Genomic DNA, 288,358 nt, shown 5'->3' on the forward strand with positions numbered 1-288,358 from the left:
ACTTTTAGACATTTTGGCGAATTATGGTGTGCATCCAATTTATATTATTTCACTATGGCAACCTGACCCAGACTCAGACAGTCAGATGTACATCTATAGGTCATTTTGAGTCTTCATATATGGTCACCAAATGTATGAGACAACTAGTCAAGTATCTAGATGTGATGACCAAGCCTCTCTTTCAATTCAGGCAAGTAATTTTAAAATTAATTGATAACTATAACATTGATATTTTAGCACCTAAAGTGTCATTTCAGTGAAATGGCTTATACATTGTGTGTTGTTTCAGAAACTGCTAATAATTTAGGCCAGCTGTCGTCTATGTAAAGCTTACTTAGTTGGTGGTTAAATACATTTGTTAAGCACTACATACAAACCACATGTTTTGAAACTCTGCAAAGAGCCACAGCTCCCAGAGAAAACCCCCACAAGCACACGGAGAACATGCAAACTCTACAAAGAAAGGCTTTAAGCTACGATTAGAATCCGAAACCTTGTTGTTGTGAGGCGACAGTACAAACCACTGGGCCACCCTATCATAAACATTGTCAAATGTATTTTAAAATCCTTTGCAATTCTTTGATTTGTGTCCATTCTGGCATTATAGCCTCCCTGCAAGAATGTATTTATTGTGGCTTTCTTTTTAAGGAACCCAACTTTGAAAGTATTACGTCCATTAACAGGAAAATACGAACCATGCCAGATGTAACCAACCACACATCTCGTGCTTTGATTATCATGTGACTTACAAATGATCTTAGCTTGCACTGCATGTACCGACATGAATCTCTTTTATGACAGCCTGGCTGTAAAGAAACTGACCTTAACAATGCCCAATCTGCATCGCTTCAGATGCCTAAGCAGTGGAACCACCCAATATGTACTCAAATGCTATTGTCAAACCTCTTTATTATGCTGTCTACCTGTATGACAACGAATAACAACTTTGTCTTTGACGTGGATAACATTGCAGTAAGTAATCAGAAAACGCAAAAAGTGTCACACTGCTGACCAACCCATCATGAAAGTCAGATGAACTCCGTGCACTCAGCCTACCCTTCCACAAGAATCATCACCTCCCTCGTCATGGTCCCACCCCCGTTCATTTTGGCAGCAGGGACAGCACTGCTGGTGAACAAATCGCTTCCAGCGCAGGTCATATTCGGGATGTTTAATCTGGGAGAAAACCAGATGTGCTCTGTGAAGATGTGCACTGGCAAATTGCATTTCTATTCTTTAATGACTGGTATCATTTTCCCTGTGAAAGTCGCAGAAAACAACAAAGCTATTTGCTTTCATTGTTGGTGTGTTTTGTTGCTTATGAGCACACATGAACAAATACATCAAGCACAACCTAAAAAGAAACCTCAGACACCAACAATCACTCAACAACTAACTTCCTCAAAGAGAAAAACGTTGCTGCCTATTATGTAGAAAACTAGCTGACCATGTGGCAATGACGGAATGACATTTACAGTCAAAAGGTCCAAAGGGAGGGACCGGCAACTGAAAAGGCTCGAACCCCATTGAGACTCCGCTCAGGCCTTGATACCTCCAGTAGTGTAAGCACCGAGTTACAAAAATCACAACAACGAGGAAAGAGAAAAACTTTAGGTGGTTGCTGTTTTTCTCTGCTTTTAATTTTATGTACTTCGCGTGGTTGAATGGTTTGAGTGAGAGGAGACGGCGGTTAGGTGAAGAATTGGAAAAGGCTGACTCGCAAGTCACGAGTTTCGATCGACACGTAATCAATCGCCTTGCGACGGTTCCTGTGATGTCACCCAAGCACGGGTATGGGGAGGGGGGTAGGGACTTTCACAGGAAACGTCCTCTCAGCTGGCCCGCTTGTGGCTGTGTCTCCACTGTGGAGTACGACCCATTTCGCGACGTCACGCGTTTCGATCGACACGTAAACGCTGTGCGACAGTTTCTCCCGTGACGTCACCGACGTTTTTTCAGCTTTTTTTTATCTTCTTGGTGTGAATGGATGGTTTGAATGAGAGGAGACGGCGTTTAGATGAAGAATTTGAAAAGGCTAACAGAAGAGTGGAACGAAAATAGGCATGAAGGTAAGATACTTTTTTTATACTAAATAATTTGTAGCCAATCAGCAGCAAAGCCCGAGTTTATCGAGCTGGCAGAGTACCTTCCCTTGAATAGGACCTCCGCTCGTCCCCGCAAGTTCCTGTAAATGTGGTCCAGTTGGGAAGGCTCCTGTAGTAGAAACGCGCACATACAGGGCTGACCCCGTAAATTTACCCCGAAGTTCCTGCGGTGGAAAGGCGGCTCAAGTCAGCAGGGTAAGATGTTGAAGGGCCACTAGGACAAAAGACCAAAACTTCAGTTGTCTTTTCATTGACGTTCAAGCAATTGAGTCCCATCCAGGCCTTGATTTCCTCCAGACAGGACAAAAGTGTTCTCAATGAGAAAGTCTCCATTTTGCGCAGCAGGACATAGATCTGACTGTCATCTGCATAGCAGTGAAAATAAATCCCCTGATGGAACCTTGGTGGAGCAAATCCAATGAAAACAGGAGAAGTCCCTAAATAGAACCCTGTAGAACACCATATGACAATGGGGCAGTGCAGGCATATCTGATTCCAATCGGATGCCTCCTCAAATACATTTTTTAGGGCTGACTGTCCAGACTGTTTTTAGCAAGTGTCAAAATCCGATCTGGCCCCGTTCAGACTGAGCCACATTATTGACCCATTGGGCTGGTAGTCTGGACAAGGCCTTAGAGCACAAACATTTCTGTCAGCCAAACAAGGTCCACTAATGCCCACCTGGTGCTGTAAACGAGCCAACGCAATACTGTGGTCCACCGTATCGAATGCTGCAGTTAGATCCGACAAAACAAGACATACATAGTCTCCAGGGTCATTTGCCAGCAGGATGTCTTGTAAAGAAACTTGTAACCGGGTTGAAACCTGACTGGAAAACCTCAATGATATTATGTTCGTCCAAGAAGGAATTGAACTGCGTGTGTACAACTTTGTCCAGAATTTGTTTTTAATGAAGGCAGCTTAAAAATGGGCCTACAATTTAGTATCATTATAAAATATAGTAAATTTCCATTTAGATTTGCATGTCCTTGAGTCATTTAGGGTTTATATTAAATCCATCAATCGAGCCATCTCCTGTACATCTTTTCCTGTTTGTGGGGGAACTTTATGTTTTCCTGACAGTCAGGACCCTGAAATAGACAATCACATGGCGAATGTATGACGGTATTTACTGGGACTCAATGCTAGCTTCAAGAAAGTCAGCAATGTGGTCCACTAAAACTACTAATGGCCATATAGCCAGATCAAAGGATATATTCCAGTGGAAGTGTTTCTTGGAACAGGATTGAATGGCGCTAATGAGCTCAAAAGCAGCACAGAGCTAAGCCATATGTGTCAGCAAGTTTGTGGACAGTTCTTGTGGGAGCAGCAGTGTGTCCTCCACGCAGCACAACTTGTGCCCCAGCACAAACGTGTATCTGCTGCACACATCCTTTCTCGGTATGTACACCAACACACATACACACACGTACACACACATTCAAGTCGAGTAACTGTTTTTGTAAAAAAAAAAAAAACAGTTGAGACGTTTTTGTGATCATTGAATAGAATAGAATCTGTCTAACATATACAAACATAGACGCTGTATTGGTCTGAACTCAGCATGCATGATTTGAGTTCAAGTCATAAAAGTGGAGGTTTAAAAACAGAAAGGCTCTTCAGACCATGATTTCCTGAGAGATGTTTTCCTGTCATTCTTCTGCTTTGTGTCCTGTCGACACAATGCGCAAGAAACCTGAAAGGCTTTCTGATCCTGATTCATTCACTCACTGTCCAATTACTGTGGCTTTATACGGTACATTTGTGTATTTTGAGAGAAACTCTTGATGAGTTTATATGCAGCTCGCTTCCATTTTGTAGATTTTTGTGTGCGTGCCCTAAACGTTTGCTTGCTTGTGTAAGACAATAGCTGGGGGGGGGGGGGGGGGGTGTAATGACAAAAGATGGCAGGGAAAGACACACAGTACAGTTGGACAAAAATATAATGATAACAAAATTCAATAATAAATGAATAAATTGCAAATGTGTTATAAAATGTACATTCACTTGTCTGCAAATCGATTACTGATATATTATATATATATATATATATATATATATATATGAGTGGAACTGAATAACTCACCTGGAACACTTACCATCCGTATAGACTGATGGCGGGTATCCGATTCTCTTACAACCATCATTGGTGAACCATCAGATCCAGCATGACCTAAAAAGTACCACAAGCACTGACCTACATTTACAACCTAATAACTTAATTATATTTTTCCCATTAAATTAAATTAATTTATTGCCAACGGTCTATTCTCTTCATTTCTCAGTGTTTATATTTGGCTGTACTGATTGTTCGGTCAGAGCAAGCCAAGTTTGATCAACCAAACACATGTCTCTAAGTTCTGTTTAACCATAGTCAAATGATTTGCTCTGTGTGGATGTTGCACTGCTTTGGGTTTGACACATGCTCATGCTAGTTGCTACGTAGCTAGCTGCTGACTGGCTTGCAGCTTTTCACAATGTCCCTTCTTATCAAAATGTTCATTCTTGGGTCAGAAGAATGTTTGCATTCCACATTGAAAGTTCCATTTTAGATCAACTGTACCTGAACATTCTTTACAAATTTGATCTAAAAGTAGGCAAGCTCAATTTAACCTTGTTTGAGTATCTGGAGAGAATACAATTGATAGATGTGTGACATTTGCACTGTTTATGATGGGAGGCAGCTGGGACGATGTGTCACACAATTTCTCATGATGTTGTAGGAGTGATAGCCTTACGGAAGACGTTGGTAACAAGTGACACTATTCTGTCAGGATTCTGATGTCCTGGACTTCTCACAACAATCAGCTGGAAACTTTGTGTGGAAAAGAAGGAAGAAAGTTTTGGGCATATTTGTCAGCGTACACTTCTTGGGTCCATTTCATAAAATTTCTCTGCATAATTTGTAGAGTATTTTCAGAAGCCAACACACTGAAGAAGAGGTTAGCAAGTCTGCCTCACAGTCAAGAGGTTTTGGGTTTAAATCTCCAAAAACAGAAAGGTGAGAAAGGTGTTAACCTAACTAAGATGAGAAATGTGGAAATGGATGCAAGTGTTTATTTGATTTCATAAGGTTTTATAGTTTATTTGTCATATCTTAGTGAGAAATTGGCATTGAACACAATTGAATAAAGACATTTGAATGGCGCCATTACAGAAACGTCAAAAGAACATTTGGTAAACACACATCACATGAAAGATATGAAAACAAATGGGTACTGACAGTGGATCAGCAAACATGCACACACACACAATCTTCATAATTTGGATCCATGTCACCAGTAATTGTGTGATTTCTCTCGCAGCTTTGTGTTAACATCAAAACGTCCCCGGCATGTTATGGTCTAAACGTTTAGTTCTGTCTCGCCCAATGTCAGCTCGATCATGACAATAAACTGTCTAGAAAATGGATGGGCTGATTTTGTACTGAGAAGCCTCATATGTTACTGGTTAAGTGCCATTCTTGTTTTGGAGGGTTTATTGTTACCAGAGGTGGGCAAATCCGTCAAAACAATGGCTCGTCATTCAGCGAGTGCTTTATATCACAAAGCCTCGTAAAAACACACACAGGCTGGGCATCGACGGATGAAGGTTTACATCCGTTGATGGGGTCCTTCATTCACTCCGTGTATTTGCGTCATAGAGCCCTCGCCGAAAATGCAGAAGAAGTATAAAAGATGGTAGCCTCTGTCATGATTAAAGTAGGTGAAAATAAATGATTCATGCTTTCATGAGGCAGGTGTAGAGTTGAAGAAAGTGGAGAGGGAGGCTTGTAAGTGGTGCGCTTGAATTCAAGCATCATGCTTTTTATTATTGTGTGAAGGCTGTGGCCACACATATGTTATTCCTATATTTCAAACATCCCACTTTTTCGGCATTTATCTACTTCCACACAATTCATCCGATTCTCGTCATTCTTATTTTAACATATTCCAAAAATTTCTGCCATGGGTGCTTGCATTTTTTTAGATTCAAAATATTCACGCCTTACCCACAATTCCCAATTTTGTACCCTATTTGTCCCCATTCATTCTTAATAGGACATTCTACATTTCACATTTACATCATTTCAACATTTAACTCATTCCTTTCACTTTAGGGATGATAATTAGTCCATTCTCTACTTGATTCTTAAACCCTTACACCATTTTCTAATTGATTCTTCATCACTTACTCCATTCACATAATTCATCCGATTTTAGTTATTCCAATTTGAACATATTCCAAATATTCACGTTGTGATTGGATCCATTAATTTTATTCCAAATATTCACACCTTACCCATAATTCCCAATTTTGTACCCTACTATTCCCCATCCATTTCCAATGGCAGAATCAACATTACACATTTACATCATATCAAAGTAACATTCAAAACATTTAACTTATTCCTTTCAATTTAGGGATGATTATTAGTCCATTCCCTTCTTGATTCTTCAAACCTTACTTCATTTCCTACCTGATTCTTCACACCCTACCCCTTTCTTTATTTTTCTGCTGTAATTTCTACATTTATTCACCGATTCTTAGTTAACCATTCCAACATTCAATTGTTCAGCTCTTTCTCGGTCATTGTGCATCATTCCATGCCATTCAACATCATTCCAAATCATTCAACAGTTTTCATTCAGCCTTATAGCCTTCACACGCAATTTCTCCAGAAACTGCATTTTCTAGTTAATAATAAAATTCTCTGTTGTTGACACAATACACATTAGCAGTAAATAAACACAGAGGGTGTTATGTTCTGCTTTGTATTTTGTTTTTCCCTGTCAGCTAGCTTTTATTATAGATTTCCGTGAAGCAAGTTGGGTGGAGTGAGCCAGGACGTGCGCACCTTGGAGCGATTGCCAATCAGCTCGGAGTCTTTGAGGTGCGCACCTGGAAAAGATTGGTAATCAGATCCTAGTCTTAAGCGCAGGATATTTGCCAGGAAGATGTCGGATCGCCCCTCTTGTTAGTTTGCTTGCAACCAATTTGCAAACTGTCTTTGTTCCAGTCTTACTTTGTACAGCTCCCTATAGGATTCCATGTTTGTTTGTTTTCTGCCCTGGTTCCTGTGAGTTTTGGTATCTTCTTAGTGAGCCTCTTTGCTCTATCTTCCCATTACCCTAAGCTACATTTTTCTAGTCTTTGCTTTTCATCTTGTACCATTGATGTTAGCACTTTTTGTTCCCCAGTTTTTTGGCCTGTTGTATTTAACAGTTTTATTTGTTCATTTTCCACCCAATAAAGACTGTTAAATCGCTACCATGCTCTATTCCTGCTTTGGGGTACAACCAGTTGCAAACCATAACGGAACAATCTGGACAAAAGAAACGGACCCTGCAGAAACAGAGGTGTTATGCTCTGCCATTTCCAAACACAGTCAACTGCAAGGTGACTTCCAAGCGGGTTCCGGCTGCGAATGTGCTGCGGCCGCCATCTGACCCTGTTCCAGTCGTGCAGATTCTGCGGCTACAATCTATGCTGTTCATTCAGCGAATGTCTTGGGCCAGCATCCTACCCTGTTCCAGTGGCGCAGCATCAGACCCTGTTTTGGCAAAGTATGTCCCACTGGTGACGCGTATGCTGCGGCCGCCATCCAACTCAGCTTCGGCAGTGCGTATACTGCGACCATCAAACCACCTGTTGGATCTGAACAGGACACATTTCAATATAAAAGATAGTTTTTGTAGACTTTGACTCTACTGGACGCTAATACTTTTGTCTCACTACGATATAATTTTACTATCATCTGAACTCCCGCTTAAAAGCCTAACTTTATTCTAACCATCTGCTGACAACTTGTCAGACTTGTGGTTGCTTGAGAAAGAGTAATGAGCTGATAAAAGGCGGGAAGGGGGCATGATAAACCTGTGAAGTGTAAGGAGAGACAGGAGCTGTATTTACATGAGGAATGAGCACACAGAGCAGCTGCGCCTTGTTTGGAGGAATACAGATGGAGGAGGACGAAGGGAACACAGCGGAGTTTGATCAGAGATCATCTCTTGCTCCCAAGAATTTTGCTTCAAAGTCCCGCAAACGAAGCAGGGAAGGAAAGTCACAAATGCAAACACAATCATCACGATGCACAAAAGGTTTTTGCAAACATACAAGAAATAGAAGACCAGTTAGCTTTGAGTCATGGAAGTTGACTATTCTTCTGACACTCAATGGAGTATTCTGAGCCATAAGGAAAACGGCAACAATTGGAGCTGTTGTGAAGGGAAGTGATTTCTTCAAATTTGAGATTGTTGATGATGCCAACATTCCTGTGAAACAAATTACTTGACCTGTAAGTCATCTCCTTATCAAATGAGGCCTCATTTATAAAGCAGGAAAGCTTTCAGGTGCGTGTCTCATGTTGCGCCAAACAAATCTGCATCACATCAATGTAGCCTCGAATGAGATCAGTATATGCATTCACTTGTTCATTTGTTGAGGTTGAGGAGTAACTAAGTTTGTTAGATGACATCTGGATAAACGTTTATTGGTGGCAGTGGGGATTATGGAACATTTAGGGAAAATAAAATTGTCTCAACATTAACTGAACTTGGAAGATCTTTCTTACTGATGCAGTTCTGTCTGCAATGAGTAAATTTTAACATAGAGGTTGCCAATAAATCTCGAAATTGGAATCGTTAGTCTCAGCTATTGTGTTATTGGCATTGAGATGGCACTTAAATAGGTTTCAAAGTCATTGTAAAGGCAATTACAGTCAAGGTAATTTTTTTCTTGATGTGTTCTATGCAGCACCACTAATGTAAACATGGCATTCTGATTAATATTGCGGAATATGAATAAAGCAGCAAAATCCACCTGTTCTTATCCATCGCAGAGGGCGGCCATTTTGCTACTTGCTTTCGACTGAAAATGACATCACAGTTGCTCAGGTAACAATGAATCAAAGATCAGCTTCAGAAAACAAGGTGAGCCAGACAGAAAGTGGCAAAATGGCCATGGGTGGATTTTGCTGCTTAACTCATATTCCACAAAGGCAATGTTAATGGTGTTTAGACCAGTGGGGGCTCATACAACAACAAAATTGTTCGAAAAACGTTCGGGTTGACTTCACCTTTTAATTCTGGAAACCCCAGAAGCCACGCGGCGCGGGACACCACCATTTTGTAAGTGTGTCCGCACTTGTACACATGTCAGTTGTTTATTTTTTTATTCACCTTTTTTTGGGGGGGGGGGGGTTGTAATGTACAGGTTATAGATATCAAATCGTTGATGTCGGGCCAAAACCAAAGAAGTCACAATTAGGCCAAATTTTACATTTTCTTCAAAAATCTATGCTTTTGGTCGGTTCATACGTGTGCGTGTCATGTTTACAAAATATTGATCAATCTAAAGTGTTGAAAATGGCTTGGTGTCTTTGATGATGCAGTGTTAATGGAACAAACATGCCGTTTTCCGGTCTCCTAAAAAGTGACGATTTTCGAGGTATGTTTTGGCCTGATGCCAGCAAAATGGTGGAAAAAGTTGTGATTTAGCCAGATTACCTTTTAGTTTTGCACAATGTCATTTTAACAGTTTTTATATAATATATATATATCCACTGTGCATGTTACACGCAACCTTCCCTTCCCTTAGTCATTCAGGTCACTCACTTGATCAATTGCTGTAGAAAAACAACAAAAACAGATGAGGTTGTGCACTGCTTTCTGAAGCAAGAGTTGCACTTGGATTCAAAACGTGCAGGAAGCACTTATTTTTTCAAACAGCCCTCCTTTTCCCTCAGCCTCCAAGCAATATTCCCACAGTGCATTGTTGTTGTTGTTGTTTTTTTACATTCCACAAGGTATTGTTTTATTTGTGTGCTGAGGTATACACCAGAGATTTCCCAGTAAGTGGTGTAATGAGCAGGGGCTGACAGGGGAAAATTACTGCCTGTGGTGTCTCAACCGACAGCCAATGAAGGCCAAAGCTTTTGTCTCCACCAGCAGGCACAAGTTCTGAAGTGAGTCTCAGAATTCTGTACAGCGTGTCTGCAGTGTCAGTACAAGAATCCCTTTATATATATATATATATATATATATATATATATATATATATATATATATATGTATATATATATATATATATATATATATATATATATATATATATATATGTGTATATATATGTATATATGTATATATATATATATATATATATATATGTATATATATGTATATATATATATATATGTATATATATATATATATATGTATATATATATATATATATATATATATATGTATATATATATATATATGTGTGTGTGTGTGCTTCACAAAGCTTTTAGCCTTGTCTTGAGTCTGCATCTCATCACTCAACACTTTCAGAGGAAAGTGAGGCGCAACGGAGGGGGTGCCAAACAGTTATGCAAATCTCAACGCTTTACACAAACACTAAAGCATTTTGTTAGGTCATTCCAATCTTAATGAAAAATAACACTGGAAAGCAGGAAATACATCAAACCAGTCACCCATGTTAAAAAAACGGACCTGACACTTACTCAACATCAGATATCGCTTCCACCTCGATTCAATCTTCTAAACATCTTTTCTGGGCTGGGAGGTAGAAAAGAAACTGGTGGTGTAGTTGATGACCAGAGAGGCAGATAAAAAGCTTTGTACGCTGATAAGGAATTCAAGCAGAGTGCATCATGAGAAACGAGCCAGCTGGTCGCCAATGAGGAAATAATGATTTTGAATCTAATGTTGTGCTACTACTTGTGGTTGACTGTTTGGCAAGAATTGGTATAGAATGAAGAGAAGCTCATATCTGCAGATATGTCAGAAGTAAAATAAAAGTATGTTGCTATTTCTTCTCCAATTTAGCAAAATGGCCACTTTCCACTGGTGGAAGCTCCAAAGTCAAACTTCCGAAGGTTGGGCAAGTCAAAAGTTGGTAGCCTTTGAAAGTCACACAAAACCCGAGTGTACTTTCCTAAATATCATTACAAGATTAATTCTGTGTGATTGCGTGTGTGTTTAGAATAGAATGCAACTTTGTTGTCACCGTTGAAGGAACAATGAAAATCAACTTGTGACAACAAGCAAACACGGCAAACAGGCACAGACTGAAAGAAACGAGGGAACTAATGCTGCATTCGAGGAAGCTGGGAAATTGGATATATCCCACTAGGAACCTCCCATTTCTGACCTCAAAGCATTTGAAGCAAATGTAAACAACATCGATGACTGATTCCGATAAATTAATTCGGGTTACCTAAAGTTACTTTTTTAAATTAACGCTACAGTAAATAAACAGATAAATATGTTAATTGTATAAATTATGTTTTGTCATTTAAACCAGTCGGTAAAGTCAGGGTTCTTTTTTTCCCCCAACTTTGCAACTTGGAATTCCAAGGTCAAAGTGGCATCCCCCCGCATACTTCCTGGTATGAAGCCTGAAAAGTCAGACTTCCCACCTTCCTCAAATGCAGCATCTAAGCAGAGGGCGATTATTGGTAGACACAAAGAAGGCTGACGAGAACAGGTGGAATTGAAAACCTAACAAGCAAGACAAGACATGAAGATGTGACGCAGAGAAAACGAGACAAAACCAAACCAAACATCTAATGATCTAAACAACAAAAACAATGATGTGAATTGTTCCATTCAACAGGACTCTTCTTCAATCCAAAAATGTTGTCCACACACGCACGCACGCACGCACACAAACACACACCTCTGTCCTCATTGTTGAGTATGAACTGGAACATCCAGCGAGCATTACAATTAGGAGTCTGACTGCTGGATGAAAATAAAAATGATGAAACATACTTTTCATCTTTCTCTTATCTCTGCCTTCCTTTTGCTGCTACAGTAGGTGGTGATCATGTGTTGCGAAGACTCGGCCCTAATGAGGGAGATGTCAAGAGGATGTCTGATTGCCATCACTGCATGCTGATATCTGCAGCTTCAGGCAATGTATTTGTGACTTGACATCACAAAAGCCCTTCTGCAGCTGGAGTCTGTTTGGAGCCATCCGACATCCCAACTGAATTATTTTCCTGCATTTGAACTCAAACACCTGCCCTTGTGCAAGTCAGTAATTCATTGTTACCAACAAACTAACTTATTTTCTCGTTGACTTTGTTCTGATAGCCTTGGAACAGTTGTTTGTGAAGAATTGCTGTATTAAGATACCAACACTGAAATATATTGCAATTAGGCATGGGCCAATTTCAGATTTTAACGGTATGATAACAGTGACCAAAAAAATTGTGCTATCATGGTATTAAAATTATAGTTCTAAAATTACTTTTTAAAATATATATATATTGATAAACAAAAACAGATTTTTTTTAAATTGAAATAAACATTTAATTTTTAAACAAAATACTATATAAAATATTTGGTACAGAAGAAACCTGTACCATGTTAAGCTTGAATAAATCATAATGTTCTACTTCTTTTTTAATTCATTTCAGTTAGTCACAGTGTTCCATCACTGGTGATTTATTTTTTAGAACAGACCTGAGGACTACTCATGTTGTCCTTAAGGCTAACTAGTACTCATTGGCACCTCTAAATAAAAAGAAAAACAATTGCAATGCCCATTAATCAACAGAGCAAAAAGACATCAGGTTATTTTAGTTAACAAAAACTAACAAAAAAAACTCAAACTAAAATTCAAAAAACAATTTTGTTAACAAAATAAAATAAAAATGAAAATGCTTTAAAAAAAAAAAAAAAGGAAATTAACTAAAACTGCATTTTATGTTTACAAAATTAACTAAAACGAATTAGAATTATAGCGAAAATGTCCTTTGTTTTAGTCTTTGGTAATTAATTTAGTACATGAGCCTTTGGGGATTATTATATGTTTGAAAGTGCGTCACACAGAAGTGAAAAGCACCTTCAGATGAGATTGCACCTAGGCGACAAATTTGCCTGCTTGACTTTCATGGCTCGGCTCGCCTGCTTTTTTCATTTAACTCCGCCGAAATGCTACGCTAGGTAAGAAATGTGTTACATTTTTCATTTTATCATGTTTTTTTAATATATATATATTGCGCACACTATAAATAGATAAAAAACTAATACCGAAACCAACTAAAACTAAACTAAAATTATGCATTTTTTTTAAATAACTATAACTAATAAAAACATTAACACAACCCTTAAAACTAACTAAAATAAAAATTCCAAAACTATAATAACCCTGGTGTCTGCACAGTCTCTCTTTTACTCCCTCCCACCTCCATGCGCAACTGCTCACCACTCCCCTCTCTACTCGCCTGAGAAGGAGAGGGGAAAAAAGTTCATTGAAGGCAATTAACTTCAAAGCAGCAAACAGCCAATTGTATTGTGCCCTGCTTTTTAAAACCACGGTAAACCATCGAACCGGTAATCGGCCCATAACTAACTGCAATAATAAACAAATATTTTTGAGAACCTACATTGAGGAATATATGTTAGAGAGAGAGAGGAAGAGGTGTTTGCTTGAAGCCTTCAGAAACTGCTCAGCAAGAATCAATAGTGACTTAGCCTACACAGTCATTGATCAATTCCGTTTTTTTTTTTTTTTTTTTTTACAGGCATTAAAAGAACATAGTGTTCAAAGCTGTGGTTTTACTGATCGCTCTTATTTAACCTCAATTGCTTTCCCAGGCTGTACTTAAGCATGTGCTCTTCAACATGTTACAGAAAACACATATTTCAATTGACCAATACATATTTCAGTTTTAACAATATGTAACAAAGCCACGAAGATAATTCCGCCCAAACCTTTTATCTGATGCTGCTATACTGTAAACTTTTTTTTCTTCAGTCACTACTTGTTTGTCAAAACTTCTGAGAGCTCCTGGCAAGCATCAAAACTGTGTAGGGGGGCTTACATCTAAAAGCCCTTTGCACTGGAGTGACTGACATCAAGGTCAAAGGTGATCTGAAAAAGCCTTGTCGAGCAAAACCACAAGAAGAAGAAAAAGCACACACATCACATTACAGTGAAGTCTGGAGGTAGGGGGTCTGTTCGTACTCAAGGGGAACTCGGTCCAAGTTGTGGAGGCGTGGGGGGATGCTGAGTCAGCGTGGGACGGCTTATTTGACTACTCTCAGTCTGATGGGGGCGCCCATTTGGTCAAGGCTTAAGCTGCTCTGATAGCACGTTGTGATAACCTCTGACCCACATTATGATGGAAAGGTCAGACCCTGGGTCAGCCCTGGGGAGACGACTGTGGGTACAAGGATGGATGTTAATGCATGTTATATGACCAAGTACAAAGGGAATGGGGCAGGAGGTGCATGTTTTGGCATTCATGTATGTTACATGGCTTCCTTTTAGCCAGAGGTGGCAAATCCAGGACCAGAAAGTAAATACCCTGCCACAGTTTGGCTTTAGCCCCTTGTACTAGCTAGCTAGCTGGCTCCCTAGCAGGTAAACAAGCACCATGGGAGCTAGCTAGCTAGTACAAGGGGCTAAAGCCAAACTGTGGCAGGCTATTTACTTTCTGGACCTAGATTTGCCAACTCTGCTTTTAGCTAGCAAAGGGAAGGGGGTGGTAGTAGGAAAGTGTTCAATTCAACTTCACAAAGTTGCGATAAACGAATTTGCTGACCGAAAAAACACAGGAAAGCTCACAATAGTCATCCACTCGCTTTTCATGGCCATGTTTTGACTCATTTAGCCAGCGTGACTGCAGCAATGAGCGGAGTGCACTTCTCCTGACGTCACCGCACTCGAGCACAAGTCGATCACGTCAGCAGATTGAAGCTCCAGCGGGAAAGCCCGCACAGACGTAGTCTCATGTGCACATTTTGTCAACACACGACTCACTTTGGGAATCTTGCAAGTTTGCGAAGTTCCTGTGGGACTTTATGACTCTTCATGAACAGTAAATGCTCTCACACGACAAGACTTATTTGCATAATCGACTGAAAAAGGGCACCCAGCATACTCCACTCAGTAACCTGCTCCTAAATCATGGACAAAATTCTGACAAAATGAGAGGGACTTTATTTTCTGCAATGCGTCCTCTGGGGTCCCTCTCTGGAGCAGGCCGCAGGGGTCACAGAGCATGCTCAGTGCCATTTTCCCACAGAACTGGCGTGGTTGCTTCGTGTTCATGTTGTGTGACCCAAACTGTTGTCCCATTGACCTGCAAACTGGTTTGGCCTGCCCCTCTTTTGTGATCCCTCAGGCCCGACCCGAGACCAGTGATTCCCAACCACTATGCCGTGGCATGTCAGTGTGCCATGAGATCATCATGGGTGTGGCGGGAAATCATCCAATTTCACCAAATTGGGCTGAAAATACAGTTTTTATTTTATTATAATGTTAATGTTTCAATGCAACAATGTAAGGTAAAGCCAGACTTACACAGCAACACAGTTGAATGAGATCAAACTGGCAAACAAATACTTACAAATTAACGTTGGCAACTCAGATAGCAAAAGATGTTAAATCAACATTGAATTAGGGTTTATGATTTCATTTTGTTGCATATTAATACACATGACTGAAGCTACAGCCGTATGTATCATAGTAAATCAAATTGTAACCTTTTTAATTTAAAATATTTTTAATTTAAAATCGTTATATCCATGAATGCTATCATACCTTACCTGTATAACGATAAATATACAGTTATAAAACACATGGAATGAGCACTTCAAACACCTCTAAAATCCTCCATAATAAATTAATTCACAAAAAAAATTTATGTTCCAATTGTGCTTTTTATTTCTTCAAAGCAAATTAGAAACACAACATAAATTGAAACACTTTAAAAACTTTGTGAACCTCTGAAAATGTCAGCCCGTACGAGATAATTGGTGGATATTTTTAACTAAAATAATTTCTATATGTGATATCACACAAAATACATTCCACAAGGTCATTTATTTCTGAAGCAAAACAAAACAAAACATAAAAAAATAATAATTCAAAATTCTTCTTACATTATACTCAGGTTGAAGTGGCCTCTCGAACCAGACCTGTAATTTTAGGGAAATCTTGTCAAGTTGGTTTGGTTTATGGTTTTATTGAACATATAAACATAAAGAAAACACATTGCAAGTCTAAAATATAAATTGAAGTGAAAAAGAAAACAAGAATATGAATAAAGAAAAGCGTTTATATGTTCAAAAGGGGTAGGAGGAAGTTAAAAACGTATCTAGTCCTACCCCTTATTCGTTTTATGTTGATAAAATGATAAAGTAATGTATTTCAACAAAAATAAATGTGTAAAACTAATTATAAATACACAAGTTCACTTTAACATGCGCACATTTGCCAGCAACATATGGACATGAAATTCATAATACATTTATGAATCATATCCTCATACTCACATATACAATTTTCATTACACTCATACCGATACATCCAAAGAAATTACAGCATATATACATTTTAACAGCTCATGACCGACGTAAGTAATTTTTTTAAACTTTGCTTTTAAACAATTTTTTGAATTCAGCAAGTGACTGACATCTTTTCAGGTCAGTTCCAAAATCACAAATTAACACCTTTTACAGAAACACACCTTTGCTTAATATTTGTTCTTGTTTTAATTTGTTTTGTAGTGACTTGTACCCCTTATGTTCCTAGTAGTATGTGTGCATATAATAATAGCCCAGCCCATCATCTCCTCCCGCATACGAGCTCTGCATTGTCTTCACAGGATGGGGGTCACCTTTCCTCTTCTGAAGTAACTTTGACACACCCACAAACTCACACCCTTCATTCAGCATTTTGTCAAATGCTAATGCTTAGTCACTGTGCTGCGCAAAGGATGCAGTGAAGAATTCATGGAAGGAACACACATACGCCCAAAACTCATTCCAAGTGGACGTCAGCGCAGAGTTAGCGTTATTGCTCAAGACAAGTTACAAATCAAGTCTTTTGGCACAAACTCAAGCAGGAAATGCTACTGTTTGTTCTTCCTGTTCTTGTACACGTCGTTTCTGATGTTCCCAACTGAATACACTCGTCACAATTTACGGTCAATCCCACCCTGCTCCAGTAATATTCCAGCCCTTTGCCACGAGCAGGTCTTCCTGTGCAGAGGTCTGGAGTAACATTTAGAAATCAATATACAACACAACAATAACATTCAAACACTCATATAATAATATCTCTTTTCACCGGGTACATCGGCTTGGAGCCCGTAGGGGCAACAAACCCCGTCCTATTATCGCCAAGTTTGAGTATTTTAAACAGAAAGAATTTGTTAAAAGTAAAGGACGGGAGCTTAAAGGGACCTCATTTGGAATGAATGACCAATTCCCGAGAGAGATTAATGAGCGGCGAAAGGTACTGTTTCCTGTAATGAGACAAAATAGGCAGGAGGGGAAACGGACTATGATAGTCGTTGATAAGCTATACATCGATGGCCAACTATTCCGGAATCCCAACTCCCCTCCCTAGCTGTTCTAATTGGCCTTGGTGGAACTAAACTTTGTTTGATTATTATACATATACTGTATATGTGGTTATAAAACCTAAAATGTGAATACTCATTATGTTTAGGCTATATTACAAATATAATATTAATACATAACTATATCTAAAGTACATTTAAAAAAAAAATCTCGCTCAGGTTACCATTTACTGGTGTATTGTTACATGTTTAATCCCCCGCCAATTTTCTTCACATCCACCTCCCTCCCTGTTTTTTCACTGTTATATTCACTTACACGTCACCTGTCATTTCACACAAATTACATAAACCACCTAACCACTTTGATTGCATCCTATAACATGCCAATATTAACAAGTAGCCTATACAGATATATACACAGGACTGAGTTTATATTGTTGGTATGCATAAATTAATTCTGGTCTCCTGGAATGTGTGTGGAGCTCGCTCACAGGCAAAAAGAATAACATTTTTAGACCATCTCTTAAAATGAAAAGCAGATATTTGTCTCCGACAAGAAACCCACCTACAAAAATCTGAAGAAAAATTACTTATTGATAAGAATTTTAGTCAAGTGTACTCTGCCCCTTATAACAGTAGACAAAGAGGAGTCTGTATACTCATACATAAGAATTTATTCTTTACTCTAAATAATACAGTAACAGACCCAGAGGTTCGATACATTATTATTCAGGTGACTATATTTAATAAAATATATACATTTGGTCATTTATATGCCCCTAATAATGATGATCCGGCCTTTTTCCATGAATTTTTCTCTCAGCTGTTTGAATTAGCAGCGAACTCTACTATTATTATTGGAGGAGACTTTAACACAGTCTTAAATCCATTAATAGATCGTTCTAATAATACAACATGTATAAGGCGATTACAATCTACAAAAGTAATAGGGGAATATATGGATGATTTTGGCCTCATCGACAGCTGGAGACTTAAAAACCCAACTAAGAAGGAATTTACCTTATTTTCCGCTGTGCACCGATCTTTTTCAATAATTGATTTTTTTCTTACAAATAATTCTATTGCTGATAAAATTGTTACAAAAATACATCCTATTATTATTAGCGACCATGCACCAGTCTTCCTTACCCTACAAGTTGATTATGCCTTTAAACCATCCCCGACATGGCGTTTTAACATCTCACTGCTCAACGACGCAGAGTTTAACAAAATTATAAGAAAAGAGTGGGCAGACTTTTTGGAAATAAATGACTCTCTAGACTTATCTCCATCTCTTCTCTGGGAAGCTGGGAAAGCAGTAATTAGAGGTAAAATTATATCATATTCATCTTATAAAAAGAAACAGGATCAAAAATTGAAAAAGACTTGGAAGATAAAATTAAACAACTGACGGATGAGTACGCAATAAACCCAAATAACCAAATATGGACTGACTTACGAAATACAAAAATACAGTTTGACGATATGCTAACTAAAAAGACAGAGTTTATAATACAACAATTGAGATACAACAACTTTGAATATAATAACAAATCAGGTAAATTTCTTGCAAACCAACTTCAACGCAATCGGGAAAAATCTCTTATAACGGCTATTAAAGGGACAACTGGTGAATGCACACAATCACCAGAAGAAATTAATTAAAAAAATTATAACTATTATTGCAACCTATACTCAGAAACTAACAAGCCTAACTCTGAGCATATTGAGGCATTCCTCAGTAGCTTAAATATACCTCAGTTAACTACTGAATATAAAGATATGTTAGATGCGCCACTTACTATAAACGAGTTGTACAGTACAATGGCAGAGCACCTGGCCCGGATGGTTATCCAGCTATATTTTTTAAGCACTTCTGGTTAATGCTTGCTCCACTATTCTTAAGAGTAGTAACATAAATTAAAACTAATGGTTACATACGCCCACACATGAATACAGCAGCAATTAAACTTTCATTAAAGCCAGAAAAAGACCCCACCCTTCCATCAAGTTACCGTCCGATTTCACTAATTAACACTGATATTAAAATTATCACTAAGGCTTTCGCATCTAGACTAGAAACAGTAATCTCGACAATCATTCATAGCGACCAAACAGGCTTTATTAAAGATCGTCACTCTACTAATAATATTAGGAGGCTCTTTAACCTTATTAGCATGTCACAGCGGCATGATAAAAAGGCCGTTATTATATCATTGGATGCAGAAAAAGCTTTCGACAAAGTTAACTGGCCTTCCTATTTGCTGTTTTAAATAAATTTGGCTTTGGGAAGTCATTTATTCACTGGGTGTCAGTATTATATGATTCTCCTAAAGCTACAGTTACTACTAATGGGATTATATCTCAGAGTTTTACTCTACAGAGAGGCACAAGACAGGGATGCCCACTGTCCTCTTTATTATTTGCAATATTTATTGAGCCACTTGCATTAGCTATACGCCAGGAAAGAAGGATTCAAGGAATTCACTCTGGGGTAACAGAACACAAAATTAATCTATATGCCGATGATATTTTACTTTATTTAGAAAAGCCTGCTATTTCGTTAGGGGAAGTATTTAACTTAATAACTAAATTCTCACATTTATCAGATTATTCTATTAACTGGACAAAATCAACACTACTACCTATTACAGAAAATATATAAGTTACTTTCATATACTGATAAAATGTCTTTACCCATCTTGAAATGGGAGACAGACTTGCCTATAGCTCCTGAATCTGACTTTTGGATTCAAGTTTGTGAAAACGTACTTAAAATGACAAAACACACACATTTACAATTTATCCAATATAAAATTATTCATAGAACATACATTACTCAATATATGATGAAGAAAATGGGACTCTCAGACTCCGACATTTGTCTCCAGTGTTTACAAAACACTACAGACACTTATTTTCATGCTTTATGGTTATGCACTCCGGTTATGTATTTCTGGACTAAAGTCTTAGAAAAACTTTCCGCTATCTTGGACTGTAGGATACCTTTATCTCCAAACTTGTGTTTGCTAGGTGACCTAACAACAACTGATTTACCACATAATCAATTTCAATCTACACTTGTATCCCTTACTATCGCAAAAAAACACAATTCTTGTTAACTGGAAAAATAAACAAACTCTGAATATCGACCAATGGTCTAACCTCCTCATAAAGCACATTATAATGGAAAAAATATCTGCCTCAAATAAAAACCAAATATCAAAATTTATAAAAACATGGTCTACGTATATATAGAATATTTTAACCTAAATCTGGTTACTTAATTCTGCCTGTCAGCGAGAGCCACCTCATCGCGATAACTTACATTGCTGTTTCTGTATTTGGCAATTTGTAACTAATGGTTGTGTTTTTATAGTCAGGAACCCAGTTGCTGCCAGCAGGATCGAGCAGACTACATCAAACGACACCTTAATCACCAACTCCTCAAGATTCACCTCCAATGGGCACGAAGGGTTAATATTCGCATTCACTGCATGCTAATGTGATAATTCTATAGGTGCTGTCCCCCCTGGCTGGGCGTGGGCGGCTCTGCCCCTCTGTTGGCTGCTGGGTGGCGGCTGCGTCTTGGCCGTTCCCTGGGTCTCTTGGGGGGTGCTGCGTTGCGGGGCTCTCCCTGGTGTCCGGGGCGGCGACGTGGTTCGGGCCTGTGGGCCGCCGGGGTGCCCCGTGGTTCCCTCTCCCCTCCCCCTTGCTGCCTCTCCCTCCTCGCCTCTCCCCGCCCGTCCTCCGCCTCCCTATCCCTTCTCCCTCGTCACCCTTCCTCCTCCTCTCCCCCTCTCTCTGCGGCCCTGCCGCTGCCCCTTGCCCTTCTTGTCGTCTTCCTCCCCCGTCCCTTCCCCCTCCCCATTCCGCCTTCCTCCCCAACCCAGCCCCAGTGGAGGCTGGGTTGGGGTGGATGGCGGAGGTGGATGGGGGGCGGGGTCGTGGGGGGAGCGGGGGCTGTGGACTGGTGGGGTGCCTGGCGGGCCTGCAGTGCCCCGTCCTGCTGCGTTGGGTTGGGGGCGCGGGCCGTGTTGGGGTCGGGGGCGCTCCTGCTCCTGGGTTTGCTCTCCGGCCGGTGGCCCCTGCGGGGACCGGGGGTTGTCCCTTGGCGCTGCCGTGGCCTGGGGGGCCCTGAGGTGTTGCGCTTGCTCTGTCCTGGCAGGGGTCGACGGCTCCCCTCTTTGGTGGAGATTTTCATGCATGCCAGATCCACCACACCAGCATCTATCGAAATTCAAACACAATCTGCTTCCTCCTCTGGTCGTTGAATCGGTGGAGGCTGGTGTCTGTGGATCTCACTCTGCTTCGTCTGTCCTTCCTTCCTTTCCTCAGTCTCTCCTCTGGTCTCTTGAGGTATCCGTGATTTGTTGGAATTTAGATGTTTCTGGGGTTGGTGAAGGACTCTGGTTGGTGGCCCGGTGGGTGGTGTCTGGTCAGTGCTGGATTTCACTTTCCTTTCTTTTCTGTGGTCCTTCCTCGGGTCTTCTGACGGCCTCACGACTCTGGCTGGATTCTGAAGTGTTCGGTTTAGGTGAACGGTATGGGATTTTTTAATAGGTTTTAGGTGAACTAATGAATACACACTCACACGCACGCACACACGCACATGCACATACACATGCTCACCCACATACAAAATATATATATTTTTTAAATAATAATAATAATAATAAATTAAAAAAGAGCGCAATGATGATGACATGTCAAATTGGTAAAATTACCGAATGAACAATACTGAGCTCTCTAGAAAAAACAAAACAAAAAAAAACATTCAAACACTCAACAGACTACATTCCTTTGAAACATACTTAAAGGTTAAGATGCCTCTTACCCCTCGTTTGCACTTTATCATGGAAATTGTGACATTCCAATTTTGATTGTTTAGTCCGGCCTTCTCTTAAATGGTAGATTTGACAATTCACTTTGAATGAAAACATTTGTTTGATGTGAAAAGATAAATATGAAATGGCTCATTCGACCTCAGTTAACCTAATGAATGAAACCCTACTTTTTCAGATTTGTTTGAAATATTGTGTGTATATTAGGGTAGATAGGTAGGTATATTTGTACCTAGATAACCCCCCCTTCCCACTTTTTCGCAAAAATGGCTGTAGTCGCTAAATTTCAAATGGCCTTTTCTCAGCAACCACTGGTCCAATTCCAATAACAATGATGCAAAAACAAATGCCAGATTGCGAATCCTTATAATTTCCAGATATAATTTATTTTTATTTATTTTTTTATTCGGACCAGCAGTTGCTGAGAAAAGGTAATTTGAAATTCAGTGGCAATGTAAATTTTCGTGAACAAGGGGAAAAAAATAAAATTGCTTTCTCAGAAACCGTTGATCCAATCAAACTGAAATTTAAAATGTTGGCTTGCTGTGCTATAAATTACCCCCACACCAAATTTCAGTACAATTGGCAGGGGTGATTCTGATATTTGTCAGAATCAAATTCTAACTAACAGATTCCAATTCTAACTAACAGATTAATTTTAAAAAAATGCCTGACAAAAAAAACTTATTTGTTCCCATTTAAACTTTGTTACGAGTAAGCAGTAGATCCCATAAATGTAGACACAGAGTAGGAACACAAACATTTATTCTACATAAAAAGCACACAATAAACAAAGTACAACTGAAATTGCTTGCAAATGTAAGGAACGAGAAGAACAGAAAGCGCACAACGAAACGCAGAAGTCTACATATATAAAAGGTGCTTGCGCCAAACAAAATGCAGCAAGAAAACAGTGAGCAACAAGTCAAAAACGGGGGAGGCAAAACATAGTCAAGGAACAGGATCAGGAAGTCAAGACTACTGTTGGGCTAAGGAGATGAGCAAAACTAATGGTCCTACAAGTGACTCAGATGTCAGCTGCCTCTATATACACACTCTACTGATTAAGAAGTGGCTGCAGGTGTGTGTCTCCTGGGATCCGCCCACTAGTCAGGCTGCTGCTGCTGCAAGCAAAACACAAAACTACCTGAGAGCACAGGACTGACAGCACAGATCATGACACACAACACACAGGCAGAACATTTGATTGTTTGTTTTTTAAATATATTTTGCCCTTTAAAATTTGTTTAACTTAACAACAGCTAGAAAAATTGTCAAAAGTAAGATTTACAACCAGTTCAAGGTGTACCCCGGCCACTAATAAGCGGTCACGAAAATGGATGGATGAAAGTAGATTTAGTCACCTTTGTTTTATTTTTGGTGCGAGTGTTTCATGTCATCATCTTTGTTATATGTTCTAATGTGCTAATGTGTAAAAATAAAAAAATATCAATAATAACTTGAAAAAAGCTGTGGGGGGCGGCCGTTTTTGATTGGTCGGGCCCTAAATAGCTCCTTTGATTGAATCCACGTCCAAGTTAAATACCAGCGCGATGACCTAAAAAAATGTCTTGCATCCAATTCTAAGCCAAATGACCAGACAATCAACCTCGTTCCTCTCAGTCTGCTGCAGAATGTTCACCCCCCCATCCCCACACCACTAATAATTTAGAAATGTGAATGAGTCTATCATAACGTAGTGCTAGCCACCTTAAGCTGGCCTATCAACACACATTGCAAACACATTTTGTCACTATATCAAATTGTTGCAGATTGATTGTTTATTTTTTTTCATCCAAGAAACTCTGCGTGCTAACTAGCGAACCACGAGGCTTCCCGATCTGTCTCTTTATTTTTTCCTGTTTCTTGGACGGGTTGTGGCTGTAAAGAGCAATTCCTTGCATGTTTTTACATTCTTGGCTAATAAATCTGATACGGATAGTGTGGGGATGAATTCATGCCATTTTCCCAACTCTGTTACTGGGCAGCCATTTTATCCATGTCCCCCCACCCCAAAAAATCACGAACACACATCTTTTCACATTTTCAGTAATTGCATTCCAATATGTTTAATGTGTTTAGCAACAAATCCATGAATTGGCTTCCACGGGCTCTTCAAGTTGTTAAATCTGCTATCCACAAGCCATGTCTACTTTTGTTTGAAGCGAGGCAATAAATAGATGTTGGTCTCCACATACAGCGACCTGTTTAGTGGCTGCTATAAATCTCAACAAAGAGATGAAAATGTGGAACAGATTTAAAGATTAAAAAAGACTTGTAGGCTTTATTCATCTCTGGATGTCAGTTGGAAAGATGGACGAGTATATTTAAGTTATTTCATGAAGCTTGCGGAAAATTTTGTCGAATGCACCCGCACACATTTCCCAGCTGCGAAATTAGGGGACAGTAATTTTTTGGGCAAATGTAATGATTTAACTGTATATTCGCCGAGGGCTGTGAGTTTTTGGTAACCTTGGCTTTCAGTGTGAATCTTCCCAAACTTAATCCAGCTCTTAACTCTTTTACTGCCAAACGTTATTAAAAAACAACAACCCCTACAAGTGTCAGCCGATTTCAAGCATTTTCACTCATCTTTCAAGGCAAACAGAATATTGTGTGCTATGACTACATAAACATGGTGGATACCATATGAAAGATGGGATTCCATTCTTTCATTAGAAAAAAAAGTTTTTTCTACTTTATTACGTTCTTTAGTAATCACCATTTGAAAATGGGTTTTTTTCTACACTACGGTGACTTTGACACAAATATATTTTGTTTAGTGATGCTGTGTGAATTAGATTTAATGCGACAAACGCTTTGTTCATTCATGTCATCCTTGAAAACGTTCTATTTCCTAACATCCTGCCATGTTTTCATGTATTTCGATACCCAGGAGCCCATTGAAAAAAGATACAATGCTGCCATCTGCTGGCCGTAGTTAGTGGGTGTTTTTGGATTTTCATAACCCCATTCACAAAGCAGCGCTGCACAAGATGTTGCACTGCCCTTTAAGAAAAAAAAAACAGTTGACGTCAATTTACGTTATTGGCGGTATACAGTGGGCGTGTCCTTAACGTCAGTTGACGTTTTTGGCGGTTAAAGAGTTAATATCACTACTATTAGAAAAAGGCCTCAATAGCATACAAAAAGGCAATGTAACAGCACATAATGGTGAAACACATTATCTGGAGCAGTTAAAAATCAATACTCATCTAAAAACAGCACAAAAAAAGTTTTTCGTAGTGGCCAAGAAAATAAATGAGCGACAGCAGAATGTTTACAACCACAACATTCCACAATGTGGAGGGGGAAAAAAAGACGAGTACCGGAACCCACAGAAAACCCAAGCAATATGAGCGTTAACTGTAAAACAAATACAGATTACAAAGGGATTTTTCTCCATGTTCGCAAGGTTAAAAAAAACAACAACAACAACAAACGTAATTTGTTTCCTTGGCTCACTACAGCCTTATTGATTGGTAAGCTGGGTTCCTTGCTGTGTGGAAGATAAACATTGTGTTTGTGTGTGTGCTCTGTTTGTTTTTAGCATTATCTGCTGCCCTGATGGATATGCCAGTGCCTCAATTTTGGTAGAAAATTAAACTTACTACTACAAACCAACTATTAACTACTTCCAACAAGCAACAGAAACTCATTGTGTTGTTCCTCTAAATTTGAGCCAAACACATTCTTTATTATCATATCATCACTGACGGGCTGCTCTTCTTGTGTTGGCTCTGCGTATTTTTTGTGATTGTGTGTCCGGCCCACTTTAGTGACTCTTCACCTCCTCCGTGCAGAAGATGAAAACGTAACACTTTGATGTCGTGATGCACGAAGGCCTCGGTAAAAAGCCATGTGTTGTTTGTGTACGCTGCACGGACATACTGTATAGTACGCACGGAAGAATGTGGGTCATTTTTTTTCATTCAGTTAACATTGAAGGGTCCTGTCCTTTTCTGCGTCATTTATGTCGTTACAAGTACAACTAAGACTTAAGATTTTTGTATTGACCTATATGCTATTTTCTTTTCTGTCTGGAGGTTCATATAGCAAATGCTTCCATTACACTGTAATGGTGGTGAGAGGTAAGATAAACCTTAGACTGTCAAAATATATTCTAAGACAAACAGAGTGGTCCAGTTGCAATCTAATGAAAGAAATGACCTGGATGAATGTGGATGTCTACAAGCATCCTGGACTGATTGCTAGCCAATCACAAGTCTATAGACTTAATCAATAAGTTAAACAAAGGAACCACTGGCTATCATTCCACTGTGACCCTGAACCACCCCCAACCCAATGCGACCTCCACCGACACACACAATATTGCACAAATTCCCATAGTTTGGCATATTGATCCAGAGTCCTTGGCTTTATTTAACAGCCCGGCTTCTCATTTTAGAGCATCACTCAATCTCCTGACTGTGACTTATCACTGGGACGTGACAGAATGGGTGACACAGGGAATAGTGAGATGACTCACAGCTTTAAGGCAATCACACTGCTGACTTTATGAGGATTGGGAGGGGAAGGCTATGACTACTGATCACCACTAGATGGCACTGTGGGACATGATGCTGCTGGCAGGGATCAGGGATGACTACTTGCCTTACTTGTGCTTTGCATTTATGAAGTTAATGCTGGTTCTCTCCAAATGTTCATATTTGTACATTGTTCAACCAACAATCAAAAAGTCCTTAAAAGTCAAACACAATAATTGGAAACAATAGCTATATTTCTAAATGTTAAATGTTTTCGTGACTTTGTTAGTCTAGGATCCGCGCATGTTTTTCAGCGGATAGTGCACTGATTTTGCATGAGGCTTCCTTGGGACATAATTTAGGATTTTAGGAGCTCAACTCAGATATTGGAAATACGTATCCATATAGAACACAAAACTTGTTTGTTGCACACCCTCCAAAAAGTACTGCACAATATAGGCAGATTTTAAAAATAAGTCTTATGTTCATATAAAGAGGTCTCTCTCCATTTTTGTTTAAGATTCAAGCATGACATTGTTCTCATAAAATAAAGTCTGACTCTAAAAATTTGAACTATTTATAGAATGATTATTTTGTAAAAACGAGAACTGCTTTTTATAAAGCAAGTGAATTGATAAAAAAAAATGGTCAAGTCCCAGGAGAGGGAAAACAAATCCTGATGCTGTGTCTGGTTACATCAGGAATATTCAGTTACACAAAAACAAAGAGAGAAAGAGAGAAAGAAAGAAAGAAAGAAAGAGCAACCATTTCAGAAATTAAAGCACAGATCCAAAAGCAGGAGTCCCAATCAAAATTTACATAAATCTAAGTTTATACTTTTACTTAAAGAGCCACTCAACTCTTTGTCCTCTCATTAAACAAGCAGAGACTACCGATGTCACTTCTTGAATCTGGCGTAGTCGCTCTGCCACCATGGTGTAACCAAGGCAGCACAACTGGTCCTCCAAGCAACGCCTCCTTTGAGAGCCGTTTTTCTTTTTATTTGTGAGGGGTGGAGCAAGAGTCTGGGAGGGGGTTGAGTTGCACTTTAAGTAAAAGAGTTGAATCACTTCTTCCACTTTTACCAGTCTTTTTTTTTTCTTCTACTGATGTAACGGTGCTTATTAATCTGTACTGTACTTCTACTTTCACCAGGGTTGTGATAAGTATCAGGTCACAAGTGAGCCCATTATAATGTATTACTGTTTAACTTACAAATAAATAAATAAATATTCATACATGAGCTAGCTAGATGGTAATTTTAAGTGGATATTTGCTTATTGACAAAATAAAAATATTTACATTTATGTTTGTATATGATAGTGTTTAAATGAATCCCAATTTTCAGTTAATTCCTACAAATTCCGTTAAAAAGTTTCCAGTTTGGAATATATCCAAAATTCCTCATCTTAAAACTTATTGAACGCAGAAAATTCAATTACGATTGCTACTGCCACCTATAATTGAAAAATAAAACTGCATTCACCCTTCTTCACAAACACAATGCACACATCATGTCACATGTGCAGCCAGAGGGTGGAAATTCAAACCCGAATCCAGTCGGAAAACTATTGGCCAGATGCTTGTAGATGGATGTTCACATCTTTTATTAATTTCATTGATTTTGATAGTCTTGCAATTAGATGCTGTATTTAAAATCCTCATTTGACAAGGGCTCCTAGGCTAAAATTCAAAAACCGACCCCCAAAAAACAACCATGCAATTTTTTTAATTATTTTTTTATATCCGCAGTTGCACAATCCTTTCACTAAACCATTAGATTACAGTATGTATGCCCCATTCAGGGCTAATAAACATACATAATAATAATAATAAAAATACATAATTACGACCGAGTATAAATAAAGGGATTCTGACTAATTTAAATCCGAGCAGCGTTGCTGCTTGTTTAAAGTTAGAATGGAAGAAAACAAAATTCAACTCAAGCCCCTCTTACAGCTTTTCATGTGCTTAATGGAGATCATCGGCATCATCCCCTCAGGATGATGATGATGAACCTCTTCACGGGTCTGTGTATCGGTGATGTCGCAAGAGAGAGCTTTAACACTCAAAACAGTACGGCCAATCAGAGTTAGTCTTGAGAGTCAGTGTGAGCCGTGTGTAAATCAAGCTGACGGCTTCTTGGAAGTAACAGCCTCACATCACCAAGACACACAGTGGTCGGTGTTCTACCATCTATCATATGAAATGGACCAATTATTTTGGACACTTTTCAGAAGGCTGCCACCAAGCTGAAAACGATCGGTCGTAATTTGTTCTTATTTGTAGAGATTTACAAATCTTGTCACTGCTTCTATTCTACGATGCAAAAACTGAAAAATATGCTTGTTCTTTGTCTGGCAAGATATTTCTTTTTACCAGGCAGGTTTTGTGTCTGAACATTTCAAGGTATTATGTTTTTCTTTTTGATGTTGCTCTGAGTAAATTTTGAGAGAGAGAGTGAGTGTAAGAGCCAGAGAGAGAAAGAGTGTGAGGAAAAGAGTGTGAGAGAAAAACAGCGTGAGAAAGAGTGTGAGAGAAAGAGTGTGAGAGAAAGAGAGTGTGAGAGAGAGAAGGAGAAGGAGAAAGAGAGAGAGTCATTTGGACATCTTGTCAATTCAAATGTTGTAGACAATTTTGCTTTAATTAAGTACAGTGACCCCTGTACATTTTAGAGTAGCTATTCATGGATTCATCTATCCATCCATTTTCTTTCTTTTTTCTTTTTTTGAGAGAGCGCTCAGTATTGTTCATTCGGTAATCTTACCGATTCCACGTCATCATCATTGCTCTCTATTTTTTTTCCTTCTTTTTTGGTATGTGCGTGAGTATGTGCATGTGTGTGTGTGTGCGTGCGTGTGAGTGTGTGCTCATTAATTCACCTAAAACCTATTAAAAATCCCATATCGTTCACCTAGACCGAATACTTCAGAATCCAGCTAGAGTCGTGAGGTTGTCAGGAGACCCGAGGAAGGATCAAAGAAAAGAAAGAAAAGTGAAATCCAGCACCGACAAGACATCACACCTACTACCCACCGGGTTACCAACCAGAATCTTTCACCAACCCCTATCCCTCCATTTTCTTAACCGCTTGTTCCTCACAAGAGTCGCATGGATTCACCTATTTGTTTATTTAGTGTAACTTTCATTAACTGCTGAAAAACACCTATTTGCTGTTGTGGTACCATATGCTGATATTTTGGTGCCATACAACTATGTTGAAGTAAATTAAAGAAGCATCATGTGGTGCTCTGGTGCCATCTATTACAAAAAACAAAACAAAATCAAAGTCCAATAATGAAATTTTCAATTTGATCAAAATGGTAATTGGAGTACACTTTATCTACACTATACCATGCCTGACATTATTTGAAAACAAAAACAAAAAAACATACTATGAACCGTAGAATAGTGTAAGACCAGCTTTAAATTCCGGAAACGTATTTTTTTAGTTTAAAATGGCTCACTTGAATCAGCATCTCACACCACATTGTGGCTAAAAGGTACAGAATCCACGTCTGGTTTTCATCATTGGTATTTTGTCCTATGCAAGGTGAGAGAGGCAACCATTTAGAAACATTTCACAGTGATGCATTCTTTCTTTGGAAACTATCGCCAAAATAATTAACTGAGGATTGTTTAAATTAAAAAAGTAGCTCTTGTACTGCATTTCGGAATAATAATACATGTTTTGATAAATTTGAAAATAATCTACTTTATTATCAACAATATCTTTTGTCCCTTTTATCTTGCCAAAATAAGACTCCAGCAGGCTGCTTTGTTGCCTCATTTGAGCAACTTCAGAGCATCAATATTTAACCTGACATCGGCACATCTAAAAAAAGAAATGCTGCTGACAAGGAAGAGTTTTCCTGAGCTAACATCCGATTGATGTCTTCCCATAATTTGACACACACGCCTAAATGTTGTGCATGCACCCCGCCCCGCCCCGCGTTATTTATTTATTTTTTAACTTCCATTGCCGTCATTGCTTACTGTGTGTCGTGCTTAAATGTTCAACATTCTGCTACACAGAGCCTGACCCGTTTCCTCACAGCCTTTGAAACAGTCCTATTACCTTGTGCGCTTTTATTCTTTCGGGTTAGGGACCCTGCAATATAACCCTTCTACTCAACGAAAAAACAATATAGTTAAAGAGAATGAAAGGAAATGACATTATGCCAGGAATTTTTTTTTTTTTTTCATTTCATTTTTTTCCAGAATAGCATAAATGGGCTGTGTAAATTGGTGTCCTATTAAGGGTCCAAGTGAATAGGACATTTCAAGTGAAATTAATTATGGCCTCAAATCTGCTTCCTTTCATCTGCATGTTCCATGTTCCTACACGTAATCACATCACAACCAGTAGGACACATTTCATTTCCGCTAGGCCAAACAGAGCAGTGGCTTTGGTTACGCATCATCGCAAACCTTTAAAATCAGTGTCTCATCGATCCTACAGTCAAGTAGATGCATTCTTAAGACAAGCTCACAATTGACCTCCTACTTACGTAAATCTGGACACACTCCATCATCTTGGATAAAGAAGAGAGGAAGCTGTTAATGTGCCGCCGATACTTTTTTCCGCGCAGAAACATGACTTGAGGGAGTTGATGGATCAGGTCACACCATGACCAGTTTCAAATAAATCATTCAGCATTGCCACAGAAAAAAAAGCAGACATTTCTGCATGCATTCCAGCCCGTTATAAATATTTGATTGGCTGGGTCCGCCAATACTGCTCTCAAAAGGCTATTTCTTCTCTAAGAGAGGACGAGCCACTTTTCAAACAACCATTTTCTACTATGGGTTGTACAATAGGAAGAGCAGCTTAAGCATGAAACAGGATGAGGACGAGCTTTGTGAAAGAAGGAAGCGAGCTGAGGTGGTGGCCCCGCTTGAATGTGCACTGTGGAAACAGGTAATTGACTTACTTTACTTGCCAATTGGACAAAGTGTATTTACATATTTTAACAGAAATAGGAGGAGGTAACACATTTCGGTGAATAAAGCTTCTCAAGAGCTTCTGGGTCAATGCTGATACACCTCGAGTAGCTAAAAAGCACACTTTGGCTGTTATTGTTACTGGTAGTTTTCTACACTAGCGCTAACACTAGCTAGTGTTGGGCCAAGCTTTAATGCAATCAAAGGGTGTTTCTATAGCTTTGCTAACATTGTGAATTAACAAAAAAAAAAAAATCATTTTCTATTAGGCACCTGGAAACATATTACATACATACTACTTTTTTCAGATTAGACAGAGACAACTTAAAGCATACTGAACACCCATTTATGGACCAACTTAGTGTTGTATTTCTTTTGAAAGAATGAAGAATGCTGTGTGTGCTAAGCTAAATATTAGCTGGCCATTTGCCATTTTAGTTCCAGTTTAACTTGTTAGCTTAGTGCTGGCATAAGAGATGTTTTACTTGTTTACTTACCTGATTCTGACTGGCGTTGTACCACGCTGAGGGGTCGTAGCCGAAGTTAAACAGCGCAAGAAAGCCGAAGACACGGCACATTTAATCAACTCGCGCAATATTATTACACCTGTTGTATTGAGTAAAAGAATGGTCTTTAAAAACATTTTTTTATCTCCACCAAAGTGTCCGCAAATCGCGAGTTTGATACTTGCTCACACTTCCTGCTTAGTTATTCAAGGCGTGTATCACACATTTCTTTGTTCTTTGCTCGTGTTTGGTGGACACCGGCGGGGAGCGGGCGGCGGGAACAGCCCCACAGACTTGCAACGCCATCGACGAACCTTCGCCGCCGACTGGCACTTGCCGACCTGCCACGATAGAATCACACTACATAGCCGCGTGCAGCTGCAGGGCAAGGATTTCTCAGTTCCATTCCGTTCTCAATTATCGATGCCAACCCCGCAGTCATTTTGACATTGTTGTCTTTTTTTCCCCCCAGTGGTACTTTTTCTTAGCGAAAGGACAGAAATGCTCGACTCGCGCTCAGTTCAGTAGTGTCAACAGTTCTGCATTTTGAGTGGCAGAAGCTCCTGAAGATCTCAATGAATCAAGGTCTAAACTGCAATTGACCTCTTTCTATTTACATTGTGTCATATGTGTAAGTTGACAAAGAACAATAAGTTAATGCTAAAACTGCTAATGGCAAGATGAACGCTATACAGCTGAGCTGGCTTGCCACTCATGTACGCCTTTTTTTACTTTAGGACAGGTACTTGCCAACAATTACCACACGTTGTCCAAGAGAAAGTAATATTGATCCCTGGGCCGTGTGGGAGCAACATAACAAGCTTTTAACTAAAGTGAACACTTATTTACGCTCGTGTTTCCGGCCACCTGACGGTTGTCGGTTGTCAGTAATTTTTGTTCAGGCACAAACTCCTCGGGGGCCATTTCTTTTCAATCTCTCAAAGTGCTCACCGCTCCTCTGCGTTTCACTGCGAGCACAAACCTCCATTGAGGCTAAACAAACCGATTTCGATCAGCTTCACTTTCATTAGCACTCACCTCTTGCGTCTCTTCTCTTCATTTTGTCACACGACGTGTAGGAAACAACAGGATGCAGGATACTTTCAGGTGGCTGAAAATTTATTGATTCCTTCTGACTTGGATTGGAACGATGACAAAGTCATATAAAGAGACCTAACAATGGAGGGCCATACAGACTTACTTAGTTGCTAATCTATGCAGTGGTAAACTCCAAGCTCCTAAGACTTGGTTGGTGCATCAGCAGTTCTTGGATGATGAACAACCAATATGTTATTAAAACGACACAATACATCTGTCGAGCAGCTTTCCAGTCCCACCGCGACAACATTAAAAAGGGTCACGAGGAGGGCAAACGGCAAAATTAAAGGAACACATCCACACTCTTCACACTTGCGCTGTCTCGCAGATGCTACGGGGTGTGAAAGCCATGACAAAGCGACGACAAGACTTAAAAACAGTTTCTGCCACAGACAGGCATTGTGAACTGCCATTCCATTTACAATTTAGAACATCCTTTTAGTGCCTTACCATGCACTGTGAAATTTGCATGTGCAGCATTGGAGATGACTGGAAATTACATCAGTTGCTCAGGGCTCAGGTAACGACCAATCACAGCTCAGCTCGCAAATGCCACATGAACATACTCAAAAAATAGGTGCGACATGAATGGTCATTACCTGAGCAACTGTGCTGTCATTTTCAGTTGTCAGAAAATGACAAAATGACCTCCTGAGATGATAAAAACTGGTGGATTTGGTTGGTTAAACCCCGTCAGACCCGCATTTTTTCTGCTGGGCAAAAAAAATATGTTTTCGTTTTTTTGTGTGCTGATTTTGACTCTTTTCCCACATAAAACATGGAAATTTTTTGAGGGGGTTATGTTGTGTTTTTAGTTGTTATAGTGTACGCCAGGATAATATGGCTGTAACGTGTTGTAAACTTACCAAGCTTATATGCAACATTTTTAACATGAACATCATGCAAATCAACTTGCGATTGTGATTAGTTAGTTAAGATCCAATCATGAACCAGAAGTGTTGACATCATTCAAATTATGCGTTTTATTGGTTTAGAGACACGAATATGTCATGTCCGCTGCAATCATCTTTGGGTCTAAAGGGGTTTTAATTCATATTCCGCAAATGCAATATTAATCAGAATACCGTGTTTAGACTAGTGGGGGCGCATAGAACGTAAATAAATGTTTTGACTCTATTTCCCCTTTCAAGTTTGACCCATAAAAGCTTGCACAATACAGATTTTTACCATGCATTGGAATTTATACCTATAATGTTTCTGGAAGGGAAAAAAAACACCACATGCTGCTGAACTTAAACCGTATTTATTTATTTTACTAACTATATTGCATATTTTATTACTAGTATGACAATGTGATGTGCTGGAGAAAAAACTAGGGCTGATTTGGAATAAGCGTAACCCCCCCCCCCCCCCAACTTAATCTAAAAGTTAACTTGCATTTAAATGTAATTGACTGAATATCGAAAATGCGTACAAAAAAGTATTGTAGACATTTGACCCTTGAACCACATTGCTCTCTCAGGGTGACAGGGTAAAAATAAAGATGTTTGTACGCAGGTCGACATGTGCAGCATCAGCATATAGAACATCCTCAAAAATGATGTTAACATTTCCAGCACACCTTTTTTCTGCTTTTCTCCCTCAGCCGCGTTTACACATCTGCACCTCTGAAGTATGAACCGGTCGCATCATCGTTGCCACGGCAACACGGGAGCCGAGAATCTCCAAGGTTGGTGCGAGAGCACCTGGAACCGAGCCGAGAGGAAAATGGAAGCTTAACCTGGTCGGCTGTCGCCTTTTCGGGGTCGGAATCTTGTTGCTAGTAGACTTTTCATTAGCGCGTCTGCCTCCTGCCAGAGGCCCATGTGATAAATTGTCACCACATTCTGGTTGTTAATCATCCTTGGGGTTGAACATGTAATGAAAAAATAGGTCTCTGCGTTTGATGACGAGGAGGAGCTGAGTGTGTTCTGATAAAGAGGGAGGGAGAGATTTAAAAAGAGGAAGAGTGCGCTGGAAAGCGAATTACATCCATTATTTAGGACTTGCTTCCACTTATGTGTGTTTGTGACTGTATGAAAGAGATGTGAATGTCCTTCCCTTTCTTATTGTGGGCCACAATCCTTATCACTCTGTGAAGGCAGGTATTAAAATCATTACAATAGGAAAATAATAATCAAATTGTCCAAAAATAACGTTAGCATCAAAAGGAGTGCATCCAGAAAAAGCTCTGAAATGTTTGCGTTTGAACATGACTTTTCATCTTAGCCGTCATTTCCTCTCATAAGGCCTGCACACATTGTGCCCAGAGGGAAATCTTGTGAGCGCAAGCTAGAATAAACTGCATTTGTGTCGCTTCTCCACAACACTACCGCAACATTAGGTATCAAAACGTCTACATAAGATAATAATGCTGAAATGTTTATTTTGTTACATGAGAGGATCAGAAACACCTCAGCACCACTGCAAAGTCACCGTGTACTAATCAGTAACAGTTGTAGACCATTTCTCCACAGGTTTTATTTTTTGTAAATTCCACTTGCAGGTAACTTTACCTAACCTTGCCAAAAAACAAAAACATTTCAGCAAAAGTAGCCTCTACACACCATTTTTGACAGGTTGTGTATTACTCTTTTTCCTTACGGTCCAAAATGAAAAGGAAAAATGGACATTGCAGAGATGAAGAGAAACAAATTGAGCGTGTCACAGAGAAAGTGCCAGAGGACCTGGTGGCACTGCTTTTCAGAGAGAGAGAAGAGAGACCTAGATGCCAATAATGTGCATGTCTCTTTAATTAAATTTAATTTATTAACAAAAAGCAACTCAGAGGAACACAACATTTCAGCAATAGGCCACTGTTGCAGGCTTGCTTGGTTTTGTGGTGTGGAAAGTTAAACTAATGTTAGCTTGAAGGAAGTGACAAAACTCATGCAGACATTAAAACCTGGTCTGGCAGGCTGTTATAATCCATAAAGTTACAGTCCATGGAGTTATGTCTTACCTTGTTACAGTGCAGTCTTGTTCATGGTATTTGATTCTTGCTAGTCCTGACCGTCTCTCATCTGGTGGATGATGGGAACGTCCGACTTGACTGGCTGGAAGTGCTACACGTGCTCAAAGTCTTTGCGCTATATGATAATAATATAATCCATATAATATTTGAGGAGAGAGGGGGCGGAGGACCGGACCGACGCGCTTCTACTACAAGGTATGATGGCATATGTTATGTGCGTCATGTATTCATACATTCATTATGGTGTACGTGGACTTTTTGGGTTATGTTCATCCATCCATTCATTATCAAAAACCGCTTATCCTCACCACATTTATAGAAACCATTTGTGATTGACATTTGAGGTGAGGAAATCTGGGTTGCCAAGACGGGGGCACTAGCTAGCAGCTAGGCTAAATACACTCCCTAGTTAAGATGCATATTGTCCAATAATTGCTTATTTTCATACACTATTACATGTATTTATTTTTTTAGCTTTGTGCTGCTGGGAAATGAAACTAGAGACCTCAAGGAGGCTATTTGTGGAGAAATCTCAAAATCGACTGTCAACCTGCTCTTTGACGGTCAAATACGCGAGTTGTTACTTTTTGACATGTGGACCTTTTTGCCAGAGCATTTCACATAGGCCTACATAAACTAGACCTGCTAACGTAGCTACAGAAAGTTGGAGGATTTTCTTTTTTTGATCAGAATAGAAGCGTTCTCCCAGTTCCAAATTCAAATTGGTACGGTCCCATCTTCTGCCCTCTTCATTTTAGCAAGAATGTTAGTGTGATTGACAGGCTGAATGCTGTGATCTAATATGTTCATGTTGCACCAGGTGCTAGCATGCTATTAAAAAAAGACCAAGTTCGGCTTCACAATAAAAGCCATTTACCGCCTCGTGCTTGGGCGAGTCCACTCTCCGGATTGCAAAAACTGAAACCAGCAATCAAATTCCGCAGTTTATACTTTCCATTTTTTCATTTTGTGAACTTTGTGGAGGTCTTCACCATCTCCCTCTTGTTATTTGAACAAAGCTTTGGTGACGGAGGAGGAAGAGTGTGAAGGGGGCTTAGACAAAGACAAAGAAATTGAGCAGCGAGAGGAAGTGAGGCCGACTGCACACACGTGATCTTAGATGTTGGATCAAGATGGAAGCTCTTTGCTTCAAAGGCTTTATCTCAACAAACACTTTGCGCTAACAATGTCATCATCCTCATTTCTTTGTCTTGTGTGCTCAAATGCAGACCTCAAAGTCCACCAAGTTGATATGTAATCTGACTTAAAGTACTCTCGTACATCTGGCAGAAAATTAGCTAAATACGTAATACAAAATACGTTAAAGATAAAGTTAGTTGTTAATAGATGATTGCTTCTTATCTGTGTATTTGATATGAAATGTGATTTTGAGGTTGTGTTTACAGGCACACGGCTAAAATAGATTCCTTATGAAGTAAAAATAGAAATAATTTCACAAACAGCAATTTGCTTTTTTGAAGAGCAGTCAGTAGGGCTACAGCGTCTTCAGATAAGGGTTGCACCTTATCTGTATAATGACGTGCTAATAGAATTGTGACCCCCCCCCCCCAAGCACCACCCAAAAGAAAAGAAAAAACAACCAAATTTTCACCATTTGTTGAATATATTATTTTATTTTAACATCACCATCATTATAGTTTAACTTTTAATTTCCCCTCCATTCATTTAAAATGATCAGCTCTGAATGTACACATACTGCAAACTGTCAAAAAATATACAAACAAATGCAGGCTTGTGCTATAGTCTGGTCAAATGTCTATAAAACAGTGGTATGGGGGTGGGGGGCTGAAAGAAAGTGCAAGATAGAAAGTGAGACAGAGAGAGACCAGTAAAGACATGCACTTCATAGGTAGGATCTTTGTGGAAAATTACAGACATTTCTTTTTTTCATCATGTGCAGCACAAAATGCCTGCTAAATATCAAATAAAACAAACAAATGGTTGTTAATGTAACTGTTAGGCACATCATTGTTTTTATGGTTTTATATTTGATGGAAAAGTCTGGATTATTCTAAATGTAGAATTATCAATTCAAATCAAGGGGAAAAGGCGGGGAAATCATACGATAAAAAAACAAGTGAACCACTGTCTTCCTTGTAACTCAACATTTGTTACATCAATTGATCAAATCTGCGTGCAAGTGTTGTGGTCTGCTGTGTGTACACAACTGCGCTTGATTTTCAAATAGCTTAATGGCAATGAATTATGCGTAGTGGCTGTGACTGGAAGGCTGCCGTCCAATCAGATGCTCAGGTCTCTGGGGCTGTCCTTATAGGTCTGCTTGGGCTCCGGCAGCACCGGCCTGGTGGAGCGACTGTTGTCGCTCTTCAGCGTGCTGTAGTACTCTCTCACTTTCGATGCCACAAAGTTGTCGTCATCCTCTTCGTCCTCAGAGTCTTCCCTTCTGGGGCTTCTGATCGGGGAGATGTCTCGTCCCAGGCTGCGGGTTCTGTACGGTTCTGGGGTTGATCCTCTGCTGGGGTAATTCCTGCCCCTGTCCGCCCTCTCGGGCGATCGCCCCCTCAGGAGCGAGCTGTACCGGTTGTACGCCAAGTCGGAGTCGGGTGTGCGCACTCGGGGCAGAGAGCCGTTCCTGTAGGTTGCGGGGTTGCGAGAAATGTCCCTTAGCAGGCTGTCCCCGCCGAAGGCTCTTTCCATGGTGGAAGCTCTCGTCAGGAGGCTGTCGTTTAGGATGGGACGATCCTCTCCGGCCTCCCTGTTGAGGCGGACCAGGGCGGGGGCTTCACGCAGGACGCTATCCTCAAAATCCAGGCTTGGTTCAGGAGACCTCGACGGCCCCTTCAATACCACCTCGGCGGCGGGCTTCTCGTTGCCGCGCTGCCTCGTTCCCTGCGGGGAGCCGTATCTGCGGTAGGGGTCGGGGGAGCGGCGGTGGTGTCGGGTGGGGGAGCGGTGGCGAGAGCGATGGGGCGACTTGTAGCGGGGAGGTGAGCGGTAAGGCGAGCGACGAGGTGAGCGTTGTTGGGAACGGTAAGGAGAGCGGTGGCGAGTGTGGTGACCGTGGTGCCTTTCGGGGGAGCGACCGTGGCGCCGTCCGCCGTGACGGCCGTCCAGCGCGTTCTCTGCACTGCGTGACCGTTTGTTACCCTTGTCAGGAGAGCGGTGGCGGCGGTGCCCGCTGTATTTTTCCTTTTCATCCTTCTTTTTCTTTAACAGATTGATCTTTCTGGGAGATTTTGTCCTTTTGTGTTTTCCTGTGCCGGTTTTCTTATGAGGAGAGCGATGGCGGTGACGTGAATGGTGCTTGCCGGTGCCCGAAGAGTGATGCGTCGTCTCTTTCCTGGTCCGGGATGAGATTTGGGGTTCTGGGTTGTAGCTTTGTTCCGACGGCTCATTGAAGGGCACGGAGCTCACTTCCGCAGCGTTTTGTAACCCTGAGGCTGTGCTGCTGTCGTTAGGGGTGCCGTCTGCAACACAGTGCGACATTCAGACCAGGCCGGGGTGCTCAAACATGCTTTCAAGCAACAGCTTATGACTTGTGAAACAACGACCATGCTGAATGAAAGCCATTCGGATGCAGTTACCAGCAAGGATGGCAAGTTGTTAGATGGCACAGCGGCAGATTGAAAGAAAGAAACGTTCAAAATCAGACGACAGTGGCACATCTGTAAAGCCGACGTTAACAAGAACAAACCTGCCCCCAGGTCTACTTGGGTTTCTCGTCTGGAAGCGCGCATGGCTGCCTGGTGGACATCAGTGCTAGTTTGTTGCTTGTTGAAGACACAGCTCGACTTCACCCACTAGCCATGCTCTGTCATGCACTACCATGATTCTGAAGACGCGATTCAAAGCAAGTTAGGATCTGAAAACTCGACGATTTTGCACAGGCCAGGGATGTAATGATTGAGAAGGTAATGTAGACTGTTGGACTGTGAACCTGTTACCACTCCCTATGCTACAAAAAACATGTTCTCACCAGAATGAGTAGGAAGTCCTATAAGATAGTGTCACTGTATTATGTTCTTGCTCCTAGTGGGCACTGTGCAACCCACCCATCTTTAGCTTCCTCATTTAATGGATAGCAGAATAAATGTACTCAACAGAGAGAATAAAAAATTTATAAGAATAAACTTGGTCCAAATAAATAAATAAATTGCAGTATATATTGTTTCAAAACAATTATATAAATACCTATTATAGTATAGAAAAGTAAGTATAAATACATACATACTGTACCTTAATACGGTACATACGGCACGCTTGTAAGCACGGGGCTCCTTTTTGGGATACTTTGAATAACAGAAGGGCACATTTGAACAACGAGATACGTTTCTGAGTGGAATGTGTGCTCGGGCATATTTACGAGGTCAGTTTTTTTGGTTAAATCAAAGTTCCCCCATATTACTGTATCTGTTTTTTCACTTCTCCATGTTGTTGTTTTTGACTTGGAGCGACATATAGTCCAAAAAATACTGTAGTCATTGCCGTTGCTTGGTTTTCACTAAAGATCTTCCACAATCCTTGTGAGAACAGGTTTCATTTGTGCAAAACCTATTACTGTCGCTTTAGCTTCTAAAGTACTGAGAACAACCTTTGTATCTGGCATTGTTACACAGACGAGAAAGGCTTTGGGTGCACAGCGAATAACGTGGCGGCAGTGCTGGCAATACATTGTGTGCGGATGGAGGATGGGGCTGGAGAGCACAGGCAGGTGATGCCACAGCACACAGACATCAGGATGGGGGAGCGGAGGACAGTTACAAACCGTGGTTTGATTTTGGAGGACAGAGGCCTCCCCCATCTTGTCATTTCTCAAACATGCAGTGAGATGGGGAGCCACCACCCCTGAAGGAAGACAACAGCCCAGCGCAATACCACACCCAGGAGGATAGAAAAGAGAAAGAGAAGTGGTTTTAGATCACTCAGACGAAACTTCAAGAAAGAAACATTATTGTCTATATTGATTTTCAATGGAAAAAAATGTTTATTTGACCAGCGAGTCATTCAGAATAAAGAGACAGTCCAGGAAGTTGCCCAAACCCTTCAGTGGAAACCAGCGTTTACAGAGAAAACACCCGCAAACAAGTTCGCACAGAAGCCCACACACACACGCACGCACAAAGCCACGAGCAAACATTTGGACACACAAGCAGCAAAAGACGTCACCCCTCTGCAAAAATGTGACACTCGTACGCACACCCCCACAACAACAGCATATGAAGCAGTTTTACATCACTGACAGGAATCAACAGAAACGAAAGCAAGGCTGTGAAAAAAGATTGTGCCGATGAAAAATTACAAAATTAAAAAACAAACAAAAGAATAAACAAATACAAGGTCACATGATGCCAGAGTTGTGCACGGAAAGACGAGCACATTTGTAGCGCAAATCAAATCACTTGTCAAGACAGGCAAACAAAGCGAAAGCCAAAAAACAAAAACAAAAAACTATACATTTGACATGACTATCAATAAAGACTGCTCAAACAATTTAAAAAAACTTCCATAAATATTATGGAACATAGACAAAAGGAAAACGATCCCATTTACACTGTTGACAGGTTCATGCAGAAATAGACTTTTATCCATTTATATGTGGCTTTGCTTCATGGCTCTGTACACAGAACAAAAATACTTGTAAAAATGCCTCTATTTGTTCATCTCTGTACAAAACTCGATATATTGGGAGCAACTTACTTTTCAATGTGGATGGGTGGAGTTCCTATTGTCACAGCTTTCAATGATATTAACAGTGGGTGCAAAACGATGGAATTAGTGAGTCATGTCAAGCATGGAAGTGAGGTTCTCTCTTTAGCCTTGCATTTTGGCTCCCACTTTAAAATCCTTAGTTCAGTAGCTTACATTCACCTTCAATAAATACCATAAATATTTTGTGACACGTACTGACAAAAGCTGTGTTCAAGAGTAACTCCCATTTTATTATGGGGATGCATTGGTCACGTTTTTTCCCCCTCTTCTCGTCAAGTTGAGTACGGGTTTGATGAGGAGCCAGCACAAAAAACATTTTCACTATAAGGTTATTCAAACCTTATAAACAGTTTGTCTGGTCACAGACCCGCCATCATTCTGGAAAGTCTCAGCAAAGAGTTTCTGCTTGAAGGTGAAAAGTGACAGTGGGATGACATGGAAAGTTTGGTGACAGCAGGACGGGCGACAGCACCCCAAAAATCCCAAAGCGCAAGCGTGACCTTCACCAGAAAGACACCAGACAACATCAACCCCGCCCCTCCCTGGGGGGTTTGTCCCATGGGTGGGCGACGTGGATAGAGACCCACCACCGTCCGTCGGCCGCTCGCTCAGGGTGTGAAGATGGGGGAAAATGGGATGTTTTCATAGATTGACCCACCATATTCGGGCACCGAGCCATCACCCCTTTTGAGCACCAGATGGACACGTCGGCCTCCGCTCTTAATGAGCTCGATGGCTCGGGAGTGCTTCATGCCCTTTGTGCTCTCGCCGTTGATTTCCAAGATTTCGTCGCCAACCTGGGGAGGTGGAAAGAGGATAAAAGGAGAATCAGGGGTGGGAAATTCAGAATCCATTTTCGATTAAGAATGATTTTTCATTCTATATTATTTGATTGACAATGATTTCTGCTTCAATTTATAAATTCGTCATGATCTACTCCAGTCTGGTTTGCATGACAAATGGAGACATTAAAAAAAAAATATATATATATATATATTTTTCCATTTACAAAGTCTTGAATTGTAAGGAAAGTGCCTTATCCCACAAAAACAGTGTGTGGACCACGTCTACTCTAAGTAGCTAGCTATAAATGTATCGCTTTTACAGTATATTCTGCCCTCCCTGAGCAGATTGACAGCAGATAGCGAGCAATCCCTCAAAAAGAGTCCAATGCTGGTATCCGTTTCACCCTTTTCCGTTTTGACCATATAAAGCAGTGATTTGCCTACTTGTATTTATTTGCATTACTCAACACAGGACAGTTCGTTATACCTGGCTCATAGCACATGCTGTCTACTTCACTTCCTTGAATGTGTTCCCTCACTCTAATCAGTCCCCCAAGCAACATGAACTCAAACTAACAATACTGTTGTTACAGCATCAAGCCGTTTACTACACTCCAGCTGAGGTTAACTGTAAATGTAAACACACAAAACAAAGAAAATTATACACAGTGCACAATTAAATGCAAATGCACTTTGTTTAGCTTGTTTCCCGAATGTAGCCAGCTCAAGGCTAACGCGCAATGGACAGCGCCATTGACTCGCTCATGCTAATTAGCGTGCTACTCGCGGCACTTTTATCACTCAAAAGAATGGGAATTCATACAAAACACGTCAGGAATGCATACAGAGAAGCATCTTAACATTACTCACTGGCATATGCTCTTCCTACGCTTCCAAAAAACAACTTTTTTTTATTGGCATAACTTGATAGTGACTTTTTTTTCTACTCTCTAAGGCCAAATAGTGTACAACATGAACAGCGCTCCCAATAAAGGTGCACACAAACAAGGGCAAGCCATTATAAAATAATTTAAATAAAACCGATTTTGAGACATTTAAAATCGATTCTGAATCGTACTAAATGAGGATGGTGATTTTTATGAGAATACATTTTTTTTGGGGCACACCCCTAATTAGAATACAAGCGAGTGGGAGGCAGGGAGGATAGGTGACGTAGTGTGACAAGCAGACGAGGTGTGAATCGGAGGAAGAGGAGGCAGCAACAGAATAACGTGGAGAGCAGCAGAAGGGGGAAGAACAGATACCAAGCTCAATAGAGACGTAGTGACAGAGGGAAGGAGAGAAACACTGAAGGTTACACATCCAATCTTCTAAACTTGCTTTGATTTTCTCTCCCAAAAACATCAGTTATAGTAAAACAGTTTGTCACAAATGTGATGCGGAGAGAAATAAGGGTAATAAAAACAGAAGATAACACTTTCTTCCTGCCAACTTCCTTCCCATGCCGTAATCTCAAAAAGCTAAAAGGGCCAAGGGAATTTCCTCAGAGGGACAAGAAAGTAGGGAATAGCAACTAGTGCAGTCAATCAAATAAAAGGTTGCACACAGTGTTTTAAAGATGGCAGCTCCAGATCGTAATTCATTAAATCTATGTATGTATGTATGTAGTTTGAGCCAGGCTGGCATGAGTTGAGTTTTGATACGATACGATACAATACGATACGATATACTTTTATTTTCCCCGTGCTGCTCTCACACGGGAACTGTTGGCTCCAGCCTGGGGCCAACAGTGTTCATGTTACATAGAACAGACTTTGCAGTAATTGGTGGCAACAAAAACAATTCATCATATTCACATGGACGTAAAATTGATTAAGCGACCTCTTTAACCTCTTTGATGACCAACATTAATTCATTAAACAGTGCCTAATAGCGTTATTTTTGGAATCGATTAATCTGTCTAATTGGATTCATTTTAATTTTGCATTAAAGTGTATTACAAAAGCATTTTTTCCCTGATTACTGTTTATTAACCAATAACCAGGCGGTTATTTCGTACTTCATATTCGTATAGTGATTAAAAAAAGGGGGATTTATGTTTATGTTACCGTTTGGTCACAGATGTTTGCAAATGTCTTATTTTGATTAAACACAGACAATAGTCATTCTTCTTTCATGCAGGACAACAGAAATCATTCAACAATTACTGTCGATATGCTGAAATCAGAGGATTTGGACAATTTTAAATTAAAGAAATGGCTCCAAACGATCACTTGATTATTAAAATAGTCATTGACTAATTTGACAATTGATTATTTGTTGATTAATTGATTAATTTTAACAGCTCTAATGCCTAATATGAATCCAGTTTGAAAATATTAACACTTGATATTGGCATAGAAATCGTCTCTTCGGTCACTTCATTAGGTACACCAACACATTTCAATTATATTCAGCACTAATATTTAGGAATGGGCAAGCATTGATATCGTGTATTGGTTTCGGGCCTTTACTGTATTCGCAATGGTGGCCGATACCAGCATCAGCTGCCCTCTTGTGGCCATTTTACAATTAGGAACTAGAAATTACAAAACAGAAGAACATAAAATTGCCATTAACTCATTCACTGCCAATGACGACTATAGACGTAAAAAAATCATTATAACTATTTCTATTAGTTTCACTCCCCCACCCCCCATTTTTAATAACAAGAGTATGAAAACCTAGATTTTTTTATTGTACATTTAGAACAGATATAAAATTTGTGATTAGTTAACTATTGAATTCATGCGATTAATTACTTACTATTAATTAATTAAAAAATGGAATCGTCTGACGCCCCTAATTTTTAATTAATTGTTTGTTTGTTTTTTGTTATTAGGGGCATAAGGCGATTAAAATTCTTAATTGTAATTAATCACATAACTTCACTAGTTAATCACAAATTTTATATCTGTTCTAAATGCACAATACTTTTTTTCTAGGTTTTCACACTCTTGTTAACAAAAGTGGAAAAAAATGTGAAACTAACAGAAATAGTTCAAATGATTTTTTTACGCCTATAGCCGTCAATGGCAGTGAATGAGTTAATTTAATGCCACTTTAAGGAAAATTGCCATAATGAGATAACGTACTAATGGTCTGAAAATAAAGTGGTATTGAACATCCCTACTAATATTTGGTTAATATCAAGAGCTATTGATACCCAAGAGGGACGACATATACCGCTCTCGGTATGATGCATTTGCATTTCGCTTCCCTGCCACAGAAAACTACCATTAACAATTTTGAACTAATCTCTTGTGACAGGTTTTGTGTTGTGGCTGATAATACAAAAATGCATTGTATAATAAAACAACACAATCAGCCACAAAAAAAAAAAAAAATCGATTACCTGTTTTTTAAATCTTTTGGGGTCTGTAAATTGTTCAGAAGACGCAGTTTAATAATACTCACTATAAAATTCATATTGACCTAAAGTACAGAATTGTCAATTGTGGAAAAGATTGGTGCCTTCACTGACCATCATGAGACATCCATACACTCTTGATAATACCAACACAATGTTCCACCTGTCAGGATTTCTTCTTCTAATGCTAATAAATAGATTTAGTGATGAACACAATGTTGCGATTATTTGTGCTTTTGTATGAAGTCCATACCCTCATTTTCCCGTTGCGGACAGCTGCTCCATCTTCCGCTAGTCTCAGTACGTAAAGGTCCATGTTGTATTCCCTGCCTCCCCGCAGACTGAAGCCAAAGCCTTTGCTATCTCTCTCCAGGTCGGCGGAGTAAAACTCTGAATCCTAATAGAGGCAGACCAAGCATACACACAAAGGGGAAAAACAAAGTTGCATCAAGGTCACTTTTGTGAATCAGATATAAATGCATGCGCTTTTTCTTTCAGCTGCATGGAACAAAGACCACCCTGGCTCCGTCAAGTCACACCTGTATGTATGCTGTGTGTACATGCATACATCAGGTGTAAGGATTGTGAATAATTGATGCGCTGAGCTGAAGGCGGAGACGCAGAGTGGTGTCGCAGTGCAATGCAAGGACAGGCAGACAGCTCCTCTCGTCCTCGCACCTTCCTAAGCTTCTCTGCTGAGCGATCAATGCTATCTGGAGGAGCCATCTCCACGTAGAGCCACATTAATTCAGCAGGGTACATGGCAGACGCAGGGGTTACTTTGAAAGCAGGCAGGATTTTCTTAATGTATAAAAAAAAAAAAAAAACTGATAATGCCGACAGGAGAAATACCAAAGTAAATAAAAATACATCTTGTTTGTCCTTGGATTGGGAAGTAGAGGGATTAGTCACTGCACTGATGCTTAGAGGACAAACAAGTTGTGCGGCTAGTAAAAGCTCCATGGACATGCATGGTGATATTAGTACGTTCCAGGGTGTTGGATGGACAGATGGACGGACAGTGGTTTCATTTCTTACCTGGGCGGAGACTTGCGTTGGAAGCTGAGGGGGAGGCGCTTGAGGGGCTTTAAAGTCAAAGGACTCCTGTTTTGGTTTGGTATTGTTTCTGAAACAAATATTGCAAACATGAATTCAAAGTGTGCTTAGTTCTGATGGTATAAGATAGCCAATCACAACATGATGAGACGTGTGTTCGTTTTCGTTGGCGAGACGAGACTGGATGAAAATGTTCTGCTTTTTTGATAAGGTCATTCTGTTTTCTTAACAATGTTAAATTACATAAAACACATTATGAGCATTTGTTAAAATACTTTTTTCCCCCCCGAAAACCTGAACTTAACACCATTACATATAGAAATGACTCAAATGTAACTAAAACCAATAAGCAATTTCTTATTAAAAAAAACTAAACAGAATGGCGGCCAAAACCAACACTGGTACACATACATAACACAAACTTTGGTATTAAAAAAATAAAAACAAAAAAAAGCCCAAACAAACAACAACAAAAGTCACATGCTTATATAATCTTATTTTTTGTTTTTGATGTTGTTGTTGTTGCATTTTTCCAGATAGAGGTCTTGGCCAGATTGCAAAGGCGGCGCTGATGTTGTGGCCAATAGGTGATATTTTCTCAATGGCATTGTATACAATTAAGGAAATCAAATTATTATTCATTCCCTAGTCAGTTTAATTTTTTGGGTCCATTTTTAATTGTTGAAAGTGTAAATTTGATCTGGAAAGCAGACGGTTACATATATTCTGAATATTTGCCATTTTGCCAGTTTTACATTTTGACCATTATTCATCCGAACCGTTAAGCGGATAAACAATCTAAATAATGGATGGATGGACAATTATTCATATCCCTGAGAATTTTGATCAAACAATCTTTTGTACTGAAATCTCAAGATAACATTTTGGCTGTGCATGTAATAAGAAAGTATGACTTATTTTGGACATAGTACTAAAACTGAATTAAAAAGACTCAATATTTTATTAAATTTGCAGCAAAAATATACCCATTCACAAAATGGTGTTTTCTATTTGTCCAGTAAAACACGTTTTCATGTATACTTTAATAAATAAAATGAATTTCATCCAACATATTTTTCACATGTAAAGTCTTGATTCTGCGATCCCACGTTGGCATTTACCTGGCCTCTGGTGCTGCCTGTTGCTGGGCTGTGTGAGTGGTGGTTATAGTGGCAATCTTCTCCGCATTGGTTAATAAAGATGCATTTGATGATTCTGAAGGTGACAGAAAAGCCCGTTTGTAAGAGGAAGCTGCAATGTGTTGAGAAATAAATAGCAAACAATAGCTGTTGATTAAAGTTAGTTTCTTTTTATTTTTTTACTACAATGAGAGCAACAGCATTGACCCCCGACACAGAAGAAAGTTGATTGTTTCTAGTAAGCAGAGTAATATAACGCGTTTATTTATTTTGTCAAGCTGTTTTATCTGCAAGAGGCATATGTCTTACACCCAAACACTTTGTGCCAAGCTGTGATTGATAAAACAAAAAACATGTACTTGTAGCCTTAGGAGACATTGACGCTTTTGCATTTTTTGCCTGTTATCGTGCCACAGCTTCAAACCCAGAATGTTATCAGTGAATCAGAAAGAGTTTCAACTGCAAAAAACAGGGGACCACATCATTACTCTTGCTACAAGAACAATGTAATCTTAATCAGGTGTCTACAGGTACCCTATGATTGGAATTCTTTCTTGCTCACTTCACAGATCCCGACTCGGCGTCACTCTCATTTCTTTCTTTCGCTTCAGTGTTCATGTCCACTTCACAACTTGTTGCTTGAACTTGTCCCCACATTCAAAATGTATAAGAGAGGATGAATGGTTCTGTTTAGGACTTAGCACCAAAGCGCCCAATACACTATTTACCAGCATGTACAGCAAAAGCGGCTACTCTCTGATAAATGGCCGTTTGCTGTATAAAGCCTTTTCCATCTGTTCAGTGGTATCTTCTTCTGTTCTGCTGCCTCCCTTCATTTAGCTCTCGCCCAGCTGCTTTCTGTCCGGAAATTAATTGAATAAGCTCTCGCCGCCATCTTTTTCCACTCGTCTGACTACATTTCATACTCCACAGCACATTGTTCAAGCTGCCTCTTTCAGATATATACTCCACCTTGACAGCGTGGATTGACTAAGACAAAAATATCTGCTCCGGCGTTACACAGAGGAGGTTTTCAACCGGGGGGTGGTGCCCCGGTGCTGCTGCGGCCTGGGGGGCCCTGGGGGGGCTGTGCTTGCCTCTTCGGGCCAAGGTCGAAGGCTCCCTCCTTTGGTGGAGGTTCTCATGATCCACCACACCAGCATATGCTGAAATTCAAACTGAATTTGCTTCTCCCACTGGTCGCTGAATGAGTGGAGGCTGGTGTTTGTGGATCTCACTCCGCTTCATCTATCCATCCTTCATTTCTTTAGTCTTTCCTCTGGTCTCTTGAGGTTTCCCTAATCTGTTGGAATTTAAATGTTTCTGGGGTTGGTGAAAGATTCTGGTTTTGTAACTGTGTGTGGTAGGTGGTGTCTTCTTGGTGCTAGATTTCACTTCATCTGTCTTTCCTTTGATCCTTCCTCTGGTCTCCTGACAACTTTACAACTCTGAAGTATCCGTTTAAAGTGAAGGGTATGGGATTTTTAACAGGTAGTGTTAATTTTATCCGCCATATTTAAAATTTTGTCTCAGTTTTAGTCCAGTTTCAATCACGCTTGTTAGTTTTTAACATAGTTAGTCAACCTTATGCCAATTTTATTTAGTCCATTTGTAGTCAACTATAAATATAGTATTTTAGTCTTTAGTCCAAGAAAACATAATTTTATTCATCCAGTTTTTAGTTAACAAAAACTGTCAAAGTTTTAGTCAGGACAATCATTTTACCCCTATATATATTTTTATCAGCAGATAATGTTGAACATTTCGGAAACTCACATTGAATTTTCTCTCATCTTTTTGATGAGAAACAACTTGACCATTATTGTTAGAACGTTATAGCCGTTGGATTTATGTTACGTTATAACAATAATTTACTTTTTTTTTTTTTAACCTTTCACCCTGAATCCACCTCTTGTTTGTCCGATGTGTTTGTGCACGTAGTACTCCCTAGCTGCAGACATGACAGTGTCACAGTGACGGATTAGCAGAGACTTTTTTTTTTTACAAAATCATGTGATTTTTGTCTCGTTTTAGTTCATGAGCTAAAATGTCTATAGATTTTAGTCCAGTTTTTATTAAGTGAAGTACATTTTCGTCTCCTCTTCATTAGCCAACAAAAATGCATACTGATTTAGTCCCAGTTTATTAGTGAGGGTTTTAGTCTAGTCTAGTTTTTAGTCCGGTGAAAAATGTGTGTTGACGAAATTAGTTTTGTATTATTTTATTTTTGTTTAGTTTTCATTGACGAAAATAACACTATTAACAGGTTTCAGGTGAATTAAAGAGCACAAACACGCACGCATGCAAAAAAAAGAGAGAGAGAGCGATGATGATATGTTAACTCGGGGAAAGCTGCCGAACGAATAATACTGAGCTCTCAGAAAAAAAGAAGAAAAAAAAAGAAATGTTGGACTTCTGAAAAAAAAGGGACAAAATATGAGAAGAAAAAGAGGAATATGAGCAAACAAGGAGACAGGGAGTGGAGAAGGTATGTTGTTCTTACAAGCATCTTATTGTTTATAGAAATAAACAATATGATTGTATCTGAAGAGGCATGCTGGAAAACAAAACTGTGCCTGGTCTACATCGTAAGTCTTAGTTAGCTGCAGAGTCTTTAATGGCGATACTACGGTCGGTGGTCACTGTGCACCAGTAGAGTCCAAGCCATCGACTCATAAGTCAGTGTCAGTGAGAACGATCCCAAACTCGCTTATCTCAGTGGAGTCTCTTTGCTCTGCTATTTATTCCCGTCAGAAAGTTAAGCGAACTGAACAACAACAATAGGCCTGTTCAGCCATGTGGAAACACAGGCAGAGAATTTAGAAACACAAGCCACAATCTTCTCCCGACTCTCTTTATGTCTCTGGTGTCAGTCTCCACATCAACGGCAAACTTTTCGAAATGTGTGCAGCTATTTCCCCTCACGCTTGGCTCTCACTTGCTCGTCTCCTTGGCAGAGCAATTTTGGCTCACTGTTCTTAACAGCCCATCAGCGGGCCAAAAAAACTTCACCCATTAGAAATGAGCTGGAAGTGAGTGGCGAGTAGACAAATAGCTCCAATTTCTACCAGTGCACAGATTGACAGGGACTATTGGCTTCCTTGCGCACACAAATACTCAAACAATATTTGTATAGCATGCCAGATTCATCTGTCAGTGCAAATCGAAGAGAACGACACGTACACAATCCATCAACTTTCCATAAAAAAGAAATACAGCCACCATAAAATAGATAAATAAAGGTGTTTGGATGAAGCTCATGTTCATCACATTTATTATGAGCCAATCAGATCAACACGTATGGCCAAGAGAAACTACGCAATTAGTGTCGACTGGGAGACATATTTATGACTGCTGATCTTTGCTTCACTTTGAGTTAAGTTCTGATAAAACTGTTGCTATGGCAGCATCATGCAGTTCACTCTCGCTCCCGTGGCACAGACGCTAATATCCGTCTTTCCATAAATTAGGTATTATTAGTAAGTCTCTCCATAAAATCCAACTGGTCCAAAACTCTGCCGCCTGCATCATCACACGGACGAGACATACCACTACGAGAACTCAACTTAAGTAGTCAACGATCCCAAGTACCGATACCTCTAGTACTTATTATGATACATAAAAGTTCCTCCAAAAATGAGGAGATATAATTTTAAAGAAGACCTATATATATCAATATAGCATTTTCCCTTCAAATTGCAGGAAATCAAAGACCGGGAACAGGTTAGAAAAGCCAAACTGTTACTGGTGATGAAACATCATCTTGGTCTTCTTACATTAATGACATTATGTCTAAAATGAGCAGAAATATATCCAATATTAGGAGGAGTACCTATTTGCTGAATGAAACGATAATGAGTTAATGAATTAAATCTTTAGTCTTGTCTCATCTGGACTACTGCAAATTTCAAATGACTCAAAATAGAGGGGCTCGCTGGCTCTCCGCTGTTAAATTAGATATAGTATTGACAACATGCATGTGAGGATGTCCTGCATGATGGTGGATGTTTGACTGGCATGCAGACATATTTTGTTTTTCAGAAATATCTAGATTTCAGGTAAGCCTGGTTTCTTGTTTGCACAACTATGATCAACCACTGAAAGGCATGGCACTATGACGCCAGACCGGGCCTGAGTAATCTATTGACTCTGCCTATTCCCAGAACTATAATGCACTTAAAAGAACAGTCATGTTTAGAGCAGTTTCATGCTGGAACCATCTTCCCCCTTACCGGCTTTTTATGCTTAAAACATTAAGCTTCAAAAGCGAATTTAAAAAAGTAATAATTGGAAAAGAACTCATGAATGATGCTATATAACCTTGTATAGAAATGGATTATGTGCTGCTTTTGATTTTGTAAAGATTATTGCTTTATTTGTCTGTATTTTCTGTGAGGGAGCCCCGGGAATAAAAGATCATAAACAATACCAGCGTAATGTCACCCACTCAAGCAGGCTTTCACACTTGCTATACATTTCCAGGTTTGGCAGCGAGCAAACGAGACCCGACCAAATGTCCGCCCGCCCGCTGCCAATCCAAACAAATGTAATATATTGCAATCACTGCTTTGTCAATCAGATGTTTTGTGGGACACACCGAGGGCACACTTACCTGCACTCACTTCACTACACATTCAAAAAGCAGTGCAAAAAGGTGACTAGTGGCTAGAGAGTGATTGTGAACACAGCCCTGGTTAAATACTGATTTAAGATGTCATGGCTGCCTGAAAATGCTAAACAGCTGTTTCTACTCACCGTCTCCAGGAATGATGCGAAGCGTTACAGTGTTCCCGGCCTCCTTGATGAGGTTGACAATGTCTGAGTGAGACTTGTTGGTGATGGAGCACGAGTTCACTGCCAGGATGCGATCTCCGACCTTCAACTTCCCACATCGGTCTGCGGGGCTTCCCTCAATGATCCGCCCTATTTTGTGAGGCATGGCCACACATGCATTGCCAGCTATGGTCACCGATGACATGATGTGACGCACATATCCGAGTGTGTGTATGAATTATTGTAGTGGAATTTGGTGGAGGGGGAAAAGAAGATTGGTGGGAAACAAGGAAGGAAGCAGAGACAGAGAAAAAAAAGGTTAAGCGTTAATTCACCGGCAGCCAAGAGTAAAGCCAAAGACACAGAGGAGTTGATTAGAAAACTAGCAAAGCAGAATGCAATTGGCCAAGACAGGAAAATATGATCTGCTAATAAACCTTTCATATTTACGGAAGAGGATTCTGACTTTCTGACTTCCCCCCACAATTCCTAGCTCTACGTCACAAAGTCAGAATTCTGAGATTAAAGTGGGAATTCTCACATTCTAAAATCTGAATTCTGAGAGTAAAGTCAGAATCCTGTCAACCTTTTTTTTTTTTCACTAGCCCTAATCCTCTTCCATACATCTTAGTTTCCCCTATCGCCTTTCAAAACTCACGTTTATTTTACGTGTCCTTGCACCTAAATTCTAAAATTGTTTTTTTTTTTTCATGAATCTCTCCCTGCGGTCAAAATGTGATCATGAGAAAAACAAATGTCGTCTGCATCGTGGAGAGTCTCACCTGCACGACGCAGGAGATGACAAACATACATCAGAGTTAAAATCTTCCCAAATGCCTCAAGGGCTCCCTGTCTCCCTTTTCACACTGAGGTCTGACAGCTGTCACTCCAAAGTGCGCTAACTGTATCACTTTTCATCAATACCTTCTCAACCACCATCTACATTTTTAGCCTGAAAAAAAAAAACTTATGCTGCAAAATGTCAAGTCACTTCAACGGAGAAAGACGCTCTATGTAAATTGAGATTCAGAAAGGTTTGTTTAGACCTGCGGGAACGATTTACGGTGGTCCCTGACAAAATTTGCTCCCACATGTTTCCATTAGATTTTACATGTCTTTTACTAGGAGATAAAGCTTTTCTACTGGCCAGTGAAATGAAGCTTTGCTTCTTTGTGAGCCAAATGTGAAGAGCTATGCAGTTTTTCAGTCCACCCACACAGAAAGAAGGCAAGCATAGAGAGCAGTAAAATACCTAAGTGGCGTAGACAGGAAATTATGACAAAAGGGCCAAGAGTGTGTTGCATAAAAAAAATACACAACTAGCTTACAAAAAAAAGTGAAGTATGACCCAAAATGCTACCTGTCTGCACTCTGCACTGTAGCTAGTAACAAGTAAGAGCTTGTCGAGCCAATAACGTACGTATTTTGCTTAGACAAGTAACCTTAACTCAGACAAGGGGAAGAAAATTGATGGATGGACAGTACTTCTGATTATGTTGTCATTGTCACTTGTATGTGGAGCTATTTAAGTTGGGCTGAATAATACAAGTGTCTTATATAAGGCACACTTCACTTGTGATCAATTATGAAGGCCGTGTGTGAATAAAGCAGCAGCTGCCAGCAAAGAAAAGGTTTCCTAGTTTGACTCATACAAGACTAAAAGATGAACCACTTCTTTGAATGATGTTTGGATTTAAATTGCAAGAAAACTGTTGCTGTGATGCTTCTGTGTTTTATGGATGACGACTGCCCATAAAGATAATAGGAGGATAAAAGACCCCAGTGATAAAGCAAAGTACGACGGTGTATTTGGGCCACATATGAATTAGTTTTTTTTCCCCAGAGACAGGGCAATATTGATTCAGAGAGAAAAAACTCGCAAATTTGCCACTCAAAATTTGTGAGTTTTACCACACAAATTTGCCACTTTATAAAGTTGCAAATGGCAGATTTGAGACTTTATGAAGTGGCAAATTTGCGAGAAAACCCCCCCAAAAAACTTACAACAAATACTCGTAGCGTAGCTATAGTCTAACGTGAGGATTCGTTGGTGGTTAATGGAACACTGTTTATAAAATGAAAAGGCAGGATGGAGACGAATTTATTCTTAATTTAAACTTTACTCGTCATACACGGACACTTCCTGATCCCCCATCAGCTGACGAACGCTAACCAATCAGAAGCTAGAATACTTAAGGTAAATGCAAGTGAATGGCGGACAGCAGAAGATTCGACATCAATTTAGCTACTTGTACAAAAAAATACCAAAATGTATGAATGTGTAAATAATTCTGGAAACATAAGTGTACAAGTAAATACACATTTTAACAAATTCACTTAAATACTTGATCCTCAGGATGTGGACCTTCGCAAAGCCAGGCGTCTGTCGCCAGCAGTAATATATAATGCATCAAATTTATATAGCGCTTTTCTAGACACTCAAAGACGCTTTACAATGGAATGGATACATTATTCATGCACTCACACATTCACACTGTGGTGGCGGTAAGCTACTTAAGTAGCCACAGCTGCCCTGGGGCAGGCTGACTGAAGCAAGGCTGCCAGTGTGCGCCTACGGCCCCTCCGACCACCACCAAACATTCGCACCTTCCATACACCAGTGTGATTAGCACTGGAGGCAACGCTTCAAAGTGCGAATCCTTAACATGTTATGGTTCATCTCCGTTAAAGAAATTACTATCTCATTTATTTTCTCTGCCACTTTATAAACTCGCAAATTTGTAAGAGTTTTTTCCCGCAAATTTACCACTATATAAAGTGGTAAATTTGTCACTTTATAAAGTAGCAAATTTGCGATTTTTTTCTTGGAATATTACCAACCCCTTTAAAAAAATATATATATATACGTGGCCCTAATACACCGTCGCAGAAAAGTGTGTTTCACATTTCATGTAAAAAAAGTCAAATAAAAGTGCAAGGTGAGGCTTAACTTACCAAACGTGGTGCCAGCCTCAGGGCGCGACACAGACGACACAATGACGAATCCAAAGCCCTCGTTCTCACCGCGGCGGATCTCTACGTCGTAAGGCTGCATGGTGGAGACGGGGGCGCCGGAGTTCACGTTGGCAGGCTGTGATGAGTTGGTGGCAGCTGCTGCGGCGGCCACCACGGCATTAGCGCTACCCCCGGCCCCTCCGCCACCTCCCCCGCTGCCGATGCCAGAGGTGGAGCCGCTGCCGGAACTGACAGTGTTGAGGGAATTCTGACTGCCCTGCGGAGTTCGCTTTCCGATATCATCCGTCAGGCTGGGTGCCTGGGTGCTGCTGTGGTGGGATGAGGCAGGCGATGGAGGCACGTCTCCTTCAGCTTTAACTTGAGATGGTAGAGGAGGAAAGATGTGGATATAAAAAAAATTCTATTATAATTTGTGATAGACCGATATGGCTTTTTCAAGGCCGATACGATACCAATTATTAGTAAAGGAGGACGATAACAAGGACAAAAAGACAAAATATTAGTGTAAAAAACAAACAAACAATTATTTTAATTTTATTCAACTATATTGACAGCTTAACATTTTTAAGAAAAACTGCAGGGAGCGTCCAGGGTCATCAGCATCTGTTAAGCTAAATTAAATACTAAACAAGCAAATAGTTCCCTAAAGTTTTCTACTGTAAATAAAGTTTTCCAAAATGTCAATATTTAATCTTATTTTTAATACAAAAGTGTAGAGAGTTCCCAGTGTCGGCATCATTTTATATAAAGAAAAAAAAGAAAAATATATATATATCCATAAATGAAAAGTTCTTGTATCTCACTGTATAACAAATGCATGCCAATGTAACTAATTCGTTTTTTTTTTCAGGGTTTGTAAAGGTTTCAAAAGATCTGAATATGTTCGAAATGTCTTTGTGACAAGTAAAAGCTGTCTGTGAACATCTTACAAATCCTGATGAAAACCCTAAATTCACTGCATTCACCGCTCAGTGAGATACCAGCTTTATCGGCCTTCAGATTCGTAAAAAGGCAGATGCAGATATTTGGCATTTTGACAAATATCGGCACCTATAATCGGCCCGGACGATAATCGGTCTATCCCTATATCATGTATAAGAAGTGATAAACTGTGGTCACAGATGACGTGAAGCCATTATCACCTTAACAAAACAAATTTTTGCTGAAAGTTGATCTCTCCAACAATCTCTCAACTACCAGAAAAAGAAGAGTGCCCGCTTGATATATCTGGACATTTCATTCCACATTTCATTTCCTGTACAGCAACGAGGGCATTTCATATTCTTGATGCTCGAAGACAGATGGTGAGCAGCAGCCGCTGTCACCAGGCCGAAGGTTTACCGGCCACTCCATCAATTTTATCGGCTTTTCTTTATCAATGTGCTGAGGAGTGGAGCCTGACACTTATCTGGCCAATAGCAAAGAAAAGAGACATGTGCTAATGCTAACCTTGGGTCTCAGTGAGACTTTTCCAGCTAAATACAGCTGGACAATAATTCAGAGCATGTACACTGAATTTGTCATAAATCTGCTTGGTCAGCGAAGAGCCGCTAACATTTTTCTACCATTCCCAATTGTAGAAGATGATCTAAATATTACAGATTTGCTCTGGATTCGTACCGGCATAAGTGGTTTTGCGTCGCACGGTGAGGTTGACATGACCCTGCTTGGCCGCTTGCTGCATCAGTTGCACCACCAGTTGGTGCGACTTGCCCACCACGGCTGTGCCATCCACACATATGAGCTCATCGCCGGACCTTAGGCGTCCATCCTCGTCTGCTGCACCGTACTTCACGATGTGGCCAATGTAGATCTAAAAGACAAAGAAGAGCATACATAAGCTCAAAGATGAATGGATGCGCTAGTCGGATTTCCTTCTTTAGAAAAAAAAAACATCTTAAAATTCTTACTAACCAATACAAGAGAAAATAAAAAGTAAAAACAAAATCCATCTATCAGAGAAAAGTGTGATACTTACTGGCTCTCCTTCTTCATTCCCTCCAAGAATTCTAAAGCCAAACCCTGTGTCCTTCCTCCACAGGAAAATATCCTGCTCCTGGAAGTCTGGAACTGTAAAGATCAACATAACATCAGTCATCTAAAGCAACACATTATTCTAAAAGTCATCCAAGAGATGGATTTCACACTCTCATGCATACCCCATTTAATACAACTCCAGCATGAATCTCAGGAGGGAAGGTTTTTCATAATAATAATAATGAATGCCGATATTGATATGGCCATAAGGTAAGCAATGTTTACAGTGAGGAAAACCAATTGTGCATATAATTAATATCGCAGCTGAGCTTTATGAAAATAAATACCTTTTCACACACAAACTGTCTGGATGCCAAGACAAAAAAAAAAAAAACGTAGGCTATCAAAGAACAGACGGATCTTTGTTGGATTAAGTGTGATTCTTTTGTCTGAAATACAATCCCGACTACCAAACTTTAATTATTCTTTATGAAGCATCTCACAATACCAACATTTCTAACGGGCAATATACTGAAACATGCAGCAATGGAATATTTATAATTCTGCACAGGGCCCCAATTTGGCAAGGGTCATAGTCCACTCCATAGGCCACACTCATTCTCAGGTCTGGAGTTTCAGGGCTCAGACCGGCCCAATTTAGTTCACACAATTTTACAGTTAGTGTGTATCAATATAAAATAGATGAGCATTCCCTCCATATTCACATTGCATTTGATCAAAAATGTCAATTGAATGCTCTTACAAGTACATGATTAGTATTTATTTGAAGAAGTATGTGAACATAAAATGGGCCAAAAAGGAACCCATAAGCAAATGTACATTAAATGGGATAAGAGCGATTTTGAACCCACGGCCCGGAATATATAGCGCCTTCTGGCGGCCCACCGGGAATTGTCCCGCCCCTCCCTCCAGATGGCCCAGGCCGGGCCTGGTCCACGGCCATCAATAAGAAAGAAGCTGGCAGTGTTGTGTGTGTGTGTGTGTGTGTACTACAAAGACCCTGTGTAACAATAGAAGGACTTGTGATGCAGCAACTGACAGCTCATTGTTAATTTAGCGAAAAACGTAGGAGCCTCAGGGTGTGTACGTCTTTGTGCCGTCCTCTGCATAAATGGTCATCTCACTTGACGAATGCACTTATACACATATTAATGCAGAAATTTGGATGGTTGCAGCTGTGCAGATCACTGAGCAAACTGGCAAGGAGATTTTCCTTGCCAAGGTCACCAAAGCAACGAAGAGACATTAGGGCGACAGAAGGCGTAAGCAAGCAGTCTGCTTACAATCCTTTCGACGACAGCCACAATCCCAGCGGAGTCCAGCTATCTCTTTCAATCTATCACCACCGAACAGTGGAGGAGAGGCAGACTCAAAGGGCTAACTGTCACAATCTGCACCTGTAATTGGTAAAGGTCAACTCTGGAGTTACACTCTGCCCTTGTCCATTTGTTGCCCTATAAATATAGATCCACAGCTTGGATCATATTATACTTTATGGTGACTGAGGGTGTTTTGTATGTGTTGAATTATTCCATTTAAAAAAAACTTTTCATTGCAGATAACCTTGCGCACAGAAACGTATTCGCTCCGGCAAATGTCTGAGTCTGACAGGGTACATATTGCAGGATTTTCCGGCACAAAAGCTCAAAGCAGCGAGAGGAAAGTGAGGATTTTATCCTTCTGTTACAGTCGGGTCAACTTCAATGCGCAACCTTGTCTTTCTCTGGCGTCTCTGCTATCACCACATTCCTATTCGTTTTATATCCTGGAGTTTCTTCCTGGTTTACCCCTTAGTTAATTGGAGCTATAATTGCATCCTTGTTTTTGTTTCCTTCATCCCGCCTTTAGTAAACTCAAATACGATTACAATGCAGATATCACCGCGACTTGCAAACAGGCCAGCACCATGTGCAAACTAGCCCATGGTTTGCCCCTCTTTTTGTATTCTGCTTCATCTAAATAATGGAAGGCTTTGACAAGTGATTCCTTCCAAAATGATTAGATGTTAACGTTGCTCAGCCCTTGAAGAATGTTGCTTTTTCTCCTCCCCCATTTTTTGGGACACTAGATCTGAGAGCATTTTGATTAGAACTTTCTCCGTGCTTTGGTAAGACAAGGGAGAGAGAGGCATGCAATCCGCTGACATCCACTCCGCTATTGAAACTAATAATACATCTGTAGAGAGATGTCTGGTGCATCAGAGTCACTGACGGCAATTGAAACACAGTCAGACATGCGTTCTAACAGGCTGGACCAAGAACGTTAGTGATTATATGATGGTCAAAAATAACAACAAAGTGAAATATACGGCATTTATTGTTCTGTAAATTATGTACACAGGCTTAACTATTTTAACTCATTCACTCCCAGCCATTTTCACTGAAGCAACCCCCTTTCGCTCCAGTCTCTTTTACTGTATTTTGACTGATTTTGCAAGGCCCACAGAATATTCTGTTTTATTGCTATAAAATTGGATCCTACCAGAAGAAAGAATAGTCTTTTCTTTCATCAAGAAAAAATATATAATTCTATCTGTTTCCGTTTTGAAGCAATTAGCATTAGAATAAAGTTAAGTTTCATCATTATTCACAAATCTGTTTAGAACTGTGGGTTGTTTGTAACATGGCCATGGTTGATCACTTATACCATTTTGTAATAACTACCATTGCTTCACCCGTTCTCTGCAGTAACATAAGTAACATAAAAAAAAAGGATAAATACATCTTTGGGACACTTAGAACATTTAAAATAGAACATATTTATATGTTTTTAGGAGCAAATGAGTTAAGGTAAAAGGACATATAAAAAATTATTTTTAATTGTTTGCAGACAAATATTTGGGTTTCTCTAGTGTCAGCACCCCATCAAGTAGCTGTATATTTATGATGTCTGTAAGAGCCATTCTTAATTTTACATAATTCCCATCAATTTGCAGTTTTCAAGCAACAGCCTGAATACGGCCGACTCCATGAAAGCACAATTGTGTCCAAGTCGAAAGGTAAACAGAGCAGCAGTGTTAGCAGAGTTGAGCATTCTTCGGTCAACCAGCACTCAGTACTGGCATTTGGGTTGGGGATGCGTTTGCTCCGTGAACCACACGGAGACACATACTAGTTGGCGAGTGCAATCCAGCGAAAATACTAGTTATGTTTTTGGTTGAGTATAAGTGGTTCATAAAATGGATGGTTTGTTTGCCTTCATGGTGGCTCACGGTTTTCTTTAGACTTGTTCCCTTGCCTTGTTGCTCTGTCCCTGATCAATATCGGAAAAAAGCTGTGCCTCACTATGATGTGAGCAGTGGCTCATTTACATGAAACATGACTGCACACTCGAAGCAGCCTAATTTTAGTGAAGCAAAAATAGGTGGTGAAAAGTGTTCTGTATTTTTTTTTTTTTATCCTTCAAGTATTTTGACACTAGCATGACACGTTATTAACTCTTTTGCTCCCAAAAACATATAAATATGTTCTATTTTAAATGTTTTAAGTGTCCTAAAGACTTATTTAAGGTTTTTTAAACTTTTTTTTTATGCTAGAGCATAAAGAAGGCTTGATGCAGCCTTTGAACTGCAGAGAACGGGTGAAGCAATGGTATGTATTACAAAAACGGCCACCAGGTGACAGCAGAGTATAGAAGATCAACAAGCTGATATCCCCACAATTCTAAACAGATTTGTGAATAATGATGAAACTGAGCTATATTTTAATGTTATTTGATGCAAAACGGAAACAGATACAAATATACTTTTTTTTCCTGATGAAAGAAAAGACTCTATTCTTTCTTTTGGTATGTTCCGTGTTTTTAAAGCAATAGAACACAATATTCTGTGGGTCTTGCGAAATCAGTCAAAATCCAGTAAAACAGCGAAGGGGGTTGCTTCAGTGAAAATGGCTGGGAGTGAATGAGTTAATAAACCTGAGAATGAGGAATTGCTTTTGTTAAGTTAACTGTCTCTATATGTGCATCTGCCAGCATGAGGACTAACTAATTAGGGTGCCAGAAGGAGATATTTAAGACTTCATGTACAGTACTTTCTTGATGAGTTAAAGTTAACAGTGTCCCGAAAGCCATAGAGCGCAATAGGTCCCCTCTACAAATACAAGAAAGGTACTTACATGTACCAGCATTAATCCTCACCCCAATTCTTTCCAAACCTCATCGCAGGCCTCCACCAAGCCCACAGCCCCTGCACGCAGCACTCATCCAACCGCCACCAAAAATATTATACTTACGCCTACTTTCATACATGCTCCTGGACTGGGCCCAAATCTTAAAGGGATCTGGTTTTCTCTGGATGGTCCCGTCGGTCGTGGAGTCCTGGGGTGGAAGCCCTGGTAGGGGCTGAGATGGTACCGGTGGAGCGGCGCTCTCGCTGAGCGGCGGTGCCAGCGATGAATGTAGGGGCGAGTCCGTGTGGGCACTCCGGTGGCTGGAAACACTGAGCTGTGAACTGTTCTGACTGTCCTTCCTTGACAATTGCTGTTGGGGAAGCAGATCAATATAATTGGTCGACTAGGAGACATGCTGTCAGTACATTGTGGACCACAAAGAAGCATGGCGGCAATGCCAACAACTGACAGACAGGTGAGAGGGGGAAATAAAACAGCCAACTAAACAACAGAAAAAAAACGCTGGACTTGTGGTTTGTAAAAGGAACAGCAGGCTTTTAAATTAAAACAACACATTTCTGTCAAAGAATATTCCAGGAGATATTGTCTGGGGAAAAATGGTTTCTCATTATTAAAATCATTCAGCTGAAGGTAAAATTTATACACATTTCTTGTATTGTTGTTTAATTGCAATGCAATAAGAGCTGCTTTCCCTGCGGCTTATGGAGAAATATTCACAAAAAAGCAAAGTGGGGTTAAAAGTAAAGGAAGGATTTTAAATGGGGGAAAACTCATTAAATTGCCACTGTCCTCTCACTAACATCTGGCCACCTGCTCAAGGATTTAACAATCATTTGTTATTCTCCTTCATTTTTATTTCACATTATGGGCCTGCGTTTTTCATCCCCCCCAAAAAGAAAGAAACTTGTGAACACAAAAACTAAGACATTGCATGAGAGCAAAAGGCAAATCAGACAGAGATAGCAAGTGACAGCAATTGCATCTCACTTAGTATGACCTCGCAGTTCTTTGACCGTGGAGGACAAAAACATAGCAGGAAGGCATGCAGGCAGTCAGCCTCTCTTTTTAAATCCACTGTAGTGTTAAGAACACAAATACAGAATATCTTCCAGATCCTTACCTTCGGATTAAACCGTCTATACTCATTGATAGACACATTTATACAGGGGAACCTTCGAAGTCGTGCAACTTACAAATACTAAAAGCAAAATTTTGTTTTACACTCTAAAAAGAGAATTGTTGAACCAATTTAAGATTACAAATTGAATTGTTAACCAACTTAAAAAAAATTGCTTCAATTGGTAACACGATTGAACTAAGTTAGTCCAAAAAGAATATGTTCAATTTTATTAAATATGAGTTTAATAAACTTAATACTTTGGATTGGAGACACTTTGGATGAACTTAATTCAGGTGAATATTTGAAGTTTAATGAACTCATAGTTAATTAAACCTAATATTTTTACTTTGGACTAACTTAATTCAATTGTGTGTTACCAATTGAAACAAAAAAAATTTCAAGTTGGTTAACAATTCAGTTTGTAATATTGAATTGGTTCAATAATTCTCTTTTTAGAGTGTACATGATGTCAGCACAGTTCAGCAAGCATCAAAGGAGAAAGAGGTCATCTACAGTCCATCACACGTACTAGTACTTCTGTTTGCCAAAGTGGCTCCATTTTGTCGAGCATGTCTCTCAGTTTGATGCACTTCAAATTCAAATCTTAATTCCCCTTCAAAGAAAAAAAAAAACAGTGGTTCCTCTCCGATGACCTAGTAATTAGGGAGAGAGATGATTGAGAGGAGGAGGACTCGCTAGATGAAAACAAATTGTGATGGCTGACTCAGCCTCAGTCGTACTTTCCATCATCATCAAGATATTGGATCAGGTCCATTTTACTTGGCTTGCATTTCAATGCAGCCCATAGAGACATTAGGCAGCAATCACCTTCTACACTGCATTTCTAATTATTATGCTAATAATATCTTTCTCAAATTTTCTTAAATAGTCCATGCAAATGGCAGTCAGCATAATTTTGGACCCCTTACTTAACAGCAACTTCAAAATCTTGACTCCATTGAATTTGCGGGTTCTTGCTGAGTATCTTCTTCAATTTTTATGAATATTTTTGTAGGACGTCTGCTTAACCTCTTATAGCTGGTATTTGAAAGTGAACCGCCCCCACACTCAAATTGCTTGAGGATAGTTTCTCTATAGGGTTCAGTTCAGGGGAGGATGGGGCCCACACAGTAAGTTTATCAGATTTTTATATTTATAGCAGTCTGGTGGCACCATCATCTCCTCAACAAAGTTATTTTTTGGGGGGGCCAGAATCCTGGCTAGAGAGATGATCGTCACTTTGAAGGGTAAGTCAACACCCAATTTTTTTTGACAATATTATGTTCTATGCAGCCCCATTAGTCTAAATACGGTATTATGGATAATATTGTGTTAGTGGAATATTAGTTAAGCAGCACAATCCAGCAGTTTTTATCAATATCAGAAGGTGGCCATTTTGCCACTTGCTGTCGAGTGAAAATGAGATCACTGTTGTTCAGGTCTCACGTAACAACAAATCACAGCTCAGCTTCAGAAAACAGACGAGTTGTGATTGGTCGTTGCCTGAGCCCTAAGCAACTGCGATGTCATTTTCAGTCGACAGCAAGTCGCAAAATGGCCGCCAACTGAGAGGGATAAAAACGTCTAGATTTTGCTTTATAACACATATTCCACAAATATAATATTATACAGAATGTCATGTTTAGACTAGTGAGGTCACATATAGCATATTATTGTCAAGAAATGTTTAAGATTGACTTCCACTTTAAGGGTGTTTGCCCGGAATGTGTGGGGGAAAAAACTCTTGAAATATATGTAGAGTTTCTGACTGACCACTTTCTTTAATGGTACAAAAGATATCAGGGCTGGGAGGGTACCGATACCAGCCCTATTTTAAGGTATTGGTACTCGTGGAAACTGTTGATACCAGCCAACGGATACTTAAGGCAAACAAAATCTGACATCGAGTAAGTCCACCTCAGCGGTAGCTGGTGCTATACTACGGCAGTTTGACACTTTGTTGAATCATGCTTCAGAAAGGCAGGTACTCGTTCACAATTCTTGTCATTGTGCTAAATGAAATTTTATATATTCAAAAGTACTTTGCGGTGTTGGTACTCTGTATCGGTGAGTACTCAGAGTGAATACTCAACGTCCTTACTTTTGATTATTTAGGAGCCACAGACAAAAATATTTGCACAATCATTGTACTACACATTGTCCTAGAATACAAACCCATCACCATCACCTCTACCCAACACCATTACTAACTCAACCCCCAAAATATCCACTCCACCCAAATAACATGACATACCCTCCTAGTGTAATCTCTGTATGGAGGAGCCATCTCAAAATCATCCTGCAAAACAAAATTGACAAAGCGCACATCACAGGATGAGGTTGCGTCTTTGCCATGATCATATATTCAACTCTTCACACAGTGCGCTTGGTACCAGGCGCTCTACCATCAACAGAGTGTTAGCAACCCAGCTCACGGTGCATCAAAGACCCTCATCCAAGCCCCCCAATGGAGAGGAGGAGGGGTGGCAACGGCTGCGAAGCTACAGGGATTCCACCCCCGCACAACATAGCATGTCTATAAACAGACACCCGACACCAGCACAAGTTGTACCTACATACAACAATCAAGAAGAGGAATGAAAAGTGATGAAAGTGAGAAAAATATCCCTCTGCCAGACATGTAAACACAGGATGGAGAACAAAAGACAAATAAGGAAACAGAGGGTTCAAATACAGAAAGGAAAAAAAAAAACTTACCAGTTTTGGGCTCTTCTTTGCAGGTGCCACCCCTGTTAAGACCAGAAAGAGGAGAAAATTACCGATGCAGTTAAGCTCAAAATTTAATTGCCATCAAACAACTCCAAAACAAGTCAGAAGAGCGTTCGTATAGCTTTTGCAAATCTCCTCCTCACTCCTAGCCTCTCTTCCCCTGATCCCTTGCCTGACTGGCATTTAGTGGGCTTGTGTGTAGTGGGAGGGCAGGAAGGCAGCACAATCTATCTGCATCACTGCCGCGGCTAGTGCTCGTCTTGACTGGTGCAGCACAAGAGTGGGGCCAGCCCGGGGGCTAACCCTGCTCTCTTAAACCCTGGCTATTCGACAGAGACGCATGCATGTGTGTGTGTGTTTGAGTGAGTGAGATCGCGAATGGTGAGTTAAGAGGAGAGGACAGAATCCTGGAGAGCAACTAAGCTGTAGACAAAAAAGAGCAAGTGCAGGCGAGGAGCAGAGAAGAGCAAAGCACGATGTGCTCTGGATTTCCTGGCCGTAGCATTACCCATGGAGAAGGAATCCAAGATACTGAACATTAAATTATAGGCAACCGTCAGTTCCCCTCTTACTGAGACCATCTTCCCGTGTCCGCTGAGCGACCCGCTCCACTGTCGAAGGCTCCAGCATCTATAGGCAGTTGGCGCGTCTTCCTAGTCTCTCCCCTTCCAGCTGCCTTTTCCTTTTTTCACCCACTTTCTCTTGCTCCGTCTCTCTCTTTCTCGCTCGCTTCCTTGCACACAATCACCCCTCCCTCCTCCCCCCTCAGCATCATCAGCTTCCCTCTCTCACGCCCCTCTATCTGAGTCTCCCTCCCACACCGACATTCTGGTAAACATCCGTGCAGCTGCACACACCCCACAGACAGTTTCATACACCGCTCACTGCACAAATCAAAAGTGTGCTTAAAATGCAACAAAGGGGCCTTTCGTGAATGATCAGTGACCAGAAATATCATTATCACAGACAAGCTCACAACGACATGAATGACACAAGTGGTAGAACTACCACAGTCCAAGTCGAGCGTATAAATGCGCGCCTGGATCTGTCTTGCAGAAAAACATTAAGAAGTTGTGGAAATGCGAACAGAGAAGGAAACATAAATATCAAAAACACAATAATGGACTACATGAAATGTGTGGTATAAAATGACCCACACTGCGTCTAAAGTAGGGCTGGGTATCGATTCTAATTTCCTCAATCGATCTGATTTCGATTCACAAGAGTTCAGTTCGATTTGATTTCGATTCGAGACATTTTCACTGAAGAAACCTCCTTTGCTCCCGGCTGTTATATGGGATTCGGACTGATTTTGCAAGGCCCACAGAATACTGTGTTCTATTGCTATAAAAACATGGAACCTACCAAAAGAAAGATTAAAGTGTCTTCTTGCATCATGAAAAAGGGTATACTTGTATCCGTTGCGGTTTTACAGCAATTAGCATTAGAATATAGCGCAGTTTCATCATTATTCACAAACTGTTGAAAACACTGGGAAAAAGAGCTTGTTGCAACATGGCACTGGCTGATCTCTTATACTGTGCTGCCACCTGCTGGGCGTTTTTTTGTAAAAACTACCATTGCTTTAAGCGACCTCTTCAGGTCATAGGCTGCATCAAAGCCTTCTAGCATAAAAAACAAAAACTTATAAATATGTGATTCAAAAACGTATTTATACATTTTTGGATTCATAACCGATACGAATCTATGGGGAAAAGATATATAAAATAAAAGAGATATATAATCAATATCGGGCTAGAAAAGGAAAATCGATTCTATATTGATTATTAAATTATTTAAACCCAGCCCTAGTCTAAAGCCAGGCAGATCTGCAGTACAGAATGGGTCAATATTGTGGTTCAGCTCTTTAGATAAGATCTTAAGCATTCATGCACACGCACGCACACGCACGCACACGCACGCACGCACGCACATGCAATCTAAACCCATTCATAAACACAAACGTCTATAATCTCCCCCCCCCCCCACCTCCTCTCTTCCCATCATTTGCCGCTGACCCACTGTTCACTTTTGCGCAATCAATAACAATCCTTCATTTAGGAGTCACTGTACACAGCAATCCTCTTAATCAGATGTGTAGATCTGTGGTCTGACACATTGCAAAGGCTTTCTCTCTGGGCTGAAGCATGGCGTCAAAGCACCATGCTGGCCTTGGATTATGCATCACTGTACTATCATCATCAGCAGCAGCTGTCCATCAATTGTTCTCAGTTGGTGCTCTCTCCATACGCCACATTACATACATAAGAGATTTGAGACCTCATCAAGCAACATTCAATGTGATTTAGTTCACCAAGATGTTTTGAGCTCATTGAAATCTGCTTTACATTTTTTATTTGACAAATATAAACCCGAACTGATTTCGATTCATTAATTCAATGAATTACAAATAAGGCACGGTGCGTTTGAAGCCTCCATAATCAAACAGTACTAATGACGTTGAAGCCAACCTCCAGCTCTAACGACGTACAACATGGGGAAAGAGCAGATGGACAATAACTGTTGAAACAGGGCTTGATGAAAAGCATGTTTTCAACAAGCAGTACAACCAAATATTGGTCACACGGTGAGGCTGAATTTAGCCACTATGGTCCTCACCTAATCTGGCCGGAGGGCATCAGGTCCGCAGAGACTATTAATTTTTTTAAGAGAAGGCTCAAGACAGCTTTTTAGTTTGGCATTTAAATTATTTTTGTTTCTTTTCTTAGTTCCTAGTTCCTTCTATCATATATTTTTGCCTTTTATTTTGTTTTCTTTTAGCCTTTAACTATTTTTATTTTGTTTTTTAGTTTTTAGCTCCACTGTTTCCTGGGTGCCTTTCATTACATGGTTTCCCTGTGCCCCGCTTTTATTTTATTTATTGATTGATTGATTGTACAACAGTTATTTTCTTTCTTATTTAGAATGTATTGTTATTATAGCTCTAGGGCATCATGCATGAAGGATGTGTACGAACCATTCCACTCTCACGTTCAGATGTATCCAAAGTGAAATGACCGTGGGAATGTGCTGTGCTCCATGCCAACGGCTTGGCAGGCAGACGCAATTTTTTCTTGATTTGGATAGAAATGATGCTGGGAAATTGCGGGACATGGACTTTTTGCCAATAAACATATATTTTTGTAACACATTTAGATCTTACACACATGGGAGTGGGGTGGTGGAGGTGGACGGAGGTTTCCATGCCTCAAAAAATAATGGTCATTGTGGGGTGGGTGGTGAGGGGGCTTTGGTACTCCAACATTTTCGGAATGATTGAGATAAATTAAATGAATGTGCTCGGATTCATGCCTACGCACAGATTCAAGCATCTGGATTTTTTTGTGCGTGCGAGTTTTCTGGATGTGGCTGTACGCCGTTTTAGTATGCAAGTCTTTGTACATGAGGCCCCAGGTCCCAAGTTATAAACCAAACAACATACCCATTTTGTGTACTATAATCTTAATTTTGAGTGTTTGTCCATGACCTCTTGTAAAGCTATCTGACACAGCATTTATTTATTTATTATTTACTATTTTAATAGCTGTGGGATGTTCATGTTACAACCAGCGTGTTCACTCTTAGGCATTGTCAATTTGAAATGGGCTGTTTTTGAGTTAAGGGATGAAACATATTTTTGTATCATTAATTAATAATCCATTAATGAAACAAATAATCAATTAATCAGTTACAGCCCTAGTCTGCATTAACGGCTTGTGAGGGGAAAAAATGATCACTGAGAAGCTTTGAGACAGAGATTTGTCTTCATCTTCTTTTGTAACCACATTATTGGGAGTTATTCAAATGGTCATTGCAGCCTTCAGGCAGAATTTTGCATCATGTAGAGAAAAATGTCAGACTTTAGAAGTTTTTTTACTATCCAGGAACTGGTATCAGAAAGGTGGTCTTTTACAGTGATATTTATAGGGTCTTCTGGTGTCAACTGCATATCATTGAAAGTGTACTTTGTGGCAGCCAAGGGGCTGCATCTAACTACAAAATAAAATTGGGCCATAAAGTGGAACCTTGTGGCGCACTACATGCAAGAGTCTCATGAGGATGAGCAGTGGTTAGCTATAGTGAGCGCAAGGTTTTGCTGCATAAGATACCAGAAAAAATAAACTGCCAAACCAAGCGTCCATGATCCCTACTCAGTCGAAACTGGTTGATTAAATTAGCACGATAAATGCTGTAATAAACGGCACTTAAATCCATCAGAATAAGGATAGAGTCGCCCTCTCTATCTGCTGTTAAAAGCAGGTCATTCATTATTTGCCATCTTATTGCAATGAACAACAGCTTTTAAAACCAGACTAAAAGTTGTCAGAAGTTGTTGTTTGACATAACATTCTCTAAAGGGTGGCGCTAGACACAATGTAGTCTGTTGATTGGCTGGATCAAGATATGGGTGATGTGAAGGAAACAAAAAAGGCTGGATGTCCTCCATTGTTTCCCCTTGTTAATTGTTCCAAAATCTTTGTTGAATTCATTGGCAGATTACACCGTCTCTGTGCATGATGTAATGCTTTTAGTGATGCAGCTATCATCATCATCATCATCATCATTTACCGCTTGGTGGAAGAACAAGTAACAGAAAATGTTGGACATCTGTTGAGATGGGAATGTGATTTAAAGGACAGCATATCGTGCATTCTTCCACAATTTAAAACAGTTCCCAGATTTCTTTACATGTATGTTTTTGTTAAAATACACTCAGGATCAACAATTACAGACAGAATTCTATAGTATATTTCTTGCCATGATCAAACCAGCTGTTTTTAGGTGTGGCTATGAAATGTGCAGCCGAGTATCAGGCCGAGCTCCTCTTCACCAATAACTTCACAAAGCATCGTTTATTAGTAGTAACACTGACGATAATTCACCCATATACAACCCCCCCCCCCCCACACACACACACACACACGCTCCTACTTGCACACAACCTTAAAGCAAACGTACATAGAGGCTACATTGGATTGGCACTTAATTACAAAGCCACAAAAATGCACTTGTCAATTCATGTAGTGGTGTAGCCTATCACATCTCTAAACAGATACACCCACCACCCACACAGACTACTTAGCCAAACATTATTACTTTGTTCCCCTGCTACTCATGGAGGATAGTGACTGTGGCTCTGCCCTGAGTAGTGAAAATATGAGTAACTGACGCCTACTCAATAAGGCTTGCAACAGCCCACAGATACCACAAGAGGGCGACAGAAAAGGCCTCAAATTCAATACATGACAATTGAAACAAATTTATTGTCCCCAAACGGTCAAAAGATGGTGGAGAAGTGCTATTTTTATAATAGATATGGCTTTGGCCAAATGATGAAAAAAGCAAATAGGTGAGTTAACAGAGGCCGAGTTTCCAAAAATAATCTGTGATTGGCAGTTTCACAAATGCCTAACTGGGAATAGGTGGGGGTCACTGTATAGCATCATCAGACAACAATGTTGTGTAAAGTCATTGCTTGAACTTTGTGTGTATTATTGTTAATTAGTCCCACTCTTTCAGTGGGGCAGAAGTGCAGAACAGCTCGCTCAGACACCTTTTTCAAAACGGATAGAAAGAAAAGATTGACTTGGATGTTTAATTTCACACTCGATGGGTGGGCAGGCACTCCAGAGACCCACATATTTGTATGCAAACATTAAGAAGTAAATTTTCCATCATGTGTTGCTTTTAATGCCTCTGCCATGAAATAGAAAACCTTATTTTGCCAGCCAAATCTTAATGCAATATTTCCAGTGAATAATGGACTACTCAAAATGTGGACCCTTTAGGCATCACATTTAACATATCTCATTTTTGGGATTAATGGCCTATCAGATATCAGATCATAATTAATTTCACAGGAGCCAAATCATAAAGTATGCAGTATACCAACAGCTTGATAGCTTGTTACACAGCCTGGTGATTAAGCTTGTTTCATAGGCAGGGGAACACCGTAAGTGCATGAAGAGGGAAAACATGTCACATGCAGTGTGACATTCCCACATATGGATGTATTTACAAACTTGTGATATAACCATGAGAAAGAGGAACATGTGAAAAACAAACCGGCTTAAATTATGATGAACTTTTATAGCAATCGCCCGAGCTGAGTAAATGTGAATAACCAGCCATGCAATAAAGTATTACACAGTTTTGTTTAAGCCAAACTGGCACAGCAGCAGTCACTAATAAACAGATTATGATGTCAGTCCACAGTGTCTATGTGCACATATTGGCAACAATTTGCAGTTGTCTCTAACAGCCAGTTCCATCTGTCACCATAGCAATTAGGGCTTGGTTGGTTACTGACATAAGGTTTCCCAGCAACAGTTGTGGTGGCGAGTTGCTCACCACTGTCCAGTAAGAGTGAAAGGCTCTCGTCAACATCTTTCATGTCTGGATGTGACAGTTATGTTTTCACATCATATCTTAGAATTTTGATTAATCACTTATTTAAAATGTTTTTGGGATGTCTTCAAAAAAATTTAATCAACTGCACACTCTCATCCTCCCCTTTTTCTAATCAGCTAATTACTTGCGTGATTCCAAATGAGAAAAATGACCCCCAATAGTTTGACATGAACAAATATTCTAATGTCATACACAAACATTTATTACATGCTTTACTTTAATGCATGTAGTAATATTTATTGCTCTAACACAACCTGTGCTACCTTAAACATAAGCATCCGCTGTCAAGGATCATCTGCGGTCAAAATAAATAGTATGATTAATCTGCGTTAATCAAGGTTATTTTAGTTAACAAAAACTAACAAAAAAACAAACTAGGATTCAAATAACAATTTTGTTAACAAAATCAAATTAAAACGAAAATGTAATTTCATGTTTACAAAACTTACCCCGCCTACTGCCCGAAGCCAGCTGGGATAGGCTCCAGCAACCCCCGCGACCGTACAGAAAATGGATGGATGGATGGATGTTTACAAAACTAACTAAAACTAACTATAATTATAGCGAAAATGTCCTTCGATTTAGTCTTTGGTAATTAATTTAAAACATGAGCTTTTGGGGATGATTTTAAATGTGATTTCAAGTATTTTTATTTCGATATTAACCGGAACAAAGATGTTTCAAAGTGTGTCACACAGAGGTGATGTCATCTAGCAGCAGCCAATAGAAAAGCACCTTCAGATGACGTCGCTCCTCAGCGACAATTTTGCTGTGCTTGACTTTTGGCTCCAATAGCTCGGCTCGCCTGCATTTTCATTTAACTCAGCCGAAATGCAACGCTAGGTAAGAAATGCATTACTTTTTTCATTTTAACATGGTGTTTATTAAATATTGCGCACAAGTAATACACATTTAAAAAAAAAAAGAAAGAAGAAAACTAATACTGAAACTAACTAAAACAAAAGTAAGTAAGTAATAAAGTAATAAAAGTAATAAAAATTAACAGAACCACACTGAAAACTAATTATAACTAACTGTGTTTAAAAAACAAAACTTAAAACAAAAATAATAACTGACTAAAATTTTAAATTTTAAACTATAAGAACCCTAGCGTTAATACATGATTAATGCAATCATTTTTTGTGATTAATCATTGAGTTCTTTGACAGCACTAATAAACAAAAAAAATGAATAGCTAAATATACCCAAAACACATTATTGAACTGTCTTTCATTTTCTTGAGGGATCTATAGCCTAATGCCGACAGTTAAAACACTGAATTTAGTTTTGAAGTGTGATTGATTGCTTCTTGCGTGGCTCTTTTTTTTTTTTTTCGCTCCTCCCATATACGCACACGTCTCTCCACCCGGGAGACCCCGCTAGAGATTAGCAGTAGAGCATTGTCATGGAAACAAAAGATTTACGATCCAACCAGTAGCTGTGGAGGTGTGAAGACGCAGAGAGATTGGCTGGGCCGAGGAAGACTCACCTTGCCTTGGTGCAATAAGCAGTGATTCACCAGCTCAAGCCTCCAGCATCCGAAATGAGCAGAGGTGAATTGTGAGCATCGAGTGGCCAGGCGGCGGCTCCCCTACCGCTGCTTTTCAGAACCGCAATGCTGTGGGTTATGGTGCCATTGGAAGGTGCAGTCAGCAGAAATTTTAATGCAAAGTGGGCAAGAACGATGCTTCCTGCCCGTACAGTGAATTGATTTCCTGCTTTGGTCTGCACAGGGACTCATCATCTACATTTATCTCTTCTGAGTGCACTCCACTGTCAGCATTACAAAGCTCTTGTGAATGGGCATGCCGGTAACTGTAGGCTTTTTTTATGTAGGTTACATAAAGTTTACATTAGTGAACACGCCGACGCTATTTGTGAACATGCCCTTCATTATGCCAAATAAGAATTACACAGGTAAAGATCCACCTGTGTTTTTCGAGGCACACCTCCAGGACAGACAAAGAAAATACACATTGCTTTCTTCAAGGGTGCAATCAATCTCTTTTAAACTGCACTTTAGGGCAAAGGGGAGGAAATAATTACAGTAAGCAACAGGAAATGCACCCTCTGGTGTTATATTGTAAAGGGTGCTTTGTGGATGAGCATGCCCAAGAGTATCATACAGATAATCTGCAGGTCTTTGACTTGTTTTTCAGTAATTGACTCTTCATTTTCTCAAGACAGAAGACCTGTTCGAATACCTCTGATTCTTGTTGATCTCCTTACTTTCTTCTATCTTTTTCTCTGCATTTCTCCATTACAGTGCATGGCCACAAGGCAGCTGCTCAAGCTAAGCAAAATTACCTTGCATTCATTGGAGGACCATAACCCTACATAGAAAAGCCAAAAGCAGAAACAACCAGGCTTTATGTTAATGAATAATGACAAGCTAGTGGGATACTGAGGGGTTATATTTCAAGAACACCCAAACTAGGTTTTGCTGACAAAGAGCTATTCAGCAGATGTATGCATCCGTAATGGACCCGCTAAGTTTTACACCTATGGTAGAACAGGGAAAAGTGGCAAGGAAATAAGCATTTTGCACAATAGTGACACAGGGCTAAATTACATCCCAGTAGCAATGGAGGGAAAACCCAAGTAAAAAATATCAGCACATTAGAGCAGTGTATCCATCATCAAATGCATTCCCGTCGTCCAATGTTAATACATTATAGTGCAAAAAGAAAAACAAATCTTAATTTATCGCCACTTCTAAAAACCCAACCATCCATTGAATGTTAACTGGACCAAATGGCTAAAAACAACACCTCAGTCCTTGCTCAGCTAGTTTATGTAACAACAAATCATTTACAAGCAATTCAAAAAAAGTTATGACCGTGAGCAGTCTTCGGACCGATTACTGCGACATTGAAGCCAGCGGAGGAGGACAATCAGGGACATGCGCTGATGTGTGGACTGCAAGATGCCAGCAAGAAAGTCAAAGTGGGCACACTGTTGTGTAGAGCTACCATAACGAGCGCATGCACAGATGCCGACACACAAGCACCGGCTTCTAACGTGGGCGAATCGGTGGGATGTACATAACAGCAGGGGCTTCGCCAATTAAGACTAGCAGTTATCACGATTTATCATTGAATGTGTGACTCCCCACATTTGCTTCGTGTGTTGTATGTGGAGTATACGCACACACATGCTGCAAGTGTTGCTTAATGGAGAAAAAAATCTTTGATGGATGGAAGCAGCGAGTGCAAAAACAGAGAGACCGAGATGATGATGTATGTATTTAATAAGCAAAGCTGACATCAGGACCCCCAATTAGAGGCCAGCGTGCCTTGCTGCTGGTGGAGAGAGCTCAACTAAAAAGGCAGGCAGTGCAAAGCAGGAGTGTAATTAAGGAACTGTGATATTTTCACATAAATGCTCTTCGGTGTATGTGCAAAATATGAAATATACAGTTAAAGCCAGCAATTCATACCCCAGCCAAAATGTGATAAAAACAATTATTAGTTGTTGAATGGGTATCTCCTGTCCATGAATGACACAAGAAAGTGGCAAAAGACATTAAGAAATTGTTTTAGCATTGAAAAAGGCCCCCCATTACGACTATCATAATATACGTATATATTTAAAAAATAAAAATAAATACATTTGCAAATTCTAAACAATTATGCAATTAGAGCATTTGGATTGGCTGTATTTAATTTGTCAAAATGTATGTACATTAAATATTTCTATTTTTAAACTAGATTACTAACTGGACTGTTTCTTTGACCAATCACATTTCAAAGTCATCCTCTCACTAAATGCTAGTTCCATTTAAATGCTCCATCTACTGTATTTCCTACATTCTATTTCAGTAGTAGGCAAACTCGGTCCTTGAGGACCGGAGTCCTGCAGGTTTTGGATGTTTCTCTGCTCCAACACAGCTGATTCCAATCACCAGGATCGTTATCAGGCTTATGTAGAGCTTGCTGTTGAGCTGATCATATATCAGCTGTGTTGGAGAAGGGAAACATACAAAACCTGCGGGGCTCCGGCCCTCGAGGACCGAGTGTGCCCACCCCTGTCAATCCCTAATTGCAGGACATAAAAAGAGACAAATCCAGTGTTTACACGTGCCCACGTGCCTTGTGTATTGAGACTCTTTCACGTCACATGATTGTGTACTCCTGCATGTTAACGTAAATAGCACTCACGAGGAAATGTCAGGGAGGGAAAAAGAAAAGAAGAAAATTCCATAACATGCCAAGCGGCAGTGTTATTTGGCTGCCTTTCATCTGACCAGCTTCCTTTGACAGTTTGGAGCATTAGCAAAAAAAATAACTGAACACATTCACACACATACCCCATGCTAGGCAGTAAGCACACACATACAAAGACAAAAAGGTTGAGTTGGCTTAACTAGCCCCAAAGCAAAGTACGGACAGTTTGACAGAGAAAATGGTCCAATTACTTGATAACACAGCGATTTTAGGGCTCTGGAGGTTTGAGAGCCTCAAGGAGAATGAAGGTAAAATTCATTGAATTTTACTTTTATCCGCCCGCCACCCGCCCCCACAAACCCATTCCCCCAGTCATTTTCAGTCAAAAGTGAAAAGAAAAAAAAGCCAGCTGTGGGTAATGAGTTGCTACATTTACTAGACAAAAAAGGTCATACATTCCAGGACAAGTGAAGGGAAAAGTGGCAATGGGAAGCCTAGATGCCCAAAGGATTGATAATTTTATTTTATTATATTTTAAATATTTTAATATTTATGATATTATATTTTCATCCATCTATTTTCTTAACCGCATATTCCTCACAAGGGTCGAGGGGGGCCCTGGAGCCTATCCCAGTTGGCAGTAGGCGGGGTACACCCTGAACTGGTTGCCAGCCAATCGCAGTATATTATATTTTATTTATTTTAATTTCAAATTGTCAACTGTGTCATAACACCACTGTCAGTCAATGTGCAGTACATCTAAAAGGGTCCTTTCACGCTTGGGCAATTTCAGCGGTCCAAGCAAAGTGATCAATCAATCAGTTAGCTTCTTTTTTTTTGCATGAGAAGACACCAAACTCAGTAATCACAGATACAATTAGATTTGCAATAAAGTTATAAAAAGCTCAACTTATGTTACTTGCTGCCACAGTTAACCATTGCTAAACATTTTATTTATAGAACTATATCAATCGGACAAATAACTTTAAATTCAACAATAGTGGGGTTTCCATCCACCTATTTTTATTCGAATTTGCAGGAATTGCGAAAAAGAAACTGATTGGAAATGCCAGGAATTTGAAAAAAGGCCCAAAATTCGCAAAAATAACTTTTTACGCTTGGAGTGGGTGGATTTAGAAGCGTATCGCATTTTGGCTACCGAAATAGCTTTTGTGAATAAGCGACTACAAGACCGGCTATACATCGCACGTTTTGACTGGATACTACGTCACACGTGCGTTTGTAGTCACACACAGAATGGCGGATAATAAAGTAAGATATGTTTGAGGAGACAAAGAAACACAATTCTTTTTAGAATTAATTAAAGAAAAAAACATGAACGCAATTTCAGATCAGTAATCTGTCCATTTTGTGTCTTGTGGCATAGAGACGCACTTATATGACGTCATCTCGCGCCGCAGTCTCCTCTCTATTCGCAAAAGAAGAACGGAAGGAAGCGGGCATAAGTCACGTGTCAGTGTTGCGCATTTTTACAAAATTTTGTTAAAAATTTCAAAACATTTGGATGGAAACCTGGCTATATTTGTGTATCTTGTCTTATAAACAAAGACACTGTTTGTGAGTTGACTTTTTCCCCATTTCTTCCTTTCACATCCCACTCTAATGTTTCCCGTATTGACAAAAAAAATGCAGGAAGAAGCGTTCACGTATTGACAAAAAAAAAGCAGGAAGAAGCGTTCACTCACCTCTCTGCACCAACATGGTGACCTCGCTGCCTTTTGGACACTTGCTTAGCAAGTCAACCACCTGGTTGTGAGACATACTCTGCACATTCCTCTTGTTCACCTCCACAATGATGTCACCCTCTCTGAGGCCGCGGCAGCGCGGGTAGTCCACAATCTGTTTTACTCTCTGCCCCCCGCCTCCGAGGCTATCGGCGATGGTGAAGCCGAAGCCCTTGTCTCCTTTCTCCATGTGTACAGTTATGAGCTCCGGTTGCGTTGCAATGGATGAGGCCAGGGTGACCACATCGCTGGGGTAGCCATGTTGGGATGTGGTGTCAGAGGCCACCTCTGCCGAGGGGCTGTAAGGTCGCGGGAGGCCATTGAGGGCTGTCCCGCCATTGGTTGAGCCATTGTTCTGGCTGCTGTGACTGGGCGGCAAATCGTAGGTATTGTTGGAGGCTTCTTGACCATTCACAATGATGGGATCTTTGTTGTCAAGAATGGCGACTGAGGTAACCAGGCTTGTGTTGGGGTCATCAGGGTCAAAGGGCAGTGGGTAACCCCGGCACAGCTCCAAGTTGACCATAGAGCCAATTGGGATTGACTGGAAGATCTTCACAACTTGTGCATGGGTGTAGCCGAGCACACAGGTGTCATTGACACTCACGATTACGTCACCTTGGGAGGGAAAACAAGAGAAACGTTAGCGTGACTCTTTGATAAAGTTGGAACTTTGCATTTGTACGTAATCAGCACCCAGAAAATCTAATTAAAGCAGTGTTCCATCTTTGTGATCTTTGATCAATAGAGTGCCCCAACCTGTCTCCATTTTGCCGTCGAGGGCGGCGGGCCCATCAAGGACTAGGCTCTTGATTTGCAGGAATTCATCTGGCTCGTCGCCTCCCACTACAGTGAAACCGAAACCTCTGCGACTCTTTTTCAGCTTGGTATTGATGAAAGTCCCCTTCAGTTCAGATCGGTTCCGGGTAAAGAAAGGCTTTCCTCCTGAAAATAAAACAGAGTTACCGGTAATTACATTTCAATGGAACAGATGTACCACTGCAAAAGCTAAAAATGAATTACTCAGCTTTGGATTCTATTTGTGTCACCCAAGCAATACAAAATGGTATTTTGTACAGGGCATGTTGGTTGGTAGCTTGTTTAATTGATAACGATTTTACCTACAGTACATACATCCTTGTACAATAAAATAACAAAACCGTGACAAAAGTGGCCTTTGTCATTTAAAATTAAAAAAAAAGTAATCAAAACTCAGCATCAGTCAACATTTAGACACAGCCTCTCATTTATAGCATGAGTAAGTGTGTCCAAACCTTTGACCGGCGCAGCATTCAAGAAGATCATTGGAGGTGGGAGACAAAAAAGAACCCAACTATCTGTAAGGGAATATAATTGACAAAATAGCAAGCTGTCAAAATCCCCTTTCACTCTCTTTTCTCTAGCTCGCTGTACTACTCTTAAAACACCAACGCAGGATGGGAGGGTTTAAGTCAACTTGTGGGGTTTTCCTATTAGAGGTGCAATTGAGTGCCCTAACCTATCTACGCCCATGACTACTGTGTGACATTCAACACCCAAAAATGAGTGCTCATAACGGTTTGTGCTCAAAGCAATTACCATTGTCTCAGACATTGGTGCTAACTTTATAACACATCACATTATTTGCTGTGCTAATGCACGAGTTGCCTGAAAGGGAGACGCTAATAAATGCTGGCTGTATCATTAACCTCTGGTGGACCCAGTTGTCAGAAAAGAAGGCAATGTGAATGCAGCTCAAGGTAAAATGTAGCTCAAGAGAAAGAAAGAGCGACAGAGAAGCAAATGAATAAGATCCAGTCAACCACAACAAATGACAAAGGAGAAAGGGAAAACCAAATCAAACAGAAGGGAGGTGAACAAGGTTCATTCTTTACTAAGGTTGCACTGAATGAACTAGTTGTTTGCAGGAGGTTGGTTTGAAAGATGCAGCAACAAAGAGAAGGGAGAACATCGTCCTGTGTTTTTCCCCCCCCCTTTCTTTTTAGCCAGAAGAGGGAACAGCCAAGGCAGTGCAGCATTGTGACCAAATAATTAAACATTGACAAGGGGTGGGGGGGCTTTGCAGTCGTGTTTTGCCTTTATTGGTTTACTTTTCAAGAATGTTGTGACCTACGCACAAACAAAATGACAAAAACTCTCAAACTGGGCTGTATCAAAGTGAATCTGAATCCTACACTGAGTCAAACTGAATCAAATTGTTGCACTTTAAAATAAACCATCCTTGAATCATATCACACCCTATGTATCGAGATATGTGTTGAATTGTCTGTTATTGGAGAAATACACACCTGAATGTCTGCAGTACAGTATCTATCTACAGTTGCGCTCATACGTTTACATACCCCTAAGGTATGAGTATCTCTATTCATGTTCACTTCAACCTCAGAAAATATCAAAACAATTGCCACAATATTTTGAATTTTATGGACATTAAGCCTTTTTCTCGCCATACAGTTATGCTCGTAAGTTTATATACACCTAGCTTATGTAAATTTATGACCACGTTCCCCTAGCTTATGTAAATTTATGAGTCACCCATCCATTATCTAAACCAGGGATCTGCAATCTGCGGCTCTGGAGCCACGTGAATTCTTTAGTCCCTCTCCTGCAGTGAATCTCTAAAAAAAAAAAAATTGGTAGAAATTTATATATTTTTGTATATTTATTTTTAGATTAAATATTCTTTAAATGAATTAATGATTTAAATAAAAAAAATAATAATTAAACAATCAAAACATGTCATAAAAAAGAGAACAAAGGTAACTGAATATTTTTAAATATTACCTAAAAATTTTAAAAAAAAGTGACTATAAAATGTCAGGAAGGGGAAAAGCAAAAAATTACCATAAAATGTCCATGAAATTGCCCAAAAATGACAGTGAATTAATAAAAAGGCAGAAAATGTTCAAAAAGTAACCATAAAATATCAAAAAACAAAAAAGATTCAGAAAATTACCCAAAAATATAGAGATATATTTTTTAAGGCGGAAAGGAAAATATGCAAAAACTATTAAATGTCCAAAAACAAAATAAGCAAAAACTACAGAAATTTTTTTAATTAATTAAAATAAATAAATAATAGCCATAAACTGTCCAAAATAGGAAGAACAGACAGAAAATTACCATAATGTCCATCAAATTGCCAAAAATGTCATGAATTTGCCAGATAGGCTGAAAAGTCTACAAATGTATAAAAAACTAAGCATGAAAAATTACAACAACAAAAATCCCCCCCTCCAAAAAAATGGAAGAGGAAAGGTCGAAGAAATGAATGCGTACGTATTGGATGCTGCTCTCATATTTCTGTCATGGTGCAACTCTCATTAGCTGTTGGGCCCTCAGTACATTAGACTAACACAATATTCAAATGTTTTGCAGCTCCACACACATTTTCGGTTATTTCTTTGGCCTACAATGGCTCTTTTGACAGGAAAGGTTGCTAACCCCTGATTTATACTATATTTATCATCCACCTATCTATCTATATATCAAGTTGTCTCCCCATTTATATTTATGACATAAAAATATAAGACTGTACAATGGAATGTGTGCACTGCCAACAGATAAACCCACACCATTGAAAACAGATGTAGAATAAACGAGTGGTCTGGTTTGGCCTGTTCAATAACAAAATGAAAAACTTACGTTTTTGTCCCATTGGCACCGTGGGCCGAGTTGGAGGGTCCCTGTAGGTTTCTTGGTGGTTGGCAGTATAACTTGTTAGAGGGGCCCCGGCAAACGTTGAGTCTTCGATCCATTCTGTAATACAAGGAGGCATGCTGTATGCTATCTTGTGCCTTCAAAACGTTGAACAAAACTGAACGATTATATAATATGAAGTTATAGGAGAGGGACAGAGTGCAATGCAAAGGAAAAAAAAGTGGTTTAAATAGAATATAATTAATTATGCCGACCTAGAATCTACACTTTGAATTTTATACCTTCCCACTGTGTAACATTTAAACGTTGTATGCTGAGATTAAAATAGGCTGTGCAAACGTCATGAAACTTTTAACACTTGCCGTCTCTCTGCTGAGTAACAATGCAAGTGCATAAAAATGGAGTGCCCCATTTCTTCATACCATCTTTGATTAATGACCTTGTTACTGTATCACGGCACAGGCCAGACTACTACCTTCATTAATATTCCAAAAGCAAGGGACTGTATAATCAATGCCAGGGTGAAAAAGTGGTTGAAAGTGCTGCTTGAAGGTATTGAGGGCTGGTGGAGGGATTGAAGTTTCAGACGGGAGAAAAGCCAGCTGGTAATTGAGTGGAATCCAACGGTTTCTGCCGAATGGGCAAAAGTCGGAGCTTGATAGGACAGTTTCTATGCATATACAATTGCTCGCTCTATAAGGTTTCATGCAAATGAGTAACGCAAGACAGCTTCAGTTAAATATTGGCTGTGTTGCTACATCATTAGTGTGATCATTGTTTTAATCATTAAGCAGCAAATTATGAAACAGCCCGAGTTGACTGTTTTCAAAGGAGGCTCAAGACACCTGTCCTCATCTTGGGGAACAAAAGATTTCACATTACTTCTAAAAACTGGAATGCCAAAAGAATCCATGAAAATGGCTGCATGACACGACTGAAATCAAAGGCACGCCTCTATGGTAGGGCACTTGGCAAATAATAAAGAAGTAGCTGGCAACATAAAATTGCATGCAAAACAAAATGAGTGTGAAAGCAGGCAGAATCTCTCACATGTGCATACGGTTTCAATCCCCCTCATGAACAGAAAGAAAGGAAATGATGACACCCTTATAGGGCTTGAAAACAAACCTCTGATGTAGTGCTCACCTTCAGGTGGCTGCTGGCTTTGCAGTTGCGGCTGTTGCTGTTCCACTTGCCTGCGCCGCTTAGCCTCCAAAACAGGATTCTCATACTGAGTCTTCCTGTTGATATGACTTCAAACGGAAAGAAAGAGTACATGGAGGTGGAATTGGAGAAGAGGGAAAAGGTGAAACGGGAGAAATGATTAAAAGGAGAACACATTAATAAGAATTAAGTGTGATGTTAAAGATGTGTAATAGAATAAATTAGATAAATCATGGTGGGAGCAAGTGATGACATGGTAAAACAATACAGTACGCTACTGGAACATGCACTCTCAAAACCTGAATTTTTGTGTGAAGTTTTTTTCCCCTTTTTTCTGTCGCTATTAAGCTGCACATGAATAATAACAATAATAGTTTACAATGCAATGACTTATGTTGCTTTTTGTTGTCAAGCTACTATGATGTCAACACTATTATTGAATTTTTTTTTAGCACCCCATTATGGGGGGGGGGAAAACTGATTGAGATTTGAAATAAAGGCATCAGACAAAAATGACAGTCACGGGGGGAATATGAAATTCAGTTGTGATGCACCGAGAGCCATCTGTGGAACATCAAAAACAAATTAAATATATGAATATTTGAATTCATGCTTGTTCTCAAAGGTTTCACTCACACAAGGGAAGCAAGCATGTGCGCGAGCACATGCGCATCAACACTGTGTGTATTCCAAAATGACAGCGACACAAAGTAAATGGCCTACATTACAGAAAAAGACCAAAATAGCTGGAGCCAAGTGTGGCTGTGCATGTAATATCTGAACCCATTACCAATTCCAGAGTAAAGAGTCTGCACCAGTGTATTCACTAATTGTGTGTTCTTGGTGACTTACTTACATATACAGTACATCACTTACTCAACATAGTAGACCCCATACACTGGATCATCGATTTTCTCCCATCCGGGGGGAAGTTCTAAAAGAGAATAAAACAAGACCATCCTAGTGAGAACGTGGAAACAGCATCAAGTAGTTAGATGATATGCATTGAACTATTAGAGGCAGGGCCAGTAGGGAACCGTTTGCCTCTGCATTGTATCTATCTGTCAGTCAGTCGGTCTCCAGGGCCGGAGTGACCCCTCAGCATCCCATGCTGTCTGCTTGTCCCCATGTCCCTGCACACTGCTGACATTTCCACACATCAGATAACAACTGAACAAGGCACCCTTGGGCAGATGGACAAATGGCGCAGGAGGGTGGATATATGAAAGGTGATGGGGGATGTGTTGTGGCATGGAGAGGGTTACGGTAAAAATATCCTCGAGAATGAATGAACACTTCCTATGACGGCGTATTAGGGCCACGTATAAATATATATTTTTTAGAGGGTGGGGGCAATATTCAGAGGGAGAAAAAAAACTAAAGCAAATTTTCCACTTTATAAGGTCGCAAATTTACGGGGGGAAAACCTTGTAAATTTGCGTGTTTATAAAGTGGCAAATTTGCAAATTTCTAAAGTGATAAATTTGCGAGAAAAAACTCAGAAACGTACGCGAAATACACGTAGCAGACTACTACTTTGTGCCAATACTTTTCGGTCGGGTTTTCAAATAAGGAGATAGTAATTGCTTTAGCAGAGATCAACCATATGATGTTAAGCATTCGCTCTTTGAAGCGTTGGGTACAACCAGCGACAAAGACGCTTAAGTTAATTTGTTAAAAATGTATATTTACTTGAATATTTATGTTTCCAGAATTATGATTTACACATTCATACATTTTGTTTTGTTTTTTGTAAAAGTAGCTAAGTTGACGTGTCGAATCTGCGTCATTCACTTGCATTTAACTAAAGTATGCTAGTTTCTGATTGGTTAGTGTTAGTCAGCTGATCGGGATCGGGAAGTGTTGTCGCTCTAGCTGCTGTGTATGACGAGTAGAGTTTAAATTAAGAATGATTCCATCTCCATCCTGCCTTTTCCTTTTATTAACAGTGTCCCATTAACCACCAACGAATCCTCACAGACTATAGCTACACTACGTGTGTTTGTCGTAAGTTTGAGGGGTTTTTCTCGCAAATTTGCCACTTTCTCGGAATATTACTCCCCCTCTGAAAAAATATATATAAAATATATATATATATATATATATATATATATATATATATATATATATATATGTGTGTGTGTGTGTGTGGCCCTAATACGCCGTCGTACACTTCTGCACTTTCAAGTGTGTAAATCAGGTATTTTTTTCCAGCACTGTTTTAAGAGTGCATGTTCCGCCCAAAGTGATGATAGCGTCCATATTGTCAGACACATAACACACATTACAATTTGCATCCACAAATTTTCCCAGATAAATCTTTCCTGACAGTTTTGCATATCATTTCCCCTTCCATCAGATACATTACTCCGTATGTAAGTAGTCTAATATGTATCATATGTATAATAAGAAAAGGCGTGCTCTTCTTTCCAATGAGGATTAGGAAGGAAGAGTCAACTGCAGATGCTAATAAAAGATGAAATGTCATGACTGATGACACATCAATCTGCAAAAAGAACAATCTCTGACACTTTTATTTTGTGAAGCTTACCATGCTGGACTTCACAATATTTCAGAGGAAAATAATGGAATGGAATTACAGTCGTATTGAAGTGACTTTAATTTCTCTGGGTTACTTGAAAATGGTGACTGTTATGATTGCGTTTTAGGAAATAAAAATATCCTAATCCTCGCCACTTTTTTGACAAATAGTTTACGGATGTACGGAGTTTGGTTCGTATGTTTTTTGACAAAATTCTTCACATCCATCCATCTGTTTTATCCCTGAAAATTGCTTGCAATACAAAGCCCACAAATAAGGTCAGAAATGCAAGGTTACAGTGATGCGCAGGAGGCGAGCATGGCAAATCAGAATCCAAATGTATTCAAGTGGAACATTAAACAGAATGCTGTTGCGCATCACCCTGTGCAAAATTGTAATCACCCATGTGATTTCACACTGTGCTAGCTCCACTACAGGACGAGTATATGTGTGCGTTGCTCATTCACAATTTGCTCACCCCATGCCTTTGTCCTTCAGTGCACCGCACACCATCTACTAGCCATAACATATTCCAAAGTCAGGGGGGAGTCAGCAGTGATGAATGACATGTTATGGTTGCATCTCATTCTCTTGATACAGTGCTGTGATTGATTTCTCTTGAGAAAACAGGCGCCTCAGGGAAAGAATTTGTGCATGCATGAGCTGCTGACATTCATAAAGTGCCAGACTGCTCATCTTCAGACAGCTGCACCACTAATTGCATTTCTTTGCCCACCTGTATTGGATTGTGCTAATCGATAATTATTGAGTATGCTCGTCCAGTGGGGAGCTGTCTTACAGGAAGGAGGTTCATCTGATCTGATGATTTTAATATGGCTGCTGTTTAAGATGCTTAACAGAAAGAGCTGCTAACAAGGCTCAAGTCTATTGTCAGATTCTCCTGCTTTTTGTATCCACTTTTTGCTACTGTTATTAATGAGCGTGCAGCTGCTGAATGCTTCCGCATCCCAGTAATAATTAAATGTCAAATAATAATGGATTTCAAGTTCTTTGTTATATATATTATGCAGCTTCAAAGGATGATAACAACAAATTGCATTGTCCACGTCCAATTTTTTTTTTAAAGGGCGAGTTAGTGAGGATCATTCTTAACTTCACAGTTGAATGTTTTGTTGTTGTTGTTTTTTAGCTTACGTCTTACTTAAATTCAGAGACGGAAAAAGTATTGACATTCTCTACTTGAGTAAAAGTACAATTACTTGTGTAAAAAACAACTTTGGTAAAAGTACTCACTCAAATAATTACCTACTCAAGTAAAAGTAAAGGCTCTGAAATGTACTTGACAGGTAGAAGTAAAAAGTATTTTTACCGGATATTTCCTCCTATGTCAATTTGAAAGATATTAGCTAATGGAGCTAATGGGTATACATCGGCCAGTTGACTCTCTAACTTACCCTGTGTCGAAATCCACAGTGTTGAGTTGTTCTAATCTAGCCAATTGCACGTCATGTGATAGCTGGTATTAGTATTTTAATCGTTTTCATGCATTTAAAAACAAAAGTAACAACCTTGTTTTGAAAATGTATCAAGTAAAAAGTACAGATGTTAAACAAACGGGTACAAGTAAAAAGTAGTCTAAAAAATAAATACTAAGAACAAAGTACTGGAAAAAACTACAGTAACAAGTATTTGTGCTTCGTTACTTCCCATCTCTGCTAAAATTGTATTATTGTTGTCGTAGGTAGAGTCAAAGCATAACAAACACAGTCAGTGCTGCTATTATAACTAGTCATACCTCACCAAATAGGGTAGTCTCATGTTGAGTGTCTTCAGACACTTCCTATCACAAGTGGATGATAGGCTAGCATGTGCTGGTAGGCTTTAAGAGGAAAACATGTTCCCGTTTGCCTCAAACAAACACCCATTATGAAATGCTAATTATAACTGTCTTTCTCAGATAAGTTTTCATCTTTGATAAATGGCAAGATGGTGTGTTAATGTGTGCGTGTCGGTGTGTGTGTGAACATGACTTGGATATGACACATTGTCTTAAAGGCCATATTTGTAATCGCAAACAATGTTTGTGAAAATCAAAACCCCACAGAGTGGGCTGTTTAATGTCAAGTCTGTGTGGCAAAATGTGAGTGTCAATGTCACTATCATCTGGTTGAGCTACTGCAGGTGATGTTGTTTTCCTAAATTATAGTTTGAGACAGTTTAAAAATGCTAAATGATGACTAAAAATTAAAAGGTAAATACTGATGCTCATCTGTAACTGCATGAAAATAGTGACCAAAATGAACTTGATGGAAATGCACATTTAAGTCTCCATCCAAACTGTGAACCCAAGCAACTAGCTAACAAAAAAACACATTGATGGCTTTATTTGCTATAAATAATATGTATCTATGAACTAATCTAGTAAGTCAACTAATGGGCCGAATAGCACTAATAGATGCACAATTGGTCTATTAGGTCTCTAAGTGACTTCACTGGCCAGTTAATAGTTTTAAAATTCAAAGGATCGTGTATGTGCCTATGACCAAGTGGTGTTGTGAGGAATTTCAACGTGTTGACTGACAGAAGTGAGTGGGGTGAGGGGTACCTACCAAGATCATTGTCCAGCTCCTCTGTATGAACCCCTTCTACTCAGCAGGAGGACATCACATCACCATCACAGGTCCAAGTGAAGAAGATAAGAAGGCAAAGATGTAAAAGTGCATTAGTCAACTGTAATAACAAGATCTTGCCACTAGGTGGCAAGAGTTAATCAAATCCACTACTGTACATTGCCTCTGTGCAAAATAAGAATGCAGGCATGACACAATGCACATGTGGTTTGAGTTGTGATACAAAGGAAAATATGTATTATCATACAAATTATTGCCGGAGGAAGCATACATTCCTGCATACATTACACAGTCTCATGCAAGGCATGTGTGGTGCACATTCAGTCTAAAAATATGTATATGTGAGCTGTTTAGTTTAAGAAAGACAAAATTTGAATTCCTTCCTAAATCTGTGGGACATTTTCCCAAATGAAGAGAAATGCCACCTCGAGACTTTTTTTTTTCCCTTGACAGAAACACATTAAAATTGAAAATGTGTCATTGGCAACTGCTGCTGTGTTACTGGAATGAAGCCCTGCTCTATATTCGGAGCTTTACACTGACTTGAGGACTGAGCAGAGTCCCATAACCAAAACATAACTGATGATGAAAACACAAACACAAGTACATGCACAGACACACAGATTTATACCATCATCTTCACATTCTTCCAGAGGTTTCTGAGGTTTGTCCAGGCACCGAGGGTCTATCCAAGAGGTGGTCTTTGTATTGTGGCTGAAAATAGCACAAAATTAACTCGAGGACAGTACCAGCTGTTTTGTTCTTTTAAGCTATTATAAGGTTATTATCATGGTTTATTTGTGGATATATTTGTGTATAATTAATACTTTAAACTAGGGGTGTCAAAATGAGTGCGCTAATTCTGAGTTAATTTAAAGTTCCTTTAACACCACTAATACATTTTTTACGTGCACTTAATGACCGCCCCTTACTTGGAATTGAAACTGGGGGAATTCCAGGCGCAATGCAGCAGAGCAGACACATCCACGTAAAAATTTAGCAGCAAAAAAAATTATTATAATGTATATATTTGAGGAGACTGGGGTCAAGTTGTATTTTACAATTTAAAAAATGCAGAATTTCACAAGTTACTAAAGGCCTAGATACACCAATCCGACGTCGGGAGTCGGACAGCATTGTGCCGACGGCGCCGTCTGATCAGTGTATAAATTACTGTCTTGAAGACGGAGTAGGAATACATCGGGGGGTCGTTTCCTGCAAATTCGACATGTTGAATTGGCGTCGGGAGCATTTAATCACTGTGATTGGCTGTTAGTTAGCGAATCAGCGCACGGGGCAAGAAGAGACCACGCGGATAAACAGTACTCAACTCAACACAACTTTATGGTTTTTCAGGACAGCACACGTGAATATTAAAGTCCCCCATAAAGAGGATATGATCATATTTTAACATGATTTCAGCAAGAAGATTTGTAAAGTCGTTTAAAAAGTCCTTATTGTATTTTGGAGGTCGGTAAATGACACAGCACAGCACAGTGACAGTTTGGCCAACTTCAAAGAAGGTGGCTTCAAAGCTGTGATCGATGTGGTAAATAGACATTGTTTACATTTATTTTATTTTATTTTTTTAAATAGTCGCTGTTCCTCCACTTCGGCCCGACGTCCTCGGCGCGTCCAAGAAAGCACAGCCAGGCGGTAGTAATTCAATCATAGCGGTGGACTCACCAGCGACAGTCCAGGTCTCCATCAGGCAGAGGAAATCCAAGTTGTTAGAAAGGAAAAACTCCCTCAAAATAAACGTTGTATTTGTCAATGACCACGCATTTAACAGCGCGATCCTTGTGGGAGCAGCAGCAGGGGTGCATGGCCCTTTTATCCGGCGGTCTCGAGGAAGCTCCTTCAGAAGATGGAGGTTGGCACCGCGTCCAAAACGCGGAGGGCAGCACGGCCAAAGCTTTTCGGGTGAACAGACGATCAGTAGCAGCCAGGAGTCGACAGGGTCCAGGATACGCCACAACGGAGTACATCCATGCGTTTAGGAACGAGAAGGGGACGAAGCTTGTTCCAGCGCCCGTTTTTGCTTCACCAGAGCTGGCCGTCGCGTTTACCCCGGCGCCGCTGTCAACACCTTGTATTAGTTGTTTACGTTTTTATATCCCGCCCCCGTAAAGAGGTTCCCAGTTGGCCTTAGGAATAATGACTACCGCCGCAGATGGTACAAAGGGGAATTACTTCTCGCGCATACGCTGAAGGTACGTAATAGTTTGTGTCGGTGCAGTGTGTATTTACGTAATTTTTCTACGCGACGTGACGTCTGAGCTGACGCCACGGGGTAGGCGTCGGTCACATTTAGCAGACATCGGATTGATGTATCTAGGCCTTTAAAGATTAGATAGCTCTTAATATGAAAAGAAAAACACACTGAGGTGTCTTCAATGTCTTGCACATGCATTTATGCCATCTAGTGGTAGAAAAATTACCTGAACACAAATCAATATCACATTAGTATTAACCGCAGGGTCGAATGCAAATAAAAATGTAGCTGCTTATAGTCTAGAAATTACTGTATTATATCATATGAAAAATATTTACGGTAATTGTACATTTTATTGTACATTAACAGATTTTAAAAAATGCATGTAATCGTGAGTTAAAACTATTGAAGTCATGCGATTAATTATGATTGAAAATTGTAATCGCCTGACACCCCTATTTTATACATCTTTATACTTTGTTGTATGCAGTTTGTGTCAAATGTAGCCCTGTTTTGCTTTTGCATGTAAAAGTGTCCTTACTCTATAAAATAGACCTCTCCATTCTCCGTGTAGGCCATCTCCCAGTTGTCAGGCAGAGGTCCCTGAGGGTCCTCCGGGGGAGGATGGCTCAGGTTAGGGTGAGTCTGCTGAGTGCTCTCCGTGGTGGCCGGTGGTAAGGGGGTCGTCCCAAGGTAGGATGGGTCTCTCTGACGAGGGGTGAAGGGTCTCACCGAGCGATGACTCTCGTCAAATTCACTTGATTCTCCTGGTAGAGTCAAGAAACACAATACATTCCATTTCCACAGCCATATAAATGTCCTCTGTTTTTAGAATTTCTAACGCTGCAAATCAAAACAACTTGCTGACTCAAGTTTGTGCTCTTAGCAGACAACAGCTTGCTACGGCCATTCACTTAAATTAAGACGGCTGAGTGGGCAGTTCACACAAAGTAGCAGGGCCCATGGAGTGCTATCACCTTGCTTCCTGTTATCTCGTTCTCACACTTGACTGGCACCTTCGCAGCTCACACAGGCACAGACGGCAAATAAACAACTTTTGATGCCACCTCCAGAGAACACATTGAAAAAACAGCTTACGGCTGGGTCATCTTTTTGACGGAGCCCATTTGACCTACTAACACATTAGATTAAATAGTAGAACTATCCACAACAAGCTATTTCAACAAAACAGAAGTGATGTCAGCATTGTGCACATAGGACAATGAATTGGCCTTTTAATTCAAGCAATAATTTATTTGTCCGACGGTCGGGGAAAGCTACAAGAAGAATAAAAAAAAAGCGCAATGGCTAATAAAAGTAATAGGATATCAAGTAGTCTGGAACTTATCATTTGAAGTAAACCACCAAGTAGTGATGATTTTAAATGTTGAGGCTGGTCAGTCATTCACTCTCTGCTGCTTGCAGCCAGATGGCAGTATTTCATATTTTTGGGTGGCTGGATAAAGACAGACTTAGCCAAACCCAGATAAATCTTTCTTACTCACCAATCAAAGAAGCTCTTTAAGTGCTGTTCCTTGAGTTCCTTGATTTTTTTTAGGTTATCCTCCCTCGTTCCCTCTGTGCGTCTCTGTAGTCACATTCTTTTCACACGTGCCTTCCCAACCACTCCCTCTTTCGCTTTCATTTCCTGCTCGCCTCCCACTTTACGCATCACCACTCAAAACCTCCTGCTGATTATTCCTTCCAAACGGAGCAGCTTGAAGATAAATCCCATTCTAGAATTACAGTCTACATTAAATAGACAACATTTTGTCAGGTTGCTGCTTTTTTCCCCCCTAAGTTTGTGCACTCACAAGATTATTTTTTTTAATTAAAGCCACCAGTGCCATCTCAGGCTTGTGAGAGATCAAGTGTGTATATAGTGAATATGAAAGCTGTTTGGATGAGAGGGAATTTGAAATTAGTAGTTTTGTAGTAAGAACCCAATTGTGCAGGTCTTGAAGTAAATGGCATTGGTATATAACAGTGGGTTGATTGGCCAAATACAAGACTGACCCTTGCCACCTGATACAAACTCATACGCAGAACCTGAATCCTGCTTTTATATTCTTAGGTTTATATAATTTTTTACAATTTCAGTCCAAACATCTTTAATATTTTCTTTCCAATGTTTTGACGTCAACCGGATAATTACAAGCCAATAGCGTGACGTCATCGGTAGGCGACCCCGATACAATCTGGCAGCCCGATCACATCTGCATTGACACCGGTGTCAACTTGCGTGACCTGCGCTATGTAGCACAGTGAAAGGATAGCGCGATGCCGAAAGCAAAGCGGTCCAAAGTTTGGCTTCATTTTTCACCGAAGAAGGATGACTTTGGGAGTGCAACATTCAGCAGGTGTAGTAAAACGTTTGCATGCAAGGGACGTAATGCCACAAATTTAACAAAACACTTGGCAACTCATGGAATCCGTATAACAGCTGAGCAGTGCGCGGTGTTGACAAATTACGTTTCTAAAATCCAAGCACTTCAGCAGCGGCAGCAGCGGCAGCAGCAGTTGGACTCAGACAAATAAAACAAAGTCCCACTCGCAGCCCTGCCACTACCAGTATATTTGAAATGGCAGATGACATTGATGACACTGACAGCAGCCTTTACCCTTCTTTGGGTATTTAATGCCAACCGCAAATTTTTGTTAACTTTGGTTAGCAAACTTGCTAGCAAACACCGTTGCCATTCAACAGCATGTGTGTATACTTCCACTTGGTGCTCTGTGTGAAATCTTGTATGTAAAATGTTCACAGGGACACTAACAGAAAGGTTAGCTAAATATTGTTATTATTTCTGGCTTTCAAGTTACCACAGTGACTCATTTTACCGTTATTTATAATATTATGTTCAATATAACCCTGCAAATAAAAGGCTATTGTTTTTGACAAGAAAATTAGCAATTTTCTGTTTTCTAGATACGGATTTGAGAACCGTTTAAGCACCGGAACCAATTGAATAGTACCAAGAAGGCACCAGTATCGAATAAAACCAAACAATACCCAACCCTAGTGTTTGTGTGAGCCTTGCTTTTGTCCAGAAACACTTTGAAAAGGTACAAAACTAGCTTGATAGCATTTTATGTACAACTTCCAAGGCTAAACACAGATAATTATTGACAGAGGCTGATTTTAACATTTGACCTTGCTTGCCGACATACCTGTATAGCTACTGTTCATGTCAGGGAGGTCCTCGTCGTCCTCCTGCGGCAGTTCTCCAGGCACTATTCCAGCATTGTGCATGTCATTGTAGGACTTGGTGCGTCGGGGCGTGGAGTCTTGCGAGCCTGGCAGGCTACCGCTGAGCCCGTCTGGCCGTGGGGCATCACCGCCGCTGCTATTGGTAATCACTTTCCCACCGGGGGGCTGCACTGGTGGCTTGGGTGTCCCATAATAGTTTCCTAGGCAACCAAGGAGGGGGAGGCACAGAGCGGGATTTTTTTTTAAAGAGAAAAATAAGGGTATTTTAGTAGGAGGGCAAAAGGGGAGGGCTCAACATTTGTGTTTGCCTGTGCATGTGTGTGTGTGTGTTGGGGGATTTGCCAAAGCCTTTGTATGCAAATAGAGAGTTTGGAGTTTGTCTGAGGGAATGTGACTTGATTTATTTTAGAGGATTATGTGAAAGAAATGGCCATCAATTTCAAGAAAATAATTTCTGTTATTGTTTTAGCTCACCTGCTCCCAAGCTTTTTAAGCCACATCCCCCTCAATTAGGGATGGATGGGTACCAATACCAGGTATCGGTATCGGGCCAAAACCCTTTTTTGAATATATCGATACTCGTGACAGCTGCCGATAATGCTATTGGATGCCCTCTTGTGCCATTTTAAGATCAGGAACTAAAAATTAGTTGAATAATAGAAAATTGTCATTAATTTCATGCAACTTTTAAGAAAAGTGCTATATTGGGAAATATAAGTCCTTTAAAACTGTTATTGTTTAAGGTGGGAAATAATATGTATCAAATATTCTAATGCTATTGGTACTTGCCGGTGACTATTCAAGAGTGGCATCAGTCTGAAAAAAGGGAGTATCAAACATCCCAATCCTCAATCCCTTGGAACCATAACAATAAATAACCACAAGAGGGATGCTTGGCTGCCTGAGCGCATACAGACATAAAGCTGCCATTTTTAACCAGGAGTCCGTGGCCATCTCACAGTGATTTCAAGTATTCACCGGAGGTGGGCGCGTCAATGAACTTTGAGTGTCCGTCATTTGTCAATCTTCACCCTTTCCTCATCCTAATTGACTGAATGTCCTGGTCAATTTGAGCACCACATCCACACACTCACTTAAGGAACCACACAGCTTTAATCATAGCTCAACTTTGATTTACAAAGCTTCAAGCCTTCAACATTCACTCAGTCCGTTTGACATTGTTTATGCTAAGCTGGCTACACACAAAGACCATTGACCGTTTTTTGTCACGATTTTGCCGCTTCCCGGTCAAGCTCCTATGATGTCACACTATTGATGAAAATAAGGCAGCAATCATAACTCCCCCACCTACACTCTCTGATGTAGAAACGCTAGCCAGATCATCGTTACCGCTGCAAACCTCGCCATCAAAGTGAAATGAAGTGCTTGATAGGACTGCTATCTCTGGAAAAGGTATACAGAAGGGGTGTAACGGTTCACCCTGCACGGGAGACCTTGAGAGACTCAGTACGCTGGTCTCGCTCAAAACTTCCGGTTGCCAGTCAACTTCCTGGCAATACCAAAAAAAATCCATCCAGTCATCCAAAAGCAATGAAATAGTACAAACAGAGCGCCGTAGCGATAGCTTTTAGCCCAACTATGGTTAGGATTAGTGCTAGTTTGCTATTATACTAATCGCTACTGAAAACTGCTGCGCCTTACTAAAATTGAGATAAAGAGTTGCGCCTATAAATCCCTGAGACATTAACTGAACTGGAACTGTGGAACTGAGCAGTTTTTCAAAAGCCTCTCTAAGTCCACTGCTGTGTGTGTGTGTGTGTGTGTGTGTGTGTGTGTGTGTGTGTGTGTGTGTGTGTGTGTGTGTGTGTGTGTGTGTGTGTATGTGTGTGTGTGTGTGTGTGTGTGTGTGTGTGTGTGTGTGTGTGTGTGTGTGTGTGTGTGTGTGTGTGTGTGTGTGTGTGTGCGCCATCTCAAAAGTATTTGACAGACAGGAGAGGCAAAAAGTAATGTGAATGAAAGTTAGTAACATATGTAAACAAATGCGCAAGCAAATATATGAAAAAAACACTATTGTGTCCATTTCTCATCAAATGCTAACACATCAACATTTTTTTCTTTGTGTTTTGTTTTTTTAGGCAAACATGTTGCCGCATAACTGCAACCTGGTTTGGAGTGCAGATATTGCAATGAACTTGCGTATTCGTTAGCCGAGTGTATGCACCGAACCTTTACGTCCGAACCAAGACAGTTCAGGACGAATACATAAACCGTTACACCCCTAGCATACAGTATACCAATTCAAATGACTGACTTTAAATTTACCTTCATATGTTCCAATTTCCAACAGGGTTCCGCTCTTCTCTAACTCCAGGAAGTCCGGAACTGAAAGAAATTTGTAGTCCACACCAGGGACTTCTCCTTCACGAGGGGGTCGGGTTGTACCTAACATTCAGAGAGAGGAGAAAGTAAGCAAAACAACAACAACAACAAAACTAGAGCCACTATTAGACTTTGGTTGGAACGTGTCCTACAGCAGTGTTTCCCAACTTATATTGAGCCATGTTTGTGCACATGTTTTTTCATGACAAGAATCTCATGGCACGCCACCTAACAAAAAAAGTCAACAAAAGACTGAGTACTGAAACAATAAAGCGATCATTTCAATTTACTTTCAAATTGACTCATTCAAAATTAAATCTGGGGTATTTCATTCATTGAATACAAAGCTAATAAAGTCGCAGGAATCCCTGACATTCGGCTGTATGAATGGCAACAGGTGGACACATTTAACGTTCCGCTAACTACTGGTAGAGCATTAAATTTTTCTAGCCATCACTACACTTTGCTGACATAAATAGAGGAACAGCATTTATTAACTCATTCACTCTGAGCAACCCCCTTCGCTCACGGCTGTTTTACTGGATTTTGACTGATTTTGCAAGGCCCACAGAATATTGTCTTCTATTGCTATAAAAACATGCAACCTACCAAAAGAAAAATTACAGTCTCTTCTTTCATCAGGAAAAAAATATTAATATTTCTATCTGTTTTCGTTTTGCAGCAATTAGCATTATTAGAATATTGCTAAGTTGTCATCATTATGCTCTATTGCTCTAGCATTAAAAAAATAAAAATGTATAAATACCTCTTTGGGAGCATGGTCATATTTAAAATAGAACGTATTTATACGTTTTGGAGAGCAATTGAGTTAATAAATAATCATTTTCGGACAAATTAAATGAAATTGGATAATTTCCTCCTCTTTCACGGAAGAATTAGGGCGTCATCACACACTGCTTGGGAATGACTGTATTGCAGTACAGTTCATGAATGTTGCACAATGTCTGTTTACGTTATTCTTTTACGCTGGCTCAGAAAGCTTAATATCAATGTAACACTCCCATGAAGGTGCTACATTTGTCATGTGTGAGGAAATTTGGCATGTAAATAGTGTGACCTGGCACTTGCCTTTAACAACTGCTGATAGCTGCCCAGCGAGTGGTGTCAATGGTAAACATGTTTTGCCGTTATGCCCCTTTAGAAAACAACACAAACCACACTAGTGGTGATCCCAGTGCCCTCTTTAAATGCCATGCAGCTCTTTTCCAAATTTGTTTCACAAATGCGTTTGTCCTCTTAGTTCTATTTCTGTCAACTGGTAATAAATAGAATTAGTAATGCCCCAAACTCTGATTAAGCCGCGTAATCTCACAATCACTCAGTTACAAGTGTGTTGGTAATAAACCGGTAAAAATAGATGTGTGGGGACTTTGGGACATCCTCCCACTGCAGCCATGTTCAGTGACACAAGTGATTAATTACAGATGTGTAAACGCGAACTCTAGATTACATGCAGCACACGTGAAGGCTTGCTGAATCTTTCACATGCAGCAATTTCCCCTCACCCCTTTGTCACAATTACAGATTCCCTTTTATATGTTTGCTTCAAGCTCTAATTTGTTAACGCCGATATTAGGCCTTTTCAGAATAATAATAATGGGTAGAAGTTTTGCCTGTTAAATGCTGTGATAATCTTACTTTCTTATGAAACAGTAAATGCCGTTCAATAGGTATGGGCAGGACTAATGGATGTGTATAGCTGACAGAATGTTATTCTGTGTGAATTACATCATTTATTAAACACAATGGGCCTCATTTACTAACGTGCATTCGCACCAATTTGTGCACGAAATGTGTGATTCATCAATATCTTCATACTACAAGAAATTTAGAACATCCACACACCATGTGTGCACACAGATAACACACCAGCTTCTAAAAAAAAAAAACATTTAAAAAAAGATTTAAAAAAAACATTTGACCCTAATATACATAATGTATTGCTTGCTTAGTGTGAATTATTAGTGTTAAAATTCTATTTCTAATGCGATGACATGTTTTGACAAGTGAAAAAGGCATCTCTGGTTCATCATTTCATAGCAAAAAAAATGATACATAGGATTAAAGGGCATCATGCATATATCATGTTTTGCCAGTAACTTCACATATGATGCACTCCATACATTTAGGCAAATAGTGGAGGTATAATTACTTTTAATCTAACTACATGAATAAGAAAAAAACATGTTCCCTCACGTCACATGCACCCCCTATTTGAGAAGGGTTGATTTAAAGGTCTAAATCTAAAGCTAAATTCATCAGTTCATGTTATTGTACTTGAAAATTCCTCTCTGTTGTAAAGTTAAAGAAATACTTAAAGGACAAACCCTTGTAAAACAATCAAATGTTCTGCCTGTAATTCATATGTGTTGTATGCGTTAGTTTAGTCATTGCATATTTCTAAAAAATACCCGTTTAATCGGTTATCAGAAATGTTTTCTGCCAGGTATCAGAATTTGCATCAACCGATGGACTTGCCAACTTTTCCGATTCACATAGGAGACTTTAACCCTTCAATTTCCAATCTATCTCCTGTGTGGTTCCTGATCAATCGTTTCTCCCGCGAAGATCACAATTTTAGAGTGAAGTAAACAGTTGACATTGTGGGGAATATTTGACACAGTATTTGGCAACCCTGGCCTGCTTGCACGGTAAGAGGCCAGTTAAGAGACTCTCGCTGGAGTTGATGATCATCAAGAAGTCTTGATTCTACCCAAAATCCATCCAAAACTCAACCGGAAAAGCAGTTGGAGGCTGTAGGTAAGGGAACTGACACGCCGTTATACTGGTTCATAAATGGCAGAAGTGGAAAGGAAAGGACCATCAAAAATGTCACAGTTCCGCGCAGTTTATATGTTCAAAGGGAGTAGGAAGAAGTACAAGACTACAACTCAAAGAAAACTAAACAGGAAGTGGAAATGTGACCAGTATTTCAACTGGGATATAAAAAAAAGTGGAAGCTTGGCTTAAACCCAGGAGGTTGGACACTGTCATCTCTATAGACTTAATTAATTCAATGCCCCCCACAAAGGCTCCTTTGACCAAGCCGTTAAATAGAGTGTAGCGGAGAGACAGGTGATAGCGTGAGATGCGCCCTGATATGTCCAAAAATAAAAGTCTTCATGAAAGGTAAATTCCTGAAGAGAGAAGAATTTGAAAAGCAAAAGCCTTTATGTAGTAGTTTTAGGCCTCACCTCAGAACAATGTAAACCCGGTAACAATGGAAAGACACGGCAAAGAGCAGGCACAGAATTCGTGACAGTCTGTTTAAGTGAAACAAACTAACATGAAGTACTCTGTAGCAGAAGCAATGTTAGAGCCTTTTGCTGTGAACAAAACAGCATGACGCGTTAATGGTGATGTTGTAAAATATCGGTGTAAAACAAGTTCAAGTGTCTTTCCTCCAGTCCACCTACAGCAAATGACAAGATACCATCCAAGTGTGTTTACAACCTCCATACATACTTTTCTATTTTTCGGCTTAATTTTACAGCAAATAAAACAGTCTGTTGCTCTTTTTTACAGGATCGTTAGAAAAGGTGAAATTGTGTCCATTCACAACAGACTTGCTTGTAACTTTGCAACTTGAACATCATCGCCAACATGGGTGGGTGGCGTTAAAAAGCATTTGCATTTCAAAAAGTGGATCAGAGAATCCAGTGGTGAGAAATTAGAGGTCAAGCTGTGGCACACATGGAGTTCTGAACCACCAATGCTTTAACAAAATACAACCAACATGCACAAAATCTTACCATTTATATGTATGATGCAGTGCACTTAACTAGTGCAAACAACAACCTAGACTACAACAACCATTCATTTCTGGGTAATTATTGTAAAAATAATAACCATAATCATTTTGAAATCATGGTTAATGAACCCAATTATTAACTGATTTTTGTCATTGGATTAATTAACCTGTACCGTTTCTGTTTTGAACCGTAACAAAGAAAGCAATGCTACTAAATCAAATTTATCAGTTCTCAAAAGTTACATTTAAAAAGTCAGCACTGTATTTTGTAAAAAACAAATCATGCTGATTGGATCAGGCATGTGATTTGACCAAAGTGAAATTATCTGAAAATTTAGCCGGGGGTCTGGGGGCCGCAGTACTTTCAATGCACTCAGATGACAAAGAAATAGACAAAACAACAGCATAAATTTCCAATGTATATTGAACTATCCCATATAAAATTGCAGTTTTAGTCAACTCAAAATCAGTCACATTCAAAAATTATTTATGTCATAAATAATGTTTTTCTATTTTTTGCTCATTAAAACATTCAACATATTTACAGGAATATACAAGTGTTCATTCTTGAGCACAATCCATTCACATGACACAAACACTACTTCCTCCTAGACTTCATTGCTTTGGAATGGGTCTTTCTAGCCTGCTTCTGTGCAGCTTTGATGGTTCTTCTTGAGGCAGCCTTGCTCATTTGAGTGTCCTGTTTCACAGCAAGTTCTGTTCGTTTTGCAGACAATATAGCTGCTTCTGCATCCTTCTCCTCCCTGTACCTTTTGGAGGATGTCCTCAGATTTAGGCACAGTTTGGACTGCACAGGATCCATCAGAATGTCTTTCCTGCCAAAATGGCTGACAGAGGTGGTCTTTCTTGCTCTTAGGGCATATTTCACAGTCTGAATAGAACTGTATGTGGCTATGTCCATTCTGCATGCTCTGGGGTTCAGGACATCACCCATGACACTGAAAGCCCCCTCTACTTGAGGCCCATGGAAGCAACTCATGAGAGCCTTCACCATCTTGGCCAAGGTTGGGTATCTTCCAACAGCAAAGACTTGAGCCCACCAACGATCCAGTGCAATTGCCTTCCCCTCTGAGTCCAAAGGTGTTGGCAACTCACTGTCCAACTGGTATTCTCTCACCTCGAGATCATAGTTCCCCAGCTCTGACTCATCAAGGACATTGGTGACCAACGATGACAGCTTCTTCAGTAGGACTTTCAAGAGCTTTGAAACCTCTCCCGCCATAGTCAATGGTATCACGGCACCAAATGCAAAGCGCTTTCCCGGCACGATCGATCTTCCGAATGAAGTCACTGAACAAATTCGTCACAGTCTTCTTTCCAACATTTGTCGATATATCCTTCTCTAACCAGTCCCAGCGAAACTTGTTTTTTACGAGTTTGTCAATTTCCTTAAGCATCTTTGCGTTCGATCACGGACATCTTTCTTTAAACACTCGGCAAAAACGTGTGTGAAATGAACAACGGCATACTCTTATACCTTTATAACAAGCGCGTTTATTGGTCAACAAACAATGGCATACTCTATGCCTTTATAACAAGCGCGTTTATTGGTCTACAAACAATGGCATACTCCTATGCCTTTATAACAAGCGCTCTTATTGGTCAACACGGAGACTTCCGCCAATCGCAAGATCGGTTTCATTTCAGTTGCGGAAACACTAAAACGGAATGCTGTAGAGAGACGAAATCAGATTTTTTTTTTTTTTGGGGGGGGGGGGGGAGATAAAAAAAAGCGGAATTCCGCGAATTAGCGGAAAAATCACATGCCTGTTGGATATTTATACACGGAAAATAGTTTAGGTTTCTATTTTGTGGAAAATACTTATTTTATGCTTGCATGCTATTTGTATTTCCTATATCTACTAGTGCTGCTAAAATTATGCAAATGTCCCCATTGTGGGACTAATAAACATGATCTTATATTAGAAAAAATTTATTATATTACTGTAATATATTTTTAATCTTAGAAGCCCCGCTCAGATGTATGTGGTGACGTACTAATTTATTTCCTGTCCTGTGCAGCTGTTTTGTATTTTCTTTGTATATTCTCTTCAGACATGTATTATTTTTGCCTATTTTGCTGTTCAAGGTTGGTTAGTCTCCACTATAATGCAGTTCCAGTCAGACGTACGTGACAAGTGTATTGTATCACCCAAGCATGTCAACATGTGTGTTAGCTTAGCAATTACCACAACTTCTCAGTCTTTCTCTAACTTATTGCCCGCCATCTCTTTATAAATTCCAAAAGTGTAGCTTATGACATTGGACACCAACTTTCGCCCCCACGGCTCAGCATGTGATTAGCTACGTTAGTTAGGCGTAATGAGTTAGCAGCCAGTGATTTCTAAAACAAAATAGGGATGATACGTAACATTTGGTAGCTTTGAAACTAACTGAAGTGCTCATAACCACACCATTCATTAATTGTTTTTCTTCGATAATGTTTTTTTTCTGATCAGGAGAGCCAAAATCAAAATCATGCTTAAATTTCAATTAATTGTCCACCCCTACTATACTGACTTTAGGTAAGAGGTGGGCTATAGCATGGATCTTTCCCCGCCAATCTTAGGTACCATAATGTCATATATCCATGGGCAAATTCAAGTCTTTAGTTAACCTCCTCTGCTGTACAATACAGTTCACTTGTCTAAAAAGTCATACAAGCAGAAAACATGCATAGTATTCTATGTTCTCCTACCTTTTATGATTCCATGCATACAAATATGAAAGATTTAGATGCATGACTCAAAGGCTTGATCCCCAAGAGAAAAAACATACATGATGCATACATGAGAAGAGTGAGACAGAGAGATATGAGAAGCTGAACACGAAAAAACACGAGTTGCTGTAGTAATTTTGAAGAATGACATATGAAACCCAGTGAACATAATCTCCCTCTGTCCTCATGCACCTTAAGATACACTACATGAAGAAAGCTTTTATGGTGCAGTCTATCATTTTTAGAAAAAACACGTGTCTAAATTCTAACCATATTATAGCAAAGCCATCAAATCATTGTATCCCATTTAAACCAAAATTTGAAAACAAATAAATCAAAAAATAATGCCCTGAATCCAGCTGCATGTCCCAATATTTGTGTTTCCAGTACAAGTTGGACCAGAAAATAAATAATGTACAATGCTTTCTGTTATAAATATAAAGTTAATTTGGTGTTCCAAGCATAACAAGGGGAGGATCTTAACTAGACCCACTAACCCCTAAGGTGAAAATTCTCGTGATGTAACTCTTACATTACTCAACTCATTCTTTCATACATACATCTTCAATCTGGTAGGTTGGAAGCATCTACTGTATCTACATGATGTTAAGCTTGTGAACTCGCTGACCTCTGACATAAGTACAATTAAACTCCTCTGACTTAATGCATGAAGATAAGGATACCGTTGGAACAATTTGAAGCAATTCATTTCTACTTTGAATATTGATTGTGCTCACTACACAACTGTAACTGTTAACTACCTTGTAGAATTAAACAAATGTGGTGGTGATGCACATACTGTAATAATATCCTCATTTAGTTGTGGCACAAAAGTACAGTACAGTACACTTATACTTTTGGCAAATGTAGATTTGAACTCTTCGACCAGAAGTCAGAGCAGGATGGTATCCATGAAAATTAAACAATTCTGGAATGTACCGGTAGTAGTCAGGAAAAAATGTACTTCTGTTGAGACTTGGAAGTTCCTGTTCATGAGACGTTTCAATTATGACTTGTGTCTTACAATAACCAGAGAACCATTAGGCATTTCATGGTTGTATATTCTACATAGATTTATATTGCCTGCGACTTTAACGCTTCAATATATACATTTATTACGGTACTTAATACTTATGGTCAGTTCAGGGAGCAAATAAAAATTGCATTTCAAATTAGTATGAGGGAGACATACATGTCCATGCAACATTTGTCTCTTTCTTTGACCTTGGTCGTTGTCATGACTGTACAGTAGTTAAAAGTTATCTTTTCATAACTTGAGGTCAATTGACTGAGTCAGTACCGCAAAATACACTACAAACACAGAAACAACTAGATTCCTATTTGGCAGTGAATTATATTAATGGTTTGCCTATATGTTGCATGATGATGCTTATGGTTTGTGGGACTTGACTCGAACAAGTCTTGTTTATTAAAATTCTCCCAAAAACCTACTAGTCGTAAACAAAGACCATCAGTGCTTCCTTCTTCAAGCACTGTGTGTGCTGGCAGACAAATCCAAGCATCTCATCTATATTTAACGGATTGTGGACTATTTTAGGGGAGCGTATGGCTTTCTACTGTAGATGTGTGACAGAAGTAAAATTCCTTCCACTTGTAAAGGCACAGAATGACTTGACAGTCTTGGAATTATCTGGGTGACTAAACTACTCATCTTTTTGAGGAAAACAAACTTCTTGATCAAATTAGTTAGGTAAAGTATATACCAAAAATAAAATAAAATAAAATGGGAGATTACGGTAGTTCAAACATAATTTCATGCATTCATACAACCAGAACCCAAATTCTTAAAAGTGGAAACAATAATCTTTTTTTTCTTTTCTTTTTTAAGTAAGGGGAAAAAAAGTTTATTTACAGGTAATTAAGTCACCTCTGTGCCTACAGGCATGGCATTGCAATTTAGCACTGACCCACATTTAATCTTATCCTGAAGGACGATGTTGGGCATGACTCCTTGGATGTTGGATTCATGGCTGGGTGCTGGGAAGTTTTTCCTGATAATCTTATTAGATCCTGCTCGAAAATGTAAGCCAGCTTCTCTCCCAACAACGAGGTCTTCTTTCATTTCAAAACATGTGAGGGAACCCGACTCGTACACCTTCCGAAAATTAGTTCCAGGCCTCTTTCTCTTTTTGCGAACTCCAAAACAGCCACAAGGCAACAGAGAAGAAAGACTAAACATGTCCATATGTCGGCAATCCAAAGAAAATAGAGACCCAGGTCAGTGTTTCCAAACATTCTTGAATTTGATGACGATGGGGAGCAGGAAAAAAGGAAGGCCACATTTAAGTCGATTTCCTTTTACATCCAACTGATCAGATGAAAAAACATGTTGCAACATCTTGGTGTGAATTGACTCAACATACTCAACAGGAAACTTGGGTATAACTTTAGTCTGTTTACTGAACAAACTTGGAGGAGGACCTCACTATAAGCCTAAGGCGCCCAAGACTAATGAGTATTAATGGCCGAATGGTGCCTGCACCCAAAGTAGACTGTCAGTTCAGCATACAAACACATTTGAAGGTGATAACATGGTGAAGTTGACTACAGTTACCTTGAAAGACTACAGCAAACTCAGCATTTCAAGGTTATTTAAGCATTTCAGGAAAAAACATATTGGACAACTTGGAGATTAAAATTTTGAGTAGAAATTAGAAATCTCTACTATTGCTTAGCGCAGTCAATGCATTAGTAGCAGCAATTCTGTAAAACCTTTGGTTGATGGTTCAGCTTTGTTTGAGTATGCACTTTTATCTCTTAATTTGGTTTTTATTTGGTCTTCTTTTTTTGTAGTTAAGTGATAGAACCAATGTTTTTTTCAGGGTCGATATAGATACCGATTATTAGTAGTCAAGGAGGCCTATAACCGATATTTCAAGCAGATATTCATTTGAAGTAAAAGAGAAAATATTAGCGTAAAAAAAAAAATTACCTTTGTTGAAATGGCGTTAAGCATGTTTGTCAAAACAACTTTTCAAATGTTCAACACACTCATGTTTTTCTTTTAATTTTAATTATATAAAGAAGAGACAGCTTTGTTTAAAAATGTTTTTTTTAAATTGCAGGGAGCTTACCGGGTCATTACCATGTGTTAAACTAAATTAAAAACTAAGCAAGTAAATAGCTCCCTAAAAATGTCTACTGTAAATAAAGTTTTCCAAAATGTCTGCATTATTTCTTAAATTTAACAATAAATAAAGTGTCGAGCATTCCCAGTGTCAGCATCATCTTTCATAAAGTTGTGCTTGGTCTGTCCTTGCCGGGGGTCGACAGCTCCCCTCTTTGGTGGAGGTTTTCATGCATGCCAGATCCACCACACCAGCATCTATCGAAATTCAAACACAATCTGCTTCCTCCTCTGGTCGTTGAATCGGTGGAGGCTGATGTCTGTGGATCTCACTTTGCTTCATCTATCCTTCCTTCCTTTCCTCAGTCCTCTTGAGGTCTCCCTAATTTGTTGGAATTTGGGGTTGGTGAAAGACTCTGGTTGGTAACCCGGTGGGTAGTAGGTGATGTCTGGTCGGTGCTGGATTTCACTTTCCTTTCTTTTCTTTGATCCTTCCTCGGGTCTCCTGACAACCTCACGACTCTAGCTGGATTCTGAAGTATTCGGTTTAGGTGAACGGTATGGGATTCTTAATAGGTTTTAGGTGAACTAATTAGTACACACTCACGCACATACAAAATAAAAAAATAAATAAAAAGAGAGCAATGATAATGACATGTCAAATCGGTAAAATTACCGAATGAACAATACTGAGCTCTTAAAAAAAAAAAAAATCTTTCATCAAGTTAAGTGAAAATTTTAATAATTACATAAATGAAATGTTCCCTGTATCTCACTGAGCGACAAATGCATGCAAATTGTGCGAATGTAGCTAATTTGGGATTTTCATCAAGGTTCACACAAAGCAGGTAGTTATTGGTTATCAGTAGAACTATTTTAAATAAGAAATAAGAAATAATTTCATATCGTGCATCACTGTTAGTGAGATTTCAGACAAATCACTCCCCATAGATTTTGGACTATGAGACAAAGTGACGCCAGACTCCCAGTTGGGATTTTGCCGACTACAACCGCACATTTGAGTAAGCCCGGTTTCTTGAAGTGATCACTAGGAACAGCAACTGTCAGGCTGTCGGCATTAGTGTGCAGAATCATTTACGTCAATTAAAATGCTTTTGAAAAGTAATCCGATGGCTCTCGCTGTTAGCCACTGCTAAACACTGGCAACAGGGGCCGTGCAATACAAGGTTAGCGTAATTAAGTCTTTTTGTAGCACCTTTAATTGGCGATAGAACATGATTTCAGGATGAAATTGTGTTGTTGACATCGGTCACAATAGTTTGTCAATGGGTCAAGTAAGCTGCTATGCCAGGACACGTTGCCAGGAACAACTTCAAAATATTATTTGGTAAGGTCTGGTTTTGAAGTTGGCCTTCTCACCACATTGGCGACTTGTTGCCAGATACTGTGAAATTTGCAAGTCTCCCGCGTGAATCGGGCAAGTTGGCAAGTTTTAAAGAGGGCCTTGATCAAACTGTTGCCACAAAGTCGGAAATACTGAATCGTGCAAAGTGCATGGTGTCTTGATAAACTGAAGAATTAAGATTTACAGGGAAGAAAGGAGTGTAATTCAACACCTGAAAATGAAGTGTGGTGATCGTTGGTTGGTAAGGATTGGTCAGAGACTTTAACCATGTGTGCTGAAAGTTTAAGTACATCACAAAAAATTTAAATGGAGTATCATTTATTAAGAGTTTACATGAGGTCTGATGAGTACCAAACAACAACCTTGTGTGCTCATTTGAGAAACACATCAAAATTGTTATGTGCACCCCTGTATAGAATCCGATAGTAGAAGTCACTAAAATTAAAAATAGTTCATGTTTATTTACAATTTCCTGACACTGATTGTCATTTTTTTTAACGCTTAAATTTAGAATACATTAAAACAAAACAATATGGTATTATCAGCATACTCTGCAGTCTTGCAACTAAAACATACACACTATTAAATTCTACTTAATCCAGATCATCCTAAAATAGTGTGATACCAAAAACGCAATCACCATGCACCAAATCCTCTTGATTGACACCATCATCACAGGAGGGACACATTAGCAAGTAGCTCATCTGTAAGGGCATGCTGGCTTTGGGGCAGAAACGTCACGGTTCAATTCCCACTGCAGACGAAAAATTTAAAATATGGCAACTAGTTTTTGGAGAGATTCTAGCCTGTTACCTGACTTCTGTTCGAGTGTCCTTAAGCAAGGCACTGTCACCCCTCCTCCCACCTCCATCTCAAGAAGTGCAGCATTGTTTGCATGCAATGCCCCCTTTCACTCGTACATCTCTTCTTTCATGTCTGCGTGTGTGCGTAGCAAAATATAACAAACAGCAGAGGAATTGAATGGATTTTGCCCTTTAGGATGTTAGGTTGACATAAGAGCAGCACAAATGAATGAGATGAATACAAGATGGATGTCAAAGATGGAGGCTTGAATGATATGGCCCTTTTCAAATAGTGTGATGTCGAAGGGCACTGCTTATTCCTGGTGTAGCGGGAGGTGTTTCAAATATTTTGGTTACACAAAACTGCGCAGGTTTCATACAGTGTTTCGACCTGCGTCTGTAGATATTTAAACAAACATTTCTGTTTCCGACATTTAGAAAACACATACTGTATCCAGTATGCATTATAGAATGTTAGTTGATTTGTAACTCAATGACATGTATGAGAGAAGAACTGCACAAACCGGATTTGGATGATCCAATTAACATTAGATACTAAAACATTTTAACATAAGGAAGACCAACGAGTCCGTCTCGCTCTAAAAACACACACACCAGTCCAAACAATGAGTCATGTAGGAGGGGCCTTAATGCTTTATATTTTCATTTACATGTTCGCCAGTTTTGGTGTCAAATTCTCTAGATTCTTAAAACCAAACTTTATATACCAGTCGATGTACCACCAAATGATGTATCCATAACAATGTACAACAAAAACAGACTTGTTTTTACCGGATTAAAACTATTCTTAAAGTAGAAGAGCTGTCTACAATGTAAAGTAATAAGTCGCCACCAAGGCTGGTAAAAATGAGGGGGGGGGGGGGGGGTCACAATAATCAGAGTTTTCTATTTGCATCTCCATATTGACAATTAGCAGGCCACTTTTGTGGTTCACGAACGATGACAAACATGGAAGATTTTACTGGTTCCATACTGACTCAAATTGGTTTGTTTTAATAATAATTTCTGTATCAGCACGTTTATCCAGATACTGAACAACATTTGAGTTTTTCAGGAACTCATACACCATTACACAACTTTTTTTGGGGTGAAAATTGTTTTTGTAATTTTTGTATCCTGCTAACTGTATGTGTCCTAGAATTTCCTGCCTTTAAAGGGTTCATTCTAAAAAAAATAAAGCTAATGTTGGTGTAAGATGTTTGCACCGTACTGTACAACCCAACCTAAATAAGAAAAAAAAACCGCAATGATTCAAAAGTAGGACATCATAAATGCGGTTTGCAATGATTCAGTATCATAATTGTTCTATAAATAGATGCCTCTATTCTTATTCAGCTTGTGTGTAGGCATACAGGTCATTCAGGACATGACTTGTTTGAAAGCATGCAATTTAAGCAGTTTGTGATATGGATGGCAGTGCTCATAAATTTGCATGGAATATCTAACATAATTGATAATGTGTACATAAATAAAAGTTATATAAAGCTCTGGCTTGAGTCAACATTTTAAGGAACAACAGTTTTACTCCCAGGCTTTTTGACTCAGTGACATACTTTTTCTTAAATAAGTTGAATTTACATACAAAATGACTATTTCAACCAGATAACTAGATATACCCTCTTGTGAATTGGGCCACTCAGTGTACCTGTGGTAGTCAGAAGGAAAAATATATATGGTTTAGCAAGAAAAATTTGACATATTTTGGTTACAACTGGTTGTATTAAAGCAAGCTTTTAATAACTCATGGGACCTATCATTTTGAGACGCCATGGCAACTAATGCGCACAGACATATTTGCTGCTTCTTGGTCTGCAGGAGGTGCAGCCGTGATATAGAGTCGTTGATAGGCAAATAAGGATCGCTATTGTGGATTGCAGTGCCTGATCGCACAGGATTCTGGTCGATCAAAAAGCTATCTTGGCGGAATGCAAAGCGTATGGATGTCTCTATAACAAGCCAAAAAACAAGGATAAGCAGTAATTGGCTGTCACAAACAAAACACAGAATAAGTTGTTCCAGATACAAGTCACATATCTCTCACACGTCTCACGTGACGTGCCATGACGTATGTGTGATCACTTGACAAATAAAAACAGTTTATCAGCCTCCTTTGTCTTTGATACTTCATTGCTTGCCTCACGCTGTCACGTGTCAAGAGAGTTTGGCCACTTGCACGCCGAAGAGGACACAAAAATACACACGTTAGTTTAGCGCAAGCTAGCAGCTTGAATGACTAGCGGATGGATTTGTTGGATGGATGGTTGGAAGGTGGCTGTTAGTATGAAACAGTATTCGCGGATTACAGCGCCTAAGCGCTTTATAAGACAATTAATATATATGACAAGTGACAATATGATAACAACGATCTGGCGCATCACTCAATAGCAACTGGCGGATAAACTGAAAGCCCAGTCAATGACGTGACATCACGTCCGATCCAAACATATCAGATACAAACTATATATTAGTCAAATTTCCTTAAATCGATTCGATTTCGATTCACAAGAGGTCAGTTTGATTCGATTTCGTTTTTTGTTTGTTTTTTTTCCTTAAAAAGATTTTGAATTGGCATAATAGAAAATACTTTTAAATTCATGTGAACAGTAACTTTCAAAAAAACAGTAAGATAAAAAAAAAAAAAAATCTGGCTTTATTTATTTATGGGGGGGAAAAAAAGATATCAAAATAATCGATTTAGGGTTTTGTGAATAGAGATCACGCACAAAAAGGAAAATCGATTCGGTATCGATTATTCGATTTTTTAAAACCCAGCCGTAGTTGCGGGCGCGACTTTTGGGCAAATTGGGCAAGACTAGACACAAAGATGAAATATTAAATTATACAATATTGCTCCACTGACCCAATCAATACCTCGAAACGGGCCGCCGGGGTACACTTTAACTTTACAAGCACATACGCTTGGTAGGAAAATCAGCGGCAATAGATTCTCTTGACGTGATTCTTGCCTCAAAAGTGCTCGTGCTTTCGTCTTTTACTGATGGATGAGCAGGTTTTTCCTCAAGCCACCAACTTATTTCAACTGATATGTACCATTTAATCTCAGTGTAGTGATTAAATGAATAGATGATAACTGATTTTAGAGCTCTCAAATACATCCACAGGGACGAAAGGTAAATGTTTCTAATAATAACGTGATGTTAATAAAAAAATATATATTACTGTTCAGATGTGTGTGACAAGTGGATTATGCATGCAAAATGAACCTATAAAAGTATTCTCTGTAACACAACCCAGGTGCAGTTTATCATAATTTTGGATTAAGGTAGCATTAGTCTACAGAGATTTTTTTTTTTGGGGGGGGGGAGATCAAACATTCAGAAGTGATGCTTTATATATTCCACCATAAGTAGGTGAGCGAATTTGTGTCACAGCCTTGAGACAAATCCTTCTACAGGGTGTCTAACACTGTGTAAAGCAAAATACTTCATAATTCTACACTACATTAGAAATGTCTGATTTCCATTTTGTGACAATAAAATGTGATTTTAAACTGTACATGTGTGGCTGGGTGTTTATCAAAGGCAGTTATAAATATGTATTCATTCATATCATTATAGGAGATGAGAGAAAATTCTGAAAGACTGCCAACTGTTGTGCACGAGCAATTCTCTAAATAACCATAATAAATATGCTCTACTGATAAGATAGCCAGGCTTTTTTTTTCACATTTTCCAGGAGAATATTGGGGCATGATACACAAACGTACACACAAACACACAAACAGTATATACAAGGGGAAGGCCAGCAGACTGTGGTCATTTTTCTAAGCCAAAACAGATCTATCCACCATCTTGGCCACAGCTAGTCTGGCAGTTCTTTTGGTTGCTGTTTTTTCCCCCCTCGTGTTACACATGCACGCACATACCCAGGGTGACGAGCTGACTGGGGTTTGTTTGCTCGGCAGGGGGATGCAGCCATCTGTCCCAATAAAGGGTTAATCCATGCAAAATTACAGGCCGCAGAATCTAACATTTTCCAGTCTCCACATGGCCTTGCTTGTTTTACTTGGGGTCGGAGAGTGGGGGGTACAAACCATCACCATCAAATCTTACAGCTGCCACACCTGAATTACGCAGCCCTCAAGAGAACTTCCCTTCATGGTGGTTGTGGAGAATTAAATATCAAAGCCTGGATTTTTTTAACATTGGTGCAGACACCTTTCATTTAGGACGGAGTGTTTTGAGTCGGGGGAGGTTGTTTTCACTGCTCCGGCTGACTGAAACAGGCTCGCAATGGTGAGACCATGCAGTCACACACGACCACCAATTGGGGATCAACATAGGCCTTACTCTGGACTATTTTCCCCCATTTTCCTCTTCCCGGACAATGCTTGGTTTTCCACAGCTGGAAAAGGGTGAATATGGGCCTAGTCTAAGACCAGGGAAAGAGAAAAGGTTACGAAATTAGAGAAACAAAAAACCTGAGGGGCCAGTAGTGCAGAGTAAAGCTAAATCAGCCAGAAAGCTGCCTGGAAATGCCCCCCGCCCCACCCCCCCTTCGTCAACATGCACACATGGCCTTTTGTCTTGTGATTGCACCCGGTAAAAAGCACCGTGGGCTAGCGAATACCTACAGCAACATGGAAATGGAAAAGAAAGGCTCTAAAATGATCCATTTAGAGGGGCGGGGAGGGAGTGGGGATGGATGGATGGATGGAGACAGGGAGGGGGAGGTCATGCAGGCAAAAGACAGATTGAGGGGAAAAAGGACTAAGAAAGAATAAAAAGAAAAGCGGAGAATGAAGGAGAGGAAAGACTCCAGACAGACAAACATACAGATGCTATAACCGCCTCCAACAATACAAACCATGTCAACACAGCCGTCAGAGCTGGACTGTTTCAACACAAACATATGTAATGTGGGAAGTGACACTTTCTTCTCAGGCATCTACCTGTGAGACATGCAAAAATGGACAATACCTGAGGGAGCGCGCACGCACACGCACACTCAGTTTGACCACAAAACCTCAGCCTCCATTACTGCCAGCAATGTGCCGCCGCCGCCGCCGCCGCCGCCTGTTCACTCCTGATGCCGTCCGCCTGATGCACAGCCATCCTCACTGCCTGCCTCCCCAGCTCTCCATCCCAACCCCCAACCATTAAATGGCAGCATCCCCTATTCAAATGAAGCACAAAGCAACACACCTCAGTGGGCGATCCTTTTCTCCTTCCCCTATCGTCCACAGAGCGTCGACAAGAGACAGAAGGAAAGAAAATCCATTCAGGTGTGGAAGAAAAAGCGGAGCAGATTCGCAGCCCCTTCGACGCGTCACCCTCCCCGTCCTCCTCTCCAGCGTCTGTCCTCTGTCCAGCTTTGTGATGCTAAGCTAACGTGAGCTAAGCTAAGCAGTGGCCACACATTGGCTTAGAATGTGTGCCGTCTCATTCCCAAACACACGCAAACGCCAATGCGAGGCTTCTGTCTCTCCCTCTCTCTCTCGCTGACTGAGCCCCGCTGTCTCCCGTCTCACAGGCACCCACATGCACCCGCCCACCTCCCCTCTTTTTCACCCTCTTTCTGTCCCACCCTCCCCCTTTTCACCCCCATTATTTCCTCTTTTTGGTTCTCACCCCTCTTTCTGTTCCATACAAACATCACTGATCAACTGGTCAGCTCACAAAGATTTTGCCATGAAAAACTGCAACTGTACTACAGCGGGCCAGTGTACAGGTATTTTGAGTGTGCATAATCAACTTAATCAGTTAGATACAGGCCCATGGCATGCAAGCGATATATAACCAACAGGTAAACGCAAAGGACAGATTAACTACATTTACAAAATCTTAAGAAATAGGTGATTATCGATACCAGGTATCGGGCCAATACCCGGCCTTATTTCAAGGTATCAGTACTCACGCGAGCAGCCAATACCCCCTTGTGGCCATTAAGACCAGAAACCAGGAATTAGAAATGAGAATAGAAAATTGCCATTTATTTGATAGAATTTTAAGGATATATATATATATATATATATATATATATATATATATATATATATATATATATATTAGGGGTGTTGGGAAAAAAAATATTCGGCAATATATCGCGATATTACAGCACGCAATTCTCAACTCGATTCAATATGTGGTCGAATCGATTTTTAAACATACATTTTTTTATGGAAATACTCAACAAAACGTCTTACTTAGGGTTAGAATTCACACATTAAGCATGGAAGAATGTTATATTAATAGAACATTAAGCCTTAATAGTTTATTTCAGTGCTGCTCAAACATGAAACAGACTGCAACCTGTTTGTTTAATGCAGTGGCTCAGTTATAAGCCTGAATTTTCAGATAAATACGTTTTCATACAAATCTTAGAGTGTACATGTACAAGTTTGTCTAATTTGAGTAAAAAAAAAATTCAATAATCAATTTATAGATTCGTATCGGGGTTAATCGGTATTGAATCGAATCGTGACCTACGAATCAAATCACCAGGTACTCGTCAATTCACACCCCATATATATATATATATACGGTAGGTCTTTCTCTAAAATTATCTGTTATTGTTTTCATTCAAAAGTACTAGAAGTGGTATCGTGCTTGGTACCGGTGACTACTCAGACTACTCATACTGGTATCGTTCTGAAAAAAAGTGGTATCGAACATCCCCAACAGTCTCATAAGATCAAAGAGATGTATCAAATGAACAACATTAGTCAGGTTGCTGTGCCCTTCTGTTCGCTGCTGGCGGCTGCGTCTTGGCCGTTCCCTGGGTCTCTTGGGGGGTGCTGTGTTGCGGTGCTCTCCCTGGTGCGGTCCGTCGCTCCGTGCCCGGCGACGCGGTTCGGGGCGGGTTCCCACCGTGCTGTCTTTATATGCCCGCCGGGGTCCTGTTGGAGGGTTGGGTGGGGGTAGCGGTGGGCTGTGAGCCGGTGGGGTGCCTGGTGGGCCTGCCATGCCCCGTTCTGCTGTGTTGGGCTTGGGGCGCGGGCGGTGTTGGGGTGGGGGGCACTCCTGGGGCCTGGGTTTGCTCTCCGGACGGTGGCCCCTGGGGGGCCCGGGGGTTGTGCCTTGGCGCTGCCTGGGGGGCTGTACTTGCTCTGTCCTGGCCGGGTCGACAGCTCCCCTCTTTGGTGGAGGTTTTTCATGCATGCCAGATCCAGCATCTACCGAAATTCAAACACAATCTGCTTCTTCCTCTGGACGTTAAATCGGTGGAGGCTGATGTCTGTGGATCTCACTCTGCTTCATCTATCCTTCCTTCCTTTCCTCAGTCTTTCCTTTGGTCACTTGAGGTCTCCCTAATTTGTTGGAATTTAGATGTTTCTGGGGTTGGTGAAAGATTCTGGTTGGTAACCCGGTGGGTAGTAGGTGATGTCTTGTCGGTGCTGGATTTCACTTTTCTTTGATCCTTCCTCGGGTTTTCTGACAACTTCACAACTCTAGCTGGATTCTGAAGTATTCGGTTTAGGTGAACGGTATGGGATTTTTACTCTAACGTCTTACTGCGGTAGCGCATGTTGATGACGTCACCGCATAGCGCATGTTGATGACGTCACCGTATCTGCGTCCCGGTATGGCGCACGGCTCGCAGTTTAAGGCGGCCAACTAGACTCGTCCTCACGTGACTGTCTTCCAACATCAACACGACGCCACCTCGAAATTGTATTTAATTGCCAATTAAGGACGCTAAGAAAGTTAGTTACTCTGTTGATTAGTCTTTCACTGTAGGATACGACCCAAGTCTGCAGCGTCTAGCCACTAACGGGAGAGAAAACAAATGACAACGTATGGCAGCTGCATTCAAATACTGTCGGACATTTCAAACTTAGACAGAAAAAAGTCAATCAATGCATTAACCGTTAATAATTGCAAATATCTAAACAAGTAAGCTTTCTATCATTCTATAAAAGCTGGCATACATTAAGAAGAATGATGGGTGTGATATCTGTTAAATCCCTATTTAGCTCGCAGTTTGTAGACGTAGAAATATTAGTGTCGCACATAACCAAAAAAGATTCAATAGCAGTCCAATGCCATATTTTTACTTAGATTGCAAAATATAACAATAAGCCCCACCATTGTGCCGAAAAAATCCATGGGTCAAAAGTGACCTTTAAACTACACTGACCTTTTGAGTCCTTAGTTGAGCTTCCATCACATTCACGGGAATGGGAGTGTCTGGAAATTTGAAATCCGCACCTAGCTTGATACAACTCGTTACAGCAGGCATTATGGAAATGAAACAAGTATAATTGGAAAAGAGTGACAACAACCTTGACAATGCTTGGAAGATCATACCACCTTCAATGCAATCCATTGCTGTGTTGTATTAAAAAAAAATTCTGTGTCACAGTTTATATGACTTCTTGTAGGGGAATCACACTTTCTTGTGCAATATTAGCAGTTCATGATGTATATTGTGTCAAGGGATGATGCTCAGTTAATTCAATTTCAAAAGGAACCAGGGAAGCTCTGTAACAATGGAACCATTCCCACGTCGACACACTGACCGACCCGTGAGCCTCACATATAAGCTCGTACATTTACACGTATTGTTTTTATTAGTGCAAGGCATGAATTGCTCTAAATGTCTGTCTGTACGCTTACACGGACGAACAAGATTGTGAGTCACATGAGTGATTGCATGTGTGTGGAGCTGTTGGGGACTATGGATCTAGGGGTGCTGCTACCATCATTGATTCTGTTTGGGAAGTTTCTTTTGATTCAATTTGACTGAAGGTTTTAGGTTCAAAGATCTCCTCTGGCCAGCATTCAGCTCTTATGGTCATCATCAGCATGTGCAGACATACTATATGAGTGATGTAGTACATCCAGTTAACAGTTTATTTCACAGATGGACAGGGAAAAAACATAGCTTAATAGGACATAACTTTAATATTGAGACTAAAAGGTGAAGCTAAATATATATTAGGTCTGTTTTATCTTGCGCTTTGCTTGCGCCAAAGTCTTTCTGAACTCCACAATAATTTCTAAGTGGAAGATCTCTTTTGTTTAGGTGACACAATGGGATTGCGTCAGTGGGTGTAACTCTCAGTATGCACGCCACCAGCTTGCTGATGCTCACACAGCCAAGTTAAAGTGTTTACCTTAGCTTCACTAGCTCACTGAAGCCAGCATGCATTGGGGTGTGTGAGAGTGTTGTTGCATCTCTCCATCTGTCTCTGCTCCTTCATCTCCCGTTTACTGCCCCCCCCCATTTCCTTCACACACCCGAACTCCACCCAACCCCCATCTCCATCCTTAAGGCTTCAGTCTCCCCCCACCCTCCTAGCTGTCCTCTTAGCCTATATACGGGCCGCCCAATCGTCTGTGCTGCTAGCGCCGTGATTCCTCGCTCAGAAAAGCACAAGCAGCCTAGTGTCCGCAACCACCCCTCATTTAAGAAGATCAAGCTACCCGAATCACTTCAACCATAGACACAACTTACTCATTTTTTCTGGTGCAACTACAAGTTGACATCTGGCAAACAAAAACTAGTTTAATGAAAGCAACCAAGTGAGAGCGGGATGACAAGAAGCACTGCTGTCATGAGTTTGGGTCGGGGTCAACAATGAGAGCGAGAGAGAGTGGAGGGTCGGCAAAGATAATGGGTATGCTGAATGTGCGTTTGGGGTGACCACAAGGGATGGTAGCCTTGGATAATGGGGGAGGGTGAGAGAGCAATGCCTTTTATGTTATGGAAACAATTGTGCTGAATAACTTCTAGTAGCTATCAGTTACCTACTTCGCCTCCTTTTTAACTTCATAGCATGTAAGTTGTCATGATTCTTTTCTAATCTTTTTTCTGCTTTAAACTATCACCCCTTAGTTGTTAAACTGATTTGTGTTTATTCTTAAATTAAACAGTCCAACAAGTAGTACCAACTGTATTAATGTGCGCCATGGGATTTAGTCAATTTTTGTCCCTCCATATTCAAGTATTGCTCAGTTTTCTCAAGTTCCATGGAAATTACGTCATTTGATTGTAGTCTTTCCTTTATTGCACATGACGTAATGTGTGTAGAAGTGGTGCGCACCTAGTGCCAGCCATAATCATGTTTCGCCAAATTATGTTTTCGCCAAAATGTGGTGCATCCAGACTACTATTCCTAGAAAATGAACTTGTCAATGTACTCGGGCTGTGCCATATCTTCTATCGTGTTACATATTTTTTGTTGTTGATTTCGGTCGTGTTATATAAATTTTTGGGTTGACATGATACAAAATGAGATTGAGATTAATTGAGATATTGAAAATACAAAGTGGGGTACAGCCATGTTAAGTGAAGCTGCTAGCATCCTCTGATATAAGACACAAAAGTAAACACCAAAAAGTCATGTAAACACCATTTGAAAAAAAAAACTGAGTAAATAATGAATGTTACTGCATATTTTTGCACCTCAACAACAACACAAGTAGCCAATCCATTCATTGACCCAAAACACATTTTGTTTAGCAAATTCCACCTCTAAAAAGTTAGCTTAGCAAATGACAATGCTGAAAAGTAGGGCTGTCAAAGTTAAAGCGTTAACTACCGGTAATTAATTAACCACAAAAAAATTATCACATTAATCATGTATTAACAAAGATTAGTCACACTATTAATTTTCAGCCTTTTCAATTAAGCGATTAATCAAAATTCAAAAATCTAATTAGAATATTTCATCGTTTGACAGCTCTACTAAAAAGTTAAGGGAGCACAATTTACCAATCAAAAAAAAATTTGTTTTTGTGAAGTATGTTTGTAAATATGACTGATCACTTTTATCCCCCCAGCATTTCCATTTTTTCTGCCTTTTTTGAGGCGTGAGACCTCCACAGATTCATAATGGGGTTTGTCCACCTGTTCATTGTGCACTAATCACCAATAGATGCCCAACTGACATACGTCCACATTGACCTCTCACATCTATTAACAGCCACGCCATCACATGTAAGAGCTAACACAGCAAACAAACAAAGCAATATGTCCCAGGGAACATCTTTACGCTTTGGTTCGAGCCAACACTGTTGGGGTTTTTTTACGAGAGGGCCATAGAACACTCAGTGATTAAACAGCAAGACCCCCACCCGCCACCAGCAGTGTCTGCCTGACATATGGCAGAGGAGGTAATGCAGATAAAGTCTCCTAAACAAGCCACCAGAAAACATTTAGTAATTTATGTGTCGGGCTGTGAATAAACTGATCAGAAGGCCAGCAGATGACAATATTTTGGACAAAAGGAAGGGCTTAATAATAATAGTGAAAAATCAATACTCTTTAACTACAAATTTAAACTTTTAATTTTAATTTTTTAAACCACTGTGATCCGGTTTATGTATTCAATCTTATGTAGGTACCACCAGCCTTCTATTCTCCATGTAATAATTTCCATTTTGAATCGCAGCTAGAACAAGTCATTTCATTCATCTTGAAGTTGTTCTCCTCTGTGAATTCAGGAGTTTGCAGTCAGTGTGAAGAATAAGAGGGGGGGGGGGGCAAAAGAGCACGAGGTGAGGTGTTCACAGACTTACAAGGCACGGCGTGACGGTAGAGGTTGTCTCTGATAATTTGCTGCAGTTCGTGGTCCGGCGAAGATTTCTGGAACCGCTGGCTAAGATAGTGTTTCAGATCCTTGTTCAGCTTATTTCCTGTCATTGTGAGCACAAACAGGAAAACATGTGGTAACGGCATCAAAACAAATCACTGTTAAAGTTTGGGTTTGATTTTGGCTGCTGAATAAAATAAACAGGTTGCTTTTGGAGTACTAAATTTGCATTGTACACTTGCCATTGCCACTTAAAGGGAGGCAGCTGGTTGCAGAATCACCCTCCGTAGCTTGCCAGCTAGCCAGAACTCTTACTGCTAGCATTACAGCTAGTATTGCGAATCAGTCATCCTACCGATTGACCATCTGGACCCCAGAAACACATTATTCAATGGAATGGTGAGAATATGCATACACGCAAGTGTGTGTGTTTGCTTCCAAATGTTTTTGTGTACGCATTACCGTGAATGTCCACATTACTAACAATGTTAAATGTGTGAAAAGCAATACAAACAGAATGATGACATGCATAATGGCATGGACATGGAGATGACACACATTTATATAATTTAGCTAATTGTGATGCATCGTCTCCAAAAGATATATAACGTCAGTGGCTTCAAGGAAATTGCATTGCTGTTGAGGATATCTTTGGTTTTCCTGGGCAAACAGCTAGTCATAAAGGCCCTGGATTCTGTTTCCATGGAAACTGTGTATGTGCTTGTGTGTTTAATAACATGATTGATATTGTAAGCATAGTACAGGGAAGTGTTATGCACTGGTTGGAAGAATAGCTACAATTGAATCTGCATGTATAGCCCTACAGGCATCATTTGACTGACCAGCTTCATGTATTATGTATATTATATGTACAACTGACTGGTACAAATCAGAAATAACAACCAACTCAATGTCATTCATTCATTCTTTCAGTTCCAAATGTAGCCATTTAGAAAGATTGACTCAGGCCCACTGCCTCAGCGACTCCTGAGAGGAATCCCTGCTCCTGGCGCCGTCCCATCCAGACAAATCGCAGTGTTGTAATCCTCACCACAGGTCACAGGCAAGCACTCGGGCCAACAGAACGTGCGTAGCACACACGGCAGCATGCTCTTGTAGACACCAGTTATTGGAGAGCGATGGATATTAAACTACCAAGAAAATGTGTGTGGCCCAGACTCAACATGAGGAATCTGTAACATGACAAAATGCTAGCTCTCTGAACGGAGAAAGGCACAAAGCACAAATGTACATTGGTCTTATGAGTACAGTACATTGCGCCTTATTCTTTTTAACTACTTTACGCCTACTGAATTGGTACATGTAATACCTTGTACAGACAACCCAATCATACTGTTCGTGACAAGAACAACCCAATCATACTGTTCGTGACATTGATTCTTGTGAGACTTAAATACTGGAATATACTGGCCATATATACTGTTCGTTATTAGCTCAGTGGGTAAAGGATTATCTCCACAATTTTTAATTCCTTTGTGATGCCACCATAAATGGGTACCAGTGGAAAAATATCATGGAAACATTTGACAAGTGAAGTGAAACCTTGCACACCTCACCCCAAATGTTCATATGTAAATAGGCCACCCAGTCAGCCATTGGGTACGTGCAATACTGTCCAGCCTGCTCAGTATAATATGGAAGTGAATAAAAATACTCCAAAGAGCACAGAGCAACAGCATTAAGTCCTCATACAGCTGCATCCTAGCTTGCGCCACATTCATACCTATTGAATAAAAAATTTAAAAAAGGTAGTTACAATGCGAGTACACATTTCTTGTTATCCACCTCATTCCTGAGGGCTCATGAAGAAACAATAATGCGAGTGACGAGTGAAGTGAAACTTCTGGTATGAATTTTGCTCTGTTACAGCAGATGTCGTTTTTATTTCCCCCTTTTCTAAACGATCGCAAGCCCCTGTTGCATTTAGAAATTACTTATACAACTCGGGATGCACGATAATGCTATTTTCAACCGATACCGATAAACCAATAATTTAGAAAGTACTAATGTTGATAACATATAAGTAAGCAGATAATTGTTTGCAAAATTAATTTTAATACAAATGTACTTTCGAGTCCTACTATAAGGCTAACATGTACAAATACATTGAAACATTGTGCAAAGCACCATAAAGCTGAATGTTATTGATATCTCTGCTTCAAAGAAAACAAGTAACTAATTTTGAGTTTGCCAAAACAAAACAGTCATGTTTTAAAAATACAACAAAAAACTGCGAGGGTCACATTTTGGGGAGACACAGCAAAGAAAGACCACACTGGCGCCTGCCAAGTTGCCATGATGCATCTTCTGATAACACAAGGTCCGTTGTGCGCATTATGACGTCACAAATATGCGACACTCACACTACCATAGGAGAGGGGAGGGGTTAAGGAGTTGGGCACAACTTGAGCCACAACCACAACAGATGGACCAACGCGGCAAGTTTATTATTATCGGCGGACTTCTGTATTATTGGGCCTATCTGTGTGATGTCAAATTGGTTGATAATTGCCGATAATTAATGGCAGATTTCTTTATTATCTGTTTTATCTGTTTGACGTCAAATTGGTCGATAATTGCCGATATTTATCGGCCACCGATATTATCGTGCATCCCTCGTGAATACAGATGTCAACTTCCAGTGGATGGTTTGGCTGTTGCCTCCATTTCCTTAAGTGTGACCAATTACAATGATGGGCTGGCTGGTGCCATGTCTAGCCTTGGCTTGGTGAGTGTGGGAGCATAGAAAGAGGGGGTTTTGGCAGTTGCAATAGGACATTCCTGTGAAGTACAAAACTTTTCACATTTAATCCATGTCAAAAAATGTACTCATGTTTTGCCTGACTGGCTGTTCTGTTCTCTCTGGCTAACTCCGTCCCTCTTTTACTTTAGTTGTTATGGCTTATAGGCACTCCCCAAACCTTATGGAAAATGTATAACAGGTGTGCAGCATTTGAAAGACGTCTTATTTAATTATCATCGAACAAAAGCAAATTGGGGGAGGGTGGGTTTTTAAAGGCATGCCAAATTTTCTCCTAGCCAGGTCCTACTGCCTTCTTACTTCAATCTATACTTCAATGATTGAGAAGTCGCACATGGAATTGTGCAGTTACTGTGCATGCTGCACCCATCATGGATATTAATGGGAATAAGTAAGTGTAACCTCTACTTTACCAAATGTGGGCTCCGTGTTTGATGGTGTATACGGTATATAAAAGGTGGAGAATAAAAATGAGGCCAAATGAGGGCTATCTTCTATTGCGTACTGTATATATTTGTGAACTAAAAACAGCTTAGCCGGTTTCTGGCTGTACCAAAACAGAACAAGGTACATACAGTTGTTGTTGTAGTACAGCAGTCGTCGTTGTCGTAGTAGTTAATGGGCTTACGGCCTTAACATATTTGGCAGTCATTTGAATGAAGTGACTAGTTGCCTTAAAGGCTTAGGAGGACATGAGCCAAGATTGTTTAGTTTTTTTACCGTCTTGAACATGAGATGCAGGTTGTTATCGGCACTTTCTAAATGATTGGTTTATCGGTATCGGTTGAAAATAGCATTATCGTGCATCCCTAGTATTCACACCAGAGAGGAGGAAATAAAGTCTTAACTGAAACTATCCGTCTATTGTGGGGATGGGTGGAAACCAAGAGTGTTTGATTTCTTTGGGTTTTGGAAGAGTCAAGTTTGTTTTAGAAACAATTAGTCCAGCGACATCTTGAGGTTTTTTTTGTATGAATGGCCCTAACATTGTTGGTGAAAAGATCTTCTATAAACCTACCAATAGCCACATTAATAATAGTGATTTAATCAAAGGAGTTCTTCACAATATCAATCTTATCTGGGACTGCTCCACTGTGATTTGCTCGGACATTCTGTACAATACTTCAAGTTGATTGGACAATGCGTTAACTTGTGCACGCCTACCAAACTTTTGTTTTGACCAATCACGGCAACGAATTAGAATGTCATCGTCGTCGTAAGAGAACAAACAGCACAAACGTCTTTACCAGCTAAAAATGCACGAAGCGCCTCTCGCAGCAATTAGTTGCTGCAAGAACAGAATTGCAGCGTTCATTTGTCTATGTCCGTTTCCCCCGGGCTTGGCACTTCCTGGTTTCGTCACAGCTTCATGTCCCGCCCTAAATAACGCCTGATTGGTCTGACCTAAAAAAGGTCGGTTGCAAACGAATCAGCGGGAGTAGTACAAGATGAAATCTTGCAGTGTTTGTGAACAAATACCGCAAGATTTCAGCTTGCAGTGTTTGTGAACATATACCGCAAGATTTCAGCTTGCAGTGTTTGTGAACATATACCGCAAGATTTCAGCTTGCTGGCCAGGTTAATCTTCTAGAGCAGGGGTGGGCACACTTTGTCCTCGAGGGCTGGAGTCCTGCAGGTTTTGGATGTTTCCCTTCTCCAAGGCAGCTGATATATGATCAGCTCATCAGCGAGCTCTGCGTACGCCGGATAACTAGGGCTGCACAATATTGATATTACTGCGATATTTATCATGTACCTAAAGAAATTATATTTTTTTTATATAATGAAATAAATAAATAAATTCATGCAGGAGCAAACTCAATATATTCTTAGTTAATTACACCTCTCAATAATGTTCAACTAATGAATGACGGCGCACATTTTATTTAGCAGCTGACTGGTCAAATTCAGATAAAATCATAAAATCCCATATGAAACTTTTTGCGATATGCATATTGCAAGGGCCAATAACGCGATAGATATTTCTTTGATATATTTGTGCAGCTCTACTGATAACAATCCTGTTGATTGGCATCAGCTTGTGTTGGAAGAGGGAAACCTCCAAAACCTGCAGGACTCCGGCCCCCGAGGACCGAGTTTGCCCACCTCTGTATCTATCGAGTATATGAGAATGTTAATTTGAGATTTGTGCAATGCTATTTTGAAATAACGTGTTTTGCGTAAAGAGACAGCAATTACAAAAATATGTTTTTAACCGATTATTCAAAATAATGTTTAGTTCCAGCCCTATTTAAAACTAATCAATAAGGTTAGCCACAATGCTTTCGGGGCAAAATGAATGTATAGATTGTGTGCGTTTCTTTAACTAAACTATACCAACAATTCGGATTGTGTCGTGTACACAAACAAAAGATCACTTCACCTACTGTGAAACAAAAAGCAAGTCCAGATATATTCTGGGGCTGCTTTGCTAAAACTGTCACTGGGTGTCTTTAATCTGTCTTGGGTGTAATGAAATCTCAAGACATTTTGAAGCAGTATGTGTTGTCCAGTGTAAGAAAGCTTGGTCGCAGTTGCAGGTCATGAGTTTTCCTACTTGATAAAGATGCAAGCACAAGGGCAACAAAAAATAAGAGTCGCTAAGAACAGAACACTGTACTAGTCTGAAAAGTCCTGATACATTGGACATGTGTGAAAGAACCTGAAACATACAGTCTGTGAAAGTTGAAGCTATTTACTCATGAATAGTGGGCCAAAATATCTGTCAAGAGGCAAACATGCCTCAGATTCCCTCAAAAGGTTCATTCTTAAGAAAACAAATTTCAATGATAATTGGATTTCTGCCCTTCAATCAATCCCGCTCTAATTTGAGTTAGGTTTAACCATGAATTATGCCAAGTTACAGTATGTCAAGGCTAATCAATCACTTAAGTGAAGACTTCATCCTTGGCTGCAGTTAATCAGATAATCAGGGCTAATCACCACTTAATTGATTCAACCAGTGGTGGCTATGTACAGTTAACATTCTGCATCATTCTGATCAGGGCTTAACCATATGTTCTCCTTGTCAGAGAACAGGCGGAATGAGGTCATGTGACCCTTTATAGGGGAAATCTTGGATCATAGCCAGTAGCCACACAAACACTAGTATTTTATTTTGACCAACTGGATGATGCAGTCTTTTTTTCTTCTTTTTTTTTTTTTACTTGGCAATGTTGAAGATTTTACAAAACGTTTTCTTTGTTTTTTAGAACAATGTACTGTAATATATCGCTGTAATGATCTGAAGCCAAAATTAGCATTTATCATCAGAAATGATTTACATCTGAGCTAATGGTTGAGACTTCAGTTGTAAGACTAAAAAGCATAATAAAAATAAATAAATAAATAAAACCAGTATCTAAGCTAATAGCTCATAATTCATTTGTTGTACATCTTCATCTCATCTATTAACAAACTGTTAAAGCTCAGGTACCAGTCATGGATAACAGATGCACAAAGCATGATGCATAAGACCACAAGGGCCCAACCTGTAGGGGATTCTGGAGAAAGGGCAGATGGCTGTGCCCTTCCAGATCTCCTACACCAGGCACATGCAACTCCTAAACTGAATTTGCTATTCTGAATAAGCAGATCCACAAACACATGACAGGTAGGCAAGCATGCCTGTATCTGATCTTAATACTACCATATAAGTCCCTCAGATGTGTAGCTTATATTGCAGGAATGGCTGCACACTGTATCCATGGCAACAGTTGCCAGATGAGTAAAAACACAGCGGTCACAGACCTTCATAGTCTGCCGCCACCCTCTGGACTAACAAAATATTACAAAAACAAAAGACAAAGAAGGCACATGACTGAACAGATTTTCTCAGGGATGATGTCATCATTGTGAACAAACCTTAATCAGTCCCAAAGAATCCACAATAATCCTGCAATTGTAGAATTTTAATCAGCAACGCACAGACGATGCACCCAATACATTCCGTCTTGGCATTAATATGCACAGCATGCCTCGATGGTTCTGTGTTGTCAATAAATGAGTGCCCGGCCCAAAACTCCCATGACAAAACAGTTTTTTCTTTAGAGTAGGTTCAAAGAATTCCTTCAATATCTGACTGGAGGAAGTGTATATTTTTAAGTCTACTATGATACATACCGTCAGATGCTCAGAGCGACGTGAGGAGGTTCTTTGACATGCTGAAGCAACCACAAGTTGTCATGTCACAACTTTCGTCTTTTCTCACTGACTGAACAAATCAAATGCCGCAGGATCTTTTTGTAGATATGCTGGATAATCGTCTGTCCCACATGTAAGGGAAAACGTGTAGTTTGAAGTTTGGGTTTGAAATGAATATTTTTTTGTGACAAGTCCTGGTACCCTTCTGACACACCTCATATACCACACAAATGGCTGTCAAAGTTAGTCAATTCTTAACTAATTCACTCCAAGCCATTTTCACTAAAGCAACCCCCTCCGTTCCCAGCTGTTTTACTGGATTTTGACTGATTTTGCAAGGCCCACAGAATATTGTGTTCAATTGCTATAAAAACATGGAAACTACCAAAAGAAAGTATAGAGTCTATTCTTGCATCAGGGGAAAAAAAGTATATTTATAACTGTTTCCATTTTGTAGCAATTAGCATTAGAATATAGCTAAGTTTCATCATTATTCACAAATCTGTATAAAACAGTGGGGAAATCAGCTTGTTTGCAATATGGCCCTGGTTGATCTCTTTGCTCTGCTGCCACCTGCTGGCCGTTTTTGTAATAACTACCATTTCCTCAACCGTTCTCTGTAGTTGAGAGGCTGCATTAAAGTATGTATGCTATAGCACAGGGGTGGGCACACTCAGTCCTCGAGGGCCGGAGTCCTGCGGGTTTTGGATGTTTCCTTCAACACAGCTGATATATGATCAGCTCATCAGTAACTATCCTGTTGATTGGAATCAGCTGCATTGCAGCAGGGAAACCTCCAAAACCTGCAGGACGCCCACCACTGCTCTAGCATTATTATTATATATATTTTTTAAACATATAAATACGTCTTTGGGACACCTAAAGCATTTAAAATGGAACGTATTTATACGTTTTTGGGAGTAAATGAGTTAAACACTAAACACCTCGCACATCTGTATTGTAGCTTTGAGAATCTTGAACACACTCTTCAAATTTTTTATATTCTTCCAATGATTACCTCCATGAGATTTACTCAACATCAGAGTTACAAGTGGTAAGTGAAGCCACAATATTTTACATTTAGCACCCAAAAAATCTCCACAAAGCACTAAAAGCCAGAGTGAACCATGATTAACCTCCTTGATGCAAATTTACTGTCAGCACCGGCTAATGATGTGATTGTGGGACCGACGTATAAGCTAGTTGGAAGCCAGTACTTAGAAGGGTAATTGTGGCTCCATCGGGGGTTCTCCTCATTGACAGACAGTATTTCAACGCCAACATATTAGTCTCATGTGACAAGCCATCTGATTGGCTGCTAGATTTAATGCAGGCCTACAGCTAATAACCTAGTTTAGCACTTTTACACAGAGAAAGACTTAATAACCACATGTCCTGCGAGGAGATGAATCAATACCAAACTTGTCACAAATGTGTAATCACAAATGATACATCCAATTATGTGGGAGGGACTGTTAATGGTTTATGTGACAAAAGAAAATGTTTTGTAAGCCTGCAGAGGAAATGTGATCATGAAAGAAATACATTGGAGAAGAGTGTCATGATAGGGCAGCCATTGAAATATTTGTCTGTGTGTGCCCTGTGAATGGCTGGTGACAAGTTCAGGGTGCACCCCACCACCATCCTCACCCTGCTCCAGCTCATCGGGGACCCTCGTGAGGATAAGTAATATAGAAAAATGGATGGATGCAAGCTGTGGAAGTGGTTCTTTAACACTGCCACCAGAGGGTGTAATATCACACAGGATGTGGGGACAGTGGACAGTGTGGCCCTGCTCCAACTGTTTACTAGTGAATCTGCTCATAGCATTGCTTGTGCATTAGAGAAAAGTGGAGCACCCTTTAAGAAAAATTTCAATTTTCTTTAAAAATAACTTGTATAGCAACATAATATGTACACAAGACGTATGCCCAAGGAAATACATCTGGGGGGGTAATTAGATTGCACAAGACTACAACTTTGCTGGTACAAAACAAAATGGAAAATCTTGTAAAGCGGCATCTTACTTCTCAGGCCTGTAAAAGACGACCCCCCTTCACACACGTCCAGTGTGAAGAGGACCCCTACTCCACCAAGCCATCATTTGGGTGATCTTACCCCAAATGGGAGGAGGACATCTTCCCACCAAAAGTCCTATTATCAGTTTCACAGTTTCCTGATTTTTTATTTTATTTTTTGTATTGAAAGAGCTGAGATTAAAATTGGCTCCATTTAGTAGCTAGGAGTGAAGTATTTGTTGCTGGGGGGTGGGGGGGGTCGTCTTACCCCGCTCTACCCCTAATATCTTTAGTTATTCACTATCTAATTTTCTTATTTTGTACTCTATGACCCTGTTTACACGTAGCCGGGGGGGGGTTGCAAATAAGAGATATTTTTCTGTGTTTTACCCGTCATCCACACAACCCTGGGGATTTTTTTCATTAAAAACAAAGGTTTCCAAAAACTCCAGTCAAATTGGAGATTTGCGCATTTCTCCGTATTTCTCTGCGTTTTACGTCATCGCTCTACACACGTCACTCACACACATACTGTACCTCAAATTGTTTATATATAAAAAAAAAAAAGATAATTGAAGCTTTTTGGTAATTTTGTATTTATCCTCTTTGTTTTCCTCTATGCTTTGTTTTATGATGCACTCACTGACTGTTTACATGTATTTGTATTTTTTTTTAAATACACATTTTTAAAGTCAAGCCGTATTTGGCTAACTACTGCCGCCTAGAGGCTTGGCATACATTTAAGTGAGCTTAAAAACGCAACTTTGATCTTAAAAACACACACTTTTTGTGTGCATTTATGTGAATGTGTCTTTTTAACGAGTAAACTGATTTTTTTACATGGGGAGTATTCGGTTTTAAAAATACCGTGCTACGTGTGCACAAGGCCTGAATTATGAATTCATCGACCTACTGTCAAAATAATAATAAAATATAATATAATATATAAAATATATATATATATATAACATGGAAACAGGTTATGGTCATGCAGGTACATTCTCATTAATATTTGTAGCTGCAAACTATTAGCATTGCTTTGAGTCTGTTGGGAAATTAGCTAGGATGTTGATTATGAGATCCCATGCTTTAAAATGTTGCGCCAGTTCCATTTTTTCCTGTTGCGTTCTAGGCAGCCTAATCGTACTGGCGAGTCCAAGCTTCTCACCCTCCACTTCTTGCCTCTTCTATGTTTATGTAATCCCCTGCTAATGACCCCAGAAGTCATTTCTTTTTCTCAGCAGCACCCTTTGAACCGCAAATATCCACCTCTAGTCATCATCCTGCACATATCCACTTCTCTCGTGCCATCAAAGGGCACAACTGACCCACTTTTCATTCGTCCGTCGCCGTCACTCTGCTGACTCAAGACTCGCTCAAGCTGTTGTGTGAAGCACAAACACACACACAGAGTCTTGTCCATGCGCTTGAGTACATTTGGCAACACATGCATACAAAAGGGACTCAACTCTCCACATCTGTTCGCTGATCTAATTTTAGAAAGAGAATGGGAACACAAACGCATACTCACATGAACAAGCAAAAATGGGGATTAAAGGGAGGAAAACATGTTTAAAAGGTGCATCATTTCCTCATGCACTGCATCAAAAGCTGGACGCCTCACTTGTGCCTTTACCTTCATATAGTATTTGCAGTATTGCAGCTTTTAACACTCCCGTCTTTCATTTGAGAGAATAAGAGAAAACTAGGAACATGAACATAAAAGCAGCCATTCATTTCCACACATAAAACTGTATGTTACAGTGTTGTGGGCTAATGTGGAAGCAGTCACTGCTGATTACATCCACAGTCCTTTCTGGGTCAGCATCAGGCAACACTCATCCAGTGCTGCATCCCTTCACAGGCCACTCCAGGCCAGACATGGAGGCACGCGCACACACAACAATTAGGTTGTTCTATTAACTTACAACCAAAAGGGGCTGGCAGCTAGCGATGTTAGTATCAAAATACATCTCCATTAAAAACATTCACAGTCTCTAATATGACTTTGTAGAGTAGGTATGAATTAAAATGTGAGGCAGAGTCATTACCCAATCATCAGTGAGGGAAAATGCTAAAGAAATCCACACACATATAATTAATGAACCTAGTGTATGGGTGCCGACGTGGAATTTATTTTGCACCAGGTAGCCCCCCAAGGACCACATGAGCGTACTTGAGCAAAATTACTTGCAACTTGAGCACATTTGTTAGTTCACAAGTGTGTATCAAACAAGGATATCGTTGTTTCAAAAAGGTTGATATATATAATTGTATATAATGTGCTATGGAAAGGATCAATTCTATTTTTCCTTTTGACAATGAAAATGCATATACTGTAATTTCACAGATAATTACACTACACACAAAGTTGTACTACGACAGCAACAAAATCCTAACGGCATGCACTTAATTGGCTTTATTTGATGCCACGTGCACTTACAATGAACATAGATATATATAAATGTGTGTTATTTGTGTGAAGAAAGGTAAAAGCTCATCAAACCATAGGAAGAGCTTGCAGAGCTCAGCAAGTGTGTACTGAAATGAGCTGTTGGGCTGATGCAGATGAAACATAATAGAAGAAGCTTGATACTTTCTTTAAAAAAAAAAAAAAAAAAAAAAAAACTGGGCGCTCACCCAAGCTGATGCTGCCAGTTCTTACTGAGTCTTAATCCCGCACAGAGGCCTCAACTCCACGACATGTTGACGACACAGTGACGGAGACACCTACCCCTTCTCTGTCAAATCTTAATAAAAAATTAGCTTACTATCTTTTGAGAATATTATTTAAATAAGACAGAATTGGTCCACCATCATCAGCTTCTAGAACATGGAATGTATACAGTTATCTATGATGACCTTAAAATAATTATAATTACATTTTAATAATAAAAATGTAATTGTTATTGTATATGTAGATTAAAAAATGCAGAAAGTGTCATTTATTTCTGCCAATCAGAAAGAGAGAATAATAAGTATGATACCACTTTTGTTTTCAAACCGATGTCAGTACGAGTACTCAACTTGAGTACAACACCAAGTACCGATACATTTAATTTCCACCGAAAAAATGAGAGATGAATATATAAAAAAAAAGACCTAAATATTCCAATATAAACTTTACCATTAATGTTGCATGAAATTAACGGCAATATTCTATTCTTCTCATTTCTAGTTCATGATCTCAAAGTGGCCACAAGAGGGTGGCCGATATTGGTATTGGCCGCAGTCACGAGTACTGATACTTTGAAATAAAGCCTGATATCCATCCAATACCGATACCTGGCATTGGTACTCGCAAATCACTAACAACACAACTGTTTAAAAAAATTTGTTAAAGTCCGTTTAGGTAAATGTATACTTTTAATTAAGGCCTAATAAATAGGAAAATAACAAATATCGATATTTAGCATTTTGATGTATATTGGCATCAGACTTCTTTTAAAGAATCTGATGGCAGATAATAAATCAATTTAAGACTGTGTTAACTTGAGCAAACTATTTACATTTTCTGTTAACTTCCTAAAAGATGCAGCTAATGCTGGCAACTCTGCACCTTCTGTATTTATTTGAAATTGAAACTAAAATAAATGAAATAACAGATATTTTGAAATTTCTGAAAACATTAAGGATTTTACTTTTTTTAAGTTTTCATTTAACCGTGGGGAGCTCCCTGAATGTGTTTGCTAGAACTTTAAAACAACAATTCTACGTCTAAGATCGTAATAATTATAATAAAATGAGAAGGAGGAGAAGAAAAAGAAGAAAAAGAAAAAGAAGAAAAAGAAATCTGAAAATGTATTCAACAATCATGGTTCAAAACATTTCAACAAAGTTACAGTTGGACTTTGTATTTTCTAAAATTGTGATGCCAATATTTTCCCTTTTTGTGAGAAAAAAAAACCATCGGCTCCAAATAATCGGTCTTGTTATCGGCCCTGAAAAAAACCCATAAGCCACTCTACTGGTAAATCAATACTTATCAATACTAGCTTGAAAACGGGACAGAGGCAGTGGTCACTTTTAGTTCCAAAATGTTTTGAATGAGCTTAAAAACAAAACTAACATCAGCAGGACAAACAAGCAAACAATCAGAATAAAAAATACTTTACATAACAGACTGAACCACTGCTAACTCATCCAGTCACATCCTATGTGTGCAAGATTTTGTGCTGTGGTTTCACGTGGTTGTATGGCATTTTAGTCTGAAATGGGTCTCGAGTTCCTTGTCATGCTCCCAACTTTAGTCACTTAATCACAAACCACAACACTTCCACTTGTGAGCCTGCCACAACCACAGTGTTTGGGAGCCTGACAAATCACGAAAATTCCTGTGTTCAATCTAAAAATTGCACAAAAAAAAGCCTGTTCATTTTACTCACATGAGCAAATGTGACCATACTATGTTTTCTTTAACGATTATTCAGTATAGGAATCGTGACAAGTGGCGGAGCATATTCCTAGCCGACTACAGTTGCCAATCAATTACAGGGCAATCATGATGAGCTTCAATTGAATCAGCAATGCAAACCACTATCACCAATGACAGCCTCCTCAGATTTGAAGGAGGGAAATTGAAATAGAAAGTAAATGAATGACAACAAAAATGACAAGAAAAACATATTTGGAGTTGAATAATGCAGGCAAGGGGAGGAATTGTAAAGGGAGTGAGAAAGGTAGAGGGGCTTGTTGGGCTGATGCCAGGATAGGGGGTGTACCGCAGATGTGCCATAACTGCTGTACCTGAGAGGGAATGTGCTTAGTGGACAGAAACTATACACATGAAAAATGACCTAAAGCCAAGTTTTCCATCATGCAGCCCACTTTAATTCAGCTTGTCATGGTATGGTTTGTGTGACCACGTGAACCCTGTTTCGTCTATAAGGTTCTGTGATCCTGATGGCAATAAGTTACGTCAGCTACATATAGTAGAAGCACCAATGTGACTGGAACAACACTTTAAACAAAGGTCAACAATGGAGGGTATTCAAGCTTTATTTGCATGTGGCTGAAAGTTTACAACATTTATAATGGTAGATACCTTCCAAATCGTCTGCAATAGTTCCCTCTCCTGTGCTTTAAACACATTTAAACTTAAAACACACCATTGAATTTATTAAAACACACTTTTTAAAATAGTCCTTAACGCCTGATCTTACTCTTACTCGCACAATTCTCCAAATAAAAAGGTATAACATGCATTTCAAGCTGTATATGGGGGGGACAAAACAAAAACAAAGTGCGCATTCACAGTCCGTATAGTATAGTAGACACGCCAAGTCTAACTTCACAATAAAGTTGACCAAAAACAGTCATACATTGTCGGCAAAGCAAATAGCCCGAGTACACTTTTACTTTGAAGTTCGCCCACGTTGTGGCGTGATGGCTAGCTTGACTTCCCTTTTAGATGTTACGTTATTGTAGTTCATCGACATGGTAGTTGCGACCGACATCAACAACGCTATCCCGAACACGTATTCAATCGCTAATTTAGGACACTAAGAAACCACTAATTAATTACGCTGTCATTGTATGACATGCAGAAGTCTCCGACGCAAGTGGCTAGCGGCTACCTGTTAGCATGACCAATGAGTGTCTGGCTGCCGGCTGATAAGTACGTTTTAACAGCTTACTTGAATTATTTTTCAATATTCTGGACCAAGGGTACTTTGTAATTCACTTTCCATGTTTAAAGGAAGGGAATGTGCCTTAAAATGCACGTGGAGGGTTTTTCATTGTTAAAAAAAAAAAAAGAAGAAGAAGATAAATAGAACTTTGTCTTCATTTATTTTATAAAACACTTTTGCCCATTAAAAAGAAAAACATTCAACTCAAAATTTTTAATTTAGCTGTTTAGATTATAGGAACACAACTTTAAGCCATTAATACCTTCTTATTTTACACATGAACCATGTGAAAATAAGAATGTTTCTGCCTCATATTGCACTTAAAAGTTGTGATCCTAAATGGCTACATTAGGCATTATGTATTGATTATTATTATTTTTTTTAATTTAATAGAAAAGGGCGTTTTGCAAAATAAATGAAGACACAAAACACGGCTATATTATATATATATTTTTTTTTTAATGGCAAAAGCGCTTTACAAAATAATGACAAAGTACTATTTAGCTTTATTGGCTGATCTGAAAAACAATCCGATCAGTGACTCAAATCCGTGATCCGATCCGAACCATGACACCACTGATTGTAAGACTGAAATATTAAAACAAAATACGAATTAAACATTGTACACCAAAATGTTCAACGTTACCATGCCATTTCATTTAACGAAAAGTTCACTAGCTTAATGCTAACATTTAATGTGAAACGCCATAGAGGCGCTAACGGAAATTAGTATAGACGGTACGGTAATTATAAATGTGAACAACTGCCACACAGCAAACAACAACACTCACAGGCATGCTGTACATTCTTGCGCCTTTAAATTCAGATTTGCATTTTATAATGTAAAAAAGTTTTTCAAAAAAATTATCGCTTCAAGATCAGCTAGGTATGTAGCAGGGGCACAAACGAACAGCAATCTTGTGAGAGAGCACTAACTTGAAAAAGTTCCATGTCAAAATGGCTGCATGGTGTCTTGCATTGCACTGAAGGTAGCAAAATGCAAAATGTCTCAAATGTGCTGTGGAAGGATCACTACCAGGACAAATGCACTGTCAATACTTACCACAGCAAGAACATTTCTTTGGGTTTAAACAATCTGGGGCGTGGTAAATTAAGTATATTTGTAAAAACACATTCGTAGGTGCCAGCATTCTATATTGATTAATTTATTCATTCATTTATTTATTTATTACCCCGAGAAATGTGGGGGCATATAAAAGGTTAGTTTTAATACAACACTATTTACAGGTGCTTCTAGGGGACTTAGGCATTACTTCCAGATGAAAAGGTAGTTAAGTGGCATATCCATGAGTTGAATAAGATGAAACGTGTCTCTTGCTTTAGATGGCTTCCCTCTGTGAGATTTATCATGCTGCCATTTCAAGTTCGCTGCATTTACGGGCCTTTTGTCAGCTGTGAAGGCTGAACCTTCATCATAGCTTGGATATTTAGGAGATCAGAGGAACGGGAAACATAAATGTCACTTGCAATGACACCATTAGCTTAGTTGGGGAAGTGCTTGTGGTTCAAAAGATTGTGAGTGGTTAAACCGGTTGAGGCAAATTATGACTTCTTAAAAATGGCAAAAAAACAAAAAAAAAGTGATTTACCTTCACCTTCATATCTTTGTACAGTGTGTACATCTGCTCACAATTGTATCCTATAATCGGGCACCAAGCTTCCCATTTTTAAAATATTACTACACGCCAAGCTAAACAGACAGCAGTGCCAAACTGTCTGTCTTGCTGACTGATTTCCTCGACTCTCCTGTCAACAATTTGTAGAACAAGAATTTTGAGAATTACACTTTGCTGTAAAGAAATAGTCTCTTGTAGTGTGGAACATGCATACTGTATATATTTATCATACGAGACATCTTGTGAAACCAGAGAAGGGAGTATTTGTCTTACCTGGCAGCATGATTAGTCATTCCAAGAATCAGGACCATGAAAGTGGAAAAAGAAACATACTGTTAGAATCACTGATCAGTATTGATGGAGTAACATTGCATATAAAGAATTAGGGCTTTTATTTTAAAATGTTTGATTATAAAACTGTGTATTTTAAACTACAAAAACACAGTTGTCATGTATTCGACAGGGAGAGAAAAAACAAGACAACTGTAACAACAGCTAAAATCATAAATACATTTAAAAAAGTAGCCCATGTTTTGAGTTAGTATTTCACAACTCAGGTTGTGAGGTTTCAATTTGACCACAGTAGTATATTTTTATTTGCTATCAAAAGACAAATTGCTAACATTATGCCAAGCATCACCAAGTTAAATGTTAACCACATTCACCATCTTGGAGTAGTTAAGCTCACATTAACGAATTTGCACAAATTGCAAAGTACATCTGGGACTGATTAGAGTGTACATTAACAGATAAAGTTAGGTAATTAAAATGTTAGATTTTTACCTCATAATGTGGCCCAAGGAGTCAAATCACAGACATGACTATGATAGGGTTTTTTGTTTGTAAACTTTGGTCGTGTGCGTATAAGCGTCACTCATATTAGGCCGGTTGTACAGCTTGGGCCCAAGACTGATTGATTTGACGATACTAAGTAGTGGACCACAGAAAGTGAAAGTGAAACTCTCCCACTAAGTTACTGTTTGCATGTTAAATTCAAAGTTATATTAGCAAAGAGCTACCCAAGGAAGGATGAAAATAAATGCAATGTCAAAGAAAGACAGACGCTCAGTAGCCAATCCAGGATCAATACACCAGACATTCTGTGTCCACCACTTGGACTGATGTGCTGACTGGATCTAATCACATTCACATATCGACTCAAACTGCTTGGGTCTCTTTCAGGTTTAGTAAACACCAAAGAAAAGAACACATTCAGCAAAATAAAAAAAAGCCAAGGCGCACAAAAGTGATAGGGCAAGTCACAAACGGAGAAGACGTGCCCACAACACTCACAGGAGAAAGCATTAGGTAAACTTGTAGACTAATATGTGTCCATCATAACTGGTCACATTTACTGTTGGCAATGCAAAGATGTCATTACAGTCCACTAGGTATATTTGAAGACGTCATTGATAAATTAAAATAATAGGTTCTGCATTACATACCGTAAAACAGTCAAATGTCATTGCAACAGGCAATGGCAAGTCGGAAAATGTCACAGATGAAAATGTGGGTCAGAGTAGAAACAGACTTGTTTTAATTCTTTAGTAAGGGCTTATGGTGTTAATGTTAGCACTCTGGCAAAGTCCTGGGACCAGTCAGAAGCCATAGCATTAACTTCAGCAACATTCAACCCAAAGACCGAAAGCTAACACTACATGGAGAGGTTGCTGTGGCTTCCAGGGTTGTTTACCTTGGAAGCTGGCGTGGCAGAAAGAGAGGTGTAACAAAGCCACACTCTCAGCTTCTAAAAGAGGAAGATAAACATCAAGCCTCACCAACACAGACACCACATGTAAGGCCTTGATGCAAACGAGCAGCCACAGTTGGAAATTGTATAGCTGTCTGGAAGCGATGATAAATGATGTACCACAGAGTAAGGAAATGTGACACAGCATATACTGTATATATTATCCATCCATTATAATTATAATATTGGAATGTTTAGGGACAAGGGGAGGAAAGAGGTGAGAGAATGCCGGAACGATACGAGTCACAGAGGGTGGGAGGAAAGGGTGTTAGTCATGAAAAAGGGAAGTGGGTTGAACAGGGATGAGATGGGCGTTTGCATTTCCAATATTTCATATGAGCCTCCATCTACTGTGCCCTCCCATATAGAAAGATTTTAGATGAGACTGGAAAATATCTGAAACTTATCATATTTGAATTTCAAAGTTAGGTCAAAGAGATGATACACCTCGACAGATTGCTGTCAAAATCAGGAAGGCTCTTTTAAAACTAAATTCAATGTCAATTTATATGCAAATGACTTTCAATCAGTATTTGCCGCTTGAGTGCAGTGCCTAACCCCCCCCCCCACCACCACCACCAATCCACTAGAGGATTTTTATATATAGGAGACTGGCAGGATTATGTCTAGTCTAGCAGTTGTCTACTCCAGTGATTCCCAATCTTTTGTGTCTTCACTGAACTTTTTTTGTCATACCACATACCCCCTCACTCATACGTGCTGATGATTCTCCAAAGTATAGCATAACACAACTGATTATTAACTCGTTCACTCCTATTTTCACTGAAGCAATCAACCACCTTCGCTCCCGCCTGTTTCACTGGATTTTGCAAGGCCCACAGAATATTGTGTTCTATTGCATGGAACCTACCAAAAGAAAGATTAGTCTCTTCTTTCATCAGGACAAAAAAAAAAGTACATTTCTATCTGTCACCTTTTTGCAGCAATTAGCTTTAGAATATAGCCTGCTGCCACCTGCTGGCCATTTTTGTAATAACCATTGCTTTAAGCGACCTCGTCGGTCGGGTCAGAGGCTGCATCAAAGCCTTCTGTATGCTCTTTTATAAATAAAAAACATATACAGTGTTCCCTCATTTCTCGCGGGTTCATCTTTCGCGGCCTCACTGTTTTGCGGACTTTTTACAACGTGCTTTTTGTTTTGTTTTTTGTTTTTTTTAACAGTGTACAGTGTCAGACGGCTCAGCGCTGCCTGCCACCCGCCCCACGTTTCACGCAGGCCCGTGATACAGCACAGCACTCGAGTGGAGTTTTGGGTTTGTGTGTCCTGCCTCATATCTTCATCGTTAAAATTAAGATTGTTCGCCAAGAACCGTGCAGTCGTGCCAATTGACAACTCAGCGCGTCATGAGTCCACCACCCGCCCAACGGTTCACGCAGGCCCGCCGGCCACGCGCTCGGTGGAGTTTCAGGGGCACCGCGTCGATGCAGTCCCGGTCAAAATGGGTTTACGTGTCCTGCTTCATCATTAAAATTAAGATTGTACGCCCCAAACCAGTCGTGGCCATTTGAAAATCGTCAGTGTCCTGGAGGTCTTTGGGTGGCTGGAGATAAGGGACAGACAAACGTAGGATATTTACCCAGGATGGGAACAATCACCGGCGGGTTAACTTTTTGAAAATCCTCGATGTCCTGGAGGTTTTTGGCCGGCCGTATCTCCCCAGCCCTACATCCGAGCCGGGACATACGCGGCTTCGTCTTGACGAGACCTTTCCAACGGTGTATGGCCCGTTGTGTTCCGACCTTGCCCGTCGCGTTCGCAAGATAGAGGCCCGACAGTTTCCCCAATTTCATGCACAGGAACGCTCCAGCATGCGTCGTCCACCGCCCCATGGCTCACCCCTAGATTACACCACATGCGTGTGCATTGCGGATCCGCTACGCCGATTTGTTTCCATTTCTAACGCCTATCAAGAAAAGTGCCTGTATAAAGTGTGTGGTGATGTGTTGGCCTTAAAACATATATAATAAATGAAAAAAATATAGTATGAGCAAAAAAACATTTAGAATCAACAAAATATATATATACTGTGCTGTATAATAAGTAAATTAAAAAAAACTTTTAATGGAAAAAAAATACTGTTAATGAAAATAAAACATTTATGATGAATGAAAAAGCATTCATAATAAACAAAAAAATCATACCAAAACGAAAAAACATATAATAAACGAAAACATATATATGATTACCTGGGGGGGGGGGGGGGGGGGGGGGGTTAACGCGGATTTCCATTATCGCGGGTAGTTTTTGGAATGAGGGAACAATGTAAATACATTTTTGGGACCATGGCAATATTTAAAATATAACATCTTTATACGTTTTGGGGGCAAATTAGTTAATGTTTTAATGAACCATACAAACAAGCATGGACCTCTTTTTTCACGCAAGCTGAAATCACAGGCAGAACGAGTTTTAAGAAGAAAGAGAACTCCAATGGGAAAATGTAGAAATACAGACTCTACAGGAGTGAATAAACTTTTCAATTCAGGGTTATAAGAAGCACAAAAAGGTGCAGATGTGCTTGGCTGGCATCCCTTTGCAGAACTCATTTGTGCATGCGTGCATGATCAAGTGTGCATTCCAGACGACTGAGGACAGAAGCACTCAAAGGCAAGTTGATTCACAATGACAGACGTAAAGAGTAACAGTCGTGCACAGTTAGACCACATTACAACAATTAGTTAGCTGCACCCCCATCTCCCATAGGACCCCCACCCTTCCCCATTCTCACTCCGCCCTGCAGCGAATACAAGGCTGCTGAACTAGAAATCTGTTCTCCAAACAACTGAACCCCTCCCTGAACAGATAATGTTGGCTATAATATTTATAAAGTGTGTATGCATTCTGCATGCCGTCATAACAAAGCAGTGTAGAAACTTAAGGGCTGATGATGGATGGATTTCTGCATTACATACAAATACAGACGTAATAAGGACAAGAATGTAGCCAACCTTGTGCCAAAACACAACACGAGTGTGAAAAAAATACCTCATCCAGAAGCTTACTTAGTACAAGGGCTTGAGTTTAGGCAAGTAGGTTAGTGAATTATTTAGTTAGCATGATAGCGCAAAAAAATGCTCACTGTAATTTCCAAGAAAACTTGGAGAGATGAGGCACAAGGGCCAGAGAAGAGCTCATTAAGGTTGTGCCGACCAAGAAATGTATTTTCACTTGTTGCCGTTAAAGCCCACTTGCATTCGGGCCAAGTGGGGGTAATGACTCATCAGATCTGGCAGATGGAGTTGGGACAAAATAAGTTTGCTGTGTGTTGCAGTTTATACCAACTCTAGAAATCTTGAATTACCAACACCTCCAGGTACGGGGGTGGAATATTCTCACCCTAGTACTGTAATTTTTATCGTTTTAATTAATTTATTTATTTATTTATTTCTAAAGAGCTCAGTATTGTTCATTCGGTAATGTCATCATCATTGCTCTTTTTTTTATTATTATTATTTTATATATATATATATATATATATATATATATATATATATATATATATATATATAAACAATATATATATAAAATTTTTGGATGTGGGTGAGTATGTATATGTGCGTGCGTGCGTGCGTGCGTGCGTGCGTGCGTGCGTGCGTGCGTGCGTGCGTGCGTGTATTTGTTAGCTCACCAAAAACCTATTAGAAAAAAATCCAAAAAATTAAATTTTTATCTTTGACTTCTGCAACTATATGTAAACATTGAAAGTAAAATTACATCAAGTCTTTCGAAACTCACGAGGTGAGCTAAATGGAAATCGCAACAGAAAGCCTTTTGGTAGGCTCTGCAGTTAACGCAAAAATATAAGCAACAAACTCACCACCACCGTAAGACAATGCTTTTTCTATGCAATTTTAATCGTTATTTTTTGTTAATCTTTAATTAAACAGTCATTACAAACTTTGTTGAAGTCATCTGTTGAAACTTTAAACCCATTTGTCTTTCTGTCCTTAGCATAACCTTAGTTGTTCATTTTAAAGACCATTTAAAGTCTTCAAATAAGACTGCTAAGGAATACTACAGAAAAATTATATAAGAGTAATTTATGAAAGAAGATTTTACCTTCTGTAAATAATGAACATGGCTTACGGGCTTAAGGGTGAGTCCCTTTTCCCCCTTAAAGGGATACTTGACGCATTTTGCCATTTTCAGTGATAAAAAGTTAATATTTTGTCTGTAATTAATTTGATATCTTCATTATTTTTCATGTACAATTAATACCTTTAAAAACACATTTTGACATTTGTCGACTGAAAATGACACCGCCTGTGCTTTGGGCTCAGGAAAAGACTAATCATGGCTAACCTGATCTGAGGAAAACCAAGTATCAGGAAGTAGTCATTGCTACATAATTCAATAAGATATAAATTATCACCCAGAATTATTCTGCAGCCATAAATCTCCTGCAAAATGACAAAAATTTAGTTGCCCCACTGTAATTGTAATTTGTTCCAGAATGTTAAACTACTTTCAAGCAGTAACGTGACCATGTACATAAAGTTGCAATTACTTCCTACAATTGCTTTCAATAAAAATGGCTCAAAGTAAAGCCATAATAACATGTACAAGAAAATAGCCAAGCATGTTCATGGTTTGTATGTGTGCTTCACAAGAACAGTAAGTCCCATATACCAAAAGGGCCATGTTAACTCTATTCTCAGCTGTCCCTCTATGTGCCAAATCTGAATTTATGGATTGATGAAAAGATTTGAAATCAGGTATTAGACATTAGAAACTAGATCAATATTTTGATTTATTTATTAATATGTATTTTTGACATCAGCACATAATTTAAAGAAATAAGAGTATGTCTCGCTGAGCCAATACAAACTGTCATTCTATTCTATTTAATATAAAGTCTGAAAATGAAAAATGAAAAGTATAGAATGCACTAAATGTCTGTTTAATGCCAGTGTACACCACACAGCTAGTACAACGCAATGGAATGCGCTTCAAAGTCAGTCTGAAGCCACCTTTCTTGTCCTTTTGCAAACAACATTCTGTCTCCAATTGCTGAAACGTTTTATCGAGGGTCATACACCGTATTTGCAGACCTAGTCTCAAGTAACACATTCAATGTTATAAATCTCAATCATTTGTCTCTCTTCATGCATTTAGTCTAAATGATGTTCCAGCATGTGTCTGGTTGGAAGTCGATGCAACTCTTGAGAAACAGCAGTGAATCAGCTTACAGAGCATAAGCCATGATGTTGAGCGCGTTGGTCTTAGGGTTACCATAAAGCACTTCAAGATGTCTGGATCATTCAGGGGAAATGCATATCAAACTGACAGTTAGGGGAACAAAGGCCGCAGTCAAAGTTTGACAGTGAAGTAATAAATAATGCGCTCGTCTTAGTCTTGATTTCTGTTCTGTCCACTGTTTCAAGAGACCAAACGGCAAAGAGTCCATGTGATCTAAAACTGTCAATGGCCACGAGCGTCAGACAATGCTTGAAGAGCAATTGGTCGAGATCCATCTATGATTTAAGGAGAAAAAAAGAGGGGGGGGGGGCACATAAAAGAGTATATCTTAATTGAAATGGAAACTATCGACAGCTGTTTGCTATTCTGCCCAACCCTCCGCATTCTAAAATGACTAATTAGCAGATGATACCCTTTGCTGCTGATGCTGCATTTGTGTTACAAATAAAAACAGAGGACAGTGTGTAAAAATACACTCGCCAGCCGCAATTGGTAGGGGAGGCTGGCAACTGCCCAATCATACTACATCGCCTTAGGACAACAAAAAAGTCAACTGCAACAATTCAGCATGCATCTACCTCTCAGTATAATATATCTATTCTGAACATTTTTTTTTTTGCAAATTCCCAACTGCAATCTTACTCTGAACACCCAAAGTAAACGGAAGAAGTTCAAGCCCAAAACACAAAGACAGTCTTCTTGGCACAGTTTTCCATGTCAGCTGCTCATTTCTCATTAATCTCTACTCAAATCCCTCACATTGTCCAATAAACAAATCAGTAGACTACAGAGCTCCAAAATGGACTGCATGACTCTGCATTGACTTGCAGACAATCAGCCCTGTGCCCTCCTAATGAAGCCCTTTAATTAGTCGTTAAACATAACCTACTACTAGCCAGTGATGTTTAGCCTCATCTCTCTCCGATCAATAGTTTTGTTTTTAACTTGTCTAATCATGGTTAGTGGGGAGAACAAGTACAGTTCTGGCAGATTTATTTATGGCAACTCTGCTCCAGTGCACTAAGTTTACTTTAATGAGCAGGTTTTTTTCTCAGTCACTTAATGTATTGTCTGCACACATACGGTATACTAAAAAGTTCAAAAGCCAAGACTAGTAATATTACAAGAACAGCAGTGATTGATTGTTCTAACTGCAATGTGACATGTGTTCCTATAGATTCTCCTCACCATGTTTGTTGACAGTATTAAATGGCCAGCGGCTGCAGAGTTCCCCATGTAATCAATTAAGCACAAAGATGGCTCCAAACAAAGCACACTGTACTCCAAGCTACAACTGGAGCTATGGGAGACACAGCTACTGCTGAGCCGCATTCCGACAGTCCAACGTTCACAGAAAAAGACGTAAAGAAGTCAAATCAAATAATTAGGGATGGGCGAGGGCCGATACCAGGCCACATTCCATGGTATCGGTAATCACGACGGTTATGGATACTGGTATCAGCTCCCGCTCTTGTGGCCATTTTTGGGTCAGGAACTGTCAGAAAGACTGGGAAGAACGAAAGTTTTGCTCTGTCTCGTTCGTTTCCTGTGTGTCTCTTTATGAGGTAAGACTTGTTCATTTCATTAATTTCAGCAGCACCATTACTGCATGCGTTACTGAGAATAAGTAAGTACTCTTGTTGCGAGTAATATCACCTTTATCTGTGGTTCAATGTGTGTTATATATGTTTGTAGCTTACGTAACTTTGCCGTGTTTAATTGCCTCGTTTACTTTGCCGTGCGCTTAATTGCCTTGTGAACGTATTCGAGCTGCGGTGCTAAAAATAGAACGTGCCATTTACAGCCATCTTAGATGCTAATTATAGCTCTTATACATACAGTACTACATTATATTTGTAATGAACGGAGAATGTGAAACAGGAAATGGAAATACAGAGCAGCCTTCCAAAATTAAAGCATGGATTTCAAAACATCACACACTAAACAGCTTGAGGAATTCTTAACATGGAAGATATCACTAAATTACTTGAAGCCCTATTGTATTGAATTGAATTATTTGCACTTCACTGTATTCCTTGAAAAAAAGTTGTACAACCACATATTTTGACTGGGGCTTTTTTTCTGGCCACTGGATTATTTGTTTTATCTTATTTATTTATTTATTTTCAAATTCATTTTAGTGTGTGCTCTATGCAAAATGACTCATGACCAAATTGAAAAACAATATAATATAAATATAATAATTGCCATTAATTTTATTCTGCGATATTGCGATATTAAAACTGCCACAATATAGTCGTCTTTTTTTTTTAGTATTAGCAACTTTTTTTAGAATATTGTGACCTTTTTTTTTTTAAATATTGCCAAACTCCCCACAAAAATTGCGATAATTATTGTATTGTAGGGGTATGAATTGCCTAGTAACTGGCGATTCGATTGGTATCACGATTCATGTCACGAATTGATTCGATACTGATTAATCCCGATACGAATCTATAAATTGATTATTGCGTTTGTTTTTTTTAACTCAAATTTAGAAAATACTGATCAGTTAACTTGTACATGTACACTGTAAGATTTGTATGAAAATGTATTTATTTATCTGAAAATTCTGGCTTATAACTGAGCCACTGCATTTAACAAACAGGTTGCAGTCTGTTTAATGTTTGAACAGCACTGAAATAAAATGTTAAGGCTTAATGTTCCATTAATATAACATTCTTCCATGCTTAATGTGTAAATCCTAACCCTAAGTAAGACGTTTTGTTGAATATTTCCATTTAAAAAAATGGATGTTTAAAAATCTATTCGGCTGCATATCGAATCGATTCGAGAATTGCGTGCTGTAATATTGCGATATATTGCCGAATCAATTTTTTCCTAACACCCCTATCGTATTGTGAGTTTCATATTGTGGTATCGTATCGGGATGTTTGGATCTTGTTACATCCCTAATACTGTACTGTAATTTATTTTATTTCCTAGATCTCTATACAGTGGTGAACTACAGTTTATCTAGTACAAGTAAGTACATAACATGACTCATCTTCAAATGGAGTTAGATTGTAAGGTTAAAAAAAAAAAAAAGACAAGCATGACAGTAAAAAATTTATTGTTTTCAACCCTCTCTGTCCCAGAGACTCTTGTCTATCTGATCCCCAAAATGTATCACTGCAACTCACTCGAGTTTCATGCTAGCACGATGTTGGAAATATAACAGTTAGTCATGTTCCTACATACAGTGAACTTTCCTGCAAAGCTGACCAAAGCCTCACCTAATAGCCACAAAGTGACCACAATCAGTCTTCAATGACTGTATTACATCACTTCACTTTTTAGGTGACCGCGTCTCTAAAAAGCAAGCAGTGGGATCAATTACTGTATCATGTTGCACCACCACCTCTGGGTATTAAACACGGTTGTAGTAACCTAAATGCGACCTCAACTCTACTGAAAGCACTGCTGAAATAAACTGATAGTAAGACAGGCACTGCAATAACCCAGCAATGAAAAGAACAATGACAGAAAGATAAGAAATCCATAGTTGGCAACAAAATAAGTAGCAGGACTGAAGAGCCGATGTTTCTTTTTGCTGCATTTCAATCTGTTGATCTTTCAGTACCGTAATTACAATTGAAAGACAATTTACACGGACACACCTGCTAATCCTCTCATCAAATCTTCTGTCCCTGTCTCCATCTTCTTCCCTTACACTAGCCCAATGACTCCAGAAAAACTGAGGCACCATGTTAGAGCCACCGGGTTCAGAAGGGCACATACACACACACACACACAAAACACTCACCCTACTTCTGGGCTATAGAAAACTGAATTGTTAAATTACAGAGGGCACATTAGCTTGATGACCACAAAAAGTAAAAGGCCTGAGAGAGATGAGTGCTAGATCAGTGCTTGCATTTGCATTCAAGTGAACTTCTTTTGCTCCCAGCCTTGACCATCCATACAGGTTAATTTGATGGCAGCTCGCTTCAAACTAGCGTTAATTTCGTCAACACACATTTTTCACTGGACTAAAACTAAACTAGACTAAAACTCTCATCAATAAACAATAACTGGGACTAAATCAGTATGCATTTTCGTCGACTAATAAAGACGACACAAAAATTTACTTCACTAAAATCTATGGACATTTTAGTTCATGAACAAAAACGAGACAAAATGTTACGATTTTGTAAAATCTTGTCTGTGCTTATCTGTCACTGTGACACTGTCATGTGACACACAGTGACACACCCTCTTTCAAATCAGGTAACATTAATTCAACGGGTGTAACGTTCCAACAATAATATTAATCCGACCACTAACTAACTTACAAGCTCATAGCATGGAGCCATAGTAGCCGCTTGTTGATATACTGTTAAGTGTGTGTGTGTGTGCGTGCGTGTGTGGTTGGTTTTCATCAAAAAGATGAGAAAATGTTATGTGACAGTTTTAGATCCGAAATTTTCAACATTATCTGCTGACAAAATAAATACAGGGGTAAAATGATTGTCATGACTAAAACTAGACTAAAACGTTGACTAAAACTAGATGAATAAAATAATGTTTTCTTGGACTAAAATGCTAGATTCATAGTCAACTAAAAATGGACTAAATAAAAACGGGATGAGGTTGACTAAGATAAAAAACTAACAAGCGTGATTGAAACTGGACTAAAACGGAGACTAAATTTAAAATTGGACGGATAAAATTAACACCACTTCAAACTAAGTGCTGTGGAGTCGAATTGGGGACTAGGGAGCAAGATACTCAAGAGGAAATTAGGTTTGCAGACAGGACCAACAAAGGAAGATGCTCCTGATAATCTCATTTATGTAGTGTGCAAAATGCAAACAATAAAGGAGTGTCATGAGTATCAGTGTACAAAACTTGCTTCTAAATTAGTAGTGTTTGTTTTTTTTTCATCTAGATTAAATCGAACACATAACCTCTGGTCATCACAAAATTCATCTTAATAGAGTTTTCAGTATCATTAATCATGTAAGGCCTTTAATAAATTAAAGTAAGGCAGTGGTTTCTGTAACACTGCTGATAAATTATCACAGCAAACTGAGCAGTAAGACCGTATCATAAGGAGAATGGAAAAATGCCCTTATGCTATACCTAAACATATGTTTTGAAGCACTGATTATCCACAGATGGTAAACACAACTAATGAAAGTTTTTATTTACCTCACCCTGCTCATGCCCCGGGAAAATGTCAAAAGAGTGACCTCACCCTCAGTCGGCCAAAAAGGAGTCTTTGTGTCTCTGTAGTGTGGGAATTTAGGAAGAGATCAGATGACTTTCCTGCATCCTCAGCAAATCCGCAAGTGAACATGTGCGAGAGGTGTAAAGGTGGCCGGCAGTGTGTACAAGCACAAAAATGCATAAACATGCTCACTCCTCTTTCCTGGCGTGCAGGGCCTTTTAGGTATGAAAACATCACCGACAGTTTAAAAGACTAAAGACATAAACATGTCAGTTGCAATCAGAGACACGATTAAGGTGGGTGGAGTTTTGTTTTGTTTTTTAATAAATAAATAAAAAACACTGTTCTCTCAGGATATGCCTCTTGTTAAGTAATGTCAAGGGGTTGAGAACATCGCATTCTTTGAAAATATAAGTGGTGATCTGGGAACAGAGTGCACATCTGTTGTTTGTGCAGCTATCCCCCCAAGTTCATAGGATCAGAAGAGAAAAAGGCCTTGAAAGCAGCCTCTAAATGCCTGAACACTTGACATGATAGAAGATCAAAGACTGTCCAGGCAGAGAGTTGAGGACATGTATGTATGTATGTGCACTGAAACTGAAGCTGGGCTGTGCAGCGTGAAGACAGAAACTATCAGACCACTAGTAATCCAGATAAACAGGTCTAACAACATACAGTAGCATAAAGTCAGCAAGCGTCTCTTCAGATGCTTTGAAACTTTATTATTATTATTATTATTATTTTCTATTTCAATGTACCAAGAAACATACCAAATAAGGCCATGTATACACGTAGCCGGGTTTTTTGCAAACGGGAGATATTTTTCTACGGCTTGCCCTGTCATCCACACGTCCGCGGGGATTTTACCTAACAATGTCTAATTTTATTGGCTGCAGTCTAGCTTTACAGCTGTGTGTTTATTTGTGTTGCTGTACATCACCAATCTTGGATGACGTCAAACTGCAACTCACAGGGCATATCCCATCTGCATTTTTACGTTGCAGTCACATTGGCAGATATCCAATAGGAATCAGATTTTCATTAACATTTGGAGGCGGTCTGATTCTGATTCGAGGATATTAAATGCCACATGCTTTTTTCTCTCTCTATCTTTACGCTGCCATGACGCATATCCGAAACACATGAGAGCAGAAAATAAATATACAGTACATCAGAATTGTGTCACATGAGCCATGCAGTATAAATACAGCCTTTGTGTTCTTTTCATACCTCACAGAAGTGATGATTCTCTAGTGTCGAACCAATGAAGAGACAACAGTGTGCCCATCATTTCACTAGAACCACACACCACTGTGGCTGGAGCCACAAAAAAATGCATACCATACTTTAACTTAACCAAGCTGTCATCTTGGTGGACAACACAAGATGAGCAAAAGTATTGTGTCTACAAAATAACTTTTTTATGCTCACATATACTGTCATAATTAACTGATTCACTCCCAGCCACCGCCTTCGCTCCTGGCTGTTTTACTGGATTTTGACTGATTTTGCAAGGCCCACAGAATATTTTGTTCTATTGCTATAAAAACATGGAACCTACAAAACGATTAGAGTCTCTTCTTTCATCAGGAAAAAAAGTATGTTTCTATCTATTTCCGTTTTGCAACAATTAGCATTAGAATATAGCTTAAGTTTCATCATTATTTACAATTCAGTTTAAAACAGCTTTGGTTGATCTCTTATACTCTGCTGCCACCTCCTGGCCATTTTTGTAATAACTACCATTGCTTCAACCGTTTTCTTCAGTTCAAAGGCTGAATCAAAGCCTTAATCAAAGCCTTCTGTATTCTCTAGCATAAACAAAAACGTATGAGACACTGGTAATATTTAAAATACAACATATTTATACGTTTTTGGGAGCAAATGATTTAAAGAAAATAAGGACATTACGGATTTTCTTCGAGGACATGTATGATAAAGATTCCCTTTTCAACTAAAGAAAAATGTAGTCATGTTAACAGTGCGTTTTCAAAAATGTCCACTTTTCACACATTTGCATTTTCAGTTAAAAACCGTCTAGTACAGTAGAGAACCCTGGTCCTCGAGAACCACTGTCCTGCCTGTTTTCCATGTCTCCCTCCATCAACACACCTGATTGATTAACAAGATCGTTATCAGGCTTCTACAGAGCTTGCTGATTAGCTGATCATTTGAGTCAGCTGTGTTTGAGGAGACAGACATAGAAAACAAGCAGCACAGTGGCTCTCGAGGACCAGGGTCTGGGTTCCCTAGCCCTGGTTAGTAGAACCATCACATTAGATGACAGCTCAGTCATTTTTAAAAACTAGTATCCCCTGAGAGTAATGAATGTATGTCTTCTAAAGAAATACAACACAGTACACAGGTACATTAAATCTTCAACTACATTTTATTTTGAAAGGCCCAGTCAAGTTTATCGATGGGGAGGTCCTCGTTTTTCAAATCCATCCGCAGGGGGTGATAAATGTGACTCTATTAGCTTACTAAAAGCAATCAATCAAAACCAGCGAGGACACAGCAGGGGGGAGAAATGACGTATCAGACAGACATGAGCGATGAAGAGAGAGTAGAGGGATGGCAGAGGAAGACCACAACCTCCCAGCATACTTCCAAAAAGTGAATTGTTGCAAAGAAGAAAAGAGTGTTTGAGAACTGAAAGACACAGGTGGCATCAAATGAGACAAACACACGGTTACCATCTGCTGGCTGCAGTGGTCTGCTGTGCTGTCCTCAAATAACCCTCTTCTCTAATTAAGCAGTGAGGAGACATTGTGGTGAAGCAACGCGACAATGCAAGGCAGAACTCCCCTAATTAAAAAGTCACACAGAAGACGTGCTGTAGGATCAATTCTGGTTCCTGAGATAACTGCTCCCTTCACAAAATGAGTACCGCTAAGATAAAATGTTTACCTAGAGAGGTCCTGAGAGTTCACAACAGTACTATTAGATGAGAATTCAATAACGTGGTATGTATATGTCAGCACAAGAAGGCATACTCAGTTACTGCCATTTGTATACCGGCGCAGACTTGCTGCGGGTGCTGGTATTTCGTCAACTTTTGTTCAAGATCCTCGCAGACAGCTTTTCTTGTGAACATCAAATTTTGAACACATTCCAAATTTGTCTGCGAGCATTAAAGTGGTGTGCACAGTGCATGCATAAAAATGGTTTGCAAGAGTCTGCCGAACGTTTTTACAACATTTTGCAGTCTTGAACAAAACATGACGAAATGTTAGTACTCGATACATGCGCGAACCCTCGCAGGCCTGCGCCGCTCAGTGAGATACGGGCTTAAGGCACAAGTATTTTTCATATAAACATTTACTGTAAATACGGCTTTACAAAAAGTGCATTACGTCAGGATCAGTGGTTCAGAAAATGGATGGAAAGATGTGCTTCTCGCTCATTGACCGTGTGCCAGTGACCGTGTGTAGCTGCGCCTTGATTACACAAGTTAAATTGAACCCTTTCTACTAGAAAGTTTCTAGTAAAAAATGTGTTTTGGGTGTTGAATCTTTGGCCCCAAACTTTGTTCCAAGCGCTATTTTATAACGTCTTTGATGTGGCAGTGTGATGTACATATGCACGAGCGCTGCACAGAGCACAGCCTTTGAAATGTTACCATTTTACATTTCTTCAGTCAGGGATTACCGGTCATAAATTATTATTACAAGACAGCTGCATTATCTGCAAAATACATATTGATCTTAAAGTTGGAGAATTTAATGTTATGAACTCATTCCACGATTGTGAATGGATTGTAAAACTCTTGGTGACAAAAAAAAAAAAACATTGAATGATGTCTATACTTTGCATTTCTCTGGGGTATTTTTTTTTTTAAACAAATCTATACTAAACAAATACCACGTGTATTTGTTTGTGATACCTAACAAATTACTGACCAGACGAAAGTGTTGAAAATGGCTTGCTTTCTTTGACAATTCCATGTTAAATGTCTCATACTTGCATTTTTTTGTTTCCTGAAAAAATAATGGTTTCCACCGAGATTCCACCCAACACCAGCAAAACATATTGTAATATTCTTTCAGACTCATACATACCAGAACAACAATTGAAACACTTTTTTTTTTTTACTACAGTTTACCTTAAGATTGCTAGTGCAGACTGTGGTGTAATTTTAAATGGAAATAGTGAAGAGAAAAGCTAAATTGTGGGTTCAAATTCTCATTTACCTTGTATTTGACAACCTCTACCATAAAACTACATGATATTAGTCCCATGCAGATTGGGAATATTCCTGCTCAAATACAAAGGCTATACACAGAAAATATATAGCCATTTAATATAAATACCAAATTTAAATGGATGAAGAACTAAGTAAAGTATAGCCACTTGGATGGGTACATTTACAACGGTAAATCCATTTGGTACATAATGTCACCAAGTGGTCCAAATACAATATTCCTAACGCCCAATTCACGCTGACTGCGGAATGGATACGGTGCATTTTCCGTACGGCATCCGCACGGGCTGCAATTCACACCGCGCGCGTTGCGTGAAAAAATAGAACACTTGCGGAAACCTTCCGCAGCGCCGCATCAGTTCCGCACACGCAACCAACCGCACTTCAGCTGGTGTGAATTGACACGAAGACTCAAATGCTTTCTATTCCTTGCGGCAGCCGTACGGAAAACGCACCGCGTCCGTTCCGCAGTCAGTGCAAATTGGGCGTAATACACGTGCAAAGGGTGGGCAAAAAGGAATGATAATAACCACAATACAAACACTCAACCTTTAAAGAGGAGATGATTAAATCACTGATGTTAATTACTAGTTAATCTGCCTTCTTCCTGATTTGAGGTACTGAGCAGCTTTATTTTCTTTTTATTGGGGAGTCTAAAAATGTTTATGTCTCTAGATCGAAAGACACACAAGTTTGGTGTACTTTAATTCCCATACTGTTGTTATATGCTATATTATAAAGGCCTATCCCAAGGATAGGCAAGTTCGGTCCTAGAGGGCCGCAGTCCTGCACGTTTTCGGTGTCTCCTGCCTCCAACCCAGGTGTTTCAAATCATCAGCTCCTAATTACATTCTGCAGGAGCTTCTGAGCTGTGTTCCGAGGAGGGAGATATCAAAAACATGCAGGAATGCGGCTCTCTAGGATCGAACTTGCCTACCCCTGGCCTATGCCCATCTTTCTGTAAATGCTAAATAAAAATTCAAACCACCATCAACCAGTCATTAAAACAATCCTTCTGTCCAGCTCAAGCTTCTCCCCCACTGTGACCCTTCTTTAACCTTTCCACAATCTAGCTTTGCCTGTTGTGTGAGAAAAAAAGTGACAGGTCCACAAGAAAAATGTCAACATTGCCACTGTTTAGTGTGGGAACACAAGCAGAGATGAACACCCATGGCAGAGAGGAGGGGCCGTGAGGTGACGCTGACCCAAGAAGCGTCTGGGTATGAAGGCCAAATGGCATATAGGATAATGATGGGGGTCTTCCTTCACTTTCAAACTAGAAGCAACAACTTTGAAGCAAACATTCTTCACAGACCAACTTTGCCCTCATTAGATTGCAGCCACTGGTGAACAAAGGATGAGAAGTCAGGAATGAAAGATCCAACTGAGGGAATCAGAGATAGGAGGAAGCACAGAGCGATAGGGATTGATTTCAGTTTTGAATGATGGAATGAGTCTCAGGGGAAGAGGGGCGGTATTGGTTTGATAGGTGGGGGAAAAAAACATCACAGTCTTCTTCTTGCTTTGTTTAGCCTTTACACTAATACTACATGCACTATGAAGTCATATTAAACCACTGTCATTGCTTGCAGTAGCAGCAGCAGAGATTTTATGAGCGGTCCCTTCTCAAGGTTTCTTTTTTTTTTTTTTTTCATTATTATTATTTTTTTAACGTTTTTCCTTGGCCTCTTGTGGTTCGATCAGGGGATGTTAATATTTGTCAACTGTGGGCATGTGAAGCCCTTTAAGACTCTTTTGTGATTAAGGGCTATATAAATAAACTTGACTTGATCTACAGCCAGTGATGACGACAGTGGCCTACAAAGGGAAAGGGGTGTGATGTGAACATGAGTACAAATGGCAGCACAATTAGTTAATCTCCTCTCCTTTTGCCATTGCCCGTGACTCAAAGCCAAGAACTTCACATATACCACATATATCACATATACATATGTTGTAATTTGTCTGAGATAGTTCCGGTACATGCCACAACAGTAAACAAGTGGGAATAAATCATAGAAGTGGCTATTGGTAAAAACTCCAAAATTGTTTCGCCTACAAACTGAGGGAGAGGCAGATGAAAAATAATTCAACATAATTAGCCGCCCAATTTCTAATTGGCAATAAGATTTCACTTTTTTTTTTTAATAATACTAATAAATAAATAAATTTGCCAAGTACATCTGCTATTGTTTTTTATTTTATTTTTTGTTTTGTTTTTGCAAAATCCTGGTAATATTGATAATCAATAACTTTCATTACCATGATGGCCAGAGGCAGAGCTAGCAGGTTAAATAACACAAGCAGCTTCAAAGAAGCCTGGCAGGTAGTTATTAGGGAGGCATGAAGCAAGCTTTTTCAGAAATAAACAACAAAAGACATATTTGTCTAATTTCACACTTGGGTTGGCAGGCCCTGCAGAGCCATAACTATTCATATAAAAGCAAATAAAAAAATACATTTTTCATAGCATGTCCCTTTTAAATACATAATGCCTATACATCATTCTCAAGCTGTCAATTCAACTAAAAATAGAGTGATGGGACTGTGGTGGTTGACTTGGGTTCCATGTTCAGGTAGAACTGAAATACCTCAATGTGCAGCTGGCACTCAGCTGGGCGAAAACAAGCAGGAGGAATGGATGGATGGAAGCAGGCCCACTCATTATTCAACTTTTGCCATCATCTTTTACTGCTCTATTTCACCTCATTGTCAGTCAGATGGGAAATGTGATGGACTGCGTATGTATGTGTGTATCGTCCACCAAGGCACACTACAGTGTACCTGAACTGCCCTAAGTGTGGGGTGTGACCCCAGGTGTAGCACAGAAAATTGCAAAAAAAAAATTGAGGTGTACAGATGCCATTTCATTAACTCACCACATGTACACACTGGGCCAGCAGTGGAGTGAACATTAACTAAGTTAAACAAAGCTTTCTTTTACGATGGAGAGCAATGCTCTGACATCATTTGTTTAAAACTGTATTGAATGATTCAACTTACCTGCACCAGTTTGTCTCATTGGGATGGAAACATTAAGACTAGTTTACAATATTTCTCTACTTTGATACAACTTTCATTACACTCACGAGACAAAATAGTACTACTACTTTTGTTTTTTCTAAATGATGACAAAAAAAAGTCACTGAGGTCAGAAAGAACATGGATTGTTGGATGGACGGATGAATAACGGATGTCAGAAAGGTGTATTAAACAAAGTTTTTTTTAAATCATGTATAACAAGAACAGACACCAACATCTAAAATCTACACTATATAAGTTTTTAAAATATAATCTGCTCAAAAGCACATTTGTTTCAACCAGCAGTATACCAGAGTTGCCACGTTGCTCATCTTATCCCTCGCATTCTCACACAACAATCCCATTTTGTCCATAACCACCGTAATCATAGCCTCACACAAGTAACCCTAATGAGGGCTCTAGTATTATTTAAAGTATGTTGCTGACATTGCTAAAATGGTGGACTATTTATTTGGGCCAAAACCTTGTACCTCCAAAATCATCACTTTTCAGGAGAACCCAAAAAACTGCATTTTTTTTTGTTGTAATTTTGGGGGATCGGTAATCGGCCGATCCCTTAAAAATAAACCGATCTTTTCCACCGGTCTCTGAAAAAATCAGCCATTGTCCTCTTCTGCTGAGATGACTAACTTTTCATTTTTATTTGAGAGAACTACTTCATGTGCAGATAAAACAACCTGTTTGTATGATTTCACAGATATGTTTTCATTGTTTTCCAATAAAACAGGATTGGAACACTGGAGGTGTGTGCTGCTTGTTATGGGAAGGAGAGAAAAAAAATTGCGATCGGCAGATCAGACTTCTTAAAAGTTCGGGGATTGGGGATCAGCTGGAAAATTGTGATCGGTGCACACCTAGTTTTCAACACTTTACTTTTTGGTCAATAATTTGCAAAAATTACAACCACGCGTGTGTGGACTAACCAAACGTTTTCACGTTATTTTGCGTCTCTACGGCAAAAACGCCAGTTTGTGCCTATACACACATAGGTACAAGTATATAAGTCCGTGCTTCTGGCATGTAACCCACCGGAAATATCCTAGCCGGTGTAAACAAACATGATAAGGCAGCGAAGAACCACACTTCTAGAACAACGAGGAAACTGACTGACTTTATTTAACGTGGTGACTTGAGTGACATAAATATAATGCCTTTTATTGAACATAGTAAGTTAACTCATTTGCTCCCAAAAACGTATAATTGCGTTCTATTTTAAATATTACCATACTTTCAAAGACGTATTTATAAGTTTATGATTTTTTTATGCTAGAGCATACAAAAGGCTATGATGCAGCCTCTGAACTAAACAGAATGCTTCAAGCAATGGTAGTTACATTACGGCCCGCAGGTCGCAGCAGATTATAAGAGATCAACCAGGGCCATGTTGCAAAAAGCTCTTTCCACCACTGTGTATGATGAGGAAACTTAGCTATATTCTAATGCTAATTGCTGAAAAACAGAAGCACAATCCAGACAAAACAGCTGGGAGCGAAGGGGGTTGCTTCAGTGAAAATGGCCAGAAGTGAATGAGTTAAATGCGGAAATGGCGTTATTTACATAATTACGTTGTCCGCGCGTCACGACCCAAACAGAATATTCCAATTGAGCACAAATGACCATGTAAACGAGAGTAACTATCCACCACGCATGTAAACAGATTACCTCGAATGTTTCAGAAACCAGAATTCTGACCAAAACCCAAATATTGACTGCATGTAAACGTAGTCAGAGTTCACTGAACTAATGTGATTCTACAGATAAAGACATACTTTTAAAACAGTCTTCCTACTTATAACAAAGGAGAGGAGTTAGAACGTGTCGCTGGTTATCACTGCCTAGCAAGGCACAGCTAGCTAGTAAACTAAAGTTAAGTTGATATCATGAGACAAATGCAGTTAGTGCAGTGATTTTCCTAACTCTTTGACTGCCATAAACGTTATAAAACGTTTAGCATAAACCTAGGGAAGGGCGCCGAGGACGTTAAAAGACGTCCCCCATGTTTTTTTTGTTTTTTTTTGGAAACGGGTGCAGGAAAGCCTTGGGCAGCTGTGCTAAAAGTATCAGGCAGATCTGATTAGTAAAAGACTCGTTTTGGCCCCTAGAGGGCAGCGATGACTCTCTTTGCACAAGGTTGGATGGGCCGCCCACCGTGGGCGCCAGTAGAAGACGTGAGGCGGAGCTAGAGTGTTGAGGAGACAATGGCTGATGAAGCCACAATGGCTGACCAAGCAACCGGTTGCAAGCAGCTCACGCTTGAGCATTTTTTTCAAAGACGGAAAGCATCAATCAATACTAAAAAGCGCATTGATGTCGACGATGATGATGACTCCGAGCTTGACGCCAAAGTTGGAAGCCTTGACGCGACTGTTATGATCACGTAGTAAGCCTCACCGGCTAAGCGCGGCTAGCGCTGCTAAGGCCGGAAAACGCGCACAATAACCGACCGGGTACTTCTACACAATCGGACATTCGATCGGGCGATGGAGAGTTGGCATCGACCAATGCAGATTGATGATGATGATGATGATGACTCCGAGCTTGACGCCAAAGTTGGAAGCCTTGACGCGACTGTTATGATCACGTAGTAAGCCTCACCGGCTAAGCGCGGCTACCGCTGCTAAGGCCGGAAAAAGCGCACAATAACCGACCGGACATTCGATCGGACAATGAAGAGTACCCCGAGTCCAATGCATATTCATCGGAGGAGCGGGTACAGTCTGATCACGGAGAAGACACTGTTTCTGGACTACGATGCCACCATGAATGGAGTGGATAAAATGGATCAGAACATCTCTTACAACCCGGTGTAGCAACTGAAGGACACGAGGAAGCGAGACGTAACGAAACCGTAGCATGATCCTGATATTAGACTTGATGGCAACACACACTGCAGTATATACGTGCTATTCCCCGGAAAAAACGGCCTGCAAGAAAGTGGAGCACGCGAAGAGGCAATCTGTTGTGCAAATGCTGTTGCGTCTCCTTGCACGCAGGAGAGTGTTACAAAAAGAAAAACTGTCGTTGAAACATCCACATATTTGTAAATAGCACCACAGTTGCACACATTTGTAAATAGTTTGCCAAATTGTTGTCAAATTGTTACACTGTTGAATGTAAATAAACGTATTTTGCTATCAAAAAACACTTTTTCATTCTTGGTGGTAGTGATTTATAGAAGTAAAGCACTATTTAGGTGTTTGTGGCATCATTCATGGACAAAAAGAAGTGTAAAATTCACTAGAATGCATGAAATAATATCGTTTCACTAAAAGCTTGATTTCTCCGTATTTTGGTCCAAAACAGGCGAAATTGGGTCAAACTAACCATTTTCTATTGTTGATTACTAAAGAACGGAATAAGGTAGAAACAAACTTTTTTTTTCTGATGAAACATGAAAGTCCAATCTTTCATTTGGTAGTACGTGTGTTTCCATAGTCCAAACAGAACATTTTCTGTGGACCTTGAAAGATCAGTCAAAATGCTTAAATCGGCTGGCACTGACGGCATCCCTTTTCTGAAAACGTCTGGCAGTCAAAGAGCTAATCAGTCTGTAGTGAAAATAATGTACTTTCTCTATTGAAAGCATCTGGTGGCAACATATTGTAAACTTTTTATAAACAAAACATTGGGGATATCACAGGTAGGCAAAGGATTATTCTTTATTATTATTCTCTATTTGTTAAATTTAGGCTTTCCTGAATTCAACAAAACCGCCTTATATCAGTCAGTCTTGCATCAAAGTGACACCCACTCTAACCACATGTGGATAACAAGTCTGTTGTACCATGCAGAGAAATGATAGGAATGTGGTCTGTCCATACTCTCTCAACTAAACAAAATTATCTGCCCGCAACATCATGAGACTGAAAGCTTCTCCTCTCGCCACCAATGTTTATCTACTGGTTCCCAACTGTGTGTGGATGGGAGTGTGCACGCATCCCAAAAGATTGTATTTAGTTATCAGCCAAGCCCTTATAGATGACTGGCCCCTGTGGATTTAGGACCTTGCTGCCATGAAAACCAAAGGTCACATGACACCAATCAAGGCCATGTTTGCACACCCCATATAAACATTGAGGACATGAGCCGGGTAAGACATAGTTCTTATAAGTTTAAGATATAACCAGGGTTGCTACATATCCTACATCAGTGGAGTCTAATCTATTCTGTACTGTTACAAAGATAGTTTTAAGGTTGATTCTGAAGAGCTCTGGAATCGCCATGATAACACAATTCACGATCCTCTGGGTGTGTGTGGCACAGTTTTCCCTATAACGTTGTAGCTTGTGTTCCCCCGCCCCTCCACTGCCCAGTGCAGCCGCTGACAGGTGCAGCACAACTATGCAGCAGTTTCACTCCAACCTGTCGGACTGGCTTTGCTACATGGACAGGTATAAAACATTTCAGCTAAATAGACTGTACAACTGATCCAGAAGTGAAGAATGAGTTACTCATCAATAGTAGCTAGCTATTAAAAGAAACAAGCTAAAGGCATTCTTTTGAGTCATCTCAATTGCAGGTTAAGTCAAATCTTTAATGTTGTTCACTGTAAATCACCCTCCAAATAGACTGATTAAAGACTGTTGGGCTGAGTAATTGTAAAACCTAGTTGCAACAAGTAGGATTTTTTTCTTTCCCTTTTACATATATAATGTTTTTGTGTAAACAAAGAGCCAAATCGATAGCTTTACTCCAAAATTAGTTTGAACAGTGTGCTGAACCCCTGAATGATAACAAAGGTGCTGATTAGACGAAGAGGAGATCTGTGTATCTGAAATGGATTGCAAATCCAAACCTACCCGGATGTCTGTCAAAGCTAGTTGGAATCTGAATGTACAGAACTGAATTTGCTTGATTGAACTGAAAGTGAAAATATGTAGAGTTGCATTTTCAGTGAGAACCAACAGTCTTGAAATACATTTCATTATTTTAAATTCCGTTTCAAGTTGATGGGACTTCCGTTCAAATGTAATGAATTCACATTCAAATTGTACAATTCAGATTTTCAATGTAATGATTCAAATTAAACAATACTACTACTTTCACTGACGACTTTTTTTTTTAATCTAGTCGCCTATTGATTATTGATTATTATTATTGAAACACTCAGAACGTATTTGACTGTCCTGCCGTCAATCTACAGCCCTAAAAATCAGATTTGAGGAGGAATCCGATTTGCCTGCAGTCTGAACGCAGCCTAAGGACTGGGCCGCAGTTGTCTTTTTGGATAGGTCCCAACTCTGCAACCCTGAACAGGATAAACGGTATAGAAAAAAAGATGGATGGGTAGAGCATAGACCTCAAAGACTAAATGCTTATTACCATAACAACAGATTTATTAGTTTGGTGTGCCATGGTGCCAGTAGTGATTTGAAGCTGTGAAAATGAGAATTATCAAAACACAAACTGCACAATTCACTTTTCAAATGACATCTGTGATCGGAAGAGTCACGATGTTGTAAGACCTCACATGATCTTATTGGATGAAACACACTCTGTCGACTTGCCAGATAAGTCCAAATGTGCTCCAATACACCATGTCCTAACTGTGTGAAAACCTCCGCCCTACCATGCAGGAAATGCCATGAGTACCTCTGTGTAGAAAAGCAACACAATGGTTTGAGGAAGCAAGGCAGGAATTAGGGGTGGGGGATTTGAAGGGGGAAAAAAACACTTTAAAAATAGCCTTAGAAAGAGACGAGGGGCTTGGTAAAATGACAATGCTTAACATGAGTCTTCTTATCAACTCACTACTTGTTTCCCAGCTGTTGTCTCCGATAACATTGTTTATGTGTAAGGGGGCAGACCTGCGTGGCACTGAGGGAGCAACACAATACAATACCTAGTAAACTCCCCCCAAAAAGAGTTTCTTCCACTTGTGAGGAGACACCAGCAGACAGGCCTGTCATGCGCGCTGGTAAATCCCCAGAGTCGCTGTGACAGAGAGTAGAACTATTACACGGTGACTCAGCACGCAACTACACAACAATCCAGCTCCAGCCATACTCCTATAAACCTATCAACATCAAGAAGAATACAAATCAACTGCCCCTGAAAAGAAACAGCACATCTCTGTGCCTGAAAGCCCAACAGTAATTTGATTTCTTGTCTAATTTATGAGTTTCTAAGCCTAGTAGCGCTTGAGGACATGGAGAGAGAGATATTCTTGGTCTATCAATGTGTTATTAAGAAAACAGATGATTGGCTGTCTTTTAAGTAGATTGAAATACCGTCATCCTATAGGATTAGGAAGATTTAGAGAGAAAAATTATATATTTTCATATTTTTTGTGTACTGATGGAGCAACATTGCTCTGACATTGCAAGAGATTCAATTCTAGTAGGAAGGATAAGAGATGAATGTCATCCACCGCTAGCGTGGCCCGCATTACGAGCACAGTCTAATGTGATAAGCTTTCTGTGTTCAGTGGCAGATGTATTAAAACAGTTCTTATCTTCAAATGATGTCAAGTAGTATAGCATGCTTCCGTGCAACTACATGCATTTACCACTGTGACATCATTTAAGATGTGCTAAAAGCATATTGGATTAAATGTTAAAACAGGATTTTTTTGTGTACTTCAACAAAGCTAGCACATTGTATTAAAGCAGAAGTCAACCATAAACATTTCCTGACAATAATATGTCATATGTGACCTCACTAGTGTAACAAACATTCTGATTAATATGTTATTTGTGGAATTGAGTTATGCAGCAAAATCCAGCCGTTTTTATCCATCTCAGGGGGCGGCCAATTTGCCACATGCCGTCGACTGAAGATGACATCACAGTTGCTAAGGGCTCAGGCAATGGCCAATCACAGCTCGCCTGTTTTCTGAAGCTGAACTGTGATTGGTTATTACCTGAGACCTGAGCAACTATAATGTCATTTTCACTCGACAAGAAGTGGCAAAATGGCCGCTTTGTGATACTGATAAAAACTGCTGGATTTTGCTGCTTAACTCATATTCCACTAACGCAATATTAAACAGAATACCATATTTAGACTAGTGGGGCTGCATAGAGCACATTATTGTTAAGAATTCTGGGTGGGGGTGGGGGGTAAGTTAACTTCCCCTTTAAAGTTTTTTTTCATAACAATATTAAATATCAAAACCTGTCTCATGCTCATATCCGCTGGCAAAATGACAATGGAGTTCAAGCTGTTCAATAGCATAATATATGTCAGTGACACCCAGCAGACACCTACAACAGTCAAATACTGACGTAGGACAGCCCCGGCTGTGTAAACAGTGCATTCCTGAACAGTACAGAGCACAGGAAAAACACTTTTTGATGTGTGTGCAAACTGTGCATGTGTGCGTATGTGTGTTCTCTTACATGCTAAGTTTGCAAACATTCTGGTTTCTCAGAGTACAGGCGTAATTTGTGTGGTTTATAACCAGCTTTCCACAGCCGCCATCAAGCCCTGCTATAGTCAGTCAATGCACTCCTGATTGGGGGAAGGTGGGGGGATGAGGACAAGTCCTAGAGGCTACGCGTCAAGTCATAATGCTGCTTGGCACCATTTCCATATGGGTATCAGACTGGACTTGTCATGGTGGCCACTCCAAGCCGTGACACACATCCCCCATTCAGTCTACAGCACATTTGTTGCAGCTGTCACTTAATATTGTCTGTAAACGCAAGAGCAAGCAACAATGGCAGCAGAGAGCCTATGTGACACTGTGCCTTGTCTCAACATCTTAGTCTAAACTGAAACAAATAACCAACCAAAGCAGCTGACACAAGAGCCTTTTTAACAAAAAATAAATAAATCACATTTTTGAAAATGTGAGCCTGATCAAGTAAAGGAGAATATAGATCTCCAGGGGTAGTATGGGGGGGAGACAGGATTTGATGTATATGCTAAATCGTGTTGCACGCATGTCAAGTTTTCAGTTTGGCCATGCATGCGTGTGTCACGGCCGAAGTGGGACACCACACAGTTGTAGCAGTTGTGATTAAAACACTAATACAGTTAGGTTTATCCAGCGGAGTTGCACTACTTAAATACTTAAACTTGTGTTGATAAAAATGTATTCAAATTATTATTGATTGATTCTAATAGCATAGACATTTTTGTTGATTTTATCATGAATTTAAATTTATGCAAACAGTATGCTGAAGGGGGGGGGAATCAGAGGCAAATTTGTTTGTTTGATTTGTTATATTTTGAGTAACAAAACCCGTATTCAAATCGTCCACTTAAATATATCGAGATGCGTATCAAATTATATTTTATTGGAGATATATCTTAGAAGGAAATGACACACTCACAGTACTGACAAGTTCATTGAATATATATATATATATATATATATATATATATATATATATATATATATATATATATATATATATATATATATATTTCACAACAAATTGAGCCGTACCATATCAAATCTAATTGTAATCCCCAGTCAAACCAAATCAAATCATTACACTTTCAAATCGAACCATCCTTGAATAGTTTCCCAGCCCATGTATTGAATCAAACCATAACAAATGATATTTTGTGGAGATGGACACCACTGTTGTGTAATTTAGTGCTTTAAAAAAACATATACATTATTGCATGATTTCCTAAAGTACAGTGTACTTGAGTTCGGGTTCAAGTGGCACGACTCCCACGTGATGTGGAGCACTATTGCGAAAGCCTGTGAAGTCACATAAACAAATGCCGCTTTAAGGCACCATACATGATTGTGATGCCCACAGCGCAGAGAAAAAATGGCTACCAAAGACTCAATTAAGACTCCATCCTTTTCCTGTCTTGCCTAATTAGACGCTGCTTGTCTCATTAAGATTCTATCACTAAACTGTCACGCTTCACACACTCTGTGTAGGTTTACTAAAGTGAGTGCTTGGGTCTTGTGAAAAATAACAGACGTATTTCTATTGTAGCAATGACTGACAGATTAATGTCTGAGTTTAGGCTGCTTGGCATTACCAAGAACATTCATGTACAACACTTTGACCACCACATAAAAATAAAGAACCTCATTCTTCGTTATTTGCAAGACCAATTTGATCCTATCTTCTAATGTACTTTGTATACATCTTTTGACTTTAAAGCAAAAGACAGAATAATTTGTTTAGATTCTCAGAACAACTTAAATATTAACTTGAAGAAGCATGGATCGAACAGACAGGCAGATTATTCACTATCACTGAAATCCTTTTTTATTCCTCAAAATTCCTTAGTAGTGGAGGGCCACCTGTGATGACGTAACCATATCCCCTTTGACATCACAAGAAATTTGCCATTCGGTGCCCTGATGGTTTCCAGCAAACCCAGAGGACACATGTTCTCTCAATAAGACTATGTCACTTCTTCCATATTCGCTATTAGCACAGACTTGATTTGATTATATTTGATTAACTAAATGACTCCATTTAAGATCAGAGTGTACGTAGCCAGCATACAGCAGCATTTAGCATGACGGCGGCTGATTGGCTGACAAAAATAAGTATGGGCAGTCAAAATGTCATGTCTGACCTTTAAAATTCAGATGACCAGTAGGTATTTCTGTCACGAGGCATCTATACAGACACCTATGCCTTGACAGAATCTAACTGAAGATGTTCTGAATCTATGCACAGACCGGGAAATCGTCAGAGAACAGTCAAAAAGATGGAAAGATCCAATGTCTCAGGTGATAGTTATGCACAAACCCAGCAGGTTAAGGCTTCATATAGCATGTGAAACTGTCAGAGGAATGTTATTTTATCCGGGTTGTTGGGGGGGAATTCCCATGACATTTGCATCTAGGGTGATCTCTGGGTGAAGATTGTCATTACAGAATAGGGAAAAAACAGCCCTGATTGACTTCTTGAGGAGTTCTAGCTGTGTTGGTAGCAAAGTTGGAAGATCCCAAGCAAAACCATAGATGCATAATTGTAAAAATACCTACACACACTGGACACTGAATAAAAGACCTTTAGGTGAGACTTCATGCCATAGTTGAGAATCCCTTCACTCAATTCTACATTGCAGCTGATAACTAACACATGTGGACCTGTCTTTATTCCCTGCTTCAGATCTTCCTCGGCTTATTTATTTTACTGCTAACCTAACAAAGTCTCCCTTCACTGCCATCCACGTGAAGATGTATTACGCATGTTGCTGTTCACTGTCAACCATAACCATTGTGAAGTGAGCTGCACAATGCTTGTACGGTAATCATGAGGAAGACAGGACAAGGGGACATCACAATTTTTTTTATAATTTCACTTCAACATTAAAACCAAGATTTTCATTTGATTTTCTAGCTAAACTCAATAGAGACATAACCGCATTCTCAACTAAGTTTTTCCAGTAGCTGAGCTAATAAAGACTTGGTCACATTAGGATGGCTGCACACATGAAAGCGTGCTTTCTGAGAGCATACCCGTATGATCCCATTCCTGACTGGACACGGTACAAAGAACAGGAATGCTCAGACCATGTGACAGTGAACAATAAGACGCTGTGAAGCATCAGCTGCTCGTAATGCAAATCCGTTTTTAAAGGTTTTGGTACCTATTGAACTATTAACATCTGCAGATTTTGTTGGCCTCAACACCTGCAAAGCAAAAATTGGACTAATGATCCCATGGCTGTTTTTAAACTGGTTAATAGGACAAGAACAAAAATAGCAAATATATTTGATTCATAACAACCTCATTCTATTACTGTTGCTGTGAATATGTTTTGGGTAGCATTACACTTGAACTCCAAGCTAGGACAGTGTGACTGATTTCCACACTAGACTTTACAAGAAACATCTCCTTTGTTCATGCGAGTGGAACATTTGACATGAAGACAAGTATCGAAACCTTTGGAGGGAATTTGCAGAGTTGTAATTGTTGTTCAAATGTTGAGCATCCTCATACCTGTGAGATTATGCAACATAGAAACCAGAGGGACTGTCAGAGTATTACTCAGAAAATAGCTCTGGAATAGATTTGTCAACACAACTTCACTAATGTAAAGTTTAATACTTTAATTTTCATGTTCAGAGAGAACATTGTGTATCTTGACTTTTGTATCCCCTTAGCTTTTTGATGAAGGGACTACTTAGGCTAGTATGATTGCCAAAATATTGCTACCTTGTCTAGAGTTGCCTCTAATTTAATGTCTTCTTTTGGTAACATGTGTAAATATAAATATTTTTTAAGGACAGCACACAAAAGCAGTTTTCAGGAAGGGGAACTCAGTGCCTCTATTCTTACCATCATAAATTAGTTTGGCGTTCTCCTCCTCTGACATAGTGTGTAACTAAGAGTGCCAAGCATGACCAACTCTTCTTCCTCCACAATACAATTGCCTCTAATTGAGCTAATTAGGGAAAGAAAGTCAATTATTTAGCATAAAGGACGCATCTTTGCACATGTACAACTTACAAAAATGTGCGGCATTAGTGAAAGAGCATTTGATAGTCTCTTTAGTTGGAAAGGCAGCATCCCTCTGGCATGCTGGATTTCAATGGAGATCTTAAAATTAAGTGCCGACATACATTTTAGAGACAATTTCATCCTGAGGTAGGTAAGGCGCTTATACTTACCACATCTACGTTTCTTCGCATGCTCACATAAAAATCACACACATGGAAATTAAAGCCAGAGATCTTTGCTTAAGCCAAGCTCTGAATACGGAAATAGGAGTCCTTGAACTGTGGTCAGAGGATACAAAGGTGGTAGAATTGTTAAGAGAAAGAAGGGGTGTCTAACTTCCTACTGTGAGAAAAGGAAATAAGCACTTCCATATGCAAACTCTGCCAAGAACACTGGCACATATCCACACAATAGTGGCATTAATGGAATAATCCAGAGGCTCTCTAATTAGCAAGCCACAATTTGAAGACGACAAATAATTTAGTCTTCAGGCAGTTTATGGCTAATGGGGTATTACACATCATCACACCACCTTGGGAAAACACTCGCGTCAAGCTGTGGTTTCTTGATTCCCAGTCTGGGCTAAGTTATGGTTGGTTGGTTACATGAAGATAGCTCGAATTTTAGAGTGTAAAAGTGTCAAATTTTGAAGACAATACACACACAGATTCCTTGCAGGCAAACCACACACTCTACTGTACCATCGTAATTATCATTGTAGAGAAGTCAAATCATAATCCTTATCCGTTTAATACCCACAAACATGCAATTCAACATAGATATGTAGATTTTTTATATGCTGTATGATATTGGTGATCTCAGTGTGAACAGTCACATTTGTGATTGTGTTTTTCCTCCTTTCACCAGTAAGTCTTTCAAGCAGCAGAGCAGCTTAAGAAAAACCTAATTTCCCCCAAGAGTTTCATTCCAATGAAACGGGTCACGGAATATCCGACCCGAACCATCTCACCGTTTAGTATTCCTTCATTTAGGTGTCATATAGAACACTTTTAATAGGTTGGAACGAGCTACACTTATTGTTTTCAACTGATTTGAATACAAAGACTGTTAATGGATATCAACACGGAGCTGTACTATCAATCAGAACACTGCACTGTACTGGAACACATTCATTCATGTTTTTTGGGGGTTTTTTTACAGACTTTCTCACTGGTATGATATAATATTAACCTAGCTGGCGCAGTTATCGTGATTTGTGACCCTACTTACACACAGTTTAAACACAAGCCTGAAACCTGATCCAAAGTATAATGTCGGACCAATTAATCAGCCATCCACAATCAAAACATATAAATATCATATATCAATTTCACAAGCAGTCCTCAGATGAGCAATGCAACGTCCTCATCCTGGATGTCATTATTTTACACACAACCTAAAGTTACGGTTTGTTTAAAAAATATATATTTTTTATCATAGACCAACATACAGTAAATACAGTAGGAGAAGCAAGAACAAGAGCAAGACAATTTGCGCCCTCATTATGGAAAAGAAAGTAGCGGGAACGCGGTGTGGTAACATTAAAACACGGCTTACAATCGGGTGCGGCGTATATGTGTAACAAACTCGAGTATTCCCCAAATATAGCTAGCGCGGCTTATAGTCAGGTGCGCCTTATAGGCCAGAAATTATTGAAATTAATATAAACACATATGACAAACTTGCTTAAAACTTCATTAACTGCGCCACACAATGCATTCTGAGAACAATATATATGCAAAACAGGTAGATTTAACACATCCTGGACTCATACAGGCAAAGTGTAGGGCTGGCCCACAAATAGCGAAAATCTGCATATAATTGACGGCAATTGTTTTTAAGTTGTATACCATTATTTTACCGATCCGGCCCACTTGGTAAAATATTTTCCTCAATGCGCTGAGCTAATATAAGTTTGATACCCCTGCTGTAGACCATCACACTGAGATCAGCTCCTTTCCATGTTAGAGTTGCCTATTATATAATCTTATTAAATAGCTTTGTCAGATCAATACACAGTAAACTTGACTTCTCCTTGTTCGTGGGCTCAGCAGTACCCGAAGCATGTGTGTGGGACCAACACCACGCTTTTAACAAATCTCTGAATACAATTGGCAGTCAGCAAGCGCAGCGCTTCCTGAATAGTAGGGAGCCGCTCCAGACGTATTCCCTCTTCACATCTCACTTGATTAAAGTGAGAAATTGGAACAAGTTCTGCGTAAAATTAGGTCAACCTGATTTTACAGATGGCCTTCATAGCAAAGCATATTTTCCCAATTAAAAGTGATTAGGGAAGGAAATTCCCAGACAGCGTGAATTATTAAAAACTTCCAAATGGAATGAAATCACGTGACGTCGTATGGCAGTGACACCCGACATTCCCAGATGGGACCTAGAAAAGATGCCACCCGAAGCCTTGTGATTAGCAAAAAGTGGAATAGTATGTTTTCTCCTCCCGGGCGTATAGTTGCAAAGTGGCTATGTGCGGCCATCACTAACCGATAAATATAAAACAAGCCCAAATCAATATATTATGAATTCAAATTGACTGTGAAACTAGATTTTTTCCAATACCTGATTGAACATAAACTAAAGGTAAAATTTAACAATTCCTCGTTCGTTTGTTTGCTGCATGTAAAACCAATACATAAACACAGCTGGTTTTAACTATTCTTAATTTCACTGCCTCAGAGATTTGTGCCATCCTTGTCAAGGAGGAGGAATACAGGACTACATTGATGCATAAAACCAATTATGTTTCAATATTGACAATGTGCTCGCTTTTATCCACATCATTAGAGATATGAGTGAAGAGGAATATTCATAAGTAGACATTAGGACAAGTCAAAATGCACAATGACTGCAATTTTTTGTACAGGTATTTAGATGAGCACCACTTCCATCAAGCAAGCTGTTTTGTTCAATTCATCCCTCTAACGCTCTCTACTTTGTATTTCTACTACAGTATGTGTAGAAGGTGTGGTTATTAAATCAGCTGCACAAAACGACACTAGACAAACGTGACATGGTGTAACCATCCCCCAAAAATGAAATTAAAAAATAGAGGAATCACAAGACAGTAAACCAATTTAAACTATTGAAGGAAACAAGTTTTGACTGTTTCAAACACACATTTGAACACAATCCAAATAAAACAGTGAGCTGTAACTGAGCACAAAAAAGTGAACAAGAATTCCCGTAAAAATAAAAAAGTAGATCACTGACTGAAATGCATTAGATGTGTAATGTTACTTTTCAAATCATTTTGAATACGATGTGTTTTTTACGTATGGTCCCGTTGTACACAAATTCTAAAACTTGTCGTTGAACTGTGGCTTTTTGTGACTGCCGCAACATGAAGTTAGCATAATTCCGAGTGGAGTGCCGCGCGTCCCTTCAGCAGTCTGCCATGCTTGGCTCGGAAGCTGTCACAGTGGCTCAGTGTCAAACCCACTGGGCCCTGCCGGGTCAAGATGACCATGAACAAGAAAGACCAATCACACTAGCTAGCATGCTGTTCCATAAGCTTGTTTTTTTATGATAATCTTGTCAGTCTAGCAAGCTACGAGAAGAATCTACAGGCCCAACACTTTCTTTGAGCATGCTATCCATCCATCTATTATCTGTACGGCTTAAATTATCTCAAATATAAAGGAATGCATTTCTTTCCTTTATCAAAGGTGCAGGTACAGAGCAAGCTGGAGCAAACTGAACACAATTGAAAAAGTAACCTAACTTGACCTAATAGTTAGGGGTTGTGCTTAAAGGGGAACTCAACCCAAATTGGTTATAAGTGCCAGTACTAGACCAAACTCAGATATAATGCTGTGTTTGTGGAATAAGAAATAAACGTCATAATAATAGGTGAGATCTGAGGGGGCACCATGTTGGGTGACATCAGAAGCACTGTAGTGTGTTAGCCTGCTAAAACGGCACATTTCAGTGAGCCTGGTTTGTCAAAAACTGATCGAAAGGAATTGCAACTGTGTCAGGCTGTCAGCAGATTTATTTCTGCATAATTAACTGCACGACGGTAGTGTCGCAAGCCTACCAGGTAATCGCGACCAGCGACTAACGTTGTTACACCGGTGACTGCTGCTTTTTTATACAATTTTAAACATTGACATCATAATTAATTAAGAGTCTTGATTTAGAGATTGAACATGACTTCAGTATGGCATTGTGTCAATGTTGGTGGCAACAGTATAGGATAGCAAGGCCAACCTCCAGGCAAAGATAACCAAGCCACGGCTGTTCATACTATGCATTATGGAAATGCACTACCAAGGCCAACTCCAAAATAAAAACCTAACAAGGCATTGATGTCCATGTGTTATTTGGTAGATTAAACAAAAGGGCCGAGTAGGTACAGTATGTTAAAAAAAAAAAATACTGTTGTACTCCAACGTGAGGTAGTCATTCAATATATTACTCAATTTCTCTGGCATTTATCATCCGATTTTCAAAAAACTGTGTATTGCACTCAGATTAAAGTGGGCATTCTAACCAGATTTAGAATTTGACAGATTGCCATTTTTTTGAAACTTGTTGCTATTAAAAGCATTGGGAGGATTCACGTGTTAGACAATACTTGAGCTTATCTCTTAATTTTTGAAATATTTGGTGATAAATGGCATTCCCTGGACTGGCTGGACAGCGCTGAACAATAAATAATGGTTATGTAACTAGCATACCTAGCTTTTGTTCTCTTTGCCGTTTGAGGCATTTAACTGTTTTGTTTGTAAATACTTCCGTTGTGCTTTAAGCACATTGTGTGATGCACACTGTGTTGTCTTGCTTATGACATGTGGTATATACATAAGGCTGCCTTGCTTACGTCAGACAATTGTAACAGATTACGAAAGCAGGACAAAGTGGACCAAATAACAAACTCATCTTTTGTCAAGATTTAACACACATTACTTGATTAAATGCATTTAGTTAAACGTGGATGCATTAGCCCCAAGGCCAAATGACTAGCTATGCCTCTGCTAGACCTAACAACGACTTCCTAAAAAGAAAAGTGTCCTTTTCTCGTGCATTTAATGGAAGTAAGCAACTTGAGAGCTTTCAAGTGTGTCGGTGCCACTTTAGCGCTTACCTGGCTTGACGGCTTTTAACCTGACGGGACCTTTGCAGGTCTTGATGAGGGTCTGCACATCGTACAGGGGTAATCCTGAGATGGGGAGGTTCTCCACCTCCAAAAGAATATCTCCGTCATTTAACTGTCCACTGTTGTAAAGCACTTGGTATAGTTTGAGTTGCCCGATAAAAGCAAACTCTCCATTCTCCGCACCGCCGCGCAGTGGTACGTTCAAGGCTCCGAGGGCATCTTTGGACACTGAGCACTCGTTCAGCCGAGAGGTCCAGTGGTTCTTTCTAAACGCGGGGTTGGACATGTTGGGAGTGGGACAGCGGCACACGAGCGGACGGACGCTGCCGCTCGGGTGTTGTTAAAACAGTCACAAAACACTGGCTTTATTTCCTAGTGAAGCGCAGCAAACTTTCTGTTGCTTCCACAGAAACATGAGCGCCTCTGACAGTAGTGTCGCACGCAGAATCAAGCCATTCCCGTCCACCTGGAAGTCACTTCTTACGCCGTGGATAGTGTTGTATCTTCTTCAACATGTCTGTAGGTTTAGTCCCACGTTAACGAGGTCATACTAACGTTACATCTGCTACGGTGCCACTTAGCAATTACCCCACTTACGTCTTGTAAACTCACTTCAAATACGATTTTCTACACTTAAAGTGAGAAGCGACGGCTCGCCGTTCTGCTTTCCCCGTCGATGACTCCTCGGTCCCGTGCTAGTCAGGGCTGGTTTGACCAGGTACGACGCGGGTTCTTCTCCTTGTGACTTGGAACTGCTCACAAGCGGCGCGCGGAGAATGTGCTCTGCTTGTGCTACATTCAAGTACTGTAGGAAATACTCGATTCAAGGTGTGTGCGTCGGAAATACTCGTCGCGATTAGTTAACGTACGTGTGACAAAAGCAGTATGTTTATGTGGGAAATCTTATATTATTTTTTCCACTAAATGCACTTTTAGCTTGAGTGTGACAAGTAAACAATCGTTATTGGTTCATTGTGGAGGAACTGTTAGCGTAAGTCTGAAACTGTGCCAGCTAGAAAAATCTAAACAAAATTTACATCACTTAAAAGTATAATTGCAGTATGTGAAACGTGAATTGTAGATGTCATTTAATTGAATTCCCCAGACTAAAGCAGCATTGAAATAAATGCCAATTAAATGAACAGTGACACCTGGTGACTGTTTGCGTATACACGTGGGTTTTCAATTAATCTGTCATTTTCATTCAAACGTTCTTATTTTGACGCACACTATTAGGAGCGCTTGAAGGCAGCGTCAATGCAAATGCGCATGCGTGAAAAGCGTGCGAATGGTTGACTCAATGAAAGTTATCGTTTTAATTTCCATTCTGGAAGTTATTCTTATGAATGCTATAGTCCATATATGAAGTCATATTGAACTGATGTGACCAACTGCAAAGTGGGGGAAAGTGGGAACTTATCCATTATTGATATTTCCATACGCGTTGAAGACCTAGTGGCCCATTGTTACACTCACTGGGATACTACTTGTCAAGATTGCTGCATTTCAGGTTGGACAGGATGAAGTGCATTTTTTATTTATGAGTGGAACCTGTTCTCAACTCAGCCTACTGTGCTCTTTGAATCTTACTGTCTTTGCAGCATTTTATGTAATAAACCAAGGGGAAAATATGTCTATTCTATAGTCTTCAATGATACAATTCCTGAGCTACATAAGCCTCTTAAAAACAAGCCTTTTGAAACAACTCTTACAACGCAAAGAAAGTTATTGTAGTTTAAACTCGTTTGGCACGATGTTCAGAAGTTATCTCCGCTTCGCCTGTTTCATTGAATGTCCTCCCTGGGTTTGAAAGAAATGAAACGTTAGGTTAACTGAAGACTCTAAATTGCCGATGCATGCATGGTTGTGATTGGCCGGCGACCAGTCCAGGGTGTTCTCCTGCTCCTTGCCCTAAAGACATGCCTAATGAGGGTGTGGCACTATAAAACAATGGGTGGGTGGATTGTTAAAACAGAGAAACAAGATGGGTTGAATTGAAATCAAATGGCGAGGCTTCTCACCTCGGGAGCCTCAGATGAGCTTTTCCCAAATCTAAAAATATAACTGAAAGCACTCTTGGTCTCATGGGGCAGAAAAACATGGGTCCACATGAGGGGAAATACTAAGTGTTACAACATTATGGTTAGTCATTATCCTCAGTTCAGTTATTTTATCATCATTTAAGGTGGAAAATACCCCTTTAAGATGAACAAATAAAAAATAATAATTATATAGGATGACACTTTGAGCATAACCCAAGACTCAAGTATGATAAATTATGAACACCCTTGTTCTTAGGCAGAAGACTATTGAGTAAAACAGCACTTACTGTGCTCCAATGATGAAAAATACATCAACCAGAAGAACTACAGAATGTTACAAGAAACAAAAGCTTCTCTGCCAACTTGCAGTCATAAATCAGATCGACAGAAGAAGCCACTGGCTCTAACATTCTTCGTTTTCCTCATCCATCAGTCCAGATATGTCAACATATTCTTTCTGGCATTTGCTGCATCACTGCAAGTCAGTGTCACGCCATCACCGTCTTTCACTCTCATGCGCGTGTTCATGAATTTCATCTTTGTGCATGCACATCTGTGCGTTATGTCTTCCACCTGAATTGCATTAAACAGAAAATTGCATGCTTTACATTCGATGTATGTCAACATCTTCAGTATGACACATGATATGAGATTTACAAGTGAAATGGCTTACAGAATGATCTTAGAAATCCCGCCACGGTGCATTGTCATTGAATAAGAGCTTTCATATTTAGCCCTTGTGCTGAATTTTTGCATGATTATCTCAAATTGTCCATCCATTGTTTCCTTTCCCTCTGGTCAGTAGCATCAGAAGACAACAGCAAATTGTATTAATGCTGCTTTCACATCTCACCACATGGATGTTGTTGTTTTTTATCCCTGTAGTAGGCTTCCACTACTAATCCTGCTGAAAATCAGATTCCGCATTATATTCAAGCACACTTCCAAAAAGATGTGCATGTGACGTGAGGGGCAGGATTTGGACTCGGAAGCAGCAAAGCAATTTTTTTAATATACAAAAGTACACACCAAATTCACCCAACAGGAGGTAAACGATGAGTAAAGCCATTTTCACACCGCCTTTATGTGTATGTTGTGAGGGGCAGGGACCACAGAATGGAGTGTTGCTGGTGTGAGAAGAGGACTACTGGCTAATTTGGACTTATTTCTAAGTAACGGCACATTGAACTAACCAAGTTCCCGCCGAGCCATTAGTTTTTCACTGTTGCTCATGTTCTCCTCCTCCTCATTAAAATGAACAAAGTCAGGGCTTTCTTTCACAACAATGAAAACTACATCTTGTCTAGGGTGGCATGGTGTAAACATCTGCAAAATATCTGTTGTTACTTCCTGGTAGGTTGCAACTTGCTACATCAGAACTTCCAATAATGGGCACTGGTAATTTTGCGTTGCCAAGCAACTCTTTCACACTGAGTGCAGTGTGAAAAGGGCTTAACTGCAAACGTTTTCTTTACAATAATATGTTCTATGCAACCCCACTAGTCTGAACATGATATTCTGAATAGTATTGCCTTTGTGGAATATTAATTAAATAGCAAAATCCACACGTTTTTATCCATCTCAGGGGACGGCCATTTTGCCACTTGCTCTCGACTGTAAATGACATCACAGTTGCTCAGGGCTCAAGTAATAACCAATCACGGGTCAGCTTGCAAACATCAACATGACCAAAGAAAGAAAACAGGTGAGCTGTGATTCAACAAGTCCTCCTACAATAACGACCATGCACCAAAATACGACCAAGTGTTACATATTGTAGTTTTGCGACCTCTATCGGCTATGCGCTCTGTCAGCCATGTTAAATAACAAAATCACGGTAATGGGAATTGAACCCGGGTCATCTGGTCAGTAGACAAACATTTATCTTACTGAGCTAACAGGCCAGTAATGAGCTTAGTGGGGGGTTTTTTTTTTTGTGTTGACATGTATGTCAATATGCCGTCGGACTAATGGTTGGACTTAGCATGAGGCTTTCAGTGAGGTTGTACAGTACACGTTACGTCTTTACATGGGACACTAATGGTTGAGATTAGGAAAAGGCACAATGAGGTTGTAGACCGCTATAAAACATGTAGTCAACACTAAGAAAATATGTAGACTACACTAAAACAATCACTGGCCAAATAGCTCAGTCAGATAAACACTTGTTTTCCGACCAGACATACCGGCTGGCAGGGTCAGACCATGTAAACAAATAAATAAAAGTGCAATGGATGAACGAGAAGGAAGTTGTGTCATTTGAAAAGTAGCTGATTCTGAACAAAAGATGAAGGTATTCCATGGCATAATGAATTTTACACACAGCAGTGGAAGGGGCATTTAGGGGAATCGGAGCTTCCCTTGCAGTCTTAGAGCAATTACCACTGTTGTCACCTGTGCCCTGAGTAACTTTGATTTCATTTTCAGTCGCCAGCAAGTAGCAACATTCACTGCCATTGACGGCTTTAGATGTCAAAAATGCATTTGAACTATTTCTATTAGTTTAACATTTGTTCTCACTTTTGTTAACAAGAGTATGAAAACCTAGATTAAAAAAAAAAAATTTGTATTAGAACAGATATAAAAATTTGTGATTAATCGTGAGTTAACTAGTGAAGTCATGCGATTCATTACAATTAAAAAAATGTAATCGCCTGGCGCCCCTAATTTTTAATAATATTTTCTTTAAAAAATAAATAAATAAAAAAAGATGATTAAAAATTAAACAACATTTTTTTTTGTTTTTTTAAATAGAAAATATTCTTAAAAATTAGGGGCATCAGGGGATAAAAATTTGTAATCGTAACTAATCGCATGACTTCACTAGTTAACTCACGATTAATCACAAATTTGATATCTGTTCTAAATGTACAAAAAAAATCTAGGTTTTCATACTCTTGTTAACAAAAATGGAAGAAAAATGTTAAACTAAAAGAAATAGTTAAAATTATTATTTTTTAAAGTCAATAGCTGTCAATGGCAGTGAATGAGTTAATTGGTATAATTATTATTTTTTTGGGGGGGTTGACTTCCGCTTTAACTGAGGAGCTTAGAGCTTAAATACACAAGGGAATCAAAGACACCTGGCCTCACTAAATAAATGACTAAATCAACTGACATAATAAAGGTCCAAAGCATAGTCACAGGTGTAAAAGTCAAGTGAAGTCAAGTCAAGTCATCTTTATTTATATAGCACTTTCAAACAGCCTAAAACAAAGTCAAATGCAAAGAAAAGTTAGACTGTATATAGGTTTGGAGTACATACATATCATTATTTATGTAATAGTTTGTACATACTGCGATTGGCTGACAACCAGTTGAGGTTGTACCTTGATAGACTACATGTCAACTAATGATGAAAATAAATATAGAAAATGGACGGATGGATGACACCTAAAATCGAGACAGAAAATGATTTTTGATGTCTCAAAATATTAACCTTTAAGCGTATGTGTCAAATCCCTAGCATAGCTCACAGCCCCCCACGTGACCTCGTAGTCAAAGTGGCGTGACTGTGCACTGATGTACCGTTTCGCACATCTGTAAAGCCGCATCTGCATCATTCATAAATAAGTCAAATGCTCTTATTGCTGAAACCTGTAGTTGCACTATAGCAGGATTGGCTGTAAGGGGCCCCTCCCCCTATTGAAATCATGTGAGACTTGTAGAAGTCACTGACCCATGATTTATTTGCTCATCACTTAGCACGGCCCTGTAAATGAGCAGAAGTTCCTTTCTTTTTTTGCTTTAAATTTCACTTTAATTTTCTTTACCTTTGTGGCCAGATAATACCTTATTCATTGTAATATCCACAAAGCATTAGAGGGAATGAGAGCGTGAGAGTAGATTGACAGGAAGTGGGAGAAATAGTGCGAAATCCTTCTTTGAACCAAAGCAGCGCTGTACTGTAAAGCTCAGTATTGCTCAGTAAGATTAAGGATGAACGGCTCGGACCAAATAGGCCATCAGATTATGAGAGTGGGTGGTCATATCACAACCGGTTACAGGGAGCTTTTTTTTTTTGTGGTGATATTTCCACAATTATGGTGTTGTGAAATAGTTCAGTAGTAGGCACGACAGAGCACTATCCATGAGTGAATTATGCACATGATGCACCGGTTTTGATTGCTTACATTCACGTTTGCAGACCTGGCAACTATTCCAGCAATAAAACATCCGCTGGTTCTGGAAGCTGCATTACTTTAAACTCATTCACTGCCATTGACGGCTATAGACGTCAAAAATTCATTTGAACTATTTCTATTAGTTTAACAATTTTTTTTTCACTTTTGTTAACAAGAGTATGAAAACCTAGGGAAAAAACTTACTGTACATTTAGAACAGATGTAAAAAAAAATAATTGGTTAATCATGAGTCAGGCGATTACATTTTTAAATCGTAATTAATTGCATGACTTCACTAGTTAACTCATGATTAATCACTCATTTTATATCTGTTCTAAATGTACAATTAAAACAATTCTAGGTTTTCATACTCTTGTTAACAAAAGTGAAAAAAAGTTAAATTAATAGAAATAGTTTAAATGAATTTTTTACGTCTATAACAGTCAATGGCAGTGAATGAGTTAATGAAGCACAGAACCGCAGTGTTTTTTGACAAAGCCTAATATTGTAAACCTTAACCAGCTGTCAATGGTTTAAAAGGAAACGCCATATGTCTTGAATCGGTCCCCTTATTCTGTAGAAATGCGTTGACCTCTGCCTGAGCAACATCGACACATCGTAGTCAACAAATGAAAAGACAAATGAGTCCACATTTTAAGTCGTTCAACTGCTGGGTCAGGGAGTCGGATCACTCTGAAATGCTTTCCAAAAGCTTCTCTTGTCAGCGGCAACCCAGACAAGATCATCTTCTTTTTTGGACTTGAAGCTGAGCAGAGTTAAGTATCATCTTTGGGTTAGGAATTGACCGCATTTATATCATGAAGACATACATTTCCTCTTAGATCTGACATGAGAGGCTGTTCTATGGTTCTTCCGTCGCTTTAAATCGGAACTTCATCTCAAGTGACACTGCAGCATTACTAATCAAGGAGTCTTCAGTTAAAAGTCCAAGCAAGAACGTCTTCAAGCTTCTGGTTCTGGAATCTTATTGGCAAGTATGTATTATAGTTCAGTCCTAAAACAAGTTAATGAACAGCCCAACTTCCAAAATGCTAAAAATCCATCCATCCGTTTTCAGTCAATTGTTGATCTCAGCTGACTTTGGCAATGCAAGTCAATCCAAAGGCATATACTGTAAAAAGGAAGACATCCATTTGCACCATCACTGAGTGGGAAAATAACCCACACTGCCTGCACTGAGGTCAGGCGTGAGGATGTATCTAAACCGACATTTATTTATTTATTTATTTATTTATTACAACCATTACATTTATAATTGACTCAGTCGGAACATGTTCAACAAAGGTTAGTAGCATCTGCTCACATGGGAAACAACATTAAGTCTTTTGTGGAAGAAAAAAATACTCAGTCATAACTGAAACCGAGCTCTCCTGACATTGTTTGACTGCCACTGTACGTATGCACAGGGTGTTTTCTGTCAGTCAACATGACGGTTGTGTTTGCATGTTTATCCAAGGCTCACCTGCTGTAGGCCTACATAGTGTAGTGGGCGGGATCGCCCTTTAGTTTTAAGATGTGCAAACAGTCAATTTTGTCCCTGAAAACTTATTTTGAAGAATAGATAATTGCTCCATGATGTAAATATCATCAGATGTGGGCACAATATTTACCATACACCATGCATTAATGTAACTGTTACTTTTATTTATGTATTTATTTATTTTACTAAAATAGTTTAATCCATTTATGAGTAACACTAAAAATGCATAAACACAAACTGTATTGTAGTCTACAGCTAATCAGAAAATGAATTATATTTAATTATAAATCTCATGTTTTAAATTGCATAATGTGATCAGAGATAATCAGATGTAAAGTGAGAAATAATCCAATCATACTTAATTGGTCAGAAAATTATTTCTTACAACCATGTATCTTTGTTCATCTATCTATGCCAGCTGCAGTGAGCAACTAACGCTCTTCCACTACGTGGCGATTAATAATCTGTGTATCCACTTCAATCAATCAATCATTTTGATTTCATTCATTTGTAAAAGAAAAAAAAATCAATATAAGGCAATATTCAAATTCAAAGTCAAGTAAATGAAATGAAATGAAAGGGGACAGAAAGAAGTAAAACTTGTTTTGTCTGCCCTATATCAACTTTTTGTGACATTTTGTTGATTGTCGATGAGATTTTTCTAAATTAAAATACAGTATGTACCCTAAATTCAATAAAGACAGGGAATTGAGGTAGAGTGACAGCGACAAGAGCCCTCTGGTGGCCATTAAGAATTTTTAAGTGCAGGAGAAACCCAGGACTGAAAACATAACTGCGGATCCTCTGAAAACGACTGTCTCGATTTACATACCTGACTTGAGTTCCAAACGGTGGACGGCGATAGTGCACCGTAAAAAAATCTTTTTACGTGGCCGCCGTAGAACGGAACCCCGTCGTAAACCGATTACTTCTGATTTGATGGCACTTTTGATTAACGCTGTTGCAGAGGTATTTCCATATTTCTGAAAACAGTCTTTATCTAGCCATACATTTGGATTTTGTTTGATATTTTCAGAGATGTAATGAATTCCTTCGTTTTCGGGTGAGTGGACAAAAAGTCGGTTCTCTTCTGACTGTTTTCAGTGCCTATTTTAACACTGGAAGGCACAATAAGTGTTTTCATTATCTATATTTATGGAGCTCATCTTAATACTACGGAGTCTTTGTGAGACAGCGATGAGAAAGTAGATGAGTAGATTTGATTTGATTGTATTTTAGGGGCATTATCATCTGTTCGGCATCTAATGTCTAGAGAGCTTGAATACTGTAATTTATTTGTTTACTCTTTTGGCTACATGATAGGGGAAAATATGAACCGCTCAGCTCAGTATGATGCAGTACACCCCTTTTACTAAACATTGTTAAATGAATATACAGTACTATGTTAGCGGTGCAATTTTTTTTTGTTTAAATTATCATTGTTAAAACATCATTTTTGTTAGCGCTCTAATTTCAAGTGAAGTGTGTTCAGCCTGACACTAGCCTGCATTATATTGAAATACATTATGTCAGGGTGTCACTCTGGTAAAAATATGTTTAAACATATGAGGGTCATAAGTTAAATGGCCGTGGGTGTGGAATATAATTTGTTTGGGATAAAAACTCAGACAGAATTATGATGTAAAAACAGCCTTCTGGTGTCAATGTCCTACACAAATATTAGCCAGAGTGTAAAGATAAATCTTGGTAAACTTCATGGGGAGCTGCTGGAAATGGTTTGATCAATGAATAGGCTGGAGGGGGGAAAAAAGTACAATAATCTGTCACTAAACATCGCAGTAATGCGATATAAAAATCCCAATATAAATCAGAAGTACTGGTAACATTGATCAGTGTGTAAAAATAACATCTTTATTGTAGTTCAATGGAATTACAATCACAACCCTACCGGAACTTTTGTTTTTCTTTTCATATTAACCCACTAGCACACACGCACACGCACTCATCACAATTGTCCATCCTAATGGAATATCAGAATTTGCAAATGGCAGTACATCTGCTCGAGGCGAGCCATAAAAGACAAGTTAGTGGAAACAACCGAGGTGAGTGATTGTTGTTTTTAATATGATTCCAGTCATGTAATTTGCAAAGATAAAAGCTTTTTCTTCCAGGTAAAGTAGGTTAGAAACCTTCAAATTGCACATAAACACTGAGGACACAATCACAAAAACAATGATTGTACATTTAAGCGATTCAAATGTGAAGTAATTGATCTTTGGATGGGACCCACTGTGATAATAAAACATACAGTACTTAATAATAAACTACTGCACCAAAGTACAATCATATGGACACGCTGATACCATGCTGGGGCAAATGTGGCCACAAGGTGCAAAACTTCAAAATCAATGAATTCCTTCAAATCCTATCTAAGAGTTACAGAGGTGTTTGTGCATCAGAGGGGGCACTTCAGCCTGACGCGTGAACAGGAAAAGGAGAGCGGGAACCACAAGGGAAACGCGAGGCTCACTGGGGGCCGCACGCAGCAGTGTCAGAGGTGAGCAGGGACGGTCCACAGGGCGTCCTCTGTTGTTCGATGGACGTTCACGTTCTGGAAAGAGCAACGCAGCAGTGTCAGAGCTCTTATCGACCTAAAACGGACGCACGTATGTCGGCTGCAATTGAGACGATCTTTTCTGTTGTTCTGCTGTTGTTCGCGTAATACTGTTTGTTTTATTCCTTACTACAGTGGCTGGAGTTCTGAAATAATTGGTTTTGTCCATTTTTAACTTGACAAAAAACAATCCCAACAATAGTGAGTATTCAATTCAGGTTGAAGAATGAATGAATCCATTTGCACTGCAGTTAAGTGGAAATATTCTACATGTCAGATCTGTGTCAATAACAAATGTTGAATAAAGTATTAAGAAATGACTTTGACGAGAGAGTGAGCTTGGAGCAATGCTGAGTGAAAGAAGTTTATTTAGAAACAGTTAACAGAAATGTCTGCTTCATTGGTGTCAGTGATTTGAGGACAAAAAACATACACAGTGTCAAATAAAAGTTAACATACTTCCATGATTTTTACTCTAGTATGAATGAGTTGAGACATCCTACACATTTTGGTGACATATTGAAGTTGTGCAATGTTGCAAAAGTACAAGTAATGTGTAAGAAAAGTAACACAATTACATTAGTTCAGTCATTAGGGGAAAACAAAGAAACTTCGTAGGGCGACGTATTTCGTCTTGTCGCTTCACATCTTTTCATTAGTTCTCCAAAAAAGGGAGAATGTGCATGACACGAAGTCCGTGTCATATTATTACAAATAATCAAGAATGAACTGGATTCCAGTCAGCTATCACCATCATCAATCACATCTACCACTAACGGACATATATACGAGTGCAGAAAGCGCAGGCGACGTTGGAGAGGAATAGGATGAGAGGAAGGTGGACAGCAAACAAGTTGGCAGGTGCAGTGTGCATCACAAGGGTTACGGCGAGGTGCGCAATGAGGGCTAAAGGAAGCCAGGGGAGGGGCACTGCCTCATTGGTGAGCTGGCACTGTTAGCAGAGCCTCCTCGGACATCCGAGACACCTCTACGTTCTGTTCCACGAGGAAGGGGGAAAGCACACACACAAATGTGGAGGGATCAAAACAACATGGCATGATATTACAACTGTCAGGTTAGCAGGCCATGAGTCCACCTTGTTCGACAAATAGTATTTTCACCAGCAGGGGACGCTCGGGTACAACTCTCTTTATTCAGTGATCTTCAGGATACATGCTCATCAGCTATAAAAATGGTCAACATTTTATTTTTAATGTAAAATTTGACCTGCATCCAATTTCTCATGTTCAGTCAGGAATCTCTATCAAATTTCATTAGGCCAGGTTGTATTTGTTGGAAATCAAGTATTCAGACTAGGGACACCAACCAATATTGGGCATTTTGACAAATATCGGATTCAGCATTTTTTTTTTATTATCTGACGGCGGATAAAAAGTTAATCTAAAGCCCATTTTCATCTCAGGGAACTATTACTGAGATGCTGCTGATAGTGTGAACCTTCTGAACCATTTGTTTTTGTTCGACATTAAAACAAAGAAATGTAAAAATGTAAGATTTCAGGTATTTTTACATTTTGTAAAAAAAAAAATACAATAAAATACTGTAGAAAATTATACAGAGCTATGGTATTTACTTGTTCAAGTTTCCATTTAACGTTTTAAGATGTACTGATATCCATGGGAGGTCCCTGAGCATTTTCTTATAAATTTAAAAGGATGTCTGTTGTCTGAAATAAAATATATAATTTTTTTCTTTACCTTACATTTTGAAAGGTCAGAATTTTTTTTTAATAAACATGCTTTAAAGGGGAAGTCAACCTTAAACACTTCTTAACTAGTGCTGTTCCAATACCGATACTGGTATCGGCAGAGGCCCCGATACTGCATTAAAACAAAGTATCAGTATCGGTGAGTACTAACAAGTAACATGCCGATACCATTAATTCTGACGCTAATATAGGATTTTGGATGCTTTAAGACATTACAATAAAGTCAAGATTGGTATTTGCATTTTTTTTTTTTTTTGACGCCAAAATATCCCACCCCCACCCTTAAGTGGAAATGAATATCGGCTTCAAGTATCGATTATCGGCCTGCTTGACTTCTAATAATCATCATCGTCCTTATAAAAACCATATTATCCTTTTTCTAATCCAGACACACTTTGTAATTGTTGTTTGTGTTGCGACAAAAGTGTGAAGGTACGAGGGGGAGTTCAGATTTATGTAACCTGATTACTATGCCAAATGTTGAAAAATAATCATGTTGCAGCATAATGTTCAGCGCCTGAAGCTGTCCGGTTTTGTCAAGTTTCATTGCACTTAATGTGGGTCGGCTGGTGTGTGTGTGTGTGTGTGTGTGTGTGTGTGTGTGTGTGTGTGTGTGTGTGTGTGTGTGTGTGTGTGTGCGTGCGTGTGTGAGTGATTGCACACACCTCTGGTTTCTCTCTGTGCGTGTTGACAGCATCGATATTGAGACCGATGGACTCCACCTTACAGCCTGTTCAGAGGAGGTTAGACTTGTCAGAAGAGCGCCCGTCACAGTTTACACTATTATTGTGTATGTACACTTTAGGCACACACAAAATAAAAAAAATAAAGCATCCTACCGTACGCCACTGGAGTGAGCTTCAACACGGTGTGCAGCGGGCACTTCAGGTAGGGCAGCTCCTCTGTGGAAATGCAAATACAAACACAATCATGGGACTACCACAACCAACAGCAGGATCATAGTTCAAATGTTTTGGGCTCACAGTATAGCGGAGTATAGGGATGTTTGATACCACTTTTTTTTCTTCAGATGGATACCAGTACAAGTACTCAAATCTTGAGTTGTCACATCACCGATACCACTAAGTACTCTTGATACATAAAATGTCCCTCCCAAAAACTCACTGTGGTTCATCAGTGCAATTATCAGCAGTGGTGCACGTCTTTCTACAAGAGGCCATCGAGTGGTTCCGTCTCAAAGACTCACCCGCCGTCTTGTCCAGGAAGTAAGCCAGTAGGCAGCGCATGACGGCCTGGTGGCAGATGACCAGCACGTTCTCCTGCCTCTCCAACTCCATGATGACGGGTTCCAGGCGCTGCACCAGGTCCTCGTAGGACTGAGTCAACAACAAACAATGACATGTATGCCAAGATGCTATTGATTGGAGTCAAGTGTAAATTGTAAATGTCTACCACTGACAATACAGATGGAGCACATGTAGGTCAGTTTCAACTGATTCTATTCACTTATTAGGAGGGACAAAACTATGACACCGCACAATGTACGCATTTCTTCACTTGAACCATGACCAAAACAATAAACATACTCTTAAATATATTGATCAATTTATACAAACAGTAAAATACATAGTATTGTTTCATGAAACATGACAAGTTGGAAGTGATAAAGCCACAGATATGTTTACATTATTGTTGTAATCTGATCTAGATTGTAATTTACTGATTTATGTTTATGTCACACTTGTTTGGTAGAATTTTGGGATGTTTAAAACTGCAAGTCAACGTGTTAAAGAGGAAGTCAGCTTTAAACATTACTTGACAATATGTTACATGTGACCTCACTAGTCTAAACATTACATTCTGATTAATATTACATTTGTGGAATAGGAGTTATGAAGCAAACCCTAGCCATTTTTATCCATTTCAGGGGGCCACCATTTTGCCACTCACTGTTGCCTGAAGATGACATCAATGTTGCTCAGGGCTCAGGCAACGACCAATCACAGCTCACCTGTTTTCTGAAGCTGCGCTGAGATTGGTTGTTACCCGAGACCTGAGCAACATTGATGTCATCTTCAGTCGACAGAAAGCGGCAAAATGGCCGCCCCACGAGATGGATAAAAACGGCTGAATTTGCTGCTTAACTCATATTCCACTAACAATATTAACCAGATTACCATATTTAGACTAGTGGGGTTGCATAGAACACATTATTGTTTTGGGTTGCCTTCCCCTTTAAGTTAACAACTCTAACTGAGGGAGCTAAATAATATCTAACATATAAATTCATGGTTCATTTGCCTTTATTTTAGTGTAAGCCTAAAGCACATACCCCATCATTTATGTCTACATCCATGAATGTCGTGTTTGTCAAACACCTTACATTACGTGACTGACCTCTCCTTTAGGATAGCGGTAACGGTACTTGTCCTGGTCCCGCAGTGCAAATTCCAGAGGGTAGTTATCTTGAATCTCCTCATACATCATCTCCTCACACACTCCCTGAAGTGGCACCAAACACACGCACTGATCAACACTCCGCACAGAGTGCATGGTGACAGCAGAAAAAGATGGCGGGCGATCATTCTCACGGCGTCAATCTCGTTGAGGACCTTCCACTGTTCGTAGGGCACACTGAGAGCTTCGGCGGTCTGGATGGTTCTCTTCATTTGACTGGTCCACACCTTCAGGTCACTGATGCCCTGAGCCTGGATGAACTGGCCCAGCTTCTTGGCAAACTGCAAACAGGAGAACAAGATTAAAAAGTTGACACATGGGTAGAGGATGGTGAAGATTTTGACTTCCCCTATCATGTTTGCTGAAGCCACACTTCGGCGGCCACGTCTTCCGTACCTCTTTGCCTCTCGGTGTCAGACCCGAGTCTCCTCCGATGCAACCCTTCACATTGAGCTCACTCTCTCCATGGCGACACAGGTAGATGGAGCGAGGCGTGATGTGGATGTTCATGAGATAGTAGACGATCCGACTCTGGATGTGGTCCAATACCCGGTTGACCAAATAGCGCTGACCTACATCCATGATTTTGATGTAGGAGAGATCCCTGAGCGGAGAGCAGTAAGAATCATGCTGAGTGTCCCATTATGCTTGTTTATATACTACAGTACAGTAAACAACACTCCATCGCGGGTTTCCGGACCCGTGTATTTCCGCGGAATTTTGTCCAGTTCTTACTCATATTTGGGGGGGGGGGGGGGGGGGGGGGGTAATTCCACCTTTGGACACTAGATGGCAGCACTCTATCGTGTAACACTAAATTTGAAAGAAGAAAGCAGGAAGTATTTCAAGATCAGCCTCATTTTTGATGATGAGTTTAGAAAGAGACTATTGGAATGTCTCAATTCTCTCCCATCTTGGGTCTTATGACTATGGAAATCAACAGCTGTAGGGTCAATTTCAAAGGTATAAGTTTTTATTTATATATATATTGTGAGATGTTACGTTTGATCTGCCATTTAATCTCAACTACACTCAGAATACTATTTATTCACAAAGCATTAATGCTGTAATGTCAATAATAATGTCTGGTGGTATTGGTATGATACGGTTTGATAAATACTCGATACACCATTATTTGACTCAGTCTCGCTCTCACCTGTCCAAGACCTCATCCAGGGTCTCATAAGAGTTTTCATAACACTTGATCCTCTTCATAAAGTCTTCCACCGCCTCTTCAGTGTTGCAGTTGGTGTAATCAGGGCTGCCTAGCTTCACTTGCTAAACAGAACCACAGAAAACAATGAGCACAACTGACATTTGCTCATTTGGGCTTGATGTAATCTGATATACACATTTACATGCTCACCACAATGTTCTCCTGGATTACATCTGGGTCTTCACACACAGATTCCACAAAGAACACCTGAAGAAAACATGCAAGCACACTTATAACAGTCCTTTGCGAAAGCAATCACAAAAGCATGTTATGAAAGTTAAAAATAATATGTTCTATGTGCCCACACTAGTCTAAGCAGGGCATTTTGATACATTTTGTGGTTGGCAAATACGAATTAGGCGGCAAAATCCACCTGTTTTTATCCATCTCTGGGGGAAGCCATTTTGCCACTTGTGATCGGCCCTAAGAATCTTGATCTGGTAAAGCCTACTTAAAGGGGAAGTCAACCCCAAAAAAGTTTTTACGATAACATTCTGATTCCAATTGCGTTTGTCAAATATTAATTCAGCAGCAAAATCTACCTGTCCATCTCAGGAGGCAGTAATTTTGGCACTTGCTGTTGAGTAAAAACAACATCACAGTTGCTCTGGGCTCAAGTAACAACCAATCATGGCTCAGCTCGCTAATGTCACATGACCAAACTCAGAAAACAGGTGAGCTGTGATTGGTCGTTATCTGAGCAACTGTGATGTGATTTTCACTCAACAGCAAGTGCCAAAATGACTGCCTCCTGAGATGGACAGGGAGATTTTGCTGCTGAATTCATATTTGACAAATGCAATTGGAATCAGAATGTTATCGTAAAAACATTTTTGGGGTAGACTTCCCCTTTAAGTAGGCTTTACCAGATCAAGATTTTTAGGGCCGATCAAAATCAGCGAATTTTAAAAAAAACGATCACCAACCCGATCACAAAATGGAGCAAGATATCTATTTAAATAATTATTTTATTTATTTGGTATATTTGTGTACTGATGACTGTTGGAACTAGGGCTGAACAATTATGAAAAATAATCGAATTGCGATTCCCCCCCCCCCCAAAAAAAATTTGCAATATATCATATGCGATTATTTTTTTCAAGGTTCTTTTCAATGAATTTTTTACCCAACAAAAAGTTAATTATAATTAACAATATCAGATCTATTATAGATTACAGGATCTTAAAATAAAAGCAAATGAAGCCATTATATCATAGTTTTTTCCCCTCTACTACAATTACAGTTAGTTACAATTTACCACTTAAACATATCCAACTTTTCATGTTACATGAAACATGGTATTGTAAACACTGCACTTTTTAAAAACTGTATTTATCAATAAATAAATTCAATATATATATTAAAAAAATAAAACGTAGCTATCTCCAGTCAGTAAACTCACACATGCTAAAGTGTAGGCAAAGTAAAATTATACCCGATTATATCACGTAACATTTTCCGATTTGATTTCAAAAACCACTAGCATTCTATAGCAATTGTTGTGGGTGGGTCGCGGATTGCGTAGTTTCCCATGATCTGGACGGTCCGTGAACGCAACACAGACTTTTGTTTTGGAAAGCTAAGCGCGTTCGGAGCTGTTGTGTTCTGGCGTGATTACGGCCGACGTTTACTTGCAAATTGTCATTAAAGAGTTGTTTGTTCGCCGCTTGGCCTGATTACTTCACCAACACTACAATACATGTGCATTAAAAGAGGCTGCGGCGGCTCCTAAATGACGGTGAGTAATGACGAGCAATAATCATTTCGTCCGTCCTAATTTTCATTCATGAAATCGGACGACACAACATATGGCCGCGTACAGAACTATTTAGCCTCAAAACATAGGACAACTCAAATGTATCAGCCGCTGCCGCACACTTGCGTGTACACTCAGTTTACAAAACGCGCGACACCACGGCAGCCGAAAAGTCATAACTCACAACTGAAGTGTTGTTTTAAAACCAAGATCAAATCGATTAAACGTGTTGGACACTTACCAAAATTACGTGCATTTATGGCGCCAGGCTTTAGTTACAGCGGTGACATTTCTGCTCCCCCTCCCTCTTTTTCTTCTTCCGCTACGTTTTAATGGCCATTTAAATTGCAGCCTTTCACGATTACGTAATTGCGTTTTGTCAAATGTAATTAATCGTTCAGCCCTAGGTTGGAACCTTTTCAAAATCATTTTATTACATGCAAATTTATGAATCGTAACTCCTGTTTGGCAGAATGATGTGAAGTGGAATGCTGCTGCTGTATAGTCTTGTACTATATCAGTGGTGGACTTTAGCATAGACTATATAACTTTGAAGGCAGTGAGGGTGTTATGAAACAAGGTTCACAATAGCATATATATCGTTGTTTCAAAAATAGTTTACATAACTTGAAAAACTGTTTAATTGTAGCCAATTGAGTTAAAGGAGTTACACTCACAAATTAAGACATTACAACCTATAGGGAAAAAAAAAACGCTATATACTGGCTGATCTGATTGGTGTTTAGTCTACTATAATCAAGACAACTTTACTCTTTACCTTGAAGCCATTCTGTTCTGCAAACTCGATGATGGTTTCCCTCCTTTCTCTGGTGGTGTTTGTAGCATCAAAAACCTGCGCCGCACAAAAAGAGAACCAACGATGAAGGCACTGCACACTGAACTAACCCAGCAGCATCAAACACCTAACCCAACATGGGACCTACCGCAACTTGGCCTCCTTCTTCTGTGAGGTACTGTCGCACATCATTTAAAGCTGCCGACGCGCATTGTCTGCAAAGACCAGACATAAAACCCACCGATCAGCATCAAACACTCGTGTGCTTCACAATGATTACAGACTCTTACCTTCTGATCTTTAACCCTTCCTCATTATCTGGACGGAAGAACTCAAAGGACTTATAGATCTTCACACACTCTCTCCTGTATTGTCCTACATTGAACTCTGGAGAACACAGAAGGATTACTCCCATTAATCGTTAAGGAAGTCTTCAAATCATGAAAAAGTTACAAGGTGTTACCTCTGGTGGGAACCCCTATCCAGTTGAGATAGCGGGTCAACTTCTTGGAGATGTAGGTCTTCCCCCTAGCAGGAAGGCCCACCGTCACTATCAGGGTAGGACAGTTGGTCATACATACTGCAAAAGAAGAGAGATGGCAGGCTTGATTATCTTACTACATCATTCATATTCTTTTATTATTAAATCATGGCGGATCATCTCAATACTGTGATCCCTGTGAAGAATGTGTTGGCGTCAGGCATTGTGAAACAGCGCTTTTACACATTCACATCATTACGAGTCAGTTGCCTAACTGGGCCAGTGTTTGCACAGATGACTGTATCAGAGGGCAGAGTGGCCAAATAGCGTCTCTGTTTTGAAGTCTATCAGACATTTCATTGCTTCAACTCCAGCGCAAGATAGATGATAGGTACCAAAAGATATTTTTCTATCTCCGGACCAGGTTTAAAATGATGATCACGCATCCTTTGCTAATTTCACCAGGATGCATTGAAAGGCTGTTGGAAATGACAGCTTGACTTGTTGACCATAGGAACACAAACTTTCATGTCTCCAGTTTAAGCAGCAGAAAAGACTCTCCCCATAATGCTTCGCTTTTTCTCAATAGGTACATGGGAATTGACTGTATGGTTAACTGCCTGAGCTGAGCTCTATGCTGGCCATTTGGGTCCACTTCACCTTCATTCTATATTGAACACTTGGCATTCTTTTTGTTTTCCATCAGATTACATCATTAATCATCTTTTGAACAAGAAAACAATTTCATTTAATTCAGAGTTTCTGAAAAAGGCATTTAATGACATTACTGCGCTCCAATGGAGCAAAATGAATAACACAATTTGGATTTATCGAGTTATGTTAGTTGTGCAACAATTAACCACCACTACTGTATTGCATTTCAGCACACTAGTAGTAGGACAACTTTGACCTACTAGTAGGACACCTACATGAACTACTGAAGAAAATCATTGCACAAGTTGACATCTGCTCGCTAGTAGTACTACTAGTCAAGCCTTAGATGTTAACAAGTTGAATCTTCTAGTAGTTGTGCTTCTTTATGGCAAGCCGTTTGAGCATTTACTATCCCACTAGTGCGCCGAATTATGAATGAAAACTAATGGGCAAGCATAAATGCACAAATGGGTTGCCATATGCATAAGTAGGCCCCTGCTCTAGCGTGTGGCACAAGTGTTTGTGCCCATTGCTGTGATGGTTCATACACGCTTACCTGGCAACTTAAAGTTAAAGATGGTCCATACGTACACTGCGCGACGCGAGCAAATTGTTCAGTGGCGTTCCGTTGCGTCGCTCGTAACTCGGTCGTAAAACGCGGACCCCCGTATTAGCGCGACATCTCGTCGGTTGCTTGGCACAGGGTTGAGCGAGCAGTCCACATCACACACGACTACACGCAGAGTAGTACTGTGTGCTCCTTTCTGCTCGACCCATTCAAAGTGTGACGTGAGGTGCAAGAGGACCGCATTAGCAGCAAGCACTCGCGCTAACGGTTTAAGCTAGCCGCACAACACCGGTCTCAAAGCAGGCTCGACTGCTTTAGCGCAGGGCGTTAAAAGCAAACAAGTTATGCAAACGAGTAGCACAGGAGTGGAATAATAACAACATGTCAGAACCACGCCGTCGCCATACGCACCCTTCCTTTGAGAAATGTGTCTCTCGGGAAGGCCATTTTTAGACGGCATCCAAATTTTCTTGAGGGGGTTTTGGGTGAGTTCCCGCGGATTCGGCGGCGTGGTGTCCTCCATAGCGTCTTGCGGCGACGTGGAGGCCGCCGCGGGGGGGACGCGAGGTCTTTTCCCGTGATGCTGCTCCGAAGGTGACCGGGGTTTCATCGTGATAGCTCGACGAGGATGCAGCCGCTGTCTCCGTCAGCCTCCCACTCAATCGCGCTATGTGACGTCACGTGCAATGTCGCCTGGCAGGAGACCGACGTTTGGTCGTAATGACCATAATGCATGCGCAGGCACTTTTTTTACGCTTAATCGTAATCATGTCACAGCGACACAGACGATGACGACGACTTTATTCATTTCTTTATTTTACACTCAGACTGACACAGTCAAATTGTCAATTACATTGATATATTTTGATTTTGATTGCTGCCTGAAATAAAAGAACAATGAATGAATGAACATTCATATTTTGCCTGACAACTTTTACTATCTTTTTAATAAATCAAAATACTATTTTACCATCTTGATTTTATTTTTCATTTATTTTTCATTTGATAATTTTAGTGTTTCTTCCCCCCCCCCTTTTTTTTTTTTTTAAACTTATCTTGGTTTCATGTCGCGGTTTATCACTTTTAATAGTTTTTCTTGTTTTTTTATTTATTTTCCTCTACAAATACAGCGGATACAAAAAGTCTACAAAAGCTGTGTTTTATGATACAGTATAATGAAATGAAGACCAAGATAAATCACTTCAAAACTTTTTTTCACCGTTGTGACCTATAACCTATATTATTGATTGATTGATTGATTGATTGATTGATTGATTGATTGATTGATTGATTGATTGATTGATTGATTTTTTACTCTTTGTAAATGAGTAAGCAAAAAACAACAACTGATATAATCCGGTTTTACAAGTGTACACAGTGCACACTGTTTCTGTGGACAGGGCTGCAACTTCCTATTTCTGTACTGTGGATGCGAATGTGTTCAGAATTACCACAGGGAACTTTTCTTTTCTTTTTATGCTTTAGTAGAATAAAGAGTAATTGCATATCCACTACAGTAGGTGCTCTCAATTTTAGAGAGCAAGGCGTGTTAACTCCTGGGGGGCCTGATAGAAGAAAAAAAATTGAGAAGCACTAGATTAACCCCAAATACATACCAGATGTTATAGGATTGTCTTAACTTTTTATTTAAATAGTGCTTGCACAACAGCTGTAACAAAGCACTTTACAGAAAACATGACATACAACATTAACAATAATACAATCATAAAAAAGAAGCAACAAAAACAATTTCCATTCCTACATGCGCTTTGTTGTTAGAAGTGGTCATAGATAAAAGGGGAGATTCAGTCTCCTTTTATCAGCGGATCAGAGATGTCATGATCACGGCACGCATGACGTCACACACGTCTGCTTCATGCTAGGTTTCAAAGTAAACAAGCAGCTGTAGCATCCGTTGATAATTAACATATACAAAGAAAGAAAGAAAGAATGGTTCCGTTCTCCAGTCCCCTTTCAATCTGCTGAAGCCTAAAATATTGTGCTAACACTCACTGTTGAATAATCCCTTGCACCTTGTCTCCAGTCTCAGACGAAGAAAGAAAAAACACACCCCAAAGCACGATGCTACGGCGGCAGCTGGTACATCTTCAACCAACAATAGGAGTCCGATTGCCTCAGTTAAATTTTTGCAGACTGCCTCTGTGAAGCACTAAGGAGTTGCCTTGTGTATGAACGGCACGGTGCTATACAGATAAACTTGCTTTGTTTGCCTTATAATCTAACAAATATGTAGTGGAATTAGCTATCTATCACACTATATCCTACAGTGGCGTGCCTGAAGTTTGGTACCTCGGCCTTCAGTGGGTATTTACCAGGACTGGACTGACACACAAAAAATGGCCCTGGCAGTTTGACTTAGGCCTGCCGGCCTGGCCCAGCCCAATTCCTGACCAAACATGGCCGCGACCCTTGTGAGTAATAAGTGGTTACAAAGATAAATGGATGGCCATGGCTACCACGTAGCTCTGCCACTGATGTTGATTGGTTTAGTTTGCTATCTATACTGGAAATTGATTAATCGGTTGCTCCCTCTAATTGCGGGCCAGTCTCTTGAGGTGAAATTCAGGAAAATAATAATTAAATGGCACCGCATTTGCCCCAAAAGTCACTGACCTACCAGGCATCTGCGCTGTATGAAAGATGGCCAGTCCAGCCCTGGGATTCACAACTTCATCCACCTCTAAATACCATCACACCACCATGGAAACCATCAATTGGCAATTCCAATTTTACGTCACAAGTCAAATTGGCGGGGAAATGATCCTCTCCATCCATTGAAAAGCACTGGACTTTGGATCATTGTAATTTGATTTGGGAGGATTACTTTGATTTCAAAATTGAAATGTCAACTAGTATAACAATCTGCCTGGTTTGCATGCTAGTCACAGGCAAAGGAAATGCAATATGTCGTTTGTTTTCACCGCTGGAAGTGTTTGCATTGCGTTGCATTCCAGAAATATCAGAAATGCCCGGATGTTCGGCATTGTCAATAACATAAAAAAAAAATCTATCAGCAAACAGCTGTGCCACGTCAATAATAAAATATTACTCTCATAATGTGACAAAAGATAAAAAATGGTCTAAGTTATACTCACCAGAGATGCTGATTATTAAATGAATTACTGTGTGCAGATCGCTACTGACGTGTTTAGCTAGTCAAAGTTGACCAATCACATGATGTAAAAATGCTGACATTATTGTGAGCCAGTTATCTGGCTTTACGTGTTTTGTTTTGTTTTGTTATAGCCTACTTAACACAGTAGTGGAGTAGCCCATGTTAAACAATATCCGTTAGATGGCAGCATTGCACTTTTTCCTCACACACTGCATGTGGATGCCAACTTGTATATCATTAACGTTGTCAGCAAATCAACCCAGAAATAACCCGGGTCAAAGTCCTATCACTATTTTTGATTGAATATGATGTGCCTGCCTTTCAACATAACACAATGCAAGTCCCCAAGCCATTGACACAAGTCCCATTCATTATTGTTTACTCTGTCTTTTGCACTACAACTACTGTTTTGTTTACAGGAACAATACAGAATTTTCATCTTTGTTGTTGATAAAAGCCTCTTTCGATTGTAACAGCACAGTTTGTTGGCATGTTTTAATTGCCTGGTTATATTAAACTTACATCAGAGGAGCAACAGAGTAGGTGACATACATATGATGTAATAGCATGGTTTTTCAATTAAATAGCTCCTTTAATTCCCATAAACTGTCAGTGGACTCAAATGTGTGTCAGCACGCCAACTATTGCCCACCTTAGCATATAGGCTAATATAGCCTACTGTACATATACTATATAACAACTAGTTTTTTATTGTGGAAAAAATATATCTTTATTCAGTCATAATTAGAATAACTTAGAAATTATTAGCAGCCTATACATTCATTACAATGTCTTATAAACTCAAACTTACCTTTACACAAATGTTTCTACACTCAAGCACATTTTGATGATGCTAGCCATTCAGGTGTACAATAAAGAACTCAGCGTAATTACAGCACTTAACTGGGGTTCGTATGAGTTTGTATTCGGCCCCCATTGAACTATTTTGCGCAGCGGCGCAATAATACTTCCAACACGCGACACAAATCAAGGTTCCGTTACCGCCGTACTTGTTTTCACAATTTTAATTTGATAGTTTCACATGCGTAGCCCAGCACTGGTTTTCATACACGTACTGGAGTCGGATTTTATTACTGCAATCGGCACAGTTGATATACAAATTTAGATGATCTTGCCGCCGTATGAGCGTAAACTCCGCCGTAAAACGAGGTCCCCTTTATTGGATAGCCTCTCCTTCCAGCAGCTAACAGCGTTTAGCCCAAGATGGACTAAATATTCGGGATCAGTCCCTCCAGTCCCTACTGGTAATGAAAACAGCCGATCGCCACACATGCATCTCCGCTTAAAAATGCACGTTATGTTACACAGTAGGCTACATGAACTGTATGCTATAGCTACGCATTCAATGAGCCATCAAAATGAGCCAGAAGCTCTACATCAGCATGGCGAACGTCAAAATAAGCAATCGACTGATGACATGGTGACATTTCATCGACAGTTACACGCATTGTCAAATGTATGTATTAAAATATAAAGCATTTTGCAAAGCAGCGCGTGCGCAACGCAAAAAGCAGCGTTGGGAGGTTGTTGTTGTTATGTAGGGTAAAGGTCTCCGTGACAGTGCCAGCGCAGAGACAGCACGTTCACTCTTGTTTACGTCTCCCTCGCGCGACTCTGTCCCACGTTTAGACCGCAGCATTACAGCCCAAGACAACAACGAGAAGCGGAAGCCTTCTTACCCGCGCTGCCCTGGTTCTGTGCCGGCTTGGATCGGCCGCAGCAGCCTCTCATCATGGACCGTATGGATGGAGACCCGAGCCAAGCGCCGAACTGATGCTTTGCTTATTACTGGAAACACACGCACACGCACACACGCCGAGTGTGTGAAGCGGGAAGCTAGGCTTGCTGCAAAACTGGACGGAATTAGGTAGCATGAGTACCTGCCCCCCTTTGCAACCTCCCACAATACACAATACACACATACACACCCTCCCACAGGCTCCAAGGAAGTGTCCCCACTAAGGAGTGACAGTTCCCATCACAGTCAGTGATAGTTAAATATAGATACGTACAGGAAACAGTGTATTGTAAGCACGCACGCACACGCACGCGCGCGCGCACACACACATACAAACAAACTCTCACAACATGGAAAGATCACTTATTGAGCATTATATCATTGATATGCAGCTTAAAGTCCAGATACTATTAATGAAGTGCCAGAACTTGTAAAATTTTATATCACGAGTAACATGCAGTTGTCAACTAGTGCAGATTGTCCTCAATAGTGACATGTTGTCCTACTAGTGAGGACAATAGGCAACCTAGTTAGGATATGGATCTTATGCTCAGTGTTTAGTGACACTTGCAAAGCGTGAGTCATTTAACTCTGTTATTAATATCTTCCTGCTTCCTTCCACATCCCTAAAACACTTAAGGTTAATTGAAGCTGCTAAAAATTCCACAGATGTGAATGGTTGTTTGTTTGTATTGTTTGTACCTGACTGTCTGGCGACCAATTTGTGTCTTGCGTTTTGTCTCAACAATCAATTCAATACAAATTGAGTTCAATCAATGAAGCCCTTAAATGGTAATTTTATTTTATTTATTAAGAGAGAGGGAAAAAACGATTAAAAACTAGGGATGTAACGATATCCAAACATCACGATACGATATTATCCCGATATGAAGGTCACGATACGATAATTATCACGATATTGTAAACAAAAGAAAAACAGCTCATATTAAACACACACACAGGTTTGTTTTACTATCTATGTGAGGCCATCTCATTGACATAATGCATTTCCTAGCTCCTTCTCCTTCCCCTAACCCCAACCATCAAAAATGATTGCCTACCCTTATTCCTTACCCTAACCTCAACTATAACCCAATTCAAACCTAAACTCTAAAACCAAGTCTTGACCCCCCAAAAAGAGGTCTAAACTCATGGGGCCCAGCAAAATGTCTAAACTTGGGAGCCCAGCAAAATGGCCCCACATGGACGGGTGGGCCCCACAATTCTGTGAAATCCCAGAATGTTGGCCCCACTATTGTAACAAAAACAAGGCCGCACACACAAACACACACAAAATATTGTGTTTTTGTACATTACAGCTATGCAAAATATTATAAATACATTGAGTTCCTACACATATTGGCTCTGTTCACAAGCACATTACTTTCCCCTTCATCTGACCATTAGCGTGGCCAAAACATGCCTTGTGAAAATTAAACTGCACTAAAAAACTAGCCACCAGAAGGTGCTAGAACTGCACAAATGGAAATCAACCCGACTTTTTAACAGATGTGCTGCTTTTAATATCGGGACATGACGCAGACGATATAGTGTGCCGGTTTTAATAACACGATATTGCCGTTATTGTTACATCCCTATTCAAAACTGCCTGGCCCTTGTTTCTTTCACAAGTTGACTGGCTTGTTTCTTTTGGATCATTGTCCAGCTTCTAGCCATAAACCTAATGAGGACAAGCACTACAGGAAGCATCAACAGTATACAATAATACAAACAATTCACTGAAAGGCCATCTATCCATTAGGGTCACTGAGATAGAGTTGACTTTGGTGAGAGACGGTGTACACCCTGGTCGTGTATAAACAACAACCATTCACACTCACGTTCACTTTTGTAGACAATTAAGTCTTCAATTAAGCTAACATGTTTTTGGAATGTGGAAGGAAGCCGGAGTACTCCGATTAAACCCACGCAAATGGAACCCAGATCTTAAAAAAAAACTGGGAGGCATGTGTGCCAACCACAACAGCAGTTCTTTAGCAACACAGTTCTGACTTTAGCACTGCAAATATGAAAGTAACAGTGTGTAGAATTGATTGGCATTTGGTAGTGAACTAATAGAATGCAGGACCTAAGTTCGAAGCGTGTGCGTTTTGAAGCACATGCACTACAGTGCCTCAGAGAGACCCCACTTCGCAAGCCAACCACCAATTACTATGTTTGCAAAGTTCTTCTTTGGGTTTCCGTAGCAGAAAGATGGCGGTGAAACATGTCAATATAATATATATATATATATATATATATATATATATATATATATATATATATCGTTGGTGGGGTGGTGGCTTGTTGGAGGGTGGGGGTACGGGTGGCTTGGCTGTGGGCCGGTGGGGTGCCTGGTGGGCCTGCCGTGCCCCGTTCTGCTGCATTGGGCTTGGGGCGCGGGCCATGTTGGGGTGGGGGGCGCTCCTGGCTCCTGGGTTTGCTCTTCGGCCGGTGGCCCCTGCGGGGCCCAGGGGTTGTGCCTTGGCGCTGCTGCGGCCTGGGGGGCCTTGGGGGGTTGTGCTTGCTCTGTCCTGGCCGGTCGATGGCTCCCCTCTTTAGTGGAGGTTTTCATGCATGCCAGATCCACCACACCAGCATCTACCGAAATTCAAACACTATCTGCTTCTTCCTCTGGTTGTTGAATCGGTGGAGGCTGATGTCTGTGGATCTCACTCTGCTTCATCTATCCTTCCTTCCTTTCTTTAGTCTTTCCTTTGGTCTCTTGAGGTCTCTCTAATTTGTTGGAGTTTAGATGCTTCTGGGGTTGGTGAAAGATTCTGGTTGGTAACCTTGTGTGTAGTAGGTACTTTTCTTTCTTTTCTTTGATCCTTCCTAGCTGGATTCTGAAGTATTCTGTTTAGGTGAACGGTATGGGATTTGTATTAGGTTTTAGGTGAATTAATGAGCACACACTCACACACACGCACATATGCACACACACACCTGCACACGCACGTTCTCACGCTCATACAAAAAAAAAAAAGAGAGAGAGAGCAATGATGATGACATGTCGAATCGGTAAGGTTACCGAATGACCAATACTGAGCTCTCTCAGAAAAGAAAAAAACAAACAAAGAATTTAGTATTACATTTACCATATGGAAGACTACCTACCTACATACAGTACCTACCTACCTTTATACCTGTATATCAGCAGTTGCTTGTTCACATGCAGGAAGAGACATTTTCCAGGATGTGACTTGCATGACTTGTTTTACTGCACTGTTATTTTATCTCAGTTTTTCTTTTTTTACACAACACACAATAATCTCTTCTGAGCCTCAATGATCATTAATTGATCATTAATCAAGCATAAAATTCAATAATTACAATACAGTTTTTTCTGTTTTCAATAATTCTAGTCAATTACAGCCAAATGTTGTTTTTTGTAGTACAAATAGCAATTTAAAACTGCAAAGCATGCTTAGCAACTAAGGTTATTTTAGTTAACAAAAACTAACGAACAAACTAAAACTGAAATTCAAAAACAACTGAAACTACATTTTATATTTACTAAACTAACTAAAACTAACTATAATTATTGCGAAAATGTCCTTAGTTTTAGTCTTTGGTAATTATTTAATGCATGAGCCTTTGGGGATGATTTTAAATGTGGTTTTAAGTAGATTTATTTAACCGGAATGAGGACTTGACTTTTGGCTCCAATGGCTTGGCCCGCCTGCTTTTTCATTTAACTCAGCCAAAATGCAACGCTAGGTAAGAAATTAGTTACTTTTTTCCATTTTACCATGGTGTTTATTAAATATTTTGCACAAGTAATACGTGTTATTGTTTTTTATGAAAACTAATATGACTAACTAAAACTAATACAAACAAACAGAACCACCATAAAAACTAATTACAATTTTTTTTTAAACAAAACTCAAAACAAAAAAACTGAAAATTCCAAAACTATAATAACAATGTTAGCAACAGACACATTGGTGCCAAAATTACTCAGTTGGGAGAGCATTAGATGGAAAGTCTGAAGGTCCTTGGTTCAATCCCGGGTTTTGGCAGCATGGCTGTACTTTTAAGCCCATCAGGAAAACCAAGAGACAGTACAGGCGGAAGCTCAAGTGAATACATGTGGGAGGCCATCATCACATCACACACCCCTGGCAGAGGAGCAACACCATCACAACCAGCAGCAACAATAACGCTACCAGCTGAGGTGCCACCTACATCATACTCACTCCAGTAGTAATGAAGTGCTTAGAAAACATAATCATGACACATATACAGAAGGCAGTCCTAGACACACTGAACCCCCTCCAATTTTCTTAGCATCATAACCGCTTCACTGTCATCCATGCAGCCCTCACACACCTTTTATTGGCTACAGCTCAGCATTCAACATGGTCATCCCAAGCAGGCTAGATAAGAAGCTGCCTACCCCACCATACTATTTCTATTACTATCTTTACTATTACTACTTTACTACTACTATCTTTTTGGATCTACACTTTAAGAGCCACTAAGTTTCCTGGTCTGATTGGTGAACCGAATTTCATTCCTTTTCTTTAGGATCTCTTCTGATAAAGACATTGTAAATAATTGTATATTATATATTGTAAATCGTATTTTGTTTCATTTTTTAAAATTATTGACTTTTGAAAAATATTGCTGATTGTTGCTTGCTGATTGGATGATGAGTACCAGCTGACTGTGTCCATCACACTGAACATGTGACAAACTTTTATAAAAGCAGTTGTATGACAGACCATTTCAGCTTGCCCTGACCATGGTTTACCAAGGCCGAAACGCGTTGGCAATTTTTAATTTTAATTACATTTTTAATCAATTGGCCATATGGCAATAAAGGCCTTTTACGTGGAACACCTTTGAGTGCCTCAGTTTTCTCTCTTTTTTGAAAATGCTTTTGCGGATCCCTACACTGAAGAGCACCAAAGAGAAATGTTTTTGATAAATCCAAAATTATCCTAGCAGCATTCTTGCATGATCTGATTGTTTGCGCTCAAAGGTGATGAAATGTTGTTTGGCTTCTCCAACAATCTGCAACAGAAATTGGATGTCATTGGCCAAACGTTAGATGAATATCTTTACAAACATTATCACATTATTAAAAATGAAAGAATAAAAACCGCATATACAATGGAGTTCTTAGGTCATCTGAATATTGTACATTATTCTAATAATGTATAAACTATTGAATAGAAAATTTAAATGTGCAACGTGCAAACTAAAACATGTCAAGAGACTAGCATATGGCACGTTAGCTAGCATGGAGCTGTGGTGGTTTGGTCAAGCCAGCCAGTTTACACTCATTTAATTTTCTATACAAAGAATAGGACATTTGTGTCAATAATTTCAGCGATTTGGACGATTAGAGTGATGTTTTGCCTATTTTTCTTTAGTTAACTCTTATGTTTGCACTCCTGTTACCAAGAAAAACGGGTCAAGTTAACGTCTCTCCAAAGAAAACGAAGGGGGCTTTACTCCATTTATATAGATAATGATGTAAACTAGTTAGTGCCTAAAATATCTGGAAAACTAATTAATACATTTGATCACACTCAATAACTATTCTTACCATAGGAAGTGCTCACTACAAAGCACCGTGGTCTTGGTTAGCCTCCATTTTGAACCATCCGGTTCCACTTTTTCACTGACACAATTTCTTTGACGTTCAAGGTCCGTGGGAATAAAATATAGAATGATAATTTAGTTTCCATGCTATGGTTTGAACATCTCAACCGCACAAAGTTTTGGCATGATTTGAGACCTCTCAGGCAAAAGTATTACAACACGGCATTTGTATTCACCAAGTAGGCGCGTTGCATTGCAGGTAATATAAAAAATAACTGGATGTTATGAATTTTCCATATGAACTATTTTTATTTTTATTGCTCGCACATCGTTGAACAGTGAGGAATTGATTGAAGCATACTTAAAAGCTTTGAAACAAATGTTTCACTTAAGGTGACAAGGTCAAAATAGAAATTTACTCATCTTTTATTTAGGGCTCATATTTTTATGTCTGACTTCAGAAGATTCAGTGCCTCACCAGTCATGAACTTCACCGCACGTCGCTGATGACTTGCTTGTGACCTCTGCCTAATAGTCAACCATGAGAATGTGCATCTGTGCATGTAACGAGGCATACTGAGGATAGTGGAGAAAACAAAAGATGACACACTTAGGTGACCAAAGGCACTCGGCTTGACCTTAAGCACATTCCTCCAGAAAGGCCAGCGTGTCCCACTCCCCTCCTCACCCCCACACATTGCATCCTTCACTCCCATTCACATCGCACCCAGGCCTCAGGCGGCTAGCCCCAGCACTCACCTACACACACCCACTCGAACACACAACACAACATACCAGTCAGACCAGTCTCACTGTGCCTTATCGCAGTCAAATACAAGACACTTTTTTCCCATGTAACTTTCTCTGGACACTCTCCTGCGCCGCCAGAAAGCCAGTTCGAGAAGATGACTCAGCAATGAGAGCGTCAAGATTCTCTGACACATCCCGCACAGCACCAAACTCAGAAGTGACACATGATAATAAATCATTTATCTTTTTTTTGGTTTGAACTTTGAACTGTAGCAAATGTGTTTAACTTAGGTATTAATTTCTGTTGACACAATCATGCAGGGCAAAATTGATGGGGCACACAAATTTGTGCCCCACACTGCAAAAAAATACAATTATCACCTCTTTGTATAAAATAGTATGGATTGGAGAGAAATGTACGACGGCGTACTTATTTATTAGGTGGAGCCGTGGGACTATTCAGAGGAAAAAAATTACCAAATTTGCGACTTTATAAAGTGGCATTTTCGCGAGAAAAAAACTCAGATTTGTTGGTGGTTAATGGAACACTGTTTATAAAAGGAAAAGGCAGGGTGGAGACTGATTTATTCTTAATTTAAACTTTATTCATTATACACGGCAGGTAGAGCGACAACACTTCCTGATCCCCTATCAGGTGACTAACACTAACCAATCAGAAGCTAGCATACTTTAGGTAAATGCAAGTGAATGACGGAGAGCAGCAGATTCGACACATCAACTTAGCTACTTGTACAAGAAAACATTTATGAATGGGTAAATAATAATTCTGGAAACATAAATGTACAAGTAAATATTTCATGTTTGGGTTCTGTTTTTCCTTGTGTGTCTCCCTTGGTCTTGTTAAGTGTAATCCTGCCCTTCCTCGTGTCAACCAATCAGTGCCCTCAGCCACTTGTGTCTTGCCCCAGGTGTGTCTTGTTGTGTCGTTAGTGTGTGTATTTAGTCTTCTGTCTTACCCTCCGTCTGCGTTGATTCATTGTTGTTTTCCTCCTGTCATGCTGCCAGTTTTTTTTTTTCTGGCCTTGTTGTCCTCCCAGCGTTTTGTTTCATTGCCATTTGGAGTTCGCTTTTGTTTTGTATAATTAAATTCCTTTTTTATTTTTTTACATTACCTCTGCCTCCTTGCCCTGCTTCCCTGCGTAGTGGGTCCGCAACCACCACTACCCCCAAACAAAATATACATTTTAACAAATTAACTTAAATGCTTGGTCCTCAGGGTGTGGACATTCACATAGCGAGGCATCTTTATTGCTGGCAGTACCCAACGTTTCAAAATACAAACTCTTAACATGATATGGTTCATCGCTGCTAAAGCAATTAATTACCATTTCCTTATTTGAAAACCCGACTGAAAAGTATTGGCACAAACATCCGAGTATGCTACATGTATTTCTTGTAATTTTCTGAGTTTTTTTCCCCGCAAATTTGCCACTTTATAAAGTCACAAATTTACAAGGTTTTTTTTCCTCATAAATTTGCAAGATTTTTTCTCAGAATATTACCCCCCCCCCAAAAAAAAATTAATAAATAAATAAAACATACAAAAATATATTTATTTATTTATTTATACGTGGCCCTAATACGCCGTTTGAAGCCCCAAACCTCCAAACTGAATTTGTGCCCACCACTATAAGTCACCAAGCTAACGCAGGGGAGTTCAGTGGACTATTACAAGTGATAAGTGTGAAAGATGTGTTCTTCCTGTTGGTGTTACAAATGTATGTTGTCATGACTGGCCGGACTTGTCCTCACAATATGTCTGAGTAATAGTTGGGGGGAAAAAACAGTGATGCACTCCGGTGACAAAATATGGCATTTGCAACATGCTGTAAAATTCCACACGTAAACACGGCGGGCCTGCACTTAAGTGCCTGCCGTACCCTGGTTGTCTCAGTGACAAAGACTCCAAAGCAACAAACAACAGCTGAGAGGTCATGCTCTATTTGGGCCGCATCTAATCATGGCCGACATCCTGTATTTACACCAGTGACGCCAAGGTAGTTTTAATGATCAGCTTACCCCCAACCCTTCCTCTAAATACTGCAGGGGACCATGTGATGAAAATGGGGGAAAGGTACTTAGATGACAACGTAAACATGATCGTGTTGACCTTTTCTTAAACAACTTCAGGTCACATGGCTTAATTCCAAGTACATTCTGTAACGCACAATCAGTCTAAGAAAGCTATTTCGTAAATTCTGCCTCTACAAATAGATCAACTTCACATTAATTATACTTTTAGGATATTAACCTGTTAATGAAGCAATAATGAATGTGGGGAAAGAGGTGAAAACGAGAAAAACTTAATTGTTTTACATGTTGACTGTCATGTCTGGGAAGATTTGGTTTTGGTTGAGGGTCCCGATTGGTCCTGAGTGGGTTCCAGCCCTTCCGGGTTGACCAATCCGGGCCCTCAGCCACTTATGCCTGGCCCCAGGTGTGGCTAGTTACTCAATTAGTGTGAGTGTATTTAATTCCCGGGTGGTGATCAGTCGGCGTGGGATCATTGCCGCTTGTCATGGTCACCACTGGAGTGCTGTCTGTCATTTTGATTTTGTATCGTTTCAGTTTGTTGTTTAGTTAGTGTTTTCTGTAAAAATAAAGCACGCCAGTTTCACACTCCTGCTGTGGTTCTCCTGCCTCCCTGCATTTTAGGTCCTCCACTTCACACGCCGACAGACACCACGCAGCTCCGTGACCACACCGTGACATTGACGGCATTGTTTTACTGTAACACACACCATAGCACACTAACTTAAATTCTAATATTGGTTACATGAAAATATATTCAATGTGTACATGACATTCTTTTTTGTATAGATGGTTTCTACTAGAATTGCACCACTATAAGTCACAAGGAGTTGACCCTGGACTGCTGGTCAGTTAATCACAGGGTACATAGAGACAGATTCACGCTACCGCTAAATGGGAATTGAACCCATGCAAGTCAGGCCAGTAAACCACAGAAAAAATAATAATAATAATCAGAGCAACTGCATACCTATCAAAAGATTATGACCATATGTGTTACTTTTACTGTATGTGTGCTTTATTCACAATCTTACAGTAGAGGCAAAAAAACAACCTTTAAATGGATTAGGGCATGGGTGTTCAAACTTTTTTTTCTCTGTGGGCCACATACAGAAAAATCTAAGGTTGCAAGGGCCACTTTTATTTTTTATATTTATCAAGCACACCAAAATCAGTCAATCAAGCAATTGATTATGTTTATATATTACAGTGTTTTATGGAAAAATGCTACCAAAGTCAAATAGTTTAGGATTTTACAAGATTTTGTTGGTGTTCGTGGTGGTCGAGACCCTGGAACCCACTCGAAAATACCAGCTCTGCACTGAGCAGCCAAATCCATTTCTACATTCAGAACCAAACCGAAACAATCTGTTGTAACTTAGCTGACCATTTTTAAAACAGTAACTTGGGAATCATTCATGTGATATGTTGACAATTTGGACCTTGACGGAGTAGAAAAAGGAGGAAACCTTTTTTGCTTGTTAAAATGAATTCTCCTTATTCACCACAGTGTTATGAAGAGACATTTTGTGACTAGTTTAGTTGAAAATAGTCTCTGCATATTTAGAAAAGCACTATAGTAGGGATGCTTGATACCCCTTTTTTTTCTCAGACCAATACATGCAGTATGAGTACACAACTCTTAAGTAGTCAACAGTAGCACTTTTGATACATAACATTGAATTTAAAAAAAAACATTGAGAGATAATTTTAAAGAAAGATCTCTCTCTCTTTCTCCATCTATATATATGTATATATATATATATATATATATATATATATATATATATATATATATATATATATATATACATTTTTATATATATATATATATATATGTGTGTGTGTGTGTGTTTTATTTATGTATTTATTTGCATAAACTTAATGGGAATTTTCTGTTCTTCTAATTTCTTGTTCCTGTTTGTAAACTGGCCACAAGAGAGCGGCTGATACTTGGGTATCGGTACTTGCCCATCCCTAGTCAACAGTATATGAAATTAATTTATTTAGAGGGAATGTCATTTTTACTAAACGCTGCAAGCTGCTTAAAAATGAATGGCAGGCCACAAAAGGCCCCCTGGCCATAGTTTAGACACCACTGGATAAGGGTATGTAACGCTTTCATGCACAAGCTCTTGCTACAGTCTTGATATGTGACCTGACCCTCTATTTACCTAAAGCCCTATACTCATTAACACACGCACACACACACACACACACACACACACAAAAACCCTTTCCCAACAAAGTGTTACAATTCACCCATGCCGCACAACCAAACCACACCTGACTTTTGCAAAGCATACTGGCGTCACACTGACAGGAAACACACAAAGCTCACGTTTTGGCCATTTGACTGTTTTTCTTTTTTGAAAAATACTCAGGGTTCAAGAGAGGGGCACACGAGACATTATTTAATATAAACTGTGACAAATGCATCTGAATGCAGACAAAATTGGTTTGATAATATAGAACAGTGGATCTTCCAAGGTCAGAAGGTTAGATGTAGTTTACTTCAGAATCAAAACTGTCGCCATTATAAGACCTTCAATAACAGTACAGGCAATTTTTTTTTTTATTAATTAGCATTTATTCTTAAATGCCATACAAGTATAAAGAAATGATAACCACTGTAATACTAAAATAAAGTAAATATAATCAATGGTATAGGGTGCAGTACAATTAGATTAGATTCAGATGACTTTATTGACCCCTAAAAGGGCAATTACCCCAGTCACACCATGTCCAAGAATAATGACAACAATGACCAACATAAGGAGACAGAACAGTAAGCCCGGCAGGTCATCTTTTAGTGCCCCGAGTTTCTTAGATGAAAAAGCAAAATAAGGAATTGGGAAGGGAAAACAAACAAGCCTCAAGCTCTGCTCCTTAAACTGGGGCACAGTATGAACCTGGAAAAAAAACACATCAGCACATACAACCAAACCATAAAAATATATCACAACAGAACTCAAAACTTTCACATTTGGAAAGGGGCGGGGGAGGAAACGGGCAAAGAAAAGTGGTTAGAACGTTCCAGCTTTGAATCTTGACTCCTGCCTTACAATGTAGAGTTTGCAGATTCTCTCTATTCTTGCATGTTGCAGCTGAGAATTCCTCTCACATTCAAAATAATAATAATAAAAAACATGCATGTTAGATTCACTGAAGACTCTAAATTATTAATGTTTGTGGGACCGCTTTAGGGTGTACCTTGCCTCTTGCACACATGGCTACTGAGCAGTTACATTTATGGTTCAACTTGCACTTGTGCACCATTAGTAGCATCACACACACAAAAACAAAAACATATTAAAAAAAAATACAAAGGATATATATAACAGAATTGTGGAGTTGATCCCATCTAGTGGTGAACTAAGAATTAATTCATTTTAAAAACAGACTGTTTCTCGTAAGCTTTTACTACTTTTTTATTATTATTATTTTTTACTAGCTCCTCCCGCTAGCCACTCTTGTTAGCTGCCGGCTAAATCCACAACGGCTCCCAAGTCACCGTCACTCGCCGAGATGCTCATTTGCTCGCGCTAAATAAGATTTGGTGGTAGACTTGGGAATATGGTCTCTTTGAGCCTTCGTAGTGTGCATGCTCCTAATGCTATTCTTTCACCACTAGATGGCGCTAAGGACTACACACTAGGTCTTTAAACTTTGGCGCTTTACCTGTGAACCATGTGAGTAATGCTCACTGATAAGTGCATGGTCGAAAATGACACCTCAAATCGAAAACATACAGTAGTCATACTTGCACATTGACACTCACACAAAGGCACAGTATTAAAAACATCATAAAAATATTTAAAAAATACATTGGCAAAAAAGGTCAGGCCTATTTATGTCCTGCTGTGTCTCTTCATCCAAATCTCTTCATGTATCAATTAGAAACGGTGCCAAAGAAGTCTTTGCCCTTCATTGTGTGAGTGAGGCGGCACCCTCACTGACTTTGGCAGACTGTGGCGCCGCCCTTTGCCCCTGCAGCAGCTCTCTTGCGTCTCTTGAGGAGGGGGTTGTTGGATGTGTCCAGGTCCTTGATCTTCACCTGGTCGTAGTCGACACGCATGGTTGCCAAGGCGCTGTTCATCTCCTCCTGTCACACATCAAACGCAGACTCTGTTTACTCATTGGTGCACACTCATTCAGGGGAACCACAAATGAAATGACAAAAAGGGGCATGAAAGTGAAACGCTAACAGTTAGCTTAGCTTATTGTACTATTACTTTTATTTTCCTTAAGTTTAAAAACATATTAAAAATAGGTATGTCTGTCATCCGCTTAAGTGGAAGCTACATGCTATGTAAGAGTTTTTGGTGGCTGCTAGGTTCTTGCTTCCCTGACTTAGATTCACATTAACTTTGAATACAAAACAAATGGCTTTTTTTTTAACTGGTTTATAACATTTTTAAACTGCATATGATTAAAAATGAGAGTGTATTGATTTTTTTTTGATTTTTTACTTTAGATGTTATTTATATATTGACAAAAACGCTACATGTCTGATATTGGCAACAGCTTGTGAGTGAATGAGCAACTTCCACGCTGACTAACTTCTTTTCAATTTTTTGGTCTGATTATTTCTTCATAGGAAGGTTTGTGCACTACATAAAGGCAACACACTGTAGCTTGTTATGTAGTAAATGCAACTGGCAGTATCAGCAATTTACATACTTGCCCTATCCCAAGAACAGGGGTGTGAAACTCATATTAGCTCAGGGGCCGCATGGAGGAAAATATATTACCAAGTGGGCTGGACCGGTAAAATCATGGTATATAACTTAAAAACAATTGGCGTCAGCTACACATAAATGTTTCTTTATTTGCAGGCCAGCCCTAAATAGCGAGGTTCAACTGTAAATATATGGTTAAAAAAAAAAAATACAAATGTAAATGAACGCGGCAACACTTCGCCCGTATGAGTTCCGGGCGTGTTATATCTTCCTGTTTTGCATATATATTGTTCCCAGAATGCATTGTGTTATCGGTTTAAGTGAAGTTATAGGACGTTAATCCATGTCACATGTTTTTGTGTTACCAATAGCATGTGTGCCTTATTCAGCATGTTTGATTTATGTAGGTCTATGTTTTTATTTTATTTTTTTCAACAAACTAACTTTAGCTGGTGTGTAAAATAATGACATCGAGGTCAATTCATTTAAAGTTGCATTGCTCATCTGAGGTTTGGTTGTGAAATTACAAATGTATATGTTTTGATTTTGGCCATCTGATTAATTGGGCTGACATTACTCTTTTTCTTTTCTTTTTTTTTTTTTACTTTACAAGATCATCTGGCGGGCCGGACTAAACCCCTTTGCGGGCCTGGTCCAGTTCACTGGCCGTATGTTTGACACCACATGCCCTGGAAGCTTTCCATGTTAATGCACCGCTTATTTTTGCATGTTCCAGTTTCTTGAGAATTTGTTGGGTGCATGTTCAGCAGTAATAACAGAACTGCACATACTACTTTGAGCATCAGAGATTCAGTACTGTGGAAAAGTGGCAGACACATCAACAAACAAACAAACAAAAAAAAGGTACCAGTAAATGGCCTGCACTTATATAGCGCTTTATCTACACCACGGTGCTCAAATCGCTTTACAAAGCCTCACATTCACACATTCATACACCAGTGAAAGGATAACAAGTTATTATTAAAGACAATGAATTCACAGACCTTAAAAGTGAAACACTGAGCTAAAAGATGCCAAAACAACCTTAGGAATTCAATGAGTTCATTCATACATAGTCTCAACTGTACTGGTCTGTCATCATTCACTCTTGAATGCAGGATGAAGTAAGAGTTTAGCCTGAACATTTTTGGAGAAGTGGTTGAGAAAGGAAATATTTATGCAACCTGCAATAGCACCATTGCAGAACGATACGCTATTGTGTGTCTATCATTGAAGATAATTGTGTTTTATGCTCCTGTTACGTCAGACGCGAGCTGTTGGGGAAGGATGGCTGCTATGTATTGTATTTATGGATTACGATTTACTCATGCACAATTGCACCCATTCAAAATGCCTGATAAGCAATTTCATAACGTTACGTGCTGGAGAAGTAAAGCTACAGTGACAAATGTGTGTGTGTGTGTGTGTGTGTGTGTGTGTGTGTGTGTGTGTGTGTGTGTTTGTTGTTATACAGTACACTTTTGTATTTAACTGAACCAGTACAGTATTTACTGTAGTTGGGGGCACTTCAGTCATTGCTCCCCCTAGTGTACACAATCGGGATCACATGAGTTTGATGTATTTTTACTGTAACAAATACCATCAGGCACACTAACCTACATGTAAAGTACAACTTAAATTCTAATATTTGTTACATGTAAAACATATTTGATGTGTACATGGCATTCATTGTTATATAGTAGAGGGTTTCTATAATTGTAAACCTGAAGAGTGGTGCTATTAAGAGGAGGTCATTTAAGTTGAGTAGTGCCAACTGAAGGCCCAGGTACCAAATGCATGGCCCTTCACTGGATTTATTCAGCGTTGGGTCTACACTGAAGAGAAAGCACAAAGTGTGATGCTACAAGAACTAAATCGGAACATTAGGAAACTAATACTAGTTTAAAGTTATCATACCACGTGTATTGTACAGACAGAATGTTATATTGTACTGTAAATTGTGGTTCACATACTTTCTTTACAATAAGCTGAATATCTTTCTAATACAGTCCTTGCATCCTTATGTTTAAGTGGATCATGTTCAAATTTTGGTTTAATTGGGGTTTATTTTTAGAATTTGATTCTTACTTGAGCCTTTTGTAAATACTTTAGAATTTTATCTTGAAGTCTTTTTGACAATATCAAGTCGTTTGAATTTTGTTCTCTGATCAAATGATTTTGCTTGTAATGCCCCACAACGACCAGAAGATTTCAGTGTTGTTGTGCTTCAGACCTTCACGTCTTCCCACATTTCTCTGTCCTCAGTCAACACTCGGCTGGTGTGGAGTGGAGTGGAAGGGACCACCATGGCTTGCTGCAGAGCACAAATACATGCAGATGTGTAAACATGACATCAACAGGAAATAGTAGCAGCTGTATCAAATGTGTGTATGGTGTCATAAACTTACACTGATCCAGGGGTGTTTCATAAACGGACTGATGGCCATTCTCTCATTGGGGTCTGTCTTCAGCAGCTGGTGAATCACATTTTTGCCTGTCAGAGGAAAGGGATACTGCAATATGAGATGTTGCCAGCATTTTTTGTTACCAATCCCTCCTTTTAAAACAAATGACAAGACTTGAATTCATTAATCATGATAAAACCTATGAAGCAACTAAAGATTTAATTTTATAGTTATTTTGGAAGAACTGCTAGTTTACAGATTTTTGTTAAAGGTTACAAGGCAAATTATTGGGGAGTTTTGAGAACTTGGTGTGACCATTGGCCCCTGCATCCCACCTGATGAATGCGCCCCTGCTATGAGCAGACTGACTGTACAACTGAATTTAAATAATTATTACATGCAATGTAATCAGTATTTGGTTCAAAATGTACATGTTTTCTGAAAATGTAAACGACTAAGCCATTATTTTAGGAGAGTGATGATATTTAGAACCAAAACAATCTGGAGCAAGATTTTGTCTTTTGAGTTCGCATAGTATGATCATCATAATCATCATCATCATTATTATTATTAGTGTTGCGCGCCATGTAAAAGGCAATTTTTTTCAAGTCTATATTGCAGGCTGCAAATGGCTCCCAGCTAATCGTTTGGACGCCACTGGTTCAGATGAAGAATTAAAATACATGCAACTAAGGGATGCAGTCCACTAGAGGTTTTATGAATGGTTCATGAACTCACCTTCATCCGAAACATCTGCCCACTCTGGGTTGGGAAATTCATATTGACCCATCCTGATACGTCGCTTCATCCCTGGTGAAATGGCTTGACCCGTGTTGGAATAAAACGGGGGGAAGCCGCACAACCTGGGGAAGAATGAGAGAGGGGATAATCCTCACATTTTTTTCTTCAAGGTTACCTGGGTGACAAACACGAGATACTCACAGGATATACATGATGACACCCAGAGACCACATATCACATGACTTGTCATATTTCTCCGGACCCAAAACCTCTGGTGCTGATCCATGGCCACATGACCACAGACATTTAAAAAAACAAAGCAAATGTAACGTAAGTGTGATATCAACTTAAAAGTCCCAATTGACTTCTGTTATTGATTCTAATCATGCCTTTCAGTCATCACACATACTAGCCCCGGGGTCGGCAACCTTTCCTGTCAAAAGAGCCATTTTAGGCCAAATTAATCAGTAAAAATTTGTCTGGAACTGCAAAACATTTGAAGATTGTGATGAAGGAAACAATGTGTTAGTGTTAATGTACTGAGGGGCCAAGAGCTAATTAGAGCTGCACACAAAACACAAAAATATGATAGCAATTTCCAATTGTTCACACTTTCTGCTCTTTCTAACAAATTTCTGACATTTTTGGCATTTATGGTACTTTCTGCCCCTCTTCTTCCTTTGTTGGACGTTTTATGGGAAAAAAAATGTTAAAAATTTTTTCTGACTTTTTTTGCTTTCAATTTTCTGACATTTTAGAATTTTTTTTGTACAGTTTATGGTAATTTTGGGGATTTCTTTTGTTTTTGGACATTTTATGGCTACCTTTAAAAAAAAAAATTCCCCAGCCTTTACTTAATGTAAGGAACTTTTCAACCTTAATAACATATTTTCATAACTCTTCTGATAAAATATCGATGGTACCGTTGCCATGGCCTGAGGGGGTCTGTGTCATTTTATTAGCACTAAGCAACTTTGAGGAGGATGGTAGGAACACTGCCACACAAACAACTACAAATGTGCTGAATGCTTTATGACATAAGTCACTTCCAAGTTCCCCCTTTACTCATTCGTTACAAAGACGATAGTCAATTTGAATGGCAACGCTTAATTACTGCATTCCTGGCAGAAGCTGCAAAACAACTGAAAAGTTTGGCCTGAGGAGACAAAAAAAAAAAGAAAAGGAAAAGGGAAGCTACCCAGATAAAAGAACAGTCAAGGATCAATATTGGCCCGGGTTTCACTTTCTGGTGTGAGCTAAAAATCGACGCAATGCGCTTGTCCTCATAGGAAATGCGGTCTTGCTACAGACATAACAGTACCGCTTTTGTCTATATGACGTAGCCATAATCAACAAACTGAAAGTTCCTTAGTGTTGCCTTAAATCAATTTTCTGACTTTTTGGGGGGGTCAATTTTGTGGACATTATTGGGATTTCTTCTTTTGTTTTTGGACATTTTATCTTTATTCAATTCTATGACATTTTTGCAATTTCATGGACATTTTATGGTAATTTGCTGCTTTTCTCTTCTTTTTTGGACTTTTTGGATATTTTTAGGTACTTTTTAAAACTTTAATCTACCTTTTGTCCCTTTTTTCTGGCAACTTAAAAATGTGGACTGTGACATTTTTGAATATTTACTTATTTATTTTTAAATTCTAAATTATGAAATGATTAAAAAAATATTTAAAATAAAAATACATATGAATTTCTATATTTTTTATTTGTATTTATTTTTATTTAGAGATCCACAAGGCGCCACAGGAGAGGGACTAAAAAGCCACATGTGGCTCCAGAGCTGCAGTTTGCAGACCCCTGCATTAGCCCATTGCGTTTTAGCCTTTCCAGAGTCAGTCCATCTTATACCACAGGAAGTAAATTAAAGAGCAACTAACCCACATAGTACGGCGTGTAGCAGGGGGTCTGTAGCGGATTGTGTTGTGTGGTCTCCTTCGCGAAACCGAAGTCTGTTAGTTTGAGGACTCCATTCCTGTGCTTTGAGGTGTACAGTAGATTCTCAGGCTATCGGAGGGCACATCAAATGACCCAAGTAAATTTTTATTTTTTTTTGAAAGCCAAACCTGATTGTGAAATTGTTGAGCTCACCTTGATATCTCTGTGCGCGATGTTAATACTATGCAGGAACTCAATGGCTGTGCCGATGTCTCTCATGATCTCAGATGCCTCTGGGATGAAAGAGGTTAAAACACATAGTCTCAAACCAGAAGTCAATCCACTTGACTTGACAAATAAAAGTTGTTGTTTGTTTGTTTTTGTATGAACCTAAAATACACTATAACCTTTAAAGGATAATTTAATTTGACGTTCTCTTAACTTTTGAATTCACTTGCTCTTCCTCAAAGAAGGTGCTGACTGGCGATATTTACAACGGCATGCATCAACAATACATTTCCAGGGAGCTTCTGAGCTTTTCTATGACACTTCCAGTCTCTGGTGCAACCTGCTGAAACAGTGTCTGTGACACTGTAAGCTCAGTAGCCACTTCCCTCTGAGAACATCCTGTTTGATGCCTCGCAGTGGCGAGGCAAAAAACTCCTAAAGAATATTTGAGGTGCGGCATACATTCTATAAACTGTCGAGAGTACTGTGTAAGCACAGATTAAAAAATAAATAAACAAACGCACACAAATGAAAGCTGGAGCCGATATTTGAACACCTCATCTAAGAACTTTGACACACACTTGCTAACCAGTCATGCAGTGGCTACAGCAATATTTAAAACCATATTTAAAAAAGGTGTTGTTGAGGAGACAGTGTATGGCATTCTGCAATGACTTACATTGCAGCTTTCCTGGATCTAACAGAAAGCGATCCGTTCTCACCTTTCTCTGTGAAAGCCTGGTCTCCTCGGGCCTGAATGCGGCTGAACAGCTCTCCTCCCTCCATACTGTGGGTGCAAACAAATTAGAATCAGATTTATTGGCCAAATATGTCAAAACACACAAGGAACTTGTGTATAATTGTATGCTAACGTTGAATTGAGAATCCAGAAGCTTTCTTATGTTGATAAATTTGAATTTTCACTCCTCTGGTTGTCATTAAAAATGGTCGTTATTGTCAACGCTTCTGTGGTGGCATCATGAGGAAAAAAAACTGATAAGCAAAGCAAACAATCTTTTAGCTGTTGGAGGCCCATGAGATTTGCTACATGATGAGGATTTGAACCCCATATTTGATTTTAGAGGCATGTTTTGCCATAAAAATTTGGTTAAACTCCAAATTGAAAAGCCTGACCTAAAAGTTTCTACAGGATTAAAAGCAGTAGTGAAAACTGAACATAAAAAGCTGTTTTGTGATGAGTTTTCCTATGAGGATGTGTACTCGGTGTGGTTAGTGAACAGAGAGAGGAAGAGAGAATAATAAATGCAGCTTTTTGTGTTCGACTGACAGAACTAAATGTCGTCCTCCGCTGACCTCTACTTATACAGGAAGCAGATTACAGCAGACTGAGATCACTGATGTTCGTGCGCACACACAAATGGTTACTACAAACAGTAGTTCACAAACACTGTTGCTGTGCCAGTACATTTAGTCAATAAATAAATGACTCTGTATCAAATAATGTGAAGCGATCCGTTTCAGGTCACATTTCTTTGTGTGAGGCTATTTGTAAGTAAAGACCACAGAAGGCATAGAACATCGCCTTACCAAGTTATCAGTAGTGCGTTTTTATTAACAATAGTGGCCGTATCTTCTCAAACATAAACGGGTTATTAATTTAATAAAAAGTTGGGACAAATTAAATTAATAATCCCAAAGTCAATTTGTTGGGTTATTAATTTGACCCCAAATTTTTAGGTTGAATAACCCAATTGAATTGGGTCAAAAATGAGCTGACCCAACTTTTTGAGTTATTTAACCCAAAAAGTTGGGACAAATTAAATGAATAACCCACAAAGCGACCACTTTTTGGGGTTGTTTGTGGGTTATTTATTCGACCCAACTTTTTGCGTTAATTGAATTTTGACCCTATTTGGGTTCTTTTTGACCCAACTATCTTTTACATTTTGATATTGTAGTTGACGTAGTTAATGTACGTAGATTACTACTAAAATGTAATACAAATATTACATCAATAATTTCCCTCATGCTTAATAAGGTGTTTTTACGGTTCACTTATAGAATAAGAAAAAGAAAAATGGTTGATAAATTGATGATTTATGATGATGAAAAACAATATTTAATATTACATTTAGTGTGGTTTCTAAATCTTCATGTTCATGTGAGTCCTTTCATATCAGACTTTGGCAATTATAAAAACATCAGGCACACATATTGATCCAATATTCAAGTTAATTATGAAACACACATTGTAGATTTTAGTCATTTAAAAAAAGAATTGTAAAAAAAAAAAAAAAAAAAAAAAGGGTATTTAACAATTTTGTTGGTTCATTACAAATTACTGAAACAATGCACCTAAATAAAATTTGCAATAAGGTTGAAATCATTTTAAGTTTAACTGATTGATAGCAAGCTAACGCTAGCTAGCTAGTACCATTCCATGATGATGAGCAGGCACTTCTTCCCATGATGCATGTTCTCATACAGGCTGAGAATTCGTACAATATGTGGCCCGCCAGACACCCTCCAATGAAGCTCCACCTCCCGCCTCGCTTTGGGGCTGTCATAGAGGATCTGGAAGACACAAGAGGAAAAAGACAACAGGTACAATTAAGAATTCAACCAAGTTTTCTGGACAAATATGACACTAAACCTAAAAGATTTGAGTAAAACTGTAAAACCACAAATGTGACACAGGATATTATCTGGCTATTAAGCATAATATGAGCAAACTGAATAATTGTATAGCCTATAAACAAAAATGAACACGCATACACAAATGTTGCATGTCGTACACACACACATGCTCACAGACAGCAGGTGTAGCTGACATAGCATACATGTCCAGTCAGTGAGTATTTTGGGATATGACAGCCAAAGACTGATCTGATGTTCAGAAGAAGGCTGCTCTGGTCAAGGCTGGGAAAGACTGACTCATTGACATGTGAGAAAGACACACACATACCCACGCACACACAAACATTGATTATTAAGACAAGCAGCCTGCTTGTTTGTTGATTCAAGAAGTTTAAACGTCACGGAGGACATTTTCGGGGGAACTCTACAGCCATGCTGAACATGTCAGTAACAGCTCCTCACAGAGTGTGTGGACGGTGGATGAGGAAGTGATGGCTGGAAGTCACACCAGCACACAACGGCCAGTTGAAAGTAGAAGTTGGGGGTTTCCGGTGACTTTTCTGCAAATGTGTGTGACTCTCTTCGTACAGCCTCGCCCGCCAAACGTGACTAAAATGAGCAATTTTGCAGTTGTGAGCTCATTCATTGCTTTACAAGCCTCATTTCCTGCACTGCACTGTAGTCATGAGATTAAAAATGGCATAGATAGTGAGGCATCATGGTGAATCATTCTTGTCTCCCTGGAAGCCGCCGTTCACACAGTGGCTCTATACCTCGCACCAAAACACAACGCCATAGAAAACAAAACTATACAGTGTTATTGTAGGCCTATGGATATTATTATTGCTCCTAAAGTCCGTTCAGTATAAGCCTGATGGCGAGCTCATCCCGAATCAATTTGATTTTGTTTGATGTCAGAGTCCTGTGCAACTTCTTCCACACTGACCGATGTAAGCATAGAATTGTCTGTCTTGCTAGTATGACTAATTAATGTATGTTCAGTGCCTCAATACCTTATGTATGTGACCCCCCCCCCCATATCATTGCTCCCACATAGCTTTACATTGTGTGCATCACTATAAAAAGTGGGTTGATACAACTAGTTTTCATAGGTGAACCCCAAAGCCAGAAACAAGCACTATCTAATGTTTAAGCAATCAGTGTAAAAGGCAACACCTGAGCACTGCAACTAGAAACACCCATCAGTCACATGTCCCAATATGGCTGCTCACTTGAAAAGTGGATGGGTTCAAACAAAAGTATGGTGCTCTGTCCTGAGATGTTTAACAAATCTAGCTGTAAAAACGATAAAATAAAAGCAAACAAGTTTTTTTGTGGCATTCCGAGTGTATAGCCCCACTCCCGTAGAGGAATTTAACCTTGCTGATTACCCCCTAACCCCCCCCCCCCCCTTTTTCTTTCTTTCATTCCTTCCTTCTTGTTTTCGGATATTTCTAAGCTTGTCTGTTACCTTTTCTATATAATGTTTAACAATGTACTATGCCAATATGTTGGTTTTTTTTACATTCGAAGTTAAAACGAAAAAAAAAAAAGCTCCGCTCTGCCGTCCGTCAGCAATGAATGTCCGTGCGGAAAAACGAAATATTGTTCCCGGGTCGCGCAAATATGTTTAAAAAAAATTGCTGTACAAAGTATTTTGATGTAAATATCGACTTTAAAGGGGAAATCCGATTTAAGTCAAAATCCGGGTTACATCGCCAGCGTAGGAACGGGACTCCGCCGTAACTTGAGGACTTACAATATGCATAATTAAAATCCATACCAAACTTCAAATGCTTTTATACTTATGTTCTTATTATCAGCAAATGAATGTGGCCAAAGCATCCATTACTGAAAACTAAGGAGAGTTAATGAGTCTATAAAACAAAAACGTTCTGTTCTCATGACACTGTGAAGCTTCAGAGTTCAAGCTGGAGCCATCTCTGAACAATAATTTAAAAGATAACTCAACACCAAATCAACTCTTTTTTCTTTTTTTTTTCAATACATACTACGTCACTTGTTTCCGCATGACGTCGTCGCCCCCGCCACCCACCGGCTCATTCTCGTACACGCCTCCTTAAACGGCTTCTTAGCGAGTTGCTGTTGTCAATCACAGCCAGACCACGCACAACCCTCTCGCTATTCACAACCCAACGGTCCTCCAGGCAACACCCCCTTTGAGCGGCAATTTCAAATCTTAGTGAGGGGTGGAGCAAGAGTCTGACTTCCCGTTGAGTAATCCTTTCAGCTTTAATGAGTGTCAGTGGAGACTGATTAACTATTTCAACAGGAGTGGCAGCTTAGAACGAACTGCCTGAGGATCAATTCTTGTGAGGAGTTCCTGTGCTCAATTGCAGGAAAATCTTTGATGAAAATTGGGACTGTCTCTCATGGTGGCCCTCATTATAAACACACACACAAACAAGGTAAAGGTCAGAATATGTTGACATAACACCAACAACAAAATGACTTTCTGCGCAGTTTGACATAATTACAGTATGATGACAACACTGGCAAGATGTTTCCTTTTCACATGGATCGTTAAGAAAAGACTGAAAAACTGTAATATGTATGCCTGGCCAGTATGTCCAACGCACATGTGTGTCCAAAAATAACTTTATTATTACATTAGCGTAGGCTATATGTGGCGCGCCATTGTTGTTTTTAGAATCACACGTCCCTAGGCTAACCATTAGAACATGAGCATGTCCCCTATTGAAATTATATTGAGGTCAACTTTAAGACCTGCTTTCAAATTGTATGTTCCAGCAGTAAAACATGCAAACAAACAACTAACCACCTGCCAGATGGGCAATTGACTACATTGCCTTGGTTGACAAATTCTTAATTGTTTTCTAACTTCACTTTTTGGCTTATTTTTCTCTCTGGTTGAAACGTTCTAAAGCAGCTCTGCTGGTTACAGCCATGTAGTGCATTTCATTTGCCTCAGATGCTTTAAGACACAGTTAATCGATTCTACGCAATTGACAGAATACTTGCGCTGTCAAGTCCTACCAACTGTGACCTGCTAAAAACATATGCGCTCTAATTTTGAAATGACAGGACGTAGACCACTCAGGAGGTAAGTTACTGGCTCAAGAAAAACCCAAGAAACTAAAAACTGGTGAGTTTCAGTTTGATTAATTAATTCCATACATGCTAATGCTAATATGCTAGCATGTGCTCACAGTAATTGCATGATACCCGAGCTACATGCTAATGCTATCATACTAACCACATGGCCAGTAAATGTGATGACCTGAAGCCAAATTAGCAACGTTAGCTTAGCTTAACATGTGCTTCAGCCTTGTGGTTATTTTCTTTGTTGCGATGAGTGCATTTCTTAGTTATTTTGAGGTGTTCAACCTGACTAACGTCACCAACATTCCCTGTTGTTGTTGACCGTTTTGAGAAACTGGGGCAACATTTCAAATCACTCCACACTTATTTATGAGTTATGTCTTATTGCACCCACAGCCAAGTACATCTGCTTCTAATATTATTAAAGGTTGTGGAACTCATCAGGCCTGACTCCTTGCAGTCAGACAAATCCAGGTAAATAGAATCTTGATTACTGTAAGTGAATTAAATGGAATGCATGGCTACCATCCAGCTTGGCTACAAAGTGGATTAAAGCCGTACCCATCCATTATGTTTAGCACCCAGAGAACTATGTAATTAAAAAGCTCATGCGATGGTCAATTCCACTCACCCACTTACACATTAAAAACTCCTTATCATGCCCTCTGGCTTTTTATTTACCTCAATTATTAACAAAATTGTGTGGCCTGATAATAGGTAGGGCCTATATAAAAAAAATCTATGGTGTGCTAGGCAACAGTGGGTTTTAATTAGTCATTTTACAGCCAGGACAAACATTCAAGTGACAAGAGGACTTCTTGTGATTCGACCACTGTTTGCTTTTATCACTGTTAAACTGAGTGTGAATGTTTTGGAGGGATGGCCATCGGGAATTTCGGGGTTTGTCCTCAGTTAGTCCCTGGTAGGGATAGATGTAGAAATAAAAAAAAGATAGTTTCATCCCACTAAAGGATTTTCTTTCCCAGGAAGGATGTGTGAGTGGGTAAGTGTGACTGTGTGAGCAACATCCTATTTGTTTCTTTCCAACGTCAGCTTCATATGCTGTATGTTTTCTCATCTTAGTTTCTCTCACGCAACTCTGTCTCTGCAGTTCCTCTTGTACCACATTCCTGCTTTGGCAACCTGGATCTCTGCGGATTACCGTAAAATACTAAATCTCAGATGCCTCCATGCTATAGGCCCAAATTATGCACCCTAAAAGTGTCAATCTCCAATGATAGAGAGGCCGAGATTTCAGGAACTCAGCTGCATGAGCACATAAGACCGTTCCCGCAATGTGACTCTCAGCGAGCACGCAGCAGCAGTCACACATACATGGACATGTGAAACCCAAGCCCAGCATGGACGTGAAGACTCCAGCCAAGTGTAGAGAGACATGTCTAACCCTGGGGTGCACACAAGAAAAGAGCTTTAGGAAACATTTTTACTTTCATTTTTTTATATGATACTTTTTATGCCCAATATGCACAAAATATTCCACTACATTTAAGTGACTTGATTTTTTTGTTTTGTTTTTGCATTTAATAAAACTTTCTTTGCCAAATACATGAAAAACATCTGGGAACTAGTAAGCTAGAATCTCACCTACTTTCACGCTCAGATTCAATGATGTCAAATGTCAGACTGTCTCATTCTTTCAGTTTTAACCTGACAATACAATATATAACTTATTTTCTCTTCAGTCAACACATACTAAACCGAAACAAATCTCATGAACACAAAACAGTGATAATAACCGAATTGTGTATTTTGGGAATCATTCCAGCCTTAGGATAAAGATAAGCAAAGCAATTAGCAGTAGCTATCAGACAAAAGATAACCAAAGTACACACAAAAAAAAACAATGTTTAAATAAAGGAAAAAATAAATCAGGAATCAACTCTGGGCTCACTGACATCAAAGCCTGATTACATCCATTCACTTAAATAGAGCCAGGATGGCAAAATGAAGTCAGCCAAAATATCTCAAAAAGCTGTCAGAAAATCAGCCATGGCAGAATTCCAAAGAGACAATCACTTTTACTTTTGCCAAAAAGGTCTGAATTCTATGGAGTGACGATACGAAAGTTGAACTGTTTAGAAGGTGTGTGTCTCGTTACACTTCACACAGGATTTCAGAAGAAGGACACCGTGCTAACAATTAAACATGGTGGTGGTAGTGTGATGGTCTGGGGCTGCTTGACTGCTTCAGCACCCGGATGACTAGCTATGATTGATGGAACCGTCAAGTCTGATCTTCACCAAAAAATCCTGAGGTAGAATATTGTGATCTCTTTGTGATCCCTCTTAGAAATGAAGGCAGTTGGCGTAGTCAAAACTTGGGACTTGAATCTGATTGAAATGCTACGGAAGCTTAAAAAGGACGTTTATGCTTGAAAACCCTCCTGTGTTTTTGAATTAATGCAATTCGGCAAAATATCTCCACCGATATGAGAAGGACTCATTGCTTTTACTTGTTGATGAGTGATTAGGTTTAGGGTGCAAGTAGCTTTCATTAGGGTGTTATCTTTGTCTGATATTTACATTTGTTTGATGGTGTCAAACATTAAAGTGGGGGAACTATGCAAAAAAAGCAAACATTTGGGAAGGTAAGTACAGTTCTGTTCACAACTGTACTTTTTCATGACACTGTATGTATTCATATATAAATATAAAAAAACAAAACAGCAAGACGATAAAGCAAAAGTCAAGGTTTTTCCAGATTTGTGGGTGGCCGGCGACCTTGTATTCCTAGAGTAGCTGCAGAATCACATTCAAAAACCAAAATAAAACAATCTGTACTAAGATGCCGTTGACACAGAGCAGAAGCGGAGCAAGCAATCACAATTCATGCTATTTGTTGCTGTTACTGAATGAAATTATCTTTATTCATTGGGGCGTTATGAATAGAAATTGTATTATTTTTGTTGTATATTTTTATGCAAACCAAGAAAAGCTCAGTATAAAAAAACTAATATTACTAACTAATATTAATACACAATATGACTTTAGTTAATACGCCACTACTACTAATAGTGGTGGTCCATGGTTTTGCACCTGATAAAGATGAAACGTTTTGACATGTCCATTGTTATTTTTCATATATACATCTTGGATTGCTTATAAAAAAAAAGGATGGTGAAAAATGGATCAAAATCATTAAAACATGACATATACAGATACAAATCCTGCAATTGCAGCAGTTTGACACTGGAACGGATCATTTCCATTATTTCCAACAAGGAGAAATGATTCAAAATATGAACACGAGAGGTTGGCCAGCGTCCCAGGACAGATTGTGTTTGTTCTCACTGTCATATGATATCTGTTTCTGAGTGGGAAACCATATGAAATGTGATAGTGTGGCCCCCCTCACCTTGACATGTCTCTCCGAAAGTGAACACAATTTCCTCTGCGGGATCAATAAAGTATAACAAAGAATATAAAGATAGTGCTGTTTACACTCCCTTCATTAACACACGCACAACTGAGCAAGATGTGAGCTGTTTCAAGAACAGAAATTTTTTTTTAGATGAAATTGAAATTGATGAAATGATTCCTTAACATTATCTTAAAGTGGAAGTCAACCCACAAATTGTCTTTACATATGTTGCATGTGCCCCTCTATTCTAAACATGGCATTGTGATTAATTTGTGTTTGTGGAATATAAATAAAGCAACAAAAATGTACCTGTGTTTATCCATCTCAGGGGGCGGCCATATTGCAACTTGCTGTTGACTGAAAATGAAATCACAGTTGCTCAGGGCTCAGGTGATGACCAATCACGGCTCAGTGTGTGACCGTCACATGACCAAACTCAGGAAACAGGTGAACCATGAGTGGTCATTACCTGAGCCCTGAGCAACTGTGTTGCGACAGAAAGTAGCAAAATGGCCGCCCCCTAAGATGGATAAAAACAGGTGGATATTTTTGCTTTATTTATATTCCAGAAACACAGTATTAATCAGAATGCCATGTTTAGATTAGTGGGGGTGCACACAACATGTTCTCGGAAAGAATACTAAACTCATGTACTTCATTAGCAGCAGTAAAAAAGTTTTTTTTTGCAATAATTAATTTGAAAACATGAATTTTTATGTACTTCTAAAAACTTTAAATCAATAAAAAAAATATATATAACTTGCCGCTATATTTATTGAACCCATCACTAGATAGCTGTAACGTGTGTCAACACAAATTACTTATAGATGCCACAAGATGGTGACAAAGTGCTATTTTTGTCTCAATGAAACTCATCAACTCAGGTCCTTGCCAAGACGTTACGTTACAATATATGGCGTCAAAGTATTTCTCCATTATTATTATTACACCAGCAAATAGTTGACTGATAAAAAAACAACAACAACAACAACAACAACCTGTTTGAAAAGTAAAAATAAAATAATCGTAATAATCTTCTGAAAAGCAAAATTTACTCTTTGTGGTGTGCACTTGAATGTTACCTTGAGAGCGCACTTCTGTCCAGTCTTCTTGTTGAAACACTCCAGAACTTTGCCATTAATGCCCAAACCCAGAACATGGCTGGAGACTTTATAATCGTCCGTCACTGCGTGTCTTTTAATGTCCAGTTTGGTGTTTCCGGGCAAGGGGAATAGCGTGTCCTCGGGGGCCGAGGCGGCGGCAGCGGCTGCTGGCGGCGGCTGTAGTTTAGCGTTATCGGACGGCGAGTCGAGCTCGGCTTCGGCGATCGGCGCTCGCGGCGGGTTCTTCCCGTTGCCATCCTGCAGCATGTTCGGTCGTGGGTGACTTACCAAAACGACGCGATGACACCACGGCTGTCCGCTAAATGCGCCCGGTTGTTCTGGACACTGATTCAAAAACTTCGTTATCTACTCATTCCCTGGAAAAAGCTATTTTTTTAAAACATCGAAAATAGTCAACCTTCTCAGGACTTCCTCATTCGTTTAATGTCAAAAGGAATCCAAACATTCCATCAGGTGTGCCAGTAGTGAGTCCAGATCGAGAAGCTTGTCATGGACTCAGCTTGAGCTCACATGGGTCAGTCAGTGTCACGCCGTGGGGAAGTGGAAACACCCACAGGCACCACCCTCCATCCCTCCATCCCTCCCTCCTTCCACTGACTGATCTCATTTCACAACTCGACCCCAGCGGCTGCTTTAAAGGTGCAGGAGCTTGTCGAATGCTGCCTATGCTTATTTACTTCAAGTCTGAACAAAGAATGACTTGATCATAGCATGAGAAGCTTGTCTTCCCTCGCTATAATAAATCGCTGCAGAAATTGTTTCGTGCAATTTTGCATGCATTTGTTTTTTGTGTTTTTTTTTACAATAATGTACCTATTTTATAAAATTTATGAAAATTAAGTTATTATTGCCCATAGAGCCATGGAATCTACTACTTCACCCGAAGGTCGCCTGTCAGTCGAAGTTGCACATTTAGTCGGGACTCATAGAGCGCGATATTTACTTAAGTTGGCGATCGCTAGTTTGAAAACAGCCCCTTACCTTCTGTCGCCTGCTGTTTTTACCAAGTTAATCAAATCCCTCATTCACTGCCAGCCCAGTTAAAATCGATCTTTGATGTCTATGGCCGTCATTGGCAGTGAATGAGTTAAACAGGTTTGTGAATAATGATGAAACTTAGCTATATTTTAATGCTAATTGCTGCAAAACGGAAACAGATACAAATATACTTTTTTTTCCTGATGAAAGAATAGACCTTAGTCTTTCTTTTGGTATGTTCTGATTTTATATTATGTGGGCCATGCAAAATCTGTCAAAATCTAGTAAAACTGCCAGGAGCGAAGGGGGTTGCTTCACTAAAAATAGCTGGGAGTGAATGAGTTAATAAATTAAAATAGGACCAAAACATAATAAATGAGAATGTAAATAAACTGGTTTTCTGAGGGTTAATTAAATGTCTCATATTATTCAACTTTTCAACATATTAAAATAGTTCTCAAATGTGTAAGACATGTCTGTGACATGCATTCGTCAAAATTGACTTTGGATCGAATATTTTTGCTGTCCCTAAATCAGCCAAAAAACGCTCTGTTCGAAACGGCCTGTTTTAGGGGTGTGTTACTTTTATGTAAATAGCTGCACCAGGCCACGCCTCGGCCATACCTTTGTTTCTAGAAGGGGCAGTGATTTCGGTCATGGCAGCCATGTGCTAATGTTGTGAATGGAAACGACTGGCCATGGGAGCAGAAGAAAAGAAAAATACAGACATGTCTTTTAAACATTTGACAACTATTTTAATGTGGAAAAGTGGCATAACGTTTTACCATAAGAAAAAGTAGCATAACGTTACTACAGAGACTATGTTGTAGCGTAGTTTGTAATTGTTTAGGCAATGGTTGTTTTGCCATAACCGGCAAATCTCCCGCGAAAGTTATTTTGCCGTGAATGTCTCAGATTTGCCGTGAATGTTTGTAGACATTTACAAGCGGTTATGAATAAAATGTAGCTCCCACTTTAGGCACTAAACATACACCAGTAATATGGTAGAAGGTGTGCATCTATTAGAAAGGATAGGAAGGAAGGCCAAATCAAAAATGTTAAACTTACATCTTTCCCGTTTGCAGTCGTGTCACACTGTTGGGACCGATCCATTATGTTTCAACGTGTTGCTAATCCAGCTCTGAACAGGCTTTCACTAACAAAACTTTCAAAAGTAAAACAAATCCACTGTTTTCTCAAAGACTTGGGACGAAGGAAGCAACCACTTTTTCCTGATCAATGTTTCCCCTCCCCACGGAGCATTTGCGAGCAGGGAGAGAAAAAGAAAGGCGCAGCCAGCTTCTCGAATTTCAGTGGGCGTGGCAAACCTTTACCACAGGTGGTGCCACTAACCCGAGGGGGCTGGGTCGCGTGCACTTCCGTGTCTTTTTGACGTCACTAAATCACGTTAGTTTAATCTGCCTGTTTGAAGCACACATTTTAAAAAGGAGGAAAAAGCTAAAGAAGTCACGTATGGACTTTTTTCATATCTGGTTGGATTGTAGACAGGCCGGGGATGCATATTATTGATAGAAAACCCAACTAAAGTGCATTTTCATACTATGGGACCTTTAAGCTATAAGTAAACAAAAAAAGATAAATTTGCATGTTGATGTTCCTTTTTGGGTGGGCGGGGCTAGTGAGTGACATCAGCAACTATACAGTCAGTCATGTGAGTAGGTCAGTCTTAGCATTTTCACCATGCTCATTGCAAGTGTTTTCATTTTGTTTGACTGTCTTTCCCACTCAATAAATGTGACTGTGGCTAAAGTTTTTTTCTTCTTCACTTCAATAAGCAGCTGCATATATGAATCCCAGGCCCCTCACCCCATTGGCAATTTAGAAAATCACCACTGTGTATAGTAAATTATATATTTAGTAACTCTGTAATGTCATTTAACACAAATGTCTCTAAATAGAGCTCAGACTTCTGCCAAACTTGGCTCATTCAAATTCCATATGTTTTTGTTAGCAGGCAACGTCCTTGTATCATCTTCTCAACAAAATGTTTAAATACATTTTTAAGCTTTCTGTTTCCTGTTAAGGGTGTATTTTATTTAGTTTACTTTGAAAAAAGGTAAAAAAAAAAAGAAGGTGACCCAAGACTTCGGCACAGTAATATAATGTACGTGTACGTCTCAGATCGTCTTTTTAATAGTCCAAAGCACAAATGAGGGCCACTCCCCGTTTGATCCAGTGTCGTGGAGTGAGATCTGTCGGCAGCTCGACTGCAATCACATAATTGGTGGAATGCCCGGTAGTAGACAGCGTCCCTGTAAAAGCACATTAGCACGTCAGCGTCCACACTGATCAGTGTGACGGCGCGAGGTGACGGCGGTGCGGTGTGGATGGAAAATACAGAGCTGCACTTTCTAGGTCATGAAACGTGATACTGTCTGACGTCAATCTATTTTGGGGTGAGTAACATAACCACACCACGAAGAGACACAACCTGAGCAACACACACGACTTCGATACTGTATATAAAGATGAACTGTAAGATCACCATTCACGTTCAAATACTGACCAGCGCGTGTGAGGGTCTTGTAAATGGGGCAGATGTAGATCCCAGAAGTGGGAGCTTTGCGGTTGGGCGTGGGGATGAGCCAGATGGCGGCCATTTCTGTGTAGAGCTCCTTCGCTCTGGATTCTGTCAGCTGACCGGCGTTATTGTCCCAACGGGCGCCCTCGATGAATAAGCCATTGATGTAGCAACCCATGTCTGGTTTCTCGTCTATATCGCACACGGCCTTCAACACAACCTGAGGAAGACAACAGGGCTATGGTCAGATGCCTGCAAACAGATCTGCAGGAAGGCTGAAAAAAAAAGAGGAGCACAGATTGATCTGTTTTTTTCTCCCCTCTTTTCTCATGGTTCATTTTTTCAATCTAAGAAACAAAAAAAAAATTCAGACTGGTTGTGAAATCTGAATCTAAATTTGATTCTGAAATAACAAAATATTTCAAAAATACCTGTAAATAAATTATTCATTGTGAATGACTGACCCAACATCAATTTAAATGCACACAGACAAGTAAACATTCAGCTACTGTCTGACCTGAAAGTCAAATCCAATGGTGTCGATGGAGATTCCGAAGCGACGGGCATAATTCTGCAGGGTTCCGGTGAGAAACGCTTGAGGGAAGTAGAAGCCGCTAATCCAGAAGACGGGCGGAATGCCGTTTGAAATCCATCCGTGAAGAAAGCGGATCCTCTGCAGCAGGTCAGACACCCAAGAGGCCAGAGGCTTCAGAGACGGGTAGGCCTGCGGGAGACAGCAAACATCATCCCTGGTGGTCTAGTGGCTAGGATTCGGCGCTCTCACCGCCGCGGCCCGGGTTCGATTCCCGGTCAGGGAATTACATTTTTAAGAATTTCATTAGTCAGCCTACAATTTCAACTATCACTAGTTGTTTTCAAACTGAAATGCTGGCAATGCACAAAGCATAGTTTTATACTGTAATGATAGAGATTAAAAATTGAAGGCAGTCAATAAAGCCTTTTTGGCCACAAAGGTGTCAGGGGAGCGCATTTGGTTCTGCATGAAAATATACAGTACTAATGCAGTCAAATCAGACTATAGAATATAATTACCACCAAAGCCCCATCACTTTACTATTTATGATATGGAAAATAATTCACTTTTTGCGATTATTTGGTTATTAAAATAAATAATCAAATGATAAAAAAAAAAAAAGAAGGCATTTAAAGAGTTAAAATCCATAAAACGTAGTTTTTGAAATGTTTTATGGGAAAAAAACTAATTTATTTTTATTTTTATTTGTTTGTGTGTGTGGGGCACTTCCCCAAGACTCACATGAATAGCCTGCACTCTAAAAACAGTTGAGTCAAAAGTAACCCAAATATGGATAAAAAAATGGACCGATCCACTTTTTGGGTCAATTTGATCCAACTTTCTGGGTTGTTTTATACAAAATGACCCACATTTTTTGTAAAGGATGTGACAAATATTATGAGTTGTTTGACACTAAAAGACCCATTTCTTGACTCAAAGTTGGGTCAAATGGACCCAAGTAGAGGATTGGTTCATTTTTGACCCATAGTTGGGTTAGATTTGACCCAACTGCTTTTAGAGTACCTGTTCAGAAAATAGCTGCCCAATGATTGGACAACGGATATTGTGATTTTCAAAAAAGGCTGTATAAGTGATCATTTGAAAATGTAAACACTGACAGAGATTTATAGAAATAAAATATTGCATGATGTGTATCTGTTTCACACCTATATTAAATCATTGTTGTTGATAATTATTGTGAAAACAATTAATATAATCAATTACTTCCCACAGATAAATATAAATTATTTATAATAACAAATAATGAAAGATATTTTCTTTTATTTCAGAAGGGGACATCAGCTCTCAGTTTCAAAAAGGTCAATGACCCCATCTAATGACATCACATAAATCACAATTGTTTATGCTTATATGTTTGCATATTAACAGTTGTGATAAATGTCATGTTTAAGTGACGTCTCCATGAAAGGATGACAAAGATTAAAAGAGGTCTCATTTGTCTTAAACATATGGCATAGAGGAACAAGGGAAAAAAACGAAGAAATACAGTAAGAAAAAGACATAAATTAGATCCACCCACTGAATCCTTTCCTGAGCACTGCCGAGATGCCCTTGAGCAACGGACAAAACCAAATGAAAAAAACATAGAATGAATTTCCCATTTAAGGACAATAAAAGGCTATTCTTGGTCTTTTTTGTTGAGGAAGTAACTTTGGACACATTCTAGCATTGTCCGCCCCAGAATACCCTGAAATGTTTTTAAGACATAAAAACAAATTAATTCAATCAAGAGACGTTTCCTCAACAGTGTATCAAACAAGTTATACAACAAACACGTGCAACGTGACCTATGAAGCCTCATATCTTTCAGAGGATCAGAAGGGTTGTAAATGTGTGTGTGTGTGTGTGTGTGTGTGTCTTGCCTTGGCCTTCCACATATCAGGCACACCATTGATAAACAGGCTGTTGGCCATCAGCTCCAGTTCTGACGACATCACCACTAAACCTTTCAGAGCCTTCACAATATCACTGAGACTCTGAGCGATGACCTCCAGCAAAGTGTTGTATCTGAAAGGCAGATAAGATGCAAGGTCCCGTTACTTTTTGTCAGTCTGTGACCAGATTGCTGGAATTGTTGGTGTTCGGGTTATTTGACAAATACTATTTTTGGTGCACAGCAATTGTTTGTGTTAACTTCAGACAAAACATAAACATATCGCTGGGGTCGAGCCGAAACCTCCTGTTATATTGGTCAGTTCGCACATGTGGATGTTATTTTTACAATTTTTGGAGACCAATCTTAAATGTTGAAAATGGCTTACTCTCTTTAATTCACTGCCATTGACGGTTATAGACGTCAAATATTCATTTGAACTATTTCTATTAGTTTAACATTTTTTTTCCACTTTTGTTAACAAGTGTATGAAAACCTATAATTTTTTATTGTACATTTAGAACAGATATGAAATTTGTGATTAATCATGAGTTAACTCTTAAAGTCATGCAATTAATTATGATTAAAACATTTAAACGCCTAACGCTCCTAATTTTTAAATGTTCTTTTTTTAAATCGCGTCAGGCGATTACATTTTTTAACTCATTCACTTCCATCGACGGCTATAGACGTCAAAAATTATTTTGAACTATTTCTATTAGTGTAACAATTTTCCCACTTTTGTTAATAAGAGTATGAATACCTAATTTTTTTCATTGTATTAGATATAAAATTTGTGATTAATCGTGAGTTAACTAGCGCAGTCATGCGATTAATTACGATTACAAATTTTATCGCCTTACACTCCTAATAAATAGCAAGAAAAACAATTTTCTCCCCTGCTCTCACCTTGTCCGCTCAAACCAGACGTATCTCACACCTAATTTTTTATAATCTTTTCTTTAAAAAAAAGAAGAAAAAAATATTATAAAAATAAAAAACAAGAAAAGATTGTTAAATATTAGGGGCATCAGGCGATTAAAATTTGTAATCCTAATTAATCGCATAACTTCACTAGTTAACTCACAATAAATCACAAGTTTTATATCTGTTCTAAATGTACCCCAAAAAATCTAGGCTTTCATATTCTTGTTAACAAAAATAAAAAATAAAAAGTTTAACTAATAGAAATAGTTCAAATTAATTTTAGACGTCTATTGCTGTCAATGGCAGTGAATGAGTTAATTGTAATTAATCGCATGACTTCAATAGTTAATCATACATTTTATATCTGTTCTAGGTTTGCATACTCTTGTTAACAAAAGTGAAAAAAAATGTTAAACTAATAGAAATAGTTAAAATTATTTTTTTACGTCAATAGCCGTCAATGGCAGTGAATGAGTTAACAATGTCATGTTAATGGTTGAGCAAACGTGGTTTTGGGGGTTTCCTGAAAAGTGTTGATTTTGGAGGCACCAGCAAAATGTTAAATATGTATCTGCGTATAATGGAAAAATATAGCAGATGAACACCTGTCTTATCTGATTAACTAACAATCTGGGCTTGGGCCACACATTTGACCAGTAGTGTACATTATAAACAATTTGATGGCACCAGTGCTGTTTTCTTCCATTTTCAGTGCCTGTAAAGTGTAAGGTCAACACATCCCAATACATATAGCCCATATATTTTATAATGTCTATCAATGTTTAATGTTGTGCTGGGTAATATTCTGACCATTTGCACCTCTCTTATTTTTTAGACAAAATTTGTAAAATAAATCAATAAATAATAATAAAATAAAATATGCTCAAACAAATATTTATTATTTATTATTATTAGGTATGTTCCATAACACTTTTTCAGGCCAATAACAGTACAAGTCTTGAAGTCTTGAGTAGCCACCACTACCAAGTACTGATACAGTGATACTACTAGGACTTTTGTTACATAACATTTTCCCCCAAAAAACAATGGTAGATGATTTTAAAGAAAAACCTACTGTACATATATCCCAATATATAAATGTTCCTTAAAATGGAATAAAATAATGGAAATTTTCTATCCTTCTAATTTCTAGTCCCTAATCATAAACTGGCAACAAGTGAGTGGCCGATAGTGGTGTCGGCTGCTTTCATGAGTACCGATACCTTGAAATAAGGCCGGGTATCGGCTCGATATCAGTACCTTGTATTGGTACTTAAAAAATAAGCATTTGTGTAATAAATGTTTTAGGAAATATAATAATGAAGTTTTATTTTTTCGAAATTGGATGGTGAGATACTTTGAGTGTAAATTGTTCCCAAGCCCGTTGAAAGTCAGTGTATGTTTGTTTATTATTATTACTATTTCTACAATATGGTATCTTTTTCCCGTTGGCACTTGACATTAAATATCAAACAACATTTGATGATGAAAGCTTCATCCACACTGGTTGAAGCTTTAGCTCATTTCAGGAAGATCTTATCGGAATGGTGGCTGTAAACTACGTAAGATATTATTGGAGCTCTGCCCTCTGTGGGTGCTGGAAATTCTGACAGTACGACAGGTGAGGGAAAGGAATATCATCTACTGCTGTTACCTTATGACCTCCTGCGTAAGCACTGTGTTCATGGACTCCTCGTAGAGCACAGGGTACTTTTCTGACAACTCCTCAATATCAAAAGGCTTTGGAACCTTCACCACGATGCCTGCTACTATCTCTTCCACTATCTGTGATACAGGAAGAAGTCGGTGACTGTTATACACGCTCGACTGTCTTGGCCATTCGAAAAAAAGGCAGTGAAGGTGACAGAAATGAATACCTCCTCCTGGGTCTTGCCTCCAGCAGATGCAGTTCGAGGCTGGAGGCGCAGCACCGATCCCAGCAGAACAAACGTCTCATTCTGAGCAAAGCTGATGTTAGCGTTGTCATGGAGACCAAAGATCTCAGGGGTATCATTGATGGGCAGACTGTGGACGTATGCCAGGTAACCCTACGGTGAGAAAGGATCCAAACGCACAGTCATGGCTGGTAATTACATGATCAGTGTGCACATTCTAAGAAGGAGTTTGAATTGCAAAGCTGGCAAATCGGACCTTGACATCCACATTTGTGTCAATCTGCCGGTAAACTCCAGATTCAGAGTAAAAATGATCCTCTTCGAGAACAGCAGGAGAGTAGAAATCTTCCAGCACACTGAGGAGGCACCGTCGGTCCCACTCATCTGTCACACGGCCCCCATAATTGATTTCCCCTGCAGTGTATGTCAGCACCTGGACGGGGAAAAAAGCCAATGAAGGAGAATGTGAACGTGCATGATGGATAATGAGTTCAGAGGAAAGGCAATGGTTTTTTTTTTCAGACTCAAGAGAACAAAGTGCAGATGTAAATTGCTCTCAAAGCACACCAAATTATGTGTTTGAATTGATATAACTGGATTTTCATTATTACATTTAAAACAGGCAATCTGGTTTAAACTAGTGATGTTCAATACCACTTTTTTCAGACCAATACCAGTATGAGCACACAATACTTGAAAAGTCACCGATACCAAGTACTGATACCACTAGTATTTTTTATACATACCCCAACCCCTTCCACCCCCCCAAAAAAGTGTCAGATGATTTAAAAGAAAGACATATATAAACAATTAACTCTTTTACCGCCCAAAAAGTTTAACGACGTATACTAAAATCCAAATAAATGCTGCCAAAAACGTTAATTGGCGTTTACTGCGTTTTATTTCTCAATGGGCAGTGGAAGTTGTTGCGCAGCGCTGCCTACTCAATGGATTTGTGAGATCACAAACACCCACTAACTACGGCCAGCAGATGGCAGCATTGTATCTCTTTTCAATGGGCTCAATAGGGGGGCCGATACCAGTCTGGCCGCCGTCATGAATACCGATACCTTGAAATAAGGACAGGTATTGGCCCGTTATTAATACGTGGTATTGGTACTTGCCCATCCCTAAGTTTAAACCAGATACAACTCGCTTTGGCATGCACATTCTGTACATAAACAAAAGCGTAGATCGGAAGTTGATCGCAACTAAATGAAGAGACAAACCCATGCTTAAAAAAAAAAAAAAGCACTGTTAAAAAAGTTAAATTCAGTCTGTCACCTTATAAGGAATGTTATCGTACTCGTCCAGAAACATTTTGAGTTGGCTGATGCAGATGTTCAGATCACCATCAGTGAACTCGTAGGGAATATTGAAGCCCAACGGACCGAACTTCCTTCGCTCGAGCGCAATTCCGTGGAACAAACATAGAGACAAGAGCAACGACTTCAAGTGTGATACCTAGAGTGAACGAAAAAGAGACAAGGTGTCTTTGAATCCAAATACAGGTTAAAAGATGAATTCTCGTGAGGCAATCGTGGGAAAGCAGCACCTTGTTGGAGGAATTGATAAAATCATTTGTGAGCTTTAGATACGTTTTCTGTAGGTTGGCCTTGATTCCTTTGGGCAGCTCAATAGTCATCTTTGTCCCATTTTGTAGAATGGACACTGGAAACCTGTTGCTGGGAAGACTAGTGAGCCACAAACGAAAATCTTTATGGACCTGTGACACAGCAAAAACCATCATTTGAACAAGTAAATTCAGTGAAGAAAAAAAAATACAATTTCACCGTGCAGATACCTTTAAGTCAATGCTCTCAATAAGGCTCTCCAATGATGGCATCCAGCTGGGCGCCAGGTGACAATTCTGAAAGAAGACCCACTGACCTCTTTCCATGGCTGTGCGCATCAGGGCTTCAGCCAAGGGGCCCTGGATCCCAAAGAGAGCAGAGCAGGATATTGCAGCTTAACACGGGGCCTTAATTGAAGTGCTAATGTGTGTTTTGTGCGTGCGAGAGCGTGTTCAACCTGGCCTTGGCCCAGGGAGATGGCAGTCATTTTCTTGGAGAAGTGCATGATGTCAGCAAACTTGTAGAGGTCAGAAGCTGGATCAGTACCCGGAGACAAAACAAAGATAAGGGGAGAGGAGGGGGACGACTCCTTGAAGACCACCGCGAGGTCTGATGTCTAGAAACGAGATGTGGAAAATACTCTCACACAACTCTGCGAAAATGTCTTTAAACTGTATGAATATGACTGCCACAAGGGACACGGGAAGAATACCTGAGGTTCTATGAATCGCTGTCCCAGCTTGACGGAGACAAAGTCCTGTATTCCTTGAACCAGACAGTCAGACCTCAGGCAGCGCAGAACTAACAGCGTTTGGAAGCGGTCTAGTTTTGTGTTCCACTCTCCGGGCAGAGGCTCTCTAAATGCACACAAAAAACACACTTTTAGTGACAACTGCTGTAAATTCCACTTGAGTGACATCATAGCATCATTGTTCACCTGTGAGGAATGTTGCTGTCAAAAATGTTCTTGAAGCCTGGCAGATGTTGGTCAAAAGTTGATGCAAGGTCTTTGAAGGTCTCCAGTGTACTGAGGCCCAGGATGTCCTTCCAGGCACGGTCCGAGAGCCATCCTACGGCTGGGTTGGGAAGTTCTTGGTTGGGCATCCCTCCAGATAACAAATTACGCCACTCAGCCTGACAGAAAAACAAATCAATTGATGTCACTCATTCACAATCACTTGGATTCAAGAGATGAAGCAATTTCTGGAGAAAATGAGGGTGAATGCTGGAACAAAAATAAATAAAAGTGGAATGATACTAAATGATGTGAAATGCTTTGAAAGATATGGAATTAATAATTTGGAATATTATTAATGATGTTGAACATTAGGGGTTTGCCAAAAAATCGATTCTCATGAGAATTGTGATTCTCATTTACTACGATTCAGAATCGATTTTAAATGTCCCAAAATCAATTTTATTTAAAATATTTTTTACTGTCTTCCCTTTGTTTGTGTGTGCCTTTATTTGGAGCGCTGTTCATGTTGTACCTGATTTGGCCACTTAGGGGCAGTGTGGTTCCACACGGTCTGATACACTGTTAAGTTGTAGCCACATTAGAGTAGAAGGAAAAAGTCACGATCAAGTTATTCCAATAATTATTATTTTTTGCAGCGTGGAGTCGTTCTTTTGAGTGATAAAAGTGCCCCGAGTAGCGCACTAATTAGCATTAGCGAGTCAGACTGGAGTAGATCATTACGATTCCTTGAACATCTATAAATTAAAGCAAAAATCATTGTCAAACAAATCATTTTGAATCAAAAATTGTTCTTAATCGAAAATCGATTCTGAATCGAACACCCACAAATCGGAATCGATTCGTGAGACTTTCAAAGATTCTCACCCCTATTGAACATTATAGAACAACCTTGAATGGCAGTGGTAAAATTGCATGCATTGAATGATGTGGAATGATATTGAGTTATATGAAATTGGTGAAAATATGAGCTATGTAAGAGATAAATGTAGAATTTTTGGTATGTGGGAATTGTGAGGATGTTGAAAATCATTCCCAAGGTGAACTGAATGAGTTGACCATTTTGAATTTAGAATGGGAACACATTTTCGAATGTCTCATTAGAAATTAATGGGGACTTTTGGGGTAAAAAATTTAGAATTATGTGGAATGTGAAAAGGTTTTGCGTGGGTGAAGTATATCAGGTTGAACGGCAAGGTAAATTGAATGAAATGAACGTTTTGAATTTTGAATAGGAACAAATATTAATTTTAAGTAGGAATGATACAAACCCTAACCCAAACCCAGACCCTCAAAATGAATGGAGAATTGTATTGGTGAAAAATGTATGATATAGGTGAAAAATTTAGAATTTTTGCAATGTGGGTATGTTTAAAAATGGATCCCAAAGTGGATGGGCTGACCATTTTGAAAGGGAGCAAATTGATGAATGTTTCTTTGGAAATAAATGGGGATTTTTGGGGTGAAAAATGCTGATTTGTGAGAAAACTGAGAAAAAGAATAGCCTGCGAAGCGTGAATTTTTGGAATATGTTGAAGTTGGAATGGTTTGAATCGGTTGAGAAATGTAGCAGGAGTTGAAGGACGTACAACAGAAAAAGTTGATTAAGTTGATTAAGTAGATTGAAGCGTTCTGTATCTATATATGAGAAAGCAACATGGCAGAGCCAGCGTGTAATTTACCCACCATGTCAATTTCACCATCATTCATTAAGATGCGAGCACAAAGGAGAAAGGCAAACAAGAGCTTGTGCTTCTCAAACAAGCTTCGACAAACATTGCAGTATAGACTGAAGGTGAAATATTCATTAATGTTCTCGATGCGCTCCTCCACCGTGTCTGTAAGTACAAAGATACAGTCAGCAGATGCTGCATCACATTTGATAGCCAAATTATAATATTCCCAAATCTCTGATCCCAAATATTCCAAAGTTTAGGGAGATTTGCAGAGGCTTGTGTCTCTCTACCTGCTCTTTTAGCGTTGGCGATGCCAACCATGAAGATGCCAAGGAACCACTCCAGGGAGTATTGGTACATGGGATCAACGTTGGACAAGTCTGATACGCAGAAGAAAAGGATCTGTGTGCGCACGGCCACCGGAACGTATGTCAGACGGGTGGCGTCAATGTCCTTTTCTGTCTCCTCTGCCACAATCACTTTGGCCTGACCAAAAATAAAAAATAAACATCCTTGTGAAAGAAAACCTTACAAGAATCACTCCTTTTGTATTTCACAATATTAATTTCACAACCCTTCCAGTTTCTGACCTGAATCTCGCCAGCTTTGACCTTGGAAGCTTCCAACACTTGAATGAGCTCTTCATTGTCCACCGGGTTTCCTTCTGACGAGCTGAGACGGAACAGGATCTCATCTTCGATATCTTTCAGCTCCTGCTTCATTTTGGCATTGCTGACAATCAAGTGGTTCTTAGCAGTTTCCAGTTCTGGACGTTCTGCTGCTACCACCTGAGCCAGCAGCTGGTCTTCCAAACCACTGAAAACACACAAAATTTGTATTGATATCCATCTCAACGATTCAACGCAGAAAATCTAATTAATAGAATTAGTTAACTCATTCAAACCCAAAAACGTTAAAAAACTTATTATTTACTACTTTGTCCTTCACTCCCAAAAACGTATTTAGATGTTTTTAATGTTTTTTTTTTTTAATGCTACAGCATACAGAAGGCGTTGATACAGTTCTGACATGAATAGGTCGCTTAAAGCAATGGTAGTTATTACAAAAAACGGCCACCAGGTGGCAGCAGATTATATGATATCATCCAGGGCCATGTTGCAACAAGCTCTTTTTGTCAGTGTTTTCAACAGGTTTGTGAATGATAAAACGTATCTATATTATAATGCTAATTGCTGCAAAACGGAAACAGATACAAATTTAAGACTTTAATCTTTGTTTTGGTAGGTTCCATGTTTTTATAGCACTTGAACAGAATATTCTGTGGACCTTGCAAAATCAGTCAAAATCCAGTAAAACAGCTGGGAGCGAAGGGAAAGAACCTTAGGGTCTTACTGCTGTTTTTATTTTAGTTTTTAAATGTAAACCTTTTTACTACAAATAATTTACATACTGTATGTTGTTTGTGTAGATCTGTGCTGTAAAAAAAAATTAATATACGTAGCTGTATACAATGAATTTTACCTTGGTGACAGTGTGAAGTTGATGAGGGTGACTTTAGTGGAAACCTCTGGGGAGTAGTGAGGGTTTGGCAACTTGGAGGTGATGTAAAATTTGAAACTCTCATGGTATGGGATGGTAGAATCGCCCAGTTTCAGTTTTAAGCTGCCTTGCTCCTTAAATGTCTGAGGGACAAACAGGCGTTTTACCAATTTCAGGATAAGTGGCAAAAACAAGAATAGGCGAAGGATGGCATAACACAAGTGACAACCTAAACAGAAACAATGATATAAAAAAAAAATATTTATACGCTAAAAAATTATTATATTTTAGGACAGATTAAAGGGCATCTGTGTTTGCAACCTCTTTGGTCTTGCTCACACTCTCCCTCCTCCTCTTTCAAGAGTAACTGCTCGCCCCTCCCATCTCTGCTTGCTGAGTAGGAGGAGTGAGCGGGAGTTAATTGGAGGCAATTCACTTTAAAGAGGCGGCTCATTTACTCAACTCTGCAAGCAGCCAATCATATTGTGCCCTGCATAGACGGTGACTGACAAGTCACACTTTCAAGATCCAGCAGAGTAGAACAAGACTTCCCATACCACATCGCAAAAAGAAAAACACTCAATCAAACCCGTTACACTGTTTTCTCAATCGCTCTGCCTTGGTCAAACAACATTGAAGGGTTTGTTTGTCTCCATTGGAGAACGCTTCAGCTTTTGCACCCCTGAAGAACGTGTGATGTCATACTGAATTGTTAATTGGCTTGATATAATTAGTATGTCTAGTATTCACCTGCTGCAGAAGTACAGGTTCAAGAGAAGGATCCATGTCCTCTTCAATATTCTCAAGTAAGCAGGGTTTACCAAAGCGAATTGCATTTTCAAGACTGCGGAGGAAATCCCGGTCACTGAGTTTTATAATCTCCAATCCACTGTCCCGCTCCTGGTTGACAGAGTGACGATTATTATGGATAGAATTCATAGAATGGAATGCAGATTCTCATTGGCAAAAAATAATAATCATACAACTAGTTAGAAGTCCATATTCAGTGCGAAGGCACAACATACTGTACCATGCTTTTGATCCACGTGTTGGCTTGACCTTGAGGATCGATAAAGAGTGCCCAGCGGAGAGAATACTGGGCAATCACAGCATTCTCCACCGAAAGGTTGTCCTTAGGCAGACCTGAGATCTGTTTACATAAAAAGACTGCAGTGTGATCCCAGAGATTTGTTCAATGGTAAAACAAAAAAATGAAGTCAGTTCTGACCTGCCAGGAGCGGATCTTGACAGGATCTCCAAGAGTGTTCATGAGATTGGGTGCATCAGTATGTGGAACTTTTAACTCCTTGAAACATCGCAGCCACTCCTCTGCCATGGCAGCTCTGTAAGATCCCTACACGCATAAAAAACAGTCAACACATATAATTTTACACCACTTTACTATTGAGTAAATGCTGTTTTTTTTCTACAATTTTTTTTTCTGTGGTAAGACTTACGGTGAAGGGTCCCAGGTATGACACATATCCAGCAGACAGCAGCACATCGCCTGCCACATTACTGACCATGTACTCCAGATGTTGCACTGTCTCTTTCCAGCGTGTTTTCTCATCTGCCAGTCCAGCTATAAGCTGAAGGACAAACAATTTCAGCAATGTGGACCAGCCAAACCAAAAACAATGGTCAAGATGCCAAAATAGAGATGTATAAATATTAGGGGTGTCAAAATTAGTGTGTTAATTTTTAGTTATTTTAAAGGTACTGTAAAAAAAAAATTACGCGCGATTAATGACCGCCCCTTAATTGGAAACTTTAGCAGTAATACATTTAATAATAATGAATATATTTGTGGAGACCAAGGTCAAGTTGTATTTTACAATTGAATTTTTTTTGCAGAATTTCACTAGTTATTTCATGTTAAAGATTAGATAACTTCTAATATGAAAACAAAATGCACTGAGCTGTCACCATCGTCTTACAAATGCAATTATGCCATCTAGTGGCAAAAAAAAAGACCTCAACACAAATCAATATCACACTCGTTTTTTACAGTTCACTACATCTTTTTAATTTTGACAAAATTTTATGAATTATTATAAAACTGTATCAATGCCTGAAAGACATATTTCTATTAGTTTAAAAACATTTCCCCACTTTTATGACAACGAGTAAGAAAACTTTTTGTTGTACATTTAGAACAGATAAAAAAATTAACTATTGAAGTCATGCAATTAATTATGATTTCAAATTGTATCGCCTTACACTCCTAATAAATAGTAAGAAAAACAATTTTCTCCCCTGCTTTCACCTTGTCCGCTCGAACCAGACGTATCTCACACAGTTGATACTTGTTGTCCAGCTCATTTTTCTTGGCCAGGCAGTCTTGATACTTGGCCTGCAATGCCGCAATACCGCTCTCCACGGCTGCTTGCATTTCTTTCGCAGCTTTCAAACTTCTCTGAGACTCATCATACTCCGCCTGGGCTGCATTCAGAGCTTGCTGTTCAAATATATTCCAATTATACATACTGTATGCTCTAATCCATACACAATGACTGAAACACAGATTCCATGTTTTACCCTTTTAGGCTCCACACCCTTGGCCACAAAGTGATAAAGGTGCATGGCTCGAACCCACTGACAAATTGAGGTACAGGCTTTGGAAACTTTGGCAATGGCAGCAGGCTGGAATTCTTCATTATCTATGTAAGGCTGCACCAAAGCAATCACTCTTTCTGGGATGTTCTCCTGCAGAAATATTAAGAGGAAGGAATAATGTAGCAGTTTTACAATAAAGCTACAATAAAAAGTGAATAGCAAAAACAAAGAGTAATTTTTTGAGCTGATGACTGACAGTAAAGGTAAAAAATCTGACAACATTTGCTTGACTGAAATAGCATTTGAATTACCCTGATTTGAATGTAAAATATGAATAAAAGGCTTTGTTGCTCTGTTACCTTGCTACTCTATCACCACAAACTGTCATTATTATATCACATTATATATGCGTCTGGATACTGCATTAGGATTTTAAAACATTAAATTAAATTTTTTGCGGTATTTTTATGTATAAGAGAAAAATATTTTTCCCTTATGTGGACCAGCTCAAATAAAAATACTGCAAAAAACTGTAATAATTATTATCATTATTTAATATAATAATAATAATGATGATAATAATAATAATAATAGTATTATTATATCATAATAACTGTAATAATAATAATGATGATAATAATAATTATTATTATTATTATTAATTATTATTCTTTTTATTTTATTAGTTTTTTGCAGTATTTTATGTAAAGGGAAAAATATTGAAAATACTGCAAAAAAATGTAGTAAATATTATCATAATAATAATAATAATAATCCATCCATACATTTTCTTAACCGCTTGTCCTCACAAGTGTCGCGGGGGGGGGGGGGGGGCACTGGAGCCTATCCCAGCTGGCTTCGGGCAGGAGGCGGGGTATACCCTGAAGTGGTTGCCAGCCAATCGCAGGGCACACAGAGACGAACAACCATCCACTCTCACAATCACACCTATGGACAATTTAGAGTGTTCAATTAACCTGCTATGCATGTATTTGGAATGTGGGAGGAAACCGGAGTACCCGGAGAAAACCCACGCAAGCACGGGGAGAACATGCAAACTCCACCCAGGGAGGCCGAAGCCCGGACTCGATCTCACGTCCTCTGCACTGGGAGGCGGACGTGCTAACCAGTCAGCCACCATGCCGCCCAATAATAATAATTATTATTATTATTATAATTATTATTATTATAATAATAATAATAATTATTATTATTATTATTATTATTATAATTATTATTATTATTAGTTTTGTTGCAGTATTGTTATGTATAAGGAAAAATGTTATGTATTTATTGTTTTATTTTTAATCAATTAAGCAATTATTCAATAAGACACATTTTTAAACATGGAAAAATATATACTTTTTTAAAAGCAATTTGGGGGGGGGGGATGATAAATTTTTGCAACAAATATTACAAGATTGTTGAACATGCAGGGTAGTGGCCCTCAAAGACCGGATTTGGACACCCCTGGTTTATGTGGATATCCAGTACAACACAATTAGCTGTAAAGAATAGAATCATAAACACTACCTTATCATAGTTGAAAAGACATTCCAGAAACTTGCCAGGGTCCTGTAGCAATACTTTCCCAGCATCCCAGTAGTCATCAATCTTGCTTCCAGGTTTTTCTCCAGGCACTTTCTTAGGTTTGACATCCTTCATAATGCAGACAGCCTCAATGACCAGCCTCACCCCTGCAGGAGGGCGCTGCATTGCTCGCACCTTTGGAGGCATTACGCAATTGAAAAAATTTAAAGTCGTAGTCCAATGCATGAGGGGAGTTCAGCAAGTTCCTGACCTCCGTGACGTCATTCTTGTTGAGTGACTTGAGGCTGTTGGTTGCGGCATCGAGGGCCGGCAGGGCCTCATCTAGATCCCTCTGCGCATCGCTGGCAATTTCCCCTGCTACACGGGCTTTCTCCGAAGCTTTGACTTCTTCTTCTTGCACTGACTTCTGTGTCTCCTCAGCAATCACGGAGTCTTTCTATCATTGTAAAGCAGACATTTGAGTTTGGCTTGGTGCACCACACGTATACGTTACGTATAAAGCCATCAGGACATCACATTCTTCCTTACTTTGATGGTTTCCATTGTCACCTCGGTTTCCCTTGCGGCGTCCTCCAAAAGAGGCCTCATCACCTCCTGCTCCTCTTGCATCTTACTCACATCTTCTGCTGTGCTTAGGAGCTAATCAGAACACAAATTCAGTATCAAGAGTGTTTAGTTGAGAATAATGACATTCAAGTAAACCTAATCCTCCAATCCAGAAGTGTGACAGTGCAATTCTGCTCTTGGTGCCTTGCCTTGTCCAGACCAGTGCTCATGCGCTCACGAGCATGACACAGCTCTTGCTTCTTGCGACCAATGAGATTTGAGAAGATATTGAGCAGTTCCAGGTAACTCTTAGGCGTCACGTAGTTTTGTCGCGAAAGCTCAGCCAAGAACTGTTGACACTTCGTGGCTACAATCTGGTGGATCGTCATGCACATCACTGTCTGGAAAAATACGCATCAATTGGTAGCTCCACACGAGGAAAACTAATTATATATAATTTCTTCCCATGATAAAAGTAAACACAAATAGCATCCTCACCAGTCCATCCATGACTTCGGGGCTAGCTTCTAGCTCGTGCAAGTCATTCAGAAACGAAGTGGCCACAGCTTGCAGAGCCTCATCTGGCCATGCGCTGAACCAGTCAATGGTGCAACATGTCACCAGTGAGGGAAACTGCCTCAGCCTAGCACGGAACACTTCCCCGATAGGACTTTGAAGAATGACACAAGAAGCATGAATGAAATGTAATGAAACGGAAAATTACTTCTTTTTTTTTTTAAAGAAGAAAAAAGACAAAAAAAGACAAAAAAAGACACACAAAAAAAAAGAAAAGACAAAAAAAAAAGAAACGGAAAAGGACTACTTGAACTACTCACCTCATGCAGAGTACAGTGTGAATGTTAGTGCGAACTCTCTTAAGGTAAGCAGCCATAAGGTTTGATTTGGTTGGCTGCTGGGCCATCTCTTGGACCACTGGCTTCATGGAAGCCAGGATGCGCTCCTGCTCATCCGACGCATACAAGTTGGGAACGTCGCCAGAGTTCAAAACGCTGTTGATGTCTTCCAGGAATGACTCACTTTTAATCTGGTGAGGAAAGAATCCAAATTATTTGCTGTCCAGACCTATTTCAGAACAGTCGTGCAACTAGTATGTATGGTGTCACAGTTAAAACTCTAAACACATAAACAGTCAGAGAGGAGCGGGAAAGTGTCATCTGAAAACCTGAGTGTCCACGAAGAGGAAGGTGATCTGCTGGTTATGAATGCCAGCCTTCATCATGATGCTTTTAATGTCTTCCCGCCACTCAAACTGACCATAGTTTTTTGACAGCTCAATCTGGAAACACTTGTACTCGGATCTGAAATGTAATGCGTATAAAGAATTTTAAGACAATAATGTAGTATAGTTCTAGCTACTGCAACCTGCGGCTCTGGAGCCACATGTGGGTCTTTAGTCCCTCTCCTGTTCTGTGGATCTTGATTTTTTTTTTTTATACTAGAAAGTAATATTTTTTTTAACATATTTATTTCTTTATTTGTAGATTAAATATTCTTTGAATTGATCAAAGATTTTTTTTTAAAGTGAACAATTAAATATTTTAAAAAATGTTAGATTCCAAATGTGTAAGTTGTCAGAAAAATAGATGAAAAGTAAATTAAAAGGGCAGAAAATGTAAACAAAATTGCCCAAAAAAGTCAGAAAATGTATTTTTAAAAAGGCAGAAGAGAAATGTTCATAAAATAACAATAAAATGTCCAAAAACAAAAGAAGAAAGGCTGAAAATGACTTTGGAATTGCAAGAAAAAAAATATATAAATATATATATATATATATATATATATATATATATATATATCACAAAATGCATCTTAAAAAAACTATAAAAAGTTGAAAAACAAAAGAAAGAAATCCCCAAAATTATCATAGTCAGAAAGTCAGAAAACACTTAAAAACTAACTATAAAATGTCCAAAAACAAAAGAAGAAATCCCAAAAATTACAATAAAATGTCCACAAAACTGCCAGAGATGACAAAAAATTGGAAGGCACAAAAAAAAACGAAGAAGAAAAAAGAGAGGCAAAAAAGTTACCATATGTCCATACTGGGTTTTTTTTTTCATAACAATGTTCAAAGTTTTGCAACTCCAGACAGATTTTGTTTGTTTGTTATTTATTTGGCTTACATGGCTCTTTTGACCGTAAAGGTGGCTGACTCCTATTCTAGCTAATTCAAAACATGTTTTCAACGTAATCTTATTTTTTAAAGATCTTTCAGATCTCAAGCACACCAAGAGGTGTCAAATCATAATTGAATCCTAGAAAACGACAATTGCTTTGGGGACAAATATCTGATTTAGGACATGTTTCCTGAATTGTGTGTAAAAGGTGTGATTCTCACATATATGAGGCAAGCTTAGTGAGGGACTGGCGTCCACTGCCACCGACTCCGAGCAGCAGGGCGTTTCCCAGTGGCTGGCGCAGGACACGAGCAATTCGGCAAACGTGCTCAATGGCATCCATAAAGAGCACAAGTTTCATCTTTGGTGTGCAGTTCTGGTTGTAGTCTTCCATGTACTCCATCATAATATCCTCCAACTACAAAATGTAACAGTGAAGCAGGCAACTCAACAAACGTCCCACATTTCTCAACAATTCTCTGGCACTGGTCACCTTCTCCTTGTCATCGATGAAGGTGTAGACTTTGTGCATTGCACCGGGAACCATGAAATCGCCGTATACAATAGGCTGGCATGGCACGACCACGTCATAGTCGCAGCCAAACTCCTGAATGAAATTTTTCAGGACGGAGTTGAACCACTCCCTGTCTTCCGCAGACACCAAGCGGTCCTGGAAAACCCGGCAGTTTTCGTGGTACCACAGCTGAAGCAGCATCTCTTTGGTCTAAGATTGAGCAAAATAATTTGATCGTTTCACATTTAATGCTCGTCCATTCTCTTCAGTCAAACGCCTTCAGGCTATTGTAGGTGATTTGTGTTGATAAGGTTCTGGGAAAGGCACTTTGAACATGTGTCCATCATGTAATATGATATGCCGTGAGAGGCTATTTTTTTAAAGAAATCATTTTCTTTATTGTTCTTAACTTGTGTATAAAAGCGTAAAAATGCAGGTCCCTGGGTGACAATAGAACTAGGGATGGATGAGTAGTGATGCCAGATATTGGTATCGGGCCGATATAATGCTTCATTTCAAAATGTTGGTGTTCGCAAAAGTGGCCAATACCAGTATGAGCCGCCCTCTTGTGGCCGTTTTACAATTAGGAACTAGAAATCAGAAATTAGAAGAATAGAAAATTGCCATTAATTGAATACAATTTTAAGGAAAATGCTATATAGTGGCCATTTGCTTCTTTGCAGTTTACATATTGCGGATTTTTATCCCCCCATTTTCAATAGTGAGTATCCCATAAAATTATTTTTATGGGATAAGCTGCTGCTTTAGTCCCTTCTTTCATTCAACACAATCTATTACACTTTTAATCAAAATATAGACTATTTGGTGAATTAATAAATGTGTATCATCATGATAAGTTTTTTTTATTTTTTAAGTTGACATTTTACTTACTAAGTCAGTGTCCGATCAGTGGTGAGTCATTTTTAGAACAGAACCCAGTTACTCGTGCACAATGCATGTGTCTTATTGCCACCCCTCCCCCCAAAGTATCAAAAGTACTAGACAGTGGTATTGGTACACAGACCTCTGCTATGGCACAACTCCAACATTGCTCTGTGTAAACACTGGCATCAGGAGTTAAAAAAAAATCCGAGACATTCTCTCCTAATCCTTGATCATTCATGTTCCCCATGATCCCCATATTTGATAGCCGTATTCACTGCTACTGTGCATTGTTTGATGGTAATACCTCTATCATGCAAGTCTCAGCCATGAGGATACCCTGGAAAACCTTGGACAGGTCTCTGAGGTTGAACGTGTAGTGAGACTTTGTAGGAGTTGGGAGAAGCTGAGAGCAAATAGTTGCATACACACGGATAGTGGCGTTGACGATCGCATTGTTCAGTGGCACGATTTCTGCCACTGATCCTAATGAGGGGGAGGGAAAACGATTGATAAAAGGTGAAATTCAAGGTCTAAGCATTTTCAAGGGAGACTGAAACTTTTGATACTCTTGTAAATATTTTCTCAACATTTTAGTTTTTTAAGTCCATTCAAATAGGAGACGGCTACAGTATTAAATGATTTCAGTGTCATTGACTTACTGCCTGGATTCTTTTGACTCATGTTTCCATCTAAAGAGAAAATACATTGAATTAGAAAATGGCTGTTCTTGTTCACAAGGACAGAAGTACAAAGAAGAAACAGTGGGAAAGTTTTGAGCCACTGAGTTTTGGTGTAGGGCAGCTACCATTAGTAGGATTATGTCAAAATTACAAGTCTTTTTTTGTAAACTATGTAGCGGGTTAAGGGGAAAAAAACTGTTAGGATGTACTTAATCAAACCATTTGAGTATTTATTTTGGCTAAACCAACTCAAAGAGTGGCCAAAATTTGAGCACTGTGCTATATTTACTATCAACAATTGTAACTCCATATTTGCAACTGCGTGACTCACTCATCCAGCTGCCTAAAATGGTGGAGAAAATCTTTTTCATGCTGGCATCCTCCAGTTCAGTGAAGGACAGAAAACTGAAGTGGCGTGTGAAGCGCGCTGTGATGGGATTCCGGCCTCCACCTGGAGGTCCCATGGCGCAGGCAAAATTGATATCCACTATTTGCTTGAAAGTCCCTATAGTGCAGGCAAAATATAAGATAGAGAAAGGATGTCATTTTGACAGATCACAACTTATTGAAAACTTATTGGGAAAGAGCAGTCGTTCCAACATTCCATAATGACCCAATATGGTAGCATCTGCTCACCAATCTGCTTCCTGTCATACCAGCCAGTATGGTCCATCCACTGCCGCAGCAGTTCAATAGGAGGCTGCGCGCCGTAAGTCTCCAACAATGGCATGTTGAGGTCATCAATAAAGAAGATGAAGTACTTGCCTTTAGGAGGAGCAAACACGCCTTTCCGCCTAACACACAACAGTCAGATGGTGAATTCAAATGGCTGGTTCAGCAAATAACATCTGCACAAATGATCTATTCCTTACAACATACCTTTTATCCAACTTGCTGTCTATGAAATCTTGAGTCTGGTTGGCTGAGGTGCGTGCTGAGAACATGAGGAAGTGCGTGACATATTGTGGATGCATGTTCTTTAGCAGCTTGTCAGACAAGGCCAGGGTCTTTCCTGTCCCGGTGGGCCCGATACAAAGCAACTGGTTCACAAATGTAATAGAGAAAAAAAAAATGTTAGCAGTTAAAGTGGAAGTCAACCCCCCAAATATTTCTTGACAATAATTTGTTCTATGCAGCCCCACTAGTCTAAATACTGTATTCTGGTTAATGTTGTGTTAGTGCAATATGAGTTAAGCAGCAAAATCCAGAAGTTTTTTATCAGTATCGGAAGGCGACCATTTTGTCACTTGTGGCGAGTGACAATGACATCACAGCTTTAGAAAACAGGTGAGCTGTGATTGGTTCTTGCCTGAGCCCTGAGCAACTGTGACGTCATCTCCAGTTGACAGCAAGTGGCAAAATGGCCACTGAGATAGATAATAATGGCTGGATTTTGCTTCATAACTCATATTCCACAAATGTAATATTAATCAGAATACCATATTTAGGGGTCACATATAACATATTATTGTCAAGAAATGTTTAAGGTTGACTTTAAAGGAGGAGCCTTCTACCATCATCGTTTTGAAGCATTCATGGAGACATGGATTCACTTACAGGCATCATATTGGATAAAAGCATATCCATGAGGAAAGTCATTCTCACTGTGTCAGCAGTGGGAACTATGATGTCAGAGTAGCTTGTTTCTGGGGTGATAACAACATTCTTTGCATCATTAATCCATTTGACCCACTGCACCTGTTGGATGTAGATGATAAATGGTTCAACTGCAAGAAATGACAGAAAAGCTACAATCTTTTTATCTTTTCTTTCAGCATTAACCGTTTACCTTTCTTTCCTTTTTGCTTTCCTCTTCTTCATTCAAACGACTTATGCCTGCATCATCAAGCCTGTAGTCATAAACCAGGTCTTCGTCTGGGAAACATAAACTAATCTGAAGGGAAAACATTCACATGAATTCCAAATACATTCGGTTCTTCATTCTGCAAAAATATTGTCTCACTGATGCAAAAACAGAGTTGTGTCTGTGAGGTGACCTTTTCTTTTGACATCTTGTCTTTGAGAAAGTCACTAAAGCGGTGCCCACTGGGTCCATCTCCTGTGGCGCCGACACTCCATACCAGGGAGAAAAAAAACCACGGCTCAATCAGCTCCTTCAAGCGGTCTAGTTTATTTCGGGGCGGGGGCTTGTCATCCTAAGAGACAATTAAGCAACCAAGAGATTGTGATTGAGATTTCTTTTAATTACTCTAATTACTAACTACACTTGATAATTAATCATGCTCAGCTAAACTTGGCAGCTAATCAAAAAATATCAAGGGTTACTTCCACATCCAAACCTCCTTTAAAGTGAACGGCCTGAAGAAGCAGTCCATGAGTTTTAGAAGACTAAAGGTCAGATTGCTGTCCAGTGATGTGATGACCTCCTTTACTGACGCGCGAACAAAATCGACAGAGTCCTGTGCAGATATAAAGAAGAAAGATAGCACATATTGCGCATCAAGTACATGCCTGGGAGCATCTTGCTGCCATGTTCTTTTCACTCTCACCTGTAGGAAGCGATCAAACAAGGAAGTGAGCTGCTCTGTAAACGGCCTCATGATTTTGGGGACTTGCCTGAGCCAACACTCTGTAAAGGGGACAAGGCCCAAAATGCTGGGCTCTAGGTAGATCATACCACAGCGAGAAACTGTAGCTGGCGAGGCCACCGCCAAGTCTTGCACCTCAAACATCATGGTCATGCACTGAAAAGAGTCAAATGATGGTGTCATTCATCAAAAGTGCATTTTTATATTAGTTTGATTGATAGTTATATTTAAAGGATTGTGTTTGTGGAATATGAACAAGGCAGCAAAATCCACCTGTTTTTATCCCTCTCAAGGGGCAGACATTTTGCTTTGTACTGCTACTTGCCGAAAATTATATCACAGTTGCTCAGGGCTCAGGTAACAACCAACCATGGCTCACCTGTTTTCTAAGGTTGGTCATGTGACATTCGCAAGCTGAACTGATTGGTTACCTGAACCACCTGAGCAATTGTGATATAATTTCCTGTTGACAGAACGTGACAAAATGACTGCCCCCTGAGATGGATGAAAACGACAACATTTTGCTGCTTTATTCATATTCCACAAATGCAATATTAATTAGAATACCGTGTTTAGACTAGTGGGACTGCACAGAACATATAATTAGAAAGATTATTTGTGAGGGATTGATTTCCCCTTTAAATAGCTTTTCCACTTAGTTTTCACGTCACAATGCCATGCGGGTAAATGCTCATAGTTACTTGGAAGATAGACGACTACAGACTGTTTTTGTATTTTGGAAGCAATGAGGAAGAAAGGAAGGAAAAAGGACAATTAGGAAGGTCAGAAAGGAAGAGCAGGAATGGAGAAGGGAAATTATAGCATTGAAAATAGGGACCTGCACTACGGTCGAGTGGTTCGCTCGTCTGCTTTGGAAAGCAAAAAAAGAACAATAATGAGGAAGAAAGGAAGAAAGACAAAAAGGTAGGTCAGGAAGGAATTAAAGAAAGGAAAAAGGAAGAAACAAATTAGATGTGGAAAAATAAGAAATGGAAGAACTATCAGTCAAACTAGTTTAAATTCAAAAACTCTTCCACTATACCTCAGTGAGCTTGATAATTTCTCCGGAGCTGAGGCAAAGTTTTTTGTTGTCATCCAGCACGGTGTTCATGTTCTCGATCCAGACAGCATCTACTGGACCGTCGAACATGTACCACTTTTTGTCATTGTCAAAAACGGATGTACCCATCCGGATTAAAGAAGAGAGGATGCCATCTGTCCTACAATGGTTGGCGCCAAGTGTCATTTCTCATCCGTCTTGTCATTCGTAGATTATGTCAAGCACAGTGTCACTTACCACTCATGTGTGAGCAAATCATACTCCCCGTAAAGCTGACCCATAGTGATGGACTTGGGGTTGAGTACGTAAATCTGAACAGCCTCATACAAATCGCCGCTGACAGAGGGCTCACCCTTCAGAGCTGTTATCGCTGCGCCAAGAACTTCGTAGCACTAAAATGCCACATAGTGATAACGTTTACCTACATGACTAAAATAAAAAAAACACAGGGCACATAAAGACTCACCTTGGTTTTACCTGATCCGGACGGTCCCACTAACATGAGGCCATGTCTGACCACAGTGGTCTCATACAGTTGAATACACTTACCAACGTATTCTGTAATCACAAATGACAACTGTCAACACACTCCAGGTTAGATAACGACATATAAATAAGCCAGATAAACTAACCATCGACATCTTTGAGATTCATCTTCAGACATATATTACGCATGGATTCCTCAAGCGTGCCATAGTCGATCGGCTCCTGTTTTGTCTTTGGGAAAAGGTCAGACACGATGCCGTTGAAGAGCTTCAGGTCATCTCGTAAAAATTTCGGCACGTTGACATCTTTGATAGCCCTCAGGCAGATTAACTCCTGTGAGTTGGCAGGTTTGTTAGCGAGTAGTTGGTAACTTCACAATTGCTTCTTTATACAGGCAGTAAAATAAAAACACCAAACCTCATTCATATTGGGATTTTCTCGCTTTAGATTTCCGGCAGCTGAGATTACAGATTTCACAGATCTCATTCCAAAATCGTAGTGATCCTGAACACAGACGGTGATCATTACTAAAATACACATACTGCAACACTTACACAATGTAATGAGATTCACTTCCTTTTACCTTATTGTAGCAACGAGGGGTGTCAGTCGATTACATTTTTAAATCGTAATGAATCGCATAATGTCAATAATCAACTCATTATTAATCGTAAATTAATCTTAAATATACAATAAAATAAAATGTACCATAATCCCCCCAATTTGTCATACTCTTGTTAACGTAAAAGTGGGAAAATATGTTAACCTACTACAAATATGGTGGTAACTTTTAGTTCATTGATTGAGTCATTCATAAAGTCATTTGAAGTTAAAGTTAAAAAGATGTACTGTACTATAAGAAAAGAGTGTGAGACATTGATTTGTGTTGAGGTAATTTCTCTGCCAGTAGATGGCATCAGCATTTAATGTTGGACATTGATGACAACACAGTGCAAGGGGTGGGCATTAATCAAGTGTTAAAAAAATTAGTTAACATTAAATTAACTCGATATTAACACACTAATTACGACACCCGTAGTAGCAACATAAGAGAAAACAAATATTCAGTATGTTGCAGAAGCAATTCTACTACCGTAGCAAACTGCAACCACAAGAATTAACAGCAAGATTAGTATCTCTCCAACAGTGGCCAATCTAAAGTAAACAGTATTTTTGTGCAACAGTGCTTGCGTTAAGTGCACCACAAAAGAACCCATCTAACCCCGTGTTGTGAGTTATTATGGTTAAACTCCAAATTAGCACAACAAATGTACATTACCAAAGCCAATAAAAATGTTAAAAGTTGGCAAAGTATGTTTACCTACTATGCAGCTATAGTAATATATCTAAATATGTCTAGAGCCTTCACTCCTATATCCTCACCTGAGAGCTAAGTTGTTCCGAGGAGAGCGTGAATGTGCTGGTGATTTTCTGAGAGAGGACTTTGGCATCACTGAAGCCAAATGAGTACAGTGAGATCTCAGCTATCATGGCAAAGTTAGGGACCATCATGGCCACCGGACGAAACAAGGCCTGTAAGAACGTATCGTTATATTTGTTCTTCAGAATGCGTTTTGCAGACATCACATAATCATTTGAAATTTGAGACGCATTTCAAACCTTGAGATTGTCGGGCAACTCTGTGCGGCCAGCATAACCGGGATTCATGGTGATGAATACAGCACAAGAAGGGACAAGCGGGATCTCAGAACCTTCAAAAATAAACCTCTCTGCCTAAAGACACAAAATATGCAATCATTTGTTGATGATACATACGACTTAGAATTCACGTGCGAAGACTACATAAATATGTGTGCAAAATTTGAACATTTCCTCGAACAAAGCCTACCAGTATTTTATACATGTATTTACAACGCTACAAACATTGTAATAAAAAAAGAGTGCAGTGTACCCATTTTATAATTGGTTTCTAATCACGCAGCACCTCACCCTTTGCTGTTGAGCCTTTTGTATCGTGGTGATCTGTTGAGCCACCACAGACAACACCTCCACATCAATACGATTAAACTCGTCGAAACATGCCCAGGCGCCGGAGCTGCAAATAACACATCTTTTAATATTCAAAGCCAAGATATTTATACATATGAGCTACATCAGAAAAGTTCCAGGACCCAACCTACAAACTAAGAATTTCCCCCTTCAATGTGGGCCAGATGATCAACCAGCATCTCTACAACTATCGAGAGTCGGGGGCAGTCTCCAAGTGCCTACTTTATTGCGCAGATGTGCTTCCGCCATTTTAAAACTCTAGTGCGCAAGTTGTCAGATATACGGCAGTCACCAAAATATAGCCCGGAGTTTGAAATACATCTTTTGTGAGACCAGTTCTGGAACTTTTGTATACGTGTGCGTAAGACCTACCTGGCCAAGCCTTTGAGGAACTTCCCCATTGCCATAAAATCCAGCTGGTCAGAGCAGTTGAAAACCACAGTCTGGATGGCAAGAGCCTTTCCCAGATCTTTAGTGGTTTCTGTTTTTCCTGTGCCTGCTGGGCCTGCAGGAGCTCCTCCAAACTTGAGGTGAAGGGCACCTGTCAGGGTAAGGTAGCACCTGAGAGATACAGAAAAAGAATTGAAATGATTACAATTGTCATGAATGTCCATACATTTCTGGGGAGGATTGTCATGGTCTTTGTGAGAAGTGCTCAGCAAGAAATGTCATTGGGATTTGGCACTATAAAAATAAGACGGTCATCCCTAAAAAGCATACTTGTCTGTGAGTGGGGTGATGACCAGTCGTCCAGAGTTTCCAAGGTACTCGTATCCATACAAAAACTCTGCATTCACTGCTCGGATGTACAAGTCTTCTCTGGCCCAGTAATATCTACAAAGTATGCATATGTGAATATCATGACAGTATAGGCAGTGAACTTGTAGAAAATCCAGGTCCAGCAAGTAAAAACCCTGCCACAGTTTGGCTTTAGCCCCTGGCGCTAGCTAGCTAGCTCCCTAGCTAACACCCATGGTGCTAGCCAGGTAAACGAGCACCATGGGAGCTAGCTAGGGAGCTAGCTAGCTAGCACCAGGGGCTAAAGCTAAATTCTAGCATGTTTTTTTACTTTCTGGACCTGGACTTGCCACCTCATTGGACTTAAATGTAATGAGTGAAAGTTAAACCTGAGCTGACTAATCCACTCAAAATCATTGACGCTCGACACTGACAGGTCCACCAGTTTGGCTGCTACATCTTTAGCATGCACCTCAATGACAATGAGGGCGGACAGCACAGATCGTTGCATTTTGGATACACCTCCTCTCACCAGGGCCACCAGGTTACCCAGCTGCACCGAAAGGACTCAATTGTAAGCATATCTTCTGGTGTGTATGAGCCTCAATCATACAATATTCCACAGTTTAAATATTTATTAGTTTTGCACCTGTTTCTGCAGTTGAGGAAAAAGATGGTCGCCCAAGTCCCCCTGCTCCAAAGCCCCTGACACCTCCGCAGTCCAGTAGACCTGACAGCCAGCTATCACCACTTGCCCAGGCCATGATAAAACCCACTCTTCACGAGGTTTCTGAAATGCCAAGAGTACACAACAAACATGCTGAACAAGAACAGATTTTATAACTTTTAAGTTCAACTCACAGACCTCTGGGTAAACTTTAAGTGAACGATCAATGCTATCCCTGACTGTAGCCGTCATAGATCTTTCCACCTGCCTCAGCCAGTCCTCCACATTCCCAATGGGCATAACAGTCACGGCCAGCTTCACCTCCTCTCCTTCTCCAGAGTACATATGTGTGATCAGCAGATCCGCCTGGAATTTAAGCTGAGGAGCAACAGTAACCATGTCACACATGTTTGCAGCCATTAGATGAGATTCAAAATAATGGTAAAAAAAACTAAACTAACCCGTGCAATGTTCTCAAAGCATTTGCGCAAGTGTGGCTGTACAGCAGTGGCATCTTTGGTCTGAGACAGAATCTCCAGAAGCTCATCATCGGACAGAAAGTAGAACCTACAAACAAATATTCATAGAATGTTATCTTGAGTATTCAGCAACCATCTTTGATTACTAGCCATAATGCGAACAACTTTAAGAAAACTTGAGTTTTCTTTAGAGTAGCATTCATTTTGATTGATCAATTTCCTAGACCACTGAATATTAATGAGGTGGCCGTGGTCATGGTTTCATATGTATTTTGGCACATTTTGAGAGGGTTTACCTGGGGAAGGCATTTCGTTTTATCTCCAAGTATTCGCTGAGGCCCTTTTGCACCTGTTCCAAAAGTACATTGCACTTTTTCAATTTGTCAAGCAGGTGAGGACCAGGGCAGAATTCAATTATCTGGAGATCAATAAGAACAGACAATAATTATTTTTCTGTTTTATAATGAGCTCTATATACTATACCTGAAATGTAAGCTAGTGCAGCAAATCACTCTAAAAACAGTTGGGTCGAAAAATAACACAAATTGGGTCAAAAAGCCAAATGGGCCAAATGCTTGGGTTAATTGTTTAAACCAAAACGTTGGGTCAAATAAATAACACACTAAACAACCCTCCAAGCGTTGTTTTGTAAAAAAAAAAAAATAATAATAAAAAAAAAATCCAATTTTTTTCTTCTTTTTTGATTTTTGCTTGTCAAGTCAAATCATCTTTATTTATATAGCGGTGTCATAATGAATAACCCACAAAACAACCCAAAAATTGGGTTTTGGGTTATTCTTTTGGTTTATGAGTGTAAACGAGTGTCAGTCTTTAAAAAAAAGAGAAAAAAATTAGTTGTTTGGCGGGTTATCCATTAGACCAATTTTAATTAACAGTCAATAACCGAAAACATTGGGTCGATCCCCCCGAAGGGGTAGTTTTGTGGGTTATTTATTTGACCTAACTTTTTGTTTAAATAAACCAAAATGTTGGCTTGGTCCCCCCTTTTTTTCCTTTTTTTTTTAACCCAACTTGGGTTATTTTTGACCCAATTTTTTTAATGCACAACCCAAAAAGTTGGGTCAGTCCCCCAAAAAACGAGTCGTTTTACCAAAAAAAAAAGAGGTCGTTGGTGGGTTATTCATTTGAACCAACGTTTTGGTTTAAATGAATAAACCAAAATGTTGGGTCTGTCCCTTTTTAACTCAATTTTGGTTATTTTTGACCCAAATGTTTTTGGTGTGTACCTTTATTTCTATTCAGACTGACCTTTGGGTTATCAAAAGCACTTTTCATGATTCTCTTCCATATTTCCTCCATTTGTTGATATCTCATTCCCTCCACAGGCAGTTGTTCATTGATATCATCGGAGCTGAAAATGGGCTCCAAGTAAAGCCAAGAACCCTGACATAACAGCCACTCCTCCAAAACATCCTGCAAGCACAAGAGGGCAGTAGCACAACATTTGTAGTAAACTATTGACCCAGCACATTAACCTAACCGTGTTTGTTTACTTGAGTTGTTCGGAGTTTGCTCTCCCACTTGTTGATATCGGCTTCAAATGCCTTCTTATAGGGGGAGAAGGACATGCTTTGTGTCATGACAATATGGTCATCGAGCAGCTGTAACGCTTCATCAGGACTCTTCAGGATGTAAGTGCCAGTTTCCTTGTACGGCATCAGGTCAAAAGAAATTTCCGACCACTCTGCTTTCATTTTATTCAGGGCCTGGATGAGGCGACAGATTGCAAATGTGAATTAGTAGCTGTGTTTCAATGTTTCAATTTGCAGGCATATTCCACCCCCCTCTTAAATGCTAGTATCGTAAAACATTGATAACAAAGTTACCTGTTCAATGGTGTACTCTTTCCCGGCTGTCTCAGCCACCTGCGCTATGGCATCCATGTGGTTCTGAATGCCAATTTCCAAACAGTGGGACAAAGTAAGTTTAGCTGACGGCACAACTTTTATCTGAATGGTCTGTGAAAGTGTGTCCCAGTGGTGCATTCTCATCCCTGGGTTCCTTAGGCCCTGGACCAGAGGAACATAAGGACGGAATTCCTCAATCCTGGCGCGGATTAAAGATGCCACCATTTTGCAGTCTAGTACAGGAGGTAGTAAAGAGTAAACAGGTGAAAAAATCAAGTCAGTAACAATCACTCTTGATCAACTTGGAATTGTCATTGAGGTTACTCACCAGGGTTGTCCTTGAACTGTTTGATACATTTATTCATGGTATCAAGGGCTCCTGTAACATTGCGCTCAAGCAGCTCAGGGTCAATGGAGGTCAATGGATCATTGAGCCAGCTCTCATGCCGATTGGTCCAATCATAAGTGGTGGTCCAGAGGTCATAGAACGGCTGGAATTTCTTCGCCATTTTGTGCAGACGATCATACTGATAGAAATTCAAGTGAGACAAAACGGATTAATTCATATAACGCTGACGCACCAGTTTATTTGGCATTCCTTTACTCACATTTGTGACAGGAGTACCAAACAAGCGTTCTCTGGTATTGTAGGTTTGGGACAAAACCTGACACTCTTTGAGTTCCTTGCTTGCACGCCTCACATCGTTGGCCATTTCAGTCGCGTGATCAACATCTGCAAAACCTGTGAACTTTCCAGCCAGCAGCTAGAAAGAGAAGAGGCGCCATTAACCTAATTATAACAAACAATCAACTTTAAAATAGGGTTTTGACGTGAGGCAACATCAGAGACCAACATCTGGCTAGTGTGCAAAGCTAAAAACAATAATCAAACACAATTATTCCAGATAAACCAATCAGATGGCTGAGCAGACCTCAACAGCTTCGATGCGCTGCTCAAACATGTCCTGGTCGATTATCTGGATCTTCTGGAAGCGCTCCTCTTCTTCAACAAGATGGAGGCTCACCTCTTCGATCTGTCTGATTATCTTTTGGGGCCACTCAATGGCTCGCCACCTTGAAAATATATAACCACATTAATCACTGAACATATAGGGTGGGCCACAAGTTTCCAAACATCAGAAAATTGTCATTTATTAAGTACAAATATATTGTATTTTTGGATACCATTACAATATTCTATGCAGTCCCACTGGAATTAAGCATGTCATTTTCGGTTGACAGCAAGTGGCAAAATGGCCGCCCCCTGAGATGGATAAAAACGGGTGGATTTTGCTGCTTAACTCATACTATCTCCACAATCACAATATGCATCAGAATGCTGTGTTTCGGGGTTTCTGCAGGTATCAGCAAAGCTAATTTAATGCTGTTTTTAACGCAACTTAAAACTAATTTAATGCCCACGTCGTACTGCATATATATACACACACACGCACATATATACATATACTGTTTATATATTAGGGCTGTCAGTCGATTAAATTTTTTTATTCATAATTGCCTGATTTCCATAATAAACTTGTAATTAATCGCAAATTATACCTGTTTAATATGTATAATAAAATACTTTTTTTCAAATTTGTCATACTCATTAACATAAAAGCGGACAAATATGGTTACCAAACACAAATGAGGTTGTATCTTTTAGTCCACTAATAAAGTAATTTTATAGTAAGCAATTCATAGTTATTTGAAGTTAAAAAGATACACAAAAAAGTTCAAATGAGTGTGGAAAAAAAATTCTGATTTGTGTTGCTGTAATTTTCTGCCACGAGGCGGCATTTGTGTTTCATGTTGGACGTTGGCGACAAGAACAGTACATTGTTTTCAAATTCAGAGCAATTGGTATTTGGAAAATAAAGCAAATCGTGGACTCCAGGCCAGTGACTCCTTTGCCCAACGCTGTATGTGAAATGAAGCATGAACAACAATTGTTTTACATCAATTGTATTTAAATATTTAATGTCTCTCGATGTCATTCAATACTTTTTTTTTTTCTTCTTTTTTTTTTTTTTTTTTTTTTAAGAGCTCAGTATTGTTCATTCGGAAATGTCATCATCATTGCTCTTTTTTTTTTTTTTTTTTTCATTCAATACTTTTTAATGTCATTTAAGGCCTTAATTACAGCATGCTCCATTTAATGACTTTTAATGCTTTTTAATGAAAACTCGGTGTTTAGATTAGTGGAGGTACATACAACACATTATTGTGTAAAGATTTGGGGGGGGGGGGGGGGGTAACTTCCCTTAAATAAATAAAAACACACTTACTTTTTAACAAAATCCTCATTTGATAAAGAATAGTAAAATTCTTCAAATAGTTCATACTCTGCTAAAATTTTTGCAACACGCTCCTGAGGAAAAAGAAAAGAAAATTCTGGTAAAGTAAACTTTATAGGCTAAATAAGATAAATAGCGAACGTATCCTGTTAATTAGCACCTTGCAACCCTTGAGGTGGTCCGGGATTTGCTTCATCCAGTCCCTCTTCTCTGTCAGATCCTCAATGGAGTTGGGACGTTCGCCTATCGTGTGACCAATGTTGTTGAACTCATCACATTCCTGGACACACACAAAGCGATAACAGCTTAAGACATAACTTTGATTTTGGAGAAGTGAATTAGAATTCTAAAATGCTAAACACTTGAAAGTGTCATACATTTGAGACAAATTACTTACATCTTCCAGCTGCCTTCTTAGCTTCTCAGCATAATGCTCCAATGTCGCGATGGCTAAGGCCTTTTTTTTGCTGATGAGATTCTGACGTACTCCCTCAACATGTACAATAAATGCACCAACAATTATGGAGGATGGCAGGGAGCCTTGGAGCTCTTCCTTGTCTTTGAAATGCTTTTCCACCTCTAACTTGACTACCTTGGATGACTTCTCATCGTCGCCGCCACTGGGCCTGCAAAGACAGTGAATTTCTGAGTCTGATGTTGGGGTGTTGTTAAAGTCTTCTCTAGGAAAACACAATTACATGAAGTGGTCTTCAATGTTTAAGTTGTACAGCTCAATGTATTTCATGTATTCTGCAGCGTAAGCCTTGAGGGGTATGACCGCTTTCTTGAGAGCCATGCAGATCGTCTCTCTCATCTGTAATACTTTTGGCTCACAAAGATGTACTGACTCCAGCACAGGATCGTCACCGAATAACAGCCTCTTCATTAAAAACTGGGACGGACAGAGAGAGCCATGTCAAGACATCTTATTAGGTTTTACATACATATGGTGGACTTTCTGTTTCATTTGCAGTTTAAGAATATTTGGCTTTACCTTATCAAGCATTGGTATATTGTGTGTCACCAGAATGCCCTCGTCGAATAGGTTTAAAATAGAGGCCTCGAAATTCTCCAGAGGTGTGCTGTAATGTACACCTGTCTCGTTCAAAACTAAATCCACCAGGAACAGAGGTTTGTTCTTTGGCCTGCATAAAATCAAAGAAATATCAAATGGCAACTTAATAATCACATAACCCTGTCCAATATATAAAGAATTATTCAGTAGACCATTGATTCCATACCATCCATCCATTTTGAACTCTGAACTCTGGCGAGTAACCCACAACAATAGTAGAGGCCTCCTTGCCACAATTTTTTTATTTTAAAATTAGGGTTGTTCAATGCCAAATCACCCATTGGGTTTAATCAAGCAGTTTTGGAGAAAAAAAAAGAAGTATGTTCTATGTAGCCCCACTAGTATAAATACGGTATTCTGGTTAATATTGTGTTAGTGGAATATGAGTTGAGCAGCAAAATCCAGCAGTTTTGATCAATAACAGAAGGCGGCCATTTTGCCACTTGCTGTTGAATAAAAATGACATTGCAGTTGGTCAGGTCTCAGGTAACAACCAATCACAACTCAGCTTCAGAAAACAGGTGAGCTGTGATTGGTTGTTGCCCGAGCCCGAAGCAACTGTGATGTCATCTTCAGTCGACAGCAAGTGGCAAAATGGCCGCCCCCTGAGATGGATAAAAACAGCGGAATTTTGCTTCATAACTCGTATTCCACAATTGTAATATATTAATCAGAATGTCATGTTTAGACTAATGAGGTCACATATGACATATTATTGTCAAGAAATGTTTAATGTTGACAAGGTCAATTTCAAGATCAAATTATAGGTCAAGAGGTCATATTACTAAAATATGCACCAATCTTCAAAATAATCACAGATTTTGACTCAATGTCGAATTTCCTTATCAACAATATCTGTTTTGTGAAGATTGACCCAGTAGTTCCTGAAATAGAAGGGTTCAAAACGTTAGAATTCAGAGGGCCGTAGCTCCCAAACCACTGCTCCGATTGACATCAAATTTGAGATTTAGCGTTGCGCCATCACTACCAACAACTACACCAAGTTTCGTTAAAATCTAAATAACAACCCATTGTTTCCTGTCACCTAATTATGCTGTCAGAGGAACAAAACTAACAATCTCTCCTCTTTTCACTATGGTGAGTAACTATTTAGAAATATCATGTGGTTTCCAATATACATTTTCAAGAATGCTTGCACTTACTTGTAGGGGCTATTGATGTAGTCATTCCCCCACACTAGGTCATCGGAGCATGTTAGCACACTGCAGCACGCATCCAAAATCAGTTTGCTGAGGCAGAATAGTGAATCCTCCACAAGGTTGCGCAGCGTGTCCTGCAGGTTGTAGTGCACCACAGCTAACAGTTTGTTCAGCTTGGAAACTTTGTGCATCCCCCAGTGAGTCTCGTTCATGTTGTACGCGCCTTTGCCAATAGTTTCAAGGTTGTGTCGGAGGCTGTAAGTCACAGTGACCATCCAGGCCTCCCGGAGAAACAAGCTTATCTGAATGACAAAAAATCCTCAAGGATTGCTTTCTTACACTGTTAACATCTCCATCGTTGGCATTTACAGTACCTGAGTTTGCATTTGGGCTTGGTTATGTTCAAACTCTTCCAGTCGCAGAGGTTTGGTTAAGGAGACATTGAAGAGTTTCATGGTTGCTAGTTTGTTGCACTCAGACCTTATTTCCGATAATGTGCAGATCACTTTGGGTTCTGTCAGCATGGACTTGGTCAAGAATGCGGCATGGTTCTTCTTGAAGTCAAAGGCAGGAACCGTTACACACCCTGCATAAGGAAAAGTAAGTGTTCAGTAGGAAGACTCAAACCTGAATTTAACAAACAAACTCCCTTTGTACCTTTAAGTGGCACCCTCTCGTGTTCCTTCTGTGGCACCATGATGTGTGAAAACTCCTGTGGGTGGCTTATCACACCTTTATCCAAGATGAAGCGATTCATAGTACGGTCATAATCCAGCTTTACTTCCTTGGCCAGTCCCTCTACACACTCTTTAACACTGCATATAAAGTCATCAACTTAAAGGTAACGAACAAATCAAAATTAGGGGTGTCAAAATGCCTGCGTTAATTTTGAGTTCATTTATAGTTCCTTTTAACGCCACAAATTTTTTTAACGCGCGATTAATGACCGCCCCTTACTTGGAATCGAAACTGGGAGAATTCCAGTCGCAATGCAGCAGACACGTCCATGCCAACATTTAACAGTGATTAATTTAATAATAATGCATATATTTGTGGAGACTGCGGTCAAGTTGTATTTTACAATTTTAAAAATGTGCAGAATTTCACGTTACTTCATGTTAAAGATTAGTATGAAAAGAAAAATGCACTGTCACCAATGTCTTACAAATGCAACTATGCAATCTAGTGGCAGAAAAATGACCAACACAAATCAATATCACACTTACTTTTATAGCACAGTACATATTTTTAATTTTAACTCAATTTTATGAATTATTATGAAATTACTGTTTAATGACTAAAAGATGCAGCCATATTTCTATTGGTTTAATTTTTTTTCTCTTTTATGTTAACAAGAGTATAGGATAGATATAAAATTTGCGATTAATCGCGAGTTAACTATTGAAGTCATGCGATTAACTCATTCACTCCCAGCCATTATCACTGAAGCAACGCCCTTCGCTCCCGGCTGTTTTACTGGATTTTGACTGATTTTGCAAAGCCCACAGAATATTGTGTTCTATTGCTATAAAAACATGGAACCTACCAAAAAAATTATCTTTCTTCAGGAAAAAAAGTACATTTCTATCTGTTTCCGTTTTGCAGCAATTAGCATGAGAATATAGCTAAATGTCATCATTATTCACAAATCTATTTAAAACAGAGGGGGAAAGAGCTTGTTGCAACATGGCCCTGGTTGATCTCTTATACTCTGCTGTCACCTGCTGGACATTTTTGTAATAACTACCATTGCTTCAACCGTTCTCTTCAGTTCAGAGGCTGAATCAAAGCCTTCTATATGCTCTAGCAAACAAAACAAAAAAGTATAAATATGTCTTTGGGAGCATGGCAATATTTAAAATAGAAGGTATTTATACGTTTTTGGGAGCAAATGAGTTAATTAGGATTAAAAATTGTAATCGTCTGACACCCCTGATAAAATAATAAGTACAGAAAGGCTGAGAGACAACATAAAGGATCACATACATGTCCAGCTTGAGACCAGAGCCTAAGAGAGCACGTCTTTTGATACGGAGGAGACAGTGTGGATCGATAGATGGCGTTTCGTTCCAGATGGGCATGCAGTCCACAGTCAAGTTGTAGAGGGTGAGGGCCTCTGAGTTTGCCCTTAGGTGCATGGCAAACTGGATCCGCTGGACAAACACACGGGGGTCCTCAGCACTGAACAACAGCCTGATTCTAGGAATCCAGTGCCTATTGCCCGTTTGTAGGCAGTTGACACCTGGACAAGAGTGAGGGAAACATGTAAATGGATTTTATATCAAAATCCGAGGCTGCGCTTAGGAAAGAAAATGAAATTACCAGGGCAATTCTTTTCTCCTTCTTTTAGGTTGCTGTTTGGGAAAACCTTTTCTACCAAGTACTGGCCTTGCTCCCTGTTGTAGTCAATAACACCCACTAAATGCCAGCTATACTCCAATGATGGGGGAGGTTGGCCATTTTCTGATGACAGAGATGAAATAAGCTGTCAAAATAGTCCTGATTATTCATTTGCATGTACTTTTTTTTTTTTCACATATCTTACCAAACGACACAGTGTCATCTGCCGGCAGTAAAGCTTTTGCCGGAATTGGTTTTCTGCAAGGTGATCCTTCAGTTTTACCCAGGACAAGCCAGTCTTCTGCAGTACGACAATCAAACTCCACATTGTCAAATACCTACGAGGAAAATGTTTGGAATGGATTTTTTTTTTTAAATATGTACAAAACTTTGAAAAGTCAAGATCCCATAATGTTGTGGTGCACTGTAGCAGGCTCACCTCAAGCGGAAGATAGGGTGACACAGTTAGATGCTCGTCATTATTGTCCAAACAACGTGGCATCATAAGATTAGAGTTAATGTTTTTTTCTGTCAGGAGCCTTTCGAAATCAATCTTCAAATATTCTCTTCGGCACCTTTGGAGAAGATGCAGTATTTTTTAAAACACTTGAAAGTGTTTAGGGGCTCCCTGATGTGAGTTGCTAAAATGAGGTATATGCCACGGACGAGGCGGGACTTCAGACTTCCGAGTTTCAAACATCAGCGCTGTTTGCGAGTGCTGTTTGCGACGTGTGGGCCGCGTCCCAGCGCTTGCGCCCCTTAGTTGCGCGTTCCCGTCGACGGGTGCGAGTAGTGTGTCTTTCTCAGTTGTCCCAAGCATTTCAGAGAGCTGAGAGGCCCTCGCGGTTGGGGGTGCGAGTGTTGGAACACGGCCACGAAACCCGGAAGTCCGTGGCATCTACCCCACAGGGATGGGCTGAGTGGCACCCTGATTAATTAAAAAATATATACAATAGAATATATCTTTTTACAAACCCCCCAAAATTCCACAAGAATATTGGGGTAAAAAATCCCAGAAAAAAATAAAAAAATAAATACAATATATTAAATTAAATACCTGTATACAGTGACTGTAGTTTTAAGTTGTAATATCACCATTCACCACTAGATGCTTGCACAGGGTCTTATTCTGCCGTATAGTACGACATGAATAGGCTTAATAATTTTATGTGGATTTTGAATGATATGCAGGACAAATATAGTAAGCACCTCAATAATATTAAAATTTTGGGTGAGTTCGTGCACTTGACGTTGGCTTGCTGTTCAGCAGTTTTGTGCCATCCTTGAATGCCAATTTTTATATGAGAGCCCTTCGCACTGTTGGGTTAGGAGTTTATATTTTATGCATGCATTGAGAAATGTATCATGTAAAATGAAATACATTAAGAGCATGTATTTTATCCATATTTAAAATGGCATTATTGTCATACATCTAGTGTAGCATGGATGAAAAATTGTGGACCCCTCCTGCAATTACGTACAGTATGTTGCTCATCCCTGAGCTACAAAATTATCACAATGAGAAAGGAAGAGTATTGGACAATTCTTGGTCACAAATGCAATACATACCTCTCTTTGGTTAAATCGCGAGGGCTTCTGCCAGGAACGGTTTTGTAGGGCATTTGGACCTTGGGCGTATCTCCACCACGGTTGAAGTAAGTAGTGAGTAGTTGCTTTGAGAAGGGGCCATAATATTCCTTGTCATCGAACATGTATTTGGCAAATGGAGACTTTGAGCTTGCATCTAAAGAAAAAAAAAGAGAGCCAAGAGAAGCATATTTGAAGGCTTTCTATAGATCCATTAGATTACGATTTTTTTTTCTTCAATATTTTTCACTCGTTTTACTTTTAACTTGTGTACTCAAGAAATTCACAGATATTGAAACCACATGCTTTGAAATCGTCCCATGTTAAACCACAGTTCATGTTTTTAACCTAAATTCCCAAAACTTTTAATTAGCATCTCAGATGTATGTGAAACAATAGATATCGTTAGATAAGTACTGAATAATAGAAGGTGCAGATAACCTTTGGACACACAAATTACATTAATTAGGACATAATAATAATGCTGTACATTATGATATTTTAGAACTTGGCCTTAACTTGTAATTGAGCATCCCTGGCCTAAAAGGTTTCTCACCTTCTGAATCATCATCATCATCATCACTGAAGTCAAGAGTGGATAGCTGATCCTGAGTGTCTGCATCCTCTACACAAGTCTAATACAGTAAACAAAGTTCAGGAATTAACATGCACACCACATAAATATTCAAAGAATTTCATATTTTTACAAGTACTGTAATTACATATTGCGTGTAGTTTTACCTTAAATCTTAAAGTGGTGAAGACATCTGAGTAGAGGCCCTTCTGTTTATTCTTGCCACCTTTTCTGACAGGAGGCAGTGTGTGTCTGTTGCTTTCATCAGACGGTTTCTCTTTTGGAGTTGTCTGGGACGAATGGTGGCCAAATGTCCCAAAACCTGGCAAACGTTTACCCTCCATCTCAAGCTTAACTAAAATGCCTTGTGGATTAACAACAACAACAACAACAAAAAGTTAGGAAGAGAGGATGAGAGGTCCAGGCAGGCAGGCTGACAAAACAATAACTCCTAAAACGTGAGGCCGAATGCTGACGTTCACTAGTTGTGTCGACGCAGCTAACCGAGTTAGCCTAACTCAGTGAGGTAATGGCTGCACAACTAGCAGCGAGTAAAGCCGCAAAAATAGCAGACAACAGTCGACACACACGCCCATATCTTTTGTTTATTCTTCATTGCTCTCTTTGCGAGTGTCAGCCTTGTTTGGGCACCCAAACGGAGCTCCGAGTGTTTATTTTGAAAATTCTCCTGACTGCGGTCACCGATGACGTCGTGATTTGTAAACACGCTTTGTCATAGTTAACGACAACGTACTTTATACACATCATTCATGCCCTAATATAATAGAACGTAATGTATATACTCAATGAATCGATCACTGAATTGATTCAATATAGGCTAGTCTTCTATTTTGGGTGCATATTTTTACATCTGACTGCAGAGCAGTAGTGCTTGGGTTTAATTAAAATGTAGTTCTATTTTTATTTATTCAGCTCATAATAAAATAAGGAAACATAGAAAAGGATTTACTTTAAAAATGCATTAAAAAAAACGTTTTTAAATTGAGCCATTTGTTCATTAAGAAGTGCATTTAGGTTAATAAAAAAATAATCAGCATACCCGCAGTGACAACGTGCAGTTCTCTCTCGGGAACCGGAGAAAAGTACAGGACGTCGCTATTTGTGCATCAATTGTCTTAAAACATATTTGAAGACCCCGAGTGTACACGTGGCCCTCACCGCCTGCAATAAATGAAACATATCAGTTGACTATAAACGCTCACTCAAACAAATCTCAGTTTGCCAGTGCCAGGTAAACTTGCACTCGACAACGGTTGTCGTGGAGACGGAGTCACGTGATTCTTTAGGCTGCAGCTCGGAAGCGCTACACACCAGGAGCATTGCTTCCAAGGGAGACCGAACACTGGCTGCAATAGTATGAAATTTAACAGGTAAATTGGTTTAAAAAGACAAGAAGGATTCAGGGATACTGCAGTTGCCATGATCGTTGACAGACGTGACTGGCTGATTGACTTTTCTGTCACTCTGATTAAAGGCACAAATATGCTCTTTTGGAATCTTTTGAATCATAAATGTTTAAACACCAGAGTTAAGTGTAGTTTGGCAGAATTAAATGTTTAACACTTTCACCAGTGTTAAATACTTTCAACACTACACAGTGTTTACCAGTCTAGATTGTTAACACTATACAGTGTTGCAGTAACACTGGTTAAGTGTGGGGGGAAAGTAACACTTTGAAAAGTGTCATGCTTACACTGGCAATTTTATATATCTACAAAATACCCAGTTTTTGTGTTGCTCGTATCGATCACGTAAAGCGTTACCATAGAAACCGTTGTTGTTGTTGCCCTTTTTATGGTGTTTGTGCTGCTAGTCCAGGTAGGCCTGCATAAAAATACACTTTGGATTTGCATTTGTCGGTGTAGCATTTTAATCCATCAATCCCCCACAAATCCCTTGGCACTGTGACGGAGATCTGCAAACCACTTAGGCCACCGTACTAAATTCCTAAATCTTGTTTTTGTGAAACCTCAATTGCATCTTATTGTATTTGTCTATGCAATTTCCGGAAATACTGTCAAGCAAATTAACGTTCATTATAGCGTTGTACACACAAGTGTCTGACTTCAGCGTACGTGTTTCTGTGCTCAAATTTGCGTCGTGTTCAATCACACTCATGACAGTTTAAATGTGTCTGCAAGGGGGGGAAACCCCCTACTGCCCCTGTGCTCCACTCACTCGTGGATCACAGGGGCAATCAAACCTGGTCCGTTATCCATAGTCGATTACAGACATCATGCACTGCAGCCCCACCTCGTGCCCCTGGCCTCTTCAGTTACGCTTCACTTTGGTGGTGATCCAAATGACAAAAGGCCTGATGTGACCTTGTTCTTTATGAGAAGGTCTCTGGCAAAATGAGGAGGTCTTTACAGTGGCGCCAAAGAGCAATGCCCAAATACAAAGAGATATCATGGATAGTGAAATTCTGTTTCTAGGCTGATTCTCAAAACAATGATCTCATCTAATGAGGAAGGACCACACCAGGAGGAATCTTTCCGAAGGATCCAAATAAGCCACATCTTATGAAGACATTATCGCAACCAAGTGGCAACAGTCCTAAAAGCATCCTGACAAAGCAGTTTATTAATGATTAACACATGACGAACGGCGTTGACGCCGATAAGTCAACAACAGATGCGCCAAAGAAAACCCATATAAGAACCGCACGTCTTTGATGAGGTGGTGGCTTTCAAACGTTCACTTGGCAGTGCTGCAGCTAACTTTGGAATGTCAATGATGGTACCTGATTATACAAATGTGGCTTGCAGCCCTTTGGAAGTGGAGCCGAATACAAACTAAACAGCTTTATTAGAGCTTTGATCAGCCCAGTAGTCGTTTTAACAAGAGAAGAAAGGAATTGCACAAGTGAATATACATCAACCCTTTCATCCAAAAGTCTTATTCATTCCAAATGTAAAATATACACAGTACACTCCTCAGCTGCTTTTCACTAGCGTGATGTTGTGAAGGTGATTCATTGAGAATCCGAACCCTGTTTTCCATTGTTGACATTGTGTTGCCAAGTTGAGTTCCTTACAAGGACCAGATGTTGGCAAACTGGATAAAAAATTTAAAAAACATTTCCCACTTATTGTCTGGCTGTTCGGAAAGCTTCAGCACAGGAACCCAAAGCTGTGGGCACGCCCTCAAAGTGCGATCAAACGTATGCACGCGCACTGGCAGTGAAATATATGATTGCCATATATATGAAGCCTCGTAAAACTCTTTGCAATAACACTAAGAGCATATGCAAGTATTTTGACTGTCACTAATTTACAGCAATCTGGTCATCATTTGAGATATTTTGTATTTAAATTAACGATAAGTAAACAGCATGCACAGCTAACACTTACTGTACACTTGCACCTTAAATCAAACTGTAGCGCTTTAAATGAGTGCCTGTTCAAAGCATGGCCAGCGTCAATGTTGTCACTTTAATGATGAAAGGGACCAGCAACACATTCTGCTGCCTCCGTGCAATTGATATTTTTGATGGTTTTAGCAGTGACCCCGTTCTTTGACTCTACATTGAAGTCCCCGTCACGGGTTGACTGCATCACAGATGGACCCTGTGCAGTCCATTAAAGACACCGGTAATGAGTTCAGAAGGATCTTAAATCAGTACCATGTCCAGATGAGGGGCACACTTAAACCCCAACGAGTGGTCGAGGACTTCAAACGACTGCTTTAGATTTTTCCTCTCACAAGTACGAGTTTTGGAAAATTCTGAAATTTTCTGACAAGCTATTCAATAACATGTTCGGTGACACAAGCTGTTGTGTTATGCTTTCTCAGGGATGCATTTGATCCCCAATGCTTTTCTCACTGTGTCACGGAGAAAGGACTTTCCAATGTGATCCTGAGAAGATGCTAACAGATGTGCCATTTTCAGGGACTAGAATCACACAGACACAATGACAACCAAATAGCAAGACTGTAAACATGATGCTGCCGGATGGATTTCAATACATTCTGGATGCAAAATACGAATAACTGCACATCTCTAGTAAATGAACACTGACATGAATGCAGGAAGAACACAAACACTTTTACACTCATTTTAAGAAAGAGCAGTTTCTTTCCATGTAGATGATGTTTAAAGATGATTTAAATAAACTGCTGTGTAAGCCATGTTAGTATGATTCATCGTGGTGGGTGAGCAACTCCACACGAGAGAACGTCTCAGCCACTTTGTTTATGGGGCCAATGAAGGGAAACTGCCAGATTGCGTTGTGTGACCAATGTGAGCTTGTTTCTAGAAAATCTCTGAAAGCAGTCAGACAAGAACAGATTCAGAATTCTAGTAAAGTAGTGTTGTTTTTTCTGGTTTTGTGGGTTGGTGTATTTATTTAGTCTATTATTATTACATTGGTTACAAATGAGCCCTCATCAAGTGAGTAACTATTTAACATTACCGGAAGCTTTCCTCATTGAGACAAAATCACAATGATGTTTACATAGTAAATTACACATATGTAAATGTTTACGACGATAACGTAACCCGCACATTCATGCATAAACGTTCAGATGTGCGCATTATTGGCTTGGCAGTATGCCTCTGCACGTCATCGAGGCCTTCATTTGTCATCTGGCTTCTATCAGTTGCTGGCCTTGATTTGAGCGCCTACTCGTACACACGCACACACACTAACACACATGAATACAACTTAATGATCACAAAAGAGCTGATTTGCCCTCTAAAATTGGAGTTGGTTCACTTCAATTTAGCCCTCCACCAATGTTGCTAAAAAGAATGGCGCCAAAAATAAAACCAAAAGATATATATCCCTAGCATTGATCAAAAATAATAATGAAATAAATAAATAATAAAAAATAAACAACGGTGCTTTTTTCACAGCAGCAATATTGACTTAATTAAATAGGAACTAGGGTAAACAATTAGACAGATTACACAAATAATACAAGAACATAAAACTTTGCAAAATGCCGATTCATGTATCCATGAAGCAACTGATTGAAAGTTAGTGAGGATCTGGATAAAGGTGTGGATACAGGAGTTGATTTTCACTTAGTCACTTTAATCTACCGGACCTCCAGAATTATAACGGGAGTTGTTGTTCTGCACTGTTCATCTTAACTAATATATTGACGGGCAAACCTTTTCCCCTTCAGTTCGTTCACACATGGGTCTGCTCTTTGTCAACAACTTCGTTGAAGCAACAAATCTAATGGCAGCATGGGATCCCTTACACAATGCTATATATGTATCTTTATGCAAAACACAATCTGAAAAACTATCATGCAGAAACGCCAAATACCCTAAGGGTGTGACATGACGTCCCTGATATCAAATCCAAGCGAAACGGTAAACCCAGTTTTTGTTTTTGCACAATTTAACAGTAACTAACACTGTTAGCATCTGATAAATGGCACGTTGCTGCATGGCTATTAAAACACTTGAGACTTGAGAACTCTTATAAAATCTGAAAAAAAAGAAAAAAAGACGTTAGCACACCCCAGAGCAAAAATTGGAGTGATAACATTCCAGGGTTAGATTTTTGGGAATTGATAATGTTAACACATTTTCTGATTTAAATGGAGGCCAGAGTATGTGTTAATTCACAGAGTGTGAGATTAACTCAACCTTCACACCTGTACTTCTCCAGTTTCAGAGAAACGAGTCAGCGTCATTTCCCACCTACTATCTATTTTTTTTTTAATGCACCACATACACTCAGTAACATGCTTGGGAGGCGGGTGGATCGGAGCGTGGGAATATCATTTCCCTCGGCTCCAGTTCACCTGCTCCTAATTTTAATGCACCCCACACACACACACACACACACACACACACTTGTATATACACTGGGTGGGGTCACATTCACGGTTTAGGGGTAGAGTTCGCCAGTCGGCGAGCTGGCGGACTCAGTAACAGGGGTTAACTTTCACAAAGAACGCTGGGGTGACGACCGGGGCCTTCCCCCGCTGGGCCTGGGGTTCGGGGGTGTCGGCCGCCCTCCGGTGCCCCCATCTCCCCCTTCTGCCCCCGGTGTTCCGTCCCTCCACACGGCGGGGCGTGGGGTGGGCGCGGCTGCCCTCTCCGCTCCGCTGTCCGGCCCCTCTTCGGCGCCGGTGCCTGGGTGCGGGTGGTCCCCGGGGGATGGGGGTTGGGGGTTGGGGGGCTGCCGGTTGGTCGAGGTGGGGTCGGGGGGGGGGAGGGCTTTGTTGGGGGGGTTGCGGGGGGGGGGGTCTGGGGGATTGGGGACCTGGGGGCGGCTGGGGCTGGGTTGGGGTGGGTGGCCGGGGTGGATGGGGGCGGGGGGTCGTGGGGGTGCGGGGGTTGGGGGCCGGTGGGGTGCCTGGCGGGCCTGCAGTGCCCCGTCCTGCTGCGTTGGGTCGGGGGCGCGGGCCGTGTTGGGGTGGGGGGCGCTCCTGCTCCTGGGTTTGCTTTCCGGCCGGTGGCCCTGGCGGGGCCCGGGGGTCGTCCTTTGGCGCTGCCACGGCCTGGGGGGCCCTGAGGTGTTGCGCTTGCTCTGTTCCGGCGGGGGTCGACGGCTCCCCTCTTTGGTGGAGATTTTCATGCATGCCAGATCCACCACACCAGCATCTACCGAAACTCAGACACAATCTGTTTCCTCCTCAGGTCATTGAATCGGTGGAGGCTGGTGTCTGTGGATCTCACTCGGCTTCGTCTGTCCTTCCTTCCTTTTCTCGGTCTCTCCTTCGGTCTCTTGAGGCCTCCCTGATTTTATGTTTTTTGGATTTGCTGGGGTCTGGATGTTTCTTGGGTTGGGGAGGAGTTCTGGTGGGTGGCCCGGTGGGTGGTGTCTGGTCGGTGCTGGATTTCACCTTCCTTGGTTTTCTTTGGTCCCCTCGGGTCTCCTGACGGCAGTGTTCGGTTTAGGTGAACGGTATGAGATTTTTTCTAATAGGTTTTTGGTGAGCTAACAAATACACGCACGCATGCACGCACGCACGCACATACACATACTCACCCACACACAAAAAAAATAAAAAAAATAAAGAGCAATGATGATGACATTTCCGAATGAACAATACTGAGCTCTTTATAAAAAAAAATAAAAAAAAAATAAAAAAAGTACTTTCTCCCAGTGTTAAATATTTAAACTGTTTTAAAAGTGATGTTTTAACTCTGGAGGGTGTGGAGCTATATAAACTCTTAAAAAATGTGTTAAAATAAACTCTCTAATCAATTAAAACTCATTCAAACCCAAAACGTATAAATACGTTTTTTAATAATTTGTCCTTCACTCCCAAAAACGTATTTAATACTTTTCTTTGTGGGTTTTTTTTGTTGTGTTTTTTTAATGCTAGAGCATATAGAAGGCTTTGATCCAACTTCTGACCTGAAGAGGTTGCTTAAAGCAATGGTAGTTATTACAAAAAGAGCCAGCAGGTGGCAGCAGAGTAGAACAGATTAACCATGTTGCAACAAGCTCTTTTTCAAAGTGTTTTCAACAGGTTTCTGAATAATGATTAAACTTATATATTCTAATGCTAATTACTGCAAAACAGAAATGGATACAAATTTAAAAAAAATCCTGATGAAAGAAGAGACTCAAATCTTTCTTTTGGTAGATTCCATGTTTATATAGCAATAGAACATAATATTCTGTGGACCTTGCAAAATCAGTCAAAATCCAGTAAAACAGACGGGAGCAAAGGGAAAGAACCTTAGGGTCTTACTGCTGTTTTTATTGTATTTTTTAAATGTAAACAGGAGTGAAGGGGGTTGCTTCAGTGAAAATGGCTGGGAGTGAATGAGTTAAACGCTGAACGTGTAAGCAAGACAACCCCGCAAAATTCCTTTAAGTTTTTTTCTGGATCTGGTGCCCTGCGAAGCAGCATCCAGGCAACTCATCCTCTTTTGCAGAAAACAAGCTGATAGATCAATAGAATTGAAATGTGCAAAGTGACATTGTGTTCTTTATACACGCATGTATGAGCACTTTGAACAAACACTGACAATTATATTGTGCTCACACACCCCTGACAGCCATTAAGACATCTAAATGTGAATAGGCACAATTAGAGAAGCAGTCATGACTCATGGGGCAGGTAGGAGATCCCCCCTGACCTCCCATGTCAGGTATTTGGGAGTTGTGAGGAAGATATGTCCTCAACATTGAAAGTAAAAGAATATAAAATGTGTGTTGTCATTCTTCCTCACAGTATCCCTGTTTTAGGACTTCAGTGTTTTTGGGCAAGGTTGGCATTATGACATCATACAAAATTACACTTAATGAGCCAATTCAGATATTTCATGTGTGGTTTTTCGTGCATTTTTGTTGCTTAAAAGCACGACTTACATGTAAATGGTTTGCACATGCACACGGGGTTGCTGCTTTTTAGAGTATTTTATGGCCCACTTTTCCAGCCTAGTGTTAACCTCAAACCTCAACCACTATTTGCACTTAATGCCCTACTCTAAGGCTGTGCATATTTTCAGCCAAAATGAAAGGAACACTGCTATTTACTGAAAACTTGTTGTTTTAGGGAATGGTGCAATATGTGCCTGTCTGTCTCAAGTTTAATAATAATAATAATAATGATGATGATGATGATGACGATGATGATGATGATGATGATGATGGTGATAATAATAATAATTATTATTATTATTATTACTGGCTTAAAGCATTTGTTTTGCTCAATTTGTCCAGATGAAGAATGAGAGCCCGTCAGTCTTCATGGCAGGATGATTTTACAAGTCAAAGAAAGACAATTTAATTAGTCAAATAACTGTGGTTTCTCAGTGCGAAGTTAAATTGCATGTAGCTATCCTCCTCTCGGGTTTCCTCCCGTCAGGCTTCAAAGAGGTGCGTAATTTAGAGTTGGTGCAGATCGAAGAAAAACCACGACAAGCAGACGTATTTGAGCTTGTTCCTTTGAAAAACAACTGTTCATAGTGGCGGGTAGGCCTAAATCACGAGGTGTGATGCAGAGCAGAATAAAACCACGTTGACGTCTTTTTTTCTTCCCAGGGTGCGCGCACGTGGGGGGAGATTTTCTAGTGGGTGGATAAATAGAGCGCGCACGCCACTCCAGTGCAGCTTCGAACCTGACTAGAGATAGGACACTTTTTTTCCTCTCCCCGTGTAACGACTCATGACTTCATCTAGACAAAATGGAACTATATTTTGCGCTTAATTGTCACGTGGAACCTCAGGATTATTATTGCAATCCATCATTTTTATTGATGTCTCAGGATTTTCTCCCGATCCAAGTTACCATTGATTACAAACAGACGTCGGACTATTTCCACTTTTAGATGCTACTGTCCGTTTGTCATGATATTGTTCCCTTCTCCAAAAGCTTCTTTGTCGCAGTATGAAGGTTGTAAACGTGAAAAGACGTGCGAGAACGTTTAGAATGTTTGGGAAAGGTGAACATCGGCTAATGCTGCAACTGTTGGGGGTCATTTGGATGTTTGCGGTCTTGGCGCGGATTGGAGCAGGTAAGGAGATTCGTTTTATTTACGGGTGGCGCAGTTTTAGCGTCAAGTGTTGGTTGTGGTGAGTCATCAGGGACACAAGGCTTTCCCTGCTAACCATGAACATGACCAGAAACACGACATATTAATTCCCATGCCTATTCCCTTCATTTCGTAGCATTTCTCTTTGTTGTACTGCTTGTAGATGTTAGACTTTTTAGTACAGACTTCAGCCTTTCTGTTCTTATCATGCCAATCTACTTTGCCCATGTTCTTAAGAATGAGCATTGCTGGCAAGCAATACTTAAACTGTATTATTTAGCAATGACACTGTTACTTTAAAATAAACAAACAGAAATTCGTCCTCACACGGCCAGCTAGCCCACAATGACATTGGAATTTATTCCATAAATTCAACTCTATACTCTAATGATCTGCACAAATTAATACATTCAATAAGAGCATCTCGTGAGTATGAAGCATTTAATTTTTCACATTTTCAATTCTGGACTGCTGAAGATGATGTACAGGGGAGAGGTGGTTAATTTATAATGCATTTTGTATAGTACTATACTAATGGTAACTATATTTGCAACTTAAGCAGCAGGGGGATAAAGTTATGGCATTATGACTGAAAAAATGCATTGGATTACATGATTCTTTTTGGGAGTCGATGCATTTTTAGTCAGGCCTACTTAAAGTATCATTTTAAAACGATATTTAATGTGGAGAATATCCTGTCCAGACAACAGGATTTCTTTTAAGTACCGTATGTTGATGTGAATGAAATAAATTCAGACGTTTTTTTGTTTTGTTTTTTACATTGTGGCCTTTTTCTTCTGACAATAGTTTTGAAAGGAAAGGCTCTTACATTTCGTCTATTATACGTTTGGTAAAGGCAGCCGTTACTGCTGCCTTACCTCTACATGAACTGTAACCTGAGTGTCTATTTAGAGAAAGGTGGAAATTGTATGTAACATGAATTGGGCCGAATCAATGAATTGTTGAAGTTAAATATAGCTATTGTGTCCTTGGTCTAATGGTTAATCATAAAGCATGGCAAAACCACACTGACTGTCCTTGTGCTTCAGTTTCCAGATGTGCAGAGCATGCCTGCAGTCCACCCATTAGGAACCTGGCGACAGGCAGAGCCCTCATCACCCTCTCAGGGAGCTGTGGGAACACCTCCCATGACCAAAGCCCATGTCCCCACCCACCTAGTCATATGAGCGATGATCCCTTCTTGCATCCAAACACCTGGTGGGAATCAAGCATGGAGGGGAAGCGCGACGAGATCCGTCTGGACCTGGAAACACAGTTCTGTCTGTCCCATGTGGTTTTGTTGTTCCGGTCGCCGCGGCCCGCCGCCATGGCCGTTGAGCGATCGACAGACTTTGGGAAGTCCTGGGATGTCCTTAAGGTCTTTGCACACAACTGTAGCATGGAGTTTGGTTTGCCCGATGATTTTAATGAGCCTGGCTCTTTGTGTACATCCCGTTACAGCAGCGCAGCACCCTGCAATGGTGGCGAGGTAAGAGATGTCGTGATTGTCTTTCGCATATCGGCAGTCAGATTCCGGCTCATGCACTGTCTCTTCCAAGGTGATATTACGGATACTCGACCCCAGCAATGCAAACGTACTGGACCCCTACAGTCCAGAGGCGCTTGTCCGCCTGACCCTCACTAATCTGCGTATAAAACTGCTGAAAGCTCAGATTTGTCCTCCTTCAACGGAACAAACACAGCCTACAGCCACTTCAATGACAGGATCTTATGCCATTTATAATTTACTGGCACAAGGGACATGCCTGTGCCACGGACATGCAGAGCTTTGTGTGGCACGCCACAGCAGTCAAGATACACAAACGCATGGTAACATGGTGAGTGTTTTTATTTTTATTTTTTACCTTAAAGACAGAAAGCATTGTTTGATAAACATGCCGTACAAGGGGAAGCCATCAAATTTTTCTTGACAATAATATGTTCTATGTGGCCCTAGTAATCTAAACACAGTACTTTGATCAATAGTGCACTTGTGAAATGTGACTTAAGCAGCAAAACCATCCATTTTCATCCATCTCAGGGGGTGGCCATTTTGCCAATTGCTGTCACCAGAAAATGACATCACAGTGTTAAATGCTGCATTTTAGGAGGGTGGGAATTCGGACACATCCCATTTTAATGTCTCGTTTCGACCTCAAAGCGCTAGATTCCAATAAATTGCTTATTCTGCAGTCACTACAAATCATGTTGAGTTAGGTGAAATTACTTATCTTGACTAACTAAATGAATGTAATGATAAAGAGAGAAATATGTTTTTGTGTAAATAATGTTTTGCAATTTACGGTCTGTGTCTTCATGGGGATTGCCGTTGTTGAGTGGCGTCAGATTTAAGCCAATCGGTGAAGCTGTGGCCCACCTTGCAACTCGGCTCTTCGAGTTCAAAGGAGTGAAGTGCACACTTCTGGTATGAGCAGTCACAAAAGTCAGACTTCCCACCTTCCTCGAATGCAGCATATGGCCTCAAGTTTGCAAACTTCACATGACCAAGCCCAGAAAATACTTACTTTACTTCAAACATGTTGTTGCTGAACAGTGGGTCTTTTAGACATACAAAATGAAATATTAAGAGCACATATTTTGTCCATATTTAAAACAGCATTTTTGTCATACACCCTGTTAAAAAGTAGTTAGTCCTATGTGGCCCTCCCAGTATTAGTACTGATTAAAAATAGTGCCCCTCTCCACCATTTAAATTTCTCATCCCTGTTGTAGACGGTAGATGTTTGAGATGAGTTAATACTGAAAAGTTTCAGATTTGCCTTGCAGGTGTCTGGTGGGTGCGTGTGTACTCATCATACAGCAGGTACCCACTGTGAGAAGTGTGCACCGCTCTACAACGACCGTCCCTGGAGGCCTGCCAACGGGAGCAGTGGTGATGCTAATCAATGCCAGAGTAAGTGAAAACTAACAGGAAGGTGACTTGAAAGTAATTTTGGACCGTTAATCGAAATGTTATCGTGATTTTGATCTTGGCTTCTCTCAATCAATAAAACGATCAATCAAGAAAAAACTTATTGTGCACAACGCCGCAGTACGTTTACAAGTTCCCTACGTTGTGAAAGGACCCTAAGTGCACCATGTAGCTTGTAGCAAGCCCGAAGCGAATCAGTATGATTCTGCCATCCCTAAGCGTACTTAAGCTGTTTAATGACACTCCAATTGGGGTTAACTGTAAAACGAAACACGCGATAAGGATACAGCATGTTTTTAAATACAAAACATGCTTCTTTTTTTTAAAACATCGATAAGCCTAGCGCTAATGCTAGAACATGGCAGAGCCCATTCAAATGCTAACAGGAAGTTAGCATCAACTTCGGGAATAGTCCTTCAAATAACGAATATTCACTGACACAAATGCTGTGGAAACACGTGCCCACGGGTAAAATAACACTACTCAAAGGCACAAATTCTTCCCAATCAGTGAAAAACGAGTTATTTTAATAGAAAGCAATCACAACTTTCTTTTGTTCTCATCAAACGTGTACGCCATGAATGCATGGCACCACACTGCTCCTAAGAGGCCAAAACGCGCAGGGACACCAGTATTCGTTTTGTAATTACTGTGCTGTTTTAGTATAGGCCTACATGATTTATATTTTACTTTTTTATTTTTTACTTTTTTTGAGTTTAAGGATTCACAGAATTTTCCTTTCCTCAAAATTCAAGTAGCTATACAAATATATCAAACGACTTTTTTTGGGTTATCATACCAACAAACATTTCCATATGACATAGCACAAAATACAATCCCTGAGGTCCCAGGATAGCCCAAGTATCCAGACTTGAAAAATAACATGAGATAAAACAAATATGATAAAAAGGCTTATGTATTGCTTAAGTTTTGATCTTGGCTTCTCTCAATCAATAAAACGATCAATCAAGAAAAAACTTATTGTGCACAACGCCGCAGTACGTTTACAAGTTCCCTACGTTGTGAAAGGACCCTAAGTGCACCATGTAGCTTGTAGCAAGCCCGAAGCGAATCAGTATGATTCTGCCATCCCTAAGCGTACTTAAGCTGTTTAATGACACTCCAATTGGGGTTAACTGTAAAACGAAACACGCGATAAGGATACAGCATGTTTTTAAATACAAAACATGCTTCTTTTTTTTAAAACATCGATAAGCCTAGCGCTAATGCTAGAACATGGCAGAGCCCATTCAAATGCTAACAGGAAGTTAGCATCAACTTCGGGAATAGTCCTTCAAATAACGAATATTCACTGACACAAATGCTGTGGAAACACGTGCCCACGGGTAAAATAACACTACTCAAAGGCACAAATTCTTCCCAATCAGTGAAAAACGAGTTATTTTAATAGAAAGCAATCACAACTTTCTTTTGTTCTCATCAAACGTGTACGCCATGAATGCATGGCACCACACTGCTCCTAAGAGGCCAAAACGCGCAGGGACACCAGTATTCGTTTTGTAATTACTGTGCTGTTTTAGTATAGGCCTACATGATTTATATTTTACTTTTTTATTTTTTACTTTTTTTGAGTTTAAGGATTCACAGAATTTTCCTTTCCTCAAAATTCAAGTAGCTATACAAATATATCAAACGACTTTTTTTGGGTTATCATACCAACAAACATTTCCATATGACATAGCACAAAATACAATCCCTGAGGTCCCAGGATAGCCCAAGTATCCAGACTTGAAAAATAACATGAGATAAAACAAATATGATAAAAAGGCTTATGTATTGCTTAAGTTTCAAATGAAGAATAAAAATGCAAGAGGCTTATATGATATTAATAGGGTTAGGTTATACTTGACTAAAAGAATAGTGTTCAAGAATAAAGTGTTCAACGTGAAGCGATGAATGGGCGTAATGATTATAATTTTGAGTCGTTGAGTTTTAGTAGTTGAAAAAAATCAATATAATAATCGTCCAGCCCTACTTGAAAGCCAGGAACTAGCAAACTATGTGACTTTCACGGCTTGTCTTTCTCTCATCTCTTAAACTGGCATCAGAGTGTGAGTGTCACGACCATGCAGACAGCTGCCACTTATCCCAGCGAGCGTGGCTGTCAAGCGGCGGCCTGAGCGGCGGGGTCTGCGATAACTGCAGACACAACACTTTTGGGCAAAGATGCCAGCGTTGTCGTCGAGGATACCACCGTCACCCGAACCTGCCTATCAACTCCCTCCACACTTGCCAGCGTAAGTGAGTCCAACTGAATCATTGTTGTGGATGGAAGCAGCAGAGCATAAGCGGAAATGTGTGCGTCTTTCAGGCTGCTGGTGTGACCCCCAAGGCTCCTTGTCTCCACATCCTGGAGATGATGAAACCTGGTGCCACCCTCGGAGTGGGCAGTGCAAATGTAAAACTGGCGTTGAGGGCACAAGCTGCACTCACTGTATGCCCGGATATTGGGGCTTCGGCGCGGAGGGGTGCAAGCCCTGCGCCTGCCCCAACAGCTGTAATCCCACTAGTGGCCTGTGTCAGGACAGGTGAGCCGTATACTTTGTTTCAAATCGTTTACACAATCACCAAGAAGATTAAATTCAACTTGATAGTGACTCCCTGTTTGGCTCTTGCAGCCATTCAAATAATCAGTTGTTCAACATACCCATTGGCGGGAAAATCCCTGCTTTGGAGTCTCAATTTTGGGATGAAGAGGCACAGTGGCCAAAAGAGCAAGCTGTCTCTGTGTTGCACTCTTCAGGTGTGTTCAAATCTACACAAGGAAGGTTTTTTTTGTGTGTCACATGCCAAAGCCATGCACAGCCATCATGAACCTGCAAAACGTCTACTTTTGACATAATGCCAACAATTTCAAATTCATTCATACAAACCACGGTTATTAGAGGCATATTTGACCCATTTAGCCATTTTCAGCAATAAAAAAAAGTTCATATTTGGTCTAGAATTAATTTCATAGCATCATCATTATTTTATGTACAATTAATTATGACATCACAGATGCTCAGAGCTCAGGTAACAACCAATTAGGCTAGGCCTCACCTGTTTTCTGGGTTTGGTCATGTGACTTAGACTTGACTTTATTGATCCCTTTGGGATGACTCCCTCTGGGAAATTTACGTTTCCAGCAGTGATAAGAACTGATAGGCATGCAGACAGGAAGAGCATAACATTATAAAAAAATTAAAATTAAAAATAAACCTGAGCACACGTCATTTTCAGTCAATACCAAGTGCAAAATGTGTTTTTAAAGGAATTAATTGAAGTTACCAGATTAATTCTATATTAACTTTTTATTGCTGAAAATGACGAAATTAGTCAAGTATCCTTTGAACAAAAACTACCAAAATAACAAAAATATTTTCATGATTTTTTTAAAATAACAAAATGAAACCACATTTTTTGTTTATAAATCCAACTAAATCTTTAACTAGAGTGAAAATGTCCTCTGTTTTTGTCTGTCAGGTAATCACATACATGAGTTTTTGGCATTTATTTAAAAATTTTTTTTGGGGGTATTAATATACGACTACAAAAGAAAGGTTGAACAGTCATTTGAGAATTGTAGTTTACTTTGTTACACAATACTTAGTTACCTTTATTTTGCTCTAAAAACAAATTAAAATGAACTGAATTCAAAACAAAAGTGTATGATCATCAGCTCAACTGAACTTAAATGTGCTAGTCAAAATGTTGCTCTTGTGTTTATGCACAGGAAAGTGCAGCTGTAAGGAGAAAAGGCTAAGAAGTGTGTCTGACCTCTGCAAAATCAAACATGATTATGGTAAGAAAGTATTTGTATTGCGTAACGTATGCATGGCTCTGTTGTAATTCGAGCACATACCGTGGATTGGTATCAACCCTGACAGTGATGAAGGCGAGTGTGGTGTCAGCTCACGACAAGGGCAGCCATGCAGAAGTGCAGGTCAAAGTGCGCAAGGTCCTACGATCAGGTCTGGTGGCACTCAGCTTGGGGACTACCAGCATCTTTCCCGTGTCCTGGACCAGCCGTGGATGCACTTGCCCCATTCTAAACCCAGGCAAATATAATATATGCATTTATTGCACATTGTTGTCATGACAGACACGAGTTAGAAGAAAATGTTTTGTCGGCAGGTATGGAGTACCTGCTGGCAGGCCCAGAAGACTCAACAACCGGCCGTTTGCTGGTCACAATGCAGAGTGCGGTGGTCCCCTGGGCCCCCAGATTGGGTCTCCTCATTACAGAGGGCCTAAGGACTGGATGCCCATGATGGACGGTCTCCAAAAAACTTTGCATATTCACAAAGTCAGTTAAGAAAAGACTGAAAATGAACAGACGTTTAAACGCGGGCAAGTAGAGGACAAAATTGCCTTTATAGATAAATACAGAAAACAAGGCGTAATTGTTCCACCACAACCATTTTATTCTGAATGACTGATGTCAATTTGAGGCATAATTGTTGTTCAACGCACAGCAGATAAAAGGTGACTGTGAATGTTGAAATATCTGAATTTTAATAAAATCGCCTGACAAAACCTTAAAGGCGAAAAGTCGGTATGCAATGCATGCAATGTCCTGCTGCCCGAATCACAGCACATCAGATTTTTGTGTTTAAAGGGAGCTGGTACAGTTCTTGCGCATCCCATAATCATTGCCAAAGAAAACCTGGGAAGTCAGTCTGGGAGGATGATGCGTGGGCAGACAAAAAATAATATGCAGTTATATACATTAGGGATGGGCGAAACCTCGCTTTGTTTCAAGGTATTGGTAATTTGGACAGCAGACAATACCATTATCGGCCGGCCACTTGTGTCCGTTTTATGATCAGCAACTAGAAGTTAGTAGAAGATTGCCACAAATTTCATGTAAATTTAAAGAAAAAATTACATACTGTAAATCATATATACTATTTATATTAATATTAATTAATTTGTATCTTTTTTTTTGTTGGTGGGGGGGAATTTTATGTCTCAAAAGTACTAGTGGTGTTGGCAACAGCTCTATAGTTGAGTACCACTACTGGTCTGAATTATTATTTTTTATATTGAACATACATTATTCCAAAAAAACAAACAAAAAAAACGTAAGGGTGCCATAATGGTAACCAGATCTATAATTACACATAGCACTTGCATGCTAGCATTTTTTTCTTTCAGATGGGGAATCAGCACAACAAATTTGCCTAGCATAGAGTAATCAAGCCCAACATTTACACACTCAAATCACAAAATATCGATATAAAAACATTGAGATCCTTTAGATTTCTCTAAGAACACATGTATGTTTGACAAATACAATCATACAGAAGTTGTATTGTCTGTTAATGACATGTAAGGCAGTACAGTACAGTAGTGATGGGAAAATGAAGCTTCATGAAGCACTTGTAATGTTTTTTGACTCCTCTAGATGCCACTCTTGGTTGAAAGATGCAGTGGAAATGTAATCAATTTCCTTTGCACTGGCCTTTATATTTAAACCAAGAGCACCATCTAGGGGAGTCAAAAAATATCACAAGTGCTTCATGAAGCTTCATTTTCCCATCACTATAATAATAATAATAACACAGTGGTTTTAGAATGGTTTGTGTTTTAATGCAAAGACTTGCAGGAAAAGTAAGAATATTCAAACACTAAATTAAACTAATCAGGAATGGAGATGCTCATGACATTTGTTTTTCTTGTGTGAGTGTTGTTTTTTAACCACTGACCAGGGTCAAAAGAACCATCCAGGCATGGTTGTGCATAAACACCACCACCACAATACCATACATGTTTCTGCTTCAAGTCCTCTTCTGGTTCCGCCCACGAAAGCCACCACAGTACAGGCCTTTGTAAGTGGTTTTAATGACTAAAGGGCATCAATCTACACAGTGCTTGTACACAGATTTAACAACCTGTGGATCGATAGTTGATCTTAGCTGGCAGTCTGGCTGTCTGTCGATGAGTTTACAGGAACAGAGTCGGTTTGGGGCGATAAGGCAGGGCCCTCGGTTGAGTCAGAAGCAGAGGTGGCCTCCGGCTGGTTGGAAATTTCATCTTCCTCCTGAGGATAAAGCTCAGGGTACCTCTGCATGCACTCCTGCATGTTACGGAAATGGTCGATACACTCTGAGCCCTTCACCTCCTCCTTACTGTAGTGGAAGCACGAGAATGCCTCCTTGAACTGAGTGCCACAAGGTCCGCTGGCCATGCCACCGAGGCACGGGCAGTTCCAATTGATGTCGCCATTGGGCAGGATGAGGCCTACAAACATAAAACCACAGCAGCATTTTAGGTTGTGCACTTGGACCTGATGTGTGAATTCAACATTAACAGTAATTTTCCATGTAACAACCAATAACCCACTATGTGTACACTGTTTATACAAATAAAGATATGTTTACCACATAGGAAGTGGCTGAGTGGTCTATCAGAAAACATATAAGCACTCTGTGTGTATCAAATTACGAACCATGCTCCTCATACGGATCATGCGGATCGTCTGCAATCAGCTCGGCGTTGCTGGGGGCATCGTGGTCTTCCTTGGTCACAAAGATAATGTGATCTTTACCTGGAAACACAATCATGAAAACTATTAGTACTTCTGTCGCCACTCGGGAAGAGGTTGCAGATAATTGTTTTCAGAACTGGACATAACGCGACCATACGTTTATCAAACGAGAGCAGGCATGTAAACACTATACTACAAATTCAGCCACGTACGAGTGAGAGACTTAAACCAGTCAATCAGTTGAGTCAGGTGGCACTGGCAGTAGAAAGTTAGCTTAGCATAGCAGCACCACGGTGACATTGCAGACGCGCTCAAATGAATGGACGGTCTACGTTTTTACCTTCTTGCCTGCAGTAAGACATGTCTGCTCTTTGCGTCCGTCCGACCTCGTCGGCCGAAATGAAGGATAGCCAGCACGAGAGAAAAGAATCAAGAAAGGAGGGGATTTCATCTGACAAACAGGTCTGATAGTCTTCTATCTGCGCCGCTGCCACAGCGCTCAACTTCTTGACCTAACCTCCTCATACGGCGGCGCAGTTGGATGACGTCAGCAAGGCTCGCCGACATGACATTTTCAATTAATTAATTTGCTATGCTTGTTGGCCTGTACACATTATTCATGCTATCATGAAATGAGTTGCTTTGATTACGAGTTGGTTCATTTCTATTCTTTACTGCAATACAGCTAATGTATTATATTGTAGTTTGACATTCTGTGTAGTGTTTCAGATTTTCGTTTCAATTTGGGCAAAAAATAAATAAATCGCCATTTGATTTGTTAAGCATAATAATAGCAAAAATATTGATACCATTATATGCGTTTCTTTATTTAAAGTGTTAATTTATTCTGTAGAACTCTGTTAACTAGACTAGACTTTTGGTACTTTCTCATGGGATTGACCAAGCCTTTGATTGGTACTGTATTACCTCATTAAGTTTGATTATGTATACACATCAAATGTTTAACACCTGTACAATGTGTTCAAACTCCATGCCGGCCTGTTTCTCGTAGTTTCCTTCAACTAGAGGCCTCTAGCGAGTGGCGATATTCAGAAGCATGCACAATCTGTTTTCAAAATCAAGCATTTCGAGAAAAAAAGCAAGCTCCATTGTGCTTTTGTACCGTGAGTCTGTCAGTCGTTAATGTTTTGTTGTTGCTAGAAATAGAGCTCCTACTTCACTTTTATAGCTGGTAGAAAGTCAAATTGCAAAAACAAACAGACATTCTTTCAAATAACTTTCAATGAAGGCAAATAATTTCCATTTGTTGGAAAAAAAACATTGTTTAATAACACAATTATGTCTGTTACATAAGAGTAAAAACCAAAATGAACCCCCCTTTGCGTCCATATCAAACCCACCCTTTTACTGACCACCCGGGCAGTTTTGTGCAGCGATTCAGTCTGGGAATTAAACAGCAAGACAGTGCAGACTATCACTTAGCGCTACCAGTCAGAGATATAGGACAAACATACCGTGTCCTACATAAGACCAGAGTGAAAAGGAACAGTCTGTCATTGAGAATATAAACATAAAGGTAAATGTGGGCAACTCCCCCAGATAGCAAAAACTACATTTTGTTCATACTCTTCACGTCCCACTAAGGAATCCCCATGAAAACTCTGGCATGACTGCTGGCATGGCTTTCCTTTACATGTCCTAAAGCTTGAAATTCATGTTTTGCCGTAGTGTTCTTAGTGAAAGATGCCCATGGTGAGTCTAAGACATCACCACACATTTGCGTGTGTTAAGGGATTCTTCAGCTGATGAAACAGTTGGCGGGCTTGGTTAAGAGCGGAAGAAATGGCCGAAGACAATACTAAGCTCAAAGCAGAGAGAAATTGTTTTTTCTCTTGACAATGCTAGAGGCAGACAGTGTGCCAGATGAAAAATGAACTGATTGTGCAAATTGTCAAAAGAGAAAAATACGGAACGCAAAATAGTGACAAGGTATGGAGGTGCTGTAGATTGTTGACTTGGCATTTTCTAGAAGAGCAGCGCTCCCATGCTTCCCACTTCGCTCTGCTCTTTCACAAAGATTTCAAAGTACTGGTAGATGATGGTCACGGCCAAGAGGATTCCTGTGCCAGAACCAATGGCTCCCAGGAAGTCAGCCATGACAGATAAGCCTCCTATACAAAGGCCACCAAAGGCAGCAGCAGTGGGGATGTACCTGCAAACAGGAAACAATTCAAATATAATTATGCCTCAATTTTAAGTGGGAACAACATACAGTTTAACCGCCAAGCATACATATATCGTAACATATCTTCCATTATTGGTGTTTGTACACTCCTTGCCTTATGTTGCCACAAGATGGAGCCAAAGCCGTGTCTAATAGCCCTAAGATGTCACAACATGGCTCTAAAAGCCCAGACTGGATGCAAAGGAACTGCATCCATGTGAAACATCTCAACTGAGAGAATTCCAATCTTTTTTTTTTAAGGGTTGCCGATTTGTCATGTTTTCCCACCATTTCAGCTCCCATCCCCA

General features: G+C 39.6%; 7 protein-coding genes and 1 non-coding gene across 15 annotated transcripts in view; 2 read left to right on the plus strand and 6 right to left on the minus strand.

Moving 5' to 3' along the window:
* Positions 1-37,879: 37,879 nt before the first annotated feature.
* magi1b (membrane associated guanylate kinase, WW and PDZ domain containing 1b) lies at positions 37,880-172,228 on the minus strand. Of its 5 annotated transcripts, none has more exons than XM_086087778.1 (24): positions 171,448-172,228; positions 119,355-119,471; positions 96,022-96,141; positions 93,699-93,938; positions 91,069-91,294; positions 88,944-89,026; positions 88,292-88,327; positions 84,056-84,113; positions 83,162-83,268; positions 82,001-82,114; positions 79,115-79,300; positions 78,317-78,973; positions 66,022-66,053; positions 65,558-65,602; positions 62,292-62,532; positions 58,034-58,125; positions 57,676-57,868; positions 56,035-56,412; positions 53,062-53,265; positions 48,289-48,382; positions 47,150-47,237; positions 46,365-46,508; positions 42,615-42,753; positions 37,880-39,714 (listed from the first exon to the last, which is right to left on the minus strand). In XM_086087778.1, the coding sequence occupies exons 1-24, from the start codon at positions 171,743-171,745 to the stop codon at positions 38,528-38,530; spliced, it is 5,079 nt and encodes a 1,692-aa protein (XP_085943904.1). In that variant the 5' UTR covers positions 171,746-172,228; the 3' UTR covers positions 37,880-38,527. The 5 variants fall into 5 exon arrangements, with proteins under 5 accessions (XP_085943904.1, XP_085943905.1, XP_085943903.1 ...); XM_086087779.1 differs by having other exon boundaries at positions 53,062-53,229; positions 62,286-62,532; XM_086087777.1 differs by having other exon boundaries at positions 62,286-62,532.
* An 8,748-nt stretch (positions 172,229-180,976) lies between these two features.
* Positions 180,977-192,004, minus strand: pfkfb4a (6-phosphofructo-2-kinase/fructose-2,6-biphosphatase 4a). 2 transcript variants are annotated; one of them, XM_086087123.1, is made up of 14 exons: positions 191,731-192,004; positions 190,080-190,196; positions 189,907-190,003; positions 189,765-189,831; positions 189,599-189,673; positions 187,215-187,271; positions 187,005-187,126; positions 186,245-186,452; positions 185,983-186,129; positions 185,789-185,893; positions 184,638-184,767; positions 184,270-184,332; positions 184,096-184,160; positions 180,977-181,698 (listed from the first exon to the last, which is right to left on the minus strand). In XM_086087123.1, the coding sequence occupies exons 1-14, from the start codon at positions 191,927-191,929 to the stop codon at positions 181,639-181,641; spliced, it is 1,512 nt and encodes a 503-aa protein (XP_085943249.1). In that variant the 5' UTR covers positions 191,930-192,004; the 3' UTR covers positions 180,977-181,638. The 2 variants fall into 2 exon arrangements, with proteins under 2 accessions (XP_085943249.1, XP_085943248.1); XM_086087122.1 differs by lacking the exon at positions 180,977-181,698 and adding an exon at positions 182,052-182,696.
* Positions 192,005-207,025: 15,021 nt separating this feature from the next.
* mapkapk3 (MAPK activated protein kinase 3) lies at positions 207,026-225,256 on the minus strand. Of its 2 annotated transcripts, XM_086086941.1 has the most exons (11): positions 225,103-225,256; positions 224,664-225,029; positions 216,914-217,053; positions 215,241-215,305; positions 214,504-214,583; positions 214,293-214,419; positions 212,599-212,674; positions 212,395-212,519; positions 211,660-211,745; positions 211,485-211,565; positions 207,026-208,674 (listed from the first exon to the last, which is right to left on the minus strand). In XM_086086941.1, exons 2-11 carry the CDS (start codon positions 224,949-224,951, stop codon positions 208,522-208,524), a joined length of 1,221 nt encoding a protein of 406 aa, XP_085943067.1. In that variant the 5' UTR covers positions 224,952-225,029; positions 225,103-225,256; the 3' UTR covers positions 207,026-208,521. The 2 variants fall into 2 exon arrangements, with proteins under 2 accessions (XP_085943067.1, XP_085943068.1); XM_086086942.1 differs by having other exon boundaries at positions 214,293-214,392; positions 224,664-225,256.
* Positions 225,257-227,804: 2,548 nt separating this feature from the next.
* dnah1 (dynein, axonemal, heavy chain 1) lies at positions 227,805-267,578 on the minus strand. 2 transcript variants are annotated; one of them, XM_086087407.1, is made up of 78 exons: positions 267,130-267,578; positions 266,945-267,023; positions 266,371-266,545; positions 265,241-265,376; positions 265,007-265,139; positions 264,784-264,924; positions 264,448-264,703; positions 263,119-263,276; positions 262,836-263,047; positions 262,465-262,763; positions 261,221-261,371; positions 260,925-261,118; positions 260,624-260,852; positions 260,387-260,506; positions 260,218-260,300; positions 258,862-259,003; positions 258,538-258,693; positions 258,258-258,456; positions 257,909-258,162; positions 257,576-257,788; positions 257,331-257,495; positions 256,358-256,479; positions 256,044-256,149; positions 255,781-255,960; positions 255,565-255,705; positions 255,305-255,468; positions 254,898-255,011; positions 254,550-254,738; positions 254,118-254,223; positions 253,788-253,901; positions 253,551-253,700; positions 252,585-252,671; positions 252,314-252,500; positions 252,148-252,239; positions 251,919-252,073; positions 251,664-251,841; positions 250,583-250,777; positions 250,373-250,492; positions 250,070-250,228; positions 249,862-249,966; positions 249,630-249,770; positions 248,952-249,112; positions 248,709-248,866; positions 248,404-248,577; positions 248,052-248,081; positions 247,697-247,875; positions 246,487-246,717; positions 246,215-246,411; positions 245,039-245,174; positions 244,692-244,900; positions 244,354-244,525; positions 244,065-244,256; positions 243,838-243,948; positions 243,560-243,745; positions 243,292-243,483; positions 241,741-241,908; positions 241,469-241,660; positions 240,660-240,791; positions 240,431-240,556; positions 240,233-240,352; positions 239,953-240,102; positions 239,185-239,345; positions 238,293-238,518; positions 237,993-238,188; positions 237,713-237,864; positions 235,988-236,184; positions 235,763-235,907; positions 235,508-235,666; positions 235,281-235,409; positions 235,032-235,202; positions 234,761-234,940; positions 233,733-233,909; positions 233,459-233,629; positions 233,236-233,366; positions 230,644-230,788; positions 228,743-228,949; positions 228,211-228,445; positions 227,805-227,956 (listed from the first exon to the last, which is right to left on the minus strand). In XM_086087407.1, the coding sequence occupies exons 1-78, from the start codon at positions 267,304-267,306 to the stop codon at positions 227,835-227,837; spliced, it is 12,597 nt and encodes a 4,198-aa protein (XP_085943533.1). In that variant the 5' UTR covers positions 267,307-267,578; the 3' UTR covers positions 227,805-227,834. The 2 variants fall into 2 exon arrangements, with proteins under 2 accessions (XP_085943533.1, XP_085943532.1); XM_086087406.1 differs by having other exon boundaries at positions 255,565-255,960.
* trnae-cuc (transfer RNA glutamic acid (anticodon CUC)) lies at positions 228,972-229,043 on the plus strand. Its single transcript has one exon. It is a non-coding gene; the product is annotated as a tRNA-Glu (tRNA).
* Positions 267,579-276,026: 8,448 nt separating the features above from the next.
* Positions 276,027-285,762, plus strand: LOC147166840 (netrin-4). Its single transcript, XM_086087864.1, has 10 exons — positions 276,027-276,422; positions 277,490-277,929; positions 278,000-278,278; positions 279,228-279,354; positions 281,442-281,630; positions 281,705-281,921; positions 282,012-282,136; positions 283,109-283,177; positions 283,263-283,433; positions 283,510-285,762. The coding sequence occupies exons 1-10, from the start codon at positions 276,296-276,298 to the stop codon at positions 283,644-283,646; spliced, it is 1,881 nt and encodes a 626-aa protein (XP_085943990.1). The 5' UTR covers positions 276,027-276,295; the 3' UTR covers positions 283,647-285,762.
* Positions 284,669-286,387, minus strand: chchd4a (coiled-coil-helix-coiled-coil-helix domain containing 4a). The gene is made up of 3 exons (XM_086087865.1): positions 286,206-286,387; positions 285,827-285,925; positions 284,669-285,618 (listed from the first exon to the last, which is right to left on the minus strand). The coding sequence occupies exons 1-3, from the start codon at positions 286,225-286,227 to the stop codon at positions 285,290-285,292; spliced, it is 450 nt and encodes a 149-aa protein (XP_085943991.1). The 5' UTR covers positions 286,228-286,387; the 3' UTR covers positions 284,669-285,289.
* Positions 286,388-287,122: 735 nt separating this feature from the next.
* LOC147166842 (protein transport protein Sec61 subunit alpha-like 1) overlaps positions 287,123-288,358 on the minus strand; it is a 6,967-nt gene continuing 5,731 nt past the window's right edge. The window contains exon 12 of the mRNA XM_086087063.1: positions 287,123-288,038. Coding sequence (XP_085943189.1) covers positions 287,852-288,038 — 187 coding nt within the window. The 3' untranslated portion in view covers positions 287,123-287,851. The remainder of the gene's footprint in view (positions 288,039-288,358) is intronic.

The sequence above is a fragment of the Leptonotus elevatus genome, chromosome 10 (genome assembly GCF_054856555.1).
Source record: "Leptonotus elevatus isolate MCC_2025b chromosome 10, RoL_Lele_1.0, whole genome shotgun sequence".
Classification (NCBI taxonomy): Eukaryota; Metazoa; Chordata; class Actinopteri; order Syngnathiformes; family Syngnathidae; genus Leptonotus; species Leptonotus elevatus.

What these genes read in the sequence shown, in the direction of transcription:
- magi1b (XM_086087777.1), bottom strand. Translation starts at nt 171,745, where the DNA reads ATGTCCAACCCCGCGTTTAGAAAGAACCACTGGACCTCTCGGCTGAAC. An exon ending in CATGAACAGTAGCTATACAG is followed by an intron (nt 91,295 to 93,698) that starts GTATGTCGGCAA and finishes TGACTCTACCAG; the next exon opens with GAGAATCAAGTGAATTTGAC. An exon ending in CAAAGAAGAGCCCAAAACTG is followed by an intron (nt 65,603 to 66,021) that starts GTAAGTTTTTTT and finishes TTTGTTTTGCAG; the next exon opens with GATGATTTTGAGATGGCTCC.
- pfkfb4a (XM_086087123.1), bottom strand. Translation starts at nt 191,929, where the DNA reads ATGAAACCCCGGTCACCTTCGGAGCAGCATCACGGGAAAAGACCTCGC. An exon ending in TGACACCGAGAGGCAAAGAG is followed by an intron (nt 186,130 to 186,244) that starts GTACGGAAGACG and finishes TCCTGTTTGCAG; the next exon opens with TTTGCCAAGAAGCTGGGCCA. An exon ending in ACCGCTATCCTAAAGGAGAG is followed by an intron (nt 184,768 to 185,788) that starts GTCAGTCACGTA and finishes TTGTTGACTCAG; the next exon opens with TCCTACGAGGACCTGGTGCA.
- mapkapk3 (XM_086086941.1), bottom strand. Translation starts at nt 224,951, where the DNA reads ATGCTGCAGGATGGCAACGGGAAGAACCCGCCGCGAGCGCCGATCGCC. An exon ending in CTACACGCCGTACTATGTGG is followed by an intron (nt 212,675 to 214,292) that starts GTTAGTTGCTCT and finishes GCCATGGATCAG; the next exon opens with CACCAGAGGTTTTGGGTCCG. An exon ending in AAATGTGGGAAGACGTGAAG is followed by an intron (nt 208,675 to 211,484) that starts GTCTGAAGCACA and finishes GATGTGTGACAG; the next exon opens with GAGGAGATGAACAGCGCCTT.
- dnah1 (XM_086087406.1), bottom strand. Translation starts at nt 267,306, where the DNA reads ATGGAGGGTAAACGTTTGCCAGGTTTTGGGACATTTGGCCACCATTCG. An exon ending in AATGAGGATTTTGTTAAAAA is followed by an intron (nt 259,004 to 260,217) that starts GTAAGTGTGTTT and finishes TATATTTTCAAG; the next exon opens with GTGGCGAGCCATTGAGTGGC. An exon ending in AGCGCATCGAAGCTGTTGAG is followed by an intron (nt 258,694 to 258,861) that starts GTCTGCTCAGCC and finishes TTCTCTTTCTAG; the next exon opens with CTGCTGGCTGGAAAGTTCAC.
- LOC147166840 (XM_086087864.1), top strand. Translation starts at nt 276,296, where the DNA reads ATGAAGGTTGTAAACGTGAAAAGACGTGCGAGAACGTTTAGAATGTTT. An exon ending in CTTGGCGCGGATTGGAGCAG is followed by an intron (nt 276,423 to 277,489) that starts GTAAGGAGATTC and finishes CTTGTGCTTCAG; the next exon opens with TTTCCAGATGTGCAGAGCAT. An exon ending in TTGCCCCATTCTAAACCCAG is followed by an intron (nt 283,434 to 283,509) that starts GCAAATATAATA and finishes TTTTGTCGGCAG; the next exon opens with GTATGGAGTACCTGCTGGCA.
- chchd4a (XM_086087865.1), bottom strand. Translation starts at nt 286,227, where the DNA reads ATGTCTTACTGCAGGCAAGAAG. An exon ending in GTCTTACTGCAGGCAAGAAG is followed by an intron (nt 285,926 to 286,205) that starts GTAAAAACGTAG and finishes TTGTGTTTCCAG; the next exon opens with GTAAAGATCACATTATCTTT. An exon ending in TGATCCGTATGAGGAGCATG is followed by an intron (nt 285,619 to 285,826) that starts GTTCGTAATTTG and finishes TTATGTTTGTAG; the next exon opens with GCCTCATCCTGCCCAATGGC.